The sequence below is a fragment of the Barbatula barbatula genome (assembly GCF_947034865.1).
Source record: "Barbatula barbatula genome assembly, chromosome: 12".
NCBI lineage: Eukaryota > Metazoa > Chordata > Actinopteri > Cypriniformes > Nemacheilidae > Barbatula > Barbatula barbatula.
The window spans coordinates 7,864,999-8,099,959 of NC_136775.1; the positions used below are offsets into that span (position 1 = coordinate 7,864,999).

At 38.6% G+C, this 234,961-nt stretch overlaps 12 protein-coding genes across 20 annotated transcripts; 5 read left to right on the plus strand and 7 right to left on the minus strand.

Moving 5' to 3' along the window:
- Window positions 1–22,974: 22,974 nt before the first annotated feature.
- On the minus strand, window positions 22,975–30,016 carry rragca (Ras-related GTP binding Ca). Its single transcript, XM_079469942.1, has 7 exons — window positions 29,141–30,016; window positions 28,225–28,428; window positions 27,637–27,836; window positions 26,087–26,201; window positions 25,726–25,868; window positions 25,316–25,464; window positions 22,975–24,662 (listed from the first exon to the last, which is right to left on the minus strand). Exons 1-7 carry the CDS (start codon window positions 29,318–29,320, stop codon window positions 24,511–24,513), a joined length of 1,143 nt encoding a protein of 380 aa, XP_079326068.1. The 5' UTR covers window positions 29,321–30,016; the 3' UTR covers window positions 22,975–24,510.
- Window positions 30,017–30,448: 432 nt separating this feature from the next.
- gja9a (gap junction protein alpha 9a) lies at window positions 30,449–33,411 on the minus strand. 2 transcript variants are annotated; one of them, XM_079468937.1, is made up of 2 exons: window positions 33,195–33,411; window positions 30,449–32,565 (listed from the first exon to the last, which is right to left on the minus strand). In XM_079468937.1, the coding sequence occupies exons 1-2, from the start codon at window positions 33,242–33,244 to the stop codon at window positions 31,053–31,055; spliced, it is 1,563 nt and encodes a 520-aa protein (XP_079325063.1). In that variant the 5' UTR covers window positions 33,245–33,411; the 3' UTR covers window positions 30,449–31,052. The 2 variants fall into 2 exon arrangements, with proteins under 2 accessions (XP_079325063.1, XP_079325064.1); XM_079468938.1 differs by lacking the exon at window positions 33,195–33,411 and adding an exon at window positions 33,007–33,131.
- Window positions 33,412–35,672: 2,261 nt separating this feature from the next.
- rhbdl2 (rhomboid, veinlet-like 2) lies at window positions 35,673–42,414 on the minus strand. Of its 5 annotated transcripts, none has more exons than XM_079469746.1 (9): window positions 41,896–42,087; window positions 41,724–41,806; window positions 40,849–41,068; window positions 40,079–40,227; window positions 37,426–37,538; window positions 36,874–36,974; window positions 36,716–36,776; window positions 36,548–36,609; window positions 35,673–36,101 (listed from the first exon to the last, which is right to left on the minus strand). In XM_079469746.1, exons 3-9 carry the CDS (start codon window positions 41,062–41,064, stop codon window positions 35,922–35,924), a joined length of 882 nt encoding a protein of 293 aa, XP_079325872.1. In that variant the 5' UTR covers window positions 41,065–41,068; window positions 41,724–41,806; window positions 41,896–42,087; the 3' UTR covers window positions 35,673–35,921. The 5 variants fall into 5 exon arrangements, with proteins under 5 accessions (XP_079325872.1, XP_079325873.1, XP_079325871.1 ...); XM_079469747.1 differs by having other exon boundaries at window positions 40,849–41,072; window positions 41,896–42,013; XM_079469745.1 differs by having other exon boundaries at window positions 41,724–42,414.
- akirin1 (akirin 1) lies at window positions 42,277–50,080 on the minus strand. Its single transcript, XM_079469750.1, has 5 exons — window positions 49,430–50,080; window positions 45,807–45,953; window positions 43,446–43,580; window positions 43,129–43,200; window positions 42,277–43,001 (listed from the first exon to the last, which is right to left on the minus strand). Exons 1-5 carry the CDS (start codon window positions 49,629–49,631, stop codon window positions 42,991–42,993), a joined length of 567 nt encoding a protein of 188 aa, XP_079325876.1. The 5' UTR covers window positions 49,632–50,080; the 3' UTR covers window positions 42,277–42,990.
- Window positions 50,081–50,640: 560 nt separating this feature from the next.
- cnr2 (cannabinoid receptor 2) lies at window positions 50,641–54,377 on the minus strand. 2 transcript variants are annotated; one of them, XM_079469751.1, is made up of 3 exons: window positions 54,262–54,377; window positions 52,555–52,651; window positions 50,641–52,404 (listed from the first exon to the last, which is right to left on the minus strand). In XM_079469751.1, the coding sequence occupies exons 2-3, from the start codon at window positions 52,634–52,636 to the stop codon at window positions 51,338–51,340; spliced, it is 1,149 nt and encodes a 382-aa protein (XP_079325877.1). In that variant the 5' UTR covers window positions 52,637–52,651; window positions 54,262–54,377; the 3' UTR covers window positions 50,641–51,337. The 2 variants fall into 2 exon arrangements, with proteins under 2 accessions (XP_079325877.1, XP_079325878.1); XM_079469752.1 differs by lacking the exon at window positions 52,555–52,651 and having other exon boundaries at window positions 50,647–52,404; window positions 54,262–54,347.
- A 2,475-nt stretch (window positions 54,378–56,852) lies between these two features.
- On the plus strand, window positions 56,853–60,795 carry pnrc2 (proline-rich nuclear receptor coactivator 2). Of its 2 annotated transcripts, XR_013787381.1 has the most exons (3): window positions 56,853–57,061; window positions 57,496–57,713; window positions 57,924–60,795. XR_013787381.1 is itself a non-coding variant. In XM_079469430.1 (2 exons), exon 2 carries the CDS (start codon window positions 57,945–57,947, stop codon window positions 58,395–58,397), a length of 453 nt encoding a protein of 150 aa, XP_079325556.1. In that variant the 5' UTR covers window positions 57,574–57,713; window positions 57,924–57,944; the 3' UTR covers window positions 58,398–60,578. The 2 variants fall into 2 exon arrangements, 1 of the variants encoding a protein (XP_079325556.1); XM_079469430.1 differs by lacking the exon at window positions 56,853–57,061 and having other exon boundaries at window positions 57,574–57,713; window positions 57,924–60,578.
- A 762-nt stretch (window positions 60,796–61,557) lies between these two features.
- dop1a (DOP1 leucine zipper like protein A) lies at window positions 61,558–82,950 on the plus strand. 2 transcript variants are annotated; one of them, XM_079470228.1, is made up of 38 exons: window positions 61,558–61,908; window positions 63,015–63,207; window positions 63,292–63,473; window positions 63,566–63,736; window positions 63,858–64,047; window positions 64,156–64,254; window positions 66,024–66,123; window positions 66,590–66,699; window positions 67,876–67,990; window positions 68,096–68,216; window positions 68,313–68,432; window positions 68,513–68,624; window positions 70,194–70,223; window positions 70,796–71,029; window positions 71,962–72,505; window positions 72,770–73,041; window positions 73,120–73,272; window positions 73,351–73,451; window positions 73,558–73,823; window positions 73,934–76,028; window positions 76,592–76,703; window positions 76,862–77,044; window positions 77,144–77,269; window positions 77,745–77,879; window positions 78,011–78,066; window positions 78,170–78,274; window positions 78,366–78,432; window positions 78,568–78,712; window positions 78,790–78,869; window positions 79,183–79,292; window positions 80,147–80,296; window positions 80,385–80,446; window positions 80,558–80,710; window positions 80,795–80,931; window positions 81,071–81,126; window positions 81,244–81,408; window positions 81,497–81,626; window positions 82,075–82,950. In XM_079470228.1, the coding sequence occupies exons 2-38, from the start codon at window positions 63,070–63,072 to the stop codon at window positions 82,375–82,377; spliced, it is 7,428 nt and encodes a 2,475-aa protein (XP_079326354.1). In that variant the 5' UTR covers window positions 61,558–61,908; window positions 63,015–63,069; the 3' UTR covers window positions 82,378–82,950. The 2 variants fall into 2 exon arrangements, with proteins under 2 accessions (XP_079326354.1, XP_079326355.1); XM_079470229.1 differs by lacking the exon at window positions 70,194–70,223.
- Window positions 82,951–84,189: 1,239 nt separating this feature from the next.
- Window positions 84,190–116,193, plus strand: snap91a (synaptosome associated protein 91a). The gene is made up of 28 exons (XM_079468753.1): window positions 84,190–84,322; window positions 93,001–93,143; window positions 97,259–97,334; window positions 97,896–97,998; window positions 98,506–98,599; window positions 99,152–99,263; window positions 99,377–99,483; window positions 99,578–99,619; window positions 103,064–103,125; window positions 103,830–103,842; window positions 103,960–104,096; window positions 104,190–104,272; window positions 104,687–104,701; window positions 105,209–105,382; window positions 107,042–107,122; window positions 108,423–108,635; window positions 109,175–109,255; window positions 109,477–109,542; window positions 109,788–109,895; window positions 111,009–111,080; window positions 111,205–111,369; window positions 112,577–112,783; window positions 112,885–112,909; window positions 113,169–113,262; window positions 113,786–113,872; window positions 113,957–114,043; window positions 114,143–114,237; window positions 114,319–116,193. The coding sequence occupies exons 1-27, from the start codon at window positions 84,193–84,195 to the stop codon at window positions 114,227–114,229; spliced, it is 2,664 nt and encodes an 887-aa protein (XP_079324879.1). The 5' UTR covers window positions 84,190–84,192; the 3' UTR covers window positions 114,230–114,237; window positions 114,319–116,193.
- A 505-nt stretch (window positions 116,194–116,698) lies between these two features.
- prss35 (serine protease 35) lies at window positions 116,699–122,006 on the minus strand. Its single transcript, XM_079470443.1, has 2 exons — window positions 121,687–122,006; window positions 116,699–118,810 (listed from the first exon to the last, which is right to left on the minus strand). The coding sequence occupies exon 2, from the start codon at window positions 118,795–118,797 to the stop codon at window positions 117,544–117,546; it is 1,254 nt and encodes a 417-aa protein (XP_079326569.1). The 5' UTR covers window positions 118,798–118,810; window positions 121,687–122,006; the 3' UTR covers window positions 116,699–117,543.
- Window positions 122,007–130,843: 8,837 nt separating this feature from the next.
- me1 (malic enzyme 1, NADP(+)-dependent, cytosolic) lies at window positions 130,844–190,698 on the plus strand. The gene is made up of 14 exons (XM_079470518.1): window positions 130,844–131,194; window positions 150,845–150,978; window positions 153,992–154,141; window positions 168,100–168,175; window positions 169,131–169,292; window positions 174,811–174,914; window positions 183,195–183,304; window positions 183,787–183,884; window positions 184,185–184,298; window positions 188,029–188,134; window positions 188,283–188,425; window positions 188,510–188,683; window positions 190,153–190,251; window positions 190,398–190,698. The coding sequence occupies exons 1-14, from the start codon at window positions 131,066–131,068 to the stop codon at window positions 190,563–190,565; spliced, it is 1,767 nt and encodes a 588-aa protein (XP_079326644.1). The 5' UTR covers window positions 130,844–131,065; the 3' UTR covers window positions 190,566–190,698.
- On the minus strand, window positions 185,186–187,694 carry LOC306902162 (uncharacterized protein). The gene is made up of 2 exons (XM_079470519.1): window positions 186,409–187,694; window positions 185,186–186,273 (listed from the first exon to the last, which is right to left on the minus strand). The coding sequence occupies exons 1-2, from the start codon at window positions 187,342–187,344 to the stop codon at window positions 185,752–185,754; spliced, it is 1,458 nt and encodes a 485-aa protein (XP_079326645.1). The 5' UTR covers window positions 187,345–187,694; the 3' UTR covers window positions 185,186–185,751.
- A 2,523-nt stretch (window positions 190,699–193,221) lies between the features above and the next one.
- Window positions 193,222–196,304, plus strand: mchr2 (melanin concentrating hormone receptor 2; the record flags this gene model as incomplete). Its single annotated transcript, XM_079468962.1, has 5 exons — window positions 193,222–193,418; window positions 193,884–194,093; window positions 194,682–194,876; window positions 195,148–195,267; window positions 195,479–196,304. The coding sequence occupies 5 exons, from the start codon at window positions 193,222–193,224 to the stop codon at window positions 195,786–195,788; spliced, it is 1,032 nt and encodes a 343-aa protein (XP_079325088.1). The 3' UTR covers window positions 195,789–196,304.
- Window positions 196,305–234,961: the final 38,657 nt, after the last annotated feature.

Sequence of the window (234,961 nt, forward strand, 5' to 3'; positions counted from 1 at the left end):
AAGTGAAATACAGCATACGCTCGCCTTCCCTCAAAAGGAACGGCTTTCAATTTTGGCATTACACCCCAGTAAGCCGATTTTATAGAGCAGAGTTGCTGACTCACATGAGGAAACGCATTTCCTCTTGAGACCCAACACTGACTTCCGTGAACACAGGGAAGAAAGTATCGTGTTCAAGCTGAAACGGAAGGCAGAGAGAGGCAAGCTAATGCTACAGAAGGGGATGCGGCAGGCGCAGCGCAAGGTGTCATCACTCATTGTGATTGGGTATTACAGTATGACGGATGGGACCCCGCGGGCCACTGCGCGTCTCCTCCGTGCTTATTACGGCTGTTCTTAAGTGGGAGTTGATTTAGCTTAAATAGGTTGTTTCATAAGGAGAAGACACCGGCGCTGTCACTGCATCTCTATTCCCTCGCACTGTATCCCGCCACTTTAATTGAATAATGCCTCCTCTACATACCTATTAGTGTGCTTAGCTACATACCATGCCCCTATAATTGCTTATACAACCGAGCTAATTCTACCGCTGCCTCTCTTTTCATGCGATATTTCATGCGGTTAATATAGAGTGCGCCAGTGAGAATAAAGCTGGCTTGTTTAAAGGGTTATCAGGTCCAGGCAGCATGTGTTGTCTTTTATCCACCTGACATGATTATTCTTGTAATCATTAAGTTGCAGTTTATCGGGTTTTAGGGCCTTTATTAATTAGTATTCGTGCACAATTTCATGCCAGGTTTTACGCACATTATTAGGGTCACATCATTTAGGAGCCATTGAAAATGCATCTGAGATCACAATGGCTCTGCTTTAATACAATTCAATTAAGCAAAGATATTCTGTGTGTCACGTGATCCAAGTGCTTTATTATGATAGACTATCGTCTTTCTATATGGCTCTCTCTATGGACCTCTTATGTCCTTAACTGAAAATTGTTATGCATTTGCAGAAAATGAAAACTAGAGAAACAGGTCAAAATAACAGAAAATATGTTTTTTCACACCTCAAATGCTGTAAAGAAAACAAGTTCATAATCACTTTTTAGCAATACCACAGTAATATTTGTACTTGTATTTAGGAAAAGTTAAAATATATTTTTTATCTGATAACCCTGATTTTTATCACAGTTTTTCATGCGTCTTGTCACGTGTCAGTCTCTTAACTTGCTGTTGGATGATTTTATGTCACTCCTTACGTTTCAATGGGCTGGAATGGCTACAATACATCTAGAAATGCTGATTAAATGAAACCTGTTCTCGTCATTTTTTACACAGTTGTAGATATAATCGTACATCAGCTGATATATCCAGCTCCATCATTTGGCAGACAACAAGGTGTTTGGCCCTGAGGTTTGTTTGAGGAAGTACAAAAGTTTTTGGCTGTTTAGAGCTGTCCAGTCAGCACCATCAACAGAACCCACTGACATCAGTACCACGGACAGCTCCAAATAACCATTCCTGCAAGCCATGTGCATTAAAAACAATTAAATAAAACATTTCACTTAACAAAATAAAAATCGCGTTTGTTTTTCCATTCTTAAGTTGTCTCTGTGGAACATAAAAAATTATCGTTAATCTTCAAATACATCTTTTCGCAAATATGTAAGAAGAGCCTGTAAGGGAAAATGATGTGATGTTATTGGTCCTCAACCTGCTTCATAGCTGCTATATTTGATTTGAGAGCTGCAGCATAGAGGAAAATCATCAGTGAATAATGACTTAAATTTCAGTCTGTTTATCACACAAAGATAGCATACGGCTCCAGAGTATAAAGGAGATTCAAGAATACTTTTACAGGTGCTTTTATCGTCCATGGCATCCTGTCGCCACCATGTCATTTTTTTAAAATGTTTTAAAGAATTTTTTTTTCCATAAATATAATAGATAATGTAGTATATTTTGTATTTCACCTGTTTACACTGGACCAATGACAGATTGTAGTGAGTATCACCCTATCTAGTCCACATAACATTGCATTTTTAAACTCCTCACTAACACTAACAAGAATGTCTGCTTACCTTTGAAAAATGGGTAAACAGCTAGGTCTTTATAAAAAGAATTATAGTATATGATAGTATTAGTATTGTCATATTATTGACAGTTAGAGATTATAAGCAAGAATAATGCCCTGTTTATGTACAAGAACAAATCTTTCCACATCAGACATTACAGGATTCTCACCGGAAGCGTGACAAGACCTGTGTATTGTTCGATGTTGTTGTAGAATTCAATCATTCAATTTATTGCTTGATCTATTAGCTTACATCATTTAATTTAGTTACAGTCACATCGCTGATAAAGTCACAGGCTGTAAAATAAACTTTTGTTTTCAAGGTTGTTGGTATTAACTGCAATGATGCATTGGATGCTAAGCTCTGGGATTTAGAAGGGATGCTAACGCACACAAATTAAGAAGGCGGCGGAGGTGGAGTGGTGACAAACCAAATACACACACAGTCTCTCTCTCTCTCTCTCTTTCTCTCTCTCTCTCTCTCTCTCTCTCTCTCTCTCTCACACACACACACACACACAGACACAGGTGATGCCAATTATGCTGCCAGTCATTCCCCATAATCCTAAACATTCATATTTGTCATCAAACCCCTCAAATGCACAACCGTATCTGTCCCACCCTACACAATGCCAGCACTGGCTGCCTGAGGTGCCCGCTGGTTCCGCATGATTGATGATGCCGATATACAGGCAGATCATTTGGGTGCCCCTCTCTACCAAGGACGTAAATCACATCAGCCCACTCTAATGATTTCTCCTAGACCCATTTGGCAGAATCCACAATAACCTATTGAGCCCCGCACAGGGACGAAAAAAAACATCAATAAAGTCAAATAATGATTTTATTTAACCACTTTTTCAAGGATTGACACCCGAGGTTGGATGGGGAGATAAGCTTATGGAAACGGTCAGGGTGTCTTGATATGTTAAATGTTAGGGTCATAATATCATGATGTGTTTTAAGGAGTAAAGTTGGGTCTGGTGTACTACCTCAGACTGTTGTTATCAGTGATGAATGACGATCTGGAGAGCAGATTTGGACTCTCGAGGGCTTGAGGGGTGACCCACTTCAACTTTTCATTAAAACGTCCAGCCCCGGCCAAGCCATGATTTGTTCCTAATTGATGAGGCCATTATGATCTAATTAACAACACAATTTCAAATTGACACTTACTTTGGCTTCTTCAACAGTGGAAAGATAACTGGCACCAAACGGTCATATAGTTAAAGATATTTTACAAAGTAAATCACTACTGAGCCAATTTGTTTTAGCCCACACTTCATTTTGTATTCATATATATAAAACACAAGACATGTATTTGCTAATTGTGGAATTATAATGTACCTGAGCAGATATGTTCCTTATACTCCGGTAATGTCAAGGAATTTGCCAGGTTAAGTGCGAATGCGGCCCAGATCTGCATTACTTGATATAACATTTGACTCTTGAGAAATGTTGCATAAGGTGAAAAGTTCGGAGATTTGGTTCACAGATTTCTCTCTTCCCTCTATTTCAGCTGCCAAGTTTATGCCAGCATTCAGTAATTGAATGCAGTGATTGAAATGTAAAAGTTTGTTGTTGATGTGGCTGGCAGTGCAAAAGATCACAAAACTGCCTGCCAGACATTTCCTTACGGTCCATGCCAAAGATTTGCTCATTGAGTTGCAATGATCAAAATAAAAAATGTGTAAAAATAGTTTAGAGCCACTTCTGCCAAGTTAAGTCCCTTCTGAAAGGAACAGGCCAGCAGTTGTGTCTGTGTAATTCAAAAAGCTTTAACAATTAATCACCCTTTTTGTTACCGTTTAAACAATAAAGGATGTTTGAAGCTTTTACCAGAAATGCACATGCAGGCTTGATCTTAAACTTTTGGTCTTTTTAGTCAATGATCCTACCGCATTACCTGAAACATCAACAACATTCGGAGACTATCCGGAAGTGTTTTTTAGTAGATCTTTATATGATCCCTTTGTGATCCTATGGAATCAGTTTCAAATAATGATTGCAGGTTAAAAATCCTTTAGGATTTTAAGATTGTACACAGAAATGACCGGATACTGAGGACGCAAGCAAATTTGATGGTGATCGAGCAAACAAAAATCTGTAGCTGGTGTTGTAGCTGCTTGCTATATGTATGTGACAGTGTCCTAATGTTAAAGGTGGTGTGTGTAATTTTTGGGAGGATCAATTGACAAAAATGAAATATAATGTACATAACAATGTGTTAAGAGGTGTATAAAGACCTTACATAATGAAGTGTTATGTTTTCATTACCTTAGAATGAGCTTTTCCTATCTACATACACCGTGGGTCCCCTTAAATAGAATTGGGCATGTCGTTTCTACAGTAGCCGTAAACAGACAAAATGTTTGGTAAATACGTTATCTTCTTCCGCAAAGAAGCGAAAACATGACGTCATCTTAGACCTGTGTCCACTGCCAAAGTGCTTCAAAAGGGTCAGATGTTGCTTAATTTCATACACTGGACATTTAAAACTGTCCCAATGATGTACACACCACGTTCTTACGTCACATTTGTCATCATTCTACCACATCACAGCAACTGATTTTAGCAGCATATGTAGAAGTTCTATTTCAGGCAGGGGCATCTTGGCAAAAGTCACTTCAGTGAATGCATATATATGCGCACGCTTTATTACGAGTTACAATATGGTTCTTTTCAAATAAGCTTCCCATTCCCAGGACGACAGGAAGTTTTCTGTGTGTATAGGTGTGTGTAGAGAGAGCCAAGAACTAATAAAAAGAAGAATGGATGAATGGTTAGACAAAGAACTTTCTTTTAATTTCAAGTCCAGAGGGAAATGTGCATATACAATTACAGCACATGCAAGCAGAGCCAGTGAGAGCAGAACAGCATTATAGTGAAAATGGAGGAATGTAATACAAAGAAATAAAATGATCTGGGTTCTTCTCAGTTCTTTCCTTCACCTATGATCCTCCAGCCACACACACACAGATGCACACAGTCCATCACGCAGGAAATGATAAATGTAAGTAATGTCACTGTAATCCATTATTAAGAACGGGCAGTTAGCATGAATAGGGCTAAGAAGTTGGTAAGGGAGGGGCTGGGCTTCTATCATCAAACTCAATTATCATCTTATTACAAGCACTAAATGGCCTGATATTAGGGTCACTGCCCTTAATTTCAGGGGGGAAATAATTGGTAGCCCCCATAATAGCAATACACAGAAAGCATTTAGCAAAGCCCGGGGGGATCCTTTGGGCTAATCAATGGGAAGTCTGATAACACAATGACCGCTGTCTGAAAAGTGCCCGTCTCTGTTTGTCTTTGGTGCCTGTCAAACTTCACCGAGACCATAAATTATGATAATTATATAACATAGCTGACAAATACTATTTACACATCTGCACGTTTACAATTACGTTTTAATCAGACTGGATTTTGGAGATACTTATTTTTGCATTGTTAGTTCACCCTTAAACTCTGTCTGAGCTCTCTGAGATGTCTGAGCACCATTCGATATATATGATAGGTCATGGAACCCAGAGTTCCCATGTGGCTCCCTCAACCATCGCATTTAATTTTGAGGTAAATTGTTTCCCCGTGAGCCAAACGGAATGAAAGGCTTCTGAGAGGCAGATATACGGAAATCATCTCTCTAAAGTGATATTGATATCAGATTTGACCAAACACACATTCACAGCCCTATTTTTATTCCCCAAAATATGCGCCTGAGGTCTCAAGAGGGACTGGTCAGAGACGAAATAATCCATCTGTATTGTAAAAGTAGTTTTCTTATTCAAAGAGCAGCCCCTCAGGTCCTCTGTTTTGTAGAGTGAGAGTGACACTGCCCAAAGGGCTCCACACATTGAACGCTTTTAGAATTGCCCTCTAAGTTAGTTACCCGATCCTGTGGACACTGCAGATTTAATAAAACATCTTCCTGTCTGCTTGCTTTTATTGCCCGCATACCCTCACTCCAGCCTCCTTCTCACCTTCACTGCTCTCTCTGTTTCAACGATGCTTTACTAACTTGACTAGTTAAATTGGTAATGTACAAACAAGCTTCACTAAACGTTCAGAGCATGTGGCTAGCAGAATGTTACCTTTTTCTTTAGGGGGCACAAAGCTTAAAAAAGTTTAAAATAGAAGTGTTAGTAGTATAGTATTCATTTTGAGTTAAACAGAACCAGAGTTCATAACCAAACTTAATCAGCATTGATTTTCATAGATAGTTTTCAGAAAGGTGTGACCATATTTAAAGAAGGTGAATTTGCCACCTACAGCTGCTGTGTAACTAAAAAACAAAATATTCAAAAAACAGTGTTTGTAAAAAAGCATTTAGCTATGAGGGGTATATGCAAATTTCTCGTCTACACAGGTTCTGGCCTTATTATCAATATCACAATTGCATTTCCTCTAACCATTATTTTTTCTTTATTTCCCAGGAGTGAGAATTAAAGAAGGTGCTCATGAAGCCTGGGGGTACATGACATCAATGTGCAAAACAATTAAGTTAAAGACTCTTAGGGGATCTTTTAAAAACTCTCTTATATGATCGTCTTTGCCCCATAGCTTGTTTCATCTCTTATCTTGAGAATAATCTTTTCCCAGAAGGCTCCTTAAAAGTAAATACTATGCAATTACTATAACTGAGCCGAGAGATCAGATTGGACTTTGTCTAAATTATTCTGTATTAAACTTATAAAAAAACACAACAATAATAATGTATCTTTTACAAAAACATTAACAGATGGAATAATTATATTTTTAAAAATACAGCTGCTGAAAAAAAATAGTTTTTCTGATTTTAAAATGTAGGACTATTATTTATAGTTATATGTTTATTTTTAATTAACATTTATGTTTAATTCTGTAAACCACTAACTATATTTATATCAAATGTCACATAAAAATATTGTTTCTATTTGCAGAAAAATACAGTAAAAGGAAGGATGCTCTGCATTTTTGCAATGATCAAATACTGCAAAGAAAACAAGTTCAACAGTTATATGTGTGCATGTATTTAAGAAAAGTTCAGACATACATATTGTATGTGATAACCTAGTTTTCATGCGTCTTATCATGCTGTCAGTCTTTCACATTCCTATTGGATGGCTTAGTAACTCCAGAGGTTTGATTTTCTTGACATTCAACAGACACTGGACTGGAATTGCCACAATACATGTAGAAATGCAAGTTAAATGAAGATTTGGAATGGTCTCTTAATTTTTCCATGGTTGTATTTCAAATTTATCAGCCGTATCTCAGCATTTTGCTGAAACTGTAAAAAACATTAAAAAACAAGGCAAGACTAATTTATAAAAAGTGATTCGAGTGACTTGTTTTCTCTTACCAATATAAGTCACCAAAGTCACTGTGAACCAATTAATTCGAACTTAAAACATTTAAATTGTATTTTAAAGGTCTTATAATGGGGAAAAAATCATGAATGGAAATTGTTGGCACATACAGAATGTCAATGCCTCCTCAGACTGCCATAACCAATTTATATTTTCCCTAATAGTTCTTAAACAGTCAAAGGAAGTCACAGTGCGTTCTTCTAACCTGTGCTGGGCCTCCCCAAGAGACGAGGCTGGTCATAAGTCAAGATCATTTTAATTCCTCTCGCCTCGGTTTCCAAGGCACCAGCGCAAAACAGCTCTGCCTTCCTCCAGTGCTTTACTGGGCAAAGTTGCATCCCTCTCTGAGGGAGATGCTGAAGTATTTTAAAAGGTAATTACTACGGTTTTGGGGGTTGTGTTGTAGAGGGTTCTATACAGAGAAAGAGACACAGCCTGAAAAGAAAAAAAAAGTGGAACTATGTAAATAGAAATCAGGAAGTTTAGTGAAGCTGGGGTATGAGTGTGTGCATGGGTGATCTAATGTGCTGACCTGACCTCTGTGGTGAGTGTTTTGGTGATAAGGGCTGCAGGTGAGGTGGGGGGTTCAGTGACAGTTCAGTAGTTGTAATTATTTTCAGGTTAGGTCACACTCCCTGAGAGGGCAGGGGTGACGGAGGCTGGAGAAGAAGGGAGCGAGGGGTTAGGAGGTCACAGTGTGGTTAGCAGTACTGTTCTCTATCTCACACAGACACAGCCCGTCTCGGCACCTGCCCTGAGACATAAGAGCAAGCAATGAGATTCATAAATGCGTCACATTATAATGCCATGTGATGCTGAAACTTCAGCTGAGAGATACTTGAGATGTAAGGTGTGAGAGAAACGTATGGCTCAAATGTATACTGTCTTAGAATGTAAAAACTTGTACTATAGGGAGTGATTAAACCAAGATATCTTGTAAAACTGAACTGATTTGTGTGGTTCAGTTCTTCTGAAACTGGTCTAATCTTCACAGAATCATATATTTTGTTTCACAGCAAGTGAAAAGCAATATAGATCTCCCCAAATTTTTAAGTGTATCATAAATTACTCGACCTCATGCCATATCAATATGACTTCATGTTTTTAGTGAAACACAAATAAATATTTTTGTCGCCCAACAAAACACCCAATAAGACTTCAAGTTAGTGCTCAGATCTGCATATGTATTATATTTCAATTTAGCTAAATACGATTAAAATAACATCTATCTCTCATAAATGTTTTGTTTTGCTTCAAAGTCCAGTTTTAAGGCTTAACAAAGTCATTTGGAACACTTAAATTATGTCAAATTTTCATTTTTGGGTGAACTATTTCTTGAAGCAATAGCAAAAGAACACAAAATAATGACAGAATTAGCATTTATTAAATTTTTCAAGCCTTAGTCAGTTATAAAACGCTTTTTAAATCCTGCAGATTTTAATCCAAGTATGTAACTGTTACCAACACTATGACAGCATTTCTCCCCAACACACAGTAATCACACAGTGTACAGCTTGCAAACACACCGTAAAATACGTTATTTTCACTTACAAGGTGAACTCGGGCCAGCAGTACAACATGCCCCCAAACAATCCCCCCCCCCGAACCCACTCAGCACTACGACCCTTCCCTTTTCTTCCCTTCCAAAACACCCGGCTCTTTATCAGCGCAATTACAACATAAACAGATCCATCACAACCCCAACTGTCCTCTTGAATCGCCTCCCTTTCCACAGGCAACCTAATTAGTTCTAAAGAGAGAAAACTGATGCTAGAATAGAGAAAGAGAGAGAGACAGAGAGAATGGTCCTATCATGTCCTTCTATGTGTTTGCAATTGTGATCATGTTTATCTATTTCGCCCTCCCTCCCTCGCTTTCTTTTTTGTTTTTCCATTCTTTCTCTCTTTATCAGCGAAGAGAAAGCCTTCAAAGGAACGATTGTGCAGGCGGCAAGCTGAAGTGGCCTGTTGGTAACGGCAACAGTGAAGGCGGACAACACAACCTAACAAACATGGTTGCATCTAATCAGGGCCCTCGCTTAATGTAAACAATGTCATTTTTTGCCCTTAATGAGCCAATTTTCCCCGGACACGAGAGGCTAACAATTGGGGCAGCGCCTTTGATGTTCTTCATTTGAAGGTTTGTTTGTGATTGCCGGCACTTTTGTTTGGAAGCCCTGTGCCGGGGGTCTTTCATCTCGCTGAAAAGGGAGAGTCAGGTCGCACTTGGACGCAAAAAGTGAGAAAGAGAGAGAGAGAAAGAGTGATGACATACCCCCTATTTACCATAAACAATCTCTCATCAGCTGATCCCCCGTCCGCTGCTTTCTTTCCCCAAACCCTCTTCCGCTTTTCACCTTCCTCTTCAGAAAACGCACACAGGCACATCAAGGAATAAAACAAGCACATGGGTTTGGTGTCTATAACTATCAAATGCCGGGCTCATTAAAAGGCGCCCCGGTGAGGGTGCATGTGTGTGTATGTGTGTGTGCCGTTGACGGGGCTTAATTAACATGAGCCTGACAAAAGGTGACGCAGACCAAAGAGGCAGCCGGTGAGCCAGGTGTGTGTGTGTGCGCGGTCCCTTTCAACATCACACTGCGCAGACATCCCATGCTGACCAGTATCGGCCATGTTCAGGAGCAAGAGAGAGAGAGAGAACTAGAGCGTCAAAGCACAGATCTGGATAATTAAGCATCTACTTTCCATAGATAGTATTAAACTATTTATAATGTGTCAACTCCCATGTGATGGGAACAAGACTTAAATGTACTTTTGGGGGCCTGTAAAAGTTACAAAAGAAAGTTGAAAAACAAGCAGAACGGAGAAAACTTGGTTTCTTTTTTCCTTGGTGCATTGCACAATGTCACAGAAGAACTGAAAATTATAAAAAGTAAACACAAATATTCAACTTTTAAAGACACAAGCACAACCTATGGGTCTAGGGGTTTCAGTCAAGTAAACTCTTCCAGGGACGGAGCACACACACAAACGCACATGCTCTGTGAGTCAGGGGCCTCTGGGGCCTTGTCATTGCACCTGCTGGGCCCTGCGGAAGCCAGCTGTCAGCTCACATGTGCAACGGACTCTATATGTAAGTGTGTGTGCGTTTTCTAGAGGTGAGGGGTGATGATGTCCAAGGGAGAGAAGGGAGGACAAAAAGGAAAACTGATAGAAAGAGAACAAATGCAAATAAGAACAGAGTGTCTTAAAAGTTTCATGACTCAGTTGTAAAGGTAACAGAAACAAGCAAAATTCTACTCTAACAAGGCAACTGCCCAGTAATAAAGGTTGTGTAAAGTAATGTTTAAAGCAGGAGCACTACTGAAGTAAGCAAAAGCAATCTGTTATATCATGCATCTGAAGACAGACAAGAACTGCACGTTCTGAGCTACAGTCACTTCTCATCTGTAAAAAATTATAATAATGATTTATAGAATAAATTATGATTAGAAAAATAATATGTAACACCCTGTATTACACCCCGTGTAAACTCTTACAAATATAAAGGTGCTTAGAAGGTTCTTCACAGCGATGCCATAGAAGAACCATTTTTGGTTCCACAAAGAACCATTTAGTCAGAGGATCTTTAAAGAACCATCTCTTTCCTACATTTTTATAATCTGAGGAACCTTTTTCGCCAAAAAAGAACCGTTTGTAAGGCAGAAAGGTTCTTCGGATGCTAAAGGTTCTTTATGGAACCAGTTAGACCAAAAAAGTTCAACTATGGCATGGTGAAGCACCTTTATTTTGAAGAGTGTAGACAGGGTCTAAGGTGATCACATAAAATTACCATCTTCACACTCCACCAACGACAAAGACACGCCTAAGCATTAACATAACTAGACTTGAATACTCTTCATTACTCAATGCAATAGGTTAACTGAATCCAAATATTCTGGTGTTGTGTATTCATTTTAAAGACAGATAAATCATTCATAAGTTAATATATTAAGAAGACAGTTTGAATTGTGTAAAACACCTCTTCCAGATGACATTGACTGTACAATTGATTCAATACAACTCTCACCATTGTGAAAACGAAAAAGGAAATGGAGATAATCGTACAAAGGACAGGTGTTCTATACATTTGACAGCAGAAAACAACAGATGCGTAGCCTGCTGTGGAAGAGAGGTAGAGATGAAAATAGAAAGAGACACAACAAAGGCAGAAGGAAAAATTGCCCGTTTTGGAAAAATCAATAATGTTCACTGATATGAATCATTTCCCAGCAGGACTAACTCTGCTGTGCAATCCGGTTTTGTTCCCCTGAGGTCAAGTGAGCATGTGTGTGTGTGTTTATATGTAAGCCTTAGAGACCTTTTACCAGACTGAAGTTGTGCTGGAATGTATTAGAGCAGCCCATGTCAAAGTAGGCTAAAGTATGCTTGGCATGGGCCAAATTCCACTGGGCTATTCTCTCTACACGCTGGACCTATCTTTAGAGGCAAGAGATACCTGTTTACCCCCATTAGGGTATGACAGTTCAGTTTCTTTCAGTTTTTATTTTGATTTGAATTGATGTGCGCAAGTAAACTACTTGAAGATTATGTCAGAACCGATAGAGCGCCAATAAAACAAATATTTAGGTTTTAAATTACATTCCATTACTCACATTAGTGTCTCTAACATTAACAAAATGTTTTTCTGTTGAATTAACAAATAAAAAAACACTTACATAGTTTTAACCCAGGACTATCACTATCAAATTGTAACTGCCTGATGATCTAACAAAGATGTGTAATTGCAATTTTATGGAAAAATGTCCATCACTAAAGGACAAGGATTAGATTAGTCCAAAACTAGATCTAAGTAATGACAGAATTGTTTTGGGGGGTGAACTGAATTTCAGTCTGAGACTAAGCTGTCTGGGAAACCATCCCAATAGTCTAAAAAACTACAGTTACACTGTAAAAAAATCAGACTGGCTTTACAAGTCATTTTTAACCTACAATTTTAAACAATAATGAGTTGCTATAACTGCTTAACTTATTATAAGATAAAGCAAAATAAAAATTTGGCAATCTGATTCTTAACATAACAAGGCGGCATATTTTCAGAGTAGCTCATGAAAGGAAGGAAGGAAGGAAGGAAGGAAGGAAGGAAGGATGGAAGGAAGGAAGGAAGGAAGGAAGGAAGGAAGGAAGGAAGGAAGGAAGGAAGGAAGGAAGGAAGGAAGGAAGGAAGGAAGGAAGGAAGGAAGGAAGGAAGGAAGGAAGGAAGGAAGGAAGGAAGGAAGGAAGGAAGGAAGGAAGGAAGGAAGGAAGGAAGGAAGGAAGGAAGGAAGGAAGGAAGGAAGGAAGGAAGGAAGGAAGGAAGGAAGGAAGGAAGGAAGGAAGGAAGGAAGGAAGGAAGGAAGGAAGGAAGGAAGGAAGGAAGGAAGGAAGGAAAGAAAGAAAGAAAGAAAGAAAGAAAGAAAGAAAGAAAGAAAGAAAGAAAGAAAGAAAGAAAGAAAGAAAGAAAGAAAGAAAGAAAGAAAGAAAGAAAGAAAGAAAGAAAGAAAGAAAGAAAGAAAGAAAGAAAGAAAGAAAGAAAGAAAGAAAGAAAGAAAGAAAGAAAGAAAGAAAGAAAGAAAGAAAGAAAGAATATTCAAATACAGTTAAGTATATACAGTATATCTCAACTATATCGTGTTCACATGAATAAGAAACTGTGTTAATGTGTAATGAAAGCGTTTTTTTACTCTCATTCGCTTCTACAATTACCAAGATAAGAGATAAGCTAGAGGCAAAATAATTGCCCAATAATACCCAATAATGAGCCAGAATAAAGAGAGCTCTGAGAGACAAATCCATCAAAGAGAGGACAGAGAATACAGACAGCTGGCTAATTATCAATGACCATTCCCTCTTACACAAATCACTTTCCTTCCCATCTACCCCTTTTCTCTCCTCTCGCTCTCACTCCTCCCTGGAGAAACCGTGAGTCGTTTGCATAGCGGCCGTGTGTTGTTTTGCAGGCTGGGAGGTGGGTCGAGTCAGACCGGCACTGGGGTAACGTTTCTCTACTTTCATCGTCACCGAACCCCCTACTCTCCTCCCAACACATTTCCACACGCCTCCCAACTCTACCCTCCTCCCTCTCCACGTCACCCCTACACACTGGCTGTCCCCATCTCTCCAGGAGGCAGTTGTCAATCATCAGCGTCTCTCAGAATCCCGCTGGAGCTCATTGTGCCCGCGGTCGCCGGCGGAGGCAAGCGCTCGCAGGCAGCGGCGGGTCGCAGATGGAGAGTGCGCTGTCAATCATTGTCACTAATTATTAATTTCTGTCACTCAGCCCCGTGGCAACCACGCTCTCCGGCTCTCCCTCCCTTCCCTCTCTCCCCCTCTCTCTGCGGCTTCTCTTTCCCTGGGTGAGTCGATTTGGTATGCCATCTCTGTGACGGAGGGTTCAACCTTTCATTATGTGTCACACACACACACAGTAGTCTCACCTAGGTCACTCCCCTTGACTCCCTGCTTAGTTTTAATTGTATTTTACCTACCTTGCTCAGACAAACCCTTTATACCCTCTGACCTCCCAGCTACACTCCGACCCCCCACCCGGACGTTTTCTGTTTCACCGTCCTACCTCCATCCCCGTCAACAGAGAGGAGGTGAGAGAGGAGGAAAGGTGGATGGTGTGTTTGGCCCATAAAATACATCTCATTTGATTACATCATTAGTTTGATTTGATGGGCAGGAAGTGACCTGTCGGGATGGACTTTGCTGGGCAGTTCTCCTCAATCTCTCATCTTGCCTGGTTTGCTCATTATCGCTCACTCAGTTCTTCATGGGAGATTTTCCAGACAGTTCATCGCACCCACAACCAATCTAAACTTTCTTACCTCCTCACCTCGGCTCGTTCTATCAGTTCCCTCCCGTCGTCCACTCCCGCACCTCTTTCTCTCTCATTCCCGCTTCTTTATTCATGCAGTCTCTCTTTACATCCCTACTCATATCTCACTCTCCTCATGTTTTTCAGCCCTGGAGAGAAAAGGCGTGAAAAACAGAGATGAAGCAGCACTTATCAGAACCCTTCAGCACATCCTCAGTTCATTCAGAGTCTGTGAGTAATGAAAACGGGATCCTTTCTGACATCAACCACTCACAGTCTCCGAGATCCGGCAGCTCCTGACCAGACCCTCACGAACGCCAGCAGACAAATTAGACATCACTGTAAACCAAACAACTTAGCATTCCTTTAAAACAACTGTCAGCTACACAAAGAACAGCGTTTAACCGTGACACGTAAGAACTCCTCATACGGCCTACATTAACACAGCAATTCTGCTCGATTACGTTTCCTTTGAAGTCACAGAGGCATGTCAGAGAAATGTTCTGGTGGAAACAGAAATGTCTGTTTTAATACATGAAAGAAATAACAGATGCAAGGTGGTAGCACGCTAGTTTTTAATGGTGCACACATCATTTCGTACTCTGACTTAAAAGCCCATTGTATTCAGGAATAAGCTAATCATTCATTTCATTTTGTGTTCTCATTTTTTGACATTGTGACTTGAAGAGTTACAGACTTAATTGCGAGAGGAAATGAAAAGCAAATTGGCCATTCATTTCAGTTAGTGGTGGAAAGAAATTCATATCCAAGGATTTGAGGTGCAACTCTGAAAAGAAGAGAGTGAAAGGTTCCTGTGAGCTGTCTATCCTAGATTCAAAGACTGTTCTTGTGTCAGACAAAATGAGAAATTTGGTTTGTATGAAATTAACTGAGCAACAGATATTAAAACAGGAAGCAAAGGTTTCCTCCACCTGAATGACTTTTGCAGCCCTCATGTAGCATCATTTATTATTTTACAATGGTGATTTTAACTTATAAACAGAATCAACAAATCATATCATAAAATTACAGGCTATATTATAAGACATTTTCAATTGTATTTGTCAGTAAATAGAAAATAGAAAAGTAATGCACATTTGAACATTTAATTCGATGGAGTTTATAATAAAAATAGAATTCAAATGACACTTTGAAAAATGTCAGTACATTGTTTTATTTACTTAACATGCTATTAAATAAACTGATATTTTCATTGTTAAAGGGATACTCCACCCAAAAATGCAAATTCTGTTGATTAATGAATTACTCAACCTCAAGTGGTTCCAAACCTGTTTACATTTCTTTGTTCTGTTGATCACAAAGAAAGATATTTAGAATGTTTAATGATAACATGATATGTGACTTAAATTACACTATAGTGGCAGACGTTTTCATAGTCCAGTTTTCTTTACCTGAGGCAAATCAGTCTTTTCTAATTTACAACACAAAGCAAACCGAATATCATGTATCTGAAGAATAATGTATTTAATAGTAAAACCGAACTCAAAAGAATAAGTCGCAGTGAATTACAAAGAGGATAGAGAAAGAGAGACAGAAAGAATGCCATAGGATTAAAAGCCAATAGCCAGGGGTGCTTGTCCTGTCTGATTTGTTCTTAGTACAAAATGTTTTCACACAGTTAACCGCCCCATCACCACAGGTGTTGGCACAATGCTGTGATTGCCCTTGACAAGAGAAAACAGTGGAAAGGCTCCAAAACCAGCAAACTTTGAAAGACAAGGTCACAACTTTGCTTGACATCAAAGGTTAATAAAAAAAGTTAACATGGTAATAAAAGAAAAACAATAAACAACCAAATTGATTCAACGTCCTTGATACATCACCTTCACCCAAAACAAATAATGGCTCTTTTGTGTTTTAGATTTTTCGTTTTAATGCTTCTTGGACAATGGTGAAGATTTAAATGAGAATTTCTGCAAGGGAAATTACTGGTTTAGATCCAAACCTCAAATAATGGATGGGCTACACAAGACATGACTTCTGCAGAGAAAAAGAGAGAGAAATAAGAGTTAGTTTACGCCTGATTCACCCCACAAACTCCCCCTTTGGACTGGTACTGTGCCTTTCTCAGTCTCGTTCTCTTTCTCATTCTCCGCAACAGATGCTATATGCAGCCCTTTACATCATCACAGCTTATCTTGTTTGTATTGCTTGTTCTCCACGATATACTGAATATTGCATTTCTGCAGTTGGTCTTGCTTTAATTCCCTCGCTCTTTTGCTCTTGCTTAGTTTGCAGCCGCACTGCTATGTAAGCACTGTCACGTGCACACTGTGCCCACAGCAGCGGATCTTTTGCTGTCACTTCTCTTCATCCACACTTCTTCACACTCTCTATCAGTCATACTGCGAAGGTCCTAAATCTGACAGTTGCAGCAAACACTATCTCACACGAAAAACTGAGACAGTCATCACTTTTAAATCCTGCAAAAAGAGCATCAATAATACTGTACTTTTTCCGGAGATCTGACATGTACTTGCCGAACTGGCAGCTCAATTATAACCTTTGGACTGATATAGAAAATTCTGCTGATGGGCAAGCTGGAGTGAAAGTGTCACATGCGGTACAGTAACACCAGTGTTTCTGTAATTTACAGCTCAAGGAAGCCTAACGGCGGAGTTTGTGCACATGGCCCAAACACAATGAGCTGGTGTGCTAATGTGACGAGTGCATCTTCAAGTTTGGGATGTGACCTAATCTCACTCTTCAATTATCTTAATTTTTTCCTCTACTGCACGGTTTTAATAAGGACCCCGTCGGAAAACTATATATCTTAGATTATTTATTGAGATTAAAAGTGTACAACGCATATCGCTTCTGTCCTTTCTCAAACCTTGTATCACCTTATTTTGTTATCTTTATTTTTTTTCATAAATCATTATTATTAGTCACCTTTCTTGTTTGTCACTTAGCTTTGCAAATAGCTTACCAACAAAAGTTTTTAAAAATTGCTTGTAATGCAATGATTTATTATGTTGAACACAAAATAATTTAGGAAAACAAACTGTTCTAGGACACCTTTGACTACCATTCTCATTTTTTTCTACTATGGTAGTCAATGTTGCCTCAAGAATCTTAGTTGCTGACATTTTTCGGTGAACTGACCCTTTAAATATTGTAATTTGTTCTTATCTCTTCTCATTTACATAAATAAACAATAATAAATGTCCAATTAATTACTTATTTGGCAACTATAGATGATATACAGTCAGCTGGACATTATTCCAAGACAAAGTCTTCACATCCATGCAGGTTTTTTCTTTTTTGCAATAATGACTGACTCAACATTATCTCTAACTAAAACAAGGCTCAGTATTTTCAAGAAGTGCTTTGAATCAAATTGGATCTCAGATACATGAACTGTATAAATGTAATATTTGTAGAATATCAGATTGGTAAGAGTGCTGTTGTATTAAATATCACTGAATATTGCTGACCGGTGAGAGAATACCTGCTCCAAACTAACCTGGTGCTAGAGATAATACATATGCTACGGCTTCTTCCCCCTGGCAAAAATCACTCTACTCTGCACCATTTACATACTCTGCTCTGGAAAGCCAAGCACACAAAAGAAGATAAGCAGGTGTATTGATGCGCAGTATCCTTTATATGCGGTTAATCTAATCAAATTTGTGAACCACAACTTACTGTTGTAGAGTATGCTTGCATGCTATAATATGCTGTCTACATTATTAGTGCACAGCAACACAGCAAGGGTGAGGCATTACATTGTAATAAAACAAACACTCAGCAATGGACCTTTTACACATTACCGGGTTTCCCAGCAGCAGAAGTCGTCATAGATGGATAAACTTCGGTGAATGGGAGACACCGATATATTTTTTGCATTCTCATTTGCTCAAATAGCAAAAGAAAAATGCAACGAGTGTTTTGACTTATGTGAACGAAATGAAAAAAATAGAGGGAGTCTAATAACGGCAGTCAAAAGAGAGAATGATGAAGATTTACTGTGACTTCATGGACGTTAAAAAAACACCCTCGCATTAGCGTTAATCATTTTTTTGTAATTTGATGCAAAGGTAATATAATACAATGCATAGTGTTATAAACCTACATACATCTTTCTTTATGAAAATATTTAAAAAACTTAGGAAGATTTAAGATGCTGATGACAGTTGAACACATCATCACAGGCTTGTGCAAAAGGTCCATTGTAAATATTACATATAACTAACTACACTGTATACAGAAAACAAAAGTTAAGCTCCAAAATAAAACTGTGATCATTAGATAGATGGCTTTGGGTTTCTCAAACTAAGTTTCTAAGAGGTCTACACCTGTGCATACATTGACACTCGAGTAATGATCTTTGGTGTAGCACAAGGCAGAATGAAAAACAGCTCAGACCATGTCAGGGGGGAGGCTGAGAGCAGAGACACTGTGCCGTGCCATTAGAAGCACCTAGAGCGGGCCACATTTCTGAGGTAATCAGCTGACTGCTCAGGCAGTGACCACACTGTTTCTGACCACACCGTTGGAGAGGTGACACTGCATGAGATGTGGTTTCTCTGGGATTTATTACTGTGCTGTCCTCAACTTTCACACTGCAGCAAAACAGTCTGCACTCTTCTGTAAAAGAATGTGTAACCTTCTTGTTGGCTTGTTGGTCCGTGAATTGTCACCATCCCGGTTACCCTGTCAGTGTGGAGCGCCAGCTCACTAGTGCGGATAGTACAGAACCTGCGACGTGCTAGAGAGACTCTGGAAAGGTGAAGGACTGGAAGAAGAAGAGATGGTTGAGAGCATTCAGAAGTCTTTGATTAGTCCAGCAGAGTCAGTATCAACCAACGAGATGGATGGACGGAAACAGATAGAGAATAAGACATGAGAAAGAAGGAAGGCAGAGCCACAAAAGGAGAGAGTGGCAGGTGGAACTGAGGAAACTGAGGGAAGGAACAGCATGGTCACTTCATCTGTCACTGCGATGGAGAAAAGGGAGATAGAAGAAGAAACGGGGTAAGAAAACCCATACAAATGAACAGACTCGTTCTCGAACAGTCTCGCCAGCTCCACATCTGACTGGAGAAAGCAAATGACTTGAGGGGTGCCAATCCACTGTCAACAGCCATTGCCACGCTGCATATCACTCTCTCGCATCACTGCACCAAGCTGAGCACGGATCACATTTGTTATACACCCAAAAATATTGCCTAATGACTCCCTCTCTCAGCCCGAGATCTTTTCACACACTCGCAGGCTTTCTGCCCCATCACCAACCCTCCAATAACTAGAACAGCCCTAGCGATGCGAGAAGAACATCTTTTAAACACGAACCTGATGAGGGCGATATGTTTTTCATGATGCCTGTGAATAGGCAATGAGAAACAGGTGAGTTGAGCAAGGGGTCTGGCTGGATATATGTGTATGTGTGGTTTCATGCACTCCGACAGCCTCGGACAGATTAGAAGTACAGGCCATCCAGTGATTACCCAATCCATCGTGTTCCAATCAAGTTTAAACAAGCGTGCGGGCTGCACTCACACAACTTCTGCGCAGGACTGAGCTGTCCAGGAGATCGTATCTACATGAGGATGAGATAATGGCATCTGTCGCTGTTCCTTTAGTCACAGTCGACCCAACGCTGCCCATTAGCCGGCTACTGGCTGACTGCCCCAGCTCGACACGCTCTGATAGCCCAACACAAAAAATGCAGGATCCGACCGCCGCTCCTGTCTCGCTCCTTACTTTGCTTTTCCTCCCTCCCCCTCCTTGTCTCCCGTTCACCTACTGTCATGACTAGAGGCTGTCTGGTGTTGGATTTTGTTGGCAAAGCAGCACTCTAATAAAAGGGGGCCCTGACAGTGCTGAGGTTTGACTACTGCTTTCCTCTGATCCATACCAGAGTAGGACAGGCCACAGAATAAGGTCCCTAATTCACAATCAGAGCCCTGCTCCTGGAAGACAGATCTCTCCTCACAGGACAGCTTGCTGTAAAAATGGATCTTGCACCTGACAGAGCTATCTTGATGTAAAAAATAACCAGCACAAGGCATCTGGCAAAATGGCAACCGGAGCAGTTTCTGAAAGTCACGTCGCTTTGTTTATGAAAAAACCAAGCATCGTTTCATCTGCTGCAATGTTGTTTTTTCTCAACACCTACAGCGACGAGAGATAAAAAAGATTGTGCACAGCTGACAAATGTCTATCAGCACCCCACGCTTCAATCTGCAGTGCGTTCGTGGCACTTTCTAAACTTGGAGAGACAGAACCGTGCAAGGCATTATGTACTGTAGTAGTCACAAAAGTTGAAAATACTTTTGCCGTAGGACAGCAACAATTCATATGTCAGAGTTGCGGCTGGGCAGAGGTGTGGAGCAGTGAGTGTTCCCAATTATTAGCCAAGTTTGGTCATTAAAGTCTGCGAGCGTAGGGGGGTGCGAGTCACGTCAGTTTTGATAAAGCAAAGCAATTTCACTGGCTGCTATTAAGCCAAATTACAGTTGTACATCATGCTGGTTTCTCTCTCATTGTACAAGTGCGTGATGTTAACATTTCATTAGCATGTTGGTCGCCACTGAAAGGGTGAAAGAGAGACAAGACAAACAATAACTACGCTTAGAGAAGAAAGAGAGAGAGAGATGTGAAAGTTATGAGCGTTGGCGCCATCTAGAGGACTATTACAGATTTGCAGAGATGCGCTAATCTCACTGGGACATGACGAGACATATCGAAAATTGTACCATCACTTTATTTGGTTTATTAATTTACTATAGCTCTGTTTTGGTTGCTGTCTTAAATCATTTATATAAACACTTCTTGCTAAAAGCATCTTCATTTAAAACCTAGGTATTACTCTTTATTTACTGTACTTGTTATTCCCTTTAAGTCGTTATGCTTTTTGCATGATCTTAAATAAACAATTACACATCCCTTGTCAATTAATTATGAAGTCATAGTTTATATATAGTAATCATTTATAGTTTATATAATACGGTAAATAGTTCAAACGCAATATCGATTTTGCTTTGTTAAAACCTGTTACACACAATATACACTAAAAAATTATTTTGCAAAGAACTGAAAGGTCTTGAGGTCTTATGAAGCAACGTGGGGTCACTAAATCTACCATGCTTTGCTTGCACTGAGATAAAAAGCGATTTCTAGTCGACAGAATAGACGTAAATAGTTTGGGTTTATATTTTCTGTTAATCTATCGTCAAAACATTACTTCATAAATTAGGAATCATGCTCAAACTTTCAACTAAAAGTTGCGTGACAAAATAGTTGCTTGTTTTTACACAAATGTCTACAGCGCGGCACTTAAAGGATTAATGCAACATTTTTACAAGGAATTAGAAGCTTAATGAAGTGGAGAAATTTCTGTCAGTGTTTTATTGCCTGTAAATTGTGTTGATGTGGGGTTCTCATAATGAGTCGTGACAGTGGCTGCGATGCGTATCTGTTTTTACAGGCGTCTTGCTATATTTAAGCTCATATTTAACAAGACCGCTCGAATAACGGTTGGCATAACCAATAGTGGTACCCATAAAACCGAATTAGCCGTCAACACTTAAAAGAATGAAAAATAGAAGATCCCCTCAATTATTATGAGAGCGCTTTTCAAAGTGCTGTATCCAGATTGTCTATATTGTTTAATGAGGCTTTTAGCACTTTTATAAGGACCTATAATGGAGCACATAAAATATAAAGAACAACCTGAGGTAAAAAAAACATGTTTAGAATACCTTTGATATGCGATTTACATCAGCGCGTCGAGCATGTGGTTCTGTCGGATTATTGTAGGATTGACCGTTTGTAGTACTTTGGCGCCCCCTGCAGTCAAAATACATTTCTTAAAAATCGATCCGCTAGCAATGCTCCCCTTTTTAACTTATCACTTATTTATTTTTTACTTTACACAAGTAAAATTGTCTATAGGATAGATGATGGCATGCACGGGCTTAAGTCTGAGATATTTCAAAAATGTATTTGTAACTTGTAACAGATCCCTGTTCATCACTTAAAGTCCCAGTAGAATTAAATATGACAATGCCTATTTTTTCATGAAATATTGCAGTGTTTGTTGCAAAATCTGAAAATGCACTTCCGCACTGTAATGGCGATCCATCTCAAATGACCCAAGTTGACGGCTTGGTCGAAACATCCGTTAACTCCTCCCCTTAAACTGTGGGTCTACTGCCTGTTCTGTAACAAAACTAATTTTTTGCAGCCAATCAAATCGCAGAGAAAGACAAAAGCCATAATTCTCTGTTGAAATTCCTTTTCACTCTGAAATGCGTCAAAATACAGAAGTAAAAAGATCTCAACTTCTGGTTCATGGGACTTTAAAGGAGACCGACAGTTGACGGGGAGGAGTTAACGGATGCTCTGCCCAAGCAGTCTAACATACGTCATCTAAGATGGGGTAGTCATTACAGGACAGAAGCGCATTTTCAGATTTTAACGTTTATGAGGGCACACAACTTATTTTAAAGAGAATGACCAACATTGATCAACTATTTACAATAAACGCTGCAGTATTTCATGAAAAGAAATTGCATTGTAATTTAAATTTCACTGGGACTTTAAAGTGATAGTTCATCCTAAAATTAAAAGTCAGTCATTTATTCCCCCTCTCGTCATTTCAATCCTGTATGATTTTCTTCTGCAGAACACAAAATAAGGCATTTTAAAGAATATTGGTAACTAAATAACGGCTGTACCAATTTACTCGCATTGGTTTTGTGGCCATACAATAGAAGTGAATGGGTACCGCCTTCATTAAATTATTTAAAATACCTGCTTTTGTGAACTGCAGAAGAAAATCACATGGGTTTGAAATGATAAGGTGAATTACTATTGGTGAAGTTCTATATGAATTACAAGCAGGAACCTTAAATATAACATTTGTAATGAAATTCCAATCTCTTCATCTCCAGTGTGTTGACAAGTCAATGACAGCACATGAACTTAGTTTCCTGTGTTTGTACATGTTTTATTTCTTGTGAATGGCAACACCTTTGGCAAAATGCAAAAGACACTCTTTCCCCTACATGTAGTCTGAGAAACCATCACCACAAGCAAGCTTGAAGATCAGTTCGTGTGTGATCTCATTTAGGTAGTGCTTTCATCCCAAACAAAACTAAAAAGGTTGAGCTGATTGCAAGACAAGATGAAGCATATCTATACACATGCATGGAATGAATTTAACTGATTCAATGTTCGTCACTTCAGCCATCTTTGTGATTCAGTTACAGCAGATTTTCTCTCAGTCGAAACCCATGCTAATCAGCGATTGGAACAGCAAAAGCGACGGTTAGCCGTTAGCGAACGTGAATGTGTGCAAGTCTCGGCACCTCAGAATCGGAATGTAAGTGATTAGGGTTGCATGAGCAACATGCCATAGATGATATAACATAACTTGAGGGCAACAGTAGTGAACAGCATAGCAGGTTGAATTTAGTTAGGATCCCTCTTGAGGTAAGTGCATTCACAGTGTTCCAAGAGGTAAAGTGGAACAGCACAACTCGAGCATCACCATGTGACTGCTGGGCCCTAAACCTGTGCATATACATAGAACCCCACCCACCCTCTCTTAAATGTATGTATATTCAAACACACACTTCTACATCTCACACACACATACACACAAACAGTCCCCATAAGCACAAGAGACAAATTCAAAACCACATTTAAATCCCTTTTCCTTTGCTTTAGTAAACCTTCCAAACACAACAGAGGGGTAGTATTGGTGTCTTGCTGTGCATGTGTATACAAGAGGCTTGCATCAGACAGCCCTCCTCTACATAAGGCTAGAGAAGTTTTATGTGTAGACTCAACCAAAGTTGTCCTCCAGTGGGTGCACCACAAATTTCACAGACGTCTGCCACATTCACTTGAGGTGTAAACCAGGTATGCAGTTTTAAACTTGGTTACTGTTAAAGTGATCCGCAGCATTTCATACAGCATTTGTCCAGGTACTGCCAGTCCCAGGTGAGACAGTCTTTTTTGCTGTGCTTTTTTCTCGTGTACAGTCTTTTATTTTCTTCTTGAGGTTTGTTAATGCCTTTTAGTAACATAAAATGTAATCCACATTCTTTTGTGCCTCTTCCCTTCCATCCTTCTGCAGCTTTGCAAGCTTACCCATGTTATATTTAAGCATCAGCCCCGCCCACTGCAGCAAGTTTAAATTTTCAGTGAATTTCAGGCCTTTTGCTACGCTTTCTAAGCTTTTGGAAGCAGTAGTGGCAGTCGGTATCCTCAAAATGCATCCCATCCTGTAGTCTCTCTCTCTCTTTCTTTTTATCTTACCCATCGACTCCACACTTCCATCATTATCTCGTTCCATCTACACAGTGCTCCTTGGGGTGCCGTTTAAGGCAACTGTCTTCATGAGAGGGGTGCCAACTGGCTGGCCGCTTGTTCTTGAGGTGGACACGCCTACTTCAAACACCTCGTGAATGGCTTTGCGGAAACAGTGGAAATTGTAGTCTATCAGTCCTGTACCAAAAAAGTCCAAATAAGCAGTTACAAAACATAACTGAAGATCAGCTATCAATTAAATATTTTACCTCAAAATTTAAAATGTTTTCCATATTGTAGTTTTTAAAGGGATGGTCACATGACAATGACATTTCTGTCATTTACTCACCCTCAAGTTGTTCCAAACCTGTTTCCATTTCTTTGTTCTGATGAACACATGTTTAGAAGAATGCTTGTAACCAAACCCTTCTGGGTCACTATTGACTACCCAGAAGGAACCCTAGTAGGAAAATAATGTACTATAGTAGTCAAAGGCACCCTAGAATTGTTTTCTTTCCCACATTCTTTAAAATATTATCTTTTGTGTTCTACATAAAGACATTTTTTGGAAGAATGTTTGTAACCAAACCCTTCTCGGTCACTGTGGACCACCACAGTAGGAAAATAATGTACTATAGCAGTCAAGGGCATGCTAGAACTGTTTTCTTTCCCACATTCTTTAAAACATCTTTTGCGGTTTACATGAAGAAATGTATACAGGTTTGGAATAACTTCAGGTTAAATGAATAATGTCAGAATTGAAATTTTTGGTCAAACTTTCCCTTTAAACCAACATAGAAAAAGCTCAAATTAACTTTTTTTTGTAGCATAACAGAAGTGCTCTAGCCTACCTTTCCGTTCAAAACTTTCCTCTCTCAGGATGCAGACCAGAGCAAGGAATTTTGTGACCTCTTTCAGGTAGAGCACTGTGGTGTTGTTGAGTTTGATGATGGCCATTGACTCCTTGTCATACGCACTGCCGCTACCATCCTCCTTTAAACTACACAGTCAAAACACAAGTCAACACAAGCCAATAGACCTCCTTGAAAGAAAACTACATAGCAGCTCTTAACTAATGGCCAAAACCAAACTTGCATGCAAAACAATACATGTACAATAATACATTCACATCTGGCTAGGCCTTTTGCAGGCTAGACAAATTCTTCTGCCCAACCATTCATTAGAAAGGCTGTTCACATTCTTTGGTCCATATAGTGTATGCACTTCAATATATGAGCAGCTACACCATACAAAATTTCACCCGTAAATACAAGAGACGTCTATGACCACATCGATCATGTCACAGCAGAGCTCGTAGGACTGCATGTCCACTGGTGAGCTGTCGGTGGCGATGTAAATCTTACTGACGACATCAAACAGGAAGGCCTTCTCGATCCCTGAATTCTATTAGCAGAGAAAGCCATACAGAAAAGCATTACATAATGCCCTGCAGGGCTCGATATGGGATTGTACAGTACTAAGAGCATAATAAAACATGCATGAGCACAGCTGCTTTGGACATGGAGAGTGAAAAAAAAAAGGATGGAAGCATTTTCACACCACCTGATGAAAAACACTGTGTATTACTATTGTGCTTTAGACTATAAAGTCAAAAAACATACAGATATGAAGATGTTGAGAAGGTTCTCCAGCGTGGGAAGCTGCGGGATGAGCTTCTGCACCACTTTACTGAAAGCCTCGAAGATGGAGTGATCATAGATGCTTGTCAGATAGAAACTGTGGAGGACAGACATAAAAAACAGGTTGGTAGGATCAGACAAAAAGTCTAGGGTATGACACAGCAGATCTGCACATACAGCAAAAGAGAGAACTGTGAATATGTTTTCACATGCTAACCCTCGGATATCTGTGATATTTATGCAATTATTTAAAAGGTATTTCAAATGCCTCCTAAATGTTTTACGGTTAGTAATTGTAATGTGCAACGTATTTGTAAATCTCACTCTGACTGCATTTACACTGTCAACTATTTGCAATATTTTTGCCAAATAACAGATTTTATCGCATGAATGCGAACAACAAATTATGACAAAGTGAAGAACAAAAATCTAGGCCTATATGGTCATTTAAAATTATTAAAGCAGATTTGCAGTGCATTAAAGAAACAGTCCATTTATGAGGAAGTTTCTCACCACATTGACTGTGCAACAAATGCAATCTCGCATGCACATGAGTGTGAAGTATCTCAAGAGCTCTTGCAGTACTGCTATTGAAAGAAGAATCAATATTGCATTGCTTGTAATAATGATTTCTCTCTCTCTTTTTATATACAATTGACCAAGGCATTAGACCCTGCAGTGTAAATACAGTGCATTTGTGATCACGTTTAGGAAGACAAATCTGTCGCTAAATGAACAAAGTGTCATCGAGAGCACGGAGATCACCGGTCAATTTGTCAAAATACGAAAAACATGACGTAGTGTTTCTGTGCTCGATTCACTCGACCAGGGTTCGGAAAGGTTTCGTGCATCAACGCCGCTTCACTTGGCTGACGGAAGTTTAGCTGTGTTTGTTTGTTCACTGCATTTCAGTGATGAATGTTACATAAACGGTGGATATAATGCTGGATTTGGAGATCGTTTGAAATTGACAGATGGCACAGTCCCAGCGCTAAAAGATGCCGGAAATGAATCGCACGCAGTAAGTCAAACTAAGTAATATGTATCTTACAGCTGTATCTGTCTTTAATATATTTTACCAAACTAAATACTCTTCGTAGATACAAAGTGTGCAATACTATTGTATAGGTACTCAAGATGAATATGAGGTTGGCAGAAACTGTGTTTGATACCTCATCTTTAACATAGCTCATGAGGCAATAACATGGTGGTTTCATTAGAGGACTATTCTCAACATACAGTCTATTTATTATGATACCGCCGCCGAATGGCTCTGACTAACAAATTTCACATTTTCAGTGAAATGTAACAAAAAACAGCAGTTATACATTTTAAACTAATAATTTGTCCATAATCTATTTTTAATCAATTAAACAGAATTCAGCAATATCTGTCACATATGATGACATTAATAAACAGTTTTACCAAATAAACTTTGTTTGAATGTTAACAGAATTATAGAGGCATAAATAATTTAATATCCCTTATTTGCAAGTCAATATACAAGAAATGCAAATATGCCATGTGTTTACCTGAGGTGTAGTTTCTCCAAGCTGGCATCTGCAAGATCATCATTAGCCCTCTGGTGTATGTCCCTCTGGGTCTCAATCTTATGGTCATCAGACAAGCCATCTACTTTATGGATAAACACTTCAAAATTGATCTCTGGGTTGACCCTATATGCCCGTGACACTGTAAGATGGAGTCGGCTGAGGGCCTCCACATAGTCATCCTGTGAGACAGAGGAAAAATGCAGTGCGGCATGAGATGCCATAGAATTGTGATTCAAAAATTAGCTTAAACTGTTCACACGGTTCACACAAAATCTTAAGGAAGATTTACTTCAAACCAGGAAAGTCTGAAATCTATGCAAAGACTCAAATAAGCTATCTACAATTTATTTATAATTATTAATAACAATCTTCAAAAAATAAATACTTCTTTACAGTGTATATAGGGAGGTATTCTATAGGGGAAAAGATTAAAATAAAGACAAATAAACTGATTTACTGTATTATAATTGTAACACTAAACTAGGATGCAAGACAGGCATCTATTCACTAAAAAGTTGTTTGGGTGTATACAACAATTAGAGTCAAGCCTTGAATTTCCTGTTTCACCTGTGCATCGATGACAAATATCAAGGCCCCGGTTCCTCTAAAAATCATCTCGTAGTCAAAGGTCGGATCAAAGAAGTCGACTTGTCCAGGAAAATCCCAGATCTGAAAGTTGACGAAGGAGCTGCTGGAGATGTCATCTTTGTAGATCTTGTTGGTGCTCTCCAAAAAGAGGGTCTCGTTGGGGGACATTTTATGAAACACCACCTAATCGAAGAGGCCGTAACGTTACACGCAAGTTTCCTTTCTCCTCCAATGGGAGCATAATAAAAGCAGTCTTGAAATGCGAAAGCCTAATTCATGTGTCACCGCTTATGAAGAGCTTTCTGGTGGCAAGGATTAATTCTCAGGGGGCTCAAACGTTGCTCCAACTGTGAAATCATACGCTCGAAGTAAGACATGGCATTTTAAAGTCTGACCATTAACAACACAAAAGACCAAACAATAAAGCCACATATTTAATATTTAAGCTACAAAGTGAAGTTTCAATATCTTGAAAACGTGCAATTACACAATGAGTGTAACAGATCGTATAACACAAGGATCTTTGTTTGTATGAACTATACCATCTGTGTTGAGAGGGTGTGGTGGACGCCGAACGCATGAACAAGCTTTAATGTGAATATATCACGTGCCAAGTCAATGTCAAGCGAGTCAGCAGCACAGCCTGAACATGGGACGTGTGTTTTGCTTGGCAAACTGACTGAACTTGTATCTTTGGCCTGTATGGTATCGTATGAATGCATGTCTGGGTTAGAAATAGACTTGCTGTAATGGCTGTGCTTGGAGATCTAGCAAACGGCCAAAGAGACCGAAGCGTTCCCCAAGGAGCGTGATGTTGCCCGGTTACTACGGGACTTTGCACCGGTGCTAACTTGCTCGGCTACTCATCGGTCCAAATAACATCCCTTCCACCTACCTTCTGTATAGACGACTTCCCACTCCTGCGCAGGCCCATCAGAAGGATTCTCGGTTTGCTGTCGGTGGACGTAGAGCTGTCCTCGATGTCGCCCTCCTCTTCTCCATAGCCGAAATCTTTAGGAAACGAGTCCGCTACCCCGTAACTGTCCGCCAGCGGTGCCTCGTACTGGATCGACATGTTGACCCCCCTCCCCAACCCCGTTAAATTGTAACTTGGCCGATTTTAGCGCACAGCTGTCGCGCTATAATCAGCATGAAATAACTGATGACTGAACAAACATAAAATCTCTTGTGACTAAAAATGCAGGACAGCAAACTTAATACCGATTCTCCTTTAAATCTTCGATCTCTTGTGTTTCCCTTCTCGATGAAACGCCTACTTGAGATCTACATTTGAGTGTGATTGGGCGGTCGTCAGGTGGCTCGTATGCTGATTGGCTAAACGAAGTGGCACTCTGCTACACTATCAAAAATGCGGACGGAGCGTTCCAAGTCATGTGCTCGGTTGTCACCTGACAGTTTTGGTTGAACGCAGTTTTCTTGCCCGACCTTTCACCTGAAACTGAGTTTGCTAATGCTGATAAAGACAATTGATAAATGTTACTTCACCGAAGCTAAAAACACCTAAAGGATACTAAAAGACAAAATGTAAAAAACATTTGTTCACACGACAACTATGGCACTATGCCAAGTATTTTTTCTGAACATCAGATATAAATAAATACATTATGAAAATACGTTGACTAACCAAAACACATGCGGTAGACCACAGCTAACACTGCTTTGTTCCGTTTGACCAATCTAACGTTACATGCTATAAACTGCGTGAGTAGTACTTGCCCTTTATTTGTCTCAGTTTTGCCAAATTTTGTGTAACGATCGCCCGAATGTTGGTTAGTAATGTTGCCTACGTAAGACATAAATATTTTGTGCATAGGCTATTTAGTAAACATTTTGTTTTACATTACACCAAATTATTATCATATATAAAAAATATGTTATTTCTGATTTTATTAAATTGTATTTACTATAGCTATATAAGGGTTTAAAAAGATATGTCGAACTGTTAAACAAAGAGTATTTCTCTCAACAAATTTGTTGTGTAGTTCATGCGTCACTTTTACTGTGATATATTGTGGCAAAGACATAATATTTGTCGCACCTGTACCTGTAAGCTATTCCAGTAGATGGTGCTATGAGCACATCAAATATGCCGTTGGTTAGGTGGCAAAGGATATTTCGATAATAATGACCTACTTTATCCACACAACATCGAAAAGGGAGCAGGGGGAATAATAAAGATATCAAGGAATTACAAATAACTTTATTCCTTCCTAGTTTTCACTTAACGTGTAATTCTATTACAACCAAATGCAAGACAACAATGCATGAAAAGGCAATTAACACATATACAACCGGTAAATATACGTATAAATTATACATATACATTTTTTTACATTGTGTCTGATCAAATATTTTAATACAATTCTTCTTTCACACCACAATACACTAGTCTTTACTTCAAATTTACCATCATATTCAGGAAGTAAATCAGAATAAAGCATTTATTATCAAACAGTCTGTTAACCAGCTTGTTATCTACTTTACAGTAATTCTAACTAAAGATATATCCGATATGTAAGGAGAAAATCATTTAATACATTACCAGTGAAAAAAATCCATTCATAAAGCAACGTTTGTCTCCTTTGAGAGTAAATGGCGTTTATGTGAAGCCCTCTACACTCTACACTCTCCTAAACCTCTAAGAACTTTTAAATTAAATTTAAATAGCCTCATAATATTGACAAGATATATTCAGAAGTGATTATAAATTCAATCCATACACAAAGATAATGTGAATATCATTTTGACAATTTAACCATTCTCTAATCTAATAGACTATGTTTTTCTCATATCTGTAAGTCTGTGGGAGCTGCTCGTCTGCTGCTGGCACTGCTGGCCAGTGATGTGCGACGGCTTGGTGACGCTCGCTGTGGGCTGTGCCGGGACTCTGAACTAGATTCTTCCACTGAATCAGGAGTGGTTGGCCTGCTCCTTTTAGTGTTGGACCTGGATGAGGTACGTGCTCGCACTGTTGCATATGGACAGTGGGCCTTTGCCCCATCCAGAGAATCAGAGTCTGAGATGGTACCTTCCACAACTGTCGTACAATTCCAGGGCGCACTAACCTTCCATGGCTTTTTTCCCACACTAGATGATGCATGAGAGGAGTCCCTGTGGTGGCTTGATGAGTCTGGAGGCTCCTGCCTTTTCTTGGGTGGAGGTGAGGGTAGAGGATCCTCCACCTCTTCCTCGTCTTTTGGAGGCGTGATAGAGTCGCAAGGTGGTGAGCGCGTGTCACTACTCGTGTTGTTGGAATTGCTGTTGTGCTCTGTAGGACTGTGCTGCAAGTACTTTGGTGCGTCAGATCTGTCATTGTTTGGCATATCACCATGAACAGGCAAGAATGCAGAGGATGAGTTGATCACAGGGTAGGCAGATCCATCAGGTGGTTTGTCAAGCAGAAGGTTGTACCCGCTGGGTGCAGATGCAATCGTAGTCTTGCGCCCAGTGGAGGTGCCAATGCACATTTGATGCACCACAGAATCTTTCTTCATCTTGTTGGCATTGTAGCTCTCATCTTCATCATCCCTCAGTTGGGGGTAGAACTTCAAGATGGCCTTTTTAAGTTTTTTGTAGCCAAGGTGCATGATCTCCAGAATGTTTAGGAACAATGAGATGCCAGCTATGCTTTGCATAAACACCATGAAGACGCTTTTCTCAGTGGGTCGAGATACAAAGCAATCCACTGAGTTTGGGCAGGGCTCTCGCTCACATTTATAAAGCGGATCTAGTTGAAAGCCATAAAGGAGATATTGCCCAGTCATGAACCCAACCTCAACGGCTGAGCGGGTGACTATGTGAGCCACATAGGTGCGGAGCAGAGACCCCCTTAATGGAGCTTTGTTCAGCTTGCCCTGGTCAATCTGTCTCAGCTCGCGTTCAATCTTGCGTCGCACCTCTGCCATCTCCACATCTACAGCTTCAAGTTCACGCCTCAATGCCATCTTTTTACGTTGGCGCTCCTTTTCCAGGGCACGGAGGCGGTAAAGGGCATGGCCCATATATACCAGCGAGGGTGAGGATACAAATATGACCTGCAGCACCCAGTAGCGGATGAGGGAAATGGGGAACGCTTTGTCATAGCAAACGTTCCGACAACCAGGCTGCTCAGTGTTGCAGATGAAGTCAACCTGCTCATCGTTCCACACATCTTCTGCAGCCACGCCGAGCACCAGCATGCGAAAGATAAAAAGGATGGTCAGCCAAATCTTCCCCACCATAGTGGAGTGGATATGTACCTCTTCCAAAATGCCACCAAGGAAGTTCCAGTCTCCCATCTTCACTTGGGCATCTTTGTGCCTGTTCAGAGAAGAATCATGAAATGCGGTCTGCCATTAAATAATAAAATTTAAGATTTCAAACAGTATAGTATTTATAATAATTAACAGTATTTGCTCATTTCAATACTTGCTTACATTTGAGTTGATTTTGCATTGGAGTGAAACAAATGCCAAAACTCTTGTTCATTCATTCTAAATGTACATCCCCAAAACAATTTTGGAAGATTATGTATCCCAATGTATTTATATAAATGCATAAACCATGGATTGAATATGTTTTTTCAAACCCAACTTGGTAGGAAAAAGTAGCAAACAAGAAAAAAAAACAAGAGACAAAGATTATAGGCTAGGCATTTCTCAAAACATTTCAGATTTACATCTCAGGTTGTTAAAAATACTTTTTATATAGATTTTTGTTAATAGTAAACATTAATAAATAAACCGTGAAATCGCAACGTACCTTACTCAAAATGGCAGAAAACAAATGAAATAAAAATCTTCATTGTCATTCACACCACCTAGACAATAAAGCAAAAAGCTTATCCAGCTGATGCCATCCTGGTCATCTACGACTACACACAGAACAAGCAAGCAGGTCTACTTAGCACCCACTTATACTCATGAAGGAGAAATCAATGTGTCATTTACCTTACAACAGCATGGACAGACTGCCGCTGCTTGAAATCCCCGCCGGTCATACAAGCGCGACAAGGCCACCAAAATATGTAAAAAATCGTTGGCGACGGTACATCTGACGCAGCACATCACCTGAACTTGTGTGAACCCCAATATTCTCTCTGTTGGTGTCAGAATAAGCAGGGACTGTTGACAAGCTGGCTGCTTCTGAATGCCAGCAGCATACAGTGTGTCAATAAACAAGTACACTGCTGTAAACATGAAACGAACACTGAATTGATTCAGCGCACCAACGCTGCCAAACTATGCCAAGCGTAAATAAAAGATGAAATGATAAAGGTCTCTTAACTATGAATTAGAGATGCCCCCATGCATACAGTAGACAGGCTTTATGTTTATCCTACTAAAAACAATACAAATCATAATGGTTTTCATTACAAATACCACTATAACATTTAAATTGTTTACCATTGAAACCATCTCAAAATGTTTTTATGTAGTGTGTTTTATTCTAGTGTTCTATTGGTAACCACTCACCAAATCTCAGACCCACAGAGACCAAAACAATTTTACAATTTATTTGATGGTTTCTTTTTTCCTCACCATCATGTCATTCAAAAACAATTACTTTTTTCTGTGGAACACCAAAATATATATTTTGAGAAATGTCTCAGTGGTTTTGTGTCCATATACAAGGGTAGTCAATGGGAGCCAACATTTGGTTACAAACATTCTTCAAAATATCTTTTGAATTCTGCAGAATAAAGTCATAAAGGGTTTGAATGACATGAGGGTAATGATGAAATATCATCCATTGAAGTACAATTCTTGAAATGGAAAAATGAGCCACAGGTTTGTGTACTTTTTAACCTGTTTTCTTGATTACGCACAGAAAACAAAAATGGTGTGTTATCCACGAGTGGTCACTAAAACAGTTCTTTGTAATGGCACTTTACCACATTGTCTGTGTTGGGACTATTTTTATTAATCAATATGAAACAGAATCAATCGGTCATGTCCGATTTCATACTCTGCTGGGTTCTGCCCGATGTAATTAAGTTGTCTGCCAGTTGTAGCGATATTTTATTCCATTTAAAAGAAATCGATGGTGCAACCCCATTACACTCACTAATATGCTTTTGTTGGTTTCAGCAGAGGCCTTTGACGTCTTTTTAGGGGCATATAAGGCAAACCCTGTTAAATAGTGTGTCTCTGAATTCATTACAATCTGGTTTGGATCGGGCATGTTTTTTATAATGAATGAATAAAGAGTCTATTAAAACAGTACTATGACGTGCCATGGAATTTGAAATAATAATAAAGCTTTATAGGTTTGCTTAAATACATTTCATGCTCCCTGATGATTTGTTCATCTGGTATGTCCATGCCCACAATAACCATATTAATTAGTCAAGTTCATTTATGGTCTGTGTTTAAATTGTAACAAATAACAGTAATTCTGTATATATTTGTGTGGTACATTTTTTTCCTGTTTACTGAAGACTGTTGATTTATCGGAGTAGCTCACAAATCTACTTACATTCTTAACAAATGGTGCTTTAAAGGGTTCTTCAATGCCATAGATGTTCTTCAATGACATGGCTCTGCCTTTATTTTTAAGTGTATGGTACAATAAATACATCATAATCAATGAGCATTTCCTCTCAGATTTTCTACTGGTTTGTTGTTCTGCTGGTCATTAAGCTGATCGGATTGGTCAGCATAGTGGAAAATGGCTGATACAAGCCTACGGGAGTCATCATGAACCCCGTATCTTATCCTTAAATAACCTTTGAGGACTCAGAGGTCATGTTCAGATGTAGACAATTGCTGTAAATTTAAGAATAATATGTTGAATGCTGACGGTTGAAAAAAACGCAATACAAAGAGAATAGATTTAGCACAAAAGAGCATACTTTTGTTAATAATACTAGACAGAGAGCAAAAATGCACGAATGTGCCACTATTACTGCAAAAAAGTATTCCTGCAATCCATTATCTTTTTGGGGAACAGCTGAACAGAACTGAGGGAGAAAATAGGCCAGTATTCTGTTTAACATTTTATTTAACAGAATTAACGAAAAAACGATTGTCCAAACAGAACCTAGAAAAGTGTTAACCAAGAGAGGGGAAAAACAATTAACATAAAAATCTCTACGCTACCAAATGATACAAATGTAATGGAACTGTCTATAGGTCTCATTAGTATTGATCTGACACAATTTCATATTGATGACAGATCCTTGGCTAATGCTACGCTATTTACATTTACATTTATTCATTTGGCAGACGCTTTTATCCAAAAAAACTTACAAGTAGTTTTTACAGTGAGACATTACTGCAGACCAATCAGGGGTAAAGGTGCCTTGCTCAAGGGCACTTCAGTCATGACCTGCTGGCACTGAGATTTGAACCAGCAACCTTCTGATCACAAGCCCAACGCTCTAACCCCCAGGCCACAACTGACCTATATAAAGTAATTTCATAACATATGATAAAACATTTATTGACCATGATAAAAACAAACAAAATAATACACAAAGTACAAAATATCACATTAAAACAGCCTTTGGCCTGGCAGATGTAAATTGAACAGTGTCATGTGAATTAAAAAAATAAAGCCAAATACTAAACTTACTGTGTTTAGTGTTGTAGTATCTAGCTTTACAGTCATAAAACTCATTGATCCAATGTGAACAATGGTCTGGCTTTAACCATTACATATAAACACCCTCACATTTAGGATGCTGGTGACAAAAAGATATTAAAAAAGACAGCAAACACAAGGAAGACAATGTATCCCACGATGCACATCCAGAAGCGTGGGTCTTTTAGGAGTTCTTTATTGTAGTTGGTGAAGAACACATAACCAATGGTCATGCCTGCTATTCCACCACCAATGTGGGCCACAAAAGAGACCTGACAAAAAAAGGAAAGAATACAGGACCTTCTGCATGAAATTTGATATTACATTTGTTAATTTAGCAAATACTGTTTGCCAAATAATAACTGGAAGCTCTGATTTAAGAGACCTAGTTTTCAAGACTAGTGAACTAGCCATTAATGAATAAGAGTAAATGCTTTCTCTACGTTTTTAGTCTATTGCCCAAAGCATAAAGAAAACCAGGTATTCTTGTTCCCTGTTCCTAAAAATAAAGAAACAGTTAAACGGAAATCCCCTATAAGAGAAACACTTAATTTTCCCTTCCTGAACAATAGATACTGTTAAATGTGCAACTTCACAAACTTTTAACAATAAAAGAAACTCCTTTGTTATACTTTGAACATTTAACAGTTTAGATTATGAACTATGTTATGAATCTCATACAGTCTAATTCTGAGCCAAACACAAAACAGAGTCTTACCCTCATGGCATCGTCATGTGAAAAAAATCTTCTGTACAGAGCAAAGCCAACATCTGTCCCAACTGGAAGAGAGTTTTCTTATTAAAGATGGAGCAGTAGGTAGGGACTTAATGCTTCTAGTTTAGTTTATCAAACATGAGTATAAAGCGAAAAAAATACATGACATACCAATCAAAACAATGACTAGGATGCGAAAGATTCCAAAAACTAGAGTCATTTCCTTGAAATTCTACAAGAAATGGAAAAGTTTAGATGTTCAAATATATAGTTTCAATCAGAAAATTCTAAGTATACAGACCATCAAAAATGACAAGAACTCTACTCACCACCACAGCATTCATGAAGTAACCACCCATAAGGGCATAGACACCCCCCGAGGCCCCCACAAGGGCGCTGCGAGGATCAAAAATGGAGCTGGCAAGAGAGCCTGAAAGTGGGTTTAAACATTTTAGTGTGTTATAAGAATAGAATGAGAGCTAGAGTTCAAAATTCAATTGAAACCAAGTGATAATAAAGTATTAAATAAAAAGTAATAAATATAATAAAAAGTAAATAAAAAGTAATACAAATTCTGTCATCATTTACTCACCCTCTTGAAATTTTAAACCTGTACAACTTCCTTCCACAGACAACAAAGTAAGATATTTTGAAGAAAGTTGGTAACCGTTGGTCATTGTATAGACACAAAACCAATGCAAGTGAATGGGTGCCAGATGAGCCATAAAGGTTTGAACTGATTAGAGGGTGAGTAAATGATGACAGAATTTTTATTTTTGGGTGAACTATCACTTTAAATAGATTGTACTCTCACCTATGCACATACATTAATATCGAAAAAAGAATAATAATAAAGACTAATTATACATGCAAATGCCTACCTGCAAGGACCCCAGACATATAAACCATGCCCACTTCAAAGCCCTTATGCACCAGCTCCAGGGGAATTCCCAGAAACAGCTGCATCAGCAAGTTGCCCAAGATATGCTCTACCCTGAATATAGAAAGATGCTCAAATACAGTTGAAAGAAAAAGTATGTGAACCCTTTGGGCTTACTTGGATTTCTTCATAAATTGGTCATAAAATGTGTTCTGATCTTCATCTAAGTCACAACAATAGAGAAACACAGTCTGCTTAAACTAATACCGCACAAACATTATATGTTTTTATGTTTTTATTGAACACAACATGTACATAGTCATAGTGCAGGGTGGAAAAAGTATGTGAAACCCTAGGCTAATGACTTCTCCAAGAGTTAATTGGAGCCAGGAGCCAACCTGGGGTCCAATCAATGTGATGAGATTGGATGTGTTCATTAAAGCTGCCCTGTCCAATAAAAAACACACACCAGTTTTGAGTTTGCTGTTCTGAAGAAGCATTGTCTGATGTGAACCATGCCTCGCACAAAAGAGCTCTCAGAAGACCTACGATCAAGAATTGTTGACTTACATAAAGCTGGAAAGGGCTACAAAAGTATATCTAAAAGCCTTGATGTCCATGTGTCCATGGTAAGACAGATTGTCTACAAATGGAGAAAGATCAGCACTGTTGCTACACTCCCTAGGCGTGGCCGTCCTGTAAAGATGACTGCAAGAGCACAGAATGCTCAATGAGGTGAAGAAGAATCCTAGAGTGTCAGCTAAACACTTACAGAAATCTCTGGCACATGCTAACATTTTTGTTGACAAATCTACAATAAGGAAAACAAGAATGGACTTCATGGGAGGACACCACGGAGGAAGCCACTGCTGTCCAAAAAAAACATTGCAGCACGTTTGAAGTTTGCAAAAGAGCACCTGGATATTCCACAGCACTACTGGCAAAACATTCTGTGGACAGATGAAACCAAAATTGAGTTGTTTGGAAAGAACACACAACGCTATGTGTGGAGAACAAAAGGCACAGCACACCAACATCAAAACCTCATCCCAACTGTGAAATATGGTGGAGGGGGCATCATGGTTTGGGCCTGCTTTGCTGCCTCAGGCCCTGGACGGGTATACTGTCATCGATGGAAAAATGAATTCCAAAGTTTATCAAGACATTTTGCAGGAAAACTTAAGACCATCTGTCCGCCAACTGAAGCTTACCAGAGGATGGACGATGCAACAGGACAACGACCCAAAGCATAGAAGTAAATCAACAACAGAATGGCTTCAACAGAAGAGAATACGCCTTCTGGAGTGGCCCAGTCAGAGTCCTGACCTCAACCCGAGTGAGATGCTGTGGCATGACCTCAAGAGAGCGATTCACACCAGACATCCCAAGAATATTGCTGAACTGAAACACTTTTGTAAAGAGGAATGGTCCAAAATTTCTCCTGACCGTTGTGCAGGTCTGATCTGCAACTATAGGAAACGTTTGGTTTAGGTTATTGCTGCCAAACCAGGGTCAACCAGTTATTAAACCCAAAGGTTCACATACTTTTTCCACCCTGCACTATGAATGTTTACATGTTGTGTTCAATAAAAACGTATAATGTTTGTGCGGTATTAGTTTAAGCAGACTGTGTTTCTCTATTGTTGTGACTTAGATGAAGATCAGAACACATTTTATGACCAATTTATGAAGAAATCCAAGTAAGCCCAAAGGGTTCACATACTTTTTCTTTCAACTGTACATATCAAACAACGATAAGGTATAAATGTCTGATCCATAAATCCATTAGATCGGTCATTCCACAGTAGAAAAAGTTAAAGTGATAGTTCACCCAGAAATGAAAATTCTATCGTCATTTAATCACTCTCTTGTCATTTCAAACCTGTCTGACTTTCTTCTGCAGAACACTTTTGGAAACATGCGCAGGTGGTGACCAGCAGCGGGTTTCGTGTGTTGTCTGTGTTTTTATGGTTGTGGTTTATGTTTGTTTTAAACATTGTACTCATCACCAGAACCAATGGACCTGTTAATTATTGTTGCTTTCTGGACTTTTATGAACCTGACTCTCGTCCGTCAAGGGACCACGTTTCAATCTCCGAGGCTCGACACACCAGGTATCAATTATAAGACAGACAGAATTTACATCTTCAATTTAGGAATTAAGGTTTGTGACCCCTAGGTGGAAAACTTGACATTACAGGAATATTTTTTTCCCAGCAGCTATAGAGTTCATCGATAAAATAAAAGTAATAGAAGACATCCTGGGCAACACTTGGCACGTTAGTGATGCACATTGTAATGACTTTCTCTATGTTAATGAGATTTTTCATTGGAAACGTAATGGTTTATGTTTTATATATGGATGGCTGAACATGGACTAAAAATTCACTCTTGGGTACTTGTAGGTTGTAGACTTGCAAATCAAGTAGGTTTGAAATGACAAGAGGGTGAAAACGATGTTCAATTTTAGAGGGGAACAGTCACTTTAAATTACGTCATAAAAACGTGCTTTTGTTTTTTTCACTCATTCATACAGTGATGTTTCCCATTGTGCGCTGGAATACGCCAAACAAACAGTGCTACCTTTATTGCCCAACAATAGAAAGTTGTACTAATACTCGAAACAACTGGAAGAAAGCAGCGTGATCCCTTACCCAGCGTGCACAAACATGTAGGATATAAACCTCCACGCCTCTTCACGAAGTTCAGGTTTGTAGGTAAGAGGACTCTCCCAGATTCCCACTCCTAAAGTTATCCATTGCTTCTGGGGCTTCCATACTGCATAGTAGATGAAAACTGCCAACTGACACAAATTGACAAAAATGTTGACACTGATTCCAGGGTACAAATTATAACGTCCCATTTATGACAGTAATGCATTGTGTAAGGAGAAGATTGGACAAATGGACAATACTGGTAAGAAACATGACACGTTGTGCACATGTCGTCAGTACGAATGAAGAAAAATGAACTGTGTTCATAAAAACTATTTGGAACTGTGGTTTAAGAAAAGAATGACTTGATTTAGCTTGTTTAGAGCTACATGTTACATACTCCTTCAGTTTGAAGACTCTTTGGATAAAAGCTAAATGAATAAACAGATTTAAATAAACAGAAAACAGATTTTTCCTATCTAATGTGCGATCTTTTAGTTAGAGATCTGGTGTAATATTCACATGGAAAAATATGAATCTGGGTTTTTAAACATTGTGGCTAAAAGATGCCATACAGAAATGGAAAGTGGAGTGTTGAGCTCAAGAGAATGTCTGTTCTTTGAAAAGGCCACACACCAACTAAAACATTAATGGAAATCTACTGGTTGCTGTAAACAGTTGTTCCTATACCAAAAAAGAACAAATGACACTACTGTGGAGCTTTAAATAATATAAAGGTTTCATGTTTCTTATCAAACATTTGATTATACCTCTACTATGCTGACAAGGATGATGAAGATAGGAGGAGGGCAGCAATTGGCTCGCTCCATATACGCATCTTGTAGCTCTTCGGGCAGCATCCATTTAGAAACATTCTTTTGAAATTTCTCCACCCTACGTCCCCTTCTCCTTTGAGATCCTTGATTCTCACCTCCTCCGTCCCTCTCCACTGGAAACGTGTCCTGTTCTTCAATGTCATTGTCCATTTCCCTATCTTTGTATATTAAAAAAATGTTTCAACTGCGTTAAATGTAATTTGTCACAATCTACACCAACGAAGTTATTTATCATAGTTCATGGCAAAAAATATAAAGGATACATTTTGTCTTTTCATAATGAAAGTTATTAAAACTGCTAGCAACAAAACGAATAATAATAATTTTTAAAAAAGCATAAATCAAATCCCATGCATAACTTCTTCAAGACTTCATTCATCACACCAACATAGATTTATTTATACGGATTATTTTGTCACACGATAGTACTAGCAAAACTAGTAACATCGGGAGTATCTGAGTAAGTAAATCTTAGCGTTTGAGCGGAAGTGTATATTATTGTAGATTAGGAAAGTTTGTATTTACGTAAGTTGTCCTACATAAACAAACTCATCCTGCGAGTTATGCAAGTTAGAGGTTTTATTATAATAATGGTAGTCCGAAATGATTTTCTGTGTAAAAATCATTGGTATGTTATTTATAAACATAGCAGAACCGAAACTTTGGACATATCTTAAAACTTGGCGATAACCTAACCAAAGCGTTTTCACAATAAGTTAAATTTGGGGGATAAACCTCCGGTGTTTTAAAACATAAAACTAGATCACAATGTATATGCACGGCTATGCAAAAAAGTTAACATAGCCTACCTTCTTTTTCTTCAGACCGTCACTTCTCACGCGAGTATAGACTTTTCAAAGAACACACGCCGCCCGGTGCTCATTAATGTTGACTAACGTTGCATGCAACAAAAAACACGAATAAAATCGAAATCTTTCAGTATATGATACATTCAGAAACAGTTGTGAAACTCCCAAGGACCTAAAGGCGTTCTCTCTGGACATTAATTATAGTCTTCCATCCAGTTTATCCGGTTCCAATCTTCCTTCCTCTTGCATCTAAATGGAGGGTCTGTGGTGTTGCTCTGTTTGCTTTCCTTAAAAAAAACATCTGACCCGCCAAAGTTTCGTAGACTGGAGTCGACGATCTACCTGAGCTTCCGCAAACTGCCACACCTGGAGTCACGTGATCTCATTAACATACATTTTGCTTGTCAAAACTGTGCGCAAACCAACATACAACTACTGTGTTAAAAATTAGAAACGTAATAAAAATATTAAAACCACAGTAAGGGCAAAGATGAGCACCTTAAGAGCGCTTAAAAAAAAAACAGTATCCTAGGAGGGCGACATATAACCAGACAGACACATTCAAACATAACTTCAAGCTGCGGTGAATGTTCCGCCATCTTGGGAGGATGGCTGCTAGTTTGCTCAATGCAGTGTTTTGTTTTTCTTGTTTGATTAGGATGCGGTCTTGCCATGTTAAAAAACTGCAATATCTTTACGCAGAGTCGTCCAGGAAAAGACCCTGTTTTTTTTGCTTTCTCCATACATCATTCAAAACAAGTAACGGTACATATTAAAACATTATCCTCCAAAGATTGATGCCAGCTTCACTTTCTCTATTCAACACCATGCATATTCAAATGAAGAGAAAAACACACAGACTTTTCACAGATCTTTAATTTGTCAAAAAAAAGAAAACGTTTATGGAGAGTTAAAAAACAGATTGAAGAAATAGGGAGAGTCTGGTATATCTGCTGCAGGTCAGTCACATTACATTATACAGAGATGATCACATCAGCCAAGCTTTATACAGCGGTAGTTTGACATATTTTCCCACAAATCTTTAAAGATTAAACTTCCTTAGAATGCATCTAGATATGCATGTTCGGTGTTGGGCCATCAGTAACAGGTTCAGCGATAAAAATGAGTTAAATGTGGATAGACCATGGCACCCAAGCATTTATTGGAAAAAAGAAAACATAGTAAAAGGAGGAAATTTCAAATGAAACAAAGGGGGCTGGTTCTTCAGAAACCAGTTTCTGAGGGGTAGTACCATCTACAAAGTTCTTCAAGACACATCTGTAAGACAAAAAGAGAAGACTTATAAATACCACATAATTTAGACTAGGAAGGAAACAAACAACAATCAAATCATTTGAGGGAATGTTTTTTGGCTAACAAACGCCAGCAGGAAAGGTTTACTAACAGCTTGCAGGCCTGGTGCCATATCTTCGCATAATCTGATCCTGTGTGAATTTCACGAAGGACTCGTATTGTTCTTGGAAAAGGAGAAGCAGAGTAAGACAAAAATCAACACTTTCTTCTGCATTACACAAACAGATGGCTCTTCCTGACGATACTAGAATATGGCTGCCTTGTATTTATAAAAACAATATTCTACCTTTTTTAATTGTCACTAAGAAAAACTTGGGGCATGGTTCTTTAATAATATTTCATACATATTTGAAATTAAAACACACAAATATTAGACATTTGCACTATGTGGAACTTCCACTATTTTACCTGCCAGCTTTGCGTTTAGTATCTGTTCGTACTCTTCGCGGATCTTCTCCTCGTGGTCTTTGATAAGGCGCTCACACAAATAGCCAACCTGCCTCAGTGTGAAGAGTGGCTGGTCCTTCTTCAAGGATGAGGCACCTAAAAGCAATCAGACGCAAACCTGAATTAAACACCAGAGGGAAAGGAAGTGTGCACACAAGTGTGACATTTATGTGACATTCATGTGTGACATTCTTTAATGTAATTTGGATATACTTTTAACATTTGGTATTGACATTTGTTCTGAACTAGTAGTGACAGACCTCTTGGATACTTAATTATTTTCTTTTTTGGGTAGTCAAACTGTATGTGTTCTCGCACACATAAACGTCAAACACATTAAACCAACATGAAGACAAATAGCGGTCAACAGCATATATATAGCGGTCAAATAGCTATTCAAGTTGAAACATTCATGCATGCTTAAAAATATCTTGCACCTGCATTTGTTATTCAAATTATTTAATCTGCAAATAAATGCTGACGAAAAGACAACATACGCAAGACCTTACAGCTGTGATAATACATACAACCGAGCACATTTCAAAGATTACGGTTTTAGCTCATCGAGTTCTCATGTCCCTTTGATGCCACAATGTTGATGTTTAATCTTGTATAATGTAGCAGAGATAAACCAGACTAAATGTTTGGAAGAAAAGGAGAAAAAATAGAGGCACTGTCATTTGAAAGGGTGATGCACTGTAAAATATTTTGCATTAACAACGCAACCAAACTCCCCAGAAAATAAATAAAAACGTGTTCAAGAGCGTCTTGTTAATTATTGGAATGATTATTTTAAGATACAGTATGTAACATCTATGCAGTAAAATATAAAAAAACACTATTTGAATATTCAAATAGCATTTTTTATATTAGAATAGTTATTGCAGATTGAATATTTGTACACATCCCTACAATGAACATCAAAATGATTCAGAAAAGGCTTCGGAGAAAGTACTGAGAGACCAAAACACCATCAATACAAAGAAACTGCTTTGGGGCTTTTTCTTTGCGACAGGTACAGGATGACTTCACCGCATCAAGAGGGGAAGGGACGGGCCCATGTACTGTAAAATCTTGGACAAGAACCTCCACCCCTTAACTAGATCACTGAAGATGGGTCAAGGATGTGCCTTTAGCATGACTAAGACCCAAAACATATTGCCAAGACAACCAAAGAGTGGATTAAGGAGAAGTACATTAAATGTCCTAGCCAGTCTCTAGACCCTAGTTCTATAGAAAATCTGTAAAGGAGGCAAAACTCCAATTTGCTGAGCGACAACCAAGAAGACGAGTGCACTAAAATGTATACTGACACATATGCAAACCTGGTGACCTACTATCAGAAATGTCTTACCTCTGTGCTTGCCAACAAGGGATTCTCTATAAAGTAAAAAGTTATGTTTTGCTCAGGCATCAAATACTTATTTGACAGTGAAATGCAAATAAATTTAGAACCTTTATATTATAACATTTTGTTCCCAAATTTTTTCCTATTCTGTCTCTATAATTTTGATGGTAGGTTTACTTTAACTGATACACCCTTTATTTCTTTCCAAAGTAGGTAGACTTACAAAATCAGCAGGGGATCAAATAATTATTTCCCTCACTGTACATTGTACAAACAATATTTTTATTTGAAAATTGGGCGAAATATTGTTAGGAGTTAACATTTTGCCTTAAAGGTAGATCATTTGGAAAATGCTAACGTTTGCCTGCTGGCATTGCAATCATACGATTCCTCCCGATCAACATCCAAACCCACACCTCTACAATAACAAACATCTCCAGGTACCTGTAGTCTGTCCGCCATTTTCACGATGCCTGCACATCACACATGAGCGCACCGATGATGCATGATGTCTGTGTGAACAGGGTGAGCAGTGGGATGCAAAATACGATGACTGAAAATTTACACATGACGTATCATTGCCCTCGGACCGAGGGCAGTACCTGGTCCAACATTTTTTTACCCTACGCCTTTCACCGACGATTTATAATTATAAACATACCAATGTTTCACTTAACTTATTGATTGCTATCAGGATGTTGGGAGACTTTTAACCAGCTTAACGAAAAACTTTCTGGACAGCATTGCCTACTCTGCCTTTAACACCAAATTCAGAAAAACTAATAATATTTTTTGTCCATGTGGATTTGCTAAACATACCTAATTCAAATGTAGAATCGCTCCAATCAGTTAAAATTTTTTACAAATTATTAACCTGAATGTGAAACTGTAATTCCTTGGATTCATTTTCATACATTAATAACTAAACAGTTGGTTTTCCTCCTACTGGGAATTTGGCTTTTGAGCGAACTGACCTGTGGGAGAACTTGGTGAGGTGAGGGAGGGGCTGGAGCTCTGGACGTCACTAGAACTGCAGGCCTCGGTTTGGTTGAAGGCCCCTTCCAACTGCCGTCGCCTCTGATAGCGACTATACTCCTGACGAATGTTCTGAAAAATTTGCTCTGTTGGGACAACCAATAACAATTGAAAGATTAGAACACTAGCAAGAGAAGGAAAATACCTTTGCCCCCTTTTGGGTCATTCAGGTTTTTTGCAAAGAAGAAATTAAAGGAACAGTTCACCCAAAAATCTAAATTCTTCTGTCTTCATTTACTCACCCCCAAATTGTTCCAATTCTGTGTATGTTTTGTTCTTATAAATACAAAGAAATATATTTAGAAGAATATTTGTAACCAAATAGTTTACCACCATACTACCATAGTAGGAAAAACTGCTTTATACATTTCTTTGTTCTGTTGAACACAAATGATATTTTGAAGAAGGTGGGAAAACAAACAGTTCTGGGGCAATTGTTTTCCTACTATGGTAGTCAATCGTGGCCAAGAACTGTTGCAAGCCTTCTTCCAACTATATTTCTCTGCATTCATCAGAACAAATACATTTAAACAGATTTGCAACAACTCGAGAGTGAATAAATGAAGACCGAATTTTTGTTTTGGGGTGAACGGTCCCTTTAATCTATGTTAAACTCTCTTTGATGAATAATTCTGACGTGTAGAAAATAAACAACCTGACATGCCTTCGATAATCCCCGGCATAATTTCGGCAACCTCAGACACAACGCACAGAGGATATCCTGCTTTCAGAAGCAGTCCCATGACAAATAAGTACAGGGGGGTAGAATGAAGTTTCACTTCACTTTTATGAGCAGCCGCAATGACACTCCATGTCACTAATGAGTCATTATAGCCAGTTCCAAAATACCAAATCAGAAAAAAAGGGATGCAAACAGTATAATTTGGCTTCATGGTGGGACAGGCTTATTTCTGGAAACTGAATCTAGGTGAATAGACTGCAATGCGGAGGGGTCCGGTATAACACAACCAGGAACATCTATAGCCCTGTTTTCAGAAAACTAGGTTGGGTTTGGTCACCAGTCCTAATCTTCGACACCAGCAGACAGCTCACAGACCAACAATATGGCTCACAGTACAAAACAACAATATGGCTTCCATGAGTTTGATGACAGAAATCATGTTGTCTTCATTTGTCGAGTAAATGGGAAGGGAAATGACTCTTAAAACTATAAAAGCGGGTCAACATAAATGTTGTGTGGAGGAAAATATGCATTTTTTCAATCACACAAGCAAACATGACAGCACATATCTGTGGGAGACTGCAGCACTTATCTTGGGTGGGGAGCTCAAGGTTTTCCTTTTATTTGTATCTGCCATCAACTAGGGGGGGAAAGGGTAAAAATCGAGGGTACCATGCCAACTAACCTATCTTGAAGCTAATGCATTCCAGCAAAGCAGGCAGTGTGGCTACAAGCCTAACTGAAGAAGAGACTTCCTGTATTTATAATGCAGCTCCCAATTGATTGGTTTTTATTTAGTTAAACAAAGGAAGGAATTTTGGGTCCAATAAGAGATGTTATTGCTCTTGTAAGACATATTGCTTATTGTTCCCTTAATTCTTTGTAAGTCGCTTTGGATAAAAGTGTCTGCTAAATTACTCAATGTAAATATATGAAGGGGCTCAATCACAACAATACATTCATTTTCGCTATAGATATTATTATAAGGGCCTAACCTCAATAAAGGAAATTTAAACAATCTTGTAATAAGGGTCTCTCTCACACACACTCCATTCAAACCGCTTTGTCTTGGAGTAAACCATTGAGTGTAGATTTAACAAAGAAAGCTTTCAAAATGGATCCAAGTGTTCATATGAAGAGTTTGGTTCCAAAATAAGGTAAAAAAATGTTTTATTGTGCATTCCAATTAATATCAATTAAACTGCAGTTAGTTTATTTAGATTTAAGCCATAATAACAAAAAATACAGCTAACTCACAGCGATCAAAACATAACATACTAAAAACATGATTTTTGAAATGTTCTCATCTTAGAACCAAACTATTCATGTATTCCTAAATTAAACTAACAGGCACCTCCAAAGAAAGACACAAAGATTTTGATAGTCTACCAGCCCCACCAGCCTCTGTGAATGACAGGTGAAGCCCCTCTCCCACTGCTGGGCTGGCCATATCAAATGCTGCCAAATGCTGGGACTGGGTCCAACAGGTTACTAAGCAACTGTAACCTTATATGGTCAAACCAAGCAATCAATCACAGTGGCTTCCTGAGAAGTGATTCAAGGCCCAAAACCACAGAACAGGGATAATACGACTACAATGGAGGTGTGGGATGAACTGGACTTGGGGGAGGGGAGTGTAGAGATGGGGCGTCTCATTCACTTCGGCGCTCGGGCATTGAGGAGGGAATTTAAAAATCCCATTCCGCCAGGAAGTGCCCCCTAGCTAGGGTCTCATGCACAGGGTGTGTTACTGCAGGGAGCGGGTTTTGCTTTGTTCGGCATTGATGTGCACTCGATTAACGAGCAATTTGAAGTCAATGGGCTCGTTATTAAAAAACTAGATAAAGAAAATCCAAAAGGAAAGGAAATAAGCGATGCTAAGAAAAAGAAACAAATGCCTCTCAAGTGTGGCTAACTGTCAGAGATAAAAAAAGAAAAACAATAAAGAATCTCTGGTTTCACAAAGTACACAGGCACTGATATGACAGGCAAACCGAGCACTTCAATTCATGATGCACAACAAAATGCAAGTTGATATCATGTTACAAGTTTGCCATCTTCATTTATTTCGCTCATGGTTAACTAATATATTCCGTCACGGAAGATTTAAACGTTTACAAACTGTAAAAACGGCATTTGGGCAGGTTCGGCAAGAGTCCATAAAATCCGTTTCAAACCAGCGATTACAGAATGTGTATTAAGGGAACGGAGATAATAATTACATTACGATATTACATATTAACATTACATTATTGAAATTAAGTGTTTTAGTACACGCTAGCACTTAGAAACGTTAAAAATGTATCATTTAACAAACGTTTTCGTCTGCATGGTTCAAATATTTAGTATAAATCACGCCACTGCACCCTTGGTCCACATGCCTACATTTCCTCTTTGTTTGGAAATACTGGTTCAGTCCTGCTAATAAACCAACAAGCTTTAAGCCAAACGTTAACCACCCCGGTCAGACGCAGGCAGTTGTACAAAGGCATTTTCACGTGTATTGTTTTCAACAGTAATAGTCGATGACTGTGTTCACACTAAGCCACGGGAGTTAAACGAAGCTCTGTGTCAGCTAGTCTGCGTTAGCGGCCGCTTTCAGTTCAGCTAGCGGAGCTCAAAACAGCTATTCATCCAAAGTGCATAATTATCTACACACCCAAAGAGACCCTTAACAACTAGCAAATCATCGGTTCCGTAAACGGTGGCGCAAACTTAAACGTTCGCTCGAGAAACCTTGACAAAACCTTTCAAGAACGGACTGACGAAATTCAAAAATGTAACAACGTTAGCTGGTTAGCTGAGATTAAACAACCCCCCCATCCCCTCCTACATGTCAAACATACCAACGTATAATGGCGAGAATCGAGCCGTTCTCACCTGGAGTTAGCCTGTGTTCTCCCATAGATTGGGGCGACATCGAGTGTACCGGGCTCTCTGTTGGCGGACGAAGGCTGCACCTCTGCGGGGAAGGAGTAGTCGGAGTCCCCGGTAGAGGATTGCACCTCCTCCGCTTTGGGGACTGCGGGCTGAGAAGGGCCTCGAACTCCATAGATCGCTTCAACGTCGCGCCACAAGCCATGGTCGCTGAATGAACGTTACAATTGCCAAAATCAAACGATAAAATAATACGTTTGGCCACAAAATGTCGTCGAATCCCCTTTCAATTTCGCTTTTTGTTGTTGCGCTTTGTACAGTGTCGGTGGCCCCCCCTGCGTTCGCACACTGGTTAAACGCCAAGTGCCAGATTTGTAGCAAAAATGCTAAAAGACTCAAGCGAGGACTGTACCATTCTGGAAAGGGTGGGGACACGTTTACTAACAGGTTTGTTTTTAATATTTGTATGAATGAAATCCAATTTCTATGCGTTACTTGGCAACCATCCACGTCTATGCGGCGCAATATTTCACATTGATGTAAGTCATATTTTAAATAAGAATGTACTTAATGGGCGATGCTAAAACAGTAGTACGCGCTCCAACCAGTGAGTTGAGGTTTTTGTTTTTGCCCCGTCTTCAACTCACAGATTCCAGTGACGTGAAATGTTATTACAACTATTAATGAAAGTGAAATGTATTTGTTCGTCTCGAACAGACGGAATTATATTAATCTTGATATGCTTTTGAAAAGAAAACTTTTGCTGTATTTGAACTAAAATCGAATCGTTGTACTAACCTATACTAACCCACCTAAGGTCTACATATAGATACATATAATATTTATATGTTATGTGTAATAGCCTATGCCTATGTAAAATATACTTCGCTACAATATATTTTGTGCAATATTTTGCAAAATTTCGTAATTTTTATTAATTCTTTAATTTATTCAAACCTATATTATGATTTAGCCTGTACACATGAATCATGATGTTTTAAATTTGCTCATAACTTCACACTATTCATTTTTTCAATCCAGTGAAAATTATATAATATTTAGGCCTAGCTGATTAATTAAACTAATAAAAATTATAAAATGCGACCCCCTCAAACAATTCTGTTTTATTCAATTAATGGCTGAAATCCAGACAATTGCTTAGTTTAACTTAAAGCTGTAAAGCATGACATGTCAATAATAATGACTATAAACTTAATCTTAAACTTAGTTTATTGGGAAAAATTACATCATCTAAATAGTTTTTGCACGTTTTGGCAAACATTGTACTGTATATACTATTCTTCTTAATATAGTAAGACATTCAAGCCATGAAAAACTATAATGTATATCGTAACAAAATAAATTTAGTAGGCCTGCACAATGCTAAAAGTAGAATATATTAAGAAGGTAGTCTTAATGGTAGTGGTCATCATTAATGCTGTTGGTATTTTATTTCACAGTGTAAACTACTTATGTTTTGGCAGAGTTCTTTTTAATACGCTTGGGTCACAAAGTAGCTGATGAGTCAGCTGTATTGAGCGTGTTTAGTTGGTCATTTTACACCATAGAACAGGGTTATCTAAGTTCATCTCATAAAATACACAGATCTATTGTATGTTTAAAAAATAAAATGTCATGTTTTGTTTACAACTTTTACATTGAAATGAGAATAAGATTCTAAAACTGATCACAGAATCTAAACAATTCTTATGAACATACACAAAATGAATCATGAGTAAAATTCAAGGCATTTATATCAGAAATAAGGAAAGTTTATAAAGTAATGATATAAATGACAGTAGTTTTAATTGTGTTTGATATTGCATACCATATTTTTATATGTTTAAGATAAACAGTGTGGTCGACCAAGTTACCACATTTTATAACAAAATACTCAAACCATCACATGTATTATATCTGAATGCTGTTTTCCTGCCTATCTACACTCTCAGAAATAGTTTCTTGGTTTCTTTGTTCGAGGGCCTGACTAGCAGCCCCATGATCATTTTCTTCACCTTGACGATCGCTTTCCAATGTACGTTCCCTCCATGCATTGCAGCATCCCAGCAATGCTAATAGTTCTCCCCGCAGGTCTCGGCATCGCAGCGCGTACAGGATCGGGTTTACACATGAGTTCACTAGGCAGAGTGTGCTACAGAAAGCAAACATCCGCTGTTGTTTGTTCGTAAGGGTCACAGAGACATCCACCATCATTAAGGAAAGGACTGGCAGCCAACACACTGCAAGGATTAGGAGGATCAGACTAAAAGTCTGTGCAAGCTGGATGTCCATGCGCATTCTAGCTTGTCCTCTGAGAGATTGTCTGTCTAGCTGTGATCCACCCATTGATGCTTCATGCTGATGTGCTTTCCACAGTATGAGGACGTAAGCCACCATGATGAGAAAGAGCACCACAAGTTGCAGGCCCGTCCAGCAGGCCAGGTAGTGATGATCCACATAAGGGAAAAGACGAGAGCAAGGAGGATCCAACAGGGTTGTGCACCTCCAACCCATCAGAGGCAGAAAGGAAATGAGAACTGTCACACACCATAACAACAAAATAGCCATAATGGCTCTGGTGCGTGTGAGTAGCACCTTGTAATTGGAGGCCTGGTAGATGCAGAGATAGCGATCTAGCGCTGTCAGCAACAGACTTCCCACCGAGCCTGTGAAAGCCATTGTGACACCGCACAGCTTGAAAAGATACACATTAGGGGCATCATCACGACTATAAAGATGAAAATCTAAAAAACTGGTGGTGAAGAAACAGCTGGCAAAGGTGTCGGCCACCGCCAAGCTGCTGATGAAGAGGTATGATGGGCGACGTCGCAGAGTGACAGAGCTGGCTATGACCCCCAGGACCAGAACATTTTCCAGGAACGTCACAGGTCCGGCTAGGAAGCAAATCGCACCAATAGCTTTCTTCTCTAGTTGGGTCAGGACCATGTAGCATTTAAAACTGTTGCAGAAGTTATCACCTGTAACAGTTTAAGATTAGCACTGTTGGGATTATTATTATTCTAAAATAATCTAGTTTTGCATGACATTATTACTATTCATAATACAAGAATGTTTTTATTAGAAATGGCAAAACAGCGTGTGTTCACAGAGATGATGAGAAACTATACCTGCTTCTGAAAGGTTAAGTGTACTTTCGTTTAAAAAAAGTACAGTGGTTGCTTCTTGAGGTTGTTCTGTTTGGACCTCCATATTGAATCAAATGTGCTGAAAAATATACAGTAAAATTCCTAATATTTGAATTCCATAAAATCCTATTGTTCCGTTTTTCCCCATTTGATTACTTGTACAGTGAAACAAAAATGAGTTTTGCTGCTTGTCCAATTTTATTAATTTAAATAAGTAAAATTTTTGAACAATTTTGTCACAACATGATTTTTTCATGTTCAGTCATGTAATTTAATCCATTCATGTTGGCACTACATAAATTTGTGTTGTGTGAACATATAATTTGTTAGGCAGAGGATTTATATTTCCCAGCATGCTCTGCGTAAAACTGGGTTTTGAGAGTAATTTTCTTAATTAAGTGTTGTATTATTTGTTTTTCAGTAAAGAGAAACACTTGTTAAGGTTTAATATTCATTTATCTTTGAGATTTAGAGGAGTTTGTTATATTTTTAAGTTTTGTGGTTACCATTGTCTAAAAACTTTGCTTAGGTAGTGGGCGGTTACATTTTTTTATTTCTGTTAAATTTGGTTGACTTTATATCTTGTTAGAGATAAAAGAAAATATTATGTCACATTAAACACTTATCTTTAGAATTTGGAATGAAAATATGAAATGTTCCCATATAAAAAAGGTGTGTTTAACAAACATTAATTTGGCAACTTGAACATAATGAAATTATGCTGAGTAAACATAACTTTATTATGTACAACCAATGTGCATCATATGTGCATATATGAATCATATCATGTTGATCCAACAGATTTGTTTTTTCAGTGTAGCTTGCTTTGGCTACTCTTGGCACACTGTTTGTAGATGATAGCAACAGAGCTCATTAACATTAATAGGTTAAGTTTTACACATTGGAACTGAAACTGTAAAAATACAAACAAAACAAAGTTTTAGAAATCCAAGTTCTGAATTTGACATAATGGGGATGAATAAAACACACACAATTCATATAAGTGAAACATGTCTCCAAGCAATATTTTTATTAGGCTAATGCATTCTATAAATACAGCTGAACATTATTCAGACTGCACGGGAGATTATGTTTAACTGGATGAGGAGGAAACAACCTAGCTCTTATAGTCAATTTATAAATGATTTAAACAAAATATTAGTATAAATGATAAAAACATAATTTTTAGATCTTTGTTTTTTATTTATTTAATTTTGAACACAAATCAGTATGTTCTATATTGAAGATTGGTACTTTATTGCCCTCAATTGGCCAAATTACCAAACAGGGTAAACAGGATGCATGGACATTTGTTACGACTATGTCGCATTTACATTTGATCAATTAATTTATGGCACAAGAGCAAAGTTAAAACATTTCATTTTAGAGAAAATGTTGGAAACATTTGTTTCACATAGTCTAGTAAATATGCTTATCAAAATTTTTTAATAATATGAGCATTTCTTATTAATATTAGTGAATTACATGATTTCTTGAAGCTGTTTCACACTCTCTCAAGTTAAATGTTTTTTTAGTTCTTAAAAACGTAAGTGTGTGACTTGTATTCACAATCATGTAAATGAATTACACATATATGAAATTCCTTAAAAGAAAGAAAAAAGCCATTGGAGACATCTCAGTGCACAGGAAGTTTTGGCATAGACTGGATCAAATAATGGGATCGCTTACCTTTCTGTTTTGCCGTTGGTATAATGGAGTATTTTCACAGGAAACCAGATATTATTTCACTGTCTTTCGCAAATCAGATCTTTTCTGCAGTTGCCTCTTACAACAGCATATACCACACCCCCAATGAAAAACAGAAAGAGAGAGAGAGAGAAAGAGAACCAACAAACCACAATAAATCCAATTCCAGTATCGTTTTCTTCCAGACATGTATTATCACATTAACTGTAATGTATTTATATATCAGGAGAGATGCATGTAATTCAACTCATTAAGGCACTTTAATAGACCAACGAAAAGTCACAGATTAAACGAATCAAACCTAGTTTCTGTTTCAACCAATACCTCACAAAGAGGAACTTTGATGTTACCATAAAATAACAGTTGAATAGTAAATGCTGCAAAATCTCCCTCTTCACCACAGCTTTCCATCTACTGCCTGGCCTATTTTGTTTATTCTAGCAAAACAAGAATATGGAAGAAAATATTGTACCTCTCACTGGAACTGATCAATTTTTTGTCCCTTTAGCTCTATGATTGCTTATTCTGAAAGAATACTGCCAGAAAAATTGTAGAATACAATTTTGTGATGGATTACACAAGTTTAAAGCAAGTGGCAGAGTGTTTAAGCTTTAATAATAATTGCTTATATTTATACATAAATAATTGGTTTTTACATTTGAATATTTAAGTTACATAGCAACTGGATTTGGTAACGCCAAATCAAATATATAACGTGTTACATCTGATCTAAGCAAAACCCAAATGAAACCCTTTTGGTTGTTGTAGTGCTATTTCTAAACAATATGTGGCACCTAGCTACAGTGGAGATCTTCAATTTATTTCTTCTCTTGTAGAATCAGAAAAATCTGAAAATAAGTGAGATCATGAATATTATGTTTATGTAATGCCAATAAGCAGCATAACAATATAACACCCATGCATTCTTCAAATTGTCCTTGTGCAAAGCAACCAACAATGTATTGAAGATATATCATAGCATTTAGTTTGTTCCCTGAAAAAATAACCTCTGACCTTGGTGTTTCTAGCTATTTGTCTCTATGAAAACAAAAAACATAAATATAAATCATGCTAAAGAATGTTGAATGTTGTAAAATGCAGAAAGATTTGGGTGAGGGTTAGGAGATAACATAATTTGTACATTATCAGAGTATTGCTTTGTGTTTTGTATTTCTGGCAGTGTGTTTACATCTTGATGGTCCACCTCCAACATAGTCAAATTTAGTAATTTGACCTCTACTCAAGTCACATGATAGACCAAAGCCGACCTACTTTCCAAAGTTAGGACAAGCCCCCCGGAAACTCCTTAACCAATGCATGCAGAGGGTGTGCACTTCCGTCACCAAATAGGGATTTTGAGTAAACAGGCAGACTAGCGCTCTGTTATGCAACAGGCTTACTTGAGGGACAATGAGAATGACGTCACAGCTGAGTGGAACAAAGCAAAACAATAAATAAAACACATTTAAAATCGAAAAGGACCTGTAATGGAAAATATACTGTATAAATAAATCAAGCCCACTGTAACAAAAATTACAAGTTAAGACTTTCAAAACTATTGGGTGTAATATTATCTAGAAAAATATTACCAAAACCGTTTTGGTAAAATAATGGCCTAACAAAATTAGAAGTAAAAAGTCAAGGTTTAAATGTGGCCAATCATAAATGTTTATCTTCTTACAACAGCTGTTCAATTTACAGCACCACCATCTAGGTGGACATGCAAAAATACCAAATGGGCCATATGTGGCTCTTCATTGATTTGTGAATATACTACACCCCAAAATAACACCTTTGTCTGCATATTCTGTAATAAAAGTAAAACACAGCTTCCTCCCATTGTCATTCACAGACTAGACACTTCACAGGTTTGATCTACTTGTCGCACGCTAGCAGGTGGTGTGTGATACATTTTAAAAGGTAGTTTCGTAGAGGAAGGTATTTCCATCATCCCAGTCACACCTTTTCAACTGTTGTGCTAACGACGGCCGCTTCACAAACCTATTCATTTATATGTCCCCTAACAATATATTTAGATTTATTAATCTTGATTCTGTTCTTTTTTGCCTCATATCATTATATTCATAACATATTACGTGTCTTGTTTATTTTACTTGTAGATCTATGAAAGCTCCTTTATATAGCCGTTTTGGACATCTGAAGACTATACGTTGGTTCATCAGGAAAGCAGATTTTTTCTGTCATTCGTTAATCAGATATGAAAAGCCTTGAAAATGAACATCGTTTATTGATCAACAGATGTCTAATGGGAGCTTTCTAATGACGCAGTACGCCCTTTCAAGTGTTTTGTGCCTGTTGCTACAAAGCGATGACATTACAAGAGATTATGCCTAGTAGGTACATTTTAGTGATCGTATTTGGAGCGAAACCCAAACGGAAGACATCATGTGACATTATATTACAGTAAAGCGGAAAAACATTTTTTTGTTGAACCAAAAAAATTTCCCATACACGTATAACCATCTGTGACGCAGAAAGGGTGGCAACAGGCGTGTTCACGGCTCCTATTGGTCAAACGTTGGCAGTGCCGGTCCCTGATTGGTCAGGACTTCACACAGCAGAACTACTTCTGCTTTGTTCAGGATCCATTTTGTTGGTAGACGGAGACAAACTGGTGAAGGAGGTGAATACCATTCCGCTGTAGCCACGGATTTCGCAAAGGCACATAATTAGGGAAATATTCTCTTTTCTAAAAGCTGAAGCTCAGGGACTAAACCTAGAGACGGCAAAGGGCTTGTTCCACCACAGCCTGAGGAAGTCGGTAAGTTGTTTTTACTGTCTTAAAACATAGGGAGTCGTCGACGATTCTGACGCCATGTTGCGTTCAAGATTCTTTGTTTTGGTTGGAGGCCAGAAACATGACATGATTCACTTATTTTTTACATTTAAATGGCAGTTGCGTTGCTGTTCAGTATTGTAATCGTATACGTACATTTTTTTTAAATATCGAATCAATTTTATTTTATTAGAAAATGTATATTTAAAAAGACGACGTTAATCGGCGTTACGTTGTTTTACTTGCGCAATAACCGCTTTTTAAACGTTTCGTATAACACGCATGCGTTTTTAAGTTAATACGTGTTTAACAAAAATTCATTTTTTATTCAACGTTGGTTATCAGATTGTTAATATCAAGGTTAAATTGTGCTAAAGACAATGTGCGCTCTAATCAAAAATATTTTTTGTTTTAAATAGATATACGACTTCTAGAGCACCGTGCGCCGAGCTGAGTTCATGTTCAACTCGGTTACACGAAAAAACAACGCTCATTGGCACATGATAACCCCAGATCCTGCTGGACATAGATGTGCAGCGAGAAGTGGATCAACTACTTCGAGGACCTGGAGCCCGATTGGCGAAGAGAAATTAAGAAGTAAAGAAACCCACGCACTCAACTTTTTTACAACAGCTAGGTAAGCGGAGAGAGAGACTGGGGGATGGGCAGAAACAGCCGTCATGGCCGCTCGTTCTGCACGTAGCCCTTTGTTGTTGCTGTGCTAAATAACTTCGCTTCTGTTAAATATCAAAGGCATGCTTTAAACTTTTTCGCACGCTTTACCATTCTGTCTGCAAATGCCTTGCTGTTATTTCTTTCAGATTCATGTTTTTTTCTTTTTGAGTAGGTGACATCCAATCAAAGCAGTATGGGAGGTGGTGAGAGATACAACATTCCAGATCGCCCAGCACCCAAGAAGAGCCATCAGATTGGCAGGGTGAAGCAGAGAGGTCGAGACCAGAATGGAGTGGTGCATTCTGCATCTGCAGGAGCCTTAGGTATGCCCCATCACCGCAGGAGCGAGAAGGGCATCAACTATTCTTGGCCTCCTGAGGTGTGGCAGGCCGTGTCTGTGGACAAGAAGAATGCCTCTGTTCATTTTGCCACACAGTATGATCAGAATTGGGAGGGTACCATGTCCCATCTGAACAAACTGTTGTCAGCTCAGTGTGGTCAGAACTATGCTGGAGCCAAGTTTAGTGAGCCCCCATCACCAAGTGTGCTGCCCAAGCCCCCGAGCCATTGGGTGTCTCTTCCAATGGGCGATCACCGTGATATTATGACCTTCCAGTTGAAGAGCCTTCTGAAGGTTCAGGCCTAAGAAGGTCTCCGACTGCTGCTCTTCAAGCCAATCTATGAAGAAAGCTCTGTTTTGGTCTCTTGCCATCCCCTAGAATGCTCCAATGGTGTAATAAATTTTACAGCTATTTTTAGATTTGTCTTAAGGTGGTGAACATTTGGCAGGCCGATGTTTCTGCTAATGCTACTCACCTTTGTTTTATTTTCTGAAGAGATCCTTTTGTCTAGTTATTACATCATTGTGGCATTAAGGGGTGGTTGTGAGTTCAAAGCAGAGTTTTATGCCATGACAAATGATGAACTGGATTTCCTCCTCACATGCTCATTGCTCTGTTATGCTCCTGTTTTGTTTTGTTCTTTTTTGATGGCTGTTTGTGTCAGTCGGTGTGTTTTTCTTCTCAACCCAGCCTAGAATAGATTTAGAAATTGTTTTGCTTTCTTTGTCTTCAGTTTTTGCTTGCTGAGGATGATTGCACACTCTTGACTTGAGTTTTATTCATGTAGGGAGTGGCAGAAACCTCTTGGTGCTAAGCACAGCTGCATTTTTAGCGTTCTAGTGCAAACCGCATTCCCAGGTGTCTTTTTTTGTTTTTCTATTTGGAAGTAAAAGCCACTTGACTTCGTTCTGCATGGAGACTTTAGTGGACATACTATGAAGGGGAACAAGCTTAAGTGAACATAGGTCATATGACTAACCTCAAGCCTAATGAGGTGGCACAATGGACCTTGTGCTTTCAACACCTGTACTTTTTTATGGCGCTGTGCGCATTGCACTATAGGTGTTGAAATGCACTATGGTTCATCAACTGTTTCAGAAATTGAACTTTTTATGCACCCCTTGTTATAGCTTAGAAAACTAAGTGTGATTTTTAATGTTTACCAAAGCTTTGTAATCAGTAACTTTGTTTGAATCCCCTTGCTGACCAAATCTGGTTACAAGTGCCATAAATTGTTTTGGGTAAGACATTAGGTATATATCTAAGGTTTTGATTCTTTGACAAATCACTTCTGGAATTCAATTTCTTTCTTTTTACTTTGCTGTTTTTTTGGAACGATCGTGGAGCAATTTTGTGGAGGGGGGTTGTTGCTGCAAGACCACAGGATGGTTTTGTTTAATGGCCCTATTTGCTCTGCGATGTGTTTTGATACATAACATTGTTATGGAATGTGTGTATAATGATGCGGGGGACTTGAGACATAGGGCGTAAGTGCAGTGTGGAAGTTTACAGTGTTTAAAGGAAGGCGCCCGGCAGTAATTTACACACACACTCCCCTTTTTCACCTTTATTATTTTTGCACTGCTGTTTGTTTGTTCTAAAGTTTCAGACAATGTTGGTCTTTCGACTGTGGATATGTGATTAAGCACCCCCTTCAAAGTTATTTGTGTGGTTATCTACCTCTCTGGCAGAACATGATCTTAATAGCTATCTTAAAGATGACGAAACAAAGCTGATGAGTGTGTATTTGTGTAATAGAGCCATGTAAATAATGAAATGTATAAAATGTTGTAGCATATTGTACATTTGTGCAGGGATCTTTGAAACCTGCTGATAAAGTATTTTTAGTAATAACACTGAATGTATAAGTCATGCTAAGGACGTGGCTTGTTTTCAAATGCAGAAGAATATTTTGTTAAGAAAAAATATAAAAAAATGCCTATAGTGCGTCAATACCCCTGCACTGTGCGAATGATGCCAGTGATCTTGCACATTTTTTGTATTATGCACTAAATGGGAAGTGAGCTCTATGTGCAAAATAAAAAAAATATATAAAAGATCTGACCTTTTGAAATTGAAAAGGACTTTTATACTAAAAGTTTAAGTTTGTTTTCACCTTATGCAAATGAAAGGGTGTTTATATTTCACTTTACCGAAGCATTTATTTTGTCCATGTTAAGTTAAGCAGCAGCATACATTTGCACTAAAACACTGGTCTTTCCTCCACAGACCAATGTTTTATGCCAATATTGCTGCAGCAGTTGCAGATTACATTTTAACCTTTTAAAAGTAAATTATTTTAATGGAATGTGTAAAAGTCCTTTTCCTAAATTGATTATGCCCTTATAAATTGGCTTTGAATTTATCCCAACTGTTAATGTCAATGAAATGGATACTGAATGCCCATATAGAAAGAATTGGTTTAAAATGAAGAGAAATTTAATTTGGTTGTCTAAAAATAAAAACCCTCCCCTCCCCAATATTTCCTGTGTGTGCAGTTTTTGTCTGTAAGTTAAGTATTAGCAACACTAAAAGGTAGACATTCTAGAAAATATTTCATATTACGTTCTATTGTTAGTTGTAGTCTCTTGTAATTTTCCATAAAGTACCTTAGTGAAGAATATTTAACTGAAAAGATTTACGGGTGAATAGGAAATGTGATTAATATATGAACTGATGCAGGCCATTACATTTTGAATCAGCTTTATTGCTAAATGTTCTTATTAAATTACATCATATCCAAACAACAGTAGACACACAATTAAATAGAGTGTAAAGAATGTCGCGTAGTAAAGAATACGTATATTGTTTAAACAAATCACCATATGCATAGCTTACGTTTTAGCTACCTTAATTCTTCAGTGGCGCATCTCCTGTTGCGAGAGAGACGGCCCCCTAGCGCAAAATATGCAGGTCGCGCATACTCAAGCTTTGTAGTAGGAGCATTTACGACATCTACAGAAACAAATGGGTATTTGAACTACACCATAACATTGCAGGCTAATAATAAGGACATGAAACAACGTCACAATTTTTTTCATTGTGGACTCATATACACAATAATATAACACGATACTGAGATACAAAGACAATCTAGAGTTACTAGAAACGAATGAATAATTAGGGGGCAAATAGACAATAGAAAATATCCAGCCAGCGTCTTAAAACGCTGTCGGGATGAACTAACGTCAATCGAAATAAGGTTAGTAAAATAGAATTGCACAACGTTGGGTGTAGTTGTTTCCGTTGTGTATTGGCACAGCGTCGTAAAATCATTTACGTAAATTATTATTGAACAAGCCACACACTTTACAACTACACAGTTCAGCCTAAACAGTGAACATTATCGTGTGCTAGAAGTAGTAGTAGATGTTTATTAGAAAGGTTGCAACAGTATCCGTTTCTGCGCAAAATTATACGGAAACAAAGGAGCAGCTTTTATTATGAAACGGTGACGTATTTTTTGTTCAACGCATGCGCAGAGCACAGCATCTCACCTGTCAACGACTTTCATCAAAAATGGAGCCATCCGCAGCGTATATCGCCAGCTCGGACTGATGTTAACTCCAACGCTTGGGTATACAAGATGGCTTTATTGAAAGCAAATATGTAATCTCGCCAGCATTGTCCAGAAGTCGTTTTTATTGCTGGAACCATTTTTATTGCTGTCTGTCACCGTTTCCACCGACGTCTGTGTCCGTACATCACTCACAACCTGTCCATACATCTATTCATCCATCCACCTTAGACAAACACATACAGGCAGCCCACCAAAGCTCAGACCTTATAGCGCAAGTCACCGCACGACTGACAACGGTAAGCAGCAATTGACCGGAGACGATAACTGTTTATAGCCAACATACCGGAGCCTAACGTTAGCAGGTTAGCCTGTGCTCATGACATTTGATTATTTTTCGATGTGAAGGTTTTTTATCGTATAGTCGCGATGTTTAGAGGCTATGAACCATTAATGCATAGTGGTCACAACTAACTGCTGCTGAGGACATCAGATGGGCCTGCCATCACATAATGGTCCCTTGTTTACATCAGATCATGGGAATCACAATGGCAATTGCAAAAAGCTGACGAATGCACTGTTTGTTATTGTATTGTATGTTTATTTTATTTCATTTTATTAGAAAAACGGAAGACTACAAAGCTCTCAGCTATACTGCTTTTTACTATGTATAATTTTGGTTTTGCTTTGTTCCTGTTGGTATTTGTGGTTCAGTAAAATGTTTTGCTTTAGTGGAATGAGTTCCAAGACAAAAAAGTAACCACGGTTAACTTAATCTTCGTAAAACGCCAATAACCACAAATTTACTATGGTCTCACCACAAAAAAACAAACGTTTCCCATGAGTGTGTGGTAGATCTTTGGTGATACAAATGGTTATCTAATTAGTATTTCATTGTTATTACACATTTACTATAATAAAACTATTGTTACTTTTCCAAAGGGATAATGGTCTGTCACAGCAAATCCTGAAGCATGATTTAATATATTGCCGTCCCAATAATAACAAATGATTAGAGACTGTGAATTGGACTGCAGTAAAATTTCAAATCCAGCTGTATTTATTTTTCCTCAGCCAGTCCTTTTTAGGTGTTTTTGTAGATTTTTGGCTTTGGGTGATAGCTTAAGGTGTCTCGCTTACATTCAGTCTCGCATGTTAATAATTCAACAGCCTCCCGCACTGTCTCCTGCTTTGTTAGGCCACTGAAGGCCCACAGTGTGTTTGCTAGAGTGGAAACGTGTACCGTGCAGTCAAGCTTAAGGTTGAATTTGGGTGTGAGCTCACATACTGTATAGTCATTTCGTAATCGGTCACATGATCTTCATTGTTGCTTTACTTATTTGAATACTCTCTTTTTAATTGAGCTTAACCTTTGTGCATTGTTCTCTGTTTTTCTTCATTTAAGGTGTGATGTTCATGCGTGATATCGGAATCGGCTTTTAGTCCCTTTGTTTAGGACGATGAATGCAGAGGAGTTGGAACTCCTTGGTGACTCGAAGTACAGAAACTATGTGGCAGCTGTAGATAAGGCCCTAAAAAACTTTGAGTACTCAAGCGAATGGGCCGATCTGATTTCAGCGCTCGGAAAGCTCAATAAGGTGTTTTCCTAATCCCTATAGTCACTTGCATACAAAGGTAAGCAGGTGGCAGTAGGTGATGTTGTATTCTGTATATTGTTACAGGTATTGCAAAACAATGGCAAATACCAGGTTGTGCCCAAGAAACTGACAATTGGGAAGCGTCTGGCCCAATGCCTCCACCCGGCGCTGCCCAGCGGGGTTCACCGCAAGGCCCTGGAGACTTACGAGATCATCTTCAAGATCATTGGACCAAAGCGCCTGGCGAAAGATCTTTTTCTTTATAGGTAGAAGTTGTGTAAAATTGATATTTTATCATAATTTTACTGCTACAATGTATTTTATTGGCTAATGCATAACGTTTCACCCTACTCCTCAGTTCTGGGCTCTTTCCTTTGCTATCCAATGCTGCTATGTCTGTAAAGCCGGTATTGCTTGGGTTGTATGAGACTTACTACCTGCCCTTGGGGAAGACTCTCAAACCAGGGTTGCAGGGGCTCCTGACCGGTGTACTGCCTGGTCTGGAGGAGGGCTCAGAGTACTATGACAGGTAAAATTGCTATTAATATAATTAATAATTGAGAATACATTTTTACTAATAGTTACATGTTCTTGATTATACACAATCAATGGTGCAAAGCTTTAAATCTAATTTTATCTCTTGTGAAAAGGACCAATAACCTTCTGGAAAAAGTGGCAGCAGCTGTAGAACAGCCGGCCTTCTACAGTGCCCTATGGGGCAGTATTCTGACCAGCCCTGCTGTACGCTTGCCTGGAGTCTCTTTCGTCCTCCTGCACCTCAACCGTAAACTGTCCATGGAGGATCAGCTTTACATCATCGGCAGTGACATTGAACTGATGGTACACAGATCATTGACTTAAGCAAAAAAAAAACAATTTTACGTGTAAAATTAGTAGAAATTCAAAAACATGTTTCTATCCAGGAAATAATCTAATAATTTTCACCAGGTGGAGGCAGTTAGCACGTCCGTTCAAGACTCCAGTGTGTTAGTGCAAAGAAGCACCTTGGACCTCATTCTGTTCTGCTTTCCTTTTCATATGAGCCAGGTAACACCATACACAGCATTCACTTAAATCCCTCTAAACGGCCCACTAAACTATTTTCACTTGAATATTTCTTTCACTTTAAGGTTTTTACATTTTTATGTTTTCAGTGATGTTATTTGTATATATGGTGTTGTAAGTTGTTTTCCGTCACAAAGATACTATACACTATAATATAGTGGAAAAAATTAAGAGACTTATTTTCAACTTTTCTGAATTGACTATTTATAGATATGTTTTTAGGTAAAATGTTTGTTTCATTCTGTGAACTACTAACAATATTTCTACCAGATTTCCAATAAAAATATTGTTTCTATTTGAAGTAAATAAAAACAGGAGAAACAGATCAAAAGATAATGAACCTAACCTCAGTTAACTTAACTAAACTAATCCTGCAAATAATACTTCAAAGAAAACAATGACATATTCGGTTTTAAGCAAGTCATATTTGTACGTGTATTTAGGAAAAGTTGTAAATAATTAATTTTTGCGATAAAATCGATTTTTATCACAGTTTTCATGTGTCTTGTCAGTCTTTCACATTGCTGTCGGATGACTTTGTCACTCCTTAGGTTTGAATTTGTTGAAATTCAACAGACACTGGACTGGAATGGCCACAATACATCTAGAAATGCTGTATTTTATAGAAAGCTTCTTATACAGCAGTGGTCGGCAACCTTTTTGACACGGTGTGCCGTTTATTGTGTTTCTTGGTAATCACTTGTAAAATGTAGTTAACTAATGTTAACAAATAAAACCTTATTGTATTCTGTGACGGTACACACACCAGCTGCGCCATGTGGTGTCTGGTGGCGGCGGTCCACTACATCTCTGAACTCTGCTCAAAACCCTGCCCGCACCACAGAGCGCCACGCACATAAATACATGTAATTTGTCAAAATCATCTTCTTTTTTGTAGAAATAAACTTCATCATAGAGACTGGAAGATATATTTATGCAAAAAACAAAAAAGTATACAATAAAGCCTTATTTATTATTCAATTCTACCACGTTAATAGCAGAAACAGAACAACAATAATGGATTTACCAACATGATGTTAAGCCTATTGATTGAATAACGTTCAAATACCACTTATTGTTGAATAAAAATATCAAGTTTAAACTTTGAACTTGAGCTTGTGCATACAGTATGTACTTGTCTGGTGTGCCATAAGTTACCTGTGAGCTGTTCTAGATGGGATGCACCGTGGGGCATTGCGTCTCCTGTGCGACCCTCTTTACAGTATATTTGAAGGCTAATAATATTGTCAAGCACATACCTGTTCTTTAAAATCTTGAACAGGTCGGGATGCTTTTCCAAGCTCTTGGTCTGCGTGTTTAAAACATCTTTTACAGGCAGATTTTGTGGAGCCGCACCACGCCCCTTATATCAGTCATCTTCTTGTGTTTAGTTTCAAAGTAAAGTTGGTAATGGGTTACAACTTTGAGTGCATACAGACCTACCTCTTTAAAACACTGTGCGGCACCATTTCCTCGATCAGCACCTGGCTGTGCGCCAACTGCATGAGCGCTACTATACTGACAACTATAACTTAAATTGATTATAAGGATTGATACTTGTAAAGTATATCATAGGAACTTGAACTGGGCTTAAACATTTTTTAAACAAAAAAACATAAAATTGTATATAACATTCAACTGCACGTGCTTGGCGTGCCGTTGATTTCCTTTCAGTGTGCCAATAGTTGTCGACCCCTGTTACACAGAATAAAAGTGCAATGTCTGATTAAATAACTGTCTGGTTATTTTAGGCAACACGTTCAGATATGATCAGGATTCTGTCAGCCGCACTTCATGTGGTCCTGAGGAGAGATATGTCTTTGAACCGTAGGCTTTATGCTTGGCTGCTGGGTGAGACATGCACCTCACAAATCCCTCTCATATGGCTTTCTTTTTTCTTTGTTCCTTATTGTCAGGGATATGGCTTTTTATAACTTTCTACTTTCTCTTTCATTTCTTGCATTGTACATAGAACATTGTTTTATAAGATGCACATTTAAAGATATGTTGAAATGGCATTAACCAACCAGCAGTTATGTTTATAAGTGCATGTCAACAAGCAAATATATTCATAGTGTCATGTTTGTTAACTGTTTGGTTGGTTGACTTCATTTTGTTTCATACTTGCCACCCCTATGCTGTGGATATTCACTGGTAAGTATGAGTGTAAAGAATACTTATACGACAGGAACTACAAGTAGCCGGTTATTACATTTACATAATGCTTCCTTGTTCCTTTTCTTGCATCTCTATGTACCTGTGAGTCAATAAAACTGTTTATTAAAATTTCCTGTTTTGTCTTTACATGGGGTTTTAGGTTTTGAAAACAACGGTGTGAAAACAGGCCCTCGCAGCACCCGACTTAGTAATCCAGAAGAACACGTCACACACTATTTTAACACTTACTCAAAGGACATGCTCGTTCAGGTATGCCAAATGGTTCACTTTGTGCAATCTCGTATATTTGTTCTTATTACAAAATAAGGAGTTTCAGAATGCAGTGGGCAGAAACAAATCAGGGAATTAAAAGTTTGCAATGTAGAGGGCTCTGATACATCAAAAGAGCAGTTAGGGTCATCCAAAATTATCTCATTGGTGTCTTCAAAGGAATACTTTTTTGTTGTTCTGAGGAATACACAGGACCCTGATAACTTTCAGACACAATTTTCATTTCGTTTAGTCTGTTCTGACACACAGGTGCATCTCATAAAGTCTTCAATTCTCTGAATGTGGTCTGTATGCGTGGCTTGGCTTGCAGTGAGACACTAGTCCCAAAACAGGCCCAGACAGAGCATTTAATGGACCTGTGTTTAAAATGTCACGATACACCTGGGGTTACGCTTTGGAGGACTGTTGGCATTTGTCTCTTTATTTTATTGAAGGGGGAATTTGTTTGATTGCTTGCCATCTGGTTTGGGCCATTGTTGATTCTCGCTTGTTTGGGAAGTGGCTTACCGCAGGGACCTTCTGTTTCTCTGCATGTGCGGCCATGCGATAGTCGAGGTGTGGAATCTCAGAAGCGCTTGATCATACAGTTACACACATATATTTGTGGTATAATGGAGAGTCAAACTTTTCATTTCAGGGATAGTGCACATTGCACAATGAATAACCTGATCCAAAATTTCTACTAAATTTCAAATAAAAATATTGTTTCTATTTGCATTTATTTTCTATTTGCATATTCAACAGACACTGGACATCTAGAAATGCTGATTTAATAAACATTTGCAATGGTCTCTTAATAGTTCTGCGGATATATAAAGTCCTATAAATATAAATAAAAAAGTTACATTCTGTAAACAAGATGTCGATAATCATAAATTACAAACGTTTTGGGGTTTTTGGGTTGGTTGCAGTGGTGCTTTAAAGATAATTTTAGAGATGCAGCTTCTCGGAGAGGTTTAAAATGTGATGCAAAAACATACACAATTCAAGTACATGAACGCAGAACAAAACATCATAATCGTCTATAGAATCTAAGAAGTGCATCTGATCTGTTTTATTTTAGACATGACTAGGGCAATCATCTAGTTCATTTTGCAGTAGTTTTGTCCATCTCTAAAGCTGAAGTAGATTGATACAATGTGACTGTGCTTGTAGGCCATGGTGGGGATTCTGCAGGGAAAGGCCAGAGGAGGGGAGGAGGAGAGCATCCTGATGCACGACTTAAAGCCATTTCGCATTCTCATCAGCTTACTCGACAAGCCTGAGCTTGGTAAAGCTACAAAATACCTACAAGACATTGTCCCAGTTTTGGGGATATTTGCTCAAATTCGTGCCAAGAGTGAATCTTTCACTTTAAATGTTTTTGTCCTTTTAGGCCCAGCGATCTTAGAGGATGTTCTCATTGAAGTGTTTCGCACCCTGCACACTCAATGCCGTGCTGAGTTGGACCTTCAGAACCAGAACCCCTTTAGCAAAGACCAAACTCAGCTTAGCAGGTCTGAACTATATATTGTATTCACTAATTTTGGTGGATTGAATTACACAGTTTACTTGAAAAGTTGTAACTTTTGTCTGTTTTGTTGTTTTTTCAGCAAGCTTAGAGAAAACAAAAGGACGGCAGAACTCATTAAAACAGCCAACCTTTTGTTTAACTCCTTTGAGCCCTATTACATGTGGGATTACATTGCATGCTGGTTTGAGGAGTGCTGCAGGTGTGTTAAATGGATAATTTTTTTGTTGGTTTTTAAACCAGGTGGTTTTGTTCTTGAGTAACGTTCCTTTCTCCTTTTAGATGGACTCAGAGCAGTCATGTCCCAGCCCACACTGTGAGCTCTGAGATGTTGGCACGCTCATTGGTTGAGTTCTGTGAGCTTGTGGACTTCCTATTGGACATTGTTTCATTGGTTGGTATCCTTTGGCTTCACTTATATGTGTTAGGTAATAAAACTAGAAATATATAAATATTCTCGTGTCTGCCTATAAAAGGGGAAGTTCACCCAAAAATCAACTTTGTGTGATTTAATTTTACTCACCTGCAGGACATTAAACATGTTTAGAGAACTTCCGGCATCTTCGGAGCACAAATTAAGATATTTAGGTGACATACGAGAGATTTCCAGGCGTCCTCATAGACATCATGATGTCAGTTTTTGGCCCTATTGGACGCCGGAACTCTGACTCACAAGTACTCCCCTCCAAGAAGAAGAAGACGACGAAGTGCTTTGGTGAACAACGTGCCATACACTGACAAGACGTGTATGTTTATTCAAGGAGAATATATTGATTAAAGTCTGTATTTTGGTTTGTTTTTCGCACAAAAAGCATTCTCGTCACTTAAAAACAATTCTACTGAGCAACTATGCGCGTATGGACCAATTTAGCGATGTCTTAATTACTTTTCTGGACCGTGGCAAAAACTGAGACCATGATGTCTATGAGGAGGCCTGGAAATCTCTTGGATGTCACCTAAATATGATTTGTGAATACTTTCGAAGAAGTTCTCTAAACATGTTTAACGAAATTTGGGTGAGTAAAAAATCACACAAAGTAGATTTTTGGGTGAACATCCTCTTTAATTTGGATGCCCTCCCATCTTACGAAAACGACTTTCTTAAAGCAAGAACACACAAATATCATTCTTTTATCAGCAGAGGTCGTTTCTTTTCCCTTTACTTAGATTTAGCATTGCATGTAAACGCCTTTACCGGTTTTGTTTGTTCCCATGTCTGTCATTCTAATAGTTAAAGTCTCAAATGGAAGTAACAGTAAAATAATGCATATAAGTCCGCTCTTGAATCCAGTAGTTTATGTAAAAATGGCAAAATGAAAACCCATTGTTGCATACTGTATGCATGTACTGCGGACATGATAAGAGATTTAAAAATACAGCTTCTGAACGATTTCGCGCAGCATTTTTATTTACTAGTCGGACTATCTGTGACGTCACTGCACGCAAGAAACATGGCAAGTCTCAAACTACTGGTTACACGGTTTTCTGCGTAGCCGGTTTATTGATATGCATGTAAACATATAAAAACAGGTTTCTTTTATAAGCTGATTTTTTTAAAGATATCCGTTTATTTTGTACATGTAAACGCACTCACTGGTATTTCTTCCACATTATTTCCATTGTGTCACAAAACACACAGTATGTCATCAGTGTCGTGCCGTTTGAGGTTATTGTTGTCCAACCTGAACTGCAGCTGCTATATTTTTGGATAAACGTTTCTTTTAACTGTTTAGTTTATATTGGAAGGTATCCAAGCATTTTAGCATGTGCACAGAATCTGTATGCGTGTGCTAATGTTTGGAAGAGTGTTTCAGATCTTCACATCCTGATCTAGGAGAGGTTCTCTAGCACTTGTGTCTTGAAAAAAAGATTTCCAAAAGTTTCCTAAAGTGTGTTTTCTGGCGTCTGCTCTACTTGCTTCTGTCTGTTGAAAATCTCTGGTCTTTCTTTTTCTTCCTCAAAGCCTACTAGAAGCATGAGGGTTATCTGCCAGGTACAGTACTGCTCTTTCTTGTCTTTTCACCTCACTACACTCCACCTGGGTTTGGCAACCTTTCCAGAAACATCCATGATCTTTTCTAGGACATCGTACTGTTGGACATCATTAAATAAAATATAAATATCTGTACTATCTAAAATTCTCAAATACCATGTTGTTAAAATTTTGATTAAATTAATATTATACTTTAATTATATGTATTATGTTTATTAGTAGTATAATAAAAATTCATTGAAAATGATCAAATATAATTGGTATCAAACCAAATGTTAAGTTTATCTGTGGATGTTGCTGAAAAACTATAATCTTGCATGTGATCTACATTTGCCAAATTGCTCACTAGTTGTAAAAGATCTTAAGCCTTTTACACTTGCATCCCCTTTTTACCTCACACATTGAAGTCCAAATGGTTCAATATTTAAATTTATGCTTGAGAGTTTCACCGCCACTCATGATGTTTGAGTTACTACCGACTGTGCTTCAGAGATGGACCTCTGGCTAGCTCAAATATAAGCCTGTGCTCTTCTCTCATGTGTCTGTCACTCTCTATCTCTGTCGGTCTCTAGGAGACGTATATAGAGATCCAGACAGAGCATTTACCTCAGTTGCTCCTGCGGATGGTTTCTGCTCTTACCACTCATCTGCAGACTCTGGGTCTCAGAGAGCTCACCTACTGTCTTCGCCTCTGCTCAAAGATCCTCAGCAAGGTTCAGCCCCCATTGGTGTCACCCCTCACGTTGCCCTCTGGATCATCCCAAACAGCTACTACCCCTTCAGCTAGAGACAAAGAGGAGAAAAGGGTGAGCCCTTACTTTTTGTATGTAAAATATCAATCACATGTTCGGTTCTTGGTTACTGATAAAAGTCTATTTTGATTTTAAATGCTTCGATACAATCCACATACATATGTTGGCATCAGTGTGTAGTGCCTTTTTAGGATACAAAAGCAAATCTTCACTCTCATGTCTACTGTTGTTCTTTATACAGTTTGTTTAGGCATTCCACATTGGAAACGTGAAGTGTATATTAAGCATTAACTTGACTTTGTGTTCACTTTATCTTACTGCCAATATCAACAGTTCTTTGTCAACTTAAAATGTCTTTCAACTGTTGAGTCACTGAATGCAGTGTCCCTTCGGTATTAGTCTGTTAAAGACAAGCCAATGTGGCTGGCCTAGAAACAACCATCCTTCTGCTTTATGGTGTCATCTCCCTCTGTACATGCCTTCAGTCCCAGACTCCCTGTTCAGGGTCCGCACTCATTAGACCCCACAGAAGTTTTGAGGGCTTGTGTGGAATGGCCTGCTTGCTAACTGACTGGCTTTGGGAGTAGATGTATCTCTACTGTAGTGGTATAGAAATGATGCCAGACTCCCTGGATGGTTCATGCACAGCTGAGTAACTTCTCTCTAGCGGGAGCCAAGTGTGGCCTCTGAGGCCCGAGAGTCTGTCATTTCCATTCAGGTGAAAATAGTTTCCAGCCCTTTAAGCTTAACTGTTTCCCCCTTTGGGGCTCATGCGGAGTGCTTACCACCTGAGTCCGGCTAAGTGTTCTGTGACTGGAAGCACCGAGTTGTGGAATTCTGAGTGTTTTTTTGTAACAGATCCACAGGATGACAGAAAAGCTTTCATTTGAGATTAAGTGATAAGATTGCTAAAACTGTGTTTTTGATTGTGTGGCCCTTATTCAAATAAATGAAAAACCTTTTTCATGCTTTCCCATCTTGTTCAGACCCTACCAATCACCCTAGAAGTTCCTGATGTATTCGAGGATGGTGAGAACCCTTTAAGCAGCAGATCATCTGAGAGTGGATTCACTGATTTCATCCAGTACCAGGGGGAATGCGGAGACTCCGCTGATATCAAACAGCACCCTGAGAATGCAATCAGCCCTGAAGATGCACCTATCCCTCCCAAACCTGAACCCAAATCTGGGCTCGGTAGTTCTGCCCACCCCCTTAAAACCCAGAACAAACCAGTGATGCAGTGCTGCCTTGAGCATTTCCAGAAGTTTCTTTCTCTCTTGGTGAAGCTTTACATCACCCCCGGAGTTCACCCGGAGGCAGGGAAGATCTTCAGTGCTGACTTGGACACTCTTACTGTGGTAGCTGGTAAAAGAAGGAATGATGATTTTGAAGAGCAAGTGTCTTCTCAGCAAAAGGAGTGTCTGGCTGCATTCACTGCTGCCTGCCAGCTGTTTCTGGAGTGCTCTAGTTTTCCAGTGTACATCGCTGAGGGCAACCTGAAGTCCTCACCTAGTAGAGAAGAGCAGGCAGGTAAAAGATTACAATAGCATCACATTTTATGAGAAATTAAAAAAAAGTTGATCACAATAAACTTTATAGTAATGAGTACCCTCCAAAAAACTTTTTGTTAGCGCTTAACAAGAATAAACACTTAGAAACTAAACATAGCAATGTTCTGTAGAGTTTGGCAAATTTTCTTCCCAGTCTAGAAATAAGTACAGACTGTGTTTCCCACACTCATGCATCTCTTTCTAAATGTTGAATATTTGTATTCTCCCGATGCTTCTTCAACAGGTGAGAGTGTTCAGCCTGCACTGTGGCTTCAAACTCTGATGGATGCATGCTGTTCAGCTGCTGATTTCGGCATCAAGGCAGTGGCTATCTCTCTTGTTATGGATTTGGTCGGACTGACACAATCAGTAGCTATGGTGACTGCTGAGCGAGTGGCCAGTCCAGATTCGGACCAGCCAATGAGTCCTAGCCAGGGGCGTGTTGCTGTGGTGATTCGACCGCCACTCACACCGGGCATCTTGAAGTACATTAGAGAGAAAACTGATTTCTTTAAGGTTTGGATTACTTTTTTTCACACTTTGTTTTGTTTAGTCTCTCTTGTTATCTTGATCAATATTTCTTCTCTCCTGTAGAATGTGGCTCTAATATTATGGGAGCAGTTAGGTGAGGAGACCCCCCAGCATCATAAACGTAGTGTGGAGCTCTTTTACCAGCTTCACAACCTGGCTCCCTCCCCCAGCATCTGTGAAGATGTCATTAGCCAGCAGCTTATGCATCGGGACAAGGTTGGTTGTGTATGCATGTGCACATACGTATACACACAAAAATATTTTCGCATCTTCTGACACCTATTTGTATTTTAGAGAATACGTTTGGAGGCACATGTAAAATTCTCTGTTCTTTGGCACCTGACTAGAGATCTTAACATAACCAAGTCCTCTCCTTTTAATCGCACTTTTGACAGGTAACAGCAGTTCCACAGTTGAAAAAATCTGCTAATGCAAATATCACTTTTGAAGTACAGTGTCTATTGGTCTTTCAACATCTTTCCCATTTTCTACATACCCTAGGTCTCTTGTTATCATGCTAGACAGCCTCAGTTTTTGGGACGGCTCAGCGAGTGCTGTTGGCCGGGCCTGGCTGAACCAGGTTTTGCAAAGACATGACATTGCTCGTGTTCTTGAGCCTCTTCTGCTATTGCTCCTGCATCCTAAAACCCACCGTGTGTCTATCCAGCGTGTTCAAGCACAGCGTCACCTGGCACAGACCTTTCCCAACCCGGCAGAACAAGAGACCTCTGACCCCATTTACATGAGGGATATGAGCCACAATGAGAGTAAGAGGCTTTCTAATATTTAAAATGGATTTTTAATCTTTATTTGTGTAATCGCTGTATTTGTTATCACTACAAATATGTTAATGAACATTGCCTTGTCTCCTTTGCAGATTATGGCCAGATCAGTAGCCACAGAGGTGGCCAAATGTGTGGCAGAGGCCTCCCATTGGATGATATGGAGCCCTTCAGTCTGACGGTTAACCCGTTGAGTGACAGTCTTTCACTCTTGAGCTTAAGCAGCGAGAATTTGCAGCTCTGTGGTGAATACCAACCTCCGGATCAGCAAGAAGAGCCCCAGAGCTCAGATTCAAGTCGCTCTCAGACGTCTACTGTTGACAATGGCAGCTTTGATGAAATGGAGGGAAGTGGTAGTACTGTTAATATATGTGATCATGCACTTTGTCAGGAGGAAGACTGCTTGCACAAAGCGGTTTCTGCTGTACTTGATGAGGTACTGGACAGGGTGGTGGAATTGGTCGAGAAGGGGTCTGGTGAGACACCATCATCTCCTGAGGCCTGGCTTCAGACAGACTCCGATAGCACCAACTCTTCCACAGATATGTCCACTGGGCCATGCATCAACCTGCCCTCCTTCTCCAACACCCAACCCAGAACGCTCCCAGAACTGGTTGCAGGAGGTACCTTAGAGTTCCTGGCCGTGACCTCACTTGATGCTTCTGGTGAGGAGGAGCATCCGGAAGCTATCGCTCACCATAGCTCCTCCCCTTGGATTGTCACCTTACCGGACAGTGGTGCTAATGGAACTACTGAGCAAAGCCTCCAGGTCAACGACCCACATCGTAAGCGCAGCCACAGCAGCACACAGCTCAGCCTAAAGGGCAAGATTATGGAGCGACTGGTGGATAAATCCCCAGGGGCCAAGCCCAAAATTAAAAAAGCTAAGAGGAAAGATGAAGAAAGGCGCAAGGCCAACCAAGCAGAGAAGAGCCGGCCACCAAGCATCTTCTTTGGGGACAGTCTGGACTTGGAAAACTGGTACAGCTGTGGCGAGGGGGAAGTGTCTGAGATTGAGAGCGATATTGGTTCTCCCAGTGGTAGCGCTACAGGCGGGACTGGTGGATCTCGTACATCTGGGTCACCTGGTCGGTTTAACATCCATCCTCTGTACCAGCATGTTCTGCTCTATCTTCAACTGTATGATTCCTCTCGTACTCTTCATGCCCTCTCCGCCATTGCAGCCATGCTTCGTACTTCACCGGCAGGATTTGTGAGTGCCATCTCCACAACTAGCATAAATAACACACACACACCACATCTTTCTCTTCTGCAGAACTTGTTGGCACGACATCGAGTCTCCGTCATGGGCAAGGATTTCTACTGCCCCATCCCGCAGGACTCACACTCGCACTCATTCCGAAGTGCCATGTTCTTAGAGATCATCATCTCGCTTTGCCTCTATTTTCTGCGGAGCTATTATTCGGCCCATGTGGCTGCCACATCACAGGACTTGGCTGGCAACCATGCAATGCAGCTGACCAGCGTTGAAGTGTTAACCCTTCTCTTCAGCGAACTTTCCAAGGTCACCGGAGGCTCAGCCAAGGGCTTTGCGAGCTTCATTTGTGACGTGCTTTCCAAATGCAAGGTGCAGAAGGTGGTCCTACACTGTTTGCTTTCCACCATCTTTAGTGTGCAGAAGTGGCATGAACATCGCATAAGGGGCACCAATGTGGCGGTGGTTGAGGAGGGCCTATCTGAGGACAGTGTCATAAATCTGTCAGAGGACCAGCTGGACAATTGCAGCGCCATACAGTCGCAGCTCCTGCGCCTGTTACAGAGCCTGGTGGTGTTAGAACACCGCGTGCTGATCCCAGCAGATGAAGTAGGAGAGGGAGTTCCAGGGTCAACCGGGTCTGTTGGAGTAGCTAATGGGCCCGGGGCTGGGTTTGAGCTGATAGGAGGCGAGGTAGAGCATGTCAACCCGCAACAACCGATGGCCTCCCTGCAGTACCTGCACGGGCAGCCCATCACGGCGCAAGGGATGTTTCTGTGTGCAGTAATCCGGGCCCTGCATCAGCACCACGCCTGCAAGATGCACCCACAATGGATCGGCCTCATCACAACCACTCTGCCTTACATGGGCAAAGTGCTCCGGCGAGTGGTTGCATCTGTTACGCTACAGCTGTGCAAAAACCTTGACAACCTCATACAGCAATACTGCTATGAGACAGGCCTCATAGACACCAGGTACTGGTCCACTTGTGCTGTGTAGAACAGGTTCATGTACCAGTGCCGCAAGAACAAACTTTAATTTAATTTATAAGAAAAACATCACACAAAACAGTCAAAAAGTCATTATTTTGCTTGTAGTAATGCAGTGATATTTTGACATCCACAAGATGGCACAATCACAAATGGAATAAGGAATAGTTCACCCCCCCCAAAAAAATCAGGGATTATTTATTCAACCTCATCTCACTCAAAACCTGTGTATGACTCTTTCTTCTATAGAACACAAAAATATATAATTTGAGAAATGCTCATTGGTTATGTGGCCATACAAATGCAGCCCATGTTGATCCAGTGGTTACCAACATTCTTCAAAATATCTTATTTTGTGTTCTGCAGAAGAAAGTCATAAATGTTTGGAATGAGAAAATGATTTTTCATTTTTGGGTGAACTATACCTTTAACAATGTCCTAACAATGGGTTTTTAAAATCATGTTTCAAGAAATTAGAGCAGTTTGCACGTTTTAAACAATTCTTTCTGAGAGAAATGTGTGTGTGTGGTAAACTTTTACTTTTACAGGCCTCAGTGGATGGCACTGTGCATTCCTCCTGACCTTATTCTGACTGTACTGGAAGGAATGACAGCCATAATCCATTATTGTCTGCTAGACCCAACTTCACAATATCACCAGGTGAGGGAGCTAGTCAGCCAGTTATGTTGAATCCTAACGTTTTCAGGCTCTTGGTCAACCCAACCAAATTTCTTTTGTAAATCCTTTGCTTGTTTAAGATATTATCTAACGATAATTCATTATAAATATGAACTTTTAATAATTTGATGTTATCTCAGCTTCAGGCAAATGTCGATCAGAAGCATCTCGCAGAAGCCCGGGCAGGCATTCTCTCCATCTTGCACACCATCATGTCCTCTGTAACCCTGCTGTGGGGCGTCCTTTATCTGGTTGACAGTTCCGATAGGCCAGCTGCGGCCTCTGCCTGCTCCTCCTCTAACATCAACCTGGGATCCACAAAGGTGCTACAGAAAGACTAGAGTTATTCTGGTTGTTACACCTGTGCTGCCTTTAGGCCATGTTCTGTGTTTACTAAAAATAGTTTCACTGTTTGTTCACAGAATCTCAGACAGCAAATTCTTGAGCTGCTAGGGCCAATCTCAATGAATCACGGTGCTCACTTCATGGCTGCTATTGCATATGTTTGGAATGAAAGGAAGCAGGCAAAAACTCTCTCCAGGAATAAGGTATGATAACCAGCATCATTTGACTTTGAGAATCCAAAGCCACATGGTTTGTTCGCTTCTAATGTATGGGAAGGGATCTAACAATATTATCAATATCGTGTTATCACAATAGCAAAATTGTCTCAATATTATTGCGGTCACATGTATGAAACAATAGGTCTTCCGGGCCTCACATAGAGAATGTTAGAAAAAATTATTATTCCAATTATTTTATTTTATAAAAGGGATTTTTAGGTAATTTGACCCATTTCATACTATATAACTCATAGCTCTATACAACAGTTATGATAAGAGGATAAAGAAAAGAGGATGTTTCCTCTTTTATGGCATGTTTCCAAGTCATTATTTTTCATTTTAAATATAGCAATAAATATCGCACCGTGGACTTTATGTGGTATTATTATTATTTCTGCAGTATTAACGTACAGGGAGATTTTCATATTATGACATCCCAATGTATGTGTCTTTATTTCAGGTAATCCCGACGGCTAGTGAGGACCAGCTTCTCCTTGTAGAACTCGTTCGTTCAGTAAGTGCCATGCGCACTGAGACCGTGATCCAGACTGTGAAGGAGGTGCTCAAACAACCACCAGCCATTGCCAAAGAGAAGGTATTGTTAAGCAGTAATATAGGAGCGACTATGCTAGATTCCCATTAGCATGGAGGAGAACTAATTAAACAATTGTAAATTTTAAGAATATTTATGTGAAGGATTCACTTTAGGATTTCTTTATTTCACAGAAGCACCTTTCCCTGGAAGTCTGCATGCTTCAGTTTTTTTATGCTTATGTGCAGAGGTGAGTTTCTTGACCATCTTTAATAATATGGGTATATATTTAAAAAGATTATGTATATATGTTAATATCTATTTGAATGTAAAGACGCTTTCATGTCCTGTAGGATTCCAGTGTCTAGTCTGGTTGATAGCTGGCCATCACTCTTGGCATTGCTGAAAGACTCTGTGCAGCTTAGCTTGCCTGCTCCTGGACAGTTCCTCATCCTTGGGTATCTATTACAGTCGTTTTTTTATTTTGAAGTACATTTTTTGTTTTGTTTCTCTATTGAGATTGTATTAAGCATTACATTTCTTCTCCAGTGTTCTAAACGAGTTCATCCTCAAGAATCCCACCCTGGAGAGCAAGAAGGACCAGCGAGAGCTTCAGGTGAACTGTTCTAAACCAATTACTTTGCACATATTTAAAAAACTATATTTTTGGCATGATTCTGTGAAATTAGTAATACCATTATCTCTCACAAATTTGACATCCACACTAATTCGTAAAACTGTGACTCCTCAGGATGTGACCCATAAGATCGTCGAAGCCATTGGCACGATTGCTGGCTCATCTTTAGAACAGACCACATGGCTTAGAAGAAACCTGGAGGTCAAGCCTTCTCCTCAGATCATGGTGGAAGGTACCAGTCTGGAGGCTGATGTAGAAGGTCAGTGATTTATTGTGTGTGGCATGCCCAAGTGCATGTGTGTATGGAGTCGCTTACTAACAGTATGTGCATTACAGATCTAATGCTCACAGTGATGGAGGCTTCCAGCTTCACTCCATCTGTGTACAGCGTGCACGCCCTCACATTTCTGGCAGAGGTAAACATAGAATATTTTGCACTTTGCATCTGTACAACTAATGCAACAAAATTGTCAGCTCTGATGCCTCAGACTGTGAAAGGTAGTTGTGTATTTTATTGGATATGTTCAGTAAAGTGGAGTGTTGCATTGTTATCAAGCACCACAAATGTAACATTTGCAAATAAGCTGAAGTTGAACTGAAATCACTTCTGCAACACATGCACCCTGCACAACTGTTTTTGTGCTGGTATGTTTGTGTGTTGCAATTCTGTCTTCAGATCAATGTGCTTATGTTTGCATGGATGCTTAAATAAATCTGGCTTTCTTTCAGGTACTGGCTCATCTATTAGATATGGTTTTCTACAGTGATGAGAAGGAGAGGGTGATCCCTCTGTTGGTCAACCTCATGCACTATGTAGTGCCCTACCTGCGCAACCATAGGTACTTCCTCTTTAATAATGAGTAATTCTAGTGTTTAGATGCAAAGCTATTCAGATGCTGAGCTTATTAATAAATAAAAGTATTAATAAAGAGTATTAATAAATAATTCTCAGGAATTGTCTGTTTAAAAGATGTCAGATGTGATTTTTATTTATTAATACTTGCATCAACAAGTTTACTTTTTAGGCATTAAAAACAGGTCATGACATGCTTAAAGCCATTAATTTCTAACTAAACCCTGAAAAATCTCATCACCGTAACCCTCTGAATATACTAATGGTTTGCAAATAAAGTGAAGCCATGATGCCTAAATGACATTTTTATGACAAAGTATTTTATTCATCACTTCTATAGACATTTTCAAATGTAACCTTTTTAAATGTGGAAAACTTCATTTATCAGCAATAATCATCAACATTATACTGTTCACAGTATGTGAGAAATATAAAAAAAGAAGAGAAAAATAAAAAAATCTGTTTATTATGGTAGACATTTGGAAGTGGACATCCAATTATTTAATACAGAATATCTTTTACTTTGTTTTCAATTACAACATGTCATACACATTACATGTATGGTATTGAGATTTTCAACAGAAAATACAAACATTTATTCCTATGTCAAAATTATTCTTTGTGCAAGGTATTGTGCACTATAATCTTTATTATGATAATTTTATTTGAGTTACTAAATTATTTTTTTTATTAAAATAATTACTGCCATGACGTTTCAGTGGTTTTGTGACAGTAACCTAAGTTGACTTGGATTTTACATTGAACTTACATGTAGCCGGTGAAGTTGGACAATTGATGAAAATATTAGAAAGTGATTCTGAGTTTCCTTCCTTTCACCAGCGCTCACAACGCTCCCAGTTATCGTGCATGCATACAGCTGCTTAGCAGCCTCAGTGGATATCAGTACACCCGAAGAGCCTGGAAAAAAGAGGCCTTTGACTTGTTCATGGACCATACGTTCTTCCAGATGGACTCCTCTTGTGTTAGCCAGTGAGTGTCATCATGTGCAGCACATCTTCATTGTGTTTGGAAAACAGCGTTTTGAACTCTATTCACCACATTTCTCTCTCTTTTTCAGCTGGAGAGCAATCATAGACCACCTGATGACTCATGACAAAACCACATTTAGAGACCTGATGAGTGAGTCTTCCCTTCCTCTAGCTACTCCAAACTTTTTGCTCGACCATAATTGTTGAGTTAATGTTTGTGGTATATTTGAGTTTCTCTGTGTTAATGCGTGTCTGCATGCAGCACGAGTTGCCGTGGCCCAGAGCAGCTCTCTGAGTCTTTTCACCAATCGAGATGCCGAGCTTGAGCAGAGAGCCATGTTACTAAAAAGACTGGCCTTCACCATCTACAGCAGTGAGGTGGACCAATATCAGAAATACTTGCCGGACATCCAAGGTTCAAAAACTAGCAATAGGATCAAATTGAATTTGTTAATTTTAAATAATGCTGGCTTTTTAATATGCGTTGATGTGTTTTCAGAGCGTCTTGTGGAGAGCCTGAGACTTCCTCAAGTCCCCATCCTCCATGCTCAGGTCTTTCTCTTCTTCAGAGTGCTGCTGCTCCGCATGTCCCCTCAACACCTAACCTCACTCTGGCCCACTATGATCACTGAGCTGGTGAGAACATGACATATTTCACATATTTCCAGCCATATCTTGAAATTACTTCTAGAATAACAGAAGAGGATAATGTAGCGTTGTGGTAAACCTTTGTGGATTCCAAGATGACAGAAGTGTCATTTTTTTCTTCTCTCAGGTTCAGGTGTTCTTACTCATGGAACAGGAGCTCACTGCAGATGAGGACATCACCAGGTTTTACCTTCATTTATTCCTACATGCACATTCATTTTATATGTGTATTAAAATCTAAAATATATTTACACATTTTGAGTGACTCTATTAAGTTCCTACGGATTTGATCCTTTTCAGAATCTCAGGCCCATCAGTAGCAGGGCTAGAAACGACATACTCAGGGGGTAATGGCTTCTCTACCTCCTACAACAGCCAGCGCTGGCTCAACCTCTACCTGTCTGCCTGTAAGCTGCTGGATCTAGCCCTCGCTCTACCATCCGAAAGCCTGCCTCAGTTCCAGATGTGGGTGCCAACATTCAGTTTCAATCTGAATAAATGTCAGTATCCTTCTTAATTTGAATGAAATGATAAGAAATTAACTTTGCCACAGGTATCGGTGGGCATTCATCCCTGAGGCATCAGATGACTCTGGTATGGAGGTCCGAAGACAGGGGACACATCAAAGAGAGTTCAAGCCCTATGTTGTCAGATTGGTGAAGCTTCTGAGAAAAAGGGCCAAGGTAACACAACCACAAAACAGGATCCTGTAAACAATTGTACACTTAAAGGAACACTTAGTAGTTTTCCATAAAGAAATAAAAAATGCATTTGCAAAATAAAACTGTTTCGTTTTAAATGGAGTGTTTGGCAACCCCCCATCGTTATTTGACACTTTCTCTCCTGGAATAAATGAATTGTGGCTGTTGGCATTGGTAACTAAGTTCATTTGTTTTGTGTGATGCTCCATGTACTCCACTAGGTGTCAGCATGACATAAATGTTCAAAATTATTAGAAAAACTTGTTTCTTTTTTACTGTTACAAAGGCTCTTATCACTTTTATTAAGATAAGGTTCCAACATTCAACAGTATAAGCATAGGATCACTAACACTATTCAGTAGATTTCCGAATGCTCTGCTGAGCCTTGCATGCACTTTTAACCTCATGAGAACATGTGCATTTATTCTAGAAAAATCCAGAAGAGGATTGCTCCACTCGCACATTATCCTGGGATCCCGGACAGCTCCTGCTTACACTCAATGTGATCCGCAGCATGGAACAGCTCCTCCCATTCTTCAATCTTCTCAGCCAAGTTTTCAGCAGCAAGGGCAGCAGCCGCTCAGGATCGTACCAGAGCCCAACTCCCAGAGACGGTCCGTTCCCTGGCAAGGACGGAAAATTGGAGAGCCAGAAAGTATTCTGGAGCCGAACAAGACAGAACATTGAGGAGATGGTTGAGAAGGACTTTCTGGAGGGACTCATTAAAACGTGACATGAAGTGATAAAAAATCGATTGAGCTGACACTAACACCTCATCTTAAAAAAAGACAAAAAATAAGTTTGTACGTTTCTTGCTTTTCTAATTAATGTATTTTTCCCAAAAGCGATACTATTTAATTTAAAATCTTTTACTTGTAAATAAGGACACCTGTGATGTTATTTCATTTTTTTGAGCCCTTAGGATAGTATGAAGATATGTGCCATTTCATATTGTGGTCACTTGCCTAATAAAAAGACATATCACTTAAATAGAAACTTTTTTTAATATTCTCATCCGCAGACAGGCGTTGTAGCAGACCTCCGGATCTAACTATATATATATATATATATATATATATATATATATATATATACTACACTATATATACTATATCTAAACTAATATTTCTTTTCAATTAAGTTTTTAAAGGTGTCATGAAAACATCTTGTGTAAGAAAACTAAGTATAAAGGGACAATTTTTAAGTAATGTTGCTGATCAAAGCCATAATGAAAAAAACGATTATTGCATATCAGAGTTATGTGGCAGACGAAATGGAATAAATTAAGAAATGATTAATGTGCTTCACCCCTGTTTTTCCTTCATTACATACAAATCTACTTTTAACAAACTTAACGAAATGGACCTTTCAGTATTTTCTCAGCACTTAAACATTATATGGTAATGTTAAACAAAGTACAGCGCATACATTTTGTGTGACTCAGTTATTCACACAACACATAAAAAACTTTAATGTCAAATGCTTATTTTGATTTTTTAAATGGAGAATACAGACATGAACACAAAAACACGTCTTAATATAATACAATAACATCATCTAAAGAGTGAAATGAACACCCTTTAAATGAGGAAATTATTTTATTATTATTAAATTGTAGTAACCATGTTTTTTGCATTTTAATAAAAATAACATGGTTAAACTGGTCATTGTGGAGAGGCCAAGTAAATTGATGGTTTCTATGGTTTTACAACAAATAAACCCCAGAAAAACGAAGGCACTTTTCTCCAGAAAATGAGGAAAGAATAATGAATATGTGCGCAGATAGTAAAAGGCAGTGTGGGTTTTAAAATGACGTGTGACCTGACGCATGCGTGGGGGCGGAGTGATACCACAAATAAATAAATATTGAGTCCAACGGGGACCTCGGCTTACCGTTAGCGTTGCGTTTCATTCTCCATGTTCGGTTGTCCGATACTGGACAGAGCCACGGGTCAATGAAAAGTAAAGAGACGTGTTTTTAGAGATGAGGAGAACAACGCGAGCCGTTTGAAGGTTTTGGGTGACTGGAAGCTTAATCCTTCATCTGGAGGAGAGAAGAGCCGAGCATCTTCGGATAAAGCCTCTTCCAACACAACGCGCATATAAAAAGGAATACATTTGAAGACTTCATATAAATCGTACTTCATTGCCCTGAAGTTTGTGGTTCTGATGGACTCATTTGTGGATGAAATAATCGTTACGCGTCACCGATGTGATCCCGCATCCCCACGAGGCGAATAGACAGCGTTGCGATGCGCAGGCGTTAACTCGATATTCTTACTGTAATAAATGCATTCACTTGCCTGTATCTTAACGTATTAGCATCGTTTTGTATGTATACGTGTAAATCTTGGGCGGTAGTCTTGTTCGTCATCTGTGGTAAAATAATTCAGCTTGGCCTTAATGCGAATATCACCATATTAACATCTTGTGGTTAAGAATCTTTTCAAACGCCACACACGTGAAGCTTTAAGGCGGACTCAAGTCGACAAAGATCCTTCACACGGGAATACAGGCCTTTGTTTAAATTCACAGAGAGAGAAGGAAGATGTCGGGTCAGACTCTGACGGATCGCATCGCCGCGGCGCAGTACAGCCTCACCGGGTCTGAAGTGGCTCGCGCTGTGTGCAAGGCGACCACACACGAGGTGATGGCACCCAAGAAGAAACATCTAGAATGTAAGTCCCTTCAGGGCTCTGGCCTTGTTTATGCCTATTAATGATATGCCATCAATAATTTAAAGCCCATCTTCCCGCGCACTGTTTTCCTATAGGTACACATACATGCAATTATGGTTACCTGCTTTGAAGATCGTGTTCGTGCGGTGGCCCATAAAAGGTCATTTAATGCCAATGGGTGAACTGGAGAAGCCCACAGTGATAACATTATGAACTGGCATCCTCTGTTTGCAGTTAAAACCATTACAAAAATAATGGTTTATAATCCTGGAATGTTGGGCCTCATTCCAGGATCAAATGACGTTTCATGGTTCCCATTTCCAATTTGGATGCACAGAGATTATTATAGTTTTCAATAAGACATTCCCTGTTATAACCTTTAAATCTACTCAAAATTCTGTGATGTTTCTGTTGTGTTTTTCAGCAGGGATGGTACCAGTGTTGTGGATGTGCAATAGCTCTGTGACTAATAGGCCCTCATTTCACAGTGTGTCTGTCACTAAGCAGAGAGACACAAGAATAGAGAACATGGCCACCTTCCACCGCATGGCTTGGAATCACAATCTGTTTATCGCACCGGTCTGCCTAATGCGTTTAAAATACATTATTGTACACACATGGACTATAAATATGAATAGAATTAGTATTTTAACACAAAATAACGACTGCAGAGTGTTGCGTTCTGAAAAAAAGTCTTTTCTTTCTAGCATTACAATAATTTTCCATAGCAACCACACAGAAATGCCTAAATTATTTTATGTATGTTCAGTATCATGAACGGATACGTAAGTAGAAATGCAAATGCTGGTCGTCTGGCCTTTTAATTCAATGTAACTGTAGACTGAAATAAGTTACTGTAAATTTGGGGTGAGTGCACCGAACACTGATGGCATAACAGGAAGTGCATTTGAAATGTGTATTGAACCACCTGGATGAGGTCAAGCAGCAGGTGGCTTGGGATTTTTACGGGAAAAACCCAATCTGCTTTCACTGGGTCTCAGGTTCACCCCGGCTGAATTATACATTCCCCGTTCAAGGGTCCAAAAGGTGTCACTGTGAGCATTTACTGGTACAACTGCAAGGCTCTCTTATTTAAATCTTTAATTTGATCTACAGGTTGACAAATAAGGATGTTGTTCATCTATAGACCTCTTAGTTAGTTGCTTTACAAAGCAAACTGCCAAATTTCAGAAAGAACAGAGCACTTCAATTTTGTATTAAAGTGTGTTTATATACCTCAAGCATGAACGTAGGATTTACAATGATGTACACAGATTTTTAAATGGGCTTGTGTTGAAATCCGAGCGCTGTCTCTTTGAAATATGAGATATTGTGTTTCTTCTGGTGGGCCCTTAAATCAATGGCTTTCAAACAGACCTGATAAGCATCACAAAAGATCTCTGTTTGTGGCAGGTGTCCTAGTCTCCTAAGCACTGGGTCACACCCACATCTCTCAGAGGAGCACTAGGTATCACAACATGTCAATTACGCCAGAGATTGAACTGCGTGGCTCAGCATGACGTGTGTCAAAGCTTTTTCTTTGTTCTACAATGTTAAGTTTATTTATAGTTTTTAACTGCTTAGTATTGTGTATATTCAACATGGATCCTTGTGAAAACACTATGAGCAAGCAATCTATTTAATGTTTCTAGATGTGCTGACTCATTAGTTCCCCTGCCATTTTGTATCGTACACACATGCATTTCAATAGCACTATGTCAGTCATCAGAGCTTCTTTGATGGACAGGGTGCTTGTTTTGTCAATGTTATTTCTAGATTTTCTATATTAAAAAACGAGAAACTATGAAATAATGAACATGAATCTGCTATAGGGATTGAACAGAACCAGAAAATCTCAGGATGGTTGCAGATCCAAACCTGGCAGCATTCTGTTGCTGAATTGATGCATAAAGAGGCTGTTAATGAAAATGTATTAAATTAGTTTTTATTTATTTGGGTTAAAACCATAATTCTGAAAGCATATTCTGGGCTTTCCTCAATAAATCCTGCTTCTATTAGGGAAATTGACTGCCTCAGGGGAAACAAGTATTCTAGATCCACAATGGCCCCGATAAGTATTTGGATATTTAAGCAGCACTTTACATTTTTTTTAATGTCATCGCATTAGATGGTAAAATGTTAAACTAAGTAGCATCTACAAAATGTTTCCTAAGCAGTTACTTTACTGTGATCTCCTACATTACATGTCATGAAACCTGCAGTAGGGACTGAAAAAGGTCTTGCCGTTGATAGTCTTTTACCATCAGCTGTGTAACAGCTTTTTGTGGAAAGCAGAACATTTAAAAAAGTTCTTGCAAAGTCAGCTGGTCAATAGTTTCGGGTTTAAATATGAGCAGTGTGATGTGCAATGGGTGCAGGTTAGGTATGTATTACTGTATGTATATTTATAGATGAGTGAACCAATAGTGATTAATGGAATGTAAGTCTCAGGCATCTGATTCTTCAGCGATAGATCAGCTAGCTGTATCATCAAATTAACTGTAGTAGTAGGTGTTATTTTTGGGCATAGTGGATAGTGGAGCCAGGCAGGCAAGATTTCAAGTTCACCATCTCACACTTCAGTTTCAAACTTCTACAGTATGCTGATAGAAATGTATTTGTCTAATGAGTGTAGGGTCCTTGGAGACATTCGACAGACTCGGAATCGTTTATTCGTGTCTCATAGAACAAGTTATTGGGGGCACCAGGGTAACATTGATTTCATGAGTTTGTCTTATACCTTAAAGGGATAGTTCATTAAAAAAGATATATATATATATATATATATATATATATATATATATATATATATATATATATATATAATTTGATTACCCTCATGTTGATCGTAACACGTATATGACACAACTGAAGATATTTTGAGAAATGTCTCAGTGGTTTGGTTTCCATATAACTGAATTCAATGGGGCCAATGTTGTTTGGTTACTAACATTCTTCAAAATATCTTTCGTGTCCCAAAAAAGAAAAAAGTAATCAACTTTTGGAATGACACAAGGGTGAATAATTACTAAAAGCATTTTTATTTTTGGAAGCAGTCCAATGGTGTTTAATTCATGCTGACATGTCTGTACGTATTTTCCTCTGAAGTACACAGGCAGGTTTATATAGAAGAATGTATTTAAAGGCCACCAGTTACTAAACTTACATTACAAATGTATCTATATAATCCGGATATTAATTTGTTTTAATTTAATTTGCTTGCTGCAGACCTCAAACCAAGTAGCGTGGTCTCACAAGAAAATTTTTTTTGTGGAGTCAGTCTTCTGCTCCCTCTTTCTAATCTCCTGTCTGTCTGTCATTCGCAAGCTTGCTCTTTCCATCCGTCTTTTTCGGCAGCTGCAAATCAAAAAGTGCACATGATCTTCTCTGCAGCGTGTGAAAGCTTGTGCTGCACTGATGTCACACAGCACGAGAAATCGGCAGTGCTGTGATGTCACATCTGAAAATATAGCCTTCAGCCAATCACCACAAAGTGGAGCATTAGCTAGCCGAGTGCTTTCAGCACCTTGGACAGGGACACCCCCACAGCAACTGATCCAACACCTTCCTCCATGTGACTGCCAACTCCAATTTTCCAGCATCCCTCCCCCACACGAAGAGGTCACTGAGTCCTTGAAGCCCTATTCGTTGTGTATTAGTCATTGCGTGTGTTGAATTCAAACTTTGACGTGAGTCGTTTATGCTGTATTTTGTAATCGCCTCCATACAAGCTATTCACACACGCACACAACATATTCACACTCAAGGGTAGGAAGACTCTTCTGTCCATTCATTGCACAGATGTACATAGTCCTGCTTGCTAAGTGGTGAAAGCGCTAAATTTAACTCTCTATTAATCAGGAAACGTGCACGCTGGCAGTCATGTACATGGCAGCAATAAATACTGTTAGTACACGGCTGTGCCATGAATAATGCAAGCAGAGATGTGTTTCCTGTGTAATCTGCCTACCACACTGCCGAGTCCACAGGAGCCATGCTCTCTGGTGGGAGAGCTGAGTGCATGTCACAGACCTGGATAGAGAATGTCGTCTGAGATTAGGCCACATGGGACATTACTGATTTTCACACCGAAAAGAAATCAGACAGATTGAGACACATATACATATTATACATGTCAAGCAGGAGCAGGGAATATACATTGGGGGGAAGGGTACGTGTTGGATTTGTTTGGATAGGTAAACACTGAGATTATAATGTTACAATCATCTGATGTAGATATGCTGCGATAAAGGCTTTGGTATTTGTTAATGCAAAAATATTTGAAGTGAAGCCAAATAGACATGTTATTAGGATTAAATGGTAGTATGGAATAAGGGTCAGTAGATCCTCCAAACTACACACAGCACCTTTAGAGGTCACTTTCAACTTTTTTTATTGCACTGCAACGCAGAACACAGCTAAATTCAATATCGGTGAACTGGGGAAGTCTTTCTTTCAAAGATTTGTCATTGGAACAGACAGATTATAAATGATTGTTTACATATAATGGCTGTAGCTCACATCTTCAGTACAGAAAGGAAAATCTTATGATGATCTGTTGCTCTCTTGTATAGGCTGGTTTACTCTGGTTTCTTCATGGATGCAAGTTACAACACTGCTTGCCAGTGAGGGCACATGGGTAATCTCTCAGTTTTTTTGCTCCAGGGAAATGGCTATTTATAAAGATAGCTTTTCATGCTTCATTCATGTGCAGCGGAATGTGGCTGTTTTTGCAAACACCCTCATGACACCCCCACACTAGTGTTTAACATGTATTTTAGTCAAACACTTAAAACATCTGTTACAGCACACGTATCAGTTTGTATAAATATGAACAATAGCCACGACAAAACTGTCAGTTCTGTAAAACAAGGAAATCTGCAGTTTGCAAAAGGTGTTGGGATACTGAGAATTTGGGTTAAAAAATTATAAAACTTGATATGTAGCTTTATGGTAAATTGATAGAAGAAATAATTCAAAATAACTTCAACTGTAGTTTTTGCAACAGGGTACATGTAGAACGTTAAATGACCAAAAAAACAGGTCACGTTGTCTGCTTGTCTGAGAAAATGTTAACAGCAGAATGAGCTGCAATACCTATTGATTTTTGCTATTATCTATGGAACCTAGCAAGTTGTTTAATTATTTTTTAATATTCAGATCTCAGTGAATGGAAAAAATAAAGAACTTCAATATGGATATATGGTGGATATCGGTTATGTTCGTCTTTGGGAGCTCTTTTGTAGGCATTTTGAGTGAAACAGCAAAACACATGTAACCTGATGTGACCAGACCAGTTTTTTGGTGTCTGCATGTGACGTTCTGTGTAAAATAATACAATTATAGACATAATTCATGATTTCTCCATGACTAATTGTCAACTACCTGTTGGATGGTTTGTTCTTCAAACTGAAGCGTATTTCAATATTTACAAGAAAAGTATAGATTTTCTTTTAACAGTACTAGGGGACACTCACTGTTAATTGGCTTATAACTGTTCTTTTGTTGGACTGCATGGCTGTACACATCACTTAATGAAATGTTTTAATGTCCTCATATATGACAAAGAAGACCTGACATCCGACTAAGTGCTGTGGACATGTTGCCAGGGAAACAGGCATTTTAGCTCCAGTCTGTCTCCCCTCCTACTCATGTCTTTAGAGGAGTGAAAATTACCAGCTCAACAACTGATTGTTTGCCGCTTATTAACACACAGCATTATACTTGATATTGGTGTTTAGTTTGTAATAGAGCAGTCTTACTAAATAATTCAGATTTATATTAATGCACAATAGCATGTACAGTCTGGATTTAAGTTGTTTTGTAAGGGCAGATTGTAGGTTTCATTGAATGTCTAAAGTGTGAGAAATTAAATTCTGCTCCATAACAGATTATTTCTTGGACACTACCATATGTGCAACAATAGTGCATTTCTATGGGACAATTTATACATTTTTGGATCATCAGAGAGAGAAGCAGAGTTAAGTCTGAAAGGTGTACTTTGTAGATGTGTAGCACAAAGAGTTACTATAAAAACAATCTAAGTCAATGGAAAATTCTTCACCATTCTCCCCATACAGCAAATGATCTGCCACTGATATTGTATTCACCTCTAGATATTGAACAGGGAAAGTGGACCATGGGCCAAGCTTTCGGTCGATAATAGTCTGGGATCACAGCTGCAGGGTCGTTTTTTTAGACTCGTATAAGATTGCAGTCCAGTTGGTTTGTACACACTCAAGGTCTGTAATTACTGACTATATGAATACTGATACGCAAGGTGTTTATGTGTTTATTGTCTTCTCAGTATTTTGTGTCGGTATGCATTCCTGCTGCTGTGTAATTCAAGAACTTTGAAACGCTACCATATCACCCTGTTATCTCCCAATCCCTATCCCTAAATAATTAAGCAAGCCAGGTCAGATCTATTGTCTGTAGCAGTGGTTCCCTAACTGATCTATGGGACTATGCAACACAGACACGTGTGTAGACTTTAAAGCAGGGGTCTCCAACCTTTTTGTAAACGAGGGCTACCAAAATATCTAAAATCCTCTAGAGGGCTACTTGTTGATAACATACTTTCAAACTTTAAACATGTGATGCCTTATTTTTACGCTCACAGAACCAAATTCAGTTTTCTTTCAGATATTTTGCACTTGAATATGTTAAAGCTTATAACACTTGCTAATAAAAACCTTTCATGACGGTGTAGCACTTGGCTGATCGGAATAGTCACAGATTTGTCAAATGTCTTGAGGCATTATTGGTGAGCCCTGTGTTTAGCGGGCACCTTACAGAGTTCACGCGGGCTACCAGGTGCCCACAGGCACCCTGTTGGAGACCCCTGCTTTAAAGCGATAGTTCACAAAAAAATTGAATTCTTTCATCATTAACCCAACTTTATGCCGTTCCAAACTTGAATGACTTTGTTTCTTTTGTATTACAAAAGAAGAGATTTTGAAGAATGTTGGTAGCCTAACACTGGCCCCCATTGACTTCCATTGTATGGACACAAAACTTAAAATGTATTCTTTTGTGTTCTACAGAAGACATATACAGGTTTTGAACCACAGGAGGGTGCATTTTCATTATTGGGTTGAACTATGCCTTTAAGACTCCACCTTTGTGCACGACAACCAAACATAACAAAACTATGCAAGTCCCTCACTTTCTACATGAGCCTTTCACTTTATATTCTGTTATTTTATGTCATAACCTGTTTTGTGTGTTATTTTGCACATACTAGTACAATGTGTTGCATAGTTTTAATATTACTGTTATATATAATACTTCATATGACTTTCCATTTTAATATGGTTATATGAGTGTAACTGTAGTATGTGTGACAGTACAGAAGTAAGGGGTACACATAAGCATGTGTATTGTTTTACAAAAATTCCTACTGCAACACAATTCCCAGACTCAATCTTCTATTATAGTGCGACTCATAATGGTTTCTAATTTATATCCAAGTGCCTCAACAAGTGATAATAATGCTCTCGGTGGAATGATGGCTCCTGAATAACTGTTGTGCCCCTCTGCCGAAATGTCATGAAGATTAAATGGTTCGTTTTAGACAAGACCATCTTCATGTCTCGCAGAGAACTTTATGAGACTGAACAAATCTGCTTTATTACCAGCTCTTAGTAATGCAGTGCAGAGACTCAATGCTTTACCTCCTCAATGAGCTAAAGTTAGAATCATTGCTATTTGTTGTTGGATTTGTTTTCTCTCAGGGTTACACATTTCCAAAAATAGGAACTTCGCTTTATAACATAACTGTTTCCTGTTGGAGCAGGTTGAGATTTTGTACCAACATAATCCCATTCCTCCTGCCAAAAGCTTTAGAGGGTGGCTTTGTGTGGACTTTGTGGTTATGTCATTTCATCTTGTGTGTAACCTTCCTCTGTCAGTCAAGGTGACTATATCCCAAAACACACAGGGGAATTATAACCTCATTTCACCCCTTCAATAATAATGACTTCTATGTGATGAGAGCTGACCTCTGTCCATTGTTGCAGTGAAATTTACATTAAAATCTCATAGTCAAATCATACTCATCTATAGATTGATATCCGGAGTATTGATACAGTTATGGTGTTTGACTATATATAATAGGTTTGTGATTGTTATGACAACACAGCTTCTCTCTGTCAGTTTCTTCTAATCTAAAGCAATCTGTCTGTTTTTTTCTATTATTTCACATTGTGCTCCTCTCTCTTGTCTCTTTTTTGCTCTTTTTATGCAAATGTCAAACTGAATAAGTTCCAATCATGTGGCATTCTTTGATGTAATAACAACTTTTTTACATATGTATATACTGTACAATGATGTAACATGAGTTGACATTGTGTCTCACAGCAGAAATATTGTCAATATGATTGCTCAACATTCACCTGCTGTTGAAGTTACACTTTATTGGCGTTTTCGTGCATTTGCCATGATTTTAGTCTTTTGAACAGGTTGGTATGAAAGCTAAAATTTAACATTTCTTTACATCTGATTCTCATCATTGATGTCTGGTGTCAGTTTTCTGCATCTTAAACTAATTAAATTACAGTTTGGGAACAACTATAATATGTTATTGTTTACATACATTGCATTATATTATGGTTACAGTTATGTTTAAAGATGAGTTTCGTAAGTCTAATTTTCCATCCTTTTATATTTCTTCACAGATTTGATCCAGGCCACTCAGGAGTCCAATGTCAATATTCCTCAGATGGCTGATACTCTGTTTGAGAGAGCAGGAAATGCCAGCTGGATCGTGGTCTTTAAGGCTTTGGTCGCTACTCATCACCTGATGGTCCATGGCAATGAGGTGAGGTGCAATTACAATTCGCTTTGGAGAAACAAGCAGTTTACTACAGTATTATTTACATGATACTTTTGAGCTAAAGCGTTGTTTTGAAGGAAATTTATTATTTAAACAAAGGGTGTGGTTTGGACTGGCCCAGAACAAATCTGCAGACATTATTTTCCCTTATGTTTGCACTGATGAGGGAATATACAGTATATTTATGTGGTAAATTTGTTAATCCGACCTGGCATTACTGCCGTCTATATATTTGTTGATATCAAAATCATATGAACTGAAATATATTATAAACAACCATTTGACGTGCGTACACATATTTCGTAGCAGCCACGGAATGATTTTAGGCTGAAGTATAATGTTGTGAACATCTTCCACTTCCACAATGTAGGTTAACAAGTACTTTCTTTTTTTTTTGTGAAAATGACTTCAAAGACATGCACACAATTTGCATTTCAACTATCTGAAATGTTACTTACAAAGCAGTTTTAAAAAAGCTTAATCCAAATAGCTCTAATTGATTCTAGCCTTGAGTGCATTTATTTGCATTTTTGAACGACTGTACGACAAGGTCTGCATAATATTAAACCTACATCAACATTTAGGACTAAAATGAACCTTAGGGAATCGTCCCCTGAATTTAAACAGTATCCTAAGGAGCTTTTCCACACAGCTGACCAGCTACTTCCCTCAAAGCTTCACTCACTTCTCTTTACGACAGTTATCACACCCATCAGATAGATGGGCAGATGTTCCAGCCCTCCCTCTGAAAGCCCAGTTTAATCATTCAGTCGAAGCTGAAGCGCTGCTGACAGAGACGCTGGAGAGTGAAAAAGGCAGGTGGCAGAGGAAGACAGAACGAGATAAAGAGAGAATAGAATGGACAGGGAAATAAAAGAGGGTGTAGGAACACAGAGCTTGAGAGGCACAAATGTGAGATATGCAGAGATGAAGAGTTCAGTCAAGAGTGTGTGCTAGGGTGACCACCACCCGACAAACCAAATGTGGGACAGGTAATCCGTTTGTGTGGACACCATTGAAAGGTAGCAAAAGTGTGTCTTATTATTGTTAAATAATGCGTTTTATGTTTGCAAATCATTTCTTTTTTAATTGCATTTTTGAACGACTTTCCTACAAGGTCTGAGATGTTTAACCTACAAGTTGCTAACCACAACCTATAGGTTAAACACAGTTTCAAAGCCACACAGTTTACGATGTTTTAGTTGGCAAGTTGACATGGGAGGATCGCCACCCTATCTACTGACAGACGTCGCAGCCTCTTGATGACTGAAATCAATGCCTTCTTCTCATACATTGGATAAAAGTCAGGCTTTAAAAAGTTGTTTGCTGATGCATTTGGTTGCTGCTTAAATAGTTAAATAAACAATAGCGCAAACAAGCGTCTCATGTGCATTTCGGATTGAAGAACGTGTTTATTTTGCGTGCTGGGGGTATGCTATTACGTTGTGTGCAGAGTCATGTTAACATTTAATCTAGCTAGATAGTGAGAGAAAATGGCGGTGTAAAGAGGAAAGTTGACAGCGAAAATAGGGCATACAAAGAGGAATGGAAAGACAATATTGCAATCATCCTACCTAGTTTTGTGAATGCAAAGCCGGTGTGTCTTATCTGCAACGCAAAGAATATAATATGGGATGGCACCACGAGACGAAGCAGGGCACCTTAAAAAAAGGGAAGCTGAATTTGTGTTGGTGCTGAGGCCCCGCGTTATAAGCAAATGTTTCAATGGTTCACTGTTAGTTTTTTCATACCCCATATTTTATGACGACTTTTAGAAGTGTGCCTAGCGATCGACAGACTCATTTGAATATCTTTCAGATCTTTTTAAATAAAAGGCTCTTAATTCTCTTCAAAATAAAACATTGCGGCAAAAACGGTCTCGTACTTTTATTTTGAAGGCAAATTTACCAAAGACGTGATTGTGGCAGATCTATTTCTGAACCAGCTGCAGGCAAAATAATCCAAATAATTATGCTGGCGCGGGCCAGATATGTTTGCTGGCGGGCCAGTTTTGGCCGCCTTTTGCCAACCACTGCCCTGGTGTGTGCATGTGTGCTAAAATCAACATGCAACTACAAATACTCAAACAGTATGAGGCACAAAGAATCACTATTTCATTCTTCATAATACTATGCATTCAGGAAACATAATATAGTGGATGAGCTCACTGCCCAATGTTCTAATTATGGAGAACTATTAGATTATGAATGTGATATGCTAGTACCTTCCACATAGCTTTGTCTGAAAGAACAGATGTGCTACTTAATAGTTGTTGCTATAGTTTGTTATTAAAGCAATTTGTTATTGTGGTTAGAAAAATAGCTGATGCTACTTTAGAAGGGATTTCACTATTTTTATTATAAAACTGACATATTTGGCAATAAATTACAATTTATAATAGAAAATATAAATTTTTAGCAATGACAAAATGCGAGAAATTGTTCTCTGACAAATATATTTAAATTAGTTATTAATATGCTCATGGCCATTCTGAAAAAGTAGCATGTAAATGTTGTTGGTTCATTAGACATGGCTTCTGGGAAAACACTACATTTCCCACAAGCCCTCAGTACTGATCACATGACAGGGTGATCACATGATAATTTGAAACCCAGGGCCTAAAGGAAAGACAGAACTGGAAAGGCACCATGGAATACTTTTCCCCCACAATATACCTCCTACATTTCAGAAGTAATAATACCACCCAATGTTAATACAAAATTAAAACAATGTCTTTTTTCTCTGAAATAACATGCAACATCATAAGGTTATGTGACAAACATATGGGTGTGATAGCAACCAAGTACACTGCTTTTTGAATGGCTTATTGTGGAATAATACTATTCCTCTTTCAATTTAAGAGATAATAAACGGTGTATGATGCAATGTATTCGGTAAGTAGTACTCTAGTGTTTCAAGCCAAACATACTCAAAGATGATCTCATGCTGGGATAGTTTTTTTATGCACATTAGATTGGATTTTTTTTTTCAGCATTTGAAGTATGCATATAGTATCCATTTTCTTTGGAAAAAAAATCAAATACATAAAATTTGGCCTCCTTTGTGTCCTGGGGCCTCATTTATCAACAATGCGTAGAAAAGGTTCTATATTTTGTTGTACGAATGAAATTTAGAATGTGTCCAAGTACAAAAAAATCCTTATATATAAAACGTGCGTACATGGTTCTTACACACACCAGTGAGTTGTTGATAAATTGATAAATCCCACATGCTCTTAAGCGCCATGCTCGTTCACCTTCATGGTCATTTGCATTTGGAACCGCCCCCAAAGAACATGGTGGTGACGACACCTCCCTTTATAAATCCCGTGAATATACTCTGTGCTCGCACTAAACAGAGATCACAGCAGTCTAGGAAAATGCATTAATAGAAAACCAATATGATGTTAAAATGTTTTTTTTGTAACAATGATTAATATGCAAACCTCTTTTTGTTCTTTTTCTGTTTGTTTTTTCTATTATTTATATTTTCATATATTGTTCTGTTAAACGCGTCTTTTACATTGTGCTTTCAATAAAAGGTTTGCCAAATCATACCGCAAAGTGAATTCAGCCATGACACTATAACTTTATTTCAAATGATTTCTCATCTGTCTTTTGTAGCTTCTCACAATTATACTAATGTCTAGCTTGCACTATGAATTTACCAATTGAGTATTTGCAAATAACAAAGGAGACAGGACCACGTTGGCACTACATTTTCTGCCTAAGCATGCTCAGAGGTGTGCTTATATTTACACACAATTCTACGTATATAAGTACAAGTTTGTAGATCCTGTTCTGTTCTTACGCACTCACTACACATTTGTGCGTACGCAGCATTGATAAATGAGGCCCCTGGTCTTATTTGCATAGTGCTTCATTTAAGGTGTTGGTGAAAGCTGTATTCACTGCTGATATACATTGAGTGTGCTGGTCTTATCTTTCCTGCATTCACTTCCACTTAGTGCTTTATTATTTTTATTGAATACTCCTACTGCACTGCATTTATTTAATGCATCTCTCATTTGTCATATCATTTGGAGACTATCACACTATTGATTTAAAATAGTTAAAGACATATGTATATTTTCTTTTCAGAGATTCATCCAGTTCCTTGCCTCCAGGAACACTCTTTTCAATCTTAGTAATTTTTTGGACAAAACTGGCTCTCATGGTGAGTAAAACTTTGACCTTTGATAATGATTTTCATTCACTGATGTTACATAGGCATCAGCTGGCAGACACAATCTCTCTGCATAGCATGATTAAAATGACTTTAGAATGTTAACTCAACTTTAATTAATTGCACTGCTGGCAGTTTAACAATGGTTCGCATTTAGGGACATCTGAAAAAGTGGGTGTGGTTTATGAATATTAATTTGGATATTAATCAATATGAAATCTAGCAAAGTGACTGCAACCCGTAGAAAATTTGTGTTTTTTACATTTATTTAACATTTCAGAATTTGTTTAACATTACTCTTGACGTTTTAGCCCAGCCAACAAAATATGTTCTAAGAATGTTTTGCTGACATTTCCATTATTTCTAGATGTTTTTAAATGTTCCATTAACATTGTAAGAATAGCGTTTTTATTAATAGCATTTATTGGTGACATAAAATGTTGATTAACCACTATTTTAATATCCCTTCAAGAAGTTTAGAAAATGTTAGCCAACGTTCTGAGAATGGTTCCTATTGGCCAGTTTAAAAAAAATAATTCTATTTATTTTAAGGTTACGACATGTCAACATTTATCAGACGCTACAGCAGGTATCTGAACGAGAAGGCATTTGCTTACAGACAGATGGCTTTTGACTTCGCTCGAGTGAAGAAAGGGTAAATATGTATTTTATTCATACCCTTTTGTTATTTGACGGTACCCTAGAGTTAACAAACTTCCCACAGAGAACAGATTTGGATTGGAATTCTGGAAAATGAATAAAATATGATTTTTCATAGTTTTAATAGCATTTTCACCTGAATCCATTTCTCTTTGCTTCTGTTTTGCGGTTGTGCAGGAATAGGAACATTTTTAATAGGGACGTTACCAAGGTCTCACTGTAGACGCTAAATATAGCTTCAGCATACATATTGGCTGATTGAGATGCTGTAGACATCTGTCAGCACAATGATAGGACATTGCCAGGGCATAAAATGTTCAATGGTCTTAGGGTTTTCTGCTCATATTTCTTTACAGCAGTATTCATGCTTTTTTTCTATGTCAGTCATATTTGCATTCACAATTTATTGATTTGTATATCATGTTATGCTCTGCTACCCGATTCGGAGGACCGATGTTTCTTCACACCTACAATTGAATGTTCGTGTGTATTTATTTCTCAGTACTGATGGTGTGATGAGAACTATGTCTACAGACAAACTTTTGAAAGGCATGCCCACACTGCAGAGTCAGATCGATGCTCTGCTGGAGTTTGACGTGAGTGTTGTCATCATGGCATTTTGTATTTTAACACTTGCTCTTGCATTATTACAAAATGTTGTCACAACTTCAATAAAGTTTAATAACAGTTTACCCAAAAATGAAAATTCTCCCCCAATGTTCCAAATTTGTAGAAATCTCTTTGTTCTGATAAACACAGAGAAAGATATTTGGAAGAATACTTGTAGCCAAACAGTTCAGAGCCACCGTTGACTGTCATTCCTTTGTTCTTTATTTTACAGATTGTAGAAAAGCAAACAGTTCTGGGGGACTTTGAACTGCTATTGTAATTCAATGGTGGCCAAGAACTGTTTGGTTTCAAGCATTCAACCAAATATTTTTTTCTGTGTTCATTAGTAAATGTTTAATGTATACATTAATACAGATTTGGAAAGACTCGAGGGTGATGAAATGATGACAGAATTTTAATTTTTGGGTGAACTGCCCCTTTTAGTTTTGACAGGAGGTATTTGCAGATGATAAAAATTGTTAAGAGCATTAGCCTCTTTGACTTGACCTTTGGTCTTTCTGGTTTCCTGGTTCTTTAAGGTTAGTCCAAAAGATCTTGTCAATGGAGTGATCAATGCTACGTTCCTGTTGCTCTTCAAGGATCTGATCAAGCTGTATGCATGCTATAATGATGGCATCATTAACCTTTTAGGTACTTTATTTTCCTCAGATTAAATTTGGTTTCATTTCTGCAAGTTATAGAACAACAATGCACTTGTTGCTTTGTCCCAAACATTTTAAAAAATATTTTCTCATTATTTGTAGAGAAATTTTTCCAGATGAAGAAAGGACAGTGCAAAGACGCATTGGAAATCTATAAAAGATTCTTGACACGGATGACCAGAGTCTCAGAGTTCCTCAAAATCGCTGAGGTAAATTAAATTTAGTTTGATTTGTCACATTGCTCAATGTTAGATTTCATTAGTGGTTCAGGGGTTCTCAAATAACCTTTTTTCCTCCCAACAGCAAGTGGGAATTGACAAAAACGATATTCCAGAACTTACCCAGGTGAGGCTTTCATCAGATTGCATTTTTCTTCTTTCCATCCTTCATTCAACATTTTCCACATCAGTACTAACATAGCATGTAAGTGTTGTGGTGTTTTTAACATTGTGTATTGCACGTAGAGAAAACAGCATTTTCTTTTCAAACTGAAAAAAAAACAGTTTGACCACCTTAAACGTGGTCAGCTGGTAGCTGGTTTGTTACTGGTCAAATATGGTTTACCAGACAAAGACCATCCACTCACAGCAATCATCATCCAAAGCTGGAAATTTCAGCAGGACAGACATCCCCGTTTTACACATACCAGGTCATTCAGAAGGGCACGTGTACCATGGATCCATTCTGTCCTATGTACGGCTCTTTGCACCCCCCCAGCTGTTTGACAGACTCTGTACCCTGTCTTCTTATTTCAGAGGTGCAGATTGATAACACAGGCTGAGAGTGTGAGTAGTGTCTGGTGCATTCCACTTTTGGGAAGCCTACAGTCCAGGAAAGAGCTAAAGTCAAACCTCATTCGCGCTCATTAAACAATCTGCTGAACTTGGATGTGATTTAGGGACCATGAGCAGAATAAAAGCAATGCTTGCGGTGTGAGACGACGAATTTAGCTGCAACCCAATTTGCATCATAGTCAAGCTGAAGAACCATCAAGAACAATGTTTCCAGAATTTTTCAAAAGCATGAAGTCACTCAGAAAGTACACTCTTAAAAAAAAGGTGCTTAAAAGGTTCAGGGCAGGATTATCCAATGGGCATTATGGGCACATGCCCGGGGGCCCATTCGCGCTCAGGACCAAACCAGGAGGAGAAACTTTCACATAACAGTGTTCGCTATATTCATCTGCGTTGTGCCTCTTTGGCACACCAAACAGTGTTTCTAACGTATGCAAGTCTCTTTATTTAGTAACGTTTTAGCAGCTTATGCTCAGGAGTTCTTTATGGAACCATTTAGGGAACCTAAAAGGTTCTTCTAAGGGATCGTGAAGCACCTTTATTTTTAAGATTGTCGAGTAAACACATAGATCCAACAAGCACCATTAGTTAACACATTCATCCAACAAAAGCCAAACTGGAATTGTTAATAGATCAAACAAGGTGCCTTAAAAACAAGATTTCTGACATTAAAAAAAAACAAGCAGGTTTATCGAAAACCTCTTCAGCTCAGTTTTTGAGATTGAATTGGCACATTTTGTGAAAAAAAAACCCTACAGCTCAAAACCTTGATGATGTCGTAGTGACTCATGCAGTTTCTGACGTTGTGGAAGCTCTGTTAATTGTTAGGAGTGAGTTTTTACGCTGGTAGAGAGCGGGAAGATGAGGGGACTATGGCGTGCTCTGTAAGCATGTTCTGCGGGATGTCTGGCCAGGAAGATTTGCTTCTTCAAGTAAAGGGATAATGTGCAGGGAGATGTGCATGACTGCCTGGGTTCTGGATTTGGCAGAGGCTGTCATTGGTGGGGTTGTGGCCTGGGTTGCACAGGTGTGTGTAATACTGACATTGGAGATGTTAACTCTGAAGAAATTATACATTTTAATAGGGTGAATTTTTTTATTAAAAGATTTAAATCTATCGTCATTTACTCATCCTCATGTCATTCCAAACCTGTATGACTTTCTTTCTTCTCCAGGAAATTGGCTTCCATTATGTGGACACAAAACCATTGAGACTTCTTTTGTGTAGAACGCAAGAAAGTCACATACAGTGTTTTAACTACATGAGTGTCATTTTAACTACATTAGCTGTTCTTATTCTTCTAAATATAGGTTGTAGTTGCATTGGAATCCATTGATAGCTGCACATTCTGCTACAGTGTTACTTTGTTTAATTGTACTTCCCTTAGAGATCTAGTGGGCCTGTCATAGACAACAGCATTGTTGACATAAGGGCCATTTATTTTTGCTGCTATTAGTCCGCTGAAATATGAGCCTGAGCGTAAATTTACAAAGGCTTGGTCCCATTCATTAAATTCTGTCCTCTCCCCTCCCACAATTGAGACTGATGCATAACAACAGTAAATGGGCTCTTACTTTTTACTATAGAAACTATTAAAAAAGCTATTTTGTCCCTGTGTATCAGAAGCATTTATACTGAGCACAAGGTTAAAGGTTACTGTTATCAGCACTGTATTTAACATGTGTTAATAAGTGAATTTAAATGTAAGCAAATTAATCTCTATTATACTTTTTGTTAGTGTTAGTGTTAGTGTTAGTATTTGTGTTAGTGTTAGTGTTAGTGTTAGTGTTAGTGGTAGTGTTAGTGTTAGTGTTAGTGGTAGTGTTAGTGTTAGTGTTAGTGGTAGTGGTAGTGGTAGTTGTAGTGTTATTAGATGATCTACTACTTCGGTTGACATTTGAAGTGCAGAACGTTGCACACTCTAACGGTCGATATTACCCAGAACTCACCACCAGTAGGCAGGGTTTAGTGACGCTCTACTGCATTAATAAATTATATAACTGATGCGTCACTAAATTAACAAATGTAAGTAAACAGTTAACATAACATACGAAATAATGAATGGAAAAATATCTTAATGCAAAATAGAGCTGTATTTTGATGTGTGTGACAGTTATTGGCCACGATGTTGTCTAGGCAACAACGGCCACTTCCGCTTCCTGTTAGTATGTCCCAGTGTGTGCAATCTCTTTTGCCATGCACTCAAGAGTACCTACAATTCCAACACAAAAAGAGTACCTACTATTAGGCAAAGTATGAGTATAAGCTTTCATGTAGCTCGATGTTAGAGCATGGGATCAGCACGCCAAGGTCATTCAGACCCAGGGTATTGCAAATAGTCAGCAACAAATGTACAGTACAATGCAATGTAAGTCGCTTTGGATAAAATCGTAAATGTAAACAAGTAAGCGAATTAACACGCAGGGCTGGTTTTGTTGCCACGCCTGGAAATATTGTGTGAATTGTGAGTGTGTTTGTACTTTTTGTAGAACCGGAAATCCAGTTACTGGTGTGTGGCATTTTTGCATTTTTTTATCTTAATAACAAATATGGACTGGTAATTAAACATATTTTAATTGAGTAATTTGTTTGGCCTATTTAGCTGTAACTGCATGGCATTTTTTACCCATGAGATAGATCCACCTGCGTTTATGTTGCATATCCCTGAATTTCTCTGTTGTGCCTGAATGCATGAGTATGCATGTTGCAGTGCATTGTGGGTTCTACAGGGACTATGAACCAAAGCATTGTGGTCTGCATTTAAACCATCGGGTATTTTTGTAAATCTTAATACCATAAACACAGCAGGCCTATTGTTATACAACATATCTTATTGAACTTGGTTGTCATTTTAGTTTTGTTGTTAGTTGTTCTTTACATCCATTATCTTCACTTAGTCTCATCTGCTTGAGTCCTGTGTCACATTGTGTTTGTGAAACGTTGTGTCCTCAACGGTAGGTCACTATAACACAGCATTGTTTTGTGCTTCTCTAGGCCCCTGAGAGTCTGCTGGAGTCTCTGGAGACACATCTTAACACGCTTGAGGGGAAGAAAGTGTAAGTTTGTTAGGCCTTGAAAGAAACACCTCAGCGTTCACTTACCTTCTCTGCTTTTTTACTTTTAGTTCCACTGTAACTGTACATATTACTATTCCACTGATGATAAAACAAATAGTAATACTGTCCCTTCTTTGCTTTGTTAACAGTGATGAGTAAGTATTTTTTCCTCAATGTGTGTTTCAGAATGTCTTTATGTCAGACATGAATGTGTTTTTGTACTGTTGTTTATGTTGTCACTGTGCAGTTTTCAGTTCTATGGAACAGATGTTTGAACTTCTGCATTAATACATAATTCAGTCGGAAGTTCATACTGTCTATAGAATAAACATTTTATTCCTTTATTAGTTACTTTATTTATATTAAGTTCAGTCTGTACAAGAAATAAACCAGAATGAATTTAATGCTGCCAACCCGGAATTTACTTATTGAACCGGTCAATTTGTCGATATAATCTTTGGGTATAATGATCATATCAATGCAATGGGACATTGGACATGTGTGTATTGTAACAGAATCCCCCTTGAAGTATGCATGTTAGCTGTTAGCATTTTACATGATTATTGTTTCAGAAAAAAATTACTTATTTCCCTTGATGCACAATGCCTTGCACATCTGCTTGCGATTTAAAAATTGATTTTTATTTTCCGGCATCTTATCAAGGTTTTTTCTAAAGTATTATTTGTTTTACTTTCTACCACTAGGTCACCAACTAAGGTGAGTAATGTCTTTAAACTACCAATGTTTTTTATGTGTGTATGTAATATTTCCGAGACATCGTAATGTTTTTTTTATATTTAATTCAACCAATGATGTATCCAACATGACCTATAGAAAGGATCTCCTACAAATAATGGAACGCCTGCTGGTACCCCTGCGAAAACAGCAGATCCCACCACTGCAGCTGTATTTCCTGAGTCCACCAAAGCACCAGAACCTGCCAAAGCAGCCCCAGCCACAACCACCACCAAGTGAGTCCAAACTGCCCCGTTGTTTTGAAAAAAAAATTCATCCATGAAATGTTCTGACTATAGACCCATCGCTCTTTCTACCTCTTTTTGCAGTAGCGGTTTTAATGATCTAGTGGATTTCGATCTTCTGGCACCGAGCGCAGGGGCTTCAGCTGTTTCCACAGCATCGTGGGGAGGTGAGCCGTTGTGTTGTGTTAAGACATTTGTCACATTTCAGGTCAACTGATAATGTTTAATATCTTCATGATTACACAGATTAAAAGAACCAAGAGTTTTAGATTGCAAACGTGTCTATTTACGACGTATACTGACACTATATGTTGTGATATAGCTTAAAGCTGCACTTTAAATGAATCAGGCCATTTAGGAGAATATGAAGTGAGCAATCTGTGTTTATAATGACAGACTAATAGGAAATGTATCTCCAACCAAGCTTTTCAGATCCCATTTGTAAGCTTCAGTTTCTTTAAAGAAGAAAACTTTTAAGTGCGATCAGTATCAGTACTCTCTTATATCTAACACAATCTTTCTTTTTTTACTTCTCTCCCTACATCTCCTCTCTCACTGGCCTTTTTTGGCTTTGGGTTCAGATCTGCTTGGAGAGGGTGAGAATAGATTTACGTTTAATTGAATGTATAGAGTTCTATTCAGAGCAATATGTATGAGGTGTTACTGAGTAAAATAGTTAATCTATGTTCTGAACCTTTCTAAGCATCATGTGCACATTTGATCCAAATGGATATAATTTTTCCTTTGATAATAAAATTGCATAATTATTGTAGATTTAGATCTACTTCAGCATTTGTTTCTGTCAGCATCTTTGAATTGATGTCTAACATATTTTGGCTTAAGACCACACATTTCCTTGTTTTATATCCGCCTCGGGCACTAAGTGAGCTGGACCTGCTTAAAGGGAACTCTTTCAAGAAACTTTTCATCATCCAAAGCTTCACTGTTGTCTTTTTGATCCAGCTACATATTTATTAAGTCATTATTCACAAAAACTGTGTTTATTCTGTCACCATCACTTCTTCTGTCCCTCTCTTCTATCCTACTCTTTCCTCCTCTGAATGCTTTGGTTTGCTTGTGATTTGGCCGCGGTGGGGTTCCAGACACTCTGGCCGCTCCTGCCGCTATCTCTGACGCGCCGCTCTCTGAGGCTGACTCTGCTTCTGCAGTTCCTGCAGCTGATGAGCCAGCGGCTGATGCCAATGCCGCCCCGGCTGCTGCTTCGCTGCCAGTGCCTGCACCCGCTTCCACCGTTTCCGACATGGACCTGTTTGGAGGTCAGTCAGGTTGTTTCTGGGTTTAAGTGTTAGTGGAGAATGGGTGTGGTGCACAGCGGATGTTGCTTCTTTGTACATCAAGCATTTGAATGCATTTTTCTTGTCAGTCGATGGGATCAGTGGTATATAACTGCCAAAAGTGCACATATGACATTTGATAGGATCTTGCACATTTTGCTTTTATATGAACAAAGAGAAAAATATTTGGATGAACGTTTGTAACCAAACAGTTCTTGGCCACTATTGACTACCATGGTAGAAAAAATGGTAATCAAAAGTTCCCAAGAACTGTTTGCTTTCCTACATTCTTCAGAATATCTTCTTTTGTGTACTATGGTAGTCAGCGGTGGCCAAGAACTGTTTGGTTACAAGCATTCTTCCAAATATATTTCCCAAATATATGTCTGATGTTCATCAAAACAAAGAGTTCATGAAGACAGAATTTTCATTTTTGGGTAAACTGTTCCTTTAATATTCTTTTATATCCGACTCCAGTAAAGTGTGTGACCTTACGTCCCTTATGTTGATTAAAAATGATCAGTAGAGTGGATTGGACTATACAGCTGTCATCAATTTGTATAATGAAGAAAACTACTGATTAGATCACGTATGATTAGCTTGAAAGCTTTCGTAGCAATTGTTCACCACCGATTTCATAGGTGTGACAGACATCTTGGTACAGGACAAACAGCAAACAAATGCTGACCTTAGTTCACATGAATTTGATACCATATGAATATTTCAAGTCAAGGTTAGCTCATTTCTTATGTTTTGTTTTTGTATTATGGTTTATGTGTTGCTAATGGAGAATTTTCACAACCAAACAAGGTGATTAGGACCCCGAGTGAAGCAGATGGGTTTTGTATCATCCTAAAGAGGTTAATTTTACGATAATTACCGGCTGTCCGCTCATTATCCCATGCATTACACGGCTACTTGCAAAATAAAACATAACTGGACATTAAATATTGATTTGAATCGAAATAATTTGTTTATGAGAGAGGATTGATACCATGCAGTGCTACGAGAAACATGGAGCTTACTACATTGCAGGAAATCGATTGTCAGGGACAGTGGTCAAATATTTCGTTTCGCAGTCATCGTAAGAAAATATTTGACCACAAAGTACTGCCAATGACCAATCAGAAACAAGTATTTCAGAATGTAAGGTATATAAACGTCAGTCTTCTGACGTTTTTATACCTTGTGCTGTTCAAAACTGTGAATTCAGTTGATTTAATTGTCCCGTTAAATCAATGGCTGTTTTTTTTTTTGCTAGTAAAGGAAATGGCTTCATTATCAAAATCACAGTCAATTGAGTCACGATGGTGTGAAATAGGCCTCACAGTCCATCTTTGCTTAAACTCACAGGAGTCATGCTGTCAATGGCATACACTTTCACCAAAAGACATTGACAGGATGTGATACGCAACCGAACTCATTTCTCTCAGTGTGTACAGACGATAGACACACTGAAGTTAACTGTATACAGCCTAGATTGGTCTTTTCCTATTGCCAGTTGGGTTGTATAGAGTGTTGCTGTTCATTTTATGTCACTGATATTGAAACTCTTTCTCTTCTTTTTCTCTGCCTGTCTTTCTCGCTTCACGCCTGTTTCTTTTTTCCTCTGTTGGCTTTTGTTGGTCTGGTTTGGTACAGACGCATTTGCCCCCTCCCCAGGCGATGGTCCTAGCGTGGGCGTGGCCCCAGCAGCCGCTGCCGATGCATGTGGCGGATCTGGTGGGTGCTTATCCATACACAAGATCCATTAACACCCCTGCTCTTCATTTGTGTGCGTTTATATATAAAGATAATTGTGTGTCAGCTGTTATGTATGTTCAGTGTGTGTGTGTGTGTGCACAGTAGTGGCTAAAAGTGATGTCCTGGAGGGGCATATTTGTACAATATTAGCATTTTATACCCCCCTCAGGTTAGATGATTATGAAAAATTATACTATATTATTTGGCAAAAAGGCCTAGTACAGCATTTAGGAAATATATGATCCTGGACCACAAAACCAGTCATAAGGGGTGTTTTTCGAAATTGAGATTTATACATCATCTGAAAGCTGAATAAAAAAAGCTTCCATTGATGTATGGTTTGTTAGGATAAGACTATTTATTTATTTAAAATCAGCAAATCTGGAATCTGAGGGTAAATGGTGAAATGTCCAAAACCCGTGCTTCTTATGACTGGGTTTGTGGTCCGGGGTCACATATGGTTTTATTTGAATATCCAAAAAATGCATGGATAAACATTGAAAAGTGTATAGTCATTTGTTTGTTTTTCAAAATTTGAATAAGCTTTGCTCAAGTATTGTGTATCATTTTTTGCATAGCCACCTTAAATTCTTCTCACGGCTGAGCTTTACTTTTTACAATTTAAAAAATGTATTTGAATAAATGAAGAGCAAATACGACATCATTTTTTGACGTTACTGTATGCGTGTGCATCTAATTGTATTTTTCTTTGCATTGCTTTATTTATTAAACCCTGCTTTTGCTTGCACATAAGGATTTATCATTCTGTCCGTGACCTGCTTGAGAGGTCTCAGGTCGCAGCTCACATTCTTCTGTCCCGTCAAAATGATCCTCCATAGCTTGTTTCACTGCTGTGTTAACCATATTAATCTACTCGCATCCAAATACCCACCAGTCTGGTTTTCATTCCCTGATAAATGATATGTTCAGTATCAGTGATTCATTCTAACCTAAATGTTTATTTTCATGAGCAGAGGCTTAGTGGATGTATTTACTGTAAATAATGCTGCATGCTACATTTAACTTTAAGAGATATTTGACCTTTGCTTCTATTAACATTTTTACAAAGTAGGAGAATAATGAAATGCTTTTAACACTCTCATGGTTGACCTTCGGTTAATAGTGCCTTAAACGTGACGGATTCCATTTCCTTCCTAACCCTGACTTCAGCACTCCTGAAGTTGGGAGCTTTCAGTGTGTTTCCTCTTTTTATTTGCACTGTTTGTTATTTAACAAACCTTCCCCATTCCATTGTCACCCCCACCCCTCCCCAATAAAGACCCCTGGGCCACATCTGAGGGGAGTGGGAGCCTCGCTCCAGAGCTGGACCTCTTTGCCATGAAACCCGTAGAGAGCGCAGTCACTGAGGTCACATCCCCTACTAGTGCCGAAGCGAGCATCTCGCCAACAGCTGCTCCTGCTGCTTTCTCTCCACCCACCACATCCGCAACAACTGAGCCCGCGAGCGCTCCGACACTAGACCTCTTTAGTGGTAATATCTCTGCTGTAACTCTGCCTGTGTTTGCTCTAATCTGCATTATGCTCTTACTTGCTAAGCTAGTTCCCTAACATTATTAAGATGTTTTGTTTTTCTCATTTAGATTTATTGTTTATTTTGGTCATTCTGGTCTCAGAGTGAATCATGGCCTTAACCCCCTTCGTTGCAGAGGTGCTTGGAAATGTTAATCAAAATGGAAATATTCAATTAAGTTCTAAATAGTTTTTGTCTAGCTTGAAAAAGGGTGGTCAATGTCCCTGGTTCATATATGGCCTTTAAAATGCACTGCAGTTGGTCAAAATCCAGGATTTGCAGTGTCCTGCAAACGTTTTGACCTCATTCTGAATGTTGCAAATTCATTGAAATTGATTCATGCTATAAAGTTAGCCCATTGTACCACTTACATGTTGATATTTCTGTAAAGTCCTGAAATATGCAAACAAAACAAGGTTTTCCCTCTCAATGCCTCCGCTGTATCTGTGATGATATGGACTGCCTAGAATCATAATGCATATGTGTGTCCTTGTTTATAGATATGTTTGATTCTATGCCTGATCAAAGCTCCTCCACAGAGCCCAAAGCAACCACTCCTAGCGTAGACCTATTCGGTGCAGGTACAGGAATTGATTGCCGTACTTTACGTCTCGTCTGTTATAGTCTTCATCTTCTTTCCCATCTGTTTTTTGCCCCACTCCGTCTTGGGTTGTCCTCATAGTGGAACGTGGACTTGTGCATGTTTGCACCCTCAAAAGCACGAATTTGTGTCCTTCGTGTGCTCATGCACCCTTCTGATTTCGCTCGCATTTTCTCTTCATCTTCCTGCTCTGTCTTCAAGATCTTCCTGCTGTCTCTCGAGGGCCTTCACCTCTGCCTGAGGCCAGTGTGACTGATCTGTTGTCTGGTGAGTGTCTGATCTTTGTCTCTAAACAGAAGGTTTATTCTTTTACCTTGAATTTCTACTTTTCGCTTATAGGGTACAAACCTAACATTTCAATAATATCTGACTTTTTCTTATTTTGCTGACAATTTTGACCCTATTTGAGAAAAGTTGCAATCTTATTTGCTTACATATTTACTTCAAACCGTTAATATTCAAGAAGTTAGAGGAATCAAGGCCTGTCCTCTTTTTTTGTTTCTCTCACAAAGACTCATTCGTTGCTCCAGCTGTTGCTTCTGTGGTCGCTACACCTGCGGCTCCAGCTGCTGCGGTCTCTCCTCCTAAAGCTGAGCCTGGACCTGTGCTGGATCTCCTTGGTGTGTCCTTTAACCTCCGTCGTATAAAAACACACATCCAGAAGAGCAGAGTTTGTGCTTAAATACAAAGATCACATCCAGATGCTTCCACAATAGTGTAATCCTCTGATTTACAATGACCTGTGAATTGTAAAAGAGTTGTTGTGTAACGTTTATGTTGAGTCTTTTCACATTGGTTTTGTTGTTCAGTGTTCTTGTAACTCTAATACTGTAGATTGGTGATACTTTCAAGCTAACACATACAGCCACGGGAAAAATTAAGAGACCATTCCAAATTTTCATTTCAAATCAGCGTTTGTAGACGTATTGGGGCCATTATATTTATGTGTTTGTTGAGTTTCACCAAAATCAAGCATAGGGAGTGACATAAAGTCATCCAACAGCAATGTGAAAGACTGACGGCATGACAAGACATAAAAACTGTGATAAAACTTGAGGTTATTATGACTAAAAAATCAACCTTTTCTTAAATACACATACAAATATTATTCACTTTTAAGCAATACAACAGTTATATTTGTAAATGTATTTAGGAAAAGTTAAAGTATTATTTATTATATGATAACCTAATGTTCATGTATCTTGTCATGCTGTCAGTCTTTCACATTGCTGTTGGATTTTTCCGTTGCTGCAAATATATATAAATATATACCTTAAATAAACTGTAAATCGCTTTGGATAAAAGTGTCTGCCAAATGCATGAATACATAACCATTTTTAGACTTTTAGTTTAGACTTTTAACTCTTTGAATTGGTAAGTATAACAGTCATAATCTTCTGATTCATAATGTAGTTTCTGCAAATTCAACCAAATCAGATGCTATTTTGTTGGTGTTTGGTTATTAATTTGAGAAACAGAGACATTTGTTTATTGTTTGACCTGTTTGCATGCTGTGCTATCATGTGTATATGCCTGCATGGGAATGAACAAAGTATGCATGTTTGCGCACACATGCGTCTGTGTTTATGTGTTGGTGTGTGGGAGTGTGTTGTCTGGTGGAAGATCTCGGCTCAATCTCTCCATCTGCCCCTCTCTCAGTGTATGGAGCTGTAAGGCTCACTAATGCTTCTCCTCCTTCATGCTGCGCTGTGGAACGTCCGTCGCCCGGACAGACACGTTTGGGGATGCCACCTCGGATTCCCAGACCAGTGGGCCCGGAGCGCCGTCAGTTGATCTGCTTGGGGGTACGTGTCATAATTTGACTGAATCATTTTTTAATTGTGTTCATGAGGAACCACTAAGTGAGATATGGGTGTGTTTATGATGATGGAAGGATTTTGATTGGCTTTCATCTCTCAATGTCTGTAGGATTGATTTCACCAGTTGCCCCCACAGTTACACCAAGCCCAGTGCCATCTTCAGCCCCAGCTGACCTGCTGGAGTCAGATTTTGATGCCTTTGGTTCTGTGCCGGTACCCACAGCGGCATCAGACAATGCCACTGCAGCGCCCTCTGGTGGCTTTGATGCATCCGGTGAGGCAATGCCTCTCTTTGATATATGTGTGCTGTCAAATATTAAACAATTTATGGCTTATTTGAAAAAACTAATTTAAATGTCAGCGTGGCATCTTTTAAGCTTGTCTGCTTCTCAGTGCTGTATTTTTTGCATGAGCACTTCAATATTCGTTGACCTTCTTATGTAATTTACAGATGTTGCTTTGCCAAAGGCCTTTTTCAAAATGCAGTTTCTCCTGTTCTTTTAATCTCTCTGTGTTCTGTTTCATCCTCGCTCCGCTTTCTTGCTCTCTAAATATGTTTTTTTCTCAACTTCCTCATCTGTCTCACCTTTCCTGGTTTCTCTTTATCTCTGTGCCTCCCTTCTGATATCTCTCCTCACACACTGCTCTGGCTCATTGCTTGCTCCTGCTGTGCGTTTGGTGAGTTGTAGAGAGAGCTCTGGTCAGGGCTTTGCGGCATGTAGCATTGTACCCAATCACGCTGCAGGGTTCGGGAAGTGTGAATGTACTAGAGTTGTGTTTTCACTTTCTTTGTCTTCTGACCCTCTATGTCAGTTTCCCCCTTGCTTGCCCGTATTACTGCATCAGAATGCATTGCTTGCCTTAGGGTTGTAAATCTTGCCTTTAGGTGACCTTTGCTGTAAGTCTTGAGTCTGGTTGGACCAAACTCCTCCTTAATAGATTTTTCATTAAGTACACTTAAGTCTTTTTTATTTGGTTGCAGTGTATTTTTCCGAGTGACAACATTGTTAGAAAAAGAGAAGATCCTAATTTTCCAAGAACCTGAAGCTTTGGGGCTTTGGTCTTAGGAGGACCCTGAACTAGGAGATCTCCATCCATTCCAACTGATTCTGCATTGATGATATTTCCTTCTGAGCCTGACTGAATGTATCCAATTGTGTTGTGCTGGCATCCTTTAACTCAATATGTGCAATGCTACAAATGTGCATGTTTGTGAAGATGTTCTTATGTGTTGTCAGTTAGCTTCCCAACGCATGTCCTAAAAACACCTGGATGCAGATTTGAATACCTCATATCATGAACGTTACAATTTTTTTTGGAATATTTTCTACAGTTTGACTTGTGTACCGCAATATCTGACTTGTCATATTATGTAAATGACCAGTTGTTTGTCCAGAACAGAGCACATGTCTCTGAAGCTCTGACCCACAGATGATCTATCATTAGCTCTACTGAGCCACTCTTTTCTGTGCCCACTGCAGTGTTTGATGGATTAGGAGACCTTCTGATGCCAGCCATAACGCCTCAGAGTACAGGTGGGACTCCTATGGCTGCCACTGCTGCGCCCACAATGGCACCTGTCATGACAGCGGGGGTGACCCCGGTGATGGTCCCGACAATGGTTCCTGCCCAACCAGTCAAACCTATTGGTGGAGACTTGGACTCTTCACTTGCCAGTTTGGTTGGAAGTATGTACTGTATGAAAAATGGTAGACTTGGTGTGTAGGGGTCATTGAATGTGAGGGAGTGCCAGTGTGTGCTTATCTTTCTGTTTCTTTCTCTTTTCTAGACTTGGGGATGGGAAATCAAAAGAAGTAAGTTTTGTGTTAGTCATAGTGTTTCATCTCGCTCTGTGTCTATTATAGATACCTTTTACTCCTGCCACTTATCTATAATGTCCATGTGCGGGCATCAATTACTCAATCTGCCCTAAATTGACAGTTCAATTGACAGTGTTTCCGGAGATGTGGCAGGTGAATTGATTTATCTTGCCTTGGAGGACAAGTCAATCTTGTTTCATTCATGCATGAATTATGTGTATTATGTTAGCTGACATCTGTTTGTTTTGTACAGGGACAACCAGTGGAATGAGAAGAAGCTGACAGGAGGAGCTAACTGGACCCCTCAGTTAGCCCCAACCAGCTGGGGCACAACCGGCGCTCAAATGGTAAGAGTTGCTCCTTCCTTACCCCGCTGGTTCTACTCCCAGTCAAAAGTGACCAAAGACCTAAAATCTAACTTGTATTTTGTTCGGTGAAATAATATCATCGTTATTTTTGTAAAACTCTATTTTTCGTTTACTATTTAATTTTTAAGGGATTTTTATGGCTGTATGTAATATTTATGCACAAATTACAATCAATCTTTTCATTTAATATAATATTAAATATTTTTCCTGTTCCATTTAGCCTTTTTGAATCACCTCCATTATAATTTTTTGTGTTGTGTACTATTCTGATAAAGTGTAAAAAATCTAAACATATTTTTTGGTCAAAAGTGAAAGACGGGAAACACAAAAAAAAAAGAGATGAACCGTTTGGAGTTGTTACATATTTGACGGCATTTCAATTCTGCCATTTTTGTGATGCTAACTTTGAATGTTGTCGAGAAGTTAAAAGAAAATGTATTTAAGATTGGATTTGTTTCGCACATTTAGCCATGATTCTGTTTTCTCTTGTGGTTGTATTTAGCCTGTTTCTTCTCCTGGAGCCCCAGGTGCTGCCGGCCCTCCTGGAGCTATGGCACCGCCCATGGCAGCGCAGCCCGGCTTTGGCATGGTGAGAAATCATCCCTTACGACAGAAACATCAAGAGGGTCTCTGTATTGTTTTGTCTCATTACTCCTCTTCATCGTTCTCTCAGCCTGCAGCAGCAGGAGTGGGTGCTCCCATGATGCCCCAGCCAATGATGGGTCAGCCCATGATGAGACCACCATTTATAGGAGCACCTGTAAACAACTTATTCTGAAACTTGATTCTCAATTCTTGATCTTGATTTGAAATCATCCTGCATATTTCTTTCCCTAACCCTGCACCATTATCTTCTCAGTTGTCTCCAGGGCCAGCTGTTCAGAGCCCCAAAAAGCCTCCCACCAAGGACCCCCTTGCAGATCTCAACATCAAGGATTTCTTATAATCCCTCAGGTATATTCAAAGACATTATTAAACATAATGTAACTTTATAGAGCACTATAATACAACATTTTGTTTCTGTTCTGTTTTCAGTATTTTTTCTCAAAGACTGAGCTCCACTGAGAGAGGGCTGCTGTCTGTTTACACCCCCAGATGCCTGAGGACCCCTCAGCTAGAGATCCACTGATCCTCCCTCAACATCCCCTCAAATCCACTCCACCCTGCCCAGCATACCTGTGTCATGTTGTAGCACAAACTGTGAAGTGAATCGTAGAGAAAAACAAGCCGAAAAATGATGGCGTGCTTATTTCAATGTTTTTTTGTTTGTTTTTGTTTTAATGAAACAGAACAAACGGGTTTAAAAAACAAACGGTGAAGAAAGATTAAAAAGGTGTATGTACAAAATGTCATTTTCCAATGTTTAAGTATGAAATGAATGATGTATGTATGTTCCCCTCAACTGTACTTTTTGGGCCTCCCTGATGTGACAGCCCACCCGAAATATGTTCATTTGTGTGCTATTAGTTGTATGTTCTTTGGTATGTTCTTTTTTGCGAAGGGTACACTGCATATTGATAAAACAGACTGTGTGGGCAACTTATTGATGTGAGCCTGGTAGTCAAATTATTTGTCATCTTCCATTATCGATTGACATGGTTGTTTACAAATATAAAAATATATGACATAAATATATATGAATATGTATAAAGTAATTACATATCCAGGCTCCTTTATCCCCCATAGATAACCCCATTGGTGGTTACATGTTCTTTTTGTAATGCTGTAGTTTTATTGTCAGTTCACTGTTAGCATACTTGCATCCATTTGGTTTACCTCATGAAAATAACACTTAAAGGGATAGTTCACCCCAAAATATTCTGTCATCATTTTCTCACATTCGAGTTGTTCCAAATGTCTTCGTTCTGGTGAACACAGAGAAAGATATTTGGAAGGATGCTTATAACCAAACTGTTCTTGGACCCCATTGACTACCATAGTAAACTTTTTTTGTTCCCTTGACCACAAAATAAGAAATTTTGAAGAATGTAGGACAGCAAACAGTTCCGGGGAACTTTTGACTACCATTGTCATTTTTCCTACTTATGGTAGTCAACTGTTTCTGTCACAAGCATTCTTCCAAATAAATTTCTGTCTTCAAACAAACAAAGAAATTAATTCTGGTTTGGAACCACTGGATGGTGAGAAATTCATGACAGAACTTTCACTTTTGCGTGAACTATACCTTTAATCTCAGCACTCCGGATCTCAGATAATCTCTGTGAAAGGCCTTTTGCAATCCCTTAATGACATAGCCAATATGTACAGCAATTTGTTAAACTTGTTATCTGGATGTTCCCCCAAACTTTACAGTTGTAGTCAGTGGAATGCTGTGTTTGAGTCTCTTATATAGTTCCTTGTGCTTGTATGAATTTCAAACTGAAGCTGGTACATGTAGTGTTATTTTGTATAATTGTAGAAGAACCATTCACAGGTTTGGTTCTCAGTCTTACCCTCCCATATAGCACATTCTACTCCTTGTTTCTTCTACGTGATGGTCAAATCATGCTCCCTCTGTTGTTGAGTGGGATATTGTAGTTTGCACAACAGAGTGCAGTGCAGAGAAGATATCTAGAATGAAAACCCTTTATGAAAAGGAGTGTTTTCATTCTGGACGATGTAGGGCTTAGGTGCACGTGCAGTTTATTAGCAATGATAGACCCTTAGATCTTTGCAATAGTTTTCAGAGGTTGTCACTGTTAAACAGTGTTACAGAATGGACATCCCTGTAGGAACTCTCTAGAACTCTATCCCTTTGTTGTCATGGACATGACAAAGGCAGATCTTTGGATCTCTCTTTTTGCGATTCTCAAAACGAATTTATTTTCAGTTTTCGATTCATATCGACACCTCTACATAGTGCATGTAAGCCCTTTGAGATGCAATAAACACTGATGGGAAGAATTGCCCACCTGAGTTCCAGTGTCTGTTTTAAACAAAGATTCCATATTTTTGCAATATGTATGTTGTCCTTGTCATATTTAAAGAAATATTTCACCTTCAAAAATGTAAATGATGTCATTATTTACATGCCATCATTTGAAACCTGTATGACTTTCTGTCTTATGCAGAAAACACAAAATAAGTTAATTTGAAAAATGTTGGTAACCAAAAACTGTTGGTCCCCATTGATTTGCATTGGTTTTGTGTCCATGGAAGTCAATGTTTTACCAATGGTTTTTGATAACCCACATTTTTCAAATTTTTGCAGAAGATAGAAAATCACACCCGACAACAGGGCGAGTAAATGATGACAGAATTTCATTTGGAAGGTGAACCATTCCTTTAATGGATAGCTTACTATTCATACTTACTAAAATGGTTATCGTAGTAAAACCATGATTCATTTTCATAATCGTAATGTCATTTGATTTAGCAGCTGTTGGATTAGCGAAAAACAAATACAGGTTTTTTTGTCCTCTTGGACCAATATAAATCTCACTTTATTTGGTCCTTAAAAAAGTACAAAGTTTTTTACACCAACGTTGAAAAAATCTTTTTTTTTTAATTTATATTTCCTATATCGCTTTCCTTCATATCCTAATTACAAAAAAATTACCTATGACTATAGTAAACTTTAAATAACCATTTGTAGTTTTGAAAGCAATGCGTGGTTCTATGACACTAATCCACGCTTTACATTAAATACATACTTACAGTTCTACAGTAGCCTGTTACTCTGACAGGTCCTCTGATGTTTTGTATTAAATTAGCACCAGAAGTCAACAAGGACGACCTGAAGGTAGTTACTGTCTGCATTGTTACAGAAGACAGCAACATAGATGTCAATGGAAGCCCATGAGGACAGTTTACAGTTTAGTCATCAAAGACACACAACCGTAACATTTATATAATGATAACCTACAGAAACAAAACGCTTTTAAAGAACCAGCACCATTAAGCAGATACGTTCTTTAAAAAGTAAATCCACAAATAAACGGTTTCTCTCAGAAAAAAAGTATTTTCCTGTGTCGATTAGTCAGGTCTAACTTCTACATCTAGAACCAAATAAATGCCTCCCATGGCAAAACAACCCTTACTTTCTAATTCAAAATTATAACGTTTATGACCTAATCTTTAATAAGACAGCCTAGAAATACACAACTGATTCAAACCAAACGTTATTTCCTTAAATAAATTATGGGATCAAAATACCCTTACTTGGAATAGTTCATGACTTTTGTGAGTAATTCAAGAGTTTTGACGAATGCAGCAGTTTGTGAAGTGCGCAAATGGGAGGCACTGAAGTTGTCTGGGGTCTCAGGTTGCCTGGCACTTGCTGGAGGCCCCGTGCACCCAATGGCAGATCTGTGCGTACTTCAGCGGCGTGATGCGCACCGCCACATTGTAATCCTGTTGCACCCCGTTCACATCCACCCACTGGTGACCCGAGAAAACCCCGATGATCTTCCTCTTCCATTTCTTCTTGCCGGGTTCTTTGAGGCGAATGTAGACGCCCGAACCGCTGGAGCCGGGCTTGGCATCGCAATACTGGTACATCAAGTCGTTGGACTCCTCCGATACAGAGCAAAAGCGGTACACAAGGTTGCCCGGCCGGTCATCGTCGAAGCCTGAGAAGTGGATACGGCCAGCCGGCAGCTTTTTGACTGAGGGTATGACACCTAGATCCATGAAGTTGGTCTTTTGCGCCCTCTTGAGCTCCAGAATGGCGTAATCATAGTCGGCTACTACGCTTTCGGAAATGCCTTTAAACCAGCCCTTCGGTACCTGCATCTGTTTCACCCGCGTCCAGCGGAACGAGGGCTGCTCGGAATCTGCGCTCCTCCGGCTGCGGTTTCGCCTTCCTTTCCCTTTGCCCTTTCGCTCGTGCTTCTCTTCAACCTCTTCGTCTGTTTCATCTTCTTCTATTTTATTTCTCTGTCCCTTTCCCTTCCGTCCTTTCCCTTTCTTGCCCTTCCTCCGGCGGGATCGCTCTTTCAGCACACCCACGCTGAGTTTCTGGACTCCGTCCAGGTAGTCCGTCCCGTTGTGGATGCAATGCGCGGCCGTCAGCACGTGTTTGGGGGACACAAGGACTCCAGAGCAGCCCGTGGAAATCTTCACAGACGTCGAGAAGGGATACTTTAAAGAGTATTGTTTTTCCGCGATGGTGAAGCGCGTGTCCGTGCCGTAGACCTCACGCCTGCGTCGAGCGTGCGGTGAAGAGCTTCCCGACCAGTCGCTCGCGTTCAGCTCCTGTACAGTGACGGTGGTGAGGGTGCGCGTTCCGTTGTCGTACATCGTCTCGTAAGAGAGAATCTTCTCTAAATCATCCTGGTTGGGCTCCGGGAGACCCCGCTGGCACTCGATGCCACATATTCCGTGGAGCTCGCCTTGCGGTTTGGCCGAAAACTCGGAGCTGTCCAGACGAACCGTTCGCTTTTCTTGTACAACAGGCACCTTCTTCTGCGGCCAGGTGTACTCATCATCACCTGTGGCATCGTTCACTGCTGCAGCCACCAGCACAGCTAGTGCCGAGATGGAGAGCAGGAGTTTTAAGGGTACCGGGCCCATGGTAGAGAAACCCCTGGTCCCAAAAGAGAACAAGAGAAATACAGTCAGATACTGAATAGACAGTATATTTCATACTTGTGTTCTTAAATATTTCACAAGTACGTCCCAGTTGGACATCCTGTTTTATTCAAATAATTTATTGTCATTAAACAGGATGTCCAACTGGGACGTATTTCGTCATAATCAAAAAGGTTCCAGGCATGACCTAAAGGGGGAGACAAATAATAATACATGAAGCGTTACTTCAAAAATCCGAGGGAGAATTCCAAGCGTCGTTTCGTGCCCTTGAAGATCATTGTAAAAAAAATATATATTTTTATTCTTCTATTCGAAAAGTATGTCCAAAATGTCTAGATTCCCAGAGTTTCCACTTCAAGGGCTTTGCCCTTCAGAGGGAGCAAGGGATGCGCACTTCTGATTGGAATTCGTCCTCTACACAGCATTGCTATGTCTAACTATTAACTGAATCTACTCATCTATTGCACTGTAACTTCAATAACTGCATTAACTAATCTACTGCTCTGTAGCCTATAAACTGCATTAACTCATCTTCTGGACTGCAAACTATTAACTGCATTTAATCGTATACTGCACCGTAACTTTAATAACTGCATTAACTTCAACAACTGCATTAACTCACCTATTGCACTGCAACTTTAATAGCCAATGACAATAATTTATGCATACCTAAGTCACTTGCACTATTTTAGTCTAAATTATTATCTGTTCATAGCCACCTGTACATTAATGTTCATAGTATATAGCCATCTGTAGATATTGTTCATAGTATATACCTACTGTCATATTTTCATAGAACATTCCTACTGCAAAATATTTTTATAGTCCATGCCCACTGTATTATATTCTCTCATATCGTATTCTGTATTTATTCTAACTGTATATCCTGCACTTGCTAACTGCACTTCTGGTTAGACCTAAACTACATTTCGTTACACTGTACTTGTATATGTGTAATGACAATAAAGTTGAATCTAATCTAATCTAACTCCCATTATAACATACCACAGATATTTAGACCCGATCGTTATTTACCTGTTGTTTACCGACAACATTCTCAAAGATTCCTAAACAAACGTATGAAAACAACTCTTAAATTTCCTTACAGTATAAAATATCTTATTTTTCATCTGTTAAACTGTGAAAAATAAAGAAAACAACTCTTAAGTGCCTTAAATTAGCTGTACTAGCTTTAGAGACTAAACAGATCAAATAGCACACAAATAGTCCTGCACCAGGCTGACCGAAGAAAATCATGCTTCAAGGAAAATGACGCCGTTTGTGGAGACTGAAGTTTGGTGGCAGAGAGTGTAAGATTATTGACCCTGTGAGTCAGAGCTTGGTCGGAGTTAGTGGCTTGGAAACTTTCCCTACTGTGCTGCTAAATGTCAAAATGAAGTCCATAGCAATGATCTGATGGTAATACAATTAGTTACATTGCCAATAAATCACAAGACTACATTTCAACATAAGCCATTTTTTATTATGACTTCATGATATTTTTATGTCTGAAATCCAATCAACAGTAACATTCTGCATTTTATACATTTCCATTAAAACAACGTCAATATACAAACCATCCTTATGCATTCATCAGTGCATTTCATTTTTTCACCAGGCCAACAGTTTGCAAAAAACTGAAAAGACTATTGTCTGTTACCAGTAATGGTTAATTAATTATGGAAACAAATCTAAACAAAGTAGCAATAATGGGTAAAGCTATGAGCCAACAGTATTTCCAAAGGCACAATACATTTTCCAGATGTGCAGTATTCAGTATGTGCATCATGGCAGAAATGATTACTATACGCACCCACACAGAAAAGCATAGATACACAATGGGTAGAAGTTGCCGGCAAAGCACAAAGCTAAGGATTTCACAGATATACTGTCAGCAAGCTCACATTCATCCTATAATAGACTACAGAGTGTTCCACAAAAACAGCAACATGAGTGGCCAATTTGGGGGTGATGAGACTGGGTCAGAATATATATGGCTACTGCATCCTTGATTTGGTATACTTTCCAAAACCTCACTTTTCATATCCACCCTTTGCTCTGGTATACTATCACTGTGGACCATCTAAACTGTGTGGACCATCTCAACTGCATGTTTCACGTCTGCATGGATTGTCTCCACAGACAAAACCGTCTGTTGACCAATAAAGCCTAAACAACATGTTGTGCTAATGCAGAGGTACAGCTGGGCAGATTAAAGAGGTTTTATATGTCTCAAGCTTACTGCTTTAGAAAAGACTGGGAGGGATTTTTTTAACGAAGTAGAAAATGTCCCAGTGTCAGCATCTCCCCTTTTTGCAGATCTGCACATTTTCAACCAATATATCGTTCAATCAAATGGCGGCGCTGTTGGTCTCACTTGAAATGACATTGACATCGACTGGTTAGTTAATTTACAGTTGGCTCAATGCATGGTTTTCTCTAACTGTCAGTCATTCATGCATGAACATTTGCAAACACAATTTTCAGATATCAGCCGATCATAACGGTTATAAAGTACCAAAGCCTATATTAAATGTGATACATTTTTGCAAGTGCCGGTTTAAAGTAAACTTTAACAGAAGTAAAGCATTTTAATGAAAATAATGTATGAATTCAGATATTTACAATCTTTTTATTGATCTATGCCCTCTGCAATCCAGCTGTTTCAAAATCACGATTGACTAGAAATAAAGATGTTTTTTATTGATATTGCACAGGCTGAAACGAAGCACTAAACTTTTAAAAACTTTGTCAAAAGATGCCATCTAGAAGACTCGTAAATGAAAACCGTTGCAAATCTATTTTATACATCCAATTCAGGCATATATGCCACCAGTGACAACCCTGACTAAAAAGTGAAAAGCATCATACCTGCTATCATTCGATTGATGGATATGTAAAATCCTCAAAGGGGTATTTGTTATTTAAAAAGAAGCAGCGTTTGGAGATACATGTATTTTCATCTCAGAATTCTTCTTCTTGGTTAGTTGATAGTCGGTTTCTTCTCATAACTGCTCCACCTTCAAGACAGGGAGAGCGCAGAGACGAAGTCCTCGGTAGGAATTACACTTGACGTTTAAAGGCACGGGAGAAAAAAGTCCCAAAAAGATTTTCACAAAGGGTTTCGTGTAGGGGAGGGACCATCATGCCTTGCCTTCAACGATGGGTCGGAGAAAGCTATGAGCCAATGCAGCGTTTAAATTCGACTCTCACCCTAATAACTCTGAGATTCTAAAAAAACTTTTTTTTGTAAAATTCAAAGGCTCGTTCATTCCATGTCTTCAAAGGATCTGTCATTGGTTCTGGAAGATGATTCGTTCCACTGGGCGCACAATAGCACAGCAGCGCGCTTTGTTGAAGTTCTGTCCCGTTCCCACATCAGTGACACTTGTCTCAGTGTAAACCATGTGGTAAACACGAAAGCAGGGGCTCTTTAAATTAAATGGATGCCTCAACATTTGCGTGCACATTTATACATAGGCTACTATTGTATACAAATGGGTACGTTTTTTTGTGTATCCATATTTTGTGGTGATGAGAGCCCCCCCCCCCCCCCCCACTTAGAATGTTTCATCTTTCAATACCCTTAGACTTTTTTTACTGTAAACACTTTAACATTTACATTAAAACACAGTTTTAAAGAGGTCAGCGAAAAAATATTTTGCACAAACATGCGTAAACACAATCTTTGGGCTTAAACTGACTGCTAGACTTCACCTGGTGTAGACAGGTGGGACATGTCCTGACAGAACTTTTGTTAAGACTGTGTCTCTTCTGTAAAAAACAACATGCATCGGGCTTGTATCACCGAGTAAGCATCTCGAACTTGCCATTCGTCGAAATTAAATGACACATTTTGCGGTACGGCAAAAAGCCAAGTCTCTCTGGTACGGCAGACGCCAGTCTGCGAAAGTCTCGCGAGACTCAAGCCAAACGCTTCACCAAGGTAGCGTTAAATATTTTCTCGCGAGAGTATTTTCCCACTTGCCATGCTTGTTTTGAAAAAAGTGTAATGTTGTTATTTACATTGACGCACGTTTTTTTTATTTATCATTAAAGAAAGATTTTCTGCTTCAGTAGGAACAACAGCTGCTGGACAAATGTGCAATTGAGCAGTTTTTTTTAATGTTCAAAAAATGAATTATATCTGTGGTGAGAGTCCTTCAAAACACCTCGGAAGTGGGATTTACTAACATTAATGTAACTAATGATTCAATAGCGTTATAACATTATCCATTAACATTAAAAGAGCACCGTTCCACAAATTATTTCCGTGGTTTAATTAGGAATAAGGAAAAGAAGCTCGCGAAGGCAGAACAATTCATTAATCTGATAGGCAGTGTGTTGTCAAACTGTCGTTGTTATATTTACCTGTTGCTTGAAGGAATGCAAAGCTCACCAGAAAATTATATAACTATAATATATATATATATATATATATATATATATATATATATATATATATATATATATATATATATAATATTTGGGCATATTTACAGCAGACATTTTATACCTCCTTTCCGTATCTCTGTGTCATGTTGGTGCGATCTGTCAGGCCAGAAGTGAAGCTTATCAGGACAGGGGCCTTGTAAATATTCATGAGCTAAACTCGTTGATGTCTGTATATGACTGGATTGCTGATAGAAAACTAAACAAACACCGATAGCAGAAGCCAGTTAGCAGACACTGATGTGCCCAGCAGACTGACAGCCAATGCTTTGACCTGAAATGACCCGATGTTCTGAATCCTTTGAAGAGGATTAGTTTAAAGGGTATATGTAAGTCAGTGTGAATATTACACTCCATGAGAACTGCATTGTACTTTTGAATTCAAAGGCATAAATACATAAATCTGTATTCCAAAATGAACACTTTGACATTTACAGTAAATGACGGTGAATCGTCAACCGATTGATTTGTTTACAAATGTAACAATACGGCGACGCAGTGGCCTCAATGGTATGACGTCATACGCAAACCAGTTTGTTACAGTATTAGACAGTGGCCCACCTACATAATAAATAAATAATTCACCATTCATAATGGTCCAAGAAGAGTTTGGGACAAGAAGTGATATTCGAAAGAGATTAAACTATATTAATATCGGTCTGGCAAAATGTTCTCTTGCCATTTTCTAAAGCAGCTTCTTCCCATCTATTCTTTGCTTTCACTGCCTGCATTTATTCCTTATTAAGTCATCCATTTCAATGTAATTCTTTGTTTAATAAAATGTTATTAGTTTATAATGAAAAGGGTTTATATTTGCGCAATTATATTTTTGTCTATAAAACTAATTTCAGACAGTAGCATACACCTTCAGATAAAACCTTTTTAAGACAATTTCATTTCAATTTCAAGAAACATTTCATTCAGTCAAGTGTTTGTGAATAAAAATATTGATGATCACTTTCACATACTGTACATTGAACATAACATTGTTCATTTTACCCAAAGAATCAGGAGAGGGTGAATTTTAACACCGGTTAACAATGAGAATTCACATCATCACCTTTCTGGGCGGTGAATTATATGTCAAGTTTGAACAGAGGAAGGTGATCTCACTGGTTTAGATTGCAACTTCCACCCTCCGACCTGGACAAATTGTCACCACAACAATCATCACAAGCCGCCTTTCACAGTAAAGGTATATTTTTTTCTAATGATTACCTTCGTGTTTTTGCCATTTATAACGACAGACAAAACACAGGACAGGAAATGATGGGGAAAGTGGGATCAGTTCATTACACAAGAGTTCTTATGTGTTTGGAGCTTGTGCACCAGCTGTTAGACTTTGGGTCCAACTAAACGTTTCATAATAGCAGGTTTATAATTCTGTGCCATAAACTATTGTTATTGGAGGTTAGTTATTAGTCCTTTTGCAGATATTCTGACATTAAAATATGGAGAAAGCGACTTGTGTGTGTGTGGAATGCCAGTGGGTGATCTTTCTGGTTGTGGATGAGGGATACACTGGTTGCATAGAGGGTTCTTTGTCTGGAGTAATTCTCTAACAGGAAATAATATTTCCATGATTGGGAATGAACAGCTGAGTGATGTACAACAATGCACTGATTTACAGCTGTTTTGAAATTCTGTTTTGATGTAGGTTTGGAAAGATTTTCATCTTCGATCGTGTCTCATGCAACCTATTGGATACCAACATAGATCATTCGAGGTCTGAAAAAAGCTGATAAGCTGTTCCTTTTGGAAATTAAAGCATCAGATGAGTCTGCTCTCAAAAAGTTCTATACTAGTCATGATTGGATTCTTCTTCCTGCTAAAATTGCATCCTTTTACTCCATTTATTTGAAAAAGAAAACTTGCGGACACGAATATTTGATAGTAGGAAACGTGACTGTTGTATTGAATGACTTCTCAGGCAAATCCTGAAGGTAATGTAGATTAAAGGGTGATATGTTTATTCACGCGTGCCACACTGATAAACTACTTCAGCAGGCTTTCAACACCTTCCTCTCCTTTACCTATTACAGCTATACCCACACAGACAGAGAGAGACATTTATGGGGAGGCTCTCTCCTCCACTAGCCTTGAGTTCATGCTGAAGTTGTTGACTGTAAATATTGAGACACATGCAAATAGATCAATGGTCAAGAAGAAGTGTCATTACAAAGAAAACAAATACAGTAGCAAAGCAAACATAGTATATACGTATATATATATATGCATATATCTGTATTGCCCACTTTTTAGATGGACAAAGTATACACATGCAAAATTTGTATATTTTATGGACAGTATGTGCTTGAGTGTCATGTTAAATGATTATGTTTCCAAATACTATACAAGGATCAATATGTTATTTTAGGCACTACGTAAAAGCTATTACAAAACTCAGCACTGCGATTCAAACCACACTTTTCCCTCTAGAGGAGGTTTTATTCAGAGCAGAATACCTGTTTTAATGTTTGCATGCAAACAGGAAGTTTTAAAGATGTCTTCTGTAAAAAAAGTGGCCCACCAAGGCTGCGGCTGAAGTGAGATACTCAGACAGCCTTTTCTAAGAGACATGACCTCCTGCGCTCGAGGCGAAGCTGCCAACATACACAAGAGAAGAGCAGAGCACTTGAAGCATGCAAACAGCTAACACTAAGTAAACAGAATAGGTTCATAAGCAAACACACTGATTTGGCACCAGGAGGTATTCTAGTTCAAGATTCGTCCAGACTTGATCTTCAGTCCAGCTGTTCTCAGGTCAGCGGCTTGATGGAAAACTAGTTTGCTTCCCTTTTTGGTAGCGAGTTTGATAGTCCGCTGCTTTTAGTAGTGTCATGAGTTTGTTATCTGATGTTTATCAGCCAGTACGCTTCAGATGAGCTAATAGGTCATATATATTTCAATATATACATACTTTATCTTTGGTGCCCGATCAAAGAACCACACAAGTTCAATAGTTGTACTTATTTCTCCTTGTGACCTTGAACCCAATTCACATTTTTAAGCCACTCACTTTATATGAGAGCACTGCATGGCTGATTTCAACTTTATTGCTCCCCTTATCTCTCATTCTCTATTCTTTCTTCATCTTTCATTTATGTAGGCCTACTGATATGCTTGGTAACTGGATCACTCAGTCCTGATAGTAAATTTCTGCGAGAACGTTGTGACAGTTGTGAAGTATTTTTACATTTTGTTACAAAGAGATGGAAAAGAGGAGTTTGGGTTTATTGATGAGGTCATACTGTATGTGTGAAAGTGAAGTAAAAGTGGAGCATGAATTGTAGCTCATGAATATTAATTCAGTCATGTAACATTTGCTCTGTAGTTCTTGCTGAAAGGCGGGTAGCGGGCACTAGAAATTAAAGCTTATTGCTTATGACTGGTGGAGTCGGGACTTCAACTTCCTGTCAAATAAAGTGATATGATTTATTTTCCTGTGGCCAAAAATATGATCCCGTATAGCTTTACCCCTTGTTTAGTACTGTTTGAAATAGGTGCAGGAAAATAATTGTGCATATGATTTAAGGTTAAAATAAATTTAGTTGACGGACAGTTATGCAGTATATTTGACATTTAACATACCTTAAATATTCTTTATTGCTCCCACTCACTCTCTTGCTCACTGCCACTCTCTCGCTCTCTCCTTTTCTTTGTTGCACAGGTATTGTGTGATATGTGTGTGTTCTCTCAGTTCTTTGGAAACACACCGGGATCTGAGGTGTGTGTTATCACCCCTGCTGAGTTTCTTATTAATATAATGACCATGCTTGTTAAAAGTGGCATAAACATCTCTAGCAGGGTACTCATGCTTTTAAATGTCGGCCTGTTGTGATACAGCTCAGCGGGACCTTCTGTAGAAGTGCAGAAGTACAGAGGGCAGGACCCTAGTGTGTGTTATAGGTTTATGCATATTCTCCAGTGATGTGTCTAGAGAAACTAAATGTTTATTCGTTGTTTCATTCATAGATGTGCCAATGACAAGACACTTTTATTGCCTTTACTAAAATGTATAATTGCTAGTTTAGAAGATTGTTTGTTTCATTGTTTCAAATGAATGGACATTTCTGAACCATAAAGGCTTTCTTCCTAATGCTTTCTCTCTTTAACTCTGAGCACATAAAGTACAATTAAATCACGATTACAGATCGGTTGTATAGTATATTATAATTTTCATTATTCAAATTATAAATTTCCCACAGTTGGTTCTCATTAATTGGCTCATCTCATAAACTGATATTTTCCCAGTGTTAGATTTTTTATTGGCAGGTACTGTTTACAGTATGTCATGACACAAGGAGTACAATTTCCTCATTCTTGGAAGTTTAGGTGTGAGTGTGCGTTAATATCGTACCTCACAGCTGCAACAGCATTAAGTGTTGTTTTTCATGGGTTTGAGGGGAAGTTCAGCGGTACTCTGTAATCAGAAGCACACTTTACTGAGGCCAAGTTTTTCATCTCCTTTCAGTTTTTTAGATTGACAAAGGTTACAAGAGCTCAGTTTAGAATTCGTATGAAGGCTTTTTATTGTAAATAACTCAACCATGCCGGCTCAGAGGGTTTACACATTTGACAGCTAAATGTCCACATAGCACGTGTTTAAATTCCCATGTGATTATAAAATCACTGGATTGTCCAGCTGGTCCTGTTATTATGGACCGGATAACACAGAGCGTTCGGAGATAATTGCATGTTTACCCTTTATGTCAAATACTGTATGTATTATTTCAAAAGCATGGAAAGCTTACAATTTGACTCCTAAAATCACTGATTATAAATCAAAATTATAAAACATTTCAGCAACATATTTGCAGCAAGACTGTTTGCTTTATTGCTTTATGTTTCTAGTTCTTCACAAGATGTACAAGTTTGATTTGTATAGATTAAGACTATAGTATTTGCACAAACTGTTGCTAGTTGAAATTCCTTGTTTTACAGTTCACTTTGTAGATCCTCATTGCCTCCTAATAGGTTTTGCTTTACACTATGTCAGGCACACTACCCTTGTAACTGTCCAATGTCAGTTAAAGGGATAATAAAACCAAATGTATTCACCTTTGAGTTGATCCAAATCTGTGTTTATGCATTTGTTCTGATGAACACAGAGAAAGATTTTTGGAAGATGGCTTGTAACCAAACTGTTCTTGGCCATGCACCATTCACTTCTATGGTATTATAATTAGTGGTAAAAGTAGTCAACTTTCTTTGTAATTTTATAGAAAAGTGCCCCAGAACTGTTTGCTTAATTCTTCCAAATATATTATTTTGTGTTCAACAGAAAATATGTTTTCTATGGCAGTCAATGGTGGCCAACAACTGTTTGGTTACAAGCATCCTTCCAGATATCAGAACAAAGACATTTATACAGATTTTGAACTACTCGAATGGTAATGAAGACACAATTTAAAATGTTAACTGTTCTTTCTAGTTTTTTTCGCTGAAGTGCATAGTTCTTTCAAAGACCTGCCATGTTCAGACCTAGTATCAAAGGCTTGTTGGGTCAAGATTTATTTTTCCTGCATCACGCTGCTGGTACATGCATTGTTGAAATTGGTTTGTTTTTTATCTGAGCCAGTATATCAAATAGTCCTGCCCAGTTTTACTCCGTGCAAAATAGCAACCAGCGTTTGGACAGTCAGTGTTTGTCTTTTTGTCACCTAATTTATGAAGCTTAACTTTCTCTGAAAAATCTCTACAGCCGGGATTATATTCAACGGCATACATCTAATACCTGGCACTGTGAGAGCTGGTATCTGTTTACTGTTATTAAGAATTATGTCTGGTCTATTTCTGACATGTTTAGTCACCTCAGTAGCTTATACACAGTGCATTGTGTAAGGCCTACTCAAACCTTATTCTGGACATCATAGACATCATCTTCTAATATCTTATCCTTCTTATTTTAACATAGAATATAGCCTAGAAGCAGAGGGCTTATTTTGCAAGAGTGGATACAGAAGGCAATAAAACAGTTTATACTGTAAACAGTGCGACAGGAAGAGTTATGAGTCATTCTTGTAGGTCGCTGAATTGTAACCCACAAGTGTGTTGTTAGTTTGAGTTTGAATGTTCTTAACTTAGATGTCTCTCATGTTAAGGTGCAAGGTTAAATTAAAGGTGAAAGTTTCTTAGGGTGGAAATGGAAAACACTGGAACTCACAGCACTTTACTTCCACTTCACGTATTTAGGGAAGTGTCTAAAGTCACAGTATGCATTTGCTTCTGCAAAAACGTTCTCATTATTGCATAAATCCTGTGTCTTTTTCTGCTTTCACTATATACCATTTACAAAACTAGCTTGATCTCTATGAAAAGGACTTAAATCCTAACATTCTGCACAGATTTTCCTCACATTTCTTCATATTGAACAGTCATTGGTATGGGCAAAGTTTTTGTGCTTTCACATGCAATGTTGGGTCAGGGCCAAATGCACTTGGATTTCAAAGCAGTCATGATGACTAAGCACCGTAGAGACCCTAACTGTTTGTCTGTGAATGTACATGCCAGCATACTGTACGTACTTGATTCCTTGCACACTTGTGAGCACACAGGCCAGGGTTCAGGCAGAGAACTTCTCTCAGACATGCTCATTTGTGAAACATGATCCCTCTTATCATTACAAGAGAGAGGTAATGCTTAAAGCGACAAGCACACACTGGTTTATTTAACGGTGTCCAATAGCCTTCCATTGGTTTATTTTTAATTTAGCTTTGTCTTTAATAATGTGGGCCATATAAAAGATTCTCCAGATTTTTTGACATATTGTATAATTTGCATGAGAGAGAACAAATTGAGGTTTATTTGTTATTCTGTGATTCAGAAAATCTCTCTAATATCTCACTTACAAGAAATGTTCAATAAGGGCTATCGATTTAATGATTAAATCTGTTAAATGTTCTATTTTCAGCTCGTCTCTGTGGTCATTTAGTTTATCTTATTGCAGTGTTTTCCTTATCAATATCACATTATTTGAACGCACATTACCTCACCCATCTCTGTTTAGCCAATGAACTCTGTATTGTAACTGCTCTGCTAGTCATCACCTGATACCACACCACCCCAAATGTGTGGCATTGTGTCAAATAGTGGTTAAAACCATAAACTAATAAAATACACTTTAAATAAAGCGCAAATTTAATTATTTGAAGCTAAATTTCGTTTCTAGTACACAAATAAAATTTGCATTTACTGTAGGCTTAAAATTGGCAATAAGATATATAAAATAATAAAGCCTGAACGTTTTATCAAAAATGATCTAAACTAAATAAAAAATAAAATTCAGACAAATGAAAAAAAAAACGTATACCAACCCTCTTCTCTCAACATGTAGTGGTCTAGCTTTTGTTGAAACTAGTAACTTTGTATTAGCACCTTTTGTACTATTTCTCTTTGTATGACATATCGCTTATTGCTCCTTGAACTCTTTGTAAGTCGCTTTGGATAAAAGCGTCTGCTAAATGACTAAATGTAAATGTAAAATTGCAGATGTCCCGTGTATCAGTAAACTTGCGCCAACTTTCTTTCCTGATAGAAACTGCACACGCTGCATTTCTTTTTTCAAGTTCCATACAAGGGAAAGTTGCTTTGAAAGCACGCGCGACAATATTGCGCAAATCTCCAGATAAAAGTAAAGTAAATTATGGCCCCTGTTACTTTTATGGCTAATTTCACGTCGATAACGGCAGACACGCAGCCGCCGTTCACGCTCTCGCTGCGTAACGTCTTCATCTCTGTGATTCAGCACCTGCTCGTTGAGTTCCGTAACCGCGGCGCTATTTAAAGGGAAAGCAACATGGCACGCGCTTCAGTAAAACAGGAATCTGTCGACTGGGAGATGAAGAAGTCAACAGAGCAAAACAAGACTTTTGTTTACACGAAGAAGAGGGGGTATGATGTTACACGCAACCCTCATCTGAATAAGGTAAAATGAAAGATGTTTTGATAACTTTTGACCTTGTTGAAAACATAAATGACATTTTGTCTCGACCGTTCGCTAACGCGACTGCAGGGCGGTGTGTATCGGTTTCAAGAGCAACTATATTTAGATTTAAAGGCGCCACACACACTTAACCGCGGTTCCTGCTGTGTCAAAAGCCCTTTGTAGTTTACAGGTAGACTACACGAACTGACGTGGGCCATTTCAACAAAGTCCTGCCTGTAGCCTACGCTCTGTACACTTTTGCTTTTCAGTAGTGTAGAATAGCATCTTTAGACCACAGGAAGTTTCACATTAGGCAAATTGTTTCACTATAACGCTCAATAAAGATTAATAAAACATCCCAGAAACTGTATTTTTATTATCTTAAGATCAACAGGGGTCTCTGTCCAGGGTGCTGACTGGCTTTGCTATGGCATTACCTCAAGAAGTTGTGAGATTCGCATGCCGTAGAGCTGAGTTTTAGTTTGCTTGTATGTTCACATGAGACTCAGAAATATATAGGCCTACATACTATTTCATTACAAAGATTCATTACAGATCTTAAATGAATGAACTACATTTTAGAATCTTAAATGCATAATGCATGTACTTTTGGCATTTTATTTGGAAACTTATTGAGGTCTTACCCTGGGATGCTAATTACTATTAAAAGAGATCTCATGATGGGCTTAAATTGGCTGTCTCTTATTTCTTCATTATTCAGTCAAAGTTAGCTATTTCTGAAACTTCGTTTGTAAAGAAAAACTAAATATGGCACAATTGTATTTGTCAGTAAAACTGACTTAAAACAATTAAATTACACGTTTAAAATGTTTTTAAAGATCATGGGAAACATTTGTGTCAAGTTTTATAACTATAATGTGTGTAAAATAGGAAGTTATTCAAAGTTTCAGTGGTTTTAGCTGTTTGCAAGTAAAATGAAGTTGCAAGACCTGTTTTGTAGCAGCTCGCTCAGACTTAATTATGTTTTTCCTGGTTGATGTACAGGCACACTTTGACTTTTAAAACACTTTCACTGTCTCCTTTATCTTGTTGGCATTTATGTTTATTAGAGTTTATCTGTCCCTTTGATTATTCATTGTCCCTGACCTTCGATCTTTCTTTGTACCTTTTCAGTAATCTCCTGCATATTCTGAAAACCGATTGTATGTGTGTACTTTAAACAAAATCAATAAGGGATGTACAAGTCCCTTCTAACCCTCAGTTTTCCTGCTATAATGAGAGGCTTCAGTCTGGGCTGATCAAACGTCATGTCTTTTGGCACTCCGCCAGGGGTCAGATACTGATGACAACATAGCGCACTGCCTGTCGTTAAGGTTAATAACTCCTAATCTAAAAATATGTGTGTGTGAGAGAGAGATGCATAAGAACGAGGTCATGTTTTCGATCCAGGTGTGCACTACCAGAAAATACTGAAAGGTGTCTTTATGCGAGTTGAGTATATAGGGTTGGAGGTTGAGGTATGAAGATCACAGCCTGTGTGTTGTCTTTTTTACTTCAGTAATTTCAGCTATGTTGACCCCTGCTCAAAATATTTTCTTAAACACTCTTTAATCCAAACTAGCTATTGATGCAAGCAAGTTGGCATTGACCCTCTCATTAAAGAGGTCATGATGCTGTTTTTGATGTTGTTTGCAAACATTGGTTTCACATCATGTTAATATGAATAACTCACTGTAACGTATAGATGGTTTGACTTTGATACTTGGAATATGTGTTAAATGTTTATCCTCAGGGATTTGGGTTAAAAGTTATATATTTTAAAATAGAATAAACCAAGGTCTTGTGTTGACTTATGCTCAGGGGCATGTGTGGGCACAGTCTTAACCAACTGGTTTCAGATTTGATCAACATAATGTGCAATTTTGTTCAGTCTTGTAATAGAACAAATAACTGTGTGAATGTGATTTAAAAATAACAGGTTTTGAACTTTCGATGTGTCACTTCAGTTATTACCCTCCATGGTGCCTCTTCTGTTCATCAAACAGAATCTTGGCCTAATGGTTTCCATTAATGCAGCTCCTGTGCCCGCTGCGCTGGAAATTGCCAGACTGGTGCCACAACTTAACGCTCATGTGGTGCATTGGGGTGTGAGAACAATTCCAAGTCTTTTAATGTTTTTATGACGTGGATTTTTAGTTCCACCCACAGCCCTGTTTCTAATAAGCTAAAACCAGTGTTATTGTCTTGTTTTATAGACAGAGACTAGATTTAATGACATTAATTAAAAGGGAGGACTGTGCTTTGCGCTGTTGCTTTGTGTGCTCTTGCTAAATACAAATGAGAAACGTCTGTCATATTTCGGATATCTTTCCAAAATTCTAAAATCATGTTTTTTATTATGTTATCATGTTTTATTATGTTTTGTTGTGTTAGTTAGCTGTATTTTTTATATTATGGCTTAAATCAAAAGAAACCGCAACTGCAGTTAAATTGATATTAATTTGAATGCACAATAAAAAACGTTTTTTGGTTAGCATCGCTATAATGTACCCCTCTACCTGTACAGAACAGAGCAGGCTGTTTAAATTCATGTTTAGATGATTGCCGGTCACACAGATGGCCCCCAGTGAGTAAAACATTTGCTCTTTCATACACCTTTCTGAAAAATCTACTGTCAAAACAGGGAAATCAGAAAAGACGGTAGGAAATGATCTCTGAGAGGACTTGGGCAGGGTTGTACACTCGTTACCCTGTGGCTCTCCAGTGGGACATTGTTGCCTTCCCTTGGGCTGAGCAATCACAGGGGTTGACTGTTCTCGCCTTTCCTCTCTCTAAGTGAGAGAGACAACACGTTAATGGATGCAGTGGCGCTGAGAGCAAAGAAAACGTAGAGGCCTCACGTCCGCAACTTTGCTTTTACTCGCACCGCCCCTCCCCGGTATCCCCTCTGACCTTCTCTCTCCTCAACAGCCCTCCACTGTGTCTGCCCGAGGTCCTAGCAGGATATTATCGTTGTGATTGAGGGAAGCTTTGCACAGTGAAGAGAGGAGGGGTGAGGAGAAAGAGGTCTCTGTGGAGCAGAGGAGAGAAAGAGGGACCTGCCCTGCTCTCCACAAACCTCCTCTGTGTCTCTGGTTTATCTGTCATTAATGACCACTTGTGTGAATCGAGGCCAGCAGCGTTAGTCTCTGGCTTCACGCCATGCCAGAATCAGAATACGAAAACAGTAGTGCACAAAACTCTCCTAGCATCAGAGCGCAGATCTTATTTCACATGGGGAAATGTGCTTTTAGGAGCACAGGTGACTAACAGATGCTCATTCAAGTTGCTTTGGAAACAAGAGCTCAGTTGGAAATGTGGCACTTTTTGAGTTTAGTGTCAATGGTTTTGTGGCCCCCTTGTGGTGATTGTCTGTGCCAAGTTCCACAATTTGGACTGATCCTTTGTTAGAGGGTTCTTAGAGGGAACTTATTCCAGGATGAAATTGAATGGAGATTGTTGCATTCAGGGTTTTCATAATTGTTGAAAGAATTGTTTACATTGGACAATTGTTTTATTTAGCGACATAGTCTTGATCTTCCCTGTGGATTATTGATTTATAGGCTGGCTGTCAAAATAAATGTAGATACAGTGTAAAAATACAACCATTCAAGCATCACATGCGCATTCCAGTTAAAATGATATAGTCTGTATTCACTAGGGAAGGACATTTGTGACCCTGGACAACAAGTAGCAAGGGTATATTTGTAGCAATAGACAACAATACATTGTACATTGTACCCTTTTTCGCCTTCGGTAGACAAACAAATTGCTTATCGCAGAAATCACACCACTTCACGTTTGGTTAGGATGCGGTGTTATGTGAGCAAGCTGATAGCTGGGCATGGACTCCACATTGGCTGCTGAATTGAATATTAACATTGCTGCCATATTGGGAAGGGCTTGTACTGTTGCCATATTTACTTTATGATTTTCTGAATCCATCCTTGTCAAGCATGTGTTTTGCCCTAGTTTGATAAAACAGAATTGAATAATGCTGCCCATTTTATTATATTCATATCATACCACTCAAATATTTAATTTGACATTAGCAGGGGTTTGTTGAGATATCAAAATACAGAGAAATTCAATATATATATATATATGATTAAATGATTCAGCTGGCAATAGAAACTGGACAAGCAGAGAACCTTGTTCTGTCTCTGCCTGCTGCTAGTAGAGTGGTTTTACTGTCGCTTTATTTCTATTTTCCAGCAAACCTGGCCTTTCACACGTGTCTGTTCTGGCACAAAGAAGGTGTGTTTAATCTCAAAGGGGGGTAGAGGTTTTCCCAATTGCATGCAATTTTGCATTCAAATTAAAGTAAAAAAGGGTGAGTAAAATAAAATAAGCAGTCCGTCAAAGGCTGTCAAGGGTCGCCAAGCCCTGAACATTTTCCTTTCTCCACTTCAAAGTCAAGTAGATCTTTAAAGGTCCTCTTTGGTAGGGCATGAATCCAGTTTAAACCGAATCCTCCTATCGAAGAAGATTTTCAGTCTGATTAAGTCAATCGATTGACAGGGAATGTTATATTTCAATATATATCCCTTTAACGGATACTTTCTTCCCAGAAAGACTTGAATGAGAAAATTGTGGAGGAGTAAAACTCTTCTTTTCATTTGAATGCTAATGATTTTACCTTCAGATGTGTTTTTAGCCGATGTTTGATGGACGTCTCAGATTTCTCTAGGATCTGTGATTTATTTGATCTATGAGAAGAAAAAGAATACTTTGCCGTGCATTATAATGTGTATTAAAGGAAAAGTCAGATTGGATTGTGCTTAAATCACAGTGCGGTGACTGCAGAAGATGCTGACAATGCTTACGCATGCAATGGAGATGTACTGTATGTGTGTGTGTGGGTTGGCGGAACAGACCTAGCTTTGTTTGGATAGGATATCTTCTAAGCTGCTAGAGCAGGTCAGGTGCTGTTGTCGGTCACCTCTATGTAGGTGGGCTCCATGAGGATGCATATATCTACGACAGCCCAGGTGTCCAGGTGGGGAGGAGACCACCCACAGGTTGGTACACAGGTTAGTACTAAAACATTCCATCGCTAAATGGGGTGGTTAAATGAGGAGAGATCATGGTGAGATTAAGTGCCAGTCACATATCCATCTCTCTCTCTCTCTCTCTCTCTCTCTCTCTCTCTCTGTCACACACACGTGCTAGAATTTCTCTGTACCAGGGATTTCATATCATGCTTCTCGATGGTTACTGTCCTGCTGAGTTTAGCTCCAACCCCAATAAAACACACCTGAAACAAATAATCAAGATCTTGACTAGAAACTAGTGTGTTAAGCCAAGTTGGAGCAAAACATTTAGCTGTTTGGATAAAACTGATAGTGATTTCTTTGGACTGTTCATTTGCAAAGACTAGGCCAAAAATAGATCACCAGAAAGAGACCTGATGGAACAGAATTGATTTAGCCTCATGGGTTTAAACAGTTCCCAGAAAATGTTGATAAAGTGCACATGAGGCCAAATCATAAACCAGAGATAAGATTTGTGACCTCATAAGCACAGAGTGAATATATATGAATGTGATGGTCCCTGATAATCATTAATGCTGATGAGAAATATAATAACATCTTATTTATCTAATGTAAATGGAATTAATAGTTAGGAATCAATTGTGGAGGGAGTTCATTAAGTTGAAATTAATGTGAATGGATAGACCCTGAATCTGATATTATAATAATTGATTGTGTACTGTTATATAATAGTTAGACATTAGAGACATGTTTCTTTAGCATTTTATTTTGGCTGGCTGCACTGAAAATCTCACATACATTCAGTGTAGTATGATTCTTATGAGGTAGAATTTTCAATATATCACTCAAAAAGATCTGTTTTTGTATTTCGCATCATGACTGACAAGATATTGAAACATTAAACTGTACATTATAATATAAATAAATATAATTTATTTCCATACTCTAGAAAGTTCTATAGAAACAACATATTTTCAAAAGCAACACCACATATGGCATGACATTAAGAATGATAATTTTAACTGTCAAAAATGTATTTATTTGATTCGTCAGATTTGACATCTGAATTACTAGTTTGACTTTGTTTTCGTCTTGTTGCTGTCTCCTGTGTTATTTCCTTAATAAAGGATGCCAAACCTAAAGCTTCATGGTGACAGACAGCTTTAATCTAATGCGTATGCTATGTTTTTGTGATTGGAGGTCAAACAACATATTTTCCTACCACAGAGATTTATTTTCAGCTGTGCGGTCATGTGGACTACACGGTTATCATGTCGATTAACGAGGTTTGACGATTCTTTTAGTCTTGTTTGTATAAAAGAAAAATGTTTTATTGAGAGCTCGTATACAAGGCTCTATCACAACAAGAACCATAAAGATCCATATCATAATGTATAGCGTCCACACCAACAGACAAAAATGTTATGTTATGCTAAGCTTCACTCCTCTGTTCTTCTACATTTTGAAAAATGTTAGAAAATCTTATCTTTGGAGTTATCTTTACAGTTATTATGGTGTAAATGGCTCATTCAGTGCAAGTTCAGTTCACATTTGTGTGAACCAGCGGTTTGTGACTGTTGAGAGTATTTTCATTTTAAAAGGCTTAGAAGATAAATCTCTGAATTCATGCTTGCTCACCTTTTTGGTCACATGATTCCCTTGGGGAATGGGGTGAGATTGGTCACAGTCTCTGGTTATAGCAAAAAGAAGCGTTTTTTAACCAACTTTTGTTGTCTTAAAGATGTGCAGCTTTTTCACATGGGTGATCGCTCCATGGGTGGGCGTCGGAATAATCTAGCTAAACATAAGGAGAATGTGAATGGTGTCAAATTAGGTTCTCGGCACAAAAAAACCCCTAAGGGGGCGATGATAGTGTGCAGTGGTCATTATGGAGATTCAACAGTCACCCCGTCAGGAGATGCGCTAAGAAAGGACATAACCAGAATCCTGTTGCTTCATTCTAACTCATTAATTTTCCAAAATAAAATAACTCTCATTGTTAGGTACCAATTGCATCAACTTAGACATCAGGGAAAAAGTGAAAGCATTCGCTTGGGGGTTGCTTGACATTTCTATATTTTATTCCCATCCATGAAGTTAGGAATGGTAAAGAGAATAAATGGTTTGAAAGTTTTCAGTAAAGTTAATATAACACTTTTCTCATGCAATTTTTTTGTGGGGTTGAGGATTGATACTGAATTTGCCTTGAGGCTTGAACCATGTGTTCTCAAGTTTGTGGCACTATAGTAAATGAATGGCCAAACATGATAAAACCTTTTTTCAATTAGTGTTTTCAGAAAAACATTTTAGAACTGGAACTAAATGTACATTTCAACAGCATTTTGAATCTGTGTCTGTCGGCCTTTTGCCATTTTCAGAGCGATTTAACCAACAATACCATTTATACGTTCCTAAAATGTGATTTATGGGATTGCTTTTTAAAAACAAAATGAAATCCGGTGATCTCTTCATTGTCTCCTGTGTTGAAACTTTGAGTGATAATCCTTTTAGCTCTAGATTTGAAACATGATTTGTTGGACAGCATCATACCACGGTGAGCCATATGGAAGACAGATTAATGAGGCATCAACCTTGTTTACATTTCCTGTGAGGAAAGATGTTTCCTATAGAGTGAAGCCAAAATCTGTGTTCTTAACCTCATCGCTGCACTGTTATGTCAATTTGCATTGATTTACAGGAGTTTTGATCATCTTTGTTTAACATTGTCATCACTTATTCTCCTACGTGAGGTCTTTTGATTTTGTGCAATTATTAGGGTGTCTTTCTTGCAGCGCAGCATTTGTAGCAGTTGAAAAATTTCTCTTTCCCAATATAGAGTGTTTTTAGGTTCTTTAAGCTAATCATTCTCTGTTTTATTACACAACTGTGTTCAAGTGGCAGTCAAACTGGTGAAAACCTTTAAGATAAATTGTCATCTACTGTCTAAACAAAGTCATAAATACATCAGCCGGCCGTGATTCAGACTAATGGAGTTGTTCATGTGGGCAGTTTATGTGGGGAAAGTTATCTGACAGACATACGGTAGTTTGCATTCTCTGGACCACTTGGCAAAGATATTAATGCTCTCCACAATCTGCAGATAGGATTTAGGAGTAACACTGAAATCTGAAAAACAGGTTTTAACACTTTGCCAGCATTAGTAAATGCTTTAGCTAACGTGAACAAACAATAAACAACCTCTGTATCATTTATTAATCTTACTTTAATTTCAATTAATAATTAATCTCTAATACAATCTTTTAAAATTAAATGGCGTAACTATTCTTTTTAGTTAATGCATGAACTAACATGAATAATTTTATTGACATCCCTGTACCTCACGTTAGATTAATACATGCTGAAAAACTGTACTACTCGTTGTTAGTTCATGTCAGTTAAGGCATTTACTAATGTTAACGCTCTTGTAAAGAGTTTCACATTTTTTGCCTTTTCATAAAATCTTTAAGAATGATAATAGAGTCCCTTTGGGCTGCTTTATAATGGAAATTCATCGACTCATTTATGGATGATGCTTATGGAGGTGTTAGCAAAAAAATATGAAGTGGGGATGGAGGTGGAGGGATGTGGGAAGAATTGTCATATAAGAATAGGGTACAGTAACCAGCATGTTATATGTCCTTCTGTTGTTACTTATAACTTTAGGACTCTTTATACAGTACTGTGCAAGAGTTTATGAGGACTTGTAAAAATGTTGTAAACTGGGATTTTTTCAAATATAACGCAGTAGATAGTTTTTATTTATCAATAAACTTTTTACAAAGTGCAGTAAACATAAAATTGTATACCTACAAACACTGTTTTAAAAAGTAGTTTGCAAGAGGTTGGCAGACGTCTGGTGAACCTGCACAGTTCGTCGGTGGATTTAAGCTCTGTTTTCTCTGTTTCTTTATGTAATCCCAGAATGACTTGCTGATGTTGAGATCAGGTCTCTATGGGGATTATATCAACTGTTGCAGGATCTCTTGTTCCATCAACAGAAGGACTTAGAAAAGGTGTTTAAAAAGATTTTTCCACAGTACTGTTATTAACATTTGGTAAAAAATGTCAGACAGAATATAGCACAGTGTTCTGACATGAATTTGTTCTGAATGGTGTGAGAAGTTCCATTTGAACAAACCATTTGGAAACTGCCTTCTTTATTTGACCATTCTTTGGACATTAAATGTGCCGGCTAGCTGCCATGCGGCATGGTTCTCAAACAGTGTACACGCTTCAACCAGGGATAGCTAGGGTGGTTTTATTTTTATTTTCATCTTGTCTATGTTTTATCCGCTCTGCCCCATTAACATTACACCAGTGTAGCTGGTTGTTTAGCACAAAGCTATACAGGTGCTGCCATGCTAAAAGTGGACATTCACATCACATCCAACAAACTGTTAGTGTTTTGTTGAGACAGAAAATAACATTGCAAAGACATTGTGTGATTCTTCCTGGACAGTAATAGGTGTGGTTGAAGATGGCTTTTGCCAAAAACAATGATTACTTGACACTGTAATTGACTGTAAATCTCATGACTAAAGGAAAAGGCTGATGATGTCATGATCAAGTCTATGGGTGTTTTTTCAACCACCTGATTGACCACAGCTCTGTCATGGGAATTCTTTAAGTTATGACAAGCATTATTTGAAGTACTTGTGAATATGTATAATATGGAGAAAGCATTTAGGACTGACGCATTTAAATGGCCTTAAAGCTAACAGATATTATAATAAATTGGCCTTTTTCTTACATAATTCTTTCAATACTAAATATTGTGCATTGCTCTCCCCTGACTTGTCATCAGATTGGTCCGTCTGGTATTTGAAAACCCCTCCCTTGTGGTTACTTTTTAGTCTTTTGTCTCTAGTTGTATTGATGTCAAGCTTTTTCCATTTCTTTGGGATAGAAGGAAAGCCCTGAAGAGGGTCATTTGAGAGGTTCTATAATACAGAAAGGCCAATTTTAGTACTAAGACTGATCACAGACCATTTTAAAATGATAGATGGAAGATCAGCTCATAAAGAGACTACAAGAATGAAGATAGGAATGAAAATAAATATGATAATCCTTGTAGTTGTAGTTTAGACATGTTGTGTTTGACCACCGACGGAGTGTCCTGGTTTTATATTGTACTCTTATTAATACAATTAATAAATATATGAATCTAAATGAATATAAATAAAATTGGTTTATTATAACCAAACACAGACTGGAAGTTCACTTCAGGCCAGGTGCGTATATCCGATAAAACGATCATATGTATATATAATTTAAGGAAAAATCCTCTAATTTAAAAAAGTACATTGTTGTAGAGAACTAGGACAAAGAACCTTGGTTCTTGCGGGTCAGGATTTGAGTCTGGTCTGCAGCATATGTCTGTTCTGTTTTTGGTTTGTAAAATTAGAGCCATATATACGCTACATTTCTCAGGGTTTATGTTGTGTGTATTCATCGGAAATTTATAAATAAATCTACAGTCTTTGCTTTGATGCAGACTTGACCTTCTCTAGTCTTCAATTTGAGTCTGAAAGAGATGGATGGCTAGAAAGAGCAGAAAGTAAAATGGCAAACATTTCATGTTTTGTGGACATTTATCATATCACTGGGACCTTAATCAATACACATTCCTTAACTAGATGAGACTTTCCCTTTCGAGGTTAGCCCAGGACTGTTTATGAAGCCACAAAAATCGTGTCATTTATACCGGGCATAATAGAATACATAATGTGGCATTGTGCCTTCCCGGCTTTTAAAGCTTTAGCTTTTTTTTAAACCTTCCTTAGACTAAACATTTTACAGCATCATCAGAAAAACCAAATCTGCCTTCCATACATGTTTAAGACCTTGTTGCTATTGTGGAAAACAAAGTAAGAGTTTGCTAAGGAGAATTGGATTCAGAGGAAGGGGAATTTCTCTCGTTCATGACCTGTTTGTGTCCCAGAGCTATGGCAACTCACCCCAATAATCCTCTTACCCAACATACCAGGGTCAGAGGTCAGATTATAACAGAGTATAGCAATAAAAGAGTAGCACAAAAGAGAATGGTCTTTTGTTAACGTTGTCTGTTAGCAAAATAATCACTAGTTTCAGTGAAAACAGATTTGTTTTTCCATGGTGGATTCCCAAATTGAAATAGTGAGTTTAGCAGATTGATAACCTTTGAACAAAGATGCATTGTGCAGATGTGTACTTTATGATTAGTACACCCACGGTCAGATGCAAAGGCAAAATCCATTTGGATGTTTTTGCACTGTGCAGGTGTGCGTCAATGCTTTCCTTCCGCTAGCCAGGAGTTTTGGGATTCTTGAAAGAAATAGAAGCTTGATTTACTTTTTTAACATTTGGAAAAGTTAATTCGCAAGTGTTTGTTCTTCGTGACATTTCAATTACTGCACAATCAAAGATAAGTTGATGTAGTTTGATAAAGAAAACACTGTGCTCTTGCAATGGCTCCTTGGAGAAAAGAGATCAGGGTTCTACATCAAGAAACTTAAAGGATTTCCAGTTAGTGTAGTGTGGGTAAGCAATCTCTTGACTTGTGTACCAGAAAAAATGCAGACGGAAAAATGAGGTTTAACAAAAAAGTGTCCTGGAGCAAGTGTTGACTCCTTCACACACATAACGTTAAACACATCTTGATTTTCTGATAGAGATGTATCCTTAAAAAATTCTTATCATTGGAATCCTTGGGGATCTGTCAACAGATCAAATACGTCTAATTATAGCTTTCTGCCTTTGACTGGTGACTTTATCTTCCAGCTGCAGGAAAATACTGTCAGATAGGCATGTTTTCAAGTTCATTTAAATATTTCAGAATGATATCAAGATCCCCAGGGAGTTATTAATGGAGCTGTCAGCACAATTGATATGTCTAGTGTTGTGTTTCTGCCTCTGCTTCAACTGGAAATAACATTTCTCTTATGAAATAATTATTTTAATATTTTAATATAGGATATAATCGGAGGTAGCAACTGCCGTTTTAGTGCAGATGTAGAACTTAAACTTGTAGTCAAGGTAAAAGGGATCCAACCTTTTTTATATAAATTAATCTATCCAAAATGTTTTGTTGTTTCAACCCATCCATTCATCCTTTTTTAACCAACCATGGGTTGAAAATATTGAATCTGACTAAGTTTAATGTTTTGGTGATGTTCAATTAATGAGATTACATTTGTTTGGAATGGAAACTTCTTAGATTTTGAAATATGCCATGTTTGCATTGGCTTTGGGTGATTTATTTTGCTCATTCTATGACATGAATTCAAACATCTGTATCCCCCTTCACTTTTCTGGTGAGAGATGACTATGCCTGTTGAGATGTGTGATGGTGTGCCTGGTTTTCTCATTGAGCTGCTAATTGATATGAGTGTAAACAGACTAATCTCTGTAGAAAAAATAAATAGAGAAATAAAAAAATACAGAGTCGTTCTCCTGGGATCATTGTGTACAAAACAGATAAAGATATTATACGATAAATAAACACACAAGGCTGGTCTTAGACCAGACAGTGCATTATTGATGGATGCGAAATGATTAACTGGATGGTTTGGGATGTTTTAGCCATCTGTTGATGAAGCTTCTACTTTTGATTATGTCTTTATTATTTTTGTACTACTTGGTAGAGGTGATCTGTTGCAGAGAAATCTAAAAAAAGATTTACTTTCGGTTACCTTCCTCCAATTAAATTTCTTTGGCCCTACAGTAAATACTTAAAGTACAGTAATGCAGTATGTTCTTTTTACTTTCTGTACTTTTTCTGATTCGAAAGCCTGCTTGTTTATCATATTAAACAACACCTGAACGAACTAATCCAAGTTCCAACCAGCCAGACCGGATGAAATTTGTATTTTAAAACGGCCTTTAGCCTTTACACCTACACAACACCATTTAACCTTCTCTATGCCTTAGGTCATTAAAATACAATATGATAACGGAAAAGTCAATGAGGGGATGAGATCGGCAAATATCTTTTGTGTGTATTATATTTATAGCACATGCATGTACTGTGTGTATGAAAACATATCTATATATAAATCAATCTAAGTTGGAGAAAATGTTTTTCAGGAGACATTCTGCTCTAAAGCATCTGATCCCTTGCTCCCCTGTTGTATCAGGTCTGAGAAAGCATGATTCATTTAGCAAGAATAATAAACGTGTTTTCAGTGTTTTCATATAAATGCACCAGAAAAACAGCACAATTTGAGTAAAAGTTGTCTGTGTTTATCTGTGAAATAAAGATAAACAGACGGCGTGTTTATAAGACTGAAATGAAAGATACGAAAGATCTCTTTTCTCACATCCTTTTTGAGAATCTGAAATGGACCAAATAGTGACCCCAGATTAATTTCACACCATGGTTTGGATCTGAGTAGTATGGGAGTCATTGCTGGTGTAAGAATGCTGTGTGTGTTTTGCATATGACTAGTGTTGTGGCCTCGATCCAAGAACATCAAGTATGTCTGATAAGAAAAATTCCATGCAGAAGACCCAGCCCAAGTTGTTCTCACCAGTAAAAGCACCACAAAATTAGAGCTCAGCTGAATACTGAGCCAACAACTCTGTTGTGTTTTACAAATGCTTCTTTATATTATCAAGAATGTATAATTCCCTCCATAAAGTTCCTTTTAAAAACAGCGTTTTCAACCTCTCTTGCTTTTCTTCTGTCTTGGTGCTTTTTTGGCATCCCTTTGGGGCCGCTGCAACATTTTCTGCATGCAAGAACTGGGAATTTCAGGATTCAAATCAAACTGTTTGACTTGGAATGCCAGAGTTCCTGAACAAGACCTTTTGCCTGGAATCTTGAAGAGCTTGTTTGCTTTTGGAGGCTAGGAACTGTCTTCTATCGGGTTAGAAAATCAAGGCTTTTATGTTTTTCCACAATGATAAGTTGAGCACTTGGTGGTTTGTTTTAGGGCTTGTCTTGCCAAAAGAAGGCGGCATTGATCATGAGATTACGGGTTGGCATGCTCATCTGCTCTACTTGCATGAGCCTGCGTGGGCATAACACACGTTGGCACACGACACGCTGCCTTTTATGTGGTCTGTTGCACATGTGGAAGCATTCACATGTTGCTGTTTTTTCCCCTAAAGAAAGCCTTTCAGATATTACAACCTGAGCCAACGCAGCATGTTGGTTTTTGTTGATGACAACATTTCATTGCTTTTTTACTTCTAAGTGGTTTTTAACAATGCATCCATCTGAACAACCTCCTCCAACTTTAATATAGACTCCCTTTCACTTGTCCAATGTTGGACCCATTCTTGTCATTTCTACGACAGATGACAGCATTGCTACTGCTGTATTGTTGTATGATTTCTATAAATTAAATTAATCAGGATATGTGAGTCTTGCACCCCACATGCTTTCTTCCCTCTTGGCAAGATCATCTCTCACAACGGCGCCAAGTTCCTCACTGGTTCCCACGCCAGCCCCACTGTGAGTTCTGGGGCTTGTCGTTCTAATCTTGCCATCCATGCGTGCCATCAAACAGACCACTTTTCCAGGTCCAGCCATCCATGGTATCAGTATGCCAGTCCTGGGCCGGTGGACGTGCCCTGCGGAATTCCACATGCAGCTTTGTCGTCAAGGATGTTAACTTGTCATTTGGGCCCAGATCAACTAGTGTCTCTATTACATATACTCTATGAGTAATTATATTTGATTAGGATGAGTTGTTCTCAGTCTGCCTATTGCTGTACAGTAGCTTTTGAAATCACTAGTTACATATGTAAATATGTTCTGAGGACACTGTTCCATGTACTTATTGCTAAGTCTGCTGCTTGTAAGGGTTTGGATGTGAACACATCCAGTAAAGGTCATGTTTATTTATATAAAAGTTGTCCTGGGTATGTATTCAGCAAAGCTTCAGTCTCTAATATACTGTCTAGTTAGTTTTGAATGGCACTACATACACTTGCATCAAACCACTAGCGTTTCGAGAAAACAGTATGTTCATTTTTAATCACAATTTATTTAAGGTTGTAATTCAGACCTGGCAGGATGTTTTTTTTAAACTTTTTAAATGCTCCTAAATACAGACCATCAGTGGCACACTGCACTGTTAGGACAACAGACCAAAGATACACTACAAATTATATCCAATGCCTCCATTGAATTAAAAGGACAGTTTACACAAAAATAAAATCCTGTCGTCATTTATTCACCCTCATGTCGTATGACACTTTCTTCTGTGGAACATAAAAGAAAATATTTTGCTTTCTTGTAACTTGGTAACTATTTTACAGGTTTGCTAATTTGTATGAATTTGTATGTTGTGAATTGATTACTAGAAAAAAGCAATACTAAAGCCCCACCCCTCACTGGCACGAAAAGAAATGGTATGTACAAATGTAGAAATTAAGATCGTACGAATTGATACGAAAAAGCCAAAATTAGATATTTTTTGCCTTGAGATTGTGTTGTTTTGCCACAGGATCTTTCTAGAAGTCATGTGCAGTTATTGACTGTGGATATACATTCATTCATTCATTTCATTCATTTTCTTCCGCTTATCCGGGGCCGGGTCACGGGGGCAGCAGTCTAAGCAGAGATGCCCAGACATCCCTCACCCTAGACACTTCCTCTAGCCCTTCTGGGGGGACACCGAGGCATTCCCAGGCCAGCCGGGAGACATAGTCCCACCAGCGTGTCCTAGGTCTTCCCCGGGATCTCCTCCCGGTCGGACGGGCCTGGAACACCTTCCGGGGAAGGCGTCCAGTAGGCATCCGGAAAACAGATGCCCAAGCCACCTCAGCTGACCACTCTCGATGTGGAGGAACAGCGGCTCTACTCCGATCTCTAAGGGATCGCCCAGCCACCCTGCGGAGGAAGCTCATTTCGGCCGCCTGTTTCCGGGATCTTGTCCTTTCGGTCATGACCCAATATATATACTGTGGATATACAGTATATATAAATATATAATTTTAGAAGGTATGGCTCTTCATATAATATAAAATCTGTATTTGGCTCTTCATAGAGCATAAAATCAGAATTATAATTTTGTGTATGTATTTATGAGTACCAAACAATGTTATGGATGTTACGTTTCGCTGATGTGACAGTTCTAAAAGCTGGATTTATCTGACTAAGGAAAACCCTAAGAAATGCTTTAAAAGCGTTAACAGAGACCTCCCATGGGTATTTAAACCATCAAATATTGACATCTGAGATATTAGTATGGAAAAACTTGATTCATGGACTGTTACTTTGAGCAACATCTGTGTTTCTGTAAAAAGTGAACATGGGTGTTTGTTTGGATAAAAGCGTCTGCCAAATGAATAAATGTAAATGTAAATGTACTTAGTCTTTTGCTCTCCAAAATGTAACCCAGAATTGTACACTTTTTAACTTAAACGCACAGATATCTTGATTACTGAAATTTCTCACTTGAAGCCTACATAACATTTCCCTTTAAAGTCACCATGAAATCAAACAGGAAAATTCGAAGTGTTTTACACTAAGGGTATGACGAGATCTCTTGAGATCTGATAAGTATGCAATTGGCATGATGGAGTGCTGGGCTCAAATACCATTCTAGTCACATATGCTCCCTAAATTTAAATTGTGCAACCTCAAAATATATTTGGGACCCTTTGTGCGAGTGCACATTTTGTTGTGGTTCGACCTGTTTTCATTACTATACAGAACACACTAATAACTGCACAAAGTATGTGCGTGCCGTGCTGTGAGCTGTCATAGACAACGTGATTTTCCATCTCGCGGTGCTACTTTCCCACTGTTTTTCTATGTAAAGCGCGCGGCTGAATGCCAGCGGACTGTACCACAAGTACCGTATAGCAACTGTAAGTTCACATTATGTTATTTCAAATACATTCATAGGCAAACCTCTTCAAAAACGCATCATCTGTCTCTTACATATGTGCAATGTAAGCATAAAACAAGATGTGTTTATGTAGTTTTAACTGTTTCTCTGAAGGCTATGATGGTTTATTGAGTGGAGGAAGGAGGATTGACAGTGTGATATGATCTCCACCTCTGCTAACACGAGCACAATGCAAAAAGAATATAGAGAAAACAACCACGGCTCTTATCCATTTTGTCCTTCCTGTCATTTGAGTTTGTGACAAAACATTTTGCATTGTTTATTACTGCATTCAATTCTCACATTTTTTGCATTTTGTGTACCGGATTTTCCCAATATATTTCATCATTGAGGATTTGTTTTAAAAAGTACAGTCTCGTGTCTCGTCTCGTGAGAGAAGTGTCTCGTCACACCCCTTTTTTACACAGTTTTGCAGTGATTATTATATATGATTTATCTTTGCACACCTTTATTTTTTATATAATTTGCATTTGTAACCTTTAATTAAAAACGTTGAGTTCATCTCCCCCTCTTAACAACAACTCTTCATCACATGACGTTAGCCACAAAAGAAGGGTAGGACTATACTTTCCAATGGCCAGGCATTTTTAGGCCCAACTTACAACAAACCAAAATCAAAAAGGGAAGGGCAAAATAAAGCTTTGAGAACTTCATGAACCAACTGCTGACATTGACATTGCAATCGAGGGATTCAAGTTTTGAATCGTTTGACTTCAGTTACATCAGTTTATGCCCTGATTCTGCGTATGATGTACATTATTAACCTGGCTCATCTGAAACTCCTTCAAATCACTTTTGATGTGTTCCTAAAAGTACTCCTTTTAGCTTGATCTTCAAGATCCACGAGAGACATTCATTCAAACACACTAGACATGTTTACTTTTCTTCATCATTAATGCACGTTCAATGTAATTAACTAAAAAGACTTTGAACTTCTGATGTTTCAGTTATTTTTGCGTAATTGTATGTCCAGATTAAGGAAAATATATTGAATTAATAAATTAATGTTAATAAATATTTCTAAAGCAATTTAAGTCTTGTGATAACATTTAGTAGCATTTTGAGGAAAATAAATAATTCACAAATAATATTATTTTACTTTTAAGCTAAATTTGGTTTGAAAATAAGGTTAATGATTTGAGGTTCAATGGTATAAGGTTATAAGGTTTTTTACTTGCAGGTAATGATTTGAGGAACATTTATACGTTTAAGATGAAATGCAGTAAAATTAAGTTAGATCAATGGTAATTGTAGGGTTGTGTGAACACAAACAATTTAGGTGCAACTGACCAAGTAAAATTAAGTTGGAAAAACAATTTTTTAAGGTGTTACCAATTGAAGTAATTTCTTTAAGTTGAACCAACTGTTCATTTTTTTACACTTAAGATTACAAGTATGGCATTAAACAATACAAAAGTATCATTTAAAAAAATGTTGGCACATACACACTTTCAAGCAAATCATTTCAAGCAGGCATAACAGTTTGTTGAGTTTTTAATTATAAAACAATATTCTGTTCTTAATGAAGACAAATTTGACACTTTATGGTTGTTAGTTGTTAGAAGAACAGCCTTGTGAGCTTGAGGGAAATTAACTTCACATCCACTTAACATATCCTTGACGCCAGCTGGATAAGATTAATGGCAGGAAAAGCTCAGAAAAGTAAACTTGGTTATAAGCAGAGGTCTATTGTCATTTGTTTGAAGATCTCACTTGGAGATTTCGCGAGGTTATACATCATTGATTTATTTTTAAGTGTGGCTTAAGTGGTTTCAATTGGGTTCAACTGCGTCTATAACACCACAATTCATTGCACGTGTCCAGACCAGGTTTCTTGTATGTTTGCAGGGCCAAAATCATTTTTACAAGCACACCACTTAACACGACCATGTATATAATATAGACATGTTTAGAATGCAAAGCTAGCACTGGCTTTTACGGTTTTTGGCCTTCTTTAGTGGTTCCTCTGAAGGAGCAGCCAGAGGCGTAGCAATGATGAAGCAAGTCTGTCATTATGGAAATGGCAAGTTGGCTTCAAATCCAACACCGTGCCATCCACAGCTGTGGTCCTGAAAGATATCCACACATTCCACGCTTGTGGAATATAAGTGTGGATGTGGAGTATGAAGTGACATCCCCCTGGCTATAGAATGTGTTTTAAAGGTCAGAGTCAGCAGATCAAAGGTAAACCAGCAGTCTTGGCCTTTGAGGTGTGCTTACATGGTGCTGTGCACCACATTGCGAACCGTGACCTTTGTCACCTTCCAGTGGCTTTACTTGCATTAAAGACTTGCACAAAACAAACAGGGAGTCAGGAACAGAGCTCTGTGACAACACTCTCTCTTGAGAATACTTCCATGGCCATCTGAAAGAGAAAATAGAGGGGAAATATGCAGATTTATGTCTTGTTTGTTTCCAAAACAAAACTTTAATATTACAGCTGCAGAGGCTTAGTTAAGTAAAGATTAAATATTGAAATGAAGTCAAAGTGTATACATGTTTCTTATTATAGTTGTAGCCCTTGTAGAGACTTTGTGGGCAAATGTATTTCCACGAAATGCATAATTCTTAATTTAACAGTGCATGTTGCAAACAGGTATTTAAGAAATAAGATTGAAGACAAGGTGTGCTATATCATGTATATCATGTTATTATATTAAGTTGTAGTTCTAATCTATTGTATTCATAAAACTTTATTGTGAATAAACCACAGCTGCTGACCAATGAACACGAGGGATTATAGGCAACATGACACCATCAAACTACTGCTATGAAAATGAATAATAGTTGTGTGTCATGTGTCCTCTCTGCAGGGCATGGCGTTCTCCCTGGAGGAGCGCCTGCAGCTGGGCATTCATGGTCTGTTGCCTCCCTGTTTCCTCAGCCAGGATGTGCAACTATTGCAGGTCCTCAGGAACTACGACCTGAAAAAAGACGATCTAGACCGGTGAGTAAAGACACCCATCACTACCTGTTGACCAGATTTCCCATCTGTATCGTTACACGTTATACTGGATAAAAGAGATCATGCTATGATTTAGTCCTAATGATTTAGATCTCTTCTCAATGCATGTGAGCCATTTCTGTAAAGTTTTGCTCTTTTGAACTATACCATGTTTTTTATATCTGAAGTCCAAAGCAAAAATACATCAAACACGCAATGGCCCTGCTGCTTGACAGGACATAATTAGCTCTGGCTATTATGCCACTCCATTCCCAAAATGGTAGGGGTTCTATTCCTGCGTGTTTCTTGCCTATATTTGCCTGGTTGTTCTGGTACTCGTCATATCTCAAAGCTACACTGTCACATGAGAGACTTTGGTTTGTTCTCCCAGACAGCACACTTTGATTTATTTCTGGAAGGGTCGCTCGCCTTCAGACGAACAAGCATGCAACCTTAGCATGCAATTTATGCTGTGGTTACTGTAATGAGCAATTATTTCCCAGGCTATCTGAACTATTCGACGTTTTGTCAACTATTTTGAGTGGTTTATAGACAGGGCAAGATGCCAACATTTTTAACATAAATGTTTGCTTTGGTCAGAAAATAAAGGACAAATTAAGTTAAAAAAAACATTTGTAAAGATAGGAAAGGCCTTTCAGCAGTTCAGTTCAGACTGTAATCATGAATGAGGAGCAGTAAAAAAACATTCCAGAACATACAGCAAGACAGATTTATGCAGATGTTGTAGAGCCAGTTCATTAAAGAATGCACATACTTTCTCATTGTGGTCATTTGTTTGGTGAGCAGGTTTTTGGCTAAAAGAAAAGCAGACAGAAAGAGAGTAAGAAAGAAGGAAGGAAAAGGCAAGGAAATAAAATCTGAAAAGACAGAAAAGTATACAGACAGACAGAAAGGCAGAAAGGAAGGGAAGGGAAGGGAAGGGAAGGGAAAGGAAAGGAAAGGGAAAGGAAAGGGAAAGGGAAAGGAAAGGGAAAGGAAAGGAAAGGAAAGGAAAGTATGAAAGAGAAGTAAAGTAAAGGAAAGTATGAAAGAGAAGTAAAGGAAAGGAAAGTGAAGAGAAGTAAAGGAAAGGAAAGGAAAAGAAGAACGAAAGTAACTATGAAAGAACAAATAAATAAATATGTAAAAAAGAACGGGACAGACAAACAGACCAAGAGACAGAAAGACAGTCAGACAGAAAGAAAGAAAGTAAGAATAAATATAGCTGCAAGGTTGCCAAGGAGCATGGAACCGTGCTGGCGTAGAGCAATGAGAGTGCAAGTGGCAGAATCAAAAGTACGTGAAAAAAGAACAGGTGAGAACTAAATGTAGACTTTACATGTAAACAAATCACACAGCTCTCACAAGATCAGAACCCACAACCTCAACATCTCAAGGAATGGGGTTTAACGAACTGTGCCACCCAGCTGCATGCTCAAGCGCTGTCTGGAGTTATGATTGGTGAGGACCACCACTATAAATGTGCACAATTTCATCATTTTCTTACATACGGTTCATAGAACTGTCATAGACTCCCATTGGGGAAGAAGAAGAATATGAACAGAAGCAGTAGGGGCACCAGCCCCTAAAGGGCTTGGCCCCTAAAAAATAAAGAAAGGAAGTGAGAGAAATAAATGTTTAGAAAGAAGGACACGGGAAGAGAGAGAGTGGAGAAAGAAACCATTACCAGTGGCGTGAGCAGAAAACATTTCTCTTGCAGTCCGAAATGATCACACTTGTTAACATTTTCCGAACACCTCATTTTGAAATCCTGCCATTTCCTAAACAATGGCACAACATACAGTATAACATATCACATACATTACATACAAACAGCCTTCTTGAGATGATGCCATTGTGACTGTCAGCTTCAGCACAGGCTCCTCTCATCCCACCTTGTACACCCACCCGGCCCGTGTAAACATCTTTCTGCATGAGGAAGGTGGACATGGTTCTCCTGGGCCAAACAAGAGAGACTTTATGCTCTTTGATGGAAGGCTTGCTCGCACCGATGGGGAATGTGACGTGGTCTTGTTAATTTAGGTCAGATGTAAAACTTGAACGTATTTGAATGTATTTCTATAACAAGGAACTTGTGTTTAACATGTCTAGGGGGCATTTTTGTCAACGGTGTGTATTTTTCCAACAATTTTTTGATAGAAGCAGGAAAAAAGCTTTTGTTCTTTGTTTTAAGAAGCAGCACATGGATAATAATTTGTATTATGACAGGTTGGTGGTGTTTGTAGTTTTGTTAGTACTTTCGTGTCATTTCATGTCTGATCAAATTTGTCTATAACCCCTTTTTAGATTGTGTCATGTTGACACTAAATACATAATCCACAATCTACCAGTTACAGAAATTGTTACTATCAATAGTCTTTAGTGAGTTTTATCCAACCGTTTTCTGTAATCCCTTCAGTTTTCGTCTCACTTCACCCACCTTCTCTCTTTCATGTGGATGTGGGTCTGTCTGTTTTAAGCTTTTGTTACATTAGCAAAATCGAAACAACTCAAACAGGTTGTGATGTCACATCTACTAGCTGTCGTAGAAAGTTTGTACATTGACAGAATAGGAAGGAAAAAGAGGTGACAGATTAAATGGCTGCCTCAGACATCTCTCCAATTGACTCACTTTTTGCAGAAACTCTTTTTGGCGGCCGGTCAACTAAACAAAATAACAGAATCAATGTGCAATTCAAATATGTAATAGACTGAATTACGATGCAAGTTGTGCCTTGTGAGTGTTTGTTGGCTTGTTCCTTTGGGGTTTGCTGTAGAAATTCTGTTCATGCACATCAATTGCTTGTCAGATTAGTTGTGAATTATTAGTAATTAAATGCACACAGAGACTTCCTCTTTTTGATTTAATATAAGGTTTAGAAGTTTGTTTTCCTAGTGTAATTTCCCACAATCGTTTGGTAATCGTGGTATATTTATTAATATTTTGGTTGACTATTGTTTTCCTGCTGTTCATGACTAGAACCCCAGTTTGTTACATGGATTTATTCTCTCACAGATACGTCTTTCTGATGAGCCTCCAGGACCGCAATGAGAAGCTGTTCTATCGGGTCTTGACCTCAGACGTCGAGCGATTCTTGCCCATTGTGTACACACCTACTGTTGGCCTTGCATGCCAGCAGTACGGCCTCACGTTCAGGAGACCTCGGTAAGAGACTGCAGAATGTTCCTTTACTAATTTGTTTTTACAGTGAAATTCTTTCTCCCTGAGCAATTCACATAAACAGACACATCCATCCATCCATCCACCCGACAGGCTTTCGTTTAGTCCTGGGCGTTCTTGCTATACGTTTGTTGAATGTCTTGCCTCCGTTGAAGGAAGTAGAATCTGGAATGTTAAAACATCTGTCTAAAGAACCGAACATGCGTCTTGTCATTATAGAAATATAGCTCACTCACGAGCCTGTTGTATGTTGCAAGATTGTTTTCCCACACAATTTTTGTGATGGTTTAACATATGCAAAGTCATAGCTGCTCCTATACTCTCTTTCTCTGTTTTTGCACAGTGAAATACTATATGTCTGGATGTGATAAAATATCACAATACAATTTATTTTGCGGGATTTAGGATCCTTGAATGAAGAGGATTTTAATGAATTTGCTCATACAGTACACTCAGTTGCTCGGAGAGCTTTCCGCAGTCATACTAAATACTATTTGTAAAGAATGCTCAGCTTATGTCTCATAATGATATTAAAAAATGATTTTGTTCTTTTTGTGCAGACTGTAAGCAGTTGTGATTTTTTTATCTTAAAGTGTCATATGGCACTGTGAGATTCAAGAACAGGAATACAATATAAAATATCATCTGGCTATACAAAATAATCTTGCTGAATTTCTTTTTTACATGCACACACTATCCTCATCCCTTTCTTAAATCTAACCATCACAGAAATCTTTCTGTAATTTGACATATATTTTTTATATAAACATAATTTATTGCAAGTATTGATGGAAAGAAGCTAGACAAAATGAATTGTAAACTTGTCTGTGGTCAAGACAAGACACTTCTCTTCATAACACAAAAATCACCTCTAATATACACCCGCAAAAAAATACTTTTATTTCAAATCAGCCTTAATGTATTGTGGACATTTTGTTGAATTTCAACCAAATCAAACCCAAGGAGTGATTAAAAATGTTCCAACAGCAATGTGAAAGACTGACAGCATGACAAGACATGTGATCAAAATCCATAAAAACACATAATAAATTATAATCACATTACATTTTTTTGAACTTTTTCTAAATACATACAAATACTACTGTTGCATTGCTTAAAAGTGAATTTTTACTTGTTAACTTCTTTGAAATACAGAGCATTCTTTCTGTTATCTTGACCCCTTTCTCCAGATTACATTTTCTGCAAATAATGACAATAAACACAATATTTTATTTGAAATTTGGTAGAAATAGTTAGTAGTTCACAGAATAAAACAAAAAATATAATTTTACCCAAATAAATACCTACAAACAGTAAATCTTAAATCAGAAAACGGTCTCTAGATGGTCTCCTTTCTTCTGCGGCTGTATGTTGTGATTTTCCGGTTTATATCTTTCCCTTGTAATAGTGTCCAAACCAGTACAGTACAGACTTTCCTCCATCTCATCCATTCTGCTATCCATTTGACTTTTATGCATCATCACATCCACATGACTGTAAACTAGCTAACAATGTAGGTGGTTAAGACTAAATATTATTGTGGGGACATTTGGTCATGGCTAACACAATGACCAACAGAAACCTGAACACACACACATCTTAGCTATATTGTTCAGCACTTTCTATAGATGAGAAGGTTTAAAAGATTAATTGAAAGCCGATTTTCCACACCGTAAAACCTATAACTAAACCTTTAGAAACCTTTAGACATTAGTAGATTTAAAGTAAAAAACAATTTATCTGATTTATGAGCCTGTCAAATAAAGATGACCACCAAACACACACACACACACACACACACACACACACACACGCACACACACACGCACACACACACACACAGAGAGCCATTTAGCACAGATCGGTAATCAGCAGAGGCTCCCCACTGGGTGTGTGTGTCAGCAGGACCACCAGAGTGAAGCAACAGTTTTAGATTAGAGCGCTAATCACAGGAGCATGAAATGCACAGTGTGAGATGGTGTCAGTGAGGCAGGCGGCTTCATCCAGCTGGGCTCGACTGCCTGTAATCTGCTTCCCGCAGACTAAACATTGCAGCAGTGGGTTCTTGAGCCTGGGATCAAGGGTCAAACTCCATTAGGTGCTCAACGTATGCAACGTATGTAAGAATCTTAACTGGATGATAATAGAAAGTGAAGATTGAGTGTAAAAGAAGTCATTCAGAAAATAAATGGTCTCTCTTGAATAACCAGAGCATTGTATTTCCAAAAACATAAAAATGAATTATTCATAAATGTTTTATAAAGCAGGCCTGGATACATTTATCCAGCTCATAAATGTATTTATAGCCAATATTAAAAAATGGCAACATGCCTCTTTAACAAGCAGATTTCTTGTTTTCTTTCTGCCAGGAGTCATAAATACATTTTGACAGGCAGTTCTCATATGAACATTCAGCAGGGTTCATATCTGATCTTTGAACCTAATATAATAGCACACTGTGAGATGACCTTTTGGCGTCGGGTTAAGAGATTGAACTTCCAGATGACCCCTTTTGTTTCAGTGCTAAATTTCAGGCGTCAAATAACAGACTGGAAAATCTTAAAGGTTCACACATTTTAAATTAGAAAAATGTTTTCGGGTAATGTCAAGGATGTGAAATAAAAACTAAACCTAAAGGAGTAGTTAACCCAAATACAAAATGTATTTGATCACATCTGTCCTCTTATGTCATTTTAACCTGTATGGCTTTTTTTCTTCTGCAGAAAGCAAAATAAGATATTTTAGATGAGATAAGATATTTTAAAGAAATAAAAGTTATCTATCAAAAATCTCATTGGTCTCCATTCACTTCTATTGTATGGCTGAAGAAAGCCACACGGGGATATTATGACAGAATTTTAGGTTTTAGGGGAACTACCCCTTTAAATGTGAAATTACTTTTTAACTTCTTAGTCATATTACATAATAACTATAAAAACAATGCGCTGGTATCTATTTATACTTGGGTGGAAGCACAATGGAGTGTCTTTTAAATGAAAAGAACACTTTCCCGAAGGTCAAAACCACAAATCTTCAGTAGATTAGAGAATATCGTAGATTAGAGCAATTTTGAAGGGAATTTTGATGAGTGTGGCTGGGGATGTTGACTTCCTTCCTAACTTAATGACTGCTTATATGTGTAAAGTGTAGAGCACTTGTGTCTCCTGACACTTTGTGGCCTCTGTTAAGAGGTTTAAGACCTGTTATCTTATATGTTTACTACGTGTGTGGTGTGTGTGTGTGGGCCAAATAAATAAATTGAATAGATAGCAACACCCTCTCCCCTCCGGTTTATAACCCCAGCTCTTTTCATGACATCAGCTGTCCAGATGAGACCTGAATAGTGGAATGGTCATGAACGGGCTTACATCCCAAGAATTTGCCACTAAGCATGATCCTTTTCTGTGGAGCTCACAATGAGGGGTTGATTGTTTTTATGTGGGCTTGACACAGATTTATTCCTACATAAAAACATGCTTCAAGTCTGTCACGGGGACAACGGATAAGACATACAATTTTAAATCAATTCCTGATTTTGTGAGCCTTGTTGAAAAATGTAAAGCTCACGTCAAGGCTTGGTGATGAAAAAAACATTTCTGAAGTAGTCAGATTGTGAAAATATGTCTGTATTAATATCATTTATCTATGGGGCAGGCCACAGTGATGCTTTGGCATCTTCTCTCAAGATACCTTGGGGATATTTGAATTTCAGGGCTTTTTGACCGCCTGGATTCATTATTATGTGTTTGCACTGCAATCCACCGCCAGTAGACACCAAATTATGGAAGCCTTGAGACGGATCTCTTGTTTCCCGTGTATTATTAATAATGTACTCTAGGTACATCAAGAATCTCGAGTGTAGTTCCCCTAGCAGTTGCTGAGAGGACTCTATGCTCAAAAGCAACCGTGTGCTTGTGTGGTTTCTATTTTAATAATCTGTGCAAAATTAAATGATAAACCAACTCCACACCCTATTCAAAGTCAATGTTCACTTTGCAGAAATTGGCCAAGTTGATAAAATTCCTTTTTTCTAGTAAAACTATGGAGAGCCTGAAGCAGAAGAGTCTGTGAGGGAAATAAGGTGTTGGCAGATTTGTTCTGCATCTACTGGTTCCTGGTTTGTTTTTTATTTCGCAATAATGTATCCTCCAGGGGAGCTTTCTGAGTGAATATTATAAAATAAGTCTGAAAATTAGGGGGGAAATATGCGTGTTATTAAGTTATTAAATGCATTTGTGAACTGTATCATCTTATTACCCTGTGAAGAAAGCTCTTCCTGAGAAAACATCGCTTAGATTATGTGTGTGAATTTGCATGCAGTTTATCTGCCGTATGTGCATGGCTGGAGTGCAGACTATCACAACCCTGTTGGGAAGAATGGTTTCCTCAGCGTATCATGATTCTGTTGAGGGATTGAATGGTTTACCAGCCTGTGAGGGATATGAATGTCCTCCAGCTACCCAGAAACCTCATTTTCCGACCGCAACGACATGCCGACACGTTCTGCTGTTTTCCTTTTAACCCAAGTAGAACTCTAAAGTCGTCCCTGGTGCATTTTCTTTTCTGAATGAGATATTGATCAGATGAAAAAGAAATGTTTATACGAGGCAGTTTTTGGACTATGGTCATGACGACGGTCATCAAGGGTATCTTGATGAGGTACGGTAAATGCATTTGGAGCAGCTGAGATGTGGCCTTTTGCTTCGTCATTTTATCTAGCTAAATTGAAATACATTAAAATGTATACATAATTATATAAAGGGTTTTGTAATGAGATTTCACAATTCTTTTTCAGAAAATAAGAGATAGTATGTCTAGCTCTCCAACCAGAATGGTTAAAGATGTATTTCAGCCCTACATCACTTTACGATAACAAAGGGATTGTGGAATATCTCACTTAAGGGAGCGTCAAGACACCTTACACAACATCTCTTATTTATCTAGTTCCACATAGTGTGGAAAAATATTTGACCTCAAGGTTAACAATGCATGTTTTATCAGGTCTTACTGTCAGCTTATACATAGGGAGCAATAAACTATATCAGACAAACACTGAACTGTGAGAAACAGGTGTTGTACATAAAACAATGTTCCAATAATGATCTACAGTTTTTTATACTACTAAAACCTTGCGGTCTTATGTCCTGCACATGCCAGGACTACTTCTCAGTGCCCAACACCAACAACTGCACAGTCCAGATGTTTTATTTTAGGTTTGTTGTTGATCCAGATGTTTAAGTTTGGGTCTGTGCCATTGATTTGCATTTGGAGGTTCTTCAAGTTTCCAGTCACCTTGGCAAGAGGCTTTTGCAAATTGGTTGGGTTGATTTTTAAACATTCAAAAAATTACATTGCCAAATCTTTATTGATTTTTGTTTCTTTATTGTAAAGCAATTTAGTGTGAATGGGAGATTCAGAGAGCGAGGAGGTTAGAAAACCTTAGAAAGTGCATTGGAATAACATCAGATTAAGTCACAAAATGCAAGCAAAAGCGACATCCTAGCGTTGATAACATTTTATAGTGTATTGTACATAGAATCAGAATCCGAAGGAGCTTTATTACACATGGAAAGTGAGAGTAGTGTGGTCACACAATAAAATAAGACATATTGTTTCTATTGGTGTATTACTAATACCAAAATGACCAATATCAAAAGGCTAAAGGGATATTTTCTTAGAATTTTTAGCTTTAGAAAGGAAGTGAATTGTGGATGAGATTTTGAAGCTTCATAAAGTGCATACATTGATCAAAGAACTGCGAGAGGACGGCATTCCGGCAAATCACGCAGGAGTGTCGTAAGTTCCGGTGACGAAAGCGGTAGCGAAGAGTAGACAGCAAAACAAAATGAGAAATACCACGTTTGTTACTGAAACTTATGACACGCCTGCGTCATTTGCATTAAACATGAGTTAATTATTTTTGCCTCTGAAATAAATATACACTTTCCTACTTAGCAAGAGAGATGAGGGGCTAACGGGCCATATTACAAGCATGACAAATTGTTTTCCTTACGTACCAAATGCCAAAACTTCTGTGGTGAAGATGGCATCGTACAAATGTGAGTTGAACTAATATTATTCAAGTCACTTTGGTCACTTTGGATATCAACAGTGCCGGCCCGAGCCTCTTGGGGGCCCTAAGCAGAATTTGATTTGGGGGCCCCCTCCTACCACGCGGAGTCACCATTTGCTTGAAGATTATTGACACAAATGTCATGCTATAATGTTACATTATAAATGAATACAGTGAGGTTATGTATTAATACAAAATAAATAATAAAAAATCGATACTTAAATAAAATACTTTACTCTTAAACTTCTGAATACAAACTGTCACAAAACATGAAATAAATAATTTGCAAATGTGCATTAAATGTGCAAACATTAATATAATCAAAAGTAGAATGTTACAAAAAAATAGATACTTAAATAATGAAAGCAAACATAAGAACAGCAAGCGGTTCAACAATGACAATTGTACAACAATGACCTCAAAATCGCATAACTGCAGCCTATAAATATGAGGATAGCACTGCTACAACACTCGCTAATAAAATCGAAGTCTATTTTCATCACAGAAGTCTCCCAACCCATTATGGTATTGGTATATTTTCTAACGTTCACTTCAACACACACAGCAATGCTAGCTGGCATCCCTTTCACTTAGAAGATTAAGTTCCACTTCGGCTGTTTCCTCCAACTTAAACTGATATATATATAATCAATACGTGAACTACACCTGGATAAATGTATATTAATAATGCGAGACATTTCACTTTTGATGGCGGGGACGTTTACGTTAGCTCTGGTGATGGCTTATATGAGATCATGAGTTCTACCTGAAATGACGTGAGCTAAATTTGTGCTGCTGCTGCTTATCTTGCTCATTTTTCTCCTTCTCTGTCCTTTTCTTCTTTCTCTTTTCGGCACCAGAGGATACATCCTTTTTTGTGACATGGCTTATCATTTATTACCATTACGCGCACTTGCACACCGGCACTAATTGTCAACGCACGCGAGATGTCTATTGCGCATGACACAAACGCTAGCAGACACAGCAGCAGTTGTCGGCAAATCAGAATTTTCTTGTCTTTAATTATTCATTTATTTATTCATTCATATTCATTCATTCATTCATTTATATCACTTGTTTAAGTTATTTAATTGTAAAAATAAATAAATAAAATAAAAGATTGGGGGCCCCCTGGTGGTCAGGGGGCCCCAAGCAGCCGCTTAGTTCGCTTATGCCTCGGGCCGGCCCTGGATATCAAACTTGGAAACCAGTTTGTGAACGTCTTAAAGTAAAGGACTTTTTTTTATTTCCCCTAGATGAAAAATTTTAACAATGTAGAAGGGTGTCAAAGTGTACAATAAATAGTTTAATAATTTAGTCTTTCATGATACCACTCTTTGAAAATTCAGACACAGTATGGGCAGAGTACACACCGTATACCATAAGTACAAACTTATTTCAGTCTGCCTGTCCTGTTTCACTAAAAGTATGTGAAATAAGGAACTCACAGCACAGTCTTTGGACTGACCGTAAAGAAAGCTTTTAATGGTTTGGGAATAAATTGAAGATGCCAGAGTCGGTTTAATAAGCGCTTGTGAAACACTATGCTATGATTTTCTCAAGAGGATAAAAGTGTCTTTTGTAGACTGTATTAGAGTGCAGAACACCATTGCAGATTTTCATAACTCTGCACAGTGTCAAAAAGCCCCGTTCCAAAGGTCAAGGAGTTTACGTTTCTTCATTTGATTTAAAGATTCACTTTATCAAATGCAGAAAATCCAACAGCTACTTTGAGGAACCAGAAGAGAGTTTAACATGCTCTTTAGTTAAATAAATACGTCTACAAGCAATTTAATCTTCCTTAGAACTGTGGGAAAGTAACCTTCAGGGATAGAAAGTCTGTAATGTTCCATTTCATCTTAAATGTATCTGGACTTGTCATGTTGCTCATTTATGTCTTAGCAGAGGTGTTGATGGTTTGGTTCCAGAACCAAAACACATAAGTATTATGTGTAAGGAAATGTTTAAAACTCAGAATCCAGTATTTATTGTTTTTCATGAACACCGCACATAGGCCTTAAAGCTGTTGAATTTTACAGGACAATGTTTTCTTCATTTCTGCACTTTTATACGGAAAGTCGAACTGAAGTTGTGTGTCATATATACTCTCTGGATGGCAGTCACGTTTCATGAGGACTCAAAAAGCCTCATAGGCATTTCAGATAAAATAATTACCATAAGGAAATACAATTGCATTAAGGAATTGGTCCCCGGGTAACTGTTTGACATTTGAGAAATTCTATTCGATTCTGATATGGGTGTTTATTATTTCGAAACTTTTGTGCAATTTGTCAGACCTTTCAAGCTTGTTTGCTTCTCTCTGGGTTATAAGATTTTGAAGAAATATGAAAGATGTAAAGGTTAACAAACATGTCATGCACCACGGCTCTTTCCCGGCATGCCATTCAAGCAGAGTCCAGTCTCACTATTCAGCATGAAAGCATTTGGCACTTTAATTGACACCTTGGCAGTTAATAGATGTTTACAATGGCTTTAAGTTTGAGCTTGATTATGAAATACGGTTTTATATGCAGCGCACCTTGCCAGTGTATGTTGTTTGTATGGATTGTTTTTGAGTATTTATTCTCATTAGACATTCTCAAACACATGCAGCTGTTTAAGATGATGCTTTGCGAAGGGTAGCGTTGCCGTAATGGGGAAAGTGTGGTGTAGCCTTTTGGTTCACAATCTGAGCTTGTGTCCTAAAGGCTTTAGATTTAATTCCTGTGGCACCTGAAGATCAGATTTATCTTATTTGTTTGGAGATCTTATTAAGTACATGACTACTGTCATCCGTTAAAACAGAAAGAATGTTTTATCAACTGTGCTGGAAAACAAGAAAGTCATATCATATTGTCAACACTCTTGATTTTTTTATGACATCTTGAGTCGCAAAATGGCCAAAAATCGGGTTGTTGGCTGTGCGGTAACTTTTTTACTTTGTGTTAACAAACACTGGTGCTACAGAGATTGAAAGTATGACACAACTGGCAAAGGACATTTATGTTACATACAGATCATTTAATTAAGACGACATATTTTTCATAGCATGTGCGACATATATGGTTTTACCCCTGTGTAAAATCGGGCACTCAATACAAGTGCCAGAAACGTTTTATATATTGTGCATTCAACTCACATTTGCAAGATGTCTTTATTCTCAACAGAAGTTTAAATACGTGGTTGCCACGTCAGCCATCTTGTCAGGCCAGTATTACGGCCTGTTAACCCCTCCTAATAGCATCCTTCTGCATAACGCTCTGCTATTAATAATAATAATGCACCGTATCATTATATGCTATTATTAAAGTTTTGTGAACGATGTGATTTCCAAATTATGCTTATTTTACTGCTTTGCATTAATCTTCTGTCAAATGGGTCCATGAGACATGTGTATCGCATTAACAGCGAATCTGTGTGCAGTCGCCCCACACAACACTGTTTTATTTTATTCATTGGTGAAATATAAAAAATCAGCAAAATCCATAAATTAAAGTCAAACCAGCAGTATTTAATAATGCTATAACTTTATCGTTTATTTTATGTCCAAGTTTCTTTGAGTTTATTTTCCTTTAAAGAAACCCTCGTCTGTGTGGCCAGACAAAACTAATACCATTTTCATATGGGGTGCTGGTACATTTCTGGCTTCAAACAGTCAAACAGACCTGCACTTAATAAGCATGACACTTTAAACGATTTTCACAGTTTGACGCAACATTTTAATATTTGACAGGACGATGGCCAAAAAGTGATTCCTGCAAAATAATTGATGGAAAAATGTAGAATAGCTGTATCTGTATGCTAAGTATTAAAGGTTTTTTCAGTTAGCCGTGTGTGTGTATTAGTTGAGAGACTTTCTCCATTCCAGTGTTATGTAAGCAGGGTAATTCAAGTCTCCAGGAAGTCTGGACGCAGGGTCGAGGAACTGTCTGCGTCCCACATACAAACGGGCAGCCCTCTCCGACCCACGGAAAGTCACATGCACATCTAAAGTACACCTCAATCAAATTTTTTCTCAAGACAAATACTTTTTGGGGGGATGCGGTAACCAACACCATCTCCCCTGTTATTTATTCCCTGCTAGTTGCATGTTTCATTTAAAGGACCTCAAGCATGTCTGGACTGCTCGTGAGAGTGACTCAAACCCCAGACTGGTATTCGGGGTCTGAAGATGAGGATCTGCTTTTGTCATTGTCTGAGGTCAGGAGAAGAAGAATTGGCTTTTCACTTCAGGCTATACAAGAGGGGTAGCGGGGTTCAGAAAGATGAAAGTCCAATGCAATGTGTTCCTGGAAGAATGGAAAGTTTGGCTGCCATCAGTTGCTGGGCGGAGAGGACTGTATTGTTGCTTGACGTGGCCCGAACGGAGAGGGAATTGGAAAGACCGAACGCTCTGTTTGTCCAGCTGATTCCCTGCATCCCTCCATTTTTATTCCAGCCAAGCACTTTTCCATCCCTCCGAGCACACGCAAATACACGCTCCCACATACTCTCACCCCCTTAAGCTCCGCGTTTTATTGTTTGCAGATCACAATGACGTTTCAGGCTGATGGTTACCGGATTTCTATCTTACTCTCTCTGCTCCGGGCACATTTCCATTTGCCAAACCCCGTAAACATCGCTGGCAACTTATAAAGGTGAAAACTGCTTCTGCCCAGCCCTTCCTGTCTAATGCTAAATCCACATATCCACTTCTGCACATAGTCATCAGATGTTTAAAGTCTGTGGGATCTTTCATACTTGCACAATACCTTTATGTCCATCTCTCCCCTCCTGTCTTATTTCTTTCCACTCAGATGAACTTGCTGTCCTGTTATTATCTCATAAATAAGACGTGGTAAGGGGGGGACTCTGTAAATAAACCAATAACCACATGCTGAAAATAATGTGCTGTCAGAGTTTTCCGGGCCAGAATTTGGTCAGATCCACTCACAAAATGTAATAATCTCCTTTCCCGTCACCATCAATGTCCTGTTTTATCAGATAATGGTTCTGTTTTTCTTTGTTTTGTTTGAAACCAGGTCTCAATGGGATGGATATGTTTATTCTGTGGTTTAGAGTAGATATCTCTTTCAAACTGTTGACTCATATCCTTATGCGAAATTGTTTTTATGGTTTGGACACTGCAGAACTGTTTAAATACTATAAAATTGTATGTGATGATTAAATATTTGAACTGGGGTAGATGAGAATGTACCAAATTTAGAAATGAGAATGACCCAAAATGTCCCAAATTGATTTAAATGAACCAATCCCATTTCTCCAAAAATGCTCCAAAAAGTCCTAAAGGTTGTTGGACACAAAGCTCTGCACTGCACTTATTGTACCGAAAGCATGCACACTGTGTTCATCTTATGTCCTCAAAACTCTTGTTTTGTATGACACAAACTTTGTGTATAACTTTATGCTGGCATGGAATTAATAACTTGTGCACAATGCAAAGCAGTGAAATAATGCTAGCATACTATTGCCCGCGGTTTAAAATAAAAGCTTGAGCTGTCTTAACTGAAAATAAATTGTAAAATGTGATTTACATAATTGTTCCCAAAATGCACAAAAGAAATATTTTCTATAGTTTTTGTTCAGTTGTCACAAGTTAAGACAAGCACATTTCTGAAAATATGCACACTGGAATTGATAAGAGGAATGGAATTGTTTTCATTGCACTGGACATTGTGTTAGTGTCACATGCATCATAAAATGATTACTATACACTGACAATGATTATTTTTAGTGTTGATTGCACTGTAACAGTTCTTTGTGTTACGTTTCTAAGGTCAACTTCGCTTTAGTATTTACAACCTTTTGTTCTCCTTCACAATGAGCTTGGATTGTATTCAGTATCAGGCAGTGTAGGTCTTCATCTATAGGCCTATTCCTGATGACTATGTTATTTTTATAGAAACAAGATAGATGCAAATTGGTATTTGCAAATGGTAATCTGGTTTGGCAATGCAAAATACTCCTCTTGAGTGATGGTCTCTATTGTGTAACTGAAATGATATTCAGAGATTTGTTTTCTCATCAGACAATAATGTGGAGGAAGTTGTCCAGGCAATATTGGTATGATCCATTATTTTTCCCCTCATGTTGCGTACGTTTGAGTCATATAATAGGAGAGTTTATATCACCTGAATTTAATAAAGCAGCCAAAGATTGGGAGTGTTCACATGCACATGAGGTCCAGGGTATTTTTGTGACCCTTACAAAAACGTATGGGTGCAGGAACATGTACTTTTTGGGGTCAAGCTTGAAGGTTTGTTTTTTTACTGCAAGGAACATCCTTGTGTAGAAAACAATTTTGTATAATAAAAAACATGGCAAACGTGTGTGTTTATGTATTCGAAATGTTATTATTTTGTAAAACTAGTTTACCACAACGATTTAAATATGTTGCATGTTTTAACTATTAATATATCTCCATTTTGATCTTTTTAAAATCTGGCCTCTCAGAGAAAGTCTGCTTGTTGAATTGTAAGATTTTTCCAGATGTAAAAGAAATCTCTTTTTATGGAATCTGCAAAGTCAAGCTTGGTTAAAGTATTGTAACATTTCCATGGGGGTGTGGGCGGAGTGGAGAAAGATCTAAGCTTAAGTCCTTGAGGAACCTTCTGAGGTCAAGACAGAAGATGCCCAAGGGTCCTGCACATTTAGCTATAGTGAGTGGGTCTCACTAGAAAAGTAAAAAGATAAAAGAAGGGGTCAAGAGACATAAAAAGAAAGAAGGAAAGAGAGTTTGAGGGGCATACATTTGATGAAAATGAAAGAGCGGAAAAATTGAATGCGAGGAGAAGGCCGTGCCTGCACTGTATGGTGCATTTGTTGATATCTGCTACTGCTGCACGTTTACTGTATGGAAATTGAACTGGCCTGTGTCAAACCAGGTTTTTACCATAAGCCCATTTCACATCGATTGACAGCTGTTCCACTAAGATTGACACACCACCCACACAGAAAGGGATCAGCTCTGCTTATACATCATCTCTTTGATTCATTACTTTTATTGTTGACTCTTCATGTTTTATACAGCATGTGCGGTCTCTACGGCCTAAACAGAAGAATGTTTTTATTTTTTACCAGAAAGCATTCTCATACAGGGGATGACATAAGGGTGATTCAATTGAGAGAATTGCTATTTTTGGATAACCAATTTAAGTACTAAAAATACTTCAAATTGCCCGCAAGCTACCATTAGATTAAGATCAATAGGCTTTAATCACAGTTTATCTTATCATGATAGCAAGAAAAAATTGGTTTGTTGTTGAAGCTATGGTTGGTAGCTCAGATGCCTCTTTACATCACACGGTTTATGCAGGTTTGAGCTTGGACTGTGAGATGTCCAGAAGCTATCAATTTAATATGTACCTCACTTGAGTTTTCATAACTACAGTTGCTTGTGGAAATGATATAATACGGTTGTCATTGGCTGTTTTATTGGATTGTTTTCACAGAGGGCTGATGAAACTGGACACTGTTGTGGCTCCCAAAAACAAATTTATTCAGTCATGCTTATTGAGTAAATGTCTTCTGTTTATTGTTTGTGTATTTTTTGTTGAGGGGTGTTTCGGGATGTAAGAAAGACAAAAATGTGTAAATGAATAAATAATATTGTGTTTTTTTATGTTTTGACATGCAATCTTAAAATATTTATAGTAATGTGACTTAATCTGACTACATTAGTTAAAAAAGTAACTTTTAAGGTTTGATCAACTGCTAGTATAAACCTTCAAGTGTAATACAGTTTTTTGTAGTCCCCAGTATATGAGGTAAATAATGTTAATTTGCCTTTAAGCCACAAATCTACATATGTCAGATATTATTGGAAACTCTATTTAATTAACCATGTTTTATAACTTCTTCTGTCTTCTAGAGGTCTTTTCATTACCATTCACGACCGCTGGCACATCTCCACGCTGCTGCAGAGCTGGCCAGAGAAGGACGTTCGAGTAAGTTCTGCCCACTCACATCTACACCACCCTGTACTGTTACAGAGTGTACCAGAACTCTCAACGTCAGACCCAGATTAAAACACTCCTGGGGTTTATCAATCCCTGAAGACATCGATTCCAAATTTAAATTACTTGCACTGTGAAAACGATCTCATAAAGTCGCAATAATTTTCCTGTTAAGCATTTAAAAGTTATTAAGGTAATGATAGCACACCCTGTAGGGCTTCGGCGTGTTGAGGATGAATACAGGGTGGCATGATATGAAGCTGTAAAAAGGTTGAAAAACACCTATAACCTGCATCACACTGTTTATGGAAAAAAACATTTAGGAATTAATTGCATCTGATAATGAAAATTGAATTGCACAGCGAAAGCTTTATTTTGAAGCTGTTGGTTTTTGGTGACTATGTGAAAATTTGGATTGTTAAAGCAGAGGAATTTGCTCTACTGAGATGAGGACATTGGGTAACGTTGGGAAAAGTTGGAATGGTTTAACAAATTGTGCTGTATAAATGAAGAAGCAGCCTTTAACTACAGACTGAATGCACTGCAAGTATTTGCAAATTTCCAAACTTGCATCAACATTAAAACATTAAATTGTTGACATTAAGCTGTCTACAAACAAACAAAACAAGCTGTGTTCAAACAAACAAAAAAGTCCCTTAAAAACTGTTTCCAGATGCCAGATCTAATAAGATGCCTGATGTATCCTTGACAATGACATTTCAGCGGCTTTGACATTTCAATAATACCTTATATTTTTCCAGGGAAAAAGAAGTCCCTGTAATACAGCTCACCCTTTGAGAAACATGGTTGTATGTAATATCGTCTCAAAATGAGCTTCGTTCACCCAGTGTTTTATGCAAACTAGATGTTAATTGAATCTGTTTCCATCCCCAAAAGACACAATATCAGATATGACAATGACATTATTTGTTGCATCTTTTGGCAGGCCATAGTTGTGACAGATGGCGAGAGGATTCTAGGCCTGGGGGATCTGGGCTGTTATGGAATGGGCATCCCCGTCGGTAAACTGGCCTTGTACACCGCCTGTGGCGGAATGGCCCCTCAGCAGTGTCTGCCCGTCATGTTGGATGTGGGAACAGACAACGAGGTGAGTAGACCTGTGGCACCGCCGCCAACCAGACCGTGACAGCTGACTCCTGCTTCTCGTGTTGAGCGTTCGGATGTAATCTAAGAAGAGAATAACTATTCTTGGCAGCCACGTCCTCTTTCTAAAGACTCTAATTTGCCACCTTGTTTGTTTTTACCCGTCACAGCACTACAGCAGAAAGGCTGACGGTACAGCAATAGCTGTAGGCTAAGAATAGCACTGTGAGCACAGGGTGTGCGTGTATCTGCGTCACCCTCGGCGAGGCCAAGGGTGTGGCAGTACAGGAATAACAAACCACTGGCTCATCTGCCAAGGGTTTGTGCCAGGGTCCACCTGGTGCTTCCTCTTCCGTGCCAAAGCAGTGGCTTATCCCTGGCGTCAGTGGTGCCAAAACTGTTCACAGAGAAGTAGAGGAAGAAAGAGTGAAGTTTTATCAAGTTTTTGTCTTATGGTCCAGTTTCAAATTTATGAAGTTTTTTAATACGTTTTTTTAAAAGGTTGTGTTTGTACCCACTTGTTAATTTTTTTTCATGTTTAAAGCATGGAAATCACAAAATTAAGTTAATAATTAATATTGTATTGCTTTTTTATGTGTAATTTACAGTATATGAGGGTTAAAATTAAGGTATTTTCATAGATTTTTAAACATTTTTAGATGCTGTAATTTTACACATACCCAACAGGAACGATTTTAAATAACCTCTTGCTGTCCTGTAAAGGTTTTCCTCCAGAGCTACAAATAAACATTTTAAAAGTAAAAATATTACATTTAATAATACAAGGTCATAAAAAGTTGAAATGTAATAAAAAGTCATTAAGAATACATTTTTAGCTTCAGAGGGAGTATTGCATTTCTGTCACAACACTGCTGTGTCATGTCAACTGCCCAAATGCAATTCTCAAACCACTTGACACGCTTGTAGGTCTGTACAAAAGCTCATAAAAATATAAGGGCGTAAAAGTGCATTAACACTGTTGCATAACTGCTCTGACTCAGTTTTCCCATTTGGTCCTGCTTCAATTTCCAGCAGGCCAGCTCCACGTGTGTCGTTTGCTGCAATGCTAAATTCAGATTGTCCAGTCAGTGATTTAGTGTGTCTTCAGGCAGCAAAATGGGGAAAAGTTTATTTATTCATATTTATTTATTCCATTTGTGTGGGTTACAATTTATGTTCTGAACTCACAGGGTTCATATTGTGTGTAATAGAGAGAATGGAACGCAGCATTTTTGTTTAGGGGAAGTTTGTGTTTACTTTTGAAATGGTCTTTCTTTGTACAGTACACTCACACATACATACAGTAGAAGCCAAAAGTGAGTCTTGTAGGGACCTGTTTGTTTTTATTTGCTTTGAATGCACCTCAATGTTAGAATGATCGAAATATAAGGTAGAACAAAATGAACAAAACATTTTAAAGATATGACCGGAGGGCAATCTGTTGCATACGTATGAGAGAATGTGGGTTTTATATTACAAGATATGCATAGAAAAACTAAAATCTCACGGGAAATGCTCAATATAAATGTCACCACCACCAAGCCTCCGACAACTCTTTCAAACTTTATTAAAAATGTGTTGCCTGGAAAGTAATTACTCCGTGAATGAATCACTCTTCATTATAAGAGATTTGTGCCCATGTTGCATTGTTTGTGAGCTTTATACCCGTGATGATGTGTAACTTCTAGCGGGTAATAATTGGTGTGTTTAATGTTATAGAATAAAACGTGAAAATATTTAGAGGCTTTGTTTATCACAGACCTTATTTCGGGCGATTTACCAAAGGAAGTATTAAAGTAAGTGGGTTTTCCCACCGGAAGTATTAAAATGCTAACTCGCTTTCGGGTGTTTTGTCTTGTGCGTAGTTTTTTTTGCCATGGGCCAAAATAAAAAACTATCCCTCAGGTCGTTCAAAACCTGTGTTTGACTGTTTGCTCTGTAAAACAAAAAATAAGATGAGAAATGTCTTCATGGTTTTGTGCATTGTCAATGGGCTCCAATGTTGTGTGGTAACCAAAATTCTTCAAAATATATTATTTTATATTCTGCAGAAGAAAGAAAGTCATAAAGGTTTAGATTGAATGACATAAGGATGAAGTAAAGGATATAATATTTTTTCCGAATTTTTCTGTCAACTATCTCTGATGTTTGGGTGAACTAGTCTTCCCTGATGTCTAGTTTTTAATACATTTTTAATAGTATATCTGAATAAAAAATATCACCATTGGCCATGATTGTACAAACATTCTGTTCATACCTGCACACATGACTCAATGTTGGGTGTCCAGTTTCCTTCTGTCTGCAAGTCTAAAACTTGAAGGCCTTTTTCATTCTTCACAGTTGGACTGACTCTGTATAAAGCCCGAGGTAATTAAGACCTCGTTTTCAGGATATTCTGAAGAGATGACAGATCTAATGATAGATTAATTCACTACTTGCTGTACATCCCCACAGCTGTGTGTGTTTTATACAAGGCTGTGCAGTCTGATGATTAAATGTGTGTTATTAAAGGATTTAGTCTGCTGTTATTTCTAAGGGAGCAAGACGCCTGCTGACTGAGGTCAGACCGTCTACTGTATTTCGGTCCGTCAGAGGGAGTGCGACGACTGCACCTGGATCAGTTTCGTCTCTCTAGACACACTCCGTAACATTAGAAAGAGAGGAATCTAATACATGAGCTGTATGCATCATTTTGCATTCCTTGATCCAGGTTCTCCACGCTTCGGTTGAACTGTAATCTGCATGAAGACTGTCTGTGGTCGTTCTGTGGAAGTCCAGTAACTTTTGTGGCTGCAGAGTCAATCCAGGTTGCTCATAAAATGCAGTCAGTGCCACGTAAACACCATCTTGAACTTTTTGTTTAATCTGTATGTAAACACCCCCAGTGAGTGTTTGATGGAGTGTTGTGCCTTATCTAAACAGCGCTGGTTTTCATAGGGATAATTCAAGACAGCACTGGTACACAATGCACGTTTCCACACAACAGCTCATCTTTGCTGCTACCACATTTGTTTTTGTGTATCCAGTGTAAATATGGAATATGATCGGACGCTTCTTAAACCTCTCCGCTAAAATTCCCTTTTATTGCATTGTATTGCAGATATCACCTCATGTGACCTCACAAACACACAATGATGTCACCGTGAACAATATACTGTCTGTTTTTGTTGTGGGTGGCCAAGGCAAAGAGACCTACTGTATGAAACAGGGCTAACTCCCACCTTTCTCTCTCTCTCTCCCTTCATTCTCTCATTCTCTTGCCACTGTGACTAACAGACCCCGACTGTGTTGTGTTCATCTCCTTTAATCTCACCTGAAAGACTACATACAGTTCATGCACACAAAGCACGACCTCTTCCAGAGAGAAAAAAGACTCTCTCTCATCACCCACAAGGCTCAAGGATCATTTTCACAAGAGCACATCTGATTGGTTGTGCTGATTTTGGATCCGATTGTAGCTAACTACTGCAGATAGTGAACTGTTACGCCTACAAGCTTGTTGTAGAAGGTTTCAGCGACAACAACATAAACGTTATGTGGCCCAATCTTAATTTCCGGTAAACCTCCGCAAAGAATCAATAACTGTTGAGTAGTTTTAGTTAAATTTACAATCAAATATTGCTATTAATAGATTGCGCATGCGTTCAAAGAAACGGTCTATAGATATTTGAACCTGTAATATTTCATATTGTTTTTCACATGAAGGTTCATTATATAGTGTTATATACGTAATTTGAAGTTTTTCCAACATTATGAGTGTCTTTGTAACGTTGCCTTAAGATCTGCGTTAAAGTATCTAAAATAAGTATCTAATCTCTAAAGAATTATGACTAGAATAATGGAAACATTTTTGGTGATCATCAAGTAGGACATTGTTAATCCTGGATTAGCAATTCAGTTTTGTTTAGTTGGCTAGTGTTAGAGGTGGTTTAGGGGTGCAGTAGAGATAAGAGTGTTTTAGACAGGAATGGTAGTCCAGGAATGCATTTTAAAAATAAACTGGCAAATACTATAGGAGGTTTTTGGTTTTGCATTGATGTGGGCTACAGTTATGTCTTAAATGTAGTATAGGAGGGGCTTGTCTTGGTTCCAGCCTATTATCTGACGAACTGACACTCACCATCATCCTCTCCACTGAGGAGTTGTTCATTTTAAATTTGCTTGTGTTTTTATCTGCTCAATTCAAAAGGTTTTTCTCCCGGTATGATACATACATTACTTCTGCTTGGCTCTTAAAAACAAAAGTCACGACAAACCAAACTCTCTGCCTCCAGACATGCATGCTTCACTCACCCTCTCACATCTCAATCTGAGGTCTCCATTTCCTCTTCCAGACTGATGATTTTGCCTACCCTCTCGAAACCAGACAGTGCTTTCTTTTTTAAATCAATTGTCACATAAAAGTCTTGAGGAGAACAATCCCAAATTGTGCTGGAGGTGAAGCATCCCCTTCAGTAAATTTCTCTCTTTCTCTGTTTTTTCAGCCTGAATGCCAGCAAGATTACGCAGTTTATCTTCTGTATCATGAACCTTGATCTTGTATAGTTTGACGGCGCTCTTCTAAGGGTCCACGTTTGAAGAAGCTCAAGACAGACACACTACTCAGTTAATGAGACAGTCAATTGAAAATAAATAAAAGGAGTGAGAGCAAGAATGAGAAAATGTGTGTACTGTATGTGTTTAAACTTTAAGTCATGGTGTACTAAATATGAAACTCTTTCACAATGAAATAATATGGAAATAGATCCTATGACCTCACAAAGTGAAGGCTGGAGATCAAACATGCACTGTGAATATTCATTGGTATCAGTACAGCTGAAACTGATGTAGGTGTCATGTTGTTTTTCTGGATGACTGGCACGCGACACAGACGGGGTGCCTGGAACGACTCCATCTGTTTTTCTCTCTGTGATCCTTCTTTTCTTCCCCATAGCGCTTTTGCGTTATGTGTGACATATCTCGATTTGTACACGATTATCAACTGCTGCGCTTCCTAACAGTTTGGATGTTGGCCTCTTTCTGTTTTGTGCTTTCAAACGTTTTTGGTTTCTACTTTTCTTTCGCATGCACGCTTGAAAGCACAAGGAATTGTGGGAGGCTTATCGGAAAGCGGGGTAACCAGATAACCATATGTAGTGTAAATAAAGAGGAGCGTTGCACAATAGATGTTTGGATGTGGGCGTATTGTATTTTTGTTCATTTTCTCCCTTGTATATGAAATGTATATAGATTTGTTTTGAAGGAAATGAAACAGCATTCTCTTCATCTGATCTATAGCTAGAACCAATGTCCAATAGTACCAGTTATTCAGGACATTATGATCTTATTTTGACACAACATTGCATCACTTTTTGGATACAAAAGTGTAAGAACTTTATACGGGATAGAACCACATGTGTGAAAAAGGGAAAATACACTAGAACATGTTATATTATACATTTTTATTGTAAAGGTTTTCTTAGTGATGATGATGAATCGTGAATTTGTTTCGCTCTCTTATTTCCTCTTTCTCCCCACTGCAGGAGCTCCTGAAGGACCCTCTGTACATTGGTCTGAGGCATAAAAGAATACGTGGACAGGCTTACGATGAACTTCTGGATGAATTTATGAAGGCTGCAACAGACAGGTAGAGAAAATCCACTAAGACCCTCACACCTCACACGCTTCCTCCTACAAGAGCACTGATGGAAATGTCTGGATAGCATAACTGAGCCATTGCGTTGCAGGAATGTGGTGGAAAGCGCGTGCCTCTGGGTTTGCGAGATCGTGGTCATCTTTAACCATTGACTCCTGTGGCAGGAACCCGAACCGGATCACTCACTGCATGCCTCATCAGTTCTTCCCCACATATTTGCACCGAGCCATGCAGTGATGTAATCTGGCCCGATAACTGTACCCTTAGCCTGGGGCCCAACATTTAGAATAGTTTATGGTTTTGCTCTTACTCAACAGTATTTATCTCTGGGATACGTGGAAAATGGCAGTTTGAGATAAATGGGGTTATTGACATGATCTGTTGTGAAATAGTTTTTGATGGCTATTGTAATGAATGTGCATAAAATCCATCTATCATATTGGATGATGGAAGATAAAATGCATTGAAACATGTTATCTTAAACAATCCCAGCACTAGTGCCGTAAATTTAGACTTTAGTGGCCCATGATGGGCGTCCTAATAACAGATTATTTAGTTTAGTTGTATGGCCTTGCAGATGTACTGAACCACCTAGCATTTCGAAGTTTGTTCAGAAATTTAAACATAACTTTTTACTTTCTTGATAAAAGTTTTTAAAAACACTGCTTAAATCTTCAAGTAATACTGATATGTTGTCACATCTACAAATAGTCTGATGATGTTGTAGGTCAGTGTGGTTTGAAAAAACTTTTACCTATTTTAAATATCAGATGTTATCAAGCGAATTATAGTCTGTTTCAGAAGCTTTGGTGTGACTTGCTTTGATGGTGACACGTGGCTCTATTTAACAGAACTCAAAAACCCTGGTATCTGATTTCCCTCCAGTTGGCAAAATATCTCTGTTATTCCATAATAATGGGGTGTACATGAAAACTACAGGGAAAAGCATCACTTTTCCCCAAATGTGCAGAGTTGGTGGAAAACGTATGATTGTGGGTTGCTGACTGAACAAATGATTACAGTCCTGGTGATTTTTAATAAAACTCCTTATTATTGTAAATTTCAGGACCTCAATTTCAGGAGTCACGTTTGCCTCCTCTGTGATTCTTAAAATGAAGAAAGATTTGAAGTTTTTGAAAGGGCTGGCTATGAAGAACACACCTGGATTGGCAATCCAGAAGCGAATCGTGGGGAGAAGTAAATGGGAAAAGTCTGGCTGTGTTTAAATGCAGATTAATATCCGATATAAATAGCATCTGTGCAGAGTAGCTATGGTATTTTCTGGAATAACATATAAAAAACGAAAGTGATTTATTTTTACAGCATATTGTTTCAGTATGCGTTCAGATATTAGAATGAACTTTGATTGAGTTTTACAATGATAATGTGTTCAGGCATTCAGACTGTAGCTTTACCAGTCTGTTTCCCATCAGCTTTTTTTTGTTTGAGTCTAGACACAAGTGATGAGGAATAACAACACATTAATTCCCATGAGGCAACTTTCTGTCGCATAGTGACTATAACAAGATAGAGAAGGGAGGTCACAGATGCGGTTTGATGTCATTATTCTGCAGCATACAGAAGCAAAGCAAAAATTTTGTAAAGTGTTAAACACATTTTCTTTTTATGACCCGTTTAACACAAGAATACAATTTCTCAGGCTTTGTGGTGTTAAAGTAGTTTGTGAGAGGCTGACTGAGCTTTCCGTCTGCTTTCAGAAAATACTGAAAAGTATCTCTCTTCTATAGCCCCCTGTGTGTTGCGTTACAATTCCCATGTCACATTATTTCATTAGAGCTCACTCGCTTGTCACTGAGCTGTAGTGGTGACTCGTTTCCAGCTATCGCCATGGTAACATCGACCATCTCAGGGCCTAAACCGTGTGTAGGACAAGAGACGGAGGGGACAGTCACTTGCCTTTCTCTTTTCTGAAGGGAATTAGGGGGGATGACGTTTGCTGAAAGGCTTTGGTTCCTGAGAGAGTTGTAAGCAAGGGGTTTAATAGAAAGATCAGTGTTCTGGGCACCACAGGCCCCTTGGGAACCTGTATTTGCAGAAAAAGTAACACTGAGGTCAGAATTACAGTTTTTTTTACAGACAAAGTCATTCCAAACTTTATAAGGACATTGTGCCATCAGCTAGCTAGCTGAAAGTCACAAGTTCCGCAACAGGACAACAGGCTGGTATAAATAGCTCTTGTATTGCTTTAACAGAAGAACATAGACTTTTTGGAGTGGTCCAGGGTGCTGACCTTCGTTGCTTGATCTCATGATACTCCATTCCAATATGTTGCTGAACTAAAACGATTTAGTAAAAATTTAAATTAAAAAAAAAAATCTTTATGGTTGCATAATCAAAAATGCCCTGCATCCCAGTTCGCATATTATTTGTCCTTAACTCCAAAGTGGATTTATGTCCAAAAATAAAAATTATCAAGTTCACAAAGAAACTTGATAATCTACGATTTCCTTTGAAAATCTGAAGTGGCCACAACTCACCTCAAGTAGGCAGGGTTAAGTGATGTGATGCCACACTGCATTCATACAATTAAATAAGTGATGCATCGCTGAAATAATAAATGTAAGTATACAGTAATAATTGCTAAATAAACAATAAAAGAATATACTTAAATGCCAGTAGAAGCGGTATTTTCTTAATGATCAGAATGACATCTGGGCACACTATACTTTTTAATAACAAATATAGTAGATACTTTTAGGGCATAGTATAAGTAGGTGAATCAGGATGCCGCACTGGTTTTATTATAGTAAAAATAACCTTTTTGGTGTATTGATTAACATTTGTACAGTATTACCACAATTTAATATGGTTAAAATATGGTTATTATCCCATCGAGTGGTTACTTTGGGTTTACTACAAAAAAAAAAAACGAGGCTACCATAGTTTAACCATTGTTCATTTTGTAAGGGTGGTGATAAGGCTGGCTCTGCGATTAAAAGTGTTTGTGTTATTTGTTTACACTGCATTTGTTTCTCTTGTTATGAGTCAGTCGAAGATTAAATATTTTACATCAAATGAATGCAGAAATTGTAACTTCAAGGTTTCAGATACTGTTCTCTGTAACTGTACGTTTCTGTATCAGGTATTATTTTGAGAAATTCCCCTTTAGAATCCTCAAATGAAACATTAACTTTGACCTTTAAATGTTTGTGCTATTATCTTTAAACCCATCTTTGTCTTCCAATCTCTGTTTTTCTGGTGCAGAGCAAGATTACGATAAGGCTAAGTCCTGCTTTTACTTTTGGCTTTCGCATCTTGACTCTGTATGTCAGAGAAAACCACTTTATTTTTAGAGCAAATCGACAATATAAGAATTAAGTACTGCAGTTAGATTAGCACAGGCAGTGTGAAACTTCAGCACTTTATCAAAAGAGACTTTTCCTGTTGTTCGGGCAAACGGTTTACCTCCGGAAGAAACAGCCCCATGAGCAATAAATCATTGCTGAATGAACGAGGAGCATAAAGGGATTGTTGTATTGTGTGGCAATGGTGTAGCGAAGACTTTTGCAGTTGGTATTCACTACATTCTTCTCATCAGTGATGTAGCCGGGTTTATATTCTAAGATCGTTAAAACAGATGAAAATTTGTTACGGCTTCTATATAATTTACTTTCTAGATTCTTCATCATCTGCATGTCTGAATAGATTCGGACTTTGCATGACATGTCGCCCGCCGCCTTTCAACCCTTTACTCTATTATCATAACATATAGTTTTGCACGTTTCTTTGTGAAATGAGATGCCCATGAGGAGTAATTCATCTCGGGTGGTCAGACTTTTGACTTTCAGCCTGATGTCTGGTCCCCAGGCTGATCTTTTCAGCAGGGTTGTCCTTTCTCTAATATCAACCTGGTAACTTTTCAACACAGTTCGGTTTCCCAGACTGATTAAAAAGCTCTGCATGCTGACTGGTGGGAATTACATCGCTGTTTAGAGCTTGCATGCTTTGTAGTGTGTGCAATATGATGACCAGTTGGCATTCAATCCTAGAGGAAAATAATGCTCAGAGGTAACTCTTTCGTGGCTCAGGAGATTTGAGTTGTCAGTTGTGGATCGTTTAAGTTTCAACTTGGTTTTAGATGTTAAAATTGCTTACAAGAAACAGAGCTGTAAATAATCTGGATTTGCTTTAAGGTCCAGTGTGTAATTTTTTTTGATGATCCATTGACATAACTGCAATATAATATACATAATTATGTCTTCAGAGGTGTACCTAATGAAACGTAAGGTTTTTGTTACCTTAGAATTGGCTATTTTGACACAAATGACACAAATAATTATTCCAACCGTTAGATCAAATATTAGCGATTCACCCGACCGGACTCTGCACCGCGGGTCCCCTTACATGGAATTCGGCATGTTGTTTCTACAGTAGCCCTAAACAGACAAACTGCTCTACAGATCGTGTTTTTTAAATACATGATCTCCTTTGACAAAGATGTGAAAATGTGACGGTATCTTAGTCATTTGTCATCCACCATAGTGCTTCGAAAGGGACGGGCGAGCAGTGGATTTTAGCCAGGGGTTGCAATTCGCAATCTTGCCTCTACTTGCCGCTAAATTTTGCACACGGGACTTTCAGGTTTGATGAGAAATGTTTGAGTGTGTTTGTGTGTGTCACTTAGGCGCTATACTCTCAGGCTCCTCTTTGTTTTCATTAAAAGTCCTCGGCACAATGTTACTGTTTGTTGTGTCTAGACAGAGAGAGAGAGAGAAATGGGAAGGAAGAGAGAACATAAATACATAGTTTATCATAAGCCTAATTTGGTGGACTGCACACATAGCCTACCCTCGCAGTCTTATTAGGTGTGTTCTCACCACAGGTACAAAGCAGAAGTTCAAAAGACAAATCGCAGAAACCAGAAAGTTTGTTCAGAAAGCTCTTTCTAGAAGCTTCTCTATCCTCAATGTAGCAAAAATACTATGTTGACTGAAGAATTGCCTGCTTAACACAGAATGACCCTTATTTTTATAGAAGCAACTTTCCAATAGCACAGCTGTCCCTGAGCACAGAGTTAATTTAACATTGGCTTGAAGAGCTTCTCTTAGTACTACAAACTACTTCTGCTTCTGTCTTGAGGTGAAGGCAGACGAAGAGAGAGAAAGAGAGTCTGTTGGGTGTCTGCAGATCCCTCTGTCCTTGGGCGGGTCTGGCATTGTCTGGTTCATGGTGGAGAGAACCAGTAGAGCTGATCTCTGGCCAGCTTATTGTTTGACCTGTACTGTAGAGGTGTGTTATGAAGTCTATTGAGCTGAGTGCTTGAGAAAGTCAACAGGCTTTGATGAGAATGGGAATCAAGGACAAACACAGTCTTTGTTTTACTGTCTTAGGGCGTCGTATCGTCTTTACCACACAACTAAACATACCCACGAAAACCATCTAAGCAAACAGAAAGCAAGAGATTTCTCTATTGAAATGCTTTAATGCTGCTGATAGTCCAGATCGAGAGGTTATGATCTCATTAATCTTCCTCCTCCGAGCATGCTGGGTTTATGACTCACTTTCTCTACCTCCTATTTATATCTGCCAAGTTCTTCTCCAAATCCATGAGCAATTACTCTGTCAGTCTCACTGGACTCCTTTCCCACCTCTCCCTGCAGAGATTTCAGAGTTTAGTCTGGAGTTTGATTAGGAAGACAGATCTGAGCCGGATCTCAAGGTGGAGGGTTAGCAGAAAACCTTCTGCGGGGATTCTGTTAAATTCAGTTAACCTGGTTGCATTGAACGACAGGGGGCGCGCCTCAGTCTCTGGAAACATTGAAAGGTTTATGGTGTTCTTCTGGTTTATGTCTGTTCACTTAGTACTGACAGTTTTTACCACTGCGGTTGCATTGGGCTTTGTTGTTGTTGTGTCGTCATGTGACGTTGTTTTACAGAATTGAATTAGCAGTATGATGGATGCTAATGGGGAATTTTGGGTCTTGGATAAGTAATTGTGGATAAATTATGCAGCTTAAGTGATTGCTGAAAAACCATTCTGTCATCAGCGTTTAACTATAGATTTGCAGATCAGTATGACTAGCATACATTATGTGCAGTACTTCATATTCTTGATTATTTCCATGCTTTTCATATGGAAATGAAGGTCATTTTTATGCTGGTCTATTTTCTGATCATGCTTGCAGATCATTTTCTAAAATTTTCTCATGACATTAAATATTAAAGTTACAAACGCCAAAGTTTCATTTATGTTTCAAATCAATAATGCAATATTTCGTATAACTGCATTCTAGAGTTTATATTTGATAAAGCGTTCTGACTTGGCCCGCATCCCTCATAGCAGGTGTATTTGAAGGGAACGTTCACCCAAATTTCAATTCCGTCCCCCCATTTCGTTCAAAACCTGTATCTGTGAAACACAAAATAATTTATATTTTGAGAAATATCCATACAATGGGAGTCAATGGGGTCTAATGTTGTTTGGTCACCGGCATTCATTTTTTAAATAACATCTTTGGTTTTTGACACATGAAATAAAGGAATTTACAGGTTTGGAATGATATGAGGGTAACCTTAAATTAAAATATCCCCTTAATATTGATCTCGGAGGGTCAGCATCCTGCAGTATTGATCTCATGCCATAATCAAACACACCTGTCATGTTTAATGAATACTGAAGACCCAAATTAGCTTGTTTGATAAGGGTGGGAGCTAAAATACGGGACATTGGCTGCAGCTGAATGTGTCACGAGTGAAAATGAATATTCCTGATGTATGTGATGTGTAGGGGCACTGAAGGAAAGACGGTGATGAATGTGTCAAGAGACAACCGTCACATTTAATAAACTATGAGAATCCCCCCGTGCAATGGGCGGTAGTGTTGAATGACACTCCTCTGCAGTGCCATTCTGCAGTTTAAACACATTCTGGTTTCAATTTCTGGGTGTTCTAGACCTCTGATATTGTATCAGAAGTTGATGGGGATCTCTGGCCTCTCATCTCCATAGGGAAATCATTGGTGGATCTGTGTAATTCTGTTCTGCTGACGGGAAATATTGCAGAAGAGCTTGTGAGTGAGAGATTGCTACATTACAACTGTGTTCAGTATAAAGGTCTTTGGAGGTCCTTATGTCATTTACCATCGTTGTAAAAGGTTTTACACAAAGACAGGACTCCGGTCATATCAGTATTGCAGTCAAAGCTGTTTTATGTCACTTGAAGCGAGTCACCAGATCGGTCGATACAGTATATTGAGATCGAATAACTTTTTGTATGTGCAAATAGACTAGCTACAAATGCCGTTCTTTGATAGTGTTCTTGAGGGCTGTGTTATGATTGACTTGCGAATCCACTGGAAACAAGTTTCAGAAGAGATTCAGGATTGTCACCCGCATGTAGTGAGCTATGGAGCAGTTAAATGGCCCCCTCTGCAGGACAAGTGCAGTTAACTTTACTTCTGAAGGACTCATCCTCATGCTGTAATTCATTTAAAGAGTTTTACCCCACAGAGTGAGAACTATGAAGGGATGAATGATGTGTAGGCTTCCTTGAAAGGCACTTAAAGAGACAGTTCACACAAAATTGAAAATTCTGCCATCCTTCGACTTGTTTCAATTGAGTAAATGATGACAGAAGTTTTATTTTGGGTGAAATGTTCCTTTTAATGTCATCTTGCCATGCAGTGAAGGAGGCACAATCTTCTTGACATGTAATATAATGAGCTTCAACTTGTATGTCTAAGATATATTGCTTTGTGTAAGCTGCACGTTTCATGAACCAGCACATTATTTGCTTTGGTTTGTGTCACTTTTGTAGCTCTGTTGCTAATGGACCTGACCTAATTTCTGCATCATTAACTTAGTTTTATTTGTTGTAAATGGATACATTCTGACTACACACTATGCCTAGTTTTCAGGTATACAGTATGTTGTCATACATATATATAGAGACTGTATATAATAAAGCTTTTGACATACAAATTTAAACCTGCACAATGAATCATGGGAGCAAAGTGTCCATCTGTTCACTTGGCCCCTAGTTGTCACTCCGAAGCACTAGAATGCAGAATGATCTAGAATGCAGCACACTGTATGTTTATGCATTCAGACATTTCAACATGTAGACTCTTTTCGCAATCAAACCCTGACCATGGTCTTATTAGCACATTACTCAGTTTAGCTATATCCATTTAAAAAAGAAGTACGAAATGGTCATTTTCAGTAGATAATATTTTAATGTTTTAGAAATTAGGACAATTATACTTGAAAATACATAAATATACATAAATAAACATTTCTCTGTTTTGCACAGGTATGGGATGAACTGTCTTATCCAGTTTGAGGATTTTGCCAACATCAACGCCTTCCGTCTTCTGAACAAATACAGAAACAAGTACCTCACATTCAATGATGACATTCAAGGTAAATAGACAGATATGACGCATACTGATACGCTTCAACCTGATTCTCACAAATAAAAGAAGCACACTTGCAGTACAGTATATTAAAACATTGTGATATATGTCAGTCAATAAGAGACATAATGTTGTGCTTTAGAAGCAGATTTCCAAACATCAGACACTAGAGGTGTATTTTCTCTCTGTGTATCTCTCAGGTGACTTCTGTGAAATAATATGGCCAAGCTCATCTTATTAGACCTCATTACAGAACTCAAGGATTTAAAAATGCCTCATAAATCCAGACTCTCTCCCCGATCCCCTCAATCCCACAAGCAACTATGGCTCAAAGATCTTTACCTTAATTTTGTTGGGATCATTTAGTACTTTTTATCAAGTCTCAAACCCTTCTTAGTAGATAGCAAACAAACATTGTTATCAGTTTACATTTGAGATCAGATCAGAACAGCCAGAAACAGTAGTGTATTTATATTTTCTTTGCTATAGGTACTGCTGCAGTGGCTGTGGCCGGTCTGCTGGCTGCTCTTCGTATCACCAAGAGCAAAATGTCAGACCATACCATTGTGTTTCAAGGTGCTGGAGAGGTACGTGAGTCGGCTACACACATACAGATTGCCTACGCTGCCTTTAAATTATCACTGTACATCTGGTCTATAATAAACAAATACATTTGCATTTTAACATATTAACTATTCAATTAAATATTCAAATGAACCCCAATGGTAGCTGAAAGGCATAATTATGCCATGTTCCCTTTTGTCTGTCTATAAAACAGTTTATTAAATTATCTTAATGTCATATATTTTTTGGAAGACAACATGTTTTCATAAAAACTTTGTTACGTTTACCAAGTTTTGAGGTAATTTGTAAGTCCAACATTTTAGGCTGCAATGGGCATCGCTGAGCTCATCGTCATGGCGATGGAGAAGGAGGGGCTTCCTCGAGAGCAGTGTTTGAAAAAGATCTGGATGGTGGATTCTAAAGGACTCGTCGTTAAGGTGAGGTCACTTCAGTATGCCACACCTGTCGCATTTAGTCTCCTGGAAAGTAAGAATCTTGCTCGGGGCAAATGATGTTGGTGAAAGTCTGTGATCTTGAAACTACTCGTGTCCAGCTCCTCTTCGCTAAGCTGCAGCCTGAGGTGAAATCTTCAACATCTCAGTTAACACCTCATACGATGGTCTGCTTGGATTGTCACCATCCAAGTGACCACTCACATTTGAGCTTTATAAGATGTTGCTTCTCTAGAAAGCATTAGATGTTATTCTATTTTAAAATATATATATTTTATAGTTGACTGTTGGATGTGTTAGATACACAGTTCCAAAGGGCATTCCAAAGGATTTGTGCTTTTATTTGTGTCATAAAAAGCAATTGACCGTAATTCATATTTTATTTGTCGAAGTGCCTTGGAGAATTGAGCCACACTTAAAAATGAATTTTATAGCATTAGGCAAATAGATAAAGTGCAGTATGCACTCAAACCTACAGTATTTACTGGAGCTTAACTTTATTTCCAATTATTTGTCATTTTTGTTAATATTATGTATGTTTAATAATGTTTAAATGTAAGAGTACACAATGGATACATATAAGACAATTGCCTTTACATTTACAAGAGCGTCATTTCAAGGTAATCTCAAGTATAGTTTATATATATGGAAATGCTCCAATGAGTAACCAGATACATGATCAGCATATCCGTCTCATTCAAATGACATTTTATATTTTCTTAACTGATACGATGTAAAATGTAATGCATACATTTACAATATACATTTTCTAAAATGACTTTGCTATCCAAATATTCATATTTCTCCATTAAGATGTTGTTGTCATGAACTGTGACAGAGAACCCAAGTGCAGGCAGACACGGGGATGAAGGGGTTAAACAGGTTTTAATAAATAATAAACACAAAGCAAACACCCGCGATGGGGGGAAAACACTGACAAACTAAAATCCAACACTGAAAACAAATACTTCCCACATGGGGGGCAAAAACAAACTACTAGAAAAACAAACTACTAGAAATACAAACAAGGAACTTGAACTAAACATACACGATACAGGAACCAGGAACTTGAACTACACACACTAGCAGGGACCATGTACAGGGATTACAAGTATACAGGTACAATCAACCAGCACAAGACAATGGACAAGAGGGTATTATATAGGGAGACTAACAAAGGAGATAACGATGGGCAGGAGTGGGTAATGCGACACAGGAGGAAAGCTATACTAGGAACGAGAGGGGCGGGGCCAAATGACGAGACAGGAGAGAACGCATATTATGTCCTGATTGACAATAATATGTTTCTCTCCACATAAAACACGTGGGTCTGTCATGATTCTGCCCCTAGACCAGAAAATCAAGACAAGAGCAGGCAGAATCATGACAGAACCCCCCCCCTTAATGAACGCCCCCTGGCGTTCACCAAGGGAGCAGACTAACGAGACAAGACCGACTGGGAAACAGACAACATCCAACAAAACATGGTAAACACAATTAGGGGCATACAAGAATACATGATAAAAGGGTTAGGGTGACATACTAAAAATAACAAACAAGGGAGGGGGGGAGGGGGAACAACAAAGTTCATGGGGGGAACACATGAGTCCATGGGGGGAAGTCCAAAGGGGTTGGGATAAGGGGGAACAGTTTTTGTCCCTGGCGCTCGGAAGCGCGGAGTCCCAGGGGACTTGGGGGACACCCTGGGGGGCGGCGCTCGAGAGCGCGAAGTCCCAGGGGCTCTAGGAGTCCCCGGCTGAGGAACATGGCTTGAGGCCGGCTGGAAGGCCGGCTGAGGAACATGGCTTGAGGCCGGCTGGAAGGCCGGCTGAGGAACAGGGCTTGAGGCCGGCTGGAAGGCCGGCTGAGGAACAGGGCTTGAGGCCGGCTGGAAGGCCGGCTGAGGAACAGGGCTTGAGGCCGGCAGGAAGGCCGGCTGAGGAACAGGACTTGAGGCCGGCTGGAAGGCCGGCTGAGGAACAGGACTGGGCGCCTGCGGGACCACCGGACTTGGGACCACCGGACTTGGGACCACCGGACTTGGGACCACCGGACTTGGGACCACCGGACTTGGGACCACCGGACTTGGGACCACCGGACTTGGGACCACCGGACTTGGGACCACCGGACTTGGGACCACCGGACTTGGGACCACCGGACTTGGGACCACCGGACTTGGGACCACCGGACTTGGGACCACCGGACTTGGGACCACCGGACTTGGGACCACCGGACTTGGGACCACCGGACTTGGGACCACCGGACTTGGGACCACCGGACTTGGGACCACCGGACTTGGGACCACCGGACTTGGGACCACCGGACTTGGGACCACCGGACTTGGGACCACCGGACTTGGGACCACCGGACTTGACGGGACCACCGGACTTGGGACCACCGGACTTGGGACCACCGGACTTGACGGGACCACCGGACTTGACGGGACCACCGGACTTGACGGGACCACCGGACTTGACGGGACCACCGGACTTGACGGGACCACCGGACTTGGGACCGCCCTCCGTTGCCTCTTCTTCTTCAGCCGAGCCACCCGTCTGGTGGGCGGCTGAAGGAATGACGAGAAGGGCACGGGCGGCTCGGGATTGGAGGCCTCGGACGAGGACCCCCAGGATTCCCGTCTCCCACGCTTGCCACCAAAGCTGACTGCGGGTGAGGAGGCTGTAGGTGGTGGAGCAGATGGTGTGGTGATGCCCATAACCCCGATCTGCAGGGCACGACCCTCTGGAACTGCGGCCAGCGGAGATGAATAGCCAAGTTGGCCTGAGATCCTGAGCTCAGAGCGTGCGACGGCGCACCTCCACACATCCTCAAACTCCAACGGCTTCAGCGATCTCATCTCCGCTGGCGAAAGAGGGTCCCTCAGACCGGCGTTAAAAAGCACCGCCAGCTCCTCCTCACCACGGACCATCTCCTCTGCGACATCCAGGAACCTGCCCAAATAACTTTCCAAGTCAGTATTCCCTTGTTGGACGCCGCAGAGAAGACGAGGCTTCCGGGCCCGTGTGGTCATTGCTGCCTGCTGGGTTCAGTAATGGCTGGTTGATTCTGTCATGAACTGTGACAGAGAACCCAAGTGCAGGCAGACACGGGGATGAAGGGGTTAAACAGGTTTTAATAAATAATAAACACAAAGCAAACACCCGCGATGGGGGGAAAACACTGACAAACTAAAATCCAACACTGAAAACAAATACTTCCCACATGGGGGGCAAAAACAAACTACTAGAAAAACAAACTACTAGAAATACAAACAAGGAACTTGAACTAAACATACACGATACAGGAACCAGGAACTTGAACTACACACACTAGCAGGGACCATGTACAGGGATTACAAGTATACAGGTACAATCAACCAGCACAAGACAATGGACAAGAGGGTATTATATAGGGAGACTAACAAAGGAGATAACGATGGGCAGGAGTGGGTAATGCGACACAGGAGGAAAGCTATACTAGGAACGAGAGGGGCGGGGCCAAATGACGAGACAGGAGAGAACGCATATTATGTCCTGATTGACAATAATATGTTTCTCTCCACATAAAACACGTGGGTCTGTCATGATTCTGCCCCTAGACCAGAAAATCAAGACAAGAGCAGGCAGAATCATGACAGTTGTAGTTTGTTTGTCACTATGTTTTAATATATTCAAATATGTGTATCTTTCTCACTGTTTTTCCTTATCTCATTCAGGGTCGGGATCACCTCACCCATGAGAAAGAGAGGTTTGCACATGAACATGCACAAATGAAGAAGCTTGAGGATGTCGTGAAGGAACTGAAGCCTACTGCTTTAATTGGTATGCAAATAAATACATCTAGAGTATATTTCACACATAGTTGCTTCATGCAGGGACGTAGAAAATACTTTGAAGTAGGGGGAGGGAAATTGAACGTGGATTGCAAACAGGCTTATAATGTATTGTATCCGTCTCTTTATGTTTTCAGGGGTGGCGGCCATTGCGGGGGCTTTCACTGAGGAGATTGTTAAGACAATGGCAAACATTAACAAGAGACCAATTATCTTCGCTCTGAGCAACCCTACCAGCAAGGCAGAGTGTACTGCTGAGCAGTGTTACACGCTCACAGAGGTATTTTCTGAGCGGTTTCCCATGTGTGTTTGTATTAGTGATAAGGTTTTTGTTTGAATGATTCTTTTGTGTTTGGATTTTCAGGGCAGGGGTATATTTGCTAGCGGGAGTCCATTCGATCCTGTAACTCTACCAGATGGACGAAAGTTCTACCCTGGTCAGGGCAACAATGCTTATGTGTTTCCTGGAGTGGGACTGGGGGTCACCGCTTGTGAGATAAAACATATTCCTGAGGATGTTTTCCTTGTTACGGCTGAGGTGATACAATAGAATCTCTTTACATTTCTTTCAATTCACACTTTATTTTTCTGGTTCCCCGGGGAAGGTTTTGTAGCTCAGATGGTGTTCCTTCATATCCTTATGAAGGTTCTCACTTATGTTTCGACTTCTTTTGTCCAAAAGTAATTTCGGTTAATTAAAACCGATATTAAATGAGGCAATTGCTGACACTCAGTAAGAGTTCTGAGGTATAAAGCTGATGTGGATTGCAAAGCTCACACACTTGGGCTTCATAAATATTTAATGAGAAATCTTGAATTTTGAAATGTATTGATGTCCCTGACTTGTTATTGCCGACTTTCTATTTTTAATCCCAAGCACAGTTTGTGACACTGCAGCAATCTGTCCTTAAACTGTAAAGGAAAAATAAGATTAGTATCTCAGGAGAAAAGTCCACACGATCTCCCTCTGCTCTCCATTTAATCGTGTTGTTTAGGAGAACGATTGAAAATCTCATACATGACTGTTCTTATGCTTCTCTCTGTTCTTCGGTTTATTTTTAATCGGTTGATCTAAATACGAAGATCTAATTCGATTTCCTCCATATTTCTCCCTCTTACAGACTCGCTGTCTGTGTATCGCATAAAATCTTATTTCTATATACAAGATTCCCCCTACCCTTTCCCACATCAACCACATGTGTTATCTGGCGAGCTGCTTCACCTGAGATCGGTCAGACAGTGTGTCAGTCAGGTTCCATGCGCGCTTGCATTTTGTGTTGTTCAGGTCTCTAGGTTTTACATTAGGGACGCTTTTGTGTGTGAAATGATCAATGCTCATTGACTGCTGTCAGTTTCATGACATTTATTTAATGTAAATAAAGCACATTAAATGACCAGATATTGCTGATCTAGCTGGAGATTTGTATTTCAATCAGTAAAATGTTTATTTCTTAGGCAAAGTAGTGCTTTTGAAGGTTAAAGGTTCACTCTAAAAAAAACTGGTAATAATCTGCCAGTACATTATCCATTAATTTTACAGACGTAAATGTACATGAATAGGGACGAATCCCTTCTTATTCACACAGTATATTATGCCCTATTTTCACTCTTTTGTTTTACAGTGTTACTTTCCTTTCTTTTGCCTTCACAAATATTTAAATCTTTATCTTGAGGATGGAACAACAAATCTTCACAACTTTAATTTTAGTTATTAAAGCAGGAAGTTTCTGGTGTGTATTGAACAACAGTACAGTTGTTCTGTATTTCCAAACGTCTGAGTGACAAAGATAAAGCTTATATAGATTGTTATTTTGTCCTGCCTGTTCTTAATCTGATCACAGACGCAAAAACAAACCCACATATTGCCGTAAACAAGTGAACAAGGGGAGAATATTAAATGCGAGGCGAACAAAAACACACAAAACACCAATTAACTGCAAGCTCTTTGTGTTGAGAGGTCCAAAATATTTTAGAATAATCTTCAGTTTTGCTGATGTCTTTTCACAGACTATTGCAGAACTTGTGACTGAGGAGCATCTGGCAGAGGGACGTCTGTATCCTCCTCTCTGCAAGATTCAGGAGGTTTCCATCAGGTTGGCTGTAAAGGTTTGTGAGAACAGCTTTATACGCTCTTGACATTTTAATAAGCTTCCAGCTTTAGTCATTAGTCAATCGTTGAGTCATGCGTGTACCTGCGCTTTACACGTTGTGACGTTTTGCCATAATTACCATACATTCATCTTGCCTGACAGATTGTGGAATACGCCTATAAACACAAAATGGCAACGCTGTACCCGGAACCGCAGGATAAAGAAGCTTTCATTCATTCGCTCGTGTACAGCACAGACTATGAAGAATTTGCGGTTGACTCATACAGATGGCCTGAGAACGCCATGACCGTTCAGACCTGCAAACTCTGATCACTCTACACTATATACACAGACCACAGACAGATTTTTAGACCATGTTTTGTTTTAAATGCAAATGTGAGTGTTTTTAACATGATTTCTATTTGCAAACCAAAAGATCTTGAATAAAAGGTTGTTTGATGTACTTTTGGGATGTGTCTTTCATTGCATACCTGTTAATCATTGGATATATTTTCTAATAGAAAGATTCTTCGGGGTTCTAATATGACTCATCTCGCCGAGTCATTTGTGAGATTATGTATATTTTTACTATTAAATTGAGATAAATAAGCATGACCTACGATCATATGCTCGAAGAGCTCTTACACGTAGTGTACACACTGTGATATTAGTAGCAGAGCTACATTTTAATTCGAATAAAAATTCCCTATGCGTCCAGTGATGGTTCATAGAAGCTGCGTTAATAAATTAGGATGAATGTGAGAGCGTTATGGGAGCACGTTCATTATATCAACTCATATGTTTAGAATGAGATAACAGAATGAAGGCAACTGATGTTAGGAAATGATAAGCATGCTAATGGTATAAAGCAGTATTAACTATCATAGCCCTTTTAACCTTTAACTTGAATGTCGCATTCTAATGTCATTAATCATTCTGTTAAACAACATAGTGTATGGTGTCAGATTTTGAAACTCTGTTTTGCTGTGATCATTTAATATTGGCTGGTTTTGCTGGCTCCTGTATGATAAAGACTAGTACATTTCTCTTCTTAATGCCGCCTTGGGTCAACTAAACCATCAGAAGATGAGGACAAAATAGACAAAACCCTAAGTCTTCATAAATTCTCTCCAACTTCGCTGAGCTTCAGTTTACTTCAGTTTTCAGTTTGTTCTGAGGAATTGCTGACCATGCCATTTAAATTTCATAGGCTTGTCACATTGTTTTAAAGTAGGTTTACAGAAAATCATCGTGTCGTGTTGTAAATGTCTAAATCCCCGATGAATCCCTGTGTTAGAGTTTCTGCTTTCAATAGAAACCTTCACTGGAAGTTTTTATGTTTTATCTTTGAGACCTCACCCAGAGATCAGGTCAAAGGAAGATGTTAAAAAAGATAGCAAATTAGGTTCTGAATTGAATCACAGTGATATTTGCTGACTTAATGAAATATCTTGAGTTGCAAACTGCAACAAATCCACTCTGCTACATTTGTGAATTAAAAAAAATGTATTAGCAAAGTTTGTGGACATTTTATTAGGTTCCTATTACAAAACTCTAAAACCAACAAATTATTTTGCCTTAAATCGAATCATTTAGACGGGGTTGTGAGAGGATTAGGGTAAAATGTACTAAGGTAATTGTGTCTGTTTCTTACTTTCTCGCTCTTACCGAGCTGAAGGCAACATTCATAGTAAAAATGATTTATTCTGAAGAAACAGTAGATTCTTGATTTCTCATATCCTCTCCACAATGGCAAAATTGTGGTTGGCTTTTACATCACAGTTTATTATAAATCCCCTATACGTGTACAGCGTGCGAAATTCCATTCAGGAAATGTTTTTCTGTTTATGAACTGCATTTGATGGCTGTGCTATGCCATGTTAAAAGGACAGATTCGATGTACACATCATTTTATCCAATTTAAAAAGGCTCGTTCTGAGAAAGAGCCCATCCATTACTGCCACACTGCCACACTCATAAATCAGTGCCTTCAGTTAGACTTACAAGTGCTGGAGCTGTCTATGATTCATTTAAAAACAGCCACCATATCTGGAGTTCATAAAGACTGTGTCATATGCCACAATGCTCATTTAGGTTCTAATAATTAATGTTTCCTCCGCACTTTATGTCACTCCTGCAGTGGCAAGCTTTGCATGTCGATTACGCGGGAGATTTTGTAACATAAAACGTCTTTATCAACGTGTTAAATATTTAGGTTCAAGGAAAGATACCAAAGGCTTTGTCAATCTTTAATGAATCACCTGCCTGTAACTTATTAGACATTTGATGTCTAAGTTTGTGATCTATATTGTACGTATTTTCTATGACGCATGACTGTGTAACCAAGGTAACACTGGGTCGTTTTCATTGAGGAACTATAGGGAGTTTGTTTTGGTGCAGTATTGAACACAAGAAGACTGGTTCAATGGATGGACAATTAGCCTATGTATATGCAATACTTTAAAAGGAACGAAAATAATCAAATAAGGATTTTCCAAAATGTTTATTGAATTTTAACTCGTTTTAGAATCAGTTATTGCATAATTGGCACTACTGTACATGCCGCACTGTATTCATTTGGTAAGGTAATGATTGAGTAAAATTATTTTACTTCTGTGCAAATAAAAAAAGGTTTTCAGTGCCACACGTGTTAAGTTTAGAGTGTTAACGGTTGAAGAAAGGCGTGCTAAATTCCGGCGCGATATAAGCTTAGGAATTTTGCAAGCGACCTGTACATAGAACAAGATGGAGTGCGTCATCGCCAGTGCGAAAGAGGGTTAAGTGCGCGCCACATGTGGAGAGGCTGGTGCGCACCAAGGAGGATGCTGAGATTGGTCTCTGACTCTCTAAAGACACGTGGGTAACAGTCACAGAATCTCCTCGTACCGACTGAAGCGATGTGACTTAATGATGATTTACTAAACGGGATTCACAGACCCATCTGCAGCCTCTGGCTCCGCGGTCGTTCGTTGCCGAAGTCCTCGCCATGGTGGAGTTGGAACCTGTTGTTTGGAACTTTACGCTCAATGGGTCGCACACTAATGAATCTGGATCAGGATATCCAAGTGATGAATTTTATAATATTGTTCATCTCACGGAAACCAAAATCCTTCCGGCATTTGTTGGATTTCTGTGCTCCACCGGGCTTGTTGGGAATGTTCTTGTCTTGGTCACTATATTAAGGTAGGTTTCAGGCTGATGGAGGGACATAAACTAACTACAATGTTTTACTCATTTATTTCATGCATATGTTATACTGTATGTATTTATTTTCTAATTTGTTTGGTTATTTTAATATGAGTATATGTTGTGGTTTAAATGTGTTCATCTGGCAGACAATTTTATTCAAAGCGATATCGCGAAATTATGTTCCTTGGACATCGAACCCACAACCTATCTATTACATTTTTATAGAAAATTGACTACAAAACCCATATTGCAATAAAGCCTATGATCTATATGTGTAAGGTTTTGAAATCCAAGCTTTGTCATCTTTTTACACCTCCAAGAGATTCTGTTTTCCAAGATTCTTACAGGAGACATGACCTGATGTGACTGCTGCCACCGAACCTTATGCAACCATTTTTGCCTTTGTTTCTTCACACCTTTCCTGGTTCTTTAGCAACATCTGTGTCTTTCTTCATGTAGATCAGTCAAAAAGACAGTACCAGACGTGTATGTGGGTAACTTGGCGGTGGCTGACCTGGTCCACGTGACCGTCATGCCATTCTTGATTCACCAGTGGGCACGTGGAGGGCATTGGGTCTTTGGCAGTACCCTATGCACAATCATCAGCTCTCTGGATAACTGTAACCAAGTGGCATGTGCTGCTGTCATGACTGCTATGAGTCTGGACAGGTTTGTTATCATGATTTGTCCTATGTGCAGAATATCCTTAATGCTATTTCTTTCAATTTAGAGTAGATAAAATAAGACCACGCAGGCATTTTGTGAAAAGTTGTGAAAAGAAGGTACATTTCAACCGAATAGTTGGACTGCGTTCTAAGGACACAGACATTTTTTTAGGTCATGTTAGATTCACATATTTCTAGTTCTATATTTTGAATTGATATGGGCTTTATAATTATTTTACTGGTTTGCATATGAAATCTGTTTAACGTCCTATAATACATTTTAGAGGAATACAATGAGGAGTATGAACAGTAGTTATATCTTCTATCAAAAGTTAAGCGCAATTGTCATTTTGAGCTGCAATCAGTCAATTCACCACTAGAGGGTAATCATGCAACAATTATAAGCCCATGTCACTTCGTCTTCATGTTCTTGGCTTTCCATGTCCAACCTCACTGTATCACAGTTTATTTGTTTTCTTCAAAAACAGGATGTCTGTTTTTACAATGAGCAGTAGAATACCGTTATTATGAAGTTGTATAATGGATATATTTAATACTATACCTATAGCAACAGTTCACTTATTCACTCCAGATACCTGGCCCTTGTTCATCCGTTTCGCCTGTTGAGCCTCAGAACCAGATCCAGGACGATCCGTATTAACCTCTTTGTGTGGGCAGCCTCTCTCATCATGGTTTTGCCTGCCTGGATTCACTCCAAAGTGATCCGCTTTAGGGACGGACTGGAGAGCTGTTCACTCAATCTGGTCTCTCCGAAAGAGGTGCTCTGGTAATTGGTTCTGCTCTACTTGTGTGTGTTTTAATAGCTCCACAGGTTCTCCAACCTCTCATTATTTCTTATTTTTATAGTTCTGATTTAATGTTAAACCACTATATGTCCTTGAAACTATATTGTAACATGTTCTTCTACTGAAAATAAGTAGCCTATTGGAAAACAAAAGAAAAAGCACAAATAAATGCTGTTTTTTCCAAACTTTTAAAGAAAGAAAGATAGTTGCAAAGCCTTCATTATTGTGTTTAAATTTTTTTTGTGTCTGTAGGTACACAGTCTACCAAACGATGACATCGTTCTTCCTGCCATTACCACTTATTCTCATCTGCTATATACTGATTCTCTGCTACACCTGGAGAATGTATCGCAAGAACAATAAAGCTCACAGGTAAATTTACCTTCAGTATTGCTAACACTGTAACAGCATCCTTTCAAATCTAAACCTTTTATTGATGTCTTATTAATTTACAAGCTCAACCAACAAAGCCTGGCATTAGCAATGTCCAGGATTATCATTTTTTAAGGTATAATGCTGATTTTATTGTAACTTTTTTGTATTAAAACCATCAAATGTTGTCTATCTGCACACTTTCTCTCAGATATTGCACAAACCTGCCTCGAGAACGTATCATCCGCCTCACTAAAATGGTTTTGGTTCTGGTGGCTGTGTTCCTTGTCAGTGTCGGGCCCTATCACGTGCTTCAGCTTGTAAACCTGAGTGTACCTCGTCCCTCATTAGCATATCACACCTGCTACTACCTGTCAGTGTGTCTGAGCTACGCAGCCAGCAGCATAAACCCTTTCATCTATATTCTGTTCAGCGGACATTTCCGCCACAGGCTAGTTTGTCGGGACATACCCAGCATGACGAGTGTGGAACGAGAGATCCAGCCCCGCTCCAGTTTTTGATCCTAATTTTACTGAAACACAAACAGCAATGTACAAGATATACCAGGTAACACAATCCACAATTTAGTTATTTTTAAGATTTCTGGGAGACATTTATCAGAGCAGGTATTTACTGTGTGCATGTGCAATATGCATGTCTTGCACTTTTAGAATTTTGTTGTAAATGATCTTCTGTTAGTTCTTGTGTATTGTGATGTATTTGCTCCCTCTACTGTTGTAATGTTGTAACCGTCTCTACAGCACAGTTGTAAAAATCAACAAAAGATGTTTTGAAGGGAATGCAATCATTTATTATGTGCAGCACGATGTAAAGAAACAGTGAACATATAAATATATACTGAAAAACATTATGATCATAATAGTGTTTAAGGATGAAAAAAATGTTTATGCCATTGCTTTAAATTTCTCAGAATATAACCCTGGTAGTCATCATTTTATGTGACCTTGCAAAAGCTTTAATCGCATTCTATTATGTTTTTGGGTTTTGATAGAAAATTGACCTTATAAAAAATGTGTCTGAGCAAAAGTATATAATGTATTGAGGCATGTGTGCATGTTTTCATCATGCGTGTGTGCATTTACATGCTAGAGACTGCATGTTTAATCATTTTTAAAAACAAGAGAAATCAATGGTGCTTGGGACAAAAGTGACAGTTACGCAGAAATCCTTTAATGGTATTTTGGGATTGTCTAGTGTGTGCTGGACCTCATAATAAAGTAGAGGACGTCTGTATAATCAGTCTAAAGAGTGAGGTCATTGACCAGACGGACTGAGATTCAGGGGTCTGGTGTAAGGGGAATCAATACTCCGACCAAAGATAGACAGAGTACGCGTCTGACCTGAAGCGTACCCGTCAGCAACGGCTGGAAACTTATCCGCCATGCTCGCTCTTTCTCTCTGTCTCTCAGTTTAACTTGCCCAAAGCGAAATACCAACTCATGTGTACAAATACTTGTCAATAATAGTGCTTCAGTGTCAACATAGCCTGTTGTGACTATGCATTTCGTTCCAATAATACTATTCAATACAATAAATCACAAACTGTTACAGTTGGTCTTCTCAGTGATACATGTACAGCAATACATTACCTGAATTCTGTTTTATATATGGATATAAAGGTAAATGTCTGACTTGCTGACTGTAGTAGGGGCATTGGGCCCCCAGACTTAACATCCATACTCCTCCCAAACATTTAACTTAATGAATTTCAATGATTCCATCAGTTTTCTGTTTCTCTAAATACATCACACTGAACTAAGCAAGCATGGTGACTGGCTCTGACCTTGTTTGCAATTTGATTCATATGGTATTGAGACTTTGTTACTTCCAACTCAACGGTTTGGTAAATATCATTGTAAATATGAGCAATTCAATTGTATTATATCAAATAATTTCTGTAAATAAATCGACATGTTTCATTTCATTTTTACTTTAAATGATTTGTCTCATTAAATTAATTTGTGATTGTTGTTGTGGATTAATAGACTTTAAAATTGTTATTTTAAAGTTACAATAAATGTAATTGTTGCATTTATTTTCACTAGTGTCGATGTACACGTTTTATTTCACTCAAATAAAGACAGAAAATTTCAAACTGACAGCCCTCATCTCTTACTACAAAAATGGACAAATTCTGCTGTAGGAGAGGGACAAAATAGATTTGTATGTCTCACCAGTAGAGGGCATGACCTGATCAATTTCCTAGCTCAGAAGATATAGTATTAAGGTTAAATAATAATATATAAATGCAATCAGGCCCTATATTTTGTTTAAAAGGTAAAAAACTTCCTTGGTTAAACTTGATACATTAGTTAACAGGAACAACAAATTTGTTAATGTTAATGCCAATATTATTGTTTTCATGTTAGTTCATTGTGCAATACTATGTTACCAAATGCAATTTAATCTGTAATTCGTAAATGTTGAAATTAGCATGAACTGAAATTGACGAATGGTCTATAAGCATTGTTATTGTTAGTTCGTTTAGTTTGACTAGTTTGTAATGTTAGAAATTGAATCCTTATTTTAAAAGTATTTGTATGTGTGCTACCTCATGCTTTTAGTTTTTGCCTGATCATAACAGGAATGTGTCAGGAAAATCTGTTTATTTCATTATCAAAGGCCAAAATTTTTCAAGTGCATAACAAATAACTGCATCTCTTTTATTAGCGTTCTAATAAAAGTGATGCCGTTTTATTAGAAGGCTAACAAAAAAAAGTAAATTAAAGTGTGGTTTGCATAGTGACATTTTTTAAAGTGTATTATATAACCAAACACTGTAAATATTAAAGTGAATAAAAACATCAGCTCTCCCATTTATCACCGCCATGATTATTTCGCACCAATTTACGTTCACATCCTTCGTACATACATGATATCCCCTTGATTCACTTAAGTCTTAAAACTGTAAGGCTGCGGTGGCAATCCCCACTCTGACAAATGACCTCTCGCGATTTACTCGTATTTAAGTAAGATTCACATTCAGGACTTGTCTGTAGAAAACCTGCATGCGCGTGTTTTCGCCTGTAGGGCAATGGTGCGCGCAGGTTTCGCGACAGCCTGTAGTTTCTCAGGCGGGTACCGCACACAAAAACAAACGAAAATGAAAGGCCTCACAACTTCTTTGTTAATTTAAACGGGCTCCTCGCAACGTGTGCGGCGAGGTGCCGAAAGCCTGATATAAAAGATGACAAGCGTGAGCACGAGGTAGAGTCGCGTTTAATTAATTTCCTCTCGCCATGCTGTGCTCGCCTTGTGTAAGATAACGTCATACATTTGCATCTGTAACCCACGAAATAACTGGCACTAGTAGCATATTTATCCTCTCCTTTTAAGCCGGCTGCTCTGTTTCAGCGTTACCACTGTAGAATTGACTGCATTTAGCCTGTGCCGTAAAACAAAACGAGAAATATACACAGTATATTTCTTAAATATACACATATAAAATGAGCAGCTTTTCGATTCTTGGACAACGAACAACAGACCAATATTGACGAGTAGCAGATTTCTGTCCAATCAAATGCTGCCCAATAGCACCTGCATGCGGAATAATCAGCGCATGGCATCAAGTACCGCGAGAATAGGGCCTCAGGACGTCCGTGTGGTTAAAGTAAATCCCAGCCTACTTCAGCTTCTGTTTCAATAGAAAATACATTAAGACTGCTCGCCTCAAACAAACGAGCCTATTTGATTTTGCGTCTCTATCCACGTAAAGAAGTCTGACTCGTAGGCCTGCCCTCTCTCTAGCTGACGGTGAGCCCATTATAACCCGTGGGCTTAACCGCTTTCGTTTTTAAAACTGCTGTATGATACTAAACACCGATTGATTTAGTCAAAGAATGTATTCATGCATTTAGACTGCATAACATCAAACACGGTTCTCCACCTCTTTCCAGAGAAACACTGTGCACTGTTTGTGTGATGTTTAGTGAGGCAAACATAGTTGATTTGCCTGTGCAAAAGCATGGTTCGCATTTCCCGCTCCCGCACCCTTGGCACATGCTCGTGTGGCTTGTGCTGATTATCCAGCCTCCACAACTCCAGATGGATCAACACATGCTGAAAATGCGACAAACCAAGACATGTTTTTCCATCTGACCTCAATCTATCACTTCTGTTCCACTGTGTAAATGTCATCATGTTTCCACTCTTAAGACTGCGTAAAATGCAATCTTGTTGGCATCCTTTAATTCGGTTTAAGGGCCTCATCAGAATTTGTTTGCTTTGCAGGCTAATTGAATCAGTGTGGAATTGGCGTGCGTGTTGTCAAACTACGCCTGTTATGGGCGTTCTTGATGCTTGACTGTGAACGTTAAGTTAGTTGTTACCCCTAAACCGTTGGTTTAAATGCATAGTAAGTGGTTTTGACAAACATCTCAATCGTCCGACCTGCTTTTGCATTGCAAAACTATAATGTCAAACCAGTTGGCCTATGTTGTATTTGCACCATCATCCAACTTTGCTTTTGCTCAGATTAACCTCAGCGGCAGGTTGGAAGACAAAAGGCGCAGAAATCACCTGTGCCAAACACGAGCTGGGCTGCTTTAATGGTTTTCGAAACGATTACATGCATTCTAATAGAGCGCATTAACATGCATGCGTTTGAAACAATAGCTTTTCTCATTGTTTCTCTGTTCTTCATTAATGCCGCAATTCAATGCAAAATGATTGACTGCCAAGTTTTGTGAACATCAAAGCCTTTTAAAAATAATGTCCCCCAACCAAAAACCCCATTAAATTAACATGCATATTGAATCTTTGGCCCAATACGTTGCTTAATGAATTGTGATCGGCATTGACAGCAGACAGTGCCTCGTATTAATGTCTGAATTAGAAATATTGTATGTGTGTTGGTTTCAGATGAGGCAGAGGTAGTGAGTGGTACGAGTGAGATCTCCAGTGCTCTTCATGCCCCGTTAATAGCCTGGCCTGCTTTGATGTAGCAGTGTGGGTCGGGGTGGCTCTTTCTTTGCCTCACTTGTGCCATGCAAATCCAGCCGGCATTTTATCTCCTTACCTGCTTAAGGGCTGACTGGATTTGCTCAGGCGCTTTTTATGCACTTAGTTGTAGTAGGAGACGATCAGAAATGCTTGTGAAGCATGTGTGTCCATTATTTTCAATTGATGACATTTTTTTATGTACCCTATGGCATTCCTTGACTGAATACGAAAACAGTGTGAACACCAAGTATGATCACTGTACCAACATTCATGTTGTTTTGCAACATTGAGCAAAGCACCATGGAAATGAAATTGAACTCAATGTAACTTTGAATGTTTGTAATGCTCTGGCCAGGCTTTTCTTTAAAAATGTAGAATGCATGTAGTTTACAGATAAAATGTGCGAAGTTAACTTAATGCTTATTTGAATATTAAAAGCATGCTTGTAACATTAGGAGATCAACTTTGGTCTATCACCTGTCAATCAAATCTTTGTTGTGGAATCCCAAGCTCGGCTCTGGTCAAAGCATCCCATATGCGATCTTCCTCTTATGCATTTGGTTGGTTAAAAACGCATTTGTTGTCTTGCACTAACCCAGAGGAAGCACATCTGATCACCCTCTTGACCTTGAGATGAATGGCCTTCCAAACCAGTCCCTGGTGCGCATTACCATTTAAATGGCCCAAGGAGAAGGTTAGGTCAGTTTATTTGATGTTGAAATGCAAACGTAGATCAAAGGAGAGATCTCACCGTGGCCTATATTTACAGTAGTCGGTCCTGGATTGGTGTGTTAGGTGGCAGAGGTGGAGCGTATCATCTATGTATGTGTTAGATGAGCGAGTTGTGTAGGAGAGAAGAGCACATTGTCTGTTTGTTCTGCCGGGTGCTCGTGGATAGATAGCTCATTAACTATTGTGGCCCGTTACAATGGCCAAGAGAGCCGTATACATGGGTACAACAAGTCCGGCACAATACCTGTAAACACCCAGCGGCTTAATTGAAACTGGCCTCCAGGATCACCGGCTGTCATAACAATAATAGACTTGTATAGGTGCATAATAATCAAAATTGCAGTGGTTGTATGGTGGAGAGTACATGTGTGATTGTGGTTTCTCAGGTTTTATTTTCCATCTAATGGTTTTTGGAGTTGTGATTTAGAGCAGCTGTTTTACGAGGCACATATCGCTGAAACCTCGTATTCATATTTTGCAAATATCTAACCAAGAAAAAAGGGTTGAAAAGTTCCTGTCAACATTGACAATACAATATTTAAAAAGTGTATTATTTTCATCTCCCACAAAATAGCGAATTTGGACATCCAAGGTTTCCAAAGGATAGCAACGATATATTACACTTGTTGAATTTTAGTTTAGGATAGTCCATAATATTTGACCCTTTTATGTTTTCCTCTTAGGTCGTTAAATGGCACAAGCCTGCATCTCATTCAGCATCGCTGACCTCCAGTCATCACCTGTGACAGGGCACTAAGATTTAAAAGAAGAGGCGAGAATTCTTCATGGGTGACTGCATAAGGTATAACAAATGATCCAGTCAGATAAAACACTTTCTGTGTGCATGCTGCAAATTTATTAGTTAACTTTCTGCTGGTAGGGTCCTGTTACACTAGTCTGTATGATGGTGGTTCCCCTATGATAAGAATTCCTCTAACTTTTGTTTGCTAAGTAGGGCTTGTGGTGCTCTGAGAGACATCGCAGCTCTTCCAATGGTGCATTTGAAAAAGCATTTTGGTTTGGCTTAGATAATCGAACCCTGCTTATGTTAGGATATGTTTGCTTTTTGGAAAGATGACTAAAAAGTTAAAGGGATGCCATTTCTTTAATCGCTTAGTTACCCTCTTGTCGCAGAAGACAAACGAAGATATTTTTATATGTTGGTAACCCAATGACTAGCATTGTCTTTTGTGACCATACCATAGAAGAACCGCCCCCGTTGTTCAGTTACCAACGTTCTTCAAAATATCTTCGTTTGTCTTCTGCGGAAGAAAGAAAGTCATACAGGTTAGAAATGACAAGATGGTAAATATTATTTTAGGGTAAACTATCCATTTAAAAACGGTATAATAATTTTCACCCGTTCTTGTCTTTTATGGTTGGTCCAAGTATAGAGTATGTAAGACAGCATGTGCTTCCAGCTGAGAAGATGAAAAGCCCACTACACAGTATTTACATTCATTACTTCTTTCCATGAGCCCTTCTGATGAGTTCATTCATAAACGCCCTTGGTGACATATGCCACCTGTTCTGTAGGGGGTTTTGTGTTACATTGGCCTTGTTGCTGGTTTCTGGGTCGTCCGGCTAAGATGACCCGGGGCGAAAAGGCTGGTCAGTGATCTTCACAGGTCATAACCACAGGCAGTGGTAAACTGAGGCAGGTCTTTGGCCCAGCAGTGCCACCTCACATTTAAGAAAGTCCCTGTGATAGACCTCACTACATGGTTTGCAAGTTATTGGGTCTGAATGGTACTAATACGCTGGGCTGGTTGATGCGGGTTGGAACTCTGGTGTCCTATTAAGCGTAGCCGGGAGAATCATATCGGGTTAGAAGTTTAGGCTCTGAGTGTGGACTGGCCTGAAGTGATATGATCTGAAGGGCTTTTCTACAGAGACTCAACAATTGAATAAAAATTATTAGAATAATAGACCGAGTGTGAGATGTCTTTAACACTTTGTGCATAGAAGGTTATGATGCACTTGGCTTTTTGTTTAGATTCGGTGCATAATCATATTGAGTATTTTATTTGACAGGCAATGGTTTTGAGGTTAAAGGTGGAACTTTGCAGCTACTTATTAGCCTTTTTTAGACAAGGTACTGTGGGCAATGCTGTATCTCCATGTGACGGGTCTATCATATGTTACTTTAGATCAAGTAATGACATATATACAGTATTTATAGAAATAAATATCTTGCCCTAACCATGTGCAGTATTGCCTGGTATAAAGATCCAAACTAAAGCTGGTGTTTCATTCAGTTATGTCCCCAGGACATGTCCCCTTCAGGCCCCTTTTTGAGGTTTCGCCTCACAATGCTAATTGGGTCTTCTCTCACACCAGGTTGATTGGACATGACAGTTAGTGCAGGGCGAGAGCTCCAAAATCGCACTGGAGCAAAGAGAGGGGAAAACAGCCACAATTAAATTACTGACCAGTAAATTTGGTAATTATGGTCCATTAGCCCGAACACAGAGAGGTGTGAAGACGATCGCAAGCCACACGCCTCAAATGAGTCTCCTGACACTTTGACCTAGATTACCCAGAGGGTGTTAATATGCAGACAATGGCAGACGGGCCATCTAAAGGCTCATCTGTTATTAAACATTTAAAAAAGCATAAAATATATTTATTTGATCAAATCAGATTGACACATTCAGCATTTTTTAGCATACATTACATTTAATCTGAACACAAATTTATTTATACAGTGAATGTTACTGAGATGGACTTTTGCGTCTAAAAAATATTTACTTACCCTGAGTTGTATAAGGAAGAATGCTTAACCAAATAGTTCTTGGCCACCATTGACTACCATAGTAGAAACAATGACAATGGTAGTCAAAAGTGCCCAGAACCCGTTTGCTTTCTACCATCTTCATGTGTTTAACAGAATAAAGGCATATATGAAGCAAATCTTCCTACTATTGTAGTCAATGAGGCCAATAACTTTTTGCGTACAAGCATTCTTCCAAATATCTTTCTCTGAATTCATCAAAATAAAATGATTTATACAGATTTGGAACATCCAAGGTTGAGTAAATAAAGACAGAACTTAAATTTTTTGGCTGAACTGTCCCTTTAAACAATTAAGTACATTTGACTCTTTTTATTTAACTCGACCTGCCATCAAAGCTTTGACAACATAGACAATTTTCTGAAATGTAATGAAATGGATCTTTTTAAGTAGACCTTTTTCCTGACCCTCATTCTCTCACTGTCACTTGTTTGTTATGTCCTGTCCGTGAGTTGAACCATGTAGGAACAAACCAGGTCATATCATCTTGCGATCTAGAGGAGTAGAAAGATGGATATTCTCACATAAGGTCATGTACATCACACCAGCACTTTAGAAACTGTTGTGTGGCGTGCTCTTTTGTCCTGCTCGTATCATCCACCTCTTCCGTAAAAATCTCAAGCAGTTTGTGAGCAATATATCAATTAAAAAGCTCCTCTCCCCTTTTGGAGGGGGCAGGGGTGCAGGTCCAAATATTTACATTAGGGCACATCAGCTTGACGTCTGTGTGGCGGAGCGGAGAGAAGGGCAATTTGGTGCAGCAGAGAGGCCATTAACAGAGTTAAATGTCTTGAAAGAATCTGGACCAGACAGCTTTCCACACAGGACCACTCGACCGCAACCACAGAGCTGGATAAATACCTTTGCTGTGCAGTAAATACAGTCACGGATAGAGACTTCAGCTCAGGTTGCAAATTAGTTTGTTAATGAGGAAATGTTTTCAAGGATTTGCAGGAAATTATCTTATTTTGTGTGTGAAGATTTGTTGGAATGCAGAAGTGTGAGAAAAACGGAAACCAGCTCAATGCTCCAAATGACTGTGAATACAATGTGCAAATATGTAATATATAAAAAGAGAAAGGAGGTATAATTGGATGGTGACTATAGAATACAAGAGGCATGAATGTACATCAATATTAGGAGAGATGGTGCCCTAAAAATGGTGTTTAATAGTGTAATGACATTTTTGTATATTTATTTAAAAATTTACATGCAAAGAAATATCAAGGATATTATGGATAGAAAAACGACAGCAGATTTTTTTTAAATCACAAGCTGTGAATTGGTGCCACGAGTTTGAGGCCTTGGACATTTCTAAAGTATGCTGGTATGTTTTGTACCAATACTTTCGAATGGGCAAGGCTACATTTTTCTTAATCCACAATCATAGCCGCAGGAACGTATTTTGAGCGGGGGTGCTGTGAATTAGTATTATTTTTTTGCCATGGCAGAAGTTATGATTGTGCGATGGGCGAGCGGCTTAAAGGTGGGGTGTCCGATTTCTCAACCGTTGTTGATGTCCCCAAAACAAACATACCCCTACCCCCATCTTTCTCTTTCGTCAGTGTTTAGTTCGGCTAATGTCCGTCCTGTGCACTGTGCACCTGATTGGCTACAAGGTTGTTTCGGTACTTGGCCCGACTTTGTCTAAACAAGCGTAATTATGAAAAACCCAGCCTTTAAGTTTAATGTTAATAAATAACTGTGGCAACAATTAGTTCCTGCGAGAATAAAGAAAGATGCCAGTGGGATTATAGGATACAACCCGTAACGTGGATCACCTATTAGCCACAATCTGAAATAATGAAATCTTGCATTACTGCTGGCCTGCATGGAAATCTCTGAAAGTGGCCTTTCTTTCTGGGTTGACGCTGATGAAGTCCTGCATGAGGACATTAATTTTCAGTAGAAAAATAGTTTTTGCGTCATTTGGACAAGACACTTGACCTTCACCTACTTCTCGTGGCTATGTCCACAATATCATGTGCTTTTGGGTCATTTGAGGAAAAATAAATTTGATAACATAAAATGGCACATTATGAGAAGTTCAGGAAAAGTCTTATTTGTTCTCCATGTATAAAAGGGACAGTTCACCCAAAAAGGAAAATCTCTTACCATCAAGTTCTTCCAAACCTGTATAAATGTATTTGTTTGGTTAAACACAAAGATAGATATTTGGAAGAATATTAGCAATTAAAATTTCTGGGGCATCATTAACTTCCATATTAGGAAAAAAATTACAACGATTTTAATGGTAGTCAGTGGTGCCCCAGAAATCTCAGTGGCCAACATTCTTTTAAACATCTTCCTTTGTGTTCAAAAGAACAAAGACATTTATACAGGTTTGGAACAACTTTAGGGGAGATCTATTTTGGGTGAACTGTGCCTTCAACAGTTTGGTTAGTAATTGTAAATATTAAAATGACACTGTTGATTATTTTGATATAATTATGTTGTTTTTTATATCTGACAAATCTATGCAATCCAAACTTTTTATAGTTTTACATTACAAATCAGATTATTTTAAGCAGGATCGCAGCCATATTATTTTCTATAGTCAGACAGTATCACAGATATGTTAGTAATGAATTTGTTAATTGAAACATAATTCTGTTACAGTTTTATAGGAGACAAAATTGACAAAGGAATGCTGTCTCTGGTCTTTAGGTCTTGTGAATGCATATGTAAATCTATATTATTTTAAAGAAATGTTTTCTTAATTATTTAGTGCAAGAGATAACTTCACACACACTTCGAGATGCTTTCTAATGATCTTTCTCTGCTCCAGCAACTTTGCTTTCTCCTCTGCCGTCCACTGTTGGTCGGTCTCTTCGGTGTATCTCTCACTGGGTATTGTACGCTCTGCTGTATTAGCTGTATTTTCCGTTTGTAGTTTTGTAGTCCCAGCTTGAGATGACTGTGCAAGCAGAGACAGAACATTGGCCTGGAGTGACTCTGAGAACAGTTGCCCAATACGGATGCTCCGCATTAGAGAGATTACCGTTTATTTCTCTTCTATCCTTGTGACAACTGCACTCTTGTGAGATTATGAACGCTGTGCGCTTCCCCCCAGGTTGGTTCTCTGGTTTGTGAGGTGAGAACAGAGCGTGGGTGGAGGATAAAAGATGCTGTTTGTTAACCTCATTAGATAAGCCGTGACCTGGGCGGCCAGATCTGACCCTTGGGGCACAAACAATTACACACAATGACTGTTTATCTTATATGTTGATGTAGTCTAAAATTGAAAATGATGTATTTATATGGACAAATATTCATGTCATTTTTGGAGGATTGCATGGATAGGCCACCATTTGCTTAAAGCTGACCTTATTTTGAGTTTGCGAATAAAAGCTGCCTAAACCGGATTATAAAACTACAATGATGAATCTCCAAGACATCGCTGTCATCCAGTCAAATCAAGTCAAAAAGCCAATTATCATGATGAGACGCAGGTTGTAATGCTGGTTAAAGTTGGTTCGGATGCACACGCTGACTCTTATTTTAAGAAGCACCCTTGAGGAAGGCGTAATTGAATTTCCAATTATCGCAACAAAAATATTCTTGCATAAAAGCGGACAGCGGCAGAGAATATTCCGTTTTATTCTGCATGATTTGGTAACTTAAGGAGGTCAGGACGTATATTTGCGTAGCCTTGAGCTATTGTACTAAGTCTGCATGAAAGCAGAAAGGGGTTATGAATGATTTTTTACACACACAAGAGATGCATGTACTCTGCTGTGTCCTGGCATTAATCTCCCTTCAGGTAACACAAGCGCATGGCCTTTTGAATACCTCGGGAAATGTCGAATTTATAGAAGACTGTCTTTATTAGTGCATTTGGTGCCAGAACAAATTTAGGAAATAAGCTGTCATTAAATCATGCATGTTTCAAAGAGCACACAAGGAGGTACGAAAAATACATTGAGCAGCAATTTCAATTTGCACTTTGCTATGAAAAATCAGCAAGATAGAAATTAGTATACATAGTTGACTTTGACTTTGAGCTGAATGCAAGGAGAGAGCAGGAGAAAAGAGTTCCAGGCATATTGAGTTTGTTATTGAGTTGAGTCTATATTCCTTGCATTTAATTTCATTTATCTAATTCATCAAAGCTGGATTTAAGAGAAACTCAATGGCAGGAGAAGATGTCGTGGTTTTAGCAAAACGTATTATAGTCTGTCATTTTTAAATTGTAGCTTTTGCCCTAATAATAAGAAATTATTTTGAAGAACTTTGATAGTGGAGAAAGATGAATATGAAATGAATATTATTTTAACCTATTCATAGGTTGTTTTAACAATGCATCTTAATAGACGATTATATCTTAACAACATAAACAAACGTTGCTACGCAAAAAATCACAAAATGCGCACCTTTGTCACCCTAGCTTCACTTCTGGTACACATTCACATTCCGACCTGTAGATTATTTCTGATAACAATCAAAAGAAACTAGAAGAACTGTTACTTGGCTAAACTCGTCTCTCCAATATTCAGAATTTAGACTGCGATACCAAGCTCAACCGCTAGATGTCAATGTACCATACGGTTTGTTTAAATACGTCAAAACTACAGGACCCATTCAAAAAATTGTTTATTTAATAAAATGAGCATACAACATAATGTAACAAATTGTTAATTCAATACAATTATTATACTGTAAAATAATCATATAAATTAGTATTAACATAAATTTAATATAAATAGTTATATTATTAGACACTAGCCAAACACAAACCGGATGGAAACTGGGGGTCCGATGAAACGGTCTATTACTGCAGTGCTTGAAGAGGATTTTTAGCTATCCGTGTGAACAGTCAAATTAATTCATTAGAGCCTGGACTTAGTAACTGTAATGCATACGATGTAAGAACTAGAAAGAACAAGCCAGATTGTCTGCACCCTGTCTTCACAGATCCTGTCACTGTCAATAGATCCAAGGCTTCTCGCCCTAAGAAACAGCCCAGCCAAGCGGGTGAAAGTGTTCACAAATCCGTCCACCAAACCGCAGGCTTTTCTTTCAGATTCGTCGTGTTTCCCCGCCCTCACACCTTAGGCCATGTGTCCAGGCTGTGCATGACAGTTTCCAACATCCCTTGCCAAAAACGGTTCCCGAATGCATCGTGATCCTTGACGCTATCAGCCTCCTGACCTCTAAATTCTATGTCTGGCGCTTTTTTAATCCCAGCATGTCAACAGTTTTTTTTACTGCGCTCAACTTTTGAGGTTCGTTTGTGTATCTGCATGTGTCTGTTCGATTCCACTCGGTGAACATGCTTGTACAGATGCATTCGGTCCCCTTGATAAAATAAAAAGAAGAACAAGGTCTTGTCATTCCTCCGTAGTTTAATCAGGAGTTACACAGGGAAGAGAAACACGGTGGCACGGACCTCCCTGATCATTCTAATGAGGACCCCTGGCGATGCAGTCAGCTAAGTATAATTGACTTGTTCGTCTCTTATTTTCATAACTAGACACTCCCTGACCCAGAGCACATTTAGTTTGCTATGAGAGATGTCAGAAAGCATTGGAAGTTTCCTCCGCACGGCAATTAAATCGGAAGGCATGCCACCCTGTCTATGGCCAGCCTGCACAGTCATTGGCTGGCCATCTCATTATGCAGATGCAAAATGTAAATAAATGATTTCCAGATTGGCTCCCTTGCTCATACACAGCCTTCCTGTGTTCCAACCAGAGACTGTAAAAAAAAGAAAACACTGAACCCAGTCGGCCTATTGCTTTGGGACAAAATTAGATATATAAATAAAAAAAGTGCAGCAATGCCTCTGACGTGAAAACCTGGTGAAGCGTGTGGATGTCGTTGTTGTTACAACAAAGCCTGCCATCTACCTTTCAGGACCAATTGAAATCAAATTACATTAGCCGCAGATGTTCGTGGAGGTAAGGGTTAGCCAGTGAGGGTAAGTCCTGGATCTCTGTCCCTGCTAGCAGATATGAAACAGAACAGCTGTAGATATCAATGCCCCTGCGCAATTCTCCACTGGCCGTGTCTGCTGCAATTTCAGGCGCTGTCGCATTCATTGCTATGGAGGCCGGTAATAGGATGCATCTGGTATTGAGAAGATTGAATCAGGTCATTATGACTTAGATAATCCTACCATTTGCACTTTTTAAAATATCCCAAAGTAATTTACTGCTTTGCATTGATGTATTCTACTGATGTAGTCCCAGAAAATATTTCCTCTAATAGGCTTTTTGCATCCTATGTGTGAGAAACAGCCTGTTTCTACGCTTTTATTATCGCTTTCCTACACTCTGCTTCTTTTAATGAGATGATTGTGTCCTTCATGGGCTTCCATTAAACTTTTATTTTGTGGTTAGCCTGGCACGGCGACTGAGCTGCAGTTATGTCATTGAAGTAATTACTACGAGCTCTAGTGGTTGCATGAAATTAATATGGTGGACTTATGGTCTTTATTTCACAAATGTTCTATTATTTGAAACCATCCCTTAAAGAAAATGTTAAAAAAAGATCAAGATAATGTGCTGCCATAATCAGTTAAAGGACCAATGTGGAGATTTAAGCAGCATCTAGCCGTGAGGTTCCAACCAATGGTTCACCTCTACCACTCGCCCCTCCTTTTTGGTGCACTATGGTGGCTGACACACAAATATGCAGTCACATTTTCGCTTCTATGCCGAAGGAAAGAACATATTTTTGAAATGCGTTCTGTAGAGCAGTTTGTCCGTTTAGGGCTACTGTAGAAACAACATGGCGAATTCCATATAAGGGGACCCACGATGTATGTAGATAGAAATAGCTCATTCTAAGGTAATCAAAACGTAACGTTTCATTATGTAAGGTCTTTATACACCTCTGAAGACATAGTTATGTATATTATATTGTATGTCTCTCAAAAGATCCTTCTAATTGTTATTCACAGCACCTTTAATTCTCCCCCTAAATATTATTAACTGGCATGTGTAAATTATATTATTTTGCACACACGCCAATGATATACCGCTTTTCACAATATAGCTACTACAGTACATTGAGGATTTGTTGCTATTCCCATTTAGATGGACAAACAGAAAAGCTTCATTATTTTTCTTGCAAACACATCATAACAAAAAGAATGTGTCTGTCAGAATGTGATTGAGCTTAGCAGAAAGAGATTTTTTCTCAATTCTCTTTTCTCAAGGATTTGGCCTTGAGACAGACTAGCTGTACAGGTCACTCCCTGCCTTGTTTCACCAGCACTTCTCGGTGGCTCATTTATGATGTCCTTGAAACTGAGTAATACGAGTTGGTATTAACTGGGAATTTAGAGCAGTTCGCTATTGTAAATCAAGAATGCTTCTGTCACTCTTACATTTTCATGTGATGATATGTCCTCTGGAAATAGTTTGAATTTTACTTTTCAGTTCCCCTGAAAGAGCGTGAAGTTTGTGATGGTATGATTTCGGGAAAAGGGTTTGCATAATTGAAAATAAAGAAAATATTAACATGTTTATAAATGACAACTTAAAGGTCCAGTGTATGAACGTTAGGTTGTGAATTGCAACCAACGGCTCACTCCACCCTTGCTCTTACCTTGCGTGGTTAACCTGCGCCAGCCAGCACAAGTTTCTCCCTCTTTATTGCTCTCTCCAGATGTTTTAAGCAACTGTATGGTTCTGTCACCACAACGAAAGGCCTGCCTCTCCTTTCATTCACTTGGACAATGGAAAAAAAGCGTCCACTGCAAAAACAAAAAGGTCACAGAAAAAAGCTGAAGTCCAAGTAAAGCAGCACGTGCAACACTGCAATGCAACACTTGTTCCAACACTCCCACTTATTGCCAGGGACAAAAATGTATAAATTGCTAACATCTAAATACCATAAAAGTCGCACTATATTACAACTGGGTAACTACTACCTTACATCCATAACCTGTGGTATAGTAATTTAAAGGTTAAAGGTTATATTTTGCGGCTCCAGACAAATGTTTTTTTGTTGGGAGAGCGCCCAAAATTGCTCTTTTGGTCACAAAGGTTGCTGACCCCTTATTTAGGGATACTGTAGAAACAACATGGTGAATTCTATGCAAGGGTACCCGTGCTGTTTGTAGATAAAAATAGCTCATTCTAAGGAAATAAATACATTCCGCTTCATTTGGTAAAAGGTCTTTATACACCTCTGAAGACATATTCTCTCACTAGATCCTCCAAAAAATACAAATTGTTCACAGACAAATGTGCACAGATTTAGTGGCAATATTTTACATGAAATATAATTATTGACAATATTATATTTAGGCCTACTTATATTCAATATTCTATTCTATGGACTAGTTTGATGCACTTATGCATGTTGTTATAATTGCTTCCAATGTTTCCTCATCTGTAAGTCGCTTTGGATAGAAGCGTCTGCTAAATGACTAAATGTAAAATGTGAATTAAATATTTATATATATATATATAGGCCTATATATATCTTATATGTTATATTTTTTTTAGAGATGGGAAATGGGATGCAAAAACTGATTTAACAATAAACATGCATTTAAACATACATTATTTGACTTTGGCTAGTAGAACTTCTGAATACCTGTTCTGGTAACTTTAAAAATTTAGTAGCCAAACTGGCAAGTCAGTGAAAAACCCTGCTCACATACAAAGGGACGGATAATCAAGACTCAATTATTGAGAAAACAGACAAACGTATGAGAGCCTTTGAAAGGGCTACACTGGAAAGCGGGGAGGTGTCATTTTCAACAGTATGAATCCCATTACATGTTCGTGAGGGCCTGGCACACAAAGGAGATGGCTGACAAAGGCAGCTCCTCACTATGTAAGCCCAACCAAAAACCATGCGCCTAATAGGATAGTCATTCACATGCTGAGAATAAGAGGGATTTCTCTTCTCTGGCCAGGTTAAAACACAGGCTCAATCTCCTCTCATGCTCTAACAATCATTGTCTACTTGCAGGGGATTATAGAGGCCGGCCCACCTATTATTAAGGGGTGTGGTCCAGCTATAATCATCTCTAATTTTCCTCTTGTTCCATTGGTTTGTCCTCGCTCATTCTAGTCGGTCGTCTCTCTCGCGGCTGTGCTAACGCGCTCCAAATGGGTGTCGCTAACATGTGCTGTCAATCAATGGCCCTTGAGGGTGAAGCGGTTTGAGTTGTTGAGGGCACTCAGTGGTTCACTTTTGTTCAGGCCTGCCAGTCACTGCTTACATCCCACTGCAGGTGGATGATGCGACGCAGCTCTGGGAAGCTAGCAGACGGCACGTGTTTCTCATGCAGATTTAAGTAGGATGGTTTAGATGAGGTTTAAGACCCTGGTGTTGACCCAAGGTTTTGTTGTTTGTTGTTTTGTTTGTGTAATTGTGTGTGGCTGTACATGCTAGGCTTATAAATAGGGTTAGGCTCATAAATGAAACGAAGAAAGCTTTAGGATATTTAAGTAAAACAATTATAAAATCTATTCAATCGCCTTTTTTCTTTATAGGAATATAATTCATGTAATATAGTAATTGTCTCCGTTTATTTACTCTCATGCCATCCTAGATGTATATTAGGGATGCACTGATATGTACTTTTTGTCTGATAACGATGACTGATCATTATTTAACATCGGAAGCTAATAACCGATGTGTTTGCAGATATCCAGTATCTTAATATAAATATAATTTTTTTGGAGCCTTAAACAAAAGGCCAAAGGTTGAAATGCTGTCATTTTAAAACATAGACTACGTTGAATGAGGTAACATTTAGTTCTCTTTTTTCCTTAAAAATCATTCCTACTTTACAAGCCTACTTGACATTAGTTAAAGATTCTTTCACTTTTAAACTTCTGGTATAATGTTTATTTAATCTACATCAACAATGTTTTGCTAATAACAGTAAGTGAATGATCATGACAGAAAGACAGTACTGTACTTAAATTTAACTGTGAGCGGTGTTCACAAGAAGTTATTTAACCAGAGGAAATGATTCAAAATGTATTGCCTTAATTTTATCAGCCTGATTTTATCATTGGGCCGATACCGAAATTGCCAATAATATATCATGCATCTCTAATATTTATGACTTGTACTAAGCTGGACACAAAATGAATATTCAAGCTCACAAAGCACATATATCCATCCATAAATTAATTTGGGAAAATACTAAAATGTCTTTTTTTAAAGTCTTCTGTATGATTCTTTTATGTTTTGATAAAAACATCTATACAGACACAGTCATACATACGTGGCATATAACACAAGGCCATGATTTTAGCTCTTCCAGATCTTTCAGAAAGATGTGTGTGTGAAGGTCATCAGTTGGATTTAAGAAACGCATAAAAAAACATTTACTTTTCTACAGATTGGCCTGTTGTCCACGATTGTGCTCAACATTTCAGAATTTTCTACTGCATGTTCTCTCTGAATTCTCAATTTTTAAGACATTTTCAATTCGTACTAGAAACCGCAATTACCCGTTACCTCATCAAACTATTCACAAGACCAGTCTAAGCACGTGGCCGAATAAGAAAACAGTTTTGCCCGTTTGCTCGTAGGTTTTAAGAGGTTATATAAATTCAACTTATTTTACCATTCATTAAAGCTTTCACGTTTGAAAAACGTCTTAAGATGAAGAGATGACTAGAAGTGAATTGGACGGAAGAGCTGAAAGGCTCTGTGCACTGGTGTCCCCGAGCTTAAAAAACATTTTTCTCCTAATAATCTTGTTTGCATACCTCACGCAATCAAATTCACGGTGCATGAGCTCCAGCTTTATCTTCTTTACAATTATTCACCAACAGCAATTACACCGATGGCTGTCTGTTGAATAGATCTGTCTGAATCGGGGTTTTGAACCCGAGCCGCGGCGTGTACACTTTCTCATGGTGTGCATTGGTTGGTGAGAAGCTCCTGCGAGGCTGGATCACCTTGTGTTTATATGGTGATGTAGGCGACGCTAGGCCAACACAATAGAGCCTTTTCTGGTGGAGTGTGTGAGCACGATTGAGCGCTCTGTGTGTGAAATTCTCTTTGGTTCGGCCGTTCGTGCCGGCGTGTGTGTGGGTGAGAGCGGGCGCGTGTGGAACATGTGGTGGTGTTCTCAGCCGAACAGCGGGGCCTTAATGAGGACTAGCCCTAGATGGCAGCTGGTAAAGTCCAGCCGTAGAATAGGTGGCTCTCCGTGCCCCTTTATGCAGGCACAATGGAATGCTAATGAACCGCCCTGCTGAGTGGGGAATGGGAACCGGCCCACATGTCGCACACACACGCATATACACACTCTTTCATGGAGGCCTTTTCACTTTAACTTTCAACCATTTACTATACACAAGGAAGACAAGTCTTATTGCAGATTCACTCAAGTGTGTATGCGTGTGTGTCTAAAAGCTGTGCATTGCTACCTGCTTCTGGGATGGGTTGTGCTGTGTGTGGTCATACATGAACTCTCAGGTGTGGTCTCGTCTCTTGAGTGTGATAGTGTGGGAGGAGTGGCTTGAGTTTGAGGACCTCTCTGCTGTAGAGACATAAAGCCTTGCTTTTTAGAGCCCACCTGAGACCTGACCAGACAGACTCTATAGTCTCCCTGCAAAGGCAATCATGCTTCAATTACAAAATTATTCATCTTTTCATTAACCACTGTAATGCACTTTTAGGAAAAATGGAGCAGCTTTTCATCCCTGCAGTTGTTCATGTGTTCTTTACAAGTGGGTTTTAGCCATCATTGGGTTTCAGCCATCATTGGGTTTCAGCCATCATCGGGCATCAATTGCAATCTGTGTGTTTCACCTCTTCCTAACTCTTAGGTGTTCACATGATGCTTAGATTGCGTGTGTATCGGCAGAAAATGCTGTGTGTGCTTGTGCACCATTTACTTTTATGTGATTCAAAGAAATATTTAATTCAAAAAGTGTATTGTTAAGCCCAGTAAAGATGACAAGGTTTTAACAGTTTGTCTTATTTAATGTACTGGTAGAGCTTTACAAGTTGTTTTAATTTGTTTACATTACTTATTGCAGTAATTAAATAACAATGAGCAATACTTTAACATCGTTCATTCATCTTGGTTGATGTTTTTATCTGTACTAATACAGTAAGACTTTACCATAAGGTTGTACTTGTTAGTTAACAAACATAAACTAATAATGAATAATACTTCTGCATTTATTCATCTCAGTTCATGTAAATTTTACCTTTACTAAAGTTCTCAAGTAACCGTTGATATTTGTTAATGCACAATGAACTAACGTGAACAATTGTCTCGTCACAACATAACTAATCTTAGACCTTTTATCTCTATATTTTGTGATTTTTATTTTGTCATAAATCATTAGTCAGCCATTATGTTTATCACTTGGTTATGCAAGTATCTAACCAAAGAAATGTAGCAACAAGTGCTTGTCAACTTTGATAACACAGTATTTGGTCATTTCAAAAAGTACATAGTTTTTTGGACATCCGTTGTTTCGGAAAAGCAGTTACGATATGCCGAAACATTTTTCATTCATGTTAGCTAATACATTTATTAATGTTAGAAAAACTACCCTATTGTAAAGGTTTGCTATTTGATTTACTATTTGATTTTGTAAATACGTCTGTAAATTAAAACTACAAGTCTGTAAATTAACGTTAGCTAATGAATTCTAATGAATAAACAATGGACAATAGTGAATATAAGAAGTATATTGTATAAGAAAAGTTGAAGGAGAGCTTTGCTGACTGCCACAAGGCTACTGTGAAGGAACGGGTCACTGAACCTGCAAAGCACGTATTTCTAAATAAAGGTCATTGGATATTTATGTAGTTCCATTTTTAATGACACAACCAACTGCTTGTGTACATATATATAAAGGTTTCTTCATACCGAATTAATCTCTCAAAAATGTAAACATGGGCTTACTTAGAAAAATTATCATTGAAGGTTAGACATGGTTTTAAGTCAGCCTCTGGTGTTACAAATTAGAGCAGTGAATAGCAAATACTGTATCTGAAAGGTTTAAAACTATTATTTAGCCAAATCTGATATTGGAAATACCCATTTTCAATCCAACAGCAATTGTAAAGGTAATCTGTGTCTGTATTTTGGGAGGTTTGAAAAGTGGATTTAGCGTTTAGCCAAATTGGGACACACTGCCATGACAGCCAGCTGGAACATCCCTAGCGGAAATCTGTTTTTCAATATGGAATCTCTGAACCATGAATAATGGAATTCAGCAGAATCACATTGTTGTACTCCAGGTATAGTGGGATTAAGCAGTCAGTGTACCATAAAATGTTATCAGTATTACAACGCAGTAATCCTTGAATCTAACACCCATTGCTGTTAATTTAGCAAAATGCAGGATATTCCAACAATTTTAAGACCCCTAGAAGAACGCTTATGTTTTGATTCTGATTCCATTTTCATTGAAATTATAGGTTTAGCAATTTGAGGGAGGTTTAATTTAACAAAATAGGCAAGGCAAGTTTATTTGTATAGCACATTTCATACACAATGGCAATTCAAAGTGCTTTACATAGAAGAAATAAAAAATATCCATTTGATAAAACAGTGAAGAAATAAGAAAAATAAAAATTAACCAGTTAAGAATAAAAATAAAATATTGTTAGGACTCTGTCCTTCCTGTCTCGAGCTTTCTAGCTCCCTGGGCAGAGTCATGACATTGCCACGTCTTTCGGGTTTCTGTTGTGTTATGTGTGGAGACATGTGGCTTTATGTTGTTACTTGATGCCACGTGTCTTCCTGTTATTTCTCTCAGCCCCACCCTCCTATCTCCTGTAATTTCATTAGGGTTTCATTCCCATCGTCTGTTTTGTGTTTCACCTTCGTTAGGATTTTATTCCCATCACCTGGTTAGTTGTTTCACTCGTTATGGTTTCATTCCAATCACCTGTCACCACCATGTAATCACTCCTCGTTAGTGTCTCCCTTTATATAGTCTCAGTTTCTCTCTGTTCAGTGTTGGTGCATTATCTTTTGTCTGATGTTAGTTTTGCTATCAACGCTCACGGTAGTATCCCCGTTTCTCGTCTTGTTGGACTACCCTGTTTCCTGTTTCAGTTTTGTGAACATTTTGTTTCTAGTGTTTGTTTTCTAGTGTGTTTTTGTTCTTGTTTTTCCCCATTGTGGGTCTTTTATTTAATAAACATTTATACTTAACCCCTCGTCTGCCTGCATCTGGGTTCTGTCCAAGCCATTTCGTGACAAATATAGTTTAGAATAAATAATAAATAAAATAAAGTACAGCACAGTCGGATGGTCAGAGGCACAGTGCACATTAATTAAATGCAAAGTTAAACAGATGTGTTTTGAGTCTTGATTTGAATGTGGCTACTGTAGGAGCACATCTGATCTCTTCTGGAAGCTGGTTCCAGCTGCGGCTCGCATAATAGCTAAATGCAGACTCTCCTTGCTTGGAGAGAACCCTTGGTATTTCTAGCTGATGCGATCCTAATGACCCGAGTGTTCTTTTGGGTCTGTATTCAATGAGCATGTCTGCAATGTATTGAGGTCCTAGGCCATTGAACGATTTATATACCAGTAATAAAACTTTAAAATCTATCCTATATGTAACTGGTAGCCAGTGTAAAGACCTGAGGACTGGTGTGATATGATCATATTTTCTGGTTCTGCTCAGAATCCTTGCCGCAGCGTTCTGTATGAGATGCATCTGTCTTATGTTCTTTTTGGGGAGGCCAGTAAGGAGTTCATTACAATAATCTACCCTGCTAGTGATGAAAGCATGCACAAGTTTCTCTAAGTCTTGCCTGGAAACAAAGCATCTAATTCTTGCAATATTTTTCAGATGATAGTATGCTGATTTAGTTATTGCTTTGACATGACTACTGAAGCTAAGGTCTGACTCTAAAGACACACCGAGATTCCTGACTTGAGTTTTTGTTGTTTGACCTTTAGAGTGAAGGTAGGCGTTCACCTTGAGAACTTCACCTTTATTTCCGAACGCAATGACTTCAGTTTTGTCTTTGTTTAACTGAAGAAAGTTTTGGCACATCCAACTATTTATTTCATCAATGCATTTGAGCAGGGAGTCAATGGGGCTGTAATTATTAGGCGATAGGGCTAAGTATATCTGTGTGTCGTCTGCATAGCTGTGGTAAGCAATTTGGTTATTTCTCATTATTTGGCTCATTGGGAGCATGTACAGGTTGAATAGGAGAAGCGCAAGAACCCAGATTGAAAATTTTCAAAGTATCCGTTTGAGCTTAAGAATTTGTTCAGCTGGTTGAAGACAACTTTTTCAATGATCTTACCTATGAAGGGAAGATTTGAGATCGGTCTATAGTTGTTTAATATGGTCTTATCCAGATTGCTCTTTTTCAGGAGGGGTTTGACAACAGCAGTTTTCAGGGAGTTTGGGAAACTTCCAGAGAGAAGCGAGGCATTTACCACATCTGGGAGATCTGCTTCTAAACAGTTTAACACACTTTTGAAAAAAGATGTGGGAAGTGCGTCAAGGGCGCAGGTTGATGTTTTAAGGTGTTGAACGGTTTCTTCCAAATTGTTGCCATCAATTTCTGCAAAATCAGACATTGTAACTACTTTCTCAGGTTGTGGTGTGATCTGTCTGACCCCAGCGCTACTCAAGGATGTGCTGATCACCTTTCTAATGTTACTGATTTTATCAGAGAAGAAAGAAGCAAACTCACTGCACTTGCTGTGTGAGAGCATTTCACTGGGAATCTGGCTTGGGGGGTTTGTCAGTCTGTCTACAGTAGCGAAAAGAGTCCGGGTGTTGTTTAAGTTGCTGTTTATAATACTTGAGAAGAAAGTCTGTCTAGCTTTGCCTAGTTCCATATTGAAAGTATGGATGGTGTCTTTGTAGATGTTATAATGAACTACAAGTTTTGTCTTCCGCCACAAGCGCTCTGCTTTTCTGCATTGTCTTTTCATATTTTGCACTGCTATTGAGTTTCTCCAAGGTGCTTTTTGTCTACCACTCTTCCTGACTTTCACAGGAGCAATATCATCAATTACACTTTTAACCTTCGAGTTAAAAGAATCAAGGAGAGAATCAACCGAGTCAGCAGATATGCTTGGTGTTAAAGATATGGCCTTCATAAATAGTACACTAGTGTTCTTATTTAAGCATCTCTTCTTGACAGACACAGATCTAACTTCAATGGCAGGGGAGATCATTATATAAAAAAATACAGAAATGATCAGATAGTGCTACATCCTTACTAACAATAGATGGAATGTTTAGACCCTTACTGATAAGTAAGTCTAGAGTGTGTCCACGATTGTGTGTGGGTCCATGTACATGCTGAGTCAGGTCAAAAGTTTTTAAAACCGTTTTGATTTCTTTTGCCATATTGTTTTCTGCATTATCTATGTGAATGTTAAAATCTCCGGCAATAGAAAAACAGTTAAACTCTGAGGAAATTGTTGATAACAGTTCTGTAAAGTCCTCAGCAAAGGATGAAGAGTATTTTGGAGGCCTGTAAATAGTGATAAGTAGAATGCGAGGAGCACCTTTTAGCACAATACCCAGATATTCAAAAGACGTGTAATTTCCAAATGATATTTGCTTACATTGATAGACATCTTTAAAAAGAGCAGCTACTCCCCCACCTCTCCTAACTGATCTGCAGACACTCATAAAAGTAAAGTTACTGCAGCTGTCTTCTAGCCAGGTTTCATTTAGAAACATAAAATCCAGGTTGTATGTGGTTATTAAGTCGTTGACTAGAAGTGATTTGTTTTTAAGTGAGCGGATGTTTAAAAGTGCTAACTTAACAGTCTTGCTTTTTGCCCCCATAGCAATCTTGGTTTGACGTGCAATGGGCACCAGATTAGTCTGGTTTGATGTACGACTATTGAAGGCCTTAGACTTTCTGTCATGTGATAGCACAGCAATAGAAAAAGATACAGGCACACTGGATTCCCGCTTGTTCTGTAAACATTTGAGAAAGTTACTGTTATCATAGCGGTGACCCGACACATATCACTTAGAGCTGGTATCAGTTGTTTTTGGTTGACCTCGAGCAGATGGAGGAGGGTGTGGGCCTTGGCGTTGTGGCAGAGGCCGAAGAACTCTCACAGGAGGAGGGCGAGCTGGGTCCGCAGGCTTTGGTGGACGTGGGGCTTGTCGTTTTTGGTCGATATCTGGGGGCTTGCAGCAAGTTTGGTTCCAGCATACACCAGATTTTCAATTTTCTCTGAGAAGCACAGAAGTGGAGATGCTGGGGAGAGAGATAACGTGTCTGGTGAGAGGGGCTGTATCTCTGGTGTTATCAGAGGCTGTAATTTGTGTCTTGGTTTCCCTGGCTGTTTTCCAGGAAGTCGTCCTTGGGTGCTGAATCTTGGAGCAGTTCTAATATGTCACAGTCTGTCTGTGTTGAGCTCGGTGGGCAGGGCTCAGCTGAGATGGTGTCCATGAACTGAGGGGTGTTATCATTGTGTGACATGTCAGCCGCATGTCCAACCAGGTGCTGAGGTGAAGACATGTGGTCATTCACACTGTGTTCAGCTGTGTGTGTGCCATTCTGGTTGAGTGGATTGGAAGAAGGATGACTGAGGGAGAAGTAGATATTGTCCTTAAGCACTCTTGAACCCAGTTTGTTTGGCAATATACACATAATCATTCTAAATAATGTAAAAACTATCTTTGAAAAATAATCTTGATATCTTTAATATTGACTGATTAATAATGGCATGTCTAAGATTAAAATCCCAGTACAATTTGTAGTTGAGATCAAACTTTAATGTTCTGGTTTTCACAGACTGGGTCACAATTTTTGTGACCTAAAAAGTGCAGAATCCTGAAAAAAGGTTTTATTTTATATCATTGTATGACCATGAACTTTGTCTTTAGGTTTAGGGGCAGCCGTGGCCTCGAGTCAGACTTAACATCAGAAGCCGGTTTGATTCTCGGGGCAGGCAGGACAGAGCAAGGCACCTTATACCCCACTTGCTCCTGGTGCAGTGATAGCTGCCCACTGCTCCAGGTGTATGTGTTCACGACTTGCAGTGCTCTGTGTTCACTTTCACTTAATGAAAAATATCAGTTTTTCAATGCCGCCTTTGACTTTTGTGCCTCTAGAAGTTTCCTATCCAGAGAGCACAACTGGTTATGGCAAGTTCTCCTCCATGAGTCTCACTCTAATATTTAATTATTCTCAGTCTCAGTTCAGGGCAGTTGTCACGGTAACCCATTAAGTGAAATGATGGTTAAAAATATCAAAGTGTTGCAGCTGTTTTCTTGAGCGTGGAGAGTTTCGTGGGCAGCTCAGCGGAGCACTTTGTGAAAGGAGCCGGAGGGGCTTATTCTCAGAGCGGAAAGTGAGACTTCAATAGTAATTACGTCAAGCGCAAATCATAATCGAAAAGGGTCCCGGGGGCCCGTATGGTGCCACTTCTTTCAATCAGCCAGGGTGACTTCAAGAATATCTCCATAATACTTCAAAACAAAAGTCTCATTACAGGTAATTATGGCTTGCCAGTCTCAGAGCAGAGCCTATTGACCCCCCTCCCCAGTAGTACCCTACCTCTTCCTCCCTTTCTTAGTACTTTCATCCCCTCCATTCTGTAAAAGGGGCCAACAGGGTCTGGAGAAGAGAGGCTATTACCTGAGCGTGGTGAATCCAACATCACGGACACCGATGTTCCTCTTCCATTCATCTGGAGTGGCTCACTTTCCTGCAGCAATTACCGGGCGTGAGATCAAAACTGGACCATCATGGGGAATTGCGAGCCCTCCGCCAGATAGTTGCGAGCATGTGAATGGACACGCCGGCGGTACTTGGTCATTGAGTGCATTGCCGAAGTGACTCATGGAGGAAATTGGTAAACTGACTGGCTACACGTGTTGAAGCGTCTGCTGGCCAACTGATCTTTATAAGAATCTTTAAGAACATGTAAAATATACAAAATACAAATATATTATACATCACACGTGCCCTGTAAATAGTAGGCTAGTATGCATGTTGTATTTGGTACACACTCTAAGGCTGGTGCAACAGGCAGCCCTGTCATCCGCAGACCATGTCACAATGGAGGCCAGCGGGACTTGCTGTCATATTACTTAAGACATGTTTAATCATTAGCCTCTTGTCACTATCAGCTGTTTCCTCCGCAACAATTAAGACAAACAATATCAAATGGGACGGGAAAATAAAAGAAGATTTTGAGGGAGAAATAAGAGAGGAGCTTGTTTGCATTGAGGACTTCTTTAGGAGGCCTTACAAGCTCATTGGCTGGACAGGTGTCTCTGTTTCTGTCTTCTGACAGGTGATTTATCAGTTCTTATCAGTTTTTAAAATGATAGTCCTTTGTGTGTTTTCAAGGTGACTTCAGGCTCCAGCATTTCTTTATCATGGATCATTTGTTTAATCACATATGTGACCCTACACCACAAAAAAGGTCTTAAGTAGCAGGAACAGTTGTTGAAATAACCAAAATTACATTGTCTGGTCAAAATTATTGATTTTTCTTTAATGCCAAAAATCATTAGGATATTAAGTAAAGATCATGTTCCATAAAGATACTTTGTAAATTTCCTACCATAAGTATAAAACAAACACGCCTACAAACTTCACTCACTGCTACCTGCTCTTTGAGAATTATCCACATAAGTTTGGTTTCTATGTAAAGCTTAGAATTTCTGCTTTCAGGTTCATCTACTATCCACAACGTCATTACAGCGGTAGTAGAGAGCGTTAAAGCAAACCTTTTTCTTAACAACGGCCTGCTTGCATCTCTGATGGACAACTTTAAAGGCGATTTTCTCAATATTTTGATTTATTTGCACCCACAGGTCCCTTAGTTTAGAATAGTTGTATCTCGGCCAGATATTGTCCTATCCTAACAAACCATACATCAACGGAATGCTTATTTACTATCAAGTGATGTTATAATCTGAATTAAAGAAAATGTACCCTAAAGACTGGTTTTGTTGTCCAGGGTCACATATATAAGTATAGAGTGAGGTTTGTTCATTGTCTTATCAAATGTATTTTCACCTACTGAGCGGGATAATTTTATGTCATTCATCACTGCCAAATGCATTATTTCAAAACAGTCCTACTCATTATAATCTAAACTATGTTCATATTTTAGTGAGAAAAAAAACATGTCACATACAGCCTTGAACAGGTCTTTTTTCATGCGATAAGTGTCATCACATAATGTCATAACTTCTACTCTCAAGTTTTCAAAGTGGTCAAGTATGCCAGAATGGTGAAGCATGTCTAATTTTTAGCAAGGACAAATAAGAAAAACATCCCAATAGATGTCTGTTTGCTATTGTTTAAAGTTGAAAAGGAATGTTTGGTTTCACTTATTGGAATAATAGTCGTCTCGCTCAACAGATGTCCTTGGAGCACAAAGACGGGTCTCAAAACCATCTGAGAAAGGGTTGTTGTTTTTCTGAAAGGTGCTGGCTTCAACCTTTGGGTTTAGTCATTAGTTATTACAGTTTCTGTATAATGACAGCTAAGTTTGTTCAGGGTAGATATTGTGCAGTCCAGTAGCTGAGAACTAGATAAATTAATGATAGACATGCTTTTTGCGTCTACATTGTTAACTTACACCTGTACTGCAATGCTACAGCCGTACGTTTTGTACCGGGCTCGTCTTGTGCGTCGCAATAGATTTCCAGAAAATTACACTGATATACTTTCCTATTCATCATATCAGTTTTATGTGGCATTCTGGTTATCCTATTATGATGGGGGTTTCTTCCACTATTGTACAATAGGCGGGTGTATCATTCATAGAGCAGCTCTTTTCTTCTTTTTGTGAAAGGAGAGCTACCTTTAAATTACTTCCTCTGAAGTTAAAAGGCTTGGCGGCTAATCAGCCTATTATTCTCTACTAATAGATGACCAGTAATTGCAACTAATAAGTTATTACTCGCCTATACACATATTCTAATAGCATGTATTTAGGGAACAATTTCTTCAATAGAAGGAAACAGAATAATAAAGGAGAGGAAAAGAGTCTATTCACTGGTCAGAAAAGAGGTGCAAAAAAGGCCTCTTACAAAAGGTGCTTAAAAGGCTACCTGTAGCATGTTCTTTTTCCATCGCTAGGATTAATATGTAATCTCATTTATCATCTCACTAAAACCCAGGCGTCGTCTTCATCTTAAAAATGGACCCTGTCGCTTTGTTTGCTTCTCTCACTTGAGGAGTCTGAGCAATTAAATGTGTGCGATTGTAATGCTGGACATTGAGCTGTGGCCGTGAGACGCCCACTTCTACTATTTTGATACGGAGTTCGTATGTGTGGTTAGGGTCTTTGTATTTACCTTGTGACAAAACAATTTCTGGATAGACGGCTGCTGTATAGACAGCCTTCATTGCCGCTAGAGGAGTGGAGATGTGGATGAATCTGCTTCTTGGCCTTGTGCATGCAAGTTACGTCAAGTTCGATTCGTTTTATTGTAACATGATTGAAGAGCCCGGTTCCTTGATCTGGTCGGAAATAAAAACCAAAGGTTTCTTGATAACCTAAAAAACGATTCCATTATAAATTTAGTTGATTTACAAAATTAGGAGTCTAAAAAAGTCAGCTCTGTAAATTCAGCCTGTTGAAATGAGTGAGAGGATTTCAAAGGCTGTTAGTCCAAAGGATCGTTTGGCCTTTTCAAACCAGCAATAACAAACCCAGCACCAGACATGCAATAAAAAGACTTCCACTTCATTTAAAGGTAATTAATATTCTCGGTCACCCTGCCCGGTTTCTTTGGAGTGGCAGGCTTGGGCACACCCCCCAGCACTGTAATGGAGTTGACTGGTTAACTTTGTGTTTGTGGTGTATGCACCGCTGCCCGGGTGAGTGCGCTCAAGCACAGCCTGACACTCAGCTTAGATGTGTGTGAATAGACCTGTCTCATAGCTCACTGCACTCCAATAGATCTCTCTGTCTGTCACTCTCTTTCTCTTCTGCCTCATGTTTCTAGATTTAGTCTTTTCATATGTTTTCTTGTGTAGGCACCTACAAAACACAAGACATTTTTAAAATCAGTTATCAGTTAACCTGTAACTTTGTTTTCCCAAATTAATTAACAGTCGACATCATAGTTATTTTAAAGGGCTAGTCCACACCGAAATGAAAATTCTGTCATGAATTACTCTACATTAAGTTGTTCCAAAACTGTATGAAGGTCTTTGTTGGAATGTTAGCAACTGAGATTTCCTGGGCATCATTGAAACCATATAGAAAAATAATTTAAATGGTGGTCAAAGGTGCCCCAGAACTGTTTGTTTTTTTTATTCTTCAAAATATCTTATTTTGTGTTCAACCCCCCGAAACATTTGTTGGAACTACTTGGATTGTTTACATTTTTGAGTGGACTATCCCTGTAAAATCGTACTGCAACATGAGAAAATGAAAAACGCACATTTTGGTCTTTGTGACATGACTGTGTCTTTTTAATATTTCTGAGGATAAAAGAATGTTGAGGTGAATTATTTCCAACATATTGCATGTGTACGTCATTTTGCTGAGAATATTTTTCTTTTCCAATTTTAAAATTTATATTTTTATACTTCTTTTCTTATTTTTCCCTTACTTTTTTTGGAATTTCCCTTTTCCTTTTGCCTTATCCAGTCTAAAGCTTTGCCAATGCATAAATATAATCTAACTTTATAGTAGTCATCAACACTTGAGAGAACCTCTGACTGAGTGGTTCTTTGTAGAACTAAAAGTGGTTCTTCTATATGGCATTGCTGTGAAGAACCTTTTAAACGCCTTTATTTTTAAGAGTGAATGAAACGTGAGATAAGTTTGTAGTCAGGTGTATCATACTGCCCTATTTCAAATCTAAAATGATAATCACCATTATGTGCCGAGCGTGTCACTTTCCCAAGCTAACTTCAGATATAGTTAAAAAGGATTGGGGATTGTTGTAATTGCTGGTACATTAGCAGCCTAGTTTGCTTGTCTGTTTAGTAGGCTGAAGATAATGAGAAAATCAATGGGACACATTTAGCACAGCTTTCATAGTACTTGGAACGAAAACATGGCCACAAGTAAACACATTTCCATTAATCACTCCCGTGTTCATGGCTCGCTGCCTGGATGTGAGTTACATGAGCAGAGCAGAAACAGGTCCCTGTAGGAGCTGGAAATCAGAATTGGGTTTTAGGTGAGAAATTGGTGTACATTGAAAATTCCATCAGAACGCTTTAATGGCTTAGAATGACTTTCAACGACAGCTTGTGTATCATAGTTAGCATCGTAGGTTTTTATGTACTTTGTACTGAGATCGTATTGTGTGCAGCTTTAATCTCTTCGTATTGTGTTGACTATGCTCTATAGTATACTATGTAGTGTTGCATATACATCCCTCATAGCATAATCTCTCCGTCACAGTGATTATCTATATGCAGTATCATTTAGCCACACAATACCTGCTAGGGTTTCATGTTTGTGGCCCAGAATACCCACTCATTGTGGCCCACATCAAACAGGGGGTGTAGGGGAATAGGCCTCAGCCTGACCTCATTTGCAGCTGAATGTGAGAGCCGGGTCTCTGAGAGGGAGCTGTCATTAGCATGTTTTATTTGTGTAGGCCAGAGAATGTAGGAGAGGATACCAGCAGAACACAGCTGCAGGTACTGTGGACTCATGACCACAATACGGTTGGCATGGAGGAAATAAACTCAGTTAATTTCAGAATAGCGTGCCACTTGAGATATAGCGTCTGGATTGTTTAAGATTATAGCTGCCGCATTTTTGGATTTTCACTACATGACTATCGTGGCCAAGGTATTATCACGGTATCTATTTAAAAGGTTTTATTAATGATATTTTCAATCAAATTGATCTTGATATTTGTTTTGTAACCTTAATTGTAAAAGATGAGATATGGGTGTACAGTACTGTGTATAAAACTGTGACGGTGACATCACAGACTGAATCTCAGTAACTGGCATTGCATCAGAGCAAAGGCTAAATTGGATCTCTATTGATGTGAATGGGAGGAATAAGGTCAGTGACCTCTAAGGACAAGAACTGTGGGTTACTGACCGCTACCACTGAAACACAATGAGCCGTGGTTAATGGTGTGGTACAAGACAACCCAAAGGGGAGCTTCTTTGTGCGTGTGTGCGCCTATCCATGTTACACCCCTCATGTCCTTGTACTTCACTTGGATGTTGTGACCAGCTGTATGTGTGTTCAACCTGTGTTGTTCCTCTGGTTTACCTGCTCCAGGAGTACAGGCTATCAACTTCATCCTCTGAAAGCTGTCACATCCACTCACGGCAACAGCAACACACACATGCATCGCAAACAATACCCTCAATTCAAGAGAGATGTCAGGAGAGGGAAAAGATTTGGCCTGCTATTCTGACATGGTTCATTTTTCTTGCAGCCATTCAGGTTATGTTGTACTTAAACAAATATGTTCAGTCCACTTTCGGTCTTTATTGGCACAAGTAGTTGGAATGTTTAAGACAGGATTGTAGTGTCAAACCTGGATGAAAAGATGAGAATTCCATTTTTTAGATTCAGTGTGTTGTAAAGTCATTATTGTAAAAGACTGGTTCAAGCAAAAGTATGCGCTATACACCAGTTTGATTTTGAATAATTTTCTTTTTGGTCAAGGGGAAGCATAAAATACTGTATTTTAACGATTTTCTGAGTTTTGTATGTATCCTCATAATTAGTTAGGTAATTATTTTGGTCGTACTGACTATACAAAAATTGGTATTCAAATGTAATTTTACAGAAACTTGGTTTCTTTTTCACGTATAAGGAAAAAAATAGATTTTTACTTTTTATGTATTTTTTAAATACAGTAGAAAATGTGAAAAGCCAGTAAAGACCACAAATTAAGAAGAAATACGGTGAAAACATGAAATTTACAGTTTATTTCTGGCGCCCAGGCTGGCAGAAAATGTAATTTATTTTACAGTAGTATATTTGTTAATACGTAATATTTCCTTTATTTTCTTCTATTAGGAAATTAGCAAAGTTGTTTGTGCAATACGGTTGTCTATACATATTATGCCATGATATGAAATCTTATCTTCAAAAAAATTACATTAACTTAAAGCTATATGGATAAAAGCTTAATTGTATAATAAGGGTCAGAATAGGTGAGGTTGCATAAAATCAAAACATTCATAGCAACATTCAAAGTGTGATGTGGAGATGCTTTGCAGAAGACACTCGTCCTTGCAGGTGACAGGGCGCCAATGTGATGTTGGTGGTTTTATGCAGTACCTAGCTCGGATGTGTATCTGTTGTAAGAATGTCCTTGCATCTTTATGCTGTGGTTTTAATAAGATGCTAGAAATACAGTACATCCCCAATGACTATACCACGATACAGACAAGAGAATATAATTGCAGGCAAAATTACAGCTGGAGACAGGATGACAGCCATAGAAATGTGGAAAACCGAGCATGGTAGAAAAAAGGGTTGTAAATTATGTAAGTGGCTGTGTATGTCTGAAACATGTCAGATCCAGTACTGCCTTTAAAAAGATTATAAAAGGGATAGTTCACCCCAAAATTTTAATTCTGTAATCATTTACTCACCTTCTTGTCATTTCAAACCTGTTTAACTCAAAAGAAGATATTCTGAAGAATGTTGATAATCGAAAATTGGCGGTACCCATTCACTTGAATTGGTTTTGTGTCCATAAGATAAAAGTTAGGAACCGCCGTGGTAAGGTTACTAACATTCTGCAGAAGAATCAAATCTCTTTATTGTCACTCAACCATATACACAAGTGCAACAGTGTGTGAAAAACTTGGTGATGAAAGAAAGAAAGTCATATAGGTATAAAATGACAAGAGGGTGAATGATGACAGCATCTTAATTTTTGGGTGAACTATCCCTTTAAAATGAGTAAGACATGCTGTGGGATGGGACAATCAGTTGTATAAAGTATAGGAGTAAATGTAATAAGTTACTGTACTTAAGTATCTTTTTGGCTACTTTGTAATGACTAATGCAATTACAAATTACATATCGCATGGCACCTAACTTTTTCTGAAGCAGTTTATTTCTGCCACAGAAGTAACAATATTGCCATTTACAGGGCAATGAAGCTATACTATATAATTTTGCCATTACTTACTGAAAATTGTCAACAAGGCTTCTTTATGAGAATGTGGGTTCATTGTCAGGTAGTTGACATCGCTGTTGTATTATGTGGGAAGAGGACATGACTGCAACTGGCAATAAGGCCAAAACCAGCCTGTCTAGTGCAAAACGGCTATGAAGGTTTTTACTTAACATTATTTTATTTAACCGTTTTACTGGACACTATAACAGTTAAAAGGAAATCGCAATGTTCGTCATTTTTCCCACAATTCTGTTCTTGGTTTGACAGATGTCAGAAAAGTAGAATGGTTGAACACTTTTAATTAATACATACAGTTAGGTCCATGTATATTTGGACACAGGCACAATTTTTATTTTTGTTAGGTTTTTACCTAAACCTATTCAAGCTATAGTGATATAATGGATATGGGCTGAAAGTGCACACTCTCAGGTTTAATTTGCAAATTGGAAGAAGGGTTTAGGAATTACAGCTATTGAGAGTAGCTACCCCCCTTTTTCAAGGGACCAAAAGTAATTGTACAATTGAATCAAAAGCTGTTTTATGGACAGCTGTAGGCTATTCCTTCGTTATATCTTCATCAATTAAGCAGGTAAAAGGTATGAAGTTGATTCTAAGTGTGGTATTTGCATTTTGAATCTATTGCTGTGAACCTTCATCATGCGTTCAAAGGAGCTTAACATGCAGGTCAAACAGGCCATCATTAGGCTTAAAAAACAAAACAAATCCATCAGAGAGATAGCCGAAACATTAAGAGTGGCTAAATCAACTGTTTGTTACATTCTGAGAAAAAAAGAATGCACTGGTGAGCTCAGCAACATAAAAAGGCTTGGACGTCCACGGAAGACAACAGTGGTTGATGATCGCAGGATTCTCTACTTGGTAAAGAAAAACCCATTCACAACTTCCAGCCAAGTGAAGGAGACCCTCCAGGAGGTAGGAGTGTCATTGTCAAAGTCTACAATCAAGAGAAGACTCCACGAGAGCAAATACAGAGGGTTCACCACAAGGTGCAAACCATTAATAAGCATCAAGAATAGAAAGGCCAGATTAGACTTTGCCAAAACACACCTAAAAAAGCCTGACCAGTTCTGGAAAAGCATTCTTTGGACGGATGAAACTAAGATAAACCTGTTCCAAAATGATGGGAAGAAAAAAGTATGGAGAAGGCCTGGGACAGCTCATGATCCAAAGCATACTACTTCATCTGTAAAACATGGTGGAGGCAGTGTGATGGCATGGGCATGCATGGCTTCCAGTGGCACTGGATCACTGGTGTTTATTGATGATGTGACAGAAGACAGAAGCAGCCGAATGGATTCTGAAGTGTATAGGAATATACTGTCTGCCCAGATTAAGCCGAATGCTGCAAAGTTGATTGGACGGCGCTTCACGGTACAGATGGATAAATGATCCAAAACACACTGCAAAAGCAACCCAGGAGTTTTTTAAAGACAAGAAGTGGAATATTCTGCAATGGCCGAGTCAATCACCTGATCTCAACCCGATCGAGCATGCATTTCACTTGCTAAAGACAAAACTAAAGGCAGAAAGACCCACAAACAAACAACAATTGAAGACAGCTGCAGTTAAGGCCTGGCAAAGCATCACAAAGCAGGAAACCCAGTCTTTGGTGATGTCCATGGGCTCTAGAATTCTGGCAGTCATTGCCTGCAAAGGATTCTCAACAAAATATTGAAAATTTACATTTTATTTACAATTATACTAATTTGTACAATTACATTTGAGCCCCTGAAAATGGGGGGACTGTGTATAAAAATGGCTGCAGTTCCTAAAATGTTTATTTGATATTTATGTTCAACCCCTTGAATTAAAGCTGAAAGTCTGCACATCAAATTCATCTTGATTGTATCATTTTAATTTTATTCTGGTGGCATACAGAGCTAGAAGTATGAAAATTGTGCCTGTGTCCAAATATATATGGACCTAACTGTATATATCTGTATATTTTTTCTTTTTCCACCATTTTATTGAATACTTTAGTAGACCTATAAGATGAAATAATAAATTCAAGGGTGTCTGTTAATTTTTACTTATAAAGACACACACAGAAAGCGTGACATGTGCCTGGAACCCACAGATGTTTCACCTGCACCACAGACTCTTTTGTGGACAAAGCCACACGATCAAACAAAAGCTTTAGAAACATGACCAAGGCTCTGCGCTCTTATGCTTCAAAACGTCTCCAACTGCGTTTTCGTCAATTGCCTTTAAACATTCAGTTCGACTCAGAAAAGGCAAACTGTTTTCTCTGTTTTTATCTAGACTCAAGGTTGTCTCTTAAGTGCAAGCCTTAGTTTTCACATCAGGTCTGTTGGGTACTTTTGTTTTCTTAGTAATAGTGAGATTTAATGAAAACTTTAGACATCATCTTTAATAGGCATAACACTTAGGACTCATACTTAAACTCTGAGAGCTTTTCTCTGCCATGCTATAGGCATTCATTTAATAAAGCCATTCAGAAAACGGTGGTTGTCTAAACAAATACACACATGCTAAATGCACTAAACCATCTAACCTGTTTACGTTCCTCCTCTCCTCTGCCTCTTACTTGTCTTTAAGCACATGTAGCACATTGACTTATTTATGTTCCAAGGATATACAGTGGTGTAAGGATACTCTATTATGGACATGAACAGTGTTAATTTGCTGCTTTAGATTTGCTCAAGAATTCTTTCTTTTTTACACCGCACTCTGGTATTCTGATGAAGCAAGCATGTGGAATAAGAACGCAGTGAAAAGGGATTGAAGAATGTTTCACAGATGAAACCAAAGTGGTTACAGATGAGATGTTGTTAACTAGAATCACAGCTTATCATCATACTGCCAACCCAAAGAGCAGAGCGTTTCAAGTGTTAGCATCTTGCATTGGAAAATATGAAGTGTCTCTGCTGTAGAGGTAAGTCATGGGGACGCAATGAATTGATTCTCTAGCTGGCTCTGTGAGTCAAATCTATGTCTTCCAAACAAGTGATAAATTGCCTCTTGCAGTAAGATAAATGGCTAGTTTACAGTAGTGTACATGACATTATAATAATGCTAATAATGAATTCCAACACTGTAATCTTTAAATGATTACTACTTTGTTGTCAAAGTTAATACTTTTTAGTTTGGTTCCGAAATGTAAAAATGTAAAAAACTGAGATCTCATTTTGGAACCAAACTCTTCATAATTAGTACATGCAAGTTTATGTTTATCCACCCATCCATCTTTCCGTCTATCTATATATATATGATGTCCCAATAAAAATAAGTTTAAAAAAGTGATTTTATGTCCATAGAAAGCACACAAAATTTAAGTAAAATGTATATACTTTATGGTTTCAACTAAGTTTTCGGGGAATAATTGTCAAAATTTGATTGAAATAATGTTACATTGTCATTCAGTGAAACACAATATTTAAGTACAAATTCCAACAACATGCCTATTCTGACTTTTACATATTAAAATGTATTAAATAATGGATGATTATATGACATATTGTGCTTTAAACGAGTAAACATTCTTATTGACAAATGGGCAAAACCTAGGATTGTGGCAACTTTAAAATTATAGTAATTGAAAGTAATATGTCATAAATAGATTTTTGTTGTAAATATGCCTGACAAGAAAGTTGCACTAAATTATTTTTTAGTGGGCGTCTTCTGTAAATACATTAAGTACAATACATGTAACATACATTTGTTTTATTTTAAAGCAGTATTACACTTGCTTAAACCCTTAAATGGCTTGAATAAACCCTTTTTCGTCTTTGACACATATATGTAGTAAAACAGTCTCACAGGAATTTCTGGAGTCACTAGCTGCTATCTATTCCTTCTTCTTCATGGACATGCATTTCCCCCTATTTTTGTGTCACCCAGCATGACATTTGAAAGATATCACATATTAAAATACCTTTACCCAACTTCTCCGTTCCCTTTCACCGGAATTTTTAACTCATGGACTACACTCCCCATAATCCTTTGCATGCCGTGACAGCACCCGACTTGATCCTTATTCGTCCTTACACTATTTAAACCATGTGTTTAGTCTTATTATTTTACAGGTCTAGTTGTAAGTTGTCAGTTGTTGATGGTTTGCAAATGCGACCCGCTGTTAACTTTTTCCCGTGGATGTTATCCGTGTTTACCTGTGGATGTTCCCTGTGTTTATCTGTGGATGTTCACTGTCTTTTATTGTGGATTACCTGTGGATTGTTACAGTACCTGTCGTCTGTTCATCTGTTTCACCTATACGTTGCATTAAATCACCAGTTCACTTTACCCCATGTGTGGCTTCATCCTTCAGTCCCAAAGTGTTAAATATATATATCCACGCAATCTGATGGGAATTCATACCTATTTTGTGAGGTGGCTTATTTGTGTGATTTCCTTCTATCTCATTCATATGTTTTGTTATGATTTGACTTTTCCTCTGTGACGTTTAGGTACGTTTAGGGGCAGGGTAAGGGTAGTCACTTGTCATTGTTTTGCCACCTCGTAAAACTAGAATTTTAAGCTAAATTAGCCTTTGAGGCTGTGATTTTCAGGTTTGGGGTGAGGTAAGGTGTTGGATAGCCAACTCTTAAAATATATACGACTTCTTTTATATCAAATAAATGTACATACACATGTGGTCTGTGTGGAAGTCGTGCTAAGTGAGAAAAAGTTGTGCTTATTGATATGAAAAAAGCGGGAAATTCATGGCTTGTTTCATATTTGTTGTATGCAGTTGAAAATCCTTTTTTTCTGTTACTGTATTGCACAAATTCAAAACAGACCCCAAGTTGAACACTGTTTTTCAAAACTGTAGTGTGACATCAAATTACATGCTAAAGCTAGAAAATGCAACTCTGTTTAACAATCTCTTTAACACCTTTTATGCTCTCAGCTTGTGAAAATTGCCATGAATGAATGTAATTTTTAGACGATAGTGTAAAAATAGCAGATGTTTTCAATTGAGAGCCACATAATACTGGCAAGTTTGAATGGTAAATGAATATCTTGAATATAAAATTATTCACTTTCATCAAACACTTTGCATTCCGTTTAACTGACACACATCGGCTTTTGTGGTGTTGGTTATACACTTTGCTTGACTGGGTAGGAGTTTCTAGTGGGTGTGTTAAAAGTTTGCCAAAGCTCTGTAGCTCCCAGACTGTGTGAAAAGCCAAAATAGGCTCTTTATCAATAGCGCTTTTTGGTG

Coding starts and splice junctions, on each gene's coding strand:
- prss35 (XM_079470443.1), bottom strand. CDS start 118,797: ATGGGCCCGGTACCCTTAAAACTCCTGCTCTCCATCTCGGCACTAGCT.
- gja9a (XM_079468937.1), bottom strand. CDS start 33,244: ATGACCGGCGGGGATTTCAAGCAGCGGCAGTCTGTCCATGCTGTTGTA. Junction 32,566..33,194: donor TCTGTCCATGCTGTTGTAAG/GTAAATGACACA, acceptor TTCTCTGAACAG/GCACAAAGATGCCCAAGTGA.
- me1 (XM_079470518.1), top strand. CDS start 131,066: ATGGCACGCGCTTCAGTAAAACAGGAATCTGTCGACTGGGAGATGAAG. Junction 168,176..169,130: donor GGCCAGAGAAGGACGTTCGA/GTAAGTTCTGCC, acceptor ATCTTTTGGCAG/GCCATAGTTGTGACAGATGG. Junction 183,305..183,786: donor ATTCAATGATGACATTCAAG/GTAAATAGACAG, acceptor TCTTTGCTATAG/GTACTGCTGCAGTGGCTGTG.
- akirin1 (XM_079469750.1), bottom strand. CDS start 49,631: ATGGCTTGTGGCGCGACGTTGAAGCGATCTATGGAGTTCGAGGCCCTT. Junction 45,954..49,429: donor AGAACACAGGCTAACTCCAG/GTGAGAACGGCT, acceptor TTGTCCCAACAG/AGCAAATTTTTCAGAACATT. Junction 43,581..45,806: donor CTCACCAAGTTCTCCCACAG/GTCAGTTCGCTC, acceptor GATTGCTTTTAG/GTGCCTCATCCTTGAAGAAG.
- dop1a (XM_079470228.1), top strand. CDS start 63,070: ATGAATGCAGAGGAGTTGGAACTCCTTGGTGACTCGAAGTACAGAAAC. Junction 67,991..68,095: donor ACTCGACAAGCCTGAGCTTG/GTAAAGCTACAA, acceptor TTGTCCTTTTAG/GCCCAGCGATCTTAGAGGAT. Junction 76,704..76,861: donor CAACTTCACAATATCACCAG/GTGAGGGAGCTA, acceptor ATGTTATCTCAG/CTTCAGGCAAATGTCGATCA.
- rragca (XM_079469942.1), bottom strand. CDS start 29,320: ATGTCGATCCAGTACGAGGCACCGCTGGCGGACAGTTACGGGGTAGCG. Junction 26,202..27,636: donor TTGGAGAAACTACACCTCAG/GTAAACACATGG, acceptor TGTCCTCCACAG/TTTCTATCTGACAAGCATCT. Junction 24,663..25,315: donor GGAAAGTTTTGAACGGAAAG/GTAGGCTAGAGC, acceptor TTTTTGGTACAG/GACTGATAGACTACAATTTC.
- pnrc2 (XM_079469430.1), top strand. CDS start 57,945: ATGGGAGGTGGTGAGAGATACAACATTCCAGATCGCCCAGCACCCAAG.
- LOC306902162 (XM_079470519.1), bottom strand. CDS start 187,344: ATGACCACACGGGCCCGGAAGCCTCGTCTTCTCTGCGGCGTCCAACAA. Junction 186,274..186,408: donor GTCCGGTGGTCCCAAGTCCG/GTGGTCCCAAGT, acceptor CCGGCCTTCCAG/CCGGCCTCAAGTCCTGTTCC.
- cnr2 (XM_079469751.1), bottom strand. CDS start 52,636: ATGGAGGTCCAAACAGAACAACCTCAAGAAGCAACCACTGTACTTTTT. Junction 52,405..52,554: donor ACTTAACCTTTCAGAAGCAG/GTATAGTTTCTC, acceptor AAACTGTTACAG/GTGATAACTTCTGCAACAGT.
- snap91a (XM_079468753.1), top strand. CDS start 84,193: ATGTCGGGTCAGACTCTGACGGATCGCATCGCCGCGGCGCAGTACAGC. Junction 97,335..97,895: donor GGACAAAACTGGCTCTCATG/GTGAGTAAAACT, acceptor ATTTATTTTAAG/GTTACGACATGTCAACATTT. Junction 109,256..109,476: donor CGTAGACCTATTCGGTGCAG/GTACAGGAATTG, acceptor TCTGTCTTCAAG/ATCTTCCTGCTGTCTCTCGA.
- rhbdl2 (XM_079469745.1), bottom strand. CDS start 41,064: ATGGACAATGACATTGAAGAACAGGACACGTTTCCAGTGGAGAGGGAC. Junction 40,228..40,848: donor TCCTTGTCAGCATAGTAGAG/GTATAATCAAAT, acceptor AATTTGTGTCAG/TTGGCAGTTTTCATCTACTA. Junction 37,539..40,078: donor TACATGTTTGTGCACGCTGG/GTAAGGGATCAC, acceptor TTCTATATTCAG/GGTAGAGCATATCTTGGGCA.